The sequence below is a fragment of the Dendrobates tinctorius genome, unplaced genomic scaffold (genome assembly GCF_039654945.1).
Source record: "Dendrobates tinctorius isolate UK_male_01 unplaced genomic scaffold, ASM3965494v1 ptg000043l, whole genome shotgun sequence".
In the NCBI taxonomy this organism is placed as follows: domain Eukaryota; kingdom Metazoa; phylum Chordata; class Amphibia; order Anura; family Dendrobatidae; genus Dendrobates; species Dendrobates tinctorius.
The window spans coordinates 16,033,504-16,321,861 of record NW_027361711.1 but is presented as its reverse complement, the minus strand read 5'-3'; the positions used below and the strand labels follow the sequence as shown (position 1 = coordinate 16,321,861).

The window sequence follows — 288,358 nt, the reverse complement described above, 5'->3', positions numbered from 1 at the left end:
GTTAGGAACTGTTAGTTCTTTGGCCCATAGTGAAAAAATGTAATAGTCCTTTATAACCCCTTTAATTTTGGTCTCTTCTCTTCCAATGGGCAGGTAGCTCGAAAAGAAAAAAAATATCCCAGACGTGCAATGCATTTGCAGTCAACTTCTCTCATCTTTTCCCCGGGCTGTCATCTTCCTCTAACAGTTAGGTTCATAAATATTTGGACAGTGACACAAATTTTGGCATTTTAGCTGGTTACCAAAACATATTTAAAATACAGTTCTATAATCAATATGGGCTTAAAGTGTAGACTCTCAGCTTTAATTTGAGGTTATTCACATCCTAATTTCATTAAGGCTTTAGTAATTACAGCTCTTTAACCCCTTCCTGACATCCGACGTACTATCCCGTCCATGGGACCCGGGCCCCTATGCCCATGGACGGGATAGTACGTCTACCGCGATCAGCGGCGCCCACGTGGTGAGCGCCGCTGATCGCGGCCGGGTGTCAGCTGATTATCACAACATGATCGCGGTGTACCAGGAGTTAAAGGGAAGCATTGGCAGGGAGGGGGCTCCCTCCGTGCTTCCCTGAGCCCCCCACGGCAGCGCAATGTGCAGCGCTGCTGCGGGGGGCTCCTTTCCTCCAGGCCCCCGAATCCAAGATGGCGACGGGGGCCTTCGGGGGCCTGGAGGAAGCTGGCTTCCTCAGTGCCTGCAAAGTGCAGGCAAGAGGAAGTCTTCTTCAATGCCTGTGACAGATTGCTGATCTGTCACAGTGATCTGTGATGTGACATATCAGCGATCTGTCACAGGACAGTGATGTCCCACCTGGGACTATGTAATAAAGTAAAAAAAAAATAAAAAAAAAGTGTAAAAATAATTTTAAAAAAATCGCCAAATAAATTAGTAAAAAAAAAAATATATTCCCCAATAAATTCATTTTTTGAAAATAAAAAAACCCCAAAACAATGAAAGTACACATATTAGGTATCGCCGCGTCCGTAACGACCCGCCCTATAAAACTGTCCCATTAGTTAACCCCTTTAGCGAACCCCTTAAAAAATAAAAATAAAAAACGAAGCAAAAAATGATTTATTATCATACCGCCAAACAAAAAGTGTAATAACGCGCGATCAAAAAGACGCATATAAATATCCATGGTACCGCTGAAAACGTCATCTTGTCCCGCAAAAAACGAGCCGCCACACAGCACAGCGAAAAAATTAAAAAGTTATAGCTCGCAGAATAAAGCGATGCAAAAATAATTATTTTTTACATAAAATAGTTTTCATTGCATAAAACCGACAAAACATAAAAAAACGACCTAAATGAGGTATCGCTGTAACCGTACTGACCCGAAGAATAAAACCGCTTTATCAATTTTACCGCACGCGGAACGGTGTAAACGCACTCCCCCAAAAGAAATTCATGAAACGCTGGTTTTTGTTCATTCTGCGTCCCAAAAAGCGGAATAAAAAGCAATCAAAAAATGTCACGTGCCCGAAAATGGTACCAATAAAAACGTCAACTCGTCCCACAAAAAATAAGACCTCACATGACTCGGTGGGTCAAAATACGAAAAAATTATAGCTCTCAATATGTGGTGATGCAAAAACTATTTTTACAATAAAAAGCGTCTTTTAGCGTGCGACAGCTGCCAAAAATAAAAACTGCCATAAATAGTAAATCAAACCCCCCGTTATCACCCCCTTAGTTAGGGAAAAATAATAAAATTAAAAAAATGTATTTATTTCCATTTTTCCATAAGGGTTAGGGTTAGGGCTAGGGTTAGGGTTAGGGCTAGGGTTAGGGCTGAGATTAGGGTTAGGGGTGTGTTGGGGTTCGGGTTGGAGTTAGAATTGGGGGTTTCCACTGTTTGGGCACATCAGGGGCTCTCCAAATGCAACATTGTGTCTGATCTCAATTCCAGCCAATTCTGAGTTGAAAAAGTCAAATGGTGCTCCTTCCCTTCCAAGCTCTGCCATTCGCCCAAACAGTGTTTTACCCCCACATGTAGGGTATCAGCCTACTCAGGACAAATTGCAAAACAATTTTTGAGGTCCAATTTCTCCTGTTACCCTTAGGAAAATAAAAAATTGGGGGCAAAAATATCATTTTTGTGGAAAAAAATGATTTCTTTATTTTCACGTCCGAGCGTTATAAACTTCTGTGAAGCACTTGGGGGTTCAAAGTGCTCACCACACATCTAGATAAGTTCCGTGGGGGGGTCTAGTGTCCAAAATGGGGTCACTTGTGGGGAGTTTCAATAGTTTAGGTACATCAGGGGCTCTCCAAACGCACATGACACCCGCAGACCATTCCATCAAAGTCTGCATTCCAAAATGGCACTGCTTCCCTTCCGAGCCCCGACGTGTGTCCATACAGTAGTTTTCTCCCACATATGGGGTGTCAGCGTACTCATGACAAATTGGACAACAACTTTTGCGGTCCAATTTCTCCTGTTACCCTTGGGAAAATGAAAAAATTGGGGACTAATTGATCATGTTTGTGGAAAAAATACAATTTTTTTATTTTCATGCCCTGGCATTATAAACTTCTGTGAAGCCCTTGGGGGTTCAAAGTGCTCACCTTACATCTAGATAAGTTCCTTAGGGAGTCTAGTTTTCAAAATGGGGTCATTTGTGGGGGGTTTCCACTGTTTAGGTACATTACGGGCTCTCCAAAGGCAACATGACACCCGCAGACCATTCCATCAATGTCTGCATTCCAAAATGTCACTACTTCCCTTCCGAGCCCTGACGTGTGTCCATACAGTAGTTTTCTCCCACATATGGGGTGTCAGCTTACTCAGGACAAATTGGACAACAACTTTTTGGGTTCAATTTCTCCTGTTACCCTTGGGAAAATAAAAAAATTGGGGAATAATTGATCATGTTTGTGGAAAAAATACGATTTTTTTATTTTCATGCCCTGGCATTATAAACTTCTGTGAAGCCCTTGGGGGTTCAAAGTGCTCACCTCACATCTAGATAAGTTCCTTAGGGGGTCTAGTTTCATTTGTGGGGGGTTTCCACTGTTTAGGTACATTAGGGGCTCTCCAAAGCAACATGACACCCGCAGACCATTCCATCAATGTCTGCATTCCAAAACGTCACTACTTCCCTTCCGATCCCCGACGTGTGCCCATACAGTAGTTTTCTCCCACATATGGGGTATCAGCATACTCAGGACAAATTGGACAACAACTTTTGGGGTCCAGTTTCTCCTGTTACCCTTGGGAAAATAAAAAATGGTGACTAAAAGATCATGTTTGTGGAAAAAATAAGAATTTTTTATTTTCACGCCCGGGCGTTATAAACTTCTGTGAAGCACTGGGGGGTTCAAAGTGCTCACCACACATCTAGATAAGTTCCTTGGGGGTCTAGTTTACAAAATGGTGTCATTTGTGGGGGGTTTCCACTGTTTAGGTACATCAGGGGTTTTCCAATCGCGACATGGTGTCCGATCTCAATTCCAGCCAAAAACGTCAAATGGCGCTGCTTCCCTTCCGAGCTCTGCCATGCGCCCAAATAGTGGTTTACCCCCACATGTGGGGTATCAGCGTACTCAGGACAAATTGCACAATAACTTTTAGGGTGCTGTTACCCTTGGAAAAATAAGAATTGAGGGTGAAAAGATCATTTTTGTGGAAAAAATATGATTTTTTAATTGTACCGCTGTACGTTATAAACTTCTGTAAAGCCCTTGTGGGTTCAAAGTTCTCACCACATATCTAGATAAGTTCCTTGGGGGGTCTAGTTTCCAAAATGGGGTCACTTGTAGGGGGTTTCCACTGTTTAGGTACATCAGGGACTCTCCAAACGTGACATGGCATCCGATCTGAATTCCAGCCAATTTTGCATTGAAAAAGTCAAACGGCGCTCCTTCCATTCTGAGCTCTGCCATGCGCCGAAACAGTCGTTCCCCCCCACAAATCAGGTATCAGCGTCCTCAGGACAAATTGCACAATAACTTTTTCAGTCCAATTTCTCCTGTTACCCTTGGTAAAATAAAAAAAGTTGAACCTGAAGTATTTTTTTTGTGAAAAAAGTTAGATGTTCATTTTTTTTTAAATATTCAAAAAAATTCCTGTGACGCACCTAAAGGGTTAATAAACTTCTTGAATGTGGTTTTGAGCACCTTAAGGGGTGCAGTTTTTAGAATGGTGTCACTTTTGGGTATTTTCTATCATATAGACCCCTCAAAGTGGCTTCAAATGTGATGTGGTTCTAAAAATAAAATGGTGTTGTAAAAATAAGAAATCGCTGGTCAACTTTTAACCCTTATAATTTCCTAACAAAAAAAAATTTTGGTTCCAAAATTGTGCTGATGTAAAGTAAACATGTGGGAAATGTTAGTTATCAAGTTTTTTGTGTGCCGTATCTCTGTGATTTAAGGGCATAAAAATTCAAACTTGGAAAATTGCGAAATTTTCAAAATTTTTGCCAAATTTCCGTTTTTTTCACAAATAAACGCAAGTTATTTGAATGAAATTTTACCACTAACATGAAGTACAATATGTCACGAGAAAACAATGTCAGAATCACCGGGATCCATAGAAGCCTTCCAGAGTTATGACCTCATAAAGGTACAGTGGTCAGAATTGTAAAAATTGGCCCGGTCATGAACGTGCAAACCACCCTTGGGGGTGAAGGGGTTAATCTGAAGCTGCCTCTTTTTAAAGTGCTGCATGGACTATTCCCTTGTTAATCCATAATGAACTAAGCAGGTCTGGAGCTGTTTCTAGGTAAGGCATTTGCATTAGGAAGCTGTTGCTGTGAACCCACAACATGAGGTCAAATGAGCTCTCAGTGGAAAAGAAACAGACCATCATTGAACTGAAAAAAATAAATTCAACAGAGAGACAGCATTAATCCAAATCAACAGTTTGGTACATTCTGCAACAAATAAAAAGCAAGGTGAGCTTGGGCACTCAAAATGGCCTTGTTGCCCACAAAAGACAATAGCGGTGGATGATCGCAGAATCGTTCCCATGGTGAAGAAAAACCCCTTCACAACATCTCACCCAAGTGAAGAACACTCTCCAAGAAGTAGGTGTTTAATTATTTAAGTCTACCATAAAGAGAAGACATCATGAGGGAAAATTTAGAGGGTTCACCACAAGATGCAAACCATTAATCAGCTTTAAAAATAGAAAGGCCAGAATAGACTTTGTAAAAAAAAAAAAGAAAAAAGCATTTAAAGAAGCCAGCCCAGTTCTGGAAAAGCATTCTTTGGACAGAATAACGGGAAGTAGAAAGTATGGAGAAGGCTTGGAACGCTCATGAGACAAAGCACATCACATCCTCTGTAAAACATGGTGGAGATAGTGTGATGGCATGGGCATGCATGGCTTCCAATGGCACTGGGTCACTAGTCTTTATTGATGATGTGAAAGAAGATAGAAACAACTGGATTAATTGTGAAGTGTACAGGGTTATACTTTCTGCTCAGACTCAACCAAATGCAGCAAGGTTGATTTGACAGCACTTCACAGTACAGATTGACAATGGCCCAAAATATTCTCTAAAGCAACCCAGGAGTTTTGTAAGACAAAGAAGCAGGGCTGTGGAGTCGGAGTCGGAGTCGTGGAGTCGGAGTTAGTTTTGGTTGGAGTCGGAGTCGGTAGAAATGTACCGACTCCGACTCCAGCTTTAAAAAAAATGTATTAATATTTCATAATTGAACTTTCATATGAATTTTATAAATGTTACTCAAATATATATGTTCTATCAAACTATGAACAACAGTGATAAGCAGTTCTGCTGGAGATAGAGACATTTCTTACTTCTTGTGTGTCACTGTTCTCCACTGCCCTTATCTAATCTTATACTTGGTTAACCTCATGCTGCCCCAACCCCCCTACTTACAATGTATGAAACTGAAAGTGAAAATGTGTTGCAAATTCTTAGTAGTAAAGCTCCTCCTCTAGACTAGATCATACTAGGTGTGCGTCTTCCAAGCATCTCACAGCTGCCTGCTACTCAGAAGAGGAAGACTGTAAGAAGTATTATCCTTTCAACAAACTTTGCATCAGTTAACTGTGAGTACATGAGGAATAATAACAGTATTACTGAACACTATATCAGTTGTACGACCTGGCAATAATTTTGTACAATTGTTTTTAGGAAAAACAATTGTCATTTGGATTGTGAATGCAGAATTAAAAACCTGAGAATGTCAAAGAAGCATCACATTAAATCAGCTGTATTTGAACATTTCACCATCACTCAAGATAGAAAACATTATGTCTGTCAGTGTATGACAAATGATCCAGACGAAAACAAATGCTGTGAAGCCAAGATGAGTGCATATTCAGGCAAAGATAAAAATGCTCCTACCAGAGCTTCTAATCTAAAGAGACATTTACAGCGCTTTCATCCAGAAGTACTGAAAGCAGTGGATGAGAAAGACTGCATCCAAACCAATGAACCAGTGCCCAGCTCTTCCAGCCAAACAAAGGAGCAGAGAACTTTGCAGCCATCAGTTGCAAGATATTTTGTCAGTGACAAAGTTACTGTGACAATGACAGTAGATACATTTAAAAAACAGATCATAGAGCTTGTTGTAAAGGATAGTGTGCCTATTTCATTATTTTCACGACCAGCTTTTATGTGTCTGAATGGGGAAATGGCCCGCAAGCTTGGTGTTTCTCTGGAGAGAGAGAGTATTAGAAAATTAGTAATCGAAGAAGCTTTTAAACAAAAGGAAGAACTTAAAAAAACTCTCAAGGGACGCTTTCTGTTTCTTAAAATGGATGCCTGCACACGTCACAGAGTGAACTATTTTGCCATCAATGTCCGATTTGTTTGTGACAAAAATGAAATAGTTACCAAGACATTGGCAGTAAAAGACACCAAAGCTCATCACACCAGTGAGTTTCTCCAGGTCTTGGTGGAAAAGGTTCTGCAAGACTATGAACTTAAAAAAGATCAAGTTCTTTCTGTCGTAACTGACAATGCTTCAAATATAAGTACTATTAAGCTAATGAATGAGAGTAATGATGGTGACCAGCAGCTAGAAGAACATTCTGGGTCCACAGACACAGAAATGTTTGAAATAGAGGAACACAGTATTGTAACTGAGGAGCAAACTGAAGTTGCTTCAGATGAACAGCAACATGATAGTTTAGATGATCTTGTTGAAACTGTGCCAATATGTTCTTTCATTCATCACATGCGCTGTGTTGTGCATACGCTACAGCTGGCTATAAGAGACAGTCTGCAAGAAGGACATGCTGCTGCACTGATTGGCAAGGTGAGAAAATTGGCTACTGTTGCGAGAACCCCTAAAGTTGACTCAATTTTGAAGAGACGTGCTGGAAAAGGGGCAATTATTGATCAAGCCACACGATGGGGCAGTACTTACTTAATGATTCAGCGCTTGGTTGAACTGAAAACCTTTCTTGTAGACATGGCTAACCCTCAACTGATGCTAAATGAAAGTCAGTGGAATCAGGTGACTGAGCTGGAAAAATTGCTAGAGCACCCATTTACAGTGACTAAAAAATTACAAGCAGAGGACTTAACTCCAGGTATTTTCTTAAAGGAGTGGAAGAACCTGATGTTTCGCCTGTCCCAAAGAGGAGGGTTAATTGCAAGTGGCATTGCTACATCAATGAAACGGAGAGAGGAGCTACTATTACAAAATAACATTCTTTTGGCAGCTGTTTATGTAGACCCAATGCATCGGATTCTTCTAGATGATCAACAGCTAAGTAAAGGAAAAGAAGCTCTGTTTGAAATAGCAGTAAGGATGAAAGGGTTGCAGAACAGTCAGGAGGAACAAGAAGAATTTGGTCGTCCTGCCACATCTTCACCCTCATCAACTGATGAAGAATTTCATTTCGAACAATATTTGGATCACAAGGACCGTGCAAAGCGTTCCCGCATAGAAGAAGAGTCATCCCCATCAAGGAACACAGCCAGTACATTTCAGCAGAATTTTTCATGTGCACTAAAAGAAATTGAGAAATTTGACCGTTCATCAAAAATAACAGTGCAACAAGCGATTACTCTGTACCCTGACATTGTCAGAGATGTTGCCCGAGTGGTTACTGCTTTGCCACCAACACAAGTTAGTGTAGAGAGGTTGTTCTCTGCTCTCAAAATAATTAGATCAGATTTGAGGGCATCCATGAAGGAGGATCTGACAGAGGCAATACTTTTTCTGAGGACAAATTTATAGATTTCTTCTTATTAACTGCATAAAAGTGTTTATTGCATATTTACTTACAGTTTAGAAAAGTTTATAAAAGTTATTTGCTACATTCTAATTGTATTCTAATAAATGTAGTTTTTGCTCTAAGTGGTCTGATTACTTATATGATGGTGAGAAACTGAATAAGCACGATGTTTAATATTTTACAACAGTAAATTTGTTGTTATGAATTGGCCATTTATGAAGGAGCCGGAGTCGGAGCCGGAGTCGGAGCCGGAGTCGGAGCCTGATAAAATCCAGGAGTCGGAGTCGGAGTCGCAACTGTGGCTTACCGACTCCACAGCCCTGCAAAGAAGTGGACTATTCTGCCCATCGAGTATGCACTTCACATGCTTAAGCCAAAATTTAAGGCAAAAATAATTGAATAGTGGAGGAATGCTTGGCAGAAAGATACACAAACAAGCAACTGAAGTCAGCTCAACAAAGGCATGGCAAAGCATCAAAAAGGAGAAAACAGTGATTGGTAACGCCCATGGTTTCCAGACTTCAGGCAGTCATTGCCTGCAAAGGATTCTCTACAAAGTATTAAAAAATAAACACTGTTTATGGTAAAGTTAATCTGTCCAATTATTTTTGAGCACCTGAAATGGGAAGGCTTTGTAGAATGTATGAGAATGGTTTCAGGCCTCAAACATTTTACCGGCTATTTTTGTTCAAACCCTTTAATTAAACCTGAGAGTCTACACTGCAACAGAATCTCAGATGTTCCCTTTCAAATAAAAAAGTGGTATGCAGAGCCCAAATAACAAAGAGTTGGTCACTGGCCAAATATTTACGGATCTAACTGTACATATGTACAAGTGCTTCTCACAAAATTAGAATATCATCAAAAAGTTAACTTATTTCAGTTCTTCAATACAAAAAGTGAAACTCATTATATAGAGTCATTACAAACAGTGATCTACTATATTTCAAGTGTTTATTTCTGTTAATGTTGAGGATTATGGCTTACAGTCAATGAAAACCCAAAAGTCATTATCTCAGTAAATTAGAATACTTTATAACACCAGCTTGAAAATTGATTTTAAAACCCGAAGACTTGATGTTCACCTTAGTCCGTCAGCTGGAGGAAGCTGACCAGAGTGGATTTGTGTTGGAGCTTAAGAGAGAGACAAGCCGGAATCTCTCTCTAAGAAGAGTCTGCACAAGCCGTGTGCACCAAACTGCAAGTATCTGTGGTTTCTATGGGCAATAGCTGTTTTGTTTGACCAGATTGTGAATAGCACAGCCGTGTTTGAGCACTCAGGGTCCAAATTGCTTAGTTAGCGCCATGGTTTTGGTTTGGTGCTGTGCAACCAGTGAAACATAAAAGTCCCATTGTTTTGATACAATAATCTAGTGCCTGTGTGAACGCTATCTAACGCTTTCCTGAGAGCTTGAATCCCTACACCTTATAAACCATACATTTCTACACAAAGTAGCATGAGTTTAAATTAAAAGTATTGATTTCCTTTTTTTTCCTCATCTACTCCATTGATACAGGGCGCTCAAATTACTTGCGTTAAATATCCTAATTCAGCAGGGCGTTTCATTTTTCGTTCACCTCTGTGTGGGTGTACTCTCAGCCCAAAATGACACTATCCAATCATAAAAAGGCAGCATCATAGGGTGGAAAAGTAGATGCCCACAGTTCTGACCAAAATGAATTGCCCATAGATCAAGCAAAAAGTGTGCTAGTGTGAACGCGGGAGACTGTCATGACCATGCTGACAGTAAGGTAGGAGTTCTGCCATCCTCGGTACTCAGCTGCTCCTACAATATGATGCTTCTCACTCTTCCACTGATGCACTGCTGAGCCGGGTATCAGTCAGTGATGGGGTTGGTTACAGCTGCAGCTCACTATGTACTGAGCGGTGACTGAAGCTGCTCTTCTATGACTGAAATAGGTTTGCGCCATATATGTTGAGATATTTTGTCAGAATAAAGCATAACTTCATTGAATGGTCCAAATGTGATCTGAACAGAGTCTAATGTATTTTAAGAGCTAAAATAAAAAACTCAGTGTCAAAGAGCAGAAATGAACAAAGACATTCAGTTAGTAAAGACCTGTATACATGGGAACAAAGCCAGGAAAGGATTCCACAGATGTGTGTGGGATAAGAAGCCATCAGTGACCTCCTGACCGTTCAATTCAGATACTTCTTTCTATAATCTCCTTCACAATTGGCCATTGCTATATACGGTACATGTAACCTGGGAAGGGTAGAAGTTAGATCATACCAGTGGGAGTTTGACATGCCTTGATGCATATTTCTCTCAGATCCTCCCATTTACTTTCTAAGAGCGTTACTGTAAAGTATTAAATCTACTTTTATTACACAAAGTTGAGTAATAAATTCTGCACTGATTCAGTCTGCAGCTATTTACGGGGCCGTGGATAAGCCATGTTACTGGGCATCTGCGCTAATCGTTTGCTCACCTATGTTTATTAAACTAGAACCATACAAGAAAGTTGGACACTTTGATTCTTCACGAGAACAAGAAAATAGGCAAAAGGAAACCGTAAAAGTTCTCCGCACCATTATCCGTTATGTTGCCAGTAACTGTTATTCTGCATTTTTCACCTCATCAGAATTTTCTATGCCAGTTTTCACAGGGAGAGCGGCCCAAAGCTTGACAGTGCTTAAACAGGACAAGGACAGCCATTTGGCCATATTTTTTGTACAGCACAACTCTGACTCAACTGTTATTGAACCGTAGGTAACATTTCTGTGGCTGGAGGCATTCTGGATTCATATTCTTAAACCTGCTGTCACAGCAAACATTTTTCAGCCACATACAGGAAGCACACAACCACTGTCAACTTGAAATGCAGCTCTTAAATAGTTTCACAAACATAATCCATTCTTGGAAATGTAAAGGATGAAATCTGTAGATAAATCTTTCTAGGCTTCAACTGTGCATTGAATTTTATTCACCGTCTCTTTGCAATTACTGCATGTGCAGTGCGGAAATAAAGCCAAACAATCTCTCACCTAAAGGGATCCAGTCACTTGAAAAAACACTATTAACCTACATATATGGGGTTAATCTGCAGGTTAATAGCGTTGTGAACCGTCCCGGCACCAGCGGTGCCCTGCTGCGGGGAGGAAATGAACTTTATTCCCTCGGGAGAAATCGGCGTTCAGACATGGGAGTGGCCCTGGTGTGGTTTCAGCCACCACTCTGTGTATATTGAGCGATGACTGTAACCGCGCCCCCAGCACTGACTGACATCCAGCCCTAATGATGAGCGAGCTATCAGTCAGTGCTCAGAGAGGGTCTTGAAGAATCCAAGTTGGACAATCAGCTCACCGGACTACTACCTCATTGCTCTGGGTCAGATTCCTAAGCTTGTTGTTACATCCTCTCTGTGCTTGCCACAGGTGGGGTTAGTCGTCCCTGGAAGCTCAGAAGTCGCAGCTGCTATAATCCTGGTGAGTCAGCGGAAGGGTGAGGCTCTGTGATTTCGCACCATCTTGGGTATTTTTCTGTCCTGTTCTATTTGTTATTGTCTGTTTTAGGGTTCAATAAAATGTTGCTACACTGTTTTACCCTCACCCTGTGTTGTCGGAGTAGTATTTTGCCCACATTAAAAGGATAGTGTGTCTCCATAGCTCAGAATAGACACTTCAGGACAAAACACCAAAAGTGTCATGAAGCATCTTCCTCTTAGTAAACCTGGTGGGCCCACCCAAGTGAAAATGATTATATATAAGAATCCTAACACTATAATTCTACATTAGGTGACTGCTATAGCTACTAAAAGTGCACAACCACCAACGTGGGAGTCTGTGGGGTTCATATCCTGGCTCTGCCCAACATAATATACCAGTAGTGGTCCTTGGGCAAGCCTGCTAACACTATAATGTCTACCTCAATAAACATGAGAGTGTAACGAACAAAGAGAGTGATGCCGGACGTCGCTCGAACAATGTCCACGTCAGATGTCGAGGAACCAGGACAATCTGATGATAAATGGGCTACCGAAACAAACTATTCATGGACAAGGCAAGAGAACCTCAATCTTAACATCATTGTTGACATCTCTAGTGCAAACCCCGGTTCCTCTCAGTCCACTAGTATGTCTATTTGGGGTGTTGGATGAAGAAACTTGGGGGCACTATGTCTGGATCTTCCTGCATGAGACACTTTTTCTGGCTAGGAAGGTGTTGGCATTGCGTTGGATGGGTGGTTCACGCACCTCTCTTAAGGGTATTTCACACATAGCGAGATCGCTGAAACGTCACAGGTTTTGTGACGCAACAGCGACCTTGCCAGCGATCTCGCTACGTGTGACACATAGCGGCAACCGCCCCCCCCCCCCCACTGTGATATCGCTGATCGTGCTCGAATGTCCTAGGCCATTTTTTGATCATTGGTGTCCCGCTGGCCAGCATGCATTGCTGTTTGACGTCATAACAACGACAAGCGACCTCGTTGGCGACTCAGAACTCAGGGATGCAGACGTGAGTCGTCAGAATAGCTGCTGTGTGACAAGGTCCCAACGACCGCTGAGGTCGTTATACGGATCGCCGTATCGTTGCTGCGTCGTTGAGTAGATCTGCCTGTTTGACAGCTTACTAGCGACCATGTAGCGACATACCAGTGATAATTACCAGGTCGTATCGTTGTCGGGATCGCTGGAGCGTCGCTATGTGTAACGTGACCCTTAGAGCTTGGATTGAACTGGCGAATTCAGTTATACCATATGAGCGTACATTATATCAAAAGAGGGGATGTTTGGGGAAATTTGATAAGATCTGGGACAGATGGAACTCTTCTCATCTCACTCTACTAGGGAGTAGTGGCTCAACGTCACCGTAATTATTATGGTCTAAATTTTATGGCATCTCATGGTGGTTAATCTTGTATAACAGAGCTTGACGGCGGAATAGTTGTAGTTTAAGAGTAATTTTTCCTATTTTTTTTTTTAGGTATGTTGAATGTTGTTTAGCAAATGAACAAGAACGTCAATTAGTTGACTACCTACATAACGATTCAGAGATTTGTCTAATCAACACTGTACAATTTTCTATTGTGACTCATATGTTGTTCTGACTGTATATCAGTGTATATTCTTTTGTGTCAATAAACGAATTTAAAAAAAAAAAAAAAAAAAAGAACTTCAATCTGATGAAATGCTACTATATATACACAGCTCTGGCAAAAATTAAGAGACCACTGCAAAATTTTCAGTTTGTCTGATTTTTCTCTTTATAGGTATATTTTTGAGTAAAATGTGAATTGCTCTTTTATTCTATAAACTACTGACGACATATGTTTCCAAGCACTAAATTTTGTATTTATTTTCAGAAAATGAGAAATAGTCAAAATAACAAAAAGATGCAGTACTTGCAGACCTCAAATAATGCTAAGAAAACAAGTTCACAATCATTTAGAAACAACGCTGTTTTAACTCAGGAAGAGTTCAGAAATCAATATTTTGTGGAATAACCATGATTTTTAGCTTTCATGGATCTTGGCATGCTTTCCACCAGTCTTTCACACTGCTCTTGGGTGATCTTATGCTACTCCTGGTACAAAAATTTTAAGCAGTTCTTCTTTGATGGCTTGTGACTATCCAGCTTCCTCTTGATTACATTCCAGAGGTTTTCAATGGGGTTCAAGTCTGGAGGTTGGGCTGGCCACGACAGGAACTTGACAGGGTGGTCCTTCAGCCGCACATTGATTGACCTAGCTGTGTGGCATGACGCATTGTCCTGCTGGAAAAACCAGTCCTCAGAGTTGGGGAACATTGCCAGAGCAGAAGGAATCAACTGTTTTTCCAGGATAACCTTGTATGCGGCTTGATTCATACGTCCTTCGCAAAGATTAACCTGCCCAATTCCAGCCTTGCTGAAGCATTCCCAGATCACCGATCCTCCACCAAATTTCACAGTGTGTGCAAGACACTGTGGCTTGTACGCCTGTCCAGGTCTCTGTCTAACCAGTAGATGACCAGGTGTTGGGCAAAGCTGAAAATTAGACTCATCAGAGAAGATTACCTTACTCCAGTCCTCTATAGTCCAATCCTTATGGTCTTAAGGAAGCTTCAGCCTGGCTCTCCTTTGCTTCTTATTGATGAAAGGCTTTTTTCTACCTTTACATGACTGGAGCGCTGCCTCTGAGAGCCTGTTACGAACTGTTCTTGCCGTGCACTTCACCCCAGCTGCCATTTGCCAATCCTTTGGTAGGTCACTTGATATCATCCTGCAGTTGCTGATGGACATTCGAATAAGATGATGGTCATCCCAGTCAGTGGAAAGTCGTTTTCACCCTCTGCCGATCTGTAGCTTTTTTGTCCCCAATGTCTGCTGCTTGACCTTGTTGTAATGGATTCCGTCTCAGAAATTTTAAGGATGGAGGCAACATGACACTCACTGAATCCTTCTGCTGGTAAATCCAGAATTGAGCCCTTCTTTTCCTCACTCAAGACTTTTCTTTTCAACTCCTTTGGCATGGTTAAAAGTTATTTTTTCATTCCTATTACTTTTGGGATATTACTAGCACTTGTTTTGCCATCCAGCTTGTCCTATTGCAACAGGATTGTGAACACCACAGAAGGGTTTTTTATACTTTCCTTTGTTAAATAAGATTTGGTTCAGGTGATCACCTAATCAGAAGCACATTAAGTAGAATGAGGTGTTCAAGAATTCAACTGACACTGGAATGGAATGGCTGTCAGACATGTAGACAAGCTGATTTTTATAAAACTGTGCAGTGGTCTCTTAATTTTTGCCAGAGCTGCGTACAGTTGTGCTCAAAAGTTTACATACCCCGGCAGAATTTTTTCTTTCTTGGCCTTTTTTTCCAGAGAACATGAATGCTAATGACAAAATTTTTTCTCCTCTCATGGTTAGTGGTTGGTTGAAGCCATTTATTGTCAAACTACAGTGTTTTCTCTTTTTAAATCATAACGACAACCCAAAACATCCAAATGACCCTGATCAAAAGTTCACATACCCTGGTGATTTTGACCTGATAACATGCACAGAAGTTGGCACAAATGGGTTTGATTGGCTACTAAAGGTAACATCCTCACCTATGACCTGCTGGCTTTTATGCACACACACTGATTACAAGCAAAGTGAGATTCTGGGATCAAGACAGACTCTTGCATCTTTCATCCAGCCACTGACGTTTCTGGATTGTGAGTCATGGGGAAAGCAAAAGAACTGTCAACGGATCTACGGGAAAAAGTTGTTGAATAGTATAAAACAGGAAAGGGATACAAAAAGATATCCAAGGAATTGATAATGCCAGTTAGCAGGTTCAAACTGTGATCAAATGGAAAATCAGGGCCTCTGTAAAAAAAAAACAAAACCACCATCCGGTAGACCAACAAAAATTTCATCCACTACTGCCAGGAAAATTGTTTGGGGTGCAAAGAAAACCCCACAAATAACATCAGCTGAAATACTGGACTCTCTGAAAACTAGCGGTGTGGCTGTTTCAAGATACACAATAAGGAGGCGCTTGAAGAAAAAAGGGCTGCATGGTCGAGTCTCCAGAAGAAAGCTATTACTGCACAAATGTCGCAAATTTTCTCACCTATAATACGCAAAACAGCACAGAGACAAGCCTCAAAATGTCTGGAACAAGGTAATTGGAGTCATGAGACCAAAATATTACTTTTTGGCCACAACCATAAACGCTACATTTGGAGAGAGGTCAACAAGACCTATGATGAAAAGAACACCATTCCCAGTGTAAAGCACAGAGGTGGATCGTTGATGTTTTGGAGATGTGTGAGCTACAATGGCACAGGGAACTTAGTCAAAGTTGAAGGAAAGATGAATGCAGCATGTTCTCAGCAAATAATGGAGGCAAATTTGCAATCATCAGCCTGGAAGCTGCACATGGGACGTACTTGAACGTTCCAACATAACAGCGATCAAAAACACAAGGGCCAAGTTGACCTGCAATTGGCTACAGCAGGAGAGAGTGAAGGTTCTGGAGTGGCCATCTCAGTCTGCTGACCTCAATATCATTGAGCCACTCTGGGGAGATCTCAAGCGCGCAGTGGAGGCTTTTTTTCAAAAAGAGTGGGCAGCTTTACCATCTGAGAAAATAAAGAACCTCATCCACAACTACCACAAAAGACTTCAAGCTGTCATTGAAGTTAGAGGGGGCAATACATGGCATTAAGAAATGGGGTATGTGAACTTTTAATCAGGGTCATTTGGATGTTTTGGGTTGTCATGATTTAAAAAGAAAAAATGCAGAAGTTGACAATAAATGGCTTCACCCAACCACTAACCATGAGTGGAGAAAAAGTTTTGGTGTTATCATTCATATTCTCTGAAAAAAGGCGAAGAAAGCAAAAATTCTGTCGGGGTATGTAAACTTTTGATACATATATATCACACAAACCATGAATATTTTTTTTTGCTTGAATTAAATTTCAATGGAAAATTTGCTTGGAAGTGACATGACACTTTTTTCACAAATTAAGAAAAACATAACCTTAGGGTTTGCTCACATGACTGTATTTTTTGGTGATGTCCGGTAAAAAAAAAAAACATCACTTGGACCAATGTTATTCAACAGGGCAGCACAGGATGAGCGATTTTTTTTTTCACTGACTGAATCAGCATGCAGTCGTTTCTTCCATAAATAAAACTATACTCATACATTCAAGTCTATGAGTGCGCAAAAAAAAATTGTATGACATAAGGAGGCACATTGATTTTTACAGATACATTGCAATTCTGGAATATTTTTAAACTGTAAATGTATACTGCTGTTGAAAAAACTGATTGCATATGGATTGTATGACAAGTGGGAAAAATTGTCTGGATGAAACTCAACGATTTCTTTACATGCTTTTGGGAACCTATCCTCATAGTGAGTGCAAAAAGACATGCCTATAGTCTTTATGGCACTTTTTTAAATAAAGTGTCATGTCAATTTTATTTAGAAAAATGTCCAAATTTACCACTTAAATTTAATGAAAAAAAATAAAAAACTCCGCATACTCAAAAAGTCAAAAACTGGACACAAAAAAGAAAGGGGGTTTACACCTTTCTTACCTCAGATTTGGAAAAGATATGATAGGGGTATGTTCACATTTTTTTTTTTTTACCGTGGCTTTTTAAGGTTGAAAATTGTACATAAAAACATCAGAAAAATACAAGTGTTTTGGTGAGAGTTTTCGTGTAAATTGTGATGCATTTCTTGTGTATGAGTGTTATTTTTCTGCCTCAATTCATTCTTTGAAAAAAGCAGTGAAAGGAATAGGAAGCTTATTCAAAGAGTATTTGAAGTTATTCATCTTTGTCAAAACCTATGTGAAGGTGCCCTTATTTACCTATTCATGTCATAGTGGAATCATGTGCTTAAATTGCCCCGTGCATATTACAGAGGAAACGTTTCACCATTTACTCATCTAAACGTTAGAACACTCATTTTCATAGCATAGTCTGGGGTTAGGAAGGGAAGGAACCAGTGTAGCTAAAACCAAACAGTAGAGGACACATTGCATCTAAGATCGGATATATTCCTCCTTTGGGAGTATGTTGAGTTTGCCACAAGCCATCTCACTATGACTGACCTACTAAAGGGAACCTGTCAGAAGAAGCTCTAGGTTAACAAAACAAATTAGCTGGGTTCACATTTGTGTTCAGGAATATCGTTTGTCCTTTTAGGAGCAGAAAATCGGAATTCATGTCCAAAATGTACAAGATGCATAACTGATGTAAAGAAAACAAAGGAAACAACATTGACTACTAATGTTATGCTTTATCTTATAAAACAGAAAAAACAGATTCATGCAAAACTTTTTTTCCATTCTAAAAACGGACATACAATTTAACCAAAATAGACAGCATATTGATCAGTAGGGTCCTTCTACTTTCGTTTTGTGACTGCTGATCCCTGCACAGGAAAAACAAGTACTGGGGAGATCCGTGGTCTGTAGCTCTCCATAAGTACGTATTTGACATCCGTGTGCAATCCGTGTGACACGTACCGGCACCTGGGAAGAGCAGTATAGTTTGCGTTGATCACAGGCGCCGGGTGCTGAAGCAGCTCTCATCATTGTCGCTTGATTTTCCTGAGATCAGCGCGACCAGGCGACGATGATGGGAGTTGTATTCAGCACCGCTGTGTCCCTTCTGTGTAAAATAAAGAATTAAATAAATAAAATAAAAAAAAAACTACTTGGGCTCTCAATTTTCATAACCAGCAGAGAAAAGGCCCAGGGCTGGGGTCTGATGTTAATAATCTGGGAAAAGGGGCAATACCTAGGCTAGTAATAACATTTCACAGCTTTTTGCTTAGCCTTTCCTGGTGAACTTACGGGGACATCGGGAAAAAAATGGCATAGGGTCCCCTTATAAATTTAAACCAGCAACTGCTAAACAGACAGCTGTGGTTTGATATTAATAGCCTGGGAAGGGGCCAGAGATATTGCCCTCTCTTCCAGGCTACCAACATCAGCCCTCATTCACCCTTGAAATGGCACATCCATAAGATGCACCAAATCTGGCACTTAGCCTCGCTCTTCCCACTTGGCCTGTGGCAGTGGCAAGTGGGGTAATAGGGTTGGGGTTGATGTCACCTTTGTATTGCCAAGTGACAACAAGCCCAGGGGCTAGTAAAGGAGAGGCGTTTATAAGACGCCCCCATTACTAATCCCATAGTAAGTATTGAAATAAACACATAGCAAGACAAAAATCCTGTGTTTGAAATAAAAAAAACACCATTTTACACATTTATTTAAAAATGAAAACATTAATACTAACCTTTACACCTAATCCATTCAAGCCCTTGTCCCTTTTAAAAAAAAAAAAACCATATCCCTGTCAGACATTAAAATAATCCTCCAATGCCCATGTCCCCTGTAAAAATAAAAAAAAGACACAACTATATTCCTCACCTGTCCAATGTGAAGATAATACACACTGTCCCACAATGTAAACCATCTCTCCCGACATCACATTGTTTCAACATGAACAATGCCATGATTCGACCGTTCCAAGCTGAAAAGCACAACACATTGAGCTTCTGCGAGCTGAGTTCACTGTGAGCAGCCTGATGAACCGAATGACCTCAATGAGATCACCACGAGAAAATCTTCATGGTGCTCGCAGTGATCTCATTGAGGTCACAGCAGTTCACTGTCCTGGCTCACAATGAAGTTAGCCTGGGAATGCACCTTTACTGACCTGCGGTAACCTCTTTGACGTCAACGTTATTCACTGAAGCTGCGGTTGCAGCACTTCATTGTCTCATGGTTTTCAGTCTGGACGGTCACATCATGCCACCTTTCAATTTGTAAACCAGATATCACAGAGGTGGATTACGGTATGGGACAGTATAGCTTATCTTCACTTTGGACAGGTGAGGAATATGGTTGTTTATTATTTTTGTTTTATTTACAGGGGACAAGAGCTTAAATGGAATAGGCATAAGGTGAGGATAACTTTTTTTTTTAAATAAATGTGTAAAACAGGGTGTTGGTTTTTATGTCAAATAAAGAATTTTATTCTTGCTGTGTGTTTATTTCCAAACTTACTATGGGGCTAGTATTGAAGGCGTCTTATTGACACCTCTCCATTACTAATCCCTGGGCTTGATGTCAGCTGACAATACAAGGCTGAGATAAACAACAAAAATATTACTTTTTTGGGGGGTCCCCCGAAAATACACCAGGAAAGGCTAAGCAAACAGCTGTGAGCTGTTATTAATAAGCTGGGAACCTTATGGGGTACTGTCCCTTGTCCCAGATTAACATCAGCCCCTAGTCATGGGCTTCCCCTCTGCTGGTTATTAAAATTGGGCAGGATCCCATGCGTTTTTTGTTTCAATTCTTGATTTTATTTTATACAGGAGATACACAGCTGCTGCTGAATACAACTCCCATCATTGTCTCCTGGTTGCACTAATCTCAGTGAAGCAGGAGACAATGATGAGAGAAGCCTCCAGCCATTGGCACCTGGGAACAGGGTGAACTCTACTGCTTCTTCCCAGGCGCTGGTACGATTCACGCTGATGACACATGGGTGTCTGTGCTGCGCAAAAAAACTGACATGTCTGCGGGTTTTACACACAGACACGTGAAAAATCTGACATATGCGCACCACCATTTATTTTACTCATTTATATAGCGCTATTAATTCCACAGCGCTTTACAAACATTATCGCCATTGAATACAATGGGTGTGTGTGTCCATATTTGCAGCCTTTAAAAAATGGACGTGTGAAGAAGGCCTAAAACAGAACAGACAAATGGATTTCCAGAAGACAAGTGTAAACCCAGTCCTCGAATTCTTGGGTAGAGTAGTAAAAGGAAATGTCAAATATGTTCCTTATTGCAAATGTCAACTGTGAATTTTTCTGTAAATGAGGCTACAAATAGAGGTTGAGGGTGGGCAGATACCTAGCTAGTGCCAAGCTCTTAGTGTGAGAATCGATGCACTCACACTAGAATTCTAACAGAATTAGCAGCCTTTACATACAGATTAAAAATCATTTTTAATTTAATTTTCTCAGTGATGGGATATCCATTTGCAGCCAAGGAATAAACTGCAGAAAGCTTGCATTAGTAACCATGCTGCAACTGCAAAGCATCTGAGCTGCGGCAATCTTTGAAACTCATTACTTAGTCCCTTAATTTTGTAAAACAGCTGTTTCTCCAGCAAAACCATGCGGCTGATATGGCAACTCTTTGAGGTCAATTATATTTTTTACTGTATGTAATTCTACTATACATTTTGTACTGTATGGCTAAAAATCATCCTCGCAATTGGTTTTCCTTCAAAATTTGAGCTGCTTCTCGTTTACAGCCTCTATCACTGTACACAGCTGCAGAAGAATAAATTAACACAGTAAAACTGTCCGTGAGCCATTTCTGACAGCAGCGCTTGTATCTTTCTCCTTAAGCTGATAAATGGCCACATGTAAGTTCAGCGCAACTTTGATGTAGTCAAAAATCTGCATAAAAATTTTCAGTAGAAATTGGCATACTGTAGCAATTAGTGATGAGCACATGTGCTTAGATAATGGGTTATCCAATCATGCTCGGGTGCTGAGTGACTTTGGCGTGCTTGAAAAATATGTTTGAGTCCCCACAGCTGCCTTTTTGTCAGGCAATCCCTGCATGGGGTGCGGCTGTTGAACAGCCATGAGACATGCAGCCGTGGGGACTCGGACATATTATTCACTCGGGTAGCACTCGAGCACACTCGGATAACTCTACTAGTAATCAACTTTGCAGCGGTGCTCAATTTGCAAGGCAGATCTTTTCTGCAGCCAGCATCTCATCCAAAATACTATTACGGTAGAATTTTCACCAACTAGGCAACCTGCAGAAACATCCAGGATACATTCAAAAAAGGCTCGTAAAGGTATCAAGTAGCATGATTTCATGAAAGGGTGACATTTAACTGCACTTTGTGAATAAGGATTCACAAACACATACCATCTGGTTGCGGTGGCAACAGCTAAGGCTCTGTGCGCATTACCCATAGGGCTCCTTTCGTCAGACTGTCCCTTTGACCTCTGTCCATACGGTATACTTTTGTCTTTTGTATGAAACAGCATAGTAGTGCCCAGGTTGCTATGTTGTGATTTTTAGCTCATCTTATAAATGTATTTATACAATGCTGCGTTTGAACTGTGCATTATACAGTGGTTCCGAAATTAAAATAGAAGATAAGGGAAATGACATCATGTAATGATCATCTAGCTTTGTAATTACAGCTCTGGCCTGAGGTCTGCACATGGCTGACTCACTTATGATCACACAGGATATGTCTTACTGATTTCATACCATTAGCCTCAGTGGGACTATTAAAACTGGTCCTATGATCTTACATTAGTTCCTGTAAGATGTGTAGAACTTAAAAAGAAAAAAGGAAGTGATGGGTGACTTATATATGAGCCAGAATCACAATCACCAATCAGAGCAATAACAAATGTATAGGTAAGCCCAGACTGAATTTATCTAGGACAAAACATTGATAGGAAGGGGAGTTTCAATTTTTGCTCCCAAATTTTTAGTCATTGGGGCCCATGAGCGGAGACCCTCTCTAGGATGACTGCATTTTAGCAGAGTCTGCATACAAAATTCTATATGTGTGTTTGCAAATCTGCAAGCATTCCCTGCTTGTCTGAGATTAGTCCAGAGCATGCTCTGTGTACATGCGCTCCACAGCAATCTGCTGAAACGAATGCAAATATGTCACCGATGATTTGGTGAAGCACCTAACAGTGCAATGTGGAATATGAACAGACAGATATCTAGGTCGCAATACACCAAGTGTTTGAAGAATGACTTTATGACTATAACCTATTTATGGACTACCATGTGAAGTACTTGTATAATGAATTTAGGCTTAGGAGACCTGATAAATGACAAGATTGTATCAGACAGGACAAGAAAACCATTTTCGAAGGGAAGGTCACTCCCTGGGGGAACATCTGCAATATGCTCAAAAAAGCCTCAACGTGAGCAGCTCATACACACTAACTATAATAGACTGTGAGCCACAGATGGAGGACATTACTAGTTACAGATGGACAGTGATTTCTTTCATCTTTGACTTATGATAGGATGGCCTCTTTACTGTAGTTCTTCAATGGCAGGTCATAATCCTGTGTCTCTGCACAGGTTGTCTGCAGTGCGTGATAAAGGATCTCATCTATGGAATGGCTGCTCAGTTCTGCCGTGCTTATAAATACTAGTGGTTTCATTGTAGAAGAGTCAGAGTGGATTAGGCTTCCAGGACATTCGGCAACTTCACAGCCTAAGTCTGGCCAGAGACAGCTTCCTCCAGGAAATTTAGATGCTTTATGTACTGGTAGGTGATGAGCGATCTGAGGTGATTAGCCAATTGTCACAGGGGCAGCAGTATCACAAGGGTTGTCATAAATATGTCTGGAAGGTCCCACTGCTGATACAGACACGATGGAAAAAATTACAGCATGAGACAAATCACTTTAAAGAGGATCTGCCACATGTGAAAAAAAAATTGATTTACGGTAAATACTTTGTAGAAATCCTTCAGTTGCCGGGATTCTGCCATGCTTTTACTTTTTGCACCTTTACTCTATGGCAGAGATATTCACATTTGTTGCCTTTGAAGCGCAGTATGTGAAGTTTCTGTTTGCTCTCCAACTAGGTATTTCTTCAGAGTGCTCTTTCACCCCTTTCTCCCGGATGCTACCAATTACAGCTTGGCAGCGTCTGAGAATGTTCGGCTAAATCAGCTGCTGAGCTGTGATTGGTAGATTGCTAGCATCTGGGAGGGATAAAAGTCCATGCCCCCAGAAAAGACACTGAAAAAAATGACCAGTTGGACTAGAAACAGAAGTTTCACATGCTGAGATCCAATAACAACAAATATGAATTTCTTCAATCGAATAATGCAGCACAAAAAAAGAAAAGAGTGACAGAACTATGGGCGGTATGAACTGTTTACAAGGAATTTTAATCAAATTTTTTGAGCACGCGACAGGTCCTCCATAAATAACCAGCACAGCTACTAGTCAGGGAATTGAAGGAATAGAACGTGTAGGTGCTACTAACAAATAAAGGTTTATAAAGAGAGTGGGATTATAGAAATAAGGGTCTCTGATGAAAACGTAAGGTCCAAATAACTAAGAGACATAGCATTCTGCTGACTGCATCAATCCATAACTGTGGAAGGTATACTACACATGGTATAATCTAATATATGGCACATCCGCTCAATTCAAGAAGGCGAAACAGAGTCCCTGGGCACAGTTGTTGTCCTAAATGACAGACTCCCAGCAATCAGCAAGTTTTGGGAATAACCCTTAAACATCTCAAACTTTTAAGGTGTATGCATAGGATACATCCAAAAAGTGGTAATAAAGGAAAAATTTAAATCAGTTCACCTGCTTAGGTGCATGGCGGGTTACACCATAAACCATAGCAATCCGAAGTGTCTGTCAGCACTAGCAAGTATAGCAAAATCCAGAGTTCATTCAATGCTTTTTAAAAGCATCCAAACTAGGTGATGGCATAGGAAAGCAGCATGCAGTTAATAGGATTAAATAAACTCTGGATTTTACTATACTTGCAAGTACTGTCTTACACTTTGGATAGCTAGGATATATTCATGTTTGGGCTGCTTTTTTCAGGACTCTAATAGAAGTCAATAGAGAGCTCATTCTTGAGCTGTGGGTCCTCTGTGGATATGCCATAAAAGTTCAAGATGGAAATAATCTTGCAATGCTTATAAATGATCAAAGACCGGAAAAGAAGAAACGGCACAGACTAGAAGTCAAATTCCTTCATGTCCTGATACAGCAAGATCTCATTCCAAGTTTTGTTAGGGGTCCATATAGTTACCAGTTACAACCCTACGTTTTAAAGGGTTGTCCGATACCTATTAAGCCCTTTAAAAGTATGTATCTTTAAGCTCTTATTACTTTCTATAAAATGCCCTACACGTCTCTCTAACCTGAGGTTTTTTTTCTTTACTTCCTAAGATATTTAATTTGAGGGGAGTATCAAATGGACATCACAAGAGGCTGGGGTTACACTGACGTCTCGTGGAACAAGACGTCATCCTGAGGCAACGTTGGAGCTACAGTCTCTGCCAGCCAGGTGAAGTGATAGAGAAGTGACCGCAGCTTCTGTCCCCAATGCCCACCAGCACACTTATGTTGCAGCTGCCAGTCATTACTTTTCTGAAATGTACTTGACAGCAGCGTTGCCCCTTGAAGTCGATTTGTTTCAGGGTCATGATGGAAGCTGTGGGATGGAACTGCTGTCTCTTGCCCTGTTTCTATCACCGCCTCCTGGTAATGACTCATTTCAGGGGAAGAAGTTGAGGTATCCGAAGCAGAGACTATGGTGGCGGGGACAGAAGCTGCAGTTACTTCTCCATGAACCCTTTGAAACAGGACAGAAGCTGTGCTAAGTGACCACAGGGCGTCCTGTTTCGGTGGGGTGATAAAAGCTGCAGAGGAGTGCAGGGCCATCCTCCTGTCACAGGAAGTAATGAAAAAAAATTAAGATATAGGGATTAGCAGGATAGAAAGAATGTTAGGGGATTTTATAGCAAAGAGATTTACAAAACGGGTTAGAGTTTAAAGATAGATTTTTTTTTTATAAAGGGCTTTATAGGTATCGAACCACCCCTTTAATATAACAGTGTTCTTAAAACATTTGACTATTTTCCACTTCATACCATTCTACGATCTCAAAGTATCTGTGATTTTAGTATATATGCACATTTTGTCCATTATTTCATAATAGAATATATAACACTACAATAAGATAGTGTGCTGGTACTTCGTTGAACATGCACAGCTCTATGATGCATCCAACAGAGGGCACTGTTCAGTATCGCACTTCTAAACACCAAAAGTTCAAACAAAATCACAGATCAACGTCCTGAGGGCAAGTTCCTGGTTGCCAAATCAGGTAACATATACTGAGTGTTTTGTAAAACTAAACCACCAGATAATAACATGCATTAACTTGTTACAAAATATCACAGCACAATAATCATCACGAATAAACACAAGCAAGCATCACAATCCATTGCACCTTATACTTTATTATGGCTCCAATTTTAACACCCCACCGAGTCATTTATTTCTCGATCCTGGAAAATTCCTTTAGGCACCATTTTCTCGACAAGGTCTCCTTGCTGTATCTTTCTTCGGGTTGGCTACACTATTCGTCAACATTTACCAAAAACAATGCAATTTGACTGATGTTAGAATTAGCAGCCTGGCTTTGTTTAAAAGGGGTCTTCAAATACAATAATACTAGTGATGGGCGAATGTGCTCAGATAACGTCTGACCATGCTTGGGTGCCATCAGAGTATCTTCGGGGTGCTCATAAATTATGTTCGAGTCCCTGCGGATGCATGATTTCCACCTGTTAGCCTGAACACATGTTGGAATTGCCTGTTTGTCAGGGAATCCTCACGTGTTCAGGCTGTCTAACACCCACAAACCATGCAGCCACAGAGACTCAGACATAATATACGAGCACGCCCAGATGCTGGGATAACACCCGAGCCAGCTCAGACGTGATCTGAACACGTTCGCTCATCACTAAGAAGAGATCAACAATATCAGATTGATAGGGGCCTGACACCCAGCACCTCCACTGATGAGTGGAAGGGACAATAGATTGATGCATACTCAGTACAGAGCAGAAAAACGCTGCAGTAGCTTGTAACAGCTGACCAATGAGGGTGCTGATCGGGGTCATCAATATCACTGTATTGGAAACCACCTTTAAGTTTTCTGTATTAAGACCTATCTATGATTAATGACTTGCAAGTAATTTACAGAACAACCTTTCACTAGTGGCTCAGGTTGCGGCTCTGTCTTCCCCATGCTTTGCAATGGGATCAAACTGGCTGCTGCGTATAAACAAATGCCCTGCAGAAAATAAAATTTTCTTTAAGATGCCCATATACATTAGGAACAGGTCAGTCAAACATGCCAATTTCCATAGGGCTGTCCCACTAACTTATGAGGATAAGGACTCCTGACTTACTCTCTTGACAGATTATGCCAGGGAAAAGAATTTGACATTCTGAACCTCAAATCCTGACCTAAGGGAAGATAAGCACCTACATCCCGTGGCGTACGCTAATAGTGGCAGACCACGCATAAAGCCCGATGCCGCGCAGTGGCATCATATTGTATGAGGTGCCTCTGGAAGCCAGTATACTGTGTGGTGAGATACGATGACCATTATATCTAGGGGAGGAGCAGTGGGGATATCATACTGGGGGTAGAATCACTGTGGGGACCACTATACTCTATGAAGTAGGTTCTAGGGACCATTATACTCTGATGTGAGGCCTGCGGACCATTATACTCCGAGGTGGGCTCTGTGGACCTTCGTACTCTGAGGGGGCTATGAGAAACATAATACTGTGTGTGGGAGGAGACTGTGAGGGTAATCACAATTTTAGGTGGGTTTACTGTGGGGGTATCATACTGCATGTCAGGGAATACATCATACTGTGTTGGAGGGCATTATACTGATTTTAGGGCTGTGAGTGACAATATAGTGTGTTAGGTGGTCACTGTGGGGATATCACATGGGCCCGGAGGTGGAGTGGTGCCCCTATAGGGTGGCTAATAATGAGGGCAATCTGGCCTGTTTATCCAGCCCAAAGGCTCCAGGGGGCCCCTGGCCAAGTTGCCCTCATGTGCGGTGGGCAGGGAGAGATCCCTTCAGCTCCACTGCCTACAAGAGAAAATGGCAGCGGAGCGGAGATGCAGCGACCCATCCTGCTCCCTGCCCGCGCTTCCTGTATCTCTCACACAGACAGCAGCGCCGCTGAATTACATCATCACTCAGCGGCCCGCTGTACCTGAACAAGGAAGCTGCCGGCGATAGGAGAATGTGCGGAGAATCATAGAATCATAGAATCATAGAATCGTAGAGTTGGAAGGGACCTCCTGGGCCATCTGGTCCAACCCCCTGCTCAAAGCAGGATTCGCTAAATCATCCCAGTTAGATGTCTGTCCAGCCTCTGTTTGAAGACTTCCATTGAAGGAGAACTCACCACTTCTCGTGGCAGCCTGTTCCACTCATTGATCACTCTAACTGTCAAAAAGTTTTTTCTAATATCTAATCTGTGTCTCCTCCCATTCAGCTTCATCCCATTGCTTCTAGTCTTTCCTTGTGCAAATGAGAATAAAGTTGATCCTTCTACAATGTGACAGCCCTTTAGATATTTGTAGACAGCTATTAAGTCTCCTCTCAGTCTTCTCTTTTGCAAACTAAACATTCTCAAATCCTGCAACCTTTCCTCATAAGACAGGGTTTGCAGACCGGTCACCATTCTGGTCGCTCTTTTCTGAACTTGCTCCAGTTTGTTGATGTCTTTTTTAAAATGTGGTGCCCAAAATTGGACACAATATTCCAGATGAGGTCTGACCAAAGAGGAGTAGAGGGAAATAATGACTTCACGTGATCTAGACTGTATGCTTCTGTTAATACATCCTAGAATTGCATTTGCCTTTTTTGCTGCTGCATCACACTGTTGACTCATATTCAGTCTGTGATCTATTAGTATACCCAAGTCTTTTTCACATGTGCTGTCACTTAGCCCTATTCCTCCCATTCTAAATATGCTTTTTTCATTTTTATTGCCCAGATGTAGTACTTTGCATTTCTCCCTGTTAAAAACCATTCTGTTAGTTGCTGCCCACTTCTCCAGTTTATTTAAATCTTTTTGAATCCTCTCTCTCTCTTCTCTAGTATTAGCTATCCCTCCTAGCTTTGTGTCATCAGCAAATTTAATCAGTTTACCCTCAATTCCTTCATCCAAATCGTTGATAAAGATGTTGAACAATACAGGGCCCAGGACAGAGCCCTGTGGTACCCCACTTGAGACATTCTTCCAACTGGATGTGCAGCCATTTACGACCACTCTTTGGGTCCGATCACTAAGCCAGTTATGAATCCACCTAACAGTTGCCTTGTCCATTCCATACTTAGTCATTTTTTCAATAAGGATTGTATGAGAGACTTTGTCAAATGCTTTGCTGAAGTCAAGATATACTATATCTACAGCATTTCCTTGATCCACCCAATCAGTAATACCATCATAGAAGGAAATTAAATTAGTCTGACATGACTTATTAGTTACAAACCCATGCTGACTCTGTTTAATCACTTCATTCTTATCCAGGTATTGACATACATGTTGTTTAATAATTTGTTCAAAGATCTTTCCTGGTATAGAAGTCAGACTCACCGGCCTATAGTTGCCTGGGTCCACCTTCTTCCCCTTTTTGAAGATAGGAACAACATTTGCTCTTCTCCAGTCTTCTGGCACTTCTCCTGTTCTCCAAGAATTTTCAAAGATTATGGAGAGGGGTTCAAAAATTTCTTCTGCTATCTCCTTCAGTACTCTGGGGTGTAATTCATCTGGACCTGGAGACTTGAATACATTTAGGTTAGCTAAGTGTTTCCTCACTATCTTTCTGTTTATAGATATCCTGGATTCTTCTATTCCCTTAATAGGACAGTGAATAACAGTTGATGTTACATTTCCTTTCTGAGAGAAAACAGATGCAAAATAGGAATTTAAAAGTTCAGCCTTCTCAACATCCTGTCTTACCATTTCATCATTTTCATCCTGTAAAAATCCTATAGCATCTTTGACTTTTCTTTTACTTTTGACATATCCCCAAAATCCTTTATTATTGCTTTTGACATCTCTTGCAAGCCTCAATTCATTTTCAGCTTTAGATAATCTGATTTGTGCCTTGCAGGTTCTGCAGACAGCATTATATTCTTCTTTAGATATGCCTCCTTCTTTCCATTTTATAAACATTTTTTGCTTCCTTTTTAGCATGTGCTTAAGCTCTGTGTTCATCCATCCTGGTTTCCTTAAATGCTTCCTATTCTTCCCTCTTTTCGGAATTGTTAACAACTGTGCTTTGAGAATTTCATTTTTCAAGATTTCCCATCCTTCCTGGACATTTTTGTCTTTAAGGATATCCAGCCATTGGATCCCTCCAATTCTCTTTCTGAATCCCTTAAAATCTGCCTTTCTGAAATCTAACCTTGACGTCTGAGTCTTCACAGGTCTTCCGCCTCTAGTTATCCAAAATTCTAAAATAGCATGGTCGCTACCTCCTAGGGTCCCAGCCACTTTTACCTCCTCAACCATTTCCTCCCTGTTTATAAGGATTAGATCCAAGGTAGCAGTTCCCCTTGTTTTCTCCTTTACCTTTTGGAAGATAAAGTTGTCAGCAAGAGAGGATAAGAATTTCCTTGACCTGTTAGTTTTGCCTGAGAGAGATTCCCAACAAATGTCTGGATAGTTGAAATCTCCCATGACAACTATGTCATATTTTTTGGAGAACTTGGCCATTTGATGCATAAAGAGTTCATCCATATCTTCAGCTTGCACAGGCGGCCTGTAGTAAATGCCTACAATGGTGTCCTTTCCATTGTTCTGTCCTTGTATTCTTACCCAAACAGTTTCCACAGAACTCCCAGTCTCTGAAGCTTGGATCTCTGTGCAGATATACGCGTTTCTAACATACAATGCGACACCTCCTCCTCGTTTATCAAGTCTGTTTCTTGCAAATAAGTTGTATCCTTCTAGTCTTGTATTCCAATCATGTGTATTGTCCCACCAAGAGGTGAGTGGTGCTGTCTGATTTTTGTGTGTTGTGTGTGTGTGTGTGTGTGTGTGTATAGAGATGAGTGGTGGTGGGCGTGCGTAGTGCTGCAGGAGAATGTGCAGAGATGAATGATGCTGTGTGTGACTTAGGAACAGGTGAAAGACATTATTATCGCTTATTATGTCTAACAGTCCCTTAGTATATAGTGTATGTACTTATGTATATACTAAGGGACTGTGTTATAGTGTACTCACTTATTATTTATAACACCATCCTTAGCTACAGTTTCCTCTTTTATTATGTATAACACCATCCCTTATTACGTACCATCCTCTCTAGTTATATATGGTGCCGTTCCTTATTATATTGCTTCCTCTGCTGTTATGTACAGTGCTGTCTCTTACATAGTGTATTCTTGTTAATTTTGTTGTTCACTGCACCCTCTCCTTTTAGATACAAAATGACTGCTGATGGAGGAGCCGGTGACCAGACGACCAGCCCATCATCTCCTCCATTAGAAAGGAAGCTTTCCCATGCTCCATCAGCCGTCATTGCATTATACAGCTAAGTCTAGTTTCACATTAGCGTTTTTTTGCGCAGCGCATCGTGCGCATAAAAAACGCAAAGAAAAACGCAAAACAAACGCGCGTTTTTTTAACATCATGCGCACGCTGATGTGTCAAAAAAACGCAGCGTTGCTTGCGTTTTACATGCGTTTTTGCATGCGTTTGCGTTTTTTTATGCACATGCGTTTTTAGGTGTGATGTTTTTTCCATTGTCTAGAGAACATTCTAGACTTGTTTCACTCAAAAACGCATGCGCAAAAAAACGCAACCGTGCGCAAGACCATGCGCACGCATGCGTTCCCATAGACTTCAATGTGTTGTTTTTGCGCATTCCGTGCGCAAGCGTGCGCATGCGTTTTTTTGCCGAGACAGGGCGCACCAAAAAATCCAACATGTTGCGTCTGGCGCGCCTGGCGCAAAAGACAAAAAAACGCATGCGCACGAAAACGCAAGTGTGCGCAAGACCATGCGCACGTCATGTTAAACATAGGTGCGCAGTGCGCATGCGCAGCGCACAAAAGCGCAAATGTGAAACCAGCCTTACAAGAAAGGACGGTATGTAACAAAAAATAGGGCTCTATATAATCCAATATGTAAGGGGCTGTACAGTACATAACAAGATATATATACATATACACACACACGTATGTGTGTGTGGCTATATACTAGTTTTGTCGCCATAAAAGAAAGGGGGTCCAGACATTTCTTGCACAGGGGCCCCAAGCTGTCAGTGTCCGCCCCTGGGATATCATACCGTGCCGGTGGTCTGTGGCAGAATCATGCTCTGGTGGTGGCTCTGTGGTGTCATCATACTTTGTTAGGGGCACTGTGGTGTGTTCATTCTGTGTTGGGAGGTACATTTTTATGACAACATACTATATTGGGGGTATGAATGGGGTATTATATTTGGCGGGAACACAAAGGGACTTGAGTAGGGGCACAATTACTGTGTTCGCGCGACATCATAGTCCCTCTCCCTGTTTTTAAAAGTTGGGTGGTATGTCCTTTTGTGACTGTGCCTATACATGGCCCTTCCTATGCCTCTGAATACATATATTTTTAGAGGCAAAAGGGCCCAATCAGGACTTTTGCTATGAGCCCCATGATTTCTATATACAGCCCTGCCTTCACCCATTGAAAATACATGCAAGTACGCATGTATATCGGGTACTTAGAATTGCATGGGCAAATTTAGGGTACATGAATGAGACAAAGTTGCATGCACAAATAGATGCAAGTCACAGCTTTCAGACCTAGGCTACGATCTAAGGGGTAACATTCCTCCTTGTGGAGAGCGACAAGCCAGGCCAGATCTAGACTACAGAAGGCAGATTTACTCCAGGATGTAATAGACACAATGTTAGGCCTCTTTCACACTTCAGTTTTTTTGAATCAGTCAAAATCCGCCAAAAGGAGGGATGGCGGATCCGTTTTAGTACTGATGACAACGGATGCCACCCGTCCGTTTTTTTGGACGGATCCGCAAAATGAAGAATTTTAAAAGAGAGAGAGAGAGAGAATTTTTTTTTTGTCCGGCAGCCAGAAAGAATTTCGGGTTAAATGTGTGTCTGGAGGATCCGCCAGAGAAAAAAACGTTGCAAGCTCTGTTTTCAAATCTTTGAGGATGGTGACGGACAGCAACTTTTGGCGGATCCTCAAAAAAAACGGATGCAACGGACGGCAATCCATCACAATCCGCCATTAATGGAAGTCAATGGGGAAAAAAACGGATCCTCAAAAGAAAATTGAGGATCCGTTTTTTTCAAAACCTGGCGGATTGTGACTGATTGTAAAAAACTGAAGTGTGAAAGAGGCCTTACTGATTCATTTAACAGATAAATAAAGTACAGAAGAAGCAGAGTAAAGTGACTGCTGCACACATGCTGAGCCTCCGCACAGGTTCTCCAGGAAATTCCTTTATAAAGCTGCACATAAGGTAGCAACTTCAATAACAGCATACAAGGGAATTGCTCAGAATGCAATTCCTTCTACTAGAGTTGGTAAAGTGGTTGTAAAATATGACCTCACTATACCAGAATGTAAACTAGCAGTCAATTATACAGAGGATCCTTGATAAATGTCTTTCCCATTATTGATCTGCATTACAGTGGTGGAAGTGGTGAGTACTTTGCCACAAATCAAACTGTTCAGGTCGGACCCTGCAGCGGCTAAAGACTAATGAGCTGCACATCAATGAATCTCAAGGGTAGAGAACCAGTCACTTTCCAGCGACCTCTCTAGACAACAAACCCAGTGACCCTAAATGTTCAATAGGGGACAACCGCTGTCCATGTATATCCCACCATCTTGTATCCGGCCACAATTGTACCTCTATATATTCCATAGCCACATCCAGCTGGAAACTACACTGTCAGCTCCAATGGTAGACGCTTCTAACAAGTAATTGCCAGCTCTAGTCTGCAATTAGGAGGATTATTCTGATGCACATTGCCAAACACACCCAACCGTAAAGTCGTGTTTACATTGAGCGATTGCCAATAAGCGACTGCCGCCTGTGGAGCAATTTCATTAGATATCTGAGCAACCTATAAACACCAGATGAAATAAAAGAGTACATGGAGTGATTATTGCTGAAATGAGTCCCAATAAGTATCATGTACATGGCATGTGCCACTGACCTCTAAGTTATGCGACACTTCTTATAGAAGCTGCTATTGCTTGATCCCAGAAGGGATTGTCCCCCCCCCCCCCCCCCCCCAAGACCCTGTAACTAGACGTCGCACTCCCAGCTGGGCAGCACAATGCCCCCAGCACAAGACCCTATATCCTGATGTCACCTCCCCAGCTGGGAAGCACAATGCCCCCCATCCTAGGACCCTGTATCCTGACGCCCCCCTACTGGCTGGCAGCACAGGACCTTGTATCTAGAAGTCCCACTCCCGGCTACCAGTACAATGCCCACCGGCTCAGGACCTTGCATCCCGACACCCCCCTACCGGCTGGGCAGCACAATGCCCCTCAGCCCAGGACCCTGTATCCTGACGCCCCCTTACTGGCTGGGCAGCACAATGCCCCTCAGCCCAGCCCAGGACCCTGTATCCTGACGCCCCCGTACTGGCTGGGCAGCACAATGCCCACCGGCTCAGGACCCTGCATCCCGACACCCCCCTACCGGCTGGGCAGCAGCGCAATGCCCCTCAGCCCAGGACCCTGTATCCTGACGCCCCCTTACTGGCTGGGCAGCACAATGCCCCTCAGCCCAGGACCCTGTATCCTGACACCCCCCTACCGGCTGGGCAGCAGCACAATGCCCCTCAGCCCAGGACCCTGTATCCTGACGCCCCCTTACTGGCTGGGCAGCACAATGCCCCTCAGCCCAGGACCCTGTATCCTGACACCCCCCTACCGGCTGGGCAGCAGCACAATGCCCCTCAGCCCAGGACCCTGTATCCTGACGCCCCCTTACTGGCTGGGCAGCACAATGCCCTTCAGCCTTGGACCCTGTATCCTGACGCCCCCTTACCGACTGGGCAGCACAATGCCCCCCAGCCCAGGGACCCTGTAACAGGATGACTCACACCCAGCTGGGCAGCACAATGCCCCTCAGCCTTGGACCCTGTATCCGATGCCCCCTTACCAGCCGGACAGCACAATGCCCCTCAGCCCAGGACCCTGTATCCTGACGCCCCCGTACTGGCTGGGCAGCACAATGCCCACCGGCTCAGGACCCTGCATCCCGACACCCCCCTACCGGCTGGGCAGCAGCGCAATGCCCCTCAGCCCAGGACCCTGTATCCTGACGCCCCCTTACTGGCTGGGCAGCACAATGCCCCTCAGCCCAGGACCCTGTATCCTGACACCCCCCTACCGGCTGGGCAGCAGCACAATGCCCCTCAGCCCAGGACCCTGTATCCTGACACCCCCTTACTGGCTGGGCAGCACAATGCCCCTCAGCCCAGGACCCTGTATCCTGACACACCCCCCTACCGGCTGGGCAGCAGCACAATGCCCCTCAGCCCAGGACCCTGTATCCTGACGCCCCCTTACTGGCTGGGCAGCACAATGCCCTTCAGCCTTGGAGCCTGTATCCTGACGCCCCCTTACCGACTGGGCAGCACAATGCCCCCCAGCCCAGGGACCCTGTAACAGGATGACTCACACCCAGCTGGGCAGCACAATGCCCCTCAGCCTTGGACCCTGTATCCGATGCCCCCTTACCAGCCGGACAGCACAATGCCCCTCAGCCCAGGACCCTGTATCCTGACGCCCCCTACTGGCTGCTCAGCACAATGTCTTGCAGCCCAGGACCTTGTATCTGGAAGTCCCACTCCCGGCTGTCAGTACAATGCCCCCCAGCCCAGGACCCTGTATCCTGACGCCCCCGTACTGGCTGGGCAGCACAATGCCCACCGGCTCAGGACCCTGCATCCCGACACCCCCCTACCGGCTGGGCAGCAGCGCAATGCCCCTCAGCCCAGGACCCTGTATCCTGACGCCCCCTTACTGGCTGGGCAGCACAATGCCCCTCAGCCCAGGACCCTGTATCCTGACACCCCCCTACCGGCTGGGCAGCAGCACAATGCCCCTCAGCCCAGGACCCTGTATCCTGACGCTCCCTTACTGGCTGGGCAGCACAATGCCCCTCAGCCCAGGACCCTGTATCCTGACACCCCCCTACCGGCTGGGCAGCAGCACAATGCCCCCCAGCCCAGGACCCTGTATCCTGACGCCCCCGTACTGGCTGGGCAGCACAATGCCCACCGGCTCAGGACCCTGCATCCCGACACCCCCCTACCGGCTGGGCAGCAGCGCAATGCCCCTCAGCCCAGGACCCTGTATCCTGACGCCCCCTTACTGGCTGGGCAGCACAATGCCCCTCAGCCCAGGACCCTGTATCCTGACACCCCCCTACCGGCTGGGCAGCAGCACAATGCCCCTCAGCCCAGGACCCTGTATCCTGACGCTCCCTTTCTGGCTGGGCAGCACAATGCCCCTCAGCCCAGGACCCTGTATCCTGACACCCCCCTACCGGCTGGGCAGCAGCACAATGCCCCCCAGCCCAGGACCCTGTATCCTGACGCCCCCGTACTGGCTGGGCAGCACAATGCCCACCGGCTCAGGACCCTGCATCCCGACACCCCCCTACCGGCTGGGCAGCAGCGCAATGCCCCTCAGCCCAGGACCCTGTATCCTGACGCCCCCTTACTGGCTGGGCAGCACAATGCCCCTCAGCCCAGGACCCTGTATCCTGACACCCCCCTACCGGCTGGGCAGCAGCACAATGCCCCTCAGCCCAGGACCCTGTACCCTGACACCCCCTTACTGGCTGGGCAGCACAATGCCCCTCAGCCCAGGACCCTGTATCCTGACACACCCCCCTACCGGCTGGGCAGCAGCACAATGCCTCTCAGCCCAGGACCCTGTATCCTGACGCCCCCTTACTGGCTAGGCAGCACAATGCCCTTCAGCCTTGGACCCTGTATCCTGACGCCCCCTTACCGACTGGGCAGCACAATGCCCCCCAGCCCAGGGACCCTGTAACAGGATGACTCACACCCAGCTGGGCAGCACAATGCCCCTCAGCCTTGGACCCTGTATCCGATGCCCCCTTACCAGCCGGACAGCACAATGCCCCTCAGCCCAGGACCATGTATCCTGACGCCCCCTACTGGCTGGGCAGCACAATGCCCCTCATCCCAGGCCCCTGTATCCCGACTCCCCTCTACCAGCCGGACAGCACAATGCCCCTCAGCCCAGGACCATGTATCCTGACGCCCCCTACTGGCTGGGCAGCACAATGCTCCTCATCCCAGGCCCCTGTATCCCGACTCCCCTCTACCTGCCGGACAGCACAATGCCCCTCAGCCCAGGACCCTGTAACTGGACAACTCACCCCCAGCTGGCAGCACAATGCCCCTCAGCCCAGGACCCTGTATCCTGACGCCCCCTACTGGCTGCTCAGCACAATGTCTTGCAGCCCAGGACCTTGTATCTGGAAGTCCCACTCCCGGCTGTCAGTACAATGCCCCCCAGCCCAGGACCCTGACTCCAGACGTCCCCTCCCGGCTCCTCACATACAATGGCCACTCACATAGTGCTTGTTGGGGCTGCGCCGCTTCTGGACGTTCTGCACGCAGACTTGCACGATGCTTTTCCTGGGCATGGCTCAGCTGGGCAGCGGGGCAGAGCTGACTGGTCCGGGCTCTCTGGCTCGTGCTGTGGCAATGCGGGACAGAGCGGCACGGTTGCCAGCCTCAGCGCCCAGCTCGTCTCCTTTCTTTGCTCGTTTGCTGAGCGCCTCTTCCCTCCCTGTAAGGAGGAGCGGCCCACTCGCTCCAGCACTGCCCCTCATGTCCTGCGCCCAGGCTGTGGGATGAAAGCTGGACGATATTTCATTACCGGGCTGTTAACCTCTTATTTACTGGCGGCAGAGACACAGTACCGGGTGCAGACAGCAGAGCTTACAGTCTAGGAGGCCATGACCTCACATTACTAATGTCACACATATTAAACACAAGTCCTTCAGCTGTCCTCTGGTTCACGTCTGCATCCCACCCAGTCACCATAATAGCTAGGAAGGTGACTGATAGCTAGTGTTGAGCGATACCACCCGATACTGAAAAATATCGGATCGGAATGGATCGGCCGATCTAAAAAAAGTATCGGGTATCGCCGATTCCGATCCCGGAAGTCCCATTCAAGTCAATGGAACTGAAATATCGGAATTAAAAAAAAACCTTTCTTTCCCTGTCGGTTAATTCTACATGAAGAAAAACAACTAATAATAATGTAGAATGTATTGGGGGAGGTGGAGGAGACATTAAAGCCATAGAGCTTTAGCCCAATCAAATGGGATAGCAGGAATTACATTTCTTTTTTTTATAGACGTTTGGAGTTACAAAGATTTTTGCTATGTTAACCTCTTTTATATTTTGTCAGATATGTATGTTTCACTACTTCCATGCTCTTCACCTTCTTTTTTACTTCTCCCACACTGTCTCCTTCATCATCCTCAGCAGCAGCATCTTTTTCATCAACTTCTTCTTCACCTTATTCATCTTCTTCACCTTCTTCCTATTATTCTTTTTTCAAATTCTTCATATTCTTCTTATTCAACTATTATTCTTCTTCATATTCAACTTCTTCAGCTTCTTCCTATTCTTCTTCATCATATTCTTATTTGTGTCAGGCATTCCTGTAGTTGTTATCTATAAAAGTTTGAAGATTACACCAGCCGTTCTGCCTGTGACAACAGATTTACAACAGGATTTGTCCACGTTCAGTTTGGCTTGCAGCAGCAGGCATTTTCCAGGGGCACCACGAGGAGGAACGGACTCACCCCCATACACTGCTTAGTCTTCTTCTGCTTATAATTTAGATAATATCTTTTGCTCTGATTTTTAGTTTTATGCTTAATGTTCTTCTGCTTTTGGTTTTTATGCTTCTTGATCTTCTGTCTCTTGTTGTTCTGCATCTTGGTGGTTGTCTTCCTGTTCTTTGTCCTGTTGGTCATCTTCTTCAGGGTCATTTTTTAGGTATTCTTCTGTGTGGTCTTCAGGGTCGTCGTCTTCAGGGTCATTGGCAGGGAGATCCAGAGTGAAAATCAAAAACCATTTCCACAAGCTTGAACTTGGAAAAGTAACAGAAGGTACAAGAAGGCTGAGGAACTGCCGAGAACCAGCTGATGGTACTGGAACCCGGAGGGGCAGCAGAATGAACAAGAGCCAATGGCACAACCGTGGACCAGCTGACGTTGCTGGAACACGGTTACTAAGCAGGAGGTACCTGTGCTCCAAAGCACTACCAAGGACCAGCAGACGTTGCTGGAACTCGGATACCAAGAAGGAGGCACCTAGGCCAAAGGCACTGCCGAGAACCAGCTGACGGTGCTGGAACCCGGATGGGTACCAGAAGCTACAATACTCTATGGCACTACCGAGAACCAGCTGACGGTGCTGGAACCCAGAGTGGCAGCAGAAGGAACAAGAGCCAATGGCACAACCGTGGACCAGCTGACGGTGCTGGAACACGGTTTCTAAGCAGGAGGTACCTGTGCTAAAAAGCACTACCAAGGACCAGCAGACGTTGCTGGAACTCGGATACCGAGAAGGAGGCAAATAGGCCAAAGGCTCTGCCGAGAACCAGCTGACGGTGCTGGAACCCGGATAGGTAGCAGAAGCTACAATACTCTATGGCACTAACGGGAACCAGCTGACGGTGCTGGAACCCAGAGTGGCAGCAGAAGGAACAAGAGCCAATGGCACAACCGTGGACCAGCTGACGGTGCTGGAACACGGTTACTAAGCAGGAGGTACCTGTGCTCCAAAGCACTACCAAGAACCAGCAGACGTTGCTGGAACTCGGATACCAAGAAGGAGGCACCTAGGCCAAAGGCACTGTCGAGAGCCAGCTGACGGTGCTGGAACCCGGATGGGTAGCTGAAGCTGCAAGAGCAAATGACACTAGCGAGGACCAGCTGACGGTGCTGGAACCCGGAGGGGCAGCAGAAGGAACAAGAGCCAATGGGACAACCATGGACCAGCTGACGGTGCTGGAACCCGGATGGGTAGCAGAAGGTACCCATGATCAACAAAGTTGCAAGGCCGCGAGCAGGACGCAGTTTCCGAAACCCACAGTCCAACAGTGGGTGCTTGTCCTATTGGCACTACGGAACCAGCCTTTATTACCAGAACCCGCAGCCCACATAGGAAGCACCAAACCTGCAGGCACCATAGACTTGGCTAACCTGACCGCAACACGACAGGACAACGTATTGGTGGCAAAGTGACGTTGACACAACCCGGAAACAGCAGGCGTGCTGGAACCAGGCTGGGCAGGAGGGAGTGCCCGTGCCAAAGACACTTCTGAGCTGCAACTGGCGATGTTGGAGCCCAGGGGTCAATCATGCAGCAGGCTGAGGCCTACTTGGAGCGAGTTTTATATTGGTTGTACACAACTACTGATTTTAACCGGGCTCCACTTAGGCCTCTGGCTCTACTGTCTCTAGTATTTCCCTTGGCCTCCAACCCCGCCAGTCGCTGCTCTGAAGTGGCGTGTGCACAATCCACACTTGTTCCTGTGTGACTGGGGCTCATTTACGTCAGTTGATCCACAGATGTGTGTCCGGCAAGTTCTCCTGCTCTGTCCACATTCCCACTACTCGTAACTCGGGGTTGGAGGCCAGGCGAAATACTAGAGACAGTAGAGCCAGAGGCCTAAGTGGAGCACGGTTAAAAATCAGTAGTAGTGTGACTGTGTAGGCAGCAGGAGACTTTGCCATCCACACAGCAGGGGAACAGCTGGCGTTACTGAACCCCACAGACACCGGATCGAGTGTTTCAATCTGTGCGGACGGCACTTCCAGGCTATAACTGGCTGTGTTGTAGCCCAGGATCAATGCTCTGAGCAGGCTGAGGCCTATACGATGTAGTGTGAGTTTGGAGGCAGCAGGAGACTTTGCCATCCACAGAGCAGGGGAACAGCTGGCGTTACTGAACCCCACAGACACCGGAGCAAGTGTTATTTTTTATTTTTTTTTTTATATAGCGCTAACATATTCCGCAGCGCTTTACAGTTTGCACATATTATCATCACTGTCCCCGATGGGGCTCACAATCTAAATTCCCTATCAGTATGTCTTTAGAATGTGGGAGGAAACCGGAGTACCCGGAGGAAACCCACGCAAACACGGGGAGAACATACAAACTCCTTGCAGATGTTGTCCTTGGTAGGATTCAAACCCAGGACCTCAGCGCTGCAAGGCTGCAGCGCTAACCACTGAGCCACCGTGCCGCCCCAAGGGGAACAGCTGGCGTTACTGAACCCCACAGACACCGGAGCGAGTGTTTCAATCTGTGCGGACGGCACTTCCAGGCTACAACTGGCTGTGTTGTAGCCCAGGATTAAGCATGCAGCAGGCGGAGGCCAACTTGCAGCTGGTTTTATAGAGGTTGTAGACTACTACTGATTGTAACCGTGCTCCACTATGGCCTCCGGCTCCACTGTCTCTAGTATTTCCCCTGGCCTCCAACCCCGCCAGTTCCTGCTCTGAAGTGGCATCTGCACAATCCACACTTGTTCCTGTGTAACTGTGGCTCAGTCACGTCAGTTGATCCCCTGATGTGTGTCTGGCAAGGTCTCCTGCTCAGTCCTCATTCACACTACTAGTAATGGGAATATGGACAGAGCAGGAGATCTTGCTGGACACACATCAGGGAATCAACTGGCGTGACTGAGCCACAGTAACTCAGGAACAAGTGTGGATTGTGCAGATGCCACTTCAGAGCAGGAACTGGTGGGGTTGGAGGCCAGGGGAAAAAGTAGAGACAGTGGAGCCAGAGGCCTAAGTGGAGCACAGTTACAAATCTGTAGTAGTTTGCATGTGGATGGAGCAGGAGACTTTGCCGTCTACACAGCAGGGGAACAGCTGGCATTACTGAACCCCACAGACACAGGAGCGAGTGTGTTTGTCTCTGCGAAGACGGCACTTCTGAACACCAACTGGCGTTGTTGGAGCCCAGGATGAGGCATGGAGCAGGCTGAGGCCTGATGTTGGCATGTGGAGGCAGCACGAGACTTTGCCGTCTACACAGCAGGGGAACAGCTGGCATTACTGAACCCCACTAACACAGGAGCTAGTGTGTGTTTCTCTGCGAAGACGGCACTTCTGAACACCAACTGCCGTTGTTGGAGCCCAGGATGAGGCATGGAGCAGGCTGAGGCCTGATGGTGTTGGCATGTGGAGGCAGCAGGAGACTTTGCCGTCTACACAGCAGGGGAACAGCTGGCATTACTGAACCCCACTAACACAGGAGCTAGTGTGTGTTTCTCTGCGAAGACGGCACTTCTGAACACCAACTGGTGATGTTGGAGCCCAGGATGAGGCATGGAGCAGGCTCAGGCCTGATGTTGTTGGCATGTGGAGGCAGCACTAGACTTTGCCGTCTACACAGCAGGGGAACAGCTGGCATTACTGAACCCCACTAACACAGGAGCTAGTGTGTGTTTCTCTGCGAAGACGGCACTTCTGAACACCAACTGCCGTTGTTGGAGCCCAGGATGAGGCATGGAGCAGGCTGAGGCCTGATGGTGTTGGCATGTGGAGGCAGCAGGAGACTTTGCCGTCTACACAGCAGGGGAACAGCTGGCATTACTGAACCCCACTAACAGAGGAGCTAGTGTGTGTTTCTCTGCGAAGACAGCACTTCTGAACACCAACTGGCGTTGTTGGAGCCCAGGATGAGGCATGGAGCAGGCTGAGGCCTGATGGTGTTGGCATGTGGATGGAGCAGGAGACTTTGCCGTCTACACAGCAGGGGAACAGCCGGCATTACTGAACCCCACTAACACAGGAGCTAGTGTGTTTTTCTCTGCAAAGACGGCACTTCTGAACACCAACTGGCATTGTTGGAGCCCAGGATGAGGCATGGAGCAGACTCAGGCCTGATGTTGTTGGCATGTGGAGGCAGCAGGAGACTTTGCCATCCACACAGCAGGGGAACAGCTGGCGTTACTGAACCCCACAGACACAGGAGCGAGTGTTTCAATCTGTGCGGACGGCACTTCCAGGCTACAACTGGCTGTGTTGTAGCCCAGGATCAATGCTCTGAGCAGGCTGAGGCCTACTTGGAGCGAGGAGAAAATACGATGTAGTGTGAGTTTGGACGCAGCAGGAGACTTTGCCATCCACACAGCAGGGGAACAGCTGGCGTTACTGAACCCCACAGACACCGGAGCGAGTGTTTCAATCTGTGCGGACGGCACTTCCAGGCTACAACTGGCTGTGTTGTAGCCCAGGAGGAAGCATGCAGCAGGCGGAGGCCAACTTGCAGCTGGTTTTATAGAGGTTGTAGACTACTACTGATTGTAACCGTGCTCCACTATGGCCTCCGGCTCCACTGTCTCTAGTATTTCCCCTGGCCTCCAACCCCGCCAGTTCCTGCTCTGAAGTGGCGTCTGCACAATCCACACTTGTTCCTGTGTAACTGTGGCTCAGTCACGTCAGTTGATCCCCTGATGTGTGTCTGGCAAGGTCTCCTGCTCAGTCCTCATTCACACTACTAGTAATGGGAATATGCACAGCAGGGGAACAGCCGGCATTACTGAACCCCACTAACACAGGAGCTAGTGTGTGTTTCTCTGCAAAGACGGCACTTCTGAACACCAACTGGTGATGTTGGAGCCCAGGATGAGGCATGGAGCAGGCTCAGGCCTGATGTTGTTGGCATGTGGAGGCAGCAGGAGACTTTGCCGTCTACACAGCAGGGGAACAGCTGGCATTACTGAACCCCACTAACACAGGAGCTAGTGTGTGTTTCTCTGCGAAGACGGCACTTCTGAACACCAACTGCCGTTGTTGGAGCCCAGGATGAGGCATGGAGCAGGCTGAGGCCTGATGGTGTTGGCATGTGGAGGCAGCAGGAGACTTTGCCGTCTACACAGCAGGGAAACAGCTGGCATTACTGAACCCCACTAACACAGGAGCTAGTGTGTGTTTCTCTGCGAACACGGCACTTCTGAACACCAACTGGCGTTGTTGGAGCCCAGGATGAGGCATGGAGCAGGCTGAGGCCTGATGGTGTTAGCATGTGGATGGAGCAGGAGACTTTGCAGTCTACACAGCAGGGGAACAGCTGGCATTACTGAACCCCACTAACACAGGAGCTAGTGTGTGTTTCTCTGCGAACACGGCACTTCTGAACACCAACTGGCGTTGTTGGAGCCCAGGATGAGGCATGGAGCAGGCTGAGGCCTGATGGTGTTAGCATGTGGATGGAGCAGGAGACTTTGCAGTCTACACAGCAGGGGAACAGCTGGCATTACTGAACACCACTAACACAGGAGCTAGTGTGTGTTTCTCTGCGAACACGGCACTTCTGAACACCAACTGGCGTTGTTGGAGCCCAGGATGAGGCATGGAGCAGGCTCAGGCCTGATGTTGTTGGCATGTGGAGGCAGCACTAGACTTTGCCATCTACACAGCAGGGGAACAGCTGGCATTACTGAACCCCACAGACACAGTAGCGAGTGTGTTTGTCTCTGCGAAGACGGCACTTCTGAACACCAACTGGCGTTGTTGGAGCCCAGGATGAGGCATGGAGCAGGCTGAGGCCTGATGTTGTTGGCATGTGGAGGCAGCACTAGACTTTGCCGTCTACACAGCAGGGGAACAGCTGGCATTACTGAACCCCACTAACACAGGAGCTAGTGTGTGTTTCTCTGCGAAGACGGCACTTCTGAACACCAACTGGCGTTGTTGGAGCCTAGGATGAGGCATGGAGCAGGCTGAGGTCTGATGGTGTTGGCATGTGGATGGAGCAGGAGACTTTGCCGTCTACACAGCAGGGGAACAGCTGGCATTACTGAACCCCACAGACACAGTAGCGAGTGTGTTTTTCTCTGCGAAGACGGCACTTCTGAACACCAACTGGCGTTGTTGGAGCCCAGGATGAGGCATGGAGCAGGCTGAGGCCTGATGGTGTTGGCATGTGGATGGAGCAGGAGACTTTGCCGTCTACACAGCAGGGGAACAGCTGGCATTACTGAACCCCACAGACACAGTAGCGAGTGTGTTTTTCTCTGCGAAGACGGCACTTCTGAACACCAACTGGCGTTGTTGGAGCCCAGGATTAGGCATGGAGCAGGCTGAGGCCAACTTGCAGCACGTTTTATAGAGGTTGTAGACTACTACTGATTGTAACCGTGCTCCACTTAGGCCTCAGGCTCCACTGTCTCTAGTATTTCCCCTGGCCTCCAACCCCGCCAGTGACAGCTCTGAAGTGGCGTCAGCACAATCCACACTTGTTCCTGTGTTACTTGGGCTCAGTCCCGTCAGTTGATCCCCTGATGTGTGTCCGGCAAGGTCTCCTGCTCTGTCCTCATTCACACTACTAGTAATGGGAATGTGGACAGAGCAGGAGACCTTGCCGGACACACATCAGGGGACCAACTGACGTGACTGAGGCCAAGTAACACTGGAACACTGGAACAAGTGTGGATTGTGCAGACGCCACTTAAGAGCTGTCACTGGCGGGGTTGGAGGCCAGGGGAAATACTAGAGACAGTGGAGCCAGAGGCCTAAGTGGAGCAGGGTTAAAAATCAGTAGTAGTTTGAATGTAGATGGAGCAGGAGACTTTGCCGTCCACACAGCAGGGGAGCAGCTGGCATTACTGAACCCCACTAACACAGGAGCTAGTGTTTTTCTATGTGCAGACGACACATCTGAGCGACAACTGGCTGTGTTGAAGCCCAGGGATTATAGTTCAGGTGGTAGAAACATGAACACAACAGGAGACCTGGATACAGTTGCCAACCAATTATTTAGTTGGGAAGAGGACTGGCAAATTCTGGGGAGATCCAGGCCTTGTTCATTTTCAGAAAAGTAAGCCGGTCGACGTTATCGGAAGAAAGTCGCGTGCAATGGTCTGTTAGTACACCACCTGCGGCACTAAAGACGCGTTCCGATAATACATTGGCAACAGGGCAAGCCAGCACCTCCAATGCATACTGGCTAAGCTTTGGCCATGTATCCAGCTTAGAGACCCAAAATTTGAAGGGGGAAGAGCCATCTGGGAGTACACTCACAGGGCAAGACATGTAGTCTGTCACCATCTGACGGAAACGTTGCCTCCTGCTGACTGGAGCCGTCAGTGATAGTGTAGACAATTGTGGCGGACACACAAAACTTTGCCACATTTGGGCCATAGTGGTCTTGCCTTTTGCTGAGGCGCTGCCTCTGCTCCCTCTTTGTGCCGAGTTTCCTCCACTGGCTCGACGCACAGAGGTGCTTTGTAAAGCACTAGCACCACTGCTGTCGGGTGGAATGGAAAACATGATGGACTGCACCAGTGTGTCTTGGTACTCCCGCAGTTTACGCTCCCGGTTCAACGTTGGTATGAGGGTTTGCAAGTTGTCCCGGTAGCGAGGATCTAGGAGGGTGTACACCCAATAATCAGCCGTGTAGAGAATGTGGGCGATGCGGCGGTTGTTTCTCAGGCACTGCAGCATGAAGTCAACCATGTGCTGCAGACTCCCAACTGCCAAAGAACCACTGTCCCCTGCTTGAGGCGTGATCTCTGCCTGCTCTGCATCACCCCACCCTCGCTGTACATACTGACTAGAGCTTTGTGTACCTCCCTCCTCTGGAGAGATGTCTTCCTCCTCCATCGACTCCTCCTCATCCTCCTCACAAAGTGTCCCCTGCCTAGGCCTTTGTGAGGAAGCACGTAGCGCAGACTGTCCAGAAGCAGATGGCATTTGGGACTCCTCATCCTCCACCTCTTCCAAAACCTCATCCCTTAGTGCTTGCAGTGTTTTTTGAAGCAGGCAGATAAGGGGGACAGTCATGCTGACTAGTGCATCATCTGCACTCGCCATCCGCGTGGAATCATCGAAGGCACACAAAACTAGGCAGATGTCCTTCATATAGGCCCACTCAGTGGTGCTGAAGTGTGACCGGCGCACAGTGCAACTTGTTTTCGCCTGATGCAGCTGGTACTCCATGACTGCTGCCTGCTGCTCACACAACCGCTCCAACTTATGTAACGTAGAATTCCACCTGGTGGGTAGGTCACATATGATGCCATGTTCCAGAAGGCATAATCGGCGCTGCAGAGCAGCAAGGCGCGACCTTGCTGTGCTGGAACGCCGCAAGTGAGCGCACTCTATGCGGACCTTGTGCAGCAGTGCATCAAGATCCGGATAGTCCCTCAGAAAGCTCTGCACGACCAAGTTGAGCACATGTGCCAGACATGGGATGTGAGTGAGGTTGCCTAGGCCAAGAGCTGCCACCAGATTTCGGCCATTGTCACACACTACCAAGCCCGGCTGGAGATTCGCTGGCACAAACCACACGTCGCTCTCCTGCTTGATGGCATTCCAGAGCTCCTGCGCTGTGTGGCTTCGATTCCCCAAAGAAATTAATTTCAGTACGGCCTGTTGACATTTGGCCACGGCTGTGCTCATATCGGTCGTAACAGACTCCTTCTGCGCTGTTTCAGAGGAACTTGAGTAGGAGGAGGAGTCAATGTGTACAGACTGGATTCCTGCAATCCGTGGAGTTGGCAGAACACGTAGAGCGCCACTCTCCAGACTTGTACCCGGCTCCACAACATTGACCCAATGGGCAGTGAGGGAAAGGTATCGTCCCTGTCCATGGTTACTGGTCCACGCATCAGTGGTCAGGTGGACCTTGCTATTGACGGCGTTTAGTAGCGCATGTTTTATATTTGCCTCCACATGTTTCTGCAGGGCAGGGACGGCTCGCCTGCTGAAATAAAAGCGGCTGGGCATGGTGTATTGTGGGACTGCCAATGCCATGAAGCGCCGGAAGGTGTCAGTTTCCACCAGCCTGAATGAGAGCATTTCAAGTGCCAGTAGTTTGGCAATGCCAGCATTCAGAGCCTGTGCTCGGGGATGGTTTGCCGAGTATGGCCGACTTTTCTCCCATGTCTGTGCTACCGATGGCTGCCGAGTGGCCTGGGAGTGTGAGGATGACTTGGAACGTGGTGCTGTGGGTGGAATGTCACAGGGTCTCTGGACAACAGTGCCAGAGGTTCTTCCTTGGCGATTCTGTGAGGAAGCCGAACCAGCTGTGTGTGAGCTGGAGGAAGAGGCCCCAACACGAGCTGAAGAGGTGGTAGGTGGTGCTGTACGTTGGCCTACGTCTTCAGTGTGTCTCTGTAACTCCACCTCGTGCTTGGTCCGCACATGTTTCCACATATTAGTGGTATTGAGGTTGCTGACATTTTTCCCTCTTTTGACTCTCTGATGACACAGCTTGCATTTGAGAAAGCAAATGTCATCTGCAACTGTGCAAAAAAGGACCACGCACTGCAAGTCTTGGTAGTGCCCGTTTTGCCTTTTGAAAGTGGAATGGTCCTAACGGGTGCCGAAGTGGAGGCAACCAAGTCTGCCCCCTCCCTCTCCCTCCGGTTTGGGCCGTTCGGGGAATCTCTTCCTCAGAGCTGCTCCCACCACCTTCCTTTTCCTCACGCCATGATGGGTCAAGGACCTCATCATCTACACTTCACTCTTCAAACACCTGCTTCTCCTGGGTTGTGTCGCCAGCAAAAGTGGCACCTGTGTCTCGTCATCATCTGATGCGTACTGAGGTGTGCTGACCATAGGCACTGGCCCACCCGCCTTTTCAGATTCAGACGGACAAAGAAGTTGCGCATCACTGCATACTCCCTCTTCTTCACATTCTGGAATGCTGCTTAGCTGGCCCCCTCTTTCCAAACCAACAGATTCCGAGAACAGAAGTAGAGACTGTGATGGTTCCTGTCCAGGGCTCTCTGACTGCCTGGGCACTTTGACAGGTGGTGAAGAGACAGTTGGTTGCTCTTCGGTGCTCTGGCCCTGAGAGGATGTGGAAGTAATTGAAGTCAATGCGTTAGCTGCCATCCATCCCACAACGGCTTCAATTTGTTCCTCCCGCAGCAGTGGGGTATGGTGAGGTCCCACAAAGCTGCGCATAAAGGACTGTTGTTGCCTGCTAAAACTGGGGGATGCTGACTCACTGGTGCCAACAGCAGGCACAGAATCCCCACGTCCTCTCACTGCAGAATCCCCACGTCCTCTCCCTGCTGAAACTCCACGCACACGCCCACGTGCCTTACTCCCTGCCTTCTTCATCTTGCTAGACTGAGAAAGATAGGCAGAAAAGTACAAAGGGGGGGCCTTAGTGTGCTTATTCCTGAACAGCTGGTTACAGGTATAAGAAACACTAATTTTATGAAGTGTGTGTGTGTCGACTACACTTTAATGGGAGCTAATGTGGCCTACACAACTTTCAAATGTAGTGTTTGGTGAACTTTGTTGTTGTTTTTTTTGGGAAAAAAAAACTAAAAGGATGTGACCAAAGATTTGAAAGTGAGAGTATCACCAACTTTCTGGAGCTATTACAATGCAGGCAGGTAACCTACAATGCAAAAGATGAGGCTCCAAAAAAATTGGGTTATACTAATCTGGCTGCAGCTGAAGGGCACAAGCCAGAAAAAAGGCTCCTCTATCTACTCCTATATAGTGTTTGCAACCAACCAATGTAGATGATATGGATGGATGCACACTAATAGGAGAAGTGTTTTGGTGGCCTTTTTGTGCTCCCGTTTTCCAGACTTTTTTTTGGCCTGATTCAGCAAAGTAATATCGCCGGAATTCTTGTAAAAGGCCACGTTCACACGTTTAGTATTTGGTGAGTTTTTTACCTCAGTATTTGTAAGCCAAAACCAGGAGTGGGTGATAAATACAGGAGCAGTGACGTGTTTCTATTATACTTTTCCTCAGTTTCACCCCTGGCTTTGCCTTACAAATACTGAGGTAAAAAACTCTCCAAATACTTGGAAAAATCGTTACATTTTCGCACAAACAAAATGCTACTTTTGGTGTGTGTTTTTTTCTTTGCTATTTTCTTCCAGCAACGCCATTTTGGCATGGCAGGGACATGACATCAGAGCTTGCGTAATTCATGACAAGCTGTGGCGTTGTCTACTCCAGAATACTTACTCCAGTCAGGCACCTCTTCATAAATCAGGAGTATCTGACTCCACCACGTTCCCTCATCAAAACCAGCAAAAAGATCTTGACAAATCTTTGGTGGGATTCACAATTTTGCATTCACTATGGATTTTCCATGCAGGAGGCACAAAGTGAACATAATTATCATTGCATCTGTGCCCACATTTTTTGCTCAAATAGTGACATTTCATTATTGTAAATGCCTAAGCCAAATTTATTTTTAGCACATACTGTAAAACTTAAAAATGATGAGGAAAAAGAACTTGGTTATGCATTTGGCATGAAGTCCCCGCATATTTATGATTATGTAAGGGAGCATTTAGACATGCCTGTTAAGGGCATGTCACACTAAGAGATTTCGCTAGCAATATCGCTATAACTTGTGACGTTATAGCGATATTGCTAGCGATATCGCTATGTGTGATACTTACCTACGACCGGCTCCCCCGCTGGTTATCGCTGATCGCGCGAGAACGTTCAGGACTGTTTCTCGTCGTCAGCTTCCTGCGGCGCTTCCTGCTGTGAGGACGAGCGACGCGTGGACGCGGGCGGGAGGACGCAGGATCGCCTGGTGTGACAGGTAAGTAGCGATCCCCGTCCCCAGCGATGTCGCTGGTGAGATCTGCCTGTGTGGCAGCTCACTAGCGACCACTTAGCGATGTACCAGCGATCCTGACCGCGTCATATCGCTGGTCGGGATCGCTGGTACATCGCTAAGTGTGACAGTACCTTAAGCAAGAATGAAAGTTTATCATTTCCTAATTATTTATTTGCCTAAAGTTAACCCCCCTCATGACCTTTGATGTACACACGTGGTCAAAATTGTTGGTACCCCTCGTTTAATGACAGAAAAACCCACAATGGTGACAGAAATAACTTGAATCTGACAAAAGTAATAATAAATCAAAAAAATCTATGAACATGAAAAATGAAAGTCAGACATTGCTTTTCAACCATGCTTCCACAGAATTTAAAAAAAATAAAACTCATGAAATGGGCCTGGACAGAAATGATGGTACCCCTGAAAGTAATGTGACAAAAGGGACATGTTAAATCAAGGTGTATCCACTAACTAGCATAAAAGGTGTCTACAATCTTGGAATGAGTGAGTGGGCCTGTATAGAGGGCTACAGATACACACTGTGCTGTTTGGCAAAATGGCATCTATCGCACTCAACATGAACCAGAGGAAGCGAAGTAACGAGTTGTCTCAGGAGATTAGGAAGAAAATTATAGACAAACATGTTAAAGATAAAAGTTATAAGACCATCTCCAAGCAGCTTGATGTTGCTGTGACTACAGTTGCATATATTATTCAGAAATTTAAGCTCCATGGGACTGTAGCCAACCTCCCTAGACGTGGCCGCAGGAGGAAAATTGATGCCAAGTCAAAGAGCCGGATAATACGAATAGTAATAAAAGAGCCTAGAAAAACTTCTAAACAGATTAAAGGTGAACTTCAAGCTCAAGAAACATCAGTGTCAGATCGCACCATCCGTCGTTGTATGATCCAAAGTGGACTTCATGGGAGACGATCAAGGAGGACACCATTGTTGAAAAAAAATCATAAAAAAGCAAGACTGGAATTTGCCAAACTACATGTTGACAAGCCACAAAGCTTCTGGGAGAATGTCCTATGGACAGATGAGACAAAAATGGAAATTTCTAGCAAGGCACATAAGCTTTATGTTCACAGACAGAAAAATGAAGCATATCAAGAAAAAAATACTCCCTACTGTGAAACATGGAGGAGGTGAAAGGCGGCCAGGGTGGTAGTTGTGGCAACAGGCTGTAATATTTCCACACCCTAGCGCCCCAAAAATGAAACACAATGTTTTTTGCTGCACGTGCAGCGCGCGCAGCAGAACACTCACAGTTACTGTCAGGGTTACTTCCAGTTCTGTCACTCCGGATCCTGATTTCCCAGTTCCACAAAAAACTCCGGAGTCACAGTCTTTTTCTAGCAATTCAACTTATCAAAAGGGTACTCATCAACTTGGCAGCACACACAGAGCTATGTATCCTGTACTTTCCCTGCCTACTGGGCAGACTCTATTCTTTCTGTAATCTCTCTTTCTTTCCTCCCAGCATTTGCGGCCATACCTTTAGTCAGCCTCTGTTCTCTCCGTGCCTTACTTTTCCCTACCATCTGGGCAGTCTCTTTGGACAGTCTGTGTCCCATCTGTGCCTTCCACATCACCAACTCCCTGTCAGCCCCTCGTCCGGTTCCAATCGGGAAAGTTTCCGGGAACGCCATTCTCAGCTGCTCCCGCCCTGTCTTAGACCCTGGATCCTTCCTGCTAGGGCACTACTCGGAGACAGAAGGCACGTGAGAGTCCCCGCCAAATCCTTACAGAGGGTGTGTTATGTTCTGGGGCTGCTTTGCTGCATCTCGCACAGGGTGTCTAGAATCTGTTCAGGGTACAATGAAATCTCAAGATTACAGTATCAAGGGATTCTAGAGAGAAATGTGCTGCCCAGTGTCGGAAAGTTTGGTCTCAGTTGCAGGTCAAGGGTCTTGCAACAGGAAAATGACCTAAAGCACACAGCTAAAAACACTCAAGAATGGCTAAGAGGAAAACATTGGACTATTCTGAAGTGGCCTTCTGTGTGCCCTGACCTAAATCCTATTGAGCATCTTTGGAAAGAGTTGAAACATGCCTTCTGGACTAGGCAACCTTCAAACACGAGACAGCTGGACCAGTTTGCTCTTGAGGAGTGGGCCAAAATACCTGGTCAAGAGGTGCAGAAGTCTCATTGACAGTTACAGGAATTGTTTGATTGCAGTGATTGCCTCAAAATGTTGTGCAACAAAATATTAACTTAAGGGTACTGTTGTGAACTCCCTTGCTCGGATTTCTGAGCCGAAGCTCCCTCTGGTGGTTACTGAGAGTAGTGGAGCTGGCCAGGTGGATGGAGGTTCTCCACCTGACGATGATAATTGGGAATCTGGGATTCCTGGCTGGGAGCATATAATGGAGCTGGCTGCTCTTGAAGGTTGCTGTTGATTTTTTCCTCTGTGTGCATTTGGAGCTCTTTTGTCCCCTGCCTGATCTGCATGTTCAGCTAAGTGATTCTTTTGCTAATTCTTTGCATCTAATCTGGTTGTGTCTTTTTTTGCTTTGCTGCTAGGATTCAGCATGCTCCCTGCTGGGGGCAGCGCTGGGCCCTGCTTCATATGTTGCAGCTTGTTCAGTCCCCTGTTATGTTAGTATCTTTTTGCTTGCTGCCAGTTTATACCAGAGTGCTGATCTAGCGGGGGTGAGATTGTGTGATCTCAGTTTTTTTTGTATATCAGAACTGTTGGACTTTTTCAGGGTTTGTGAGTGATTGCAGACACTATCTTTTTCTGTCCTGTCCTGTCTAGACAGTTTGGGCCCCACCGTTTGCTCAGTCTGTTCTCTGCCTGTTTGTGTCTCATCTTGTCTCACCGATAATATATGTTTGGGGGCTGTCCATTCCTTTGGGGATCTGCTCCGAGGCAGTTTAGATTTCATCTTTCTGTCTTTAGGCTTAGTTAGTCCTCCGGCTGTGATGAAGCGTCTAGGGCATCGTAGGAATGCTCCACGGCTACTGCTAGTTGTGCGGATAGGATCAGGGGTCTGCAATCCGCTTAGTTACCAACCTCTCTGGTATTCTGGTGGCTTAGCCTGTTCCTGCCATCCTCCTCGGTGACCCATTCATAACAGGGTACCATCATTTCTGTCCAGGCCTAGTACATGAGTTAAATTTTAAAAGTTTAATTTTTTTAAAAATTCTGTGGAAGCATGGTTGAAAAACAATGTCTCACTTTCATTTGTTCATTTTCATAGATTTTTTTTTATTATTACTTTTGTCAGATTCAAATTATTTCTGTGACCATTGTTGGTTTTTCTGTCATTAAATGAGGAAAACCAATAATTTTGACCACATGTGTACAAATACACCATGGTCGTGAAGGTGTTCCCACCCAATGACGTACAGTTACTTCATGGCGATCTTGCAAGGAACACGAGTCTGCATGATCGCTGGCGGGAGCTTAAGCGATAGTCGAGCTCCGGCTGTTGCAGCCAGGGACGGTGCGGGCTTGGTTGTTTAACCTCCTAAATGCTGCAACATTTAGAAAGCTACCCCACATGAATGCCACCTACACGACATATTGTTGGCTGCCTATGTTAGTCATAGTCTGTTAGACCAGGCCAGCAAAATGGTCTAAAAGGTATTCTGTCAGTACAACAGACAGGTGTAATGCTGCTGCATTGCAATGCTGGTGAATTGCAATACATTATACCAGTGATCAGAGTTAAGGTTAACATCCCATAGAGGCAGTTTTGCCATCAGTGTGTCAAGAGTGGGAGAAGAGCGTTGCATTGGCAATCAAACACAATGGGCAGTACTTTGAACACAGTTTATAAGTGATTGGTCATAAACTTGTAAATAACTCATGAAAGAATAAAGTTACATTAAAACCAAGCACAACATTGTTTTCCTTGTGAAATTCTCAATATGTGTGATGTCACATGACCCTCTTCCCATTGAAAAAAACAAAGTTGCATCCAAAATTGCCGACTTCAAAATGGCCACCATGGTCACCACCCATTTTGAAAAGTTTCCCCCCTCCCATATGCTAATGTACTGCAAACAGGATGTTGATATCACCAACCATTCCCATTTTATTTAGGGGTATCCATATAAATGGCCCACCCTGTAGAACTCCCAATGGGCAGAAATGTGGAAAAATTATAACTCTCAAAATAAAAAAAACTTTTCTTGCAAAATAAAAAAAAGTTTTTTAGTATGTGATGGTAACAAAAAATAAGAAATGTAAGTAATCATATAAATCTGGTTTAGCTGTAATCGCACCGACCCAAAGAATAAAATCGTCTAATCACTTATACCGCAAGAAAAATGGCATAAACAATAAATAAAATCAGTTCTTGACCTACTGTTGATTTGTTCATTCTACCTCCCAAAGATCGCAGTAAGGCTCGGTTCACATTTATCCTGTGTGCTACGCTGAGCGCTTACACCGGAATTTAAGTGTAAATCTTGGAAATGTGTGATTCAGATGGAGGCACTGTGGACACAGTCTGGCCTATGATCCAGTGGTGTCCATATTTTCAAACGTGAAAAATAGTGAAGTCAACCTCAGTTTTGTGCGCTTCTGAAAAGAAGGACATTGCTGAACAGAGGCCAGATGGAGTACAGAGTAATTCTGCTGCCACATTATATTGAAAGGATCCCTCAGGGGTTTAATCTGAATCATGTCATTTGGAGATTTAGATAAAAACACTTATTTTAAGTGCTCAGCATAGAGTACAGGATAAACATGATCCAACATATTATGTAAAATGATCCCAACAGAAGCTTAAACTCAATCCACAAAAAGAGCAAGTCACCGCTCAGGTCCATCATTTGTCAATGGAAATATAGGGGGCTTCCATGTTACTGGTAGCACAAAGGCTCTGGAAAAGCGCTATATCTCCTAGTTCTCAAAAGAAGTCCAGCGAATTCTGTGTTCCTAAATCCAAATGACTCCCTCACCTCTGAGCACCCCCAGTGTGCCTAAACCCCATTCGTTCACATGTTTAACATTTCCATAGTGAGCCCTCATAATTTATGGGTGCTTGTCTCCAGAAGCAAGAGCGGGGCATAATGTACTGGGTACTACAACATAATGGGCACTACAATTTATTGGGCACTACAATGGCAGATATGTAATTTTCAACTTGCTGCTTTATTTCTGGAAAACACCCATGAAATCAAAATTGCCACTACATCTGTAGATAATTTCAGAAAGGAGTGTAATTTCCAAATCACTTGGGGGATTCTGCTGTTCTGGCACTTAGAGGCTCTGTATATGGAGTCCGCAAGTTATTCCAGGAAAATTTGTTCTCCAAGAGTCTAATAGTGCTCCTTACTTCCAATCAAGACACTGAGGCTCAGCACGTCCCAGCAACCAATTGGGCAGCTGAGATATCCATCAATATCCAGCTGCAGACAGCTCAACTCTAGATTGAACGTCAGAATTCACTGCATCCAGGCACACAGATAGGAATCCTGACATAGACATTTAGTAAATGTTATTTATTATGTATTTTGTGTGGAATAACTATTTGATTTATCCCCTTCACTCCCAAGCCAGTTTTCATCTTCATGACCAGACCAAATTTACAATTCTGACGCTTCAACGGACCCAACTAATTCTTTGACTGTTTTTTCAACACATATTGTACTTCATGTTAGTGGTAAAAACTTGTTCGATATTACTTACATATATTTGTGAAAAACTGGGACATTTGGCAGAGTTATGTCATGCTAAATAGTTAATAAATAACATTTCCCACGTCTTCTTTACATCAGCACAATTGTTGAAACACAGTTGTTTTTTGTTAGGAAGTTAGAAGGGTTAAAAGTTGACAAGCGACTTCTAATTTTTACAAGGAAATTTACAAAACCATTTTTTTTCAGGGACCGCATCACATTTGAAGTGACATTGAGGGGTCTATATGACCTAAAATACCCAGAAGTGACACCATTCCAAAAACTGCACCCCTCCAGGAGCTCAAAACCACATTCAAGACGTTTATTAACAATTCAGGTGCTTCACAGGAAATAATAGAATGTATTTTCACAAGAGTAACAGGAGAAAATGAACTACAAAATTTGTGTAATTTCTCCTGAGCATGGCAATATCCCATATGTGGGGGGGAAACTACTGTTTGGGCACACAGCAGGGCTCAGAAAGGAAGGAGCGCCATTTGACTTTTGGAGGTCAAAATTGGCTGGAATCATTAGTGGATGCCATCTCACGTTTGGAGAGCCCTTGATGTGCCTAAACAGTGTTAACCTCCCACAAGCGACCCCATTTTGAAAATTAGACCTGTCAAGGCACTTATCTAGTTGGGTGAGCACCTTCAACCCTCCAGTGCTTCACAGAAAGTTATAAGTAATATTGAGCCATAAAAATAAAAAAATCAAATTTTTTTGCAAAATTGTTCTTCAGTGGCAACCCCCCACAATTGACCCCATATTGGAATCTAGACCACACAAGGAATGTATCTAGATATGTGATGCGATGTGATGTGATGAACCCCCATGTGCTTCACAGAAGTTTATAACAGAGCCGTGAAAATAAAAAATCATGTTTTCCCACACAAATATTCTATTAACTTTATTTTTTTTTATTTTCACATTGCTATCAGGAGAAAATGGAATCCAAAATTTGTTGCGAAATTTCTCCTGAGTACCCTGATACCCCATATGTGGGAGAAAACTACTGTTTGGGTGCACAACCGGGCTCAGAAAGGAAGGAGTGATGATTTGGAACGCAGATTTTGAGGAATGGTTTGTGTGTGTCATGTCGCGTTTGTAGAGCCCCTGATGTGTCTAAACAGTAGAAACCCCAACAACTGACTATTTTGGAAACTGTACACCTCAAGGAATTTATCTATATATGTGGTGAGCAGTGCACCTTGAACCCCCAGGTGCTTCACAAAATTTTACGTTAATCTGTGAAATTGAAAAAATATTTTTTCCCACAAAATGTTGTTTTAGCCCCAAATTTTTTCATTTTCACAAGGATTGCAGGAAAAAATGGACCCCAAAATTTGTTTCGCAATTTCTCCTGAGTACAGTGATACTTCATATGTGGTCAAAAACTATTTTTGATTCACAGTACATAGCTCAGAAGGGAAGAAGCACCATATTGGAGTTCAGATTTTGCTGGACTAGTTTGAGGGTGCCATGTCACATTGGCAGAGCCCCAGAGGAGCCAGAACAGCCACCATCCCCCCATAATTGATGCCAATTTATAAACTACACCACTCAATGAATTCATCTAGGGGTGCAGTGGTCATATTGACATCACAGGTGTGTCACAGAATTTCATAGCATTGGGCAGTGAACAAAAAATAATTACATTTTTACTACCAAAATTTTGTTTTAGCCTCAGAGTTTACAATTTTCAAACTAGAAAATGGGTAAAAATGTCACCAAAATTTGTCCCACGATTTCTGCTGAATGTAGAAATACCCCATATGTGGCTATACAGTACTGCTTAGTAGTGATGAGCGAATATACTTGTTGCTCGGGTTTTCCCGAGCATACTCGGGTATCCTCCGAGTATTTTGGTGTGCTTGGAGATTTAGTTTTTGTTGACACAGCTGCATGATTACATGTGGGGATTGCCTATTTGTTAGGGAATCCCCACATGTATTCAGACTGTCTAGCAGCCGCAAATCATGCAGCTACAGCGACAAACTAAATCTCCGAGCATGCCAAAATACTCAGAGGAAACCCGAGCATGCTTGGGAAAACCCGAGCAACAAGTATACTCGCACATCACTACCTCTTAGCCATACGGCGAGACCCGGGAGGGACAGAGTGCTATTTGCCTCCTGGAGCATAGATTTTCCTAGTTTGTGAACTCCATACACAGAGCCCCTAAGTGCTAGAAGGCCAAAGTCCCCATCCAAGTGACCCCATTTTGGAAATTATACCCTTTGGGAATTTATCTACAGGTTTAGTGACGATTTTGACTCCATGGGTATTTTCCAGAAACACGTAGCAGTGGATGTTGCTGAGTGAAAATTGCAAACTGCCACTATAATGCCAGTACATTGTAGTGCCCAGCTCATGCTTCTGGACACACGCACCTGGAAATTAGGCAGGCTCTTATCACTACAGAAATGCCAAACATGTGGATGCTACATGGGGATTGGGCACACTGGGGCTCAGAAGGGTTTGGGGCATTTGGATTTGGGAGCGCAGAATTTGCTGAATTTCTTTTGGGGGGGGGGGGGGGAGCAATTTCGCTTTTCCAGAGCCTTTGTACTACAAATAATGTGGAAGCCCTTTATATTTCCATTAACAGTTGACAGACCTGAGTGGAGACTTGCTTTTTTTGTGGATTTAGCTGAAGCTTTTATTGGAAAATTTTTACATAATGTTTGGGACCACATTTATTCTGCTCGCTATGCTGAGCACTTTGAGGTTTCCATCTAAATATCAGATGAAACCCCTGAGTGATCCATTCACTATAATGAGGCAGCAGAGTTACTCTGGACTCCGTTTGGCCTCTATTCAGTAGTGTCCTTCTTTTCAAAAGTAAAGTACAGAAAACTGTGGCCAACCATGCTTTTATGTACACCTAAAAGGACGGACCCCACTGGATCATAGGCCAGACAGAGTCCGCAGTGTCTGCATCTGCCTGATTTTATCTATATTTATAAACGCCTTATCGTGTCTGTCTGTAACCGAAATCACAGGCCGCTGATTGGTCGCGGCCGCCAGGCCGCAACCAATCATCGACAGGCGCAGCTGTTTGTAACGGTAAGCTGTGCCTGCCGCTGACTGGTCGCTGCCGCGAAGCCGCGACCAATCAGCGGCAGGCGCAGGTCTTAATCTGTGAAAAAGAGAATTAAAATAAAAAAAAGTTATTCTCACCTTCCGACTGCCTCCTGTCTTCTTTCCACGCGCCCGGCCTCGTGTTCCCAGTAATGCTTTGCGGCTTAGACCGCTGATGACGTCACTCTCGTGAGAGCGAGAAAGAAGACCGACATCACTCTCGCGAGAGCGAGAAAGACCGACGTCATCAGCGGTCTAAGCCGCAAAGCATTACTGGGAACGCGAGGCCGGGTGCGTGGAAAGAAGACAGGAGGCCGTCGGAAGGTGAGAATAACTTTTTTTTATTTTTTAATATTTTTGTACAGGGCCGCGGCAGTGATTGGTGGCGGCTACAGGGCCGCGTTGCTGATTGGTCGAGGACAGAGGGCCGGCTACACGGAAAGGGGGGTGAGGGGACCATGCATACCAGGATTGGGGGGTGAGGGGACCATGCAAACCAGGATTGGGGGGTTGAGGGGACCATGCATACCAGGATTGGGGGGTTGAGAGGACCATGCATACCAGGATTGGGGGGTTGAGGGGACCATGCATACCAAGAAAGAGGGGTGAGGAGACCATGTATATCAGGATTGGGGGTGAGGGGACCATGCATACCAGGACTGGGGGTGAGAGGACCATGCTTACCAGGACTGGGTGGTGAGGGGACCATGCATACCAGGATTGGGGGGTGAGGGGACCATGCATACCAGGAAAGGGGGTGAGGGGACCATGCATACCAGGAAAGGAGGGTGAGGGGACCATGCATACCAGGATTGGGGGGGTGAGGGGACCATACATACCAGGAAAGGGGGGTGACGGTGAGCATACATACTAGGATTGGGGTGTGAGAGGACCATGCATACCCTGAAAGGGGGGTAAGAGGACCATGCATACCAGGATTGGGGGGTGAGAGGACCATGCATACCAGGATTGGAGGGTGAGAGGACCAAGCATTCCAGGATTAGGGGGTGAGGGGACCATGCATACCCCGAAAGGGGAGTAAAAAGACCATGCATACCAGGAAAGAGAGGTGAGAGGACCATGCATACCAGGAAAGAGAGGTGAGAGGACCATGCATACCAGGAAAGAGGGGTAAGAGGACCATGCATACCAGGAAAGAGAGGTGAGAGGACCATGCATACCAGGATTGGGGGGTGAGAGGACCATGCATTCCAGGATTGGGGGGGCAGGGGACCATGCATACCAGGATAGGGGGTTGAGGGGTAGCATGCATATCAGGATTGGGGGTGAGAGCCATTCATATCAGGATTGGGGGTGAGAGAACCATACATATCAGGATTGCGGGTGAGAGAACCATACATATCAGGATTGGGGGTGCATTTTTGCATTATTATTAATTCTTCAAAAATAAGCCGCATATATATTCTAGAATACCCGATGCGTTAGAATCGGGCCACCATCTAGTGTGTGTGTATGTATATATATATATATATATATATATATATATATATATATATATATAGAATTTTACGTCAAGTGTTCAGTCTGAATCAAATGTTTCATAGATTTACATGGAAACCACACTAAGCGCTCAGCGTAGAGCGCAGGATAAATGTGAGTCGAGCCTTACTGCGATCTTTGGGAGGCAGAATGCACAAATCAACAGCAGGCGCAGAATTGGTTTTATTTTTTTCGCAGTTCCTCGTTCGTTATAAGAGATTAGATGATTTTATTCTTCTTTTCTGTGCATTAACAGATTTATATAGTTTTTTATGTTTGTCTACTATCACACACTAAAAGATGCTTTTTTTTTCCAACAAAAAAGTTTTAGCATCACCATATTTTGAGAGCTATAATTTTTAGATATTTCTGTTGACAGTCATGTGAGGGCTTGTTTTTTGCAGGACAAGTTGACGTTTTTATCAGTACCATTTTTTTGCACATGACATTTTTTGATCGCTTTCTATTCCAATTTTTGTGAGGTAAAATTAACAAAAACCAGACCTTGTTTTTTTCCTTTTTATGCCATTCACCAAGTGCTAAAAGCTTTATTTTTCGGGTTAGTACGATTACAGCAATACCACATTTAGTTTTTTTATGTTTCGCTGCTTTTACACAATAATAAATATTTAAAAGAAAAAATAATTGTTTTTTGCATTGCTGCATTCTGAGAGCTTTTTCCTATTTAACCACTATTGGAGCAGTTTGGTGGCATTTTTTGTGGGACAAGATGGCATTTTCAACTATACCATTTTTATTTACATTCTTTTTTATCACGTTTTTCTCCACTTTTTGTTCAGCAGTATGATGAAAAACCATAGTTTTGTGTCTCGTTTTTTATTTTGTTTACTATGTTCCATAAAGGGGTTAACAATTTAGACAGTTTTATAGATAAGGTTGTTCTGGACACAACGTTACCAAATATGTGTACTTTTTTATTTTTGTTTTGACTAAAAATGCGTATTTATGGGTATAATAGTTTTTCATGTTGTTTTCTGATTTGTTTTAAAATATATTTTTAACTTTTTTTTTTAAATTTACTTAATTCCTTTATGAGACTAACTTTTATGACTGTGATTGCTGGTATAATGCGTTGCAATGCATTATACTTGTTAGTGCTGCACCGACAGAAGCCTCTTAGACCATGCTCTTGCATGGGTTCTTGGGGGCGCTGATCGAATGGGAGAGGGAGCCCTCCTCCCTTCCTCCCGTATGTTGCTATTGATATTCAACACAAAATCACAGGCACGGCTCCTGTTTGGAGTATCTATATTTTAAAGGTCGGGAACCAGATAGTCATACCACACAAACCAGTTCACAAACAATATTTCCCATATGTCTACTATGTGTACTTTATCATTTTGAAATGTCTTTATCTGGAGAACTTGAGATGAAGTACAGTAAAAATTTCAGTAATTTTTTTCTTTTTTTCATTTCAAGTAAATTTACACATCTTATTTTTGAAAATGTTCAGTTGTGAAGTGACTTTTAGAAGTCTTCATATTGCAGACCCCCAAAAATGATAGTGTGGCGCCCCCAGGAGTATGGTCGCCACAGTGGCATTACCTACCTCCTAGGGAGTGTGATGTCATGCTTGGAAGCAATAGGGGATCTCTCTGGCAGTTAACCACAGCACACAACACAGCTCCCACTCCATGCCAGCAGAGGGAGCTCTGAACCCAAAAACTGGGGGAGGAGCTGCTCTCTGGGGGTCGGGAAGGGAGAATTAGGAGTTCGTGCATGGGGGTCAACGTTTGTGGACGTGAGGAGAGGAGCTGGAAGATTGAGCAGAGTTCAGAGCTCACTTCTAGCTATAGCGCATGATCTGGTGCTCCAAGGCTGTACGGACACTGATGGTCCTGCAACAGAAACCGGAGGAATAGGAAGCTGTAAATGCTCTATTCCACATAAGACTCAGAGGCACAACAGCGACGTGTGAGCCAGAAGAGAAAGGCTACAGCTGTCTGTCATACGAGGGAGATCTAAAGAGAATAAGCAAGTGGAACTTCAGTGTAACACAGTACTGCAAGTACCTAAAACTAAGCGCTAGGAAGGAGACTACACAACCCATCTGCCTAGAGAGATTCCTAAGTTGCTTCCAGGCCAGCCAGCTCCTGTGCCATCTGTAATCTGGACCCTGGACTGCATTTGCCAAGCAAAGTAAAGGTAAAGAAACTGCACCCTGTTGTGTCCTTGCCTTCTTCCTGCAACCCCGTCAGCACTGTTACATCTCTGTGCCAAACACTATACCCTCTCCCTCAACACCTACCCTCTTCATCTACTCTGCCCTGGGACTACAGCCCTGCCTGTGGAGGGCTACGCCATCATTGCTGCACCCCACCATCTGTCCCAGAGGATCTGTCTGCAGCATCGGCTTAACACCTTCATTGCCGAACACCACAGGTGGCGTCACGAATCATTCAGTCAAACTTTATTCCATCACTTAATCCCTTTTACATGGGCGCCCAGGGCCATGGACCGGGTCACCACTGCTGTCACATTCCCCTCTGAGAGACTGGCCCGGTACTGAGTACCCCACAGCCCTGGGAGGGCGATCCAATAGCATTTTAAAAACTGCAAACCTCAAAGTATTCAAAATTGCTGTCAGGATATTGGTTAATCCTTCAGATGCTTCACTGGAATTAATGCAAAGTGGAGTGAAAAAATAAAAATTGCATTTTTACTAAAACATTGTTCTAGCTCCAATTTTGTTTTACAAAGAGTAATAGGTGGAAATGGACACCACAATTTCCTATGCAACGTAGTATTGCAATATCACATATGTGGTAAAAAAAAACGCTGTTTAAACACTGGGCAGGGCTCAGAAGGGAAGAAGCGCTGTATGATTTTGGCAGTACAAATTTGGCTGGAGTAGATTTTGGATACCATGTTGCATTTGCAGAGTTTCTTAGTTGACAAAACAGCCGAAATTTCCTACAAGTAACCCCATTTTGGAAATTAGACTCCCTCACGGAATTCATCCAGGGGTGTGGTGAACATTTGATTCCACAGGTGCTTCCCAAAATGTTATGACACTGGGATGTGCCCTTGTAGCCCCTTCCAAGGAGAGCTAATTTGGGTTGTGATGCAAACGATCTACAAATCTGCCATTATTGGTCCAAATTAAAATAGAATAAATAAATACGATGCATCGAAGATAAGAAAATAAAACACAGCAAGTGTCTGTCAGTATAAAATTCTTGTCTTCCCTTCGATCCAAAGCAAAAAGTATTTTATTACACCCACAGAAGAAAGGGGAATAGCTTTACATTACTGTACCTAAGAAAGAAAATATTTTAATTGAGGAAAGAAAGTGTTTTTAATTAGGAATAACAAGGTTGTAAATTATGGATTCTGCAGAAGACCTTGACACTGGTTCTGTCCATTTTCCTATGCCTTCTGTAATAAAAGAAACTTAACACAAAGACACCTCTATATCAGAGACGAGGCTCTGTGCTATTGCTTTTATGAATGACACTTATTAATTATTATAGCACAATTTATTCCATGGCGCTTTACACGTAAGAAGGGGTGTGCATAATAAAAACAAGGGCAATGATCTTAAACAATACAAGTCACGACAGGTGCAGGAGGAGAGAGGATCCTGCCCAACAAGGGCTCACAGTCTACCAGGGTTGGGTGAGGATACAGTAGGCGAGGGTAGAGCTGGTTGTGCAGCGGTTTGGTGGATCAGTGGCCACTGCAGGTTGTAGGCTTGTCCAGGGCCAGACTAGGACTAAAATTCAGCCTGGCATTTGAAGTTACACAGGCTCACTAGTCACTAGTCATATTTTTGTACACTTGCAGGTTACAAGAAGTGAGAGGAGATTAACACAACTATATAACATGTAGTCACAGCTGTGCCCAGTATTTCAGCTCAGTCCTATTTATTGCTTTTAGTTGCAGTACTCCCAGAGCTCTGTCCCCCTTTGTAAGCACAGTGACAGAATTCCTGGCAGAACTGCTATCCATTGGGCAACTAGACCCCCTGGTCATAGCCGCCCCTATCATACCTCCAAACCTTTGAAGAAGGGAAAGAGGGACAAAGATTGTGGCGCGCGCAGCTGCAAATTTTAGGCCACACCCATTTCACAACTAGTCACACCCATGTCCACACCCAACCCCACCCATTTAGCACTGCTGATCACACTGACTGGTACTGAGGGGACAGTGGCTAGCATTATGGGCACATTTGCTGGTACTGTGGGCATACTGACTGGTACTAAGGAAGAGAGAAAAAAGAAAACAGAACGAAAGAAAGGAGAGCGAGAGAGAAAGAACAGAGAGAAAGAAGAAAGAACAGAGAGAAAGAAAGAACAGAGAGAAAGAAAGAGGAAAGAAAAGAAAGAGGGGAAAGAAAGAACAGAGAGAGAGAAAGAAAAAAGAAAGATTAGAGAAAGAAAATGAGGAAAAGACAGAACAGAGAATGAGAAAGAAAGAACAGAGAAAGAAAGAAACAGAGAGAAAGAAATGAAGAAAGATTCTATAAAGATACTATAGCAGCCCAACTCCCATTGTAGTGCCCACCTGAGCCTCCCAGTACAGGACATATGATCCGCTCACATGGCCGGCATCCCTGATTCCAAGGCGATCCTGCTGTCTGCGCTGTCAGAGGACATGGTGATGGATCTGAAGCACTCCTATTTCCGTCACAATCTCCTCATGAAATTACCTAATTTCCGGTCAGCTTCCAGCACATCACTTCCGGTGGAACGTCATGTGCGAGTTTTAAAATGGTCACTGGGGCTCCGCCGTGTACTCCTGTGTCCGTGGGAAAAACCCACTTTGTATGCCTTGTACACACTTGGCTCCGCACATCCCATACACATATGGCTCCACTCTGTACAGCTCGTACACACGCGGCTCCGCTCCGTACACTTCATACACACGCGGCTCCGCTCCGTACACTTCATACACACGTGGCTCCACTCTGTACACTTCATACACATGCAGCTCCCCTCCGTACACTTCATACACACGTGGCTCCACTCTGTACACTTCATACACACGCGGCTCCGCTCCGTACACTTCATACACACGTGGCTCCGCTCCGTACACCTCGTACACACACGGCTCCATGCCATACATTTCGTAAACACGGCTCCGCTCCATACACCTTGTACACACATGGCTCTGCTACATCCACCCTGTAAACCCCTCCTGAACTGACTCTGGAGCTGCCTGTGGGGGGGTGGGGTGGGGGGGGGGAGGTCAGAAGCACTGCAGGGCAGGCACAGACTTCTCTTTGATGAATGGATCATGTGACCTCCGTCCCTACTAGTATTCTGATCCTGCCCACACATTGATCACATGTTCATGATGTAATGGGAACGTCCTTTTGCTTTCCCTCATATTTATCTATTACCGGCTTCCTGCGGCTTCCATGACAACAAGAAAGGATCGAGCAGCCCACTGCAGGCACCGGCCCTTCTGGCATTTGCCAGAAGTGCCCGATGCCCAGGCCGGCCCTGGGCTTGTCTGAAGAGGCAGGTATTAAGGTTCCTTTTGAAGGTTTCCATGCTAATTTAAAAATATTACATTATCAAAGATATATAAATTGTCTGAATGATAAAGCAAAGTGTAAATATCTACCGTAACAGATGTGAATTGAAAAATTGTTTTCTTTTTCCAAAATAGTGTTATTTTGCCCTAAATTTGTAATTTTCACAAGGGGTTATAGGATAAAATTGATGACACAGTTTGTTAAGCAGTTTGAAGTGCCCCTGAAGTGCCAAAACATCTCAGAGAATACATTTAGGGCTTTGATAAGCATTTTTATATCACAAGTGCTTCACAGAATTTTCTAAGATGGGGCCTTGAAAATGTAAAAATATTTTTTTTCTGTTAAAATGTTCACTTAGCCTCAAATTTTACTTTTTCACTACAGAATATGATTCCCACAGTTTGTTGTGCAATTTCTACCAAACAGGGCAATACCAATTATGTGATTGTACACTACTCTTTGAGCACAAGGTGGAGCTCAGAAGCAAAGATTGTGGACACCATTAGCAAAGGTGCTAGACTAAAGGTACTGTCACACTAAGCGATCGCACCAGCGATCACGACAACGACACGACCTGGCAGAGATCGTTTGTACATCGCTATATGGTCGCTAGTTAGCTTCCAAACGTGAAGATCTCAAACGACACATCAGTGATCAGCGATCTGTATAACGACCTCGGCGGTCGTTGGGACCTGTCACACAGCATGTATTGTAAATTACTCCGACCTCGATAGACGTGATTGAGCGCATCTTTTTCCACGCCCCTCTGCACAGATTGGTGGTCAGTGTATGGCATGACTGTTTATGTCACAGCTCTCGCTTGGTGATTGGACGACCGTGTAATAAAAGGACAACCGTGTAATAAAAGGACAACGTATTAGCGCTCCCATCCATTTTTTCTAGAGCGCAGAGGTTCATATGAGTTTCCAGCAGCGATCCATATTGCGTCCAGCTAGCCTTCTGCTTTGCAGTTCCTGCGATCCATTCTGTGCCGCTGTTGCCTTTGGCCCGGATTTATTGATTCCTTCAGGATCTCTATACTGTATTGTAAGGTAGGCACTTATTTTTCTTATTTTATAATTTTTTTGGCATTAATTTTTTTTTAAACTTTATTTAATATTTATATCTGTCTTTATATCCAGCAGTCATGGTAGTTTTCCTGCCACCGCCCTCCGCTATAACATCTTTCGGACATTTTTGTTTCTGCCGCGCCCACTATCACTTTTTTTGCAGCTGTTTTAACAGTTGTCGTCCAGCTCTGGATTTTTCGGGGGCAGCCATTTTTGTTTCAAGCACGCCCACCACCGCCATTTTACCATCCCAGCTGTGTTAATCATTGTCGGCCATCTATTAATTTATTTGTGGCATCCATTTTTGTTCTGCCGCGCACACCATTGCCATTTTTTCCAGCTGTGTTAACAGTTGTCGGCCATCTCTGAATTTTTTTGGGGGGCAGCTATTTTTGTTTCTGCCATGCCCAGCACGGACATTTTATGCAGCTGTATTAACCGATGTTGGCCATCACTGATTTTTTTTGGGGGGCAGCCATTTTTGTTTCTGCTGCGCCCAGCACCGCCATTTTATGCAGCTGTATTAACCGATGTTGGCCTTCCCGGTTTTTTTTGGGGGGGCAGCCATTTTTGTTTCTGCTGCGCCCAGCACGGCCATTTTATGCAGCTGTATTAACCGATGTTGGCCATCACTGATTTTTTTTGGGGGGCAGCCATTTTTGTTTCTGCTGCGCCCAGCACCGCCATTTTATCCAGCTGTGTTAACAGTTGTTGGCCATCACTAATTTTATTGTGGGGCAGCCATTTTTGTTTCTGCCGCGCCCACCTCCGCCATTTTATGATCATAGCTGTGTTTTAAGTTGTAGGCTATGTACGCATTTTATTTTATCATACCTTTCAAAAAAACAAATGTTACTTGTTTTGGGCCGTTCTCACATAATCACTTTTTTATTGCAGATGGCCGATAAGCAAGATTTCCTGCGTGACTTCATAGAGATGTACCGCTCGATGCCTTGCTTATGGAAAATAAAGTCGGCTGATTACAGCAACAGGCTGAAAAAGAAGGAGGCTTACCAAAAACTGGTGGAGCTTTCAGAAAACCATTACCCCAATGAGCCAGTGGATGAGTCTTCGGTCAAAAAAAGAACTCAGGCCCTCCGCACAGTATACCGGAAAGAACTAAACAAAGTCGAGAATTCAACCAAGTCTGGAGCCGGGTCAGAAGATGTATATGTCCCCAAACTTTGGTACTTTGAACTTCTTGCTTTCACAAGGGACCAAGAAGTACCGAGACAAATGGCATCTATGTTGGCACCAGACCCTGTGATCCTGCAGGACTCCCCGGTCGGTGATGTAAGTACCTATCTTGTAGTACACATAGGAATGTACATGCCCATTTGGAATAGAAATTATAAATAAATAAGGGAAAATTGACACAATAGCACAAGTTATCCCATAACGTACTGATAATTAAGTTAAACGTTTGAGGCCTATCTATTTAACATACAGTTGAAGGACAGTTAATAACCATTGATACTATTCCCTTTATCAAATTTGTTGCTGTATTTGGCTGTTATAGTGTGAAGCTTAATTTCTTTTGCTTTGTGATGTTACATGTATTTTCTGTTCACACAGGACACAGAAGAGGCAGTCATCTCACCTCCCTTAATCACGCCCAAACAAGACAGCATTGCAACGGTGCAAGAGGAAGAAACAGTTGAGACACCATCCCCATCTGTGCCGAGGCGACTCACATTTTCAGGTCGAAAAAGGAAGGCCCCCACCTCGGCTACCCCTGAATTTATCCAACTTGCCAAAAAAGTCTTAACACCTCAGAACCTTACCGGCTTTGCGTACTATGCTAATGAGAAGCTGCCTACACTCGATCCAATACAGCGTGCTCATGCTGAAGGGCTTATGCTCGAGGTGTTGAGTCAAGCAGCAACCGGGAGACTCACTGACACGTATACGGTCATGGACAGAAATCACAACCCGCAATACTCTTGGCCGCACAATCCTGCACCTCTTGAGCCTACAATGAGAAGGGGGTTAGACCCTTGTTCCCCCACTTTTTTATTATACTCTGCCAAGGCAACGTGGAAATGAAAACGACACATATTACCAACAATTGTGGTTCTGCACATATTTCTTACAATTTTTTTTGTGTATATATATTTTTTACAAGTTGTTTAAGTGTTTTTAATAAAAATGTTATATTTCAAATGAAACGAGGTCTGGTTTTCTTGTTTTGTTTGGTATTTGAACATTATTGTACACTACAATATAAAGATGGCCGTATACACGAACGTCAGCCCAAGTAACCAATCTTTTACCAAAAAAGACACAGCCGCGTATATGAACTTAAAATATATAAATATATATTTCTGACGTATATATATATTATATATCAAACTTTTTTGTGTAAACATGATACAAACTTTCTGTACCGATAGTAAAACATTAAACATAAATATAACAAAAAAAGAAAAAAAAAATTAGGGAATGCCACCCTGTTGTAGGCCCGCCAAGAACCTCTCCAGCATCTGTCCGTGCATGTCCATAGCTGCCAGAGTGACAGCCATAGCAGCCCTCGTCCGCCGGTGAGATGCCAGCAGGGCCTGTGCAGTGGGGATCTCTGTTGAAGAAATGATAAATGTAAACCTGTAAATTATTGACACTACCAACAAAAGGTCCATGGTTCTTGTTTTTATACTTACGATATTGCGGTGGCTCAGTTCCGTCAGGTGAGGGGCTAATAGCCCACCCCGAACCAGTGGCACCAACGGCTATGGGACCAAAAACAAAAAATTTAACGACAACCCTCCATCCTTTCCAAAGCCAAACATAAAAGTACACTTTTTTTTATTTTATTAAAAAAAAGTGCTTTAATTTAATTACCAGATGAAGAGGCTACACCAATATCACGGAGTGATGTTGGAGATGGGCTGGCAGCGGGCGAAGGAGTAGGTGCTGAGACGTGGTGATCCCCTGGAGATGGTGGGGTTGTTGGTCGTGCTGACCGCGATGGCGGGCTGGATGGTGAGGGTGGTCCTAGAGATAGGAAAAACAGTCCATTGAAATCTGAATGTAAAATGCAGTATTTAATTGTAAAAAAAAAAAAAAAAGCAGGGCTGAACATTAGTGTTTTAATCAAGTTGTTAAATCGTCAACGGTATTCGCATACCGCCAACAAATATTGAATAATAACAAGTATTCTTCTTCTCAATTTTAAATGTTATGTTGTACGCTTTTACAGTTCCGCTTTTACCTACAGCAATAAACTTTTTTTCTATTTTTTTTATTTTAATCCTGGAGTAACATTAAAATTTTAATGTAACTTACTTTAAAAAAGTTTTGGTTTAAATTTGGTACAAATTTGTAAAAATTCGGTAGAAGTGCATCTTCATTTAAAAGCTTCACCAAAAAAAAAAAAAATTATTCACACTTCTTGTAAGTTTCACTTTCATTATAACACATTACAATGCCCCTGCATTTTTGCAAACGGCAAATGCCATCATGCTGTGTGTTTACAAGCTGACACTTGTCAAAAGCTGAACGTGCTACGTCAGATATGAGGCGGTAAAGTACACGTCCATAGACAACATACAACTTAAAAAAAAATTCACATCCTGTCCAAAATACTCACCCTCTCCCCTTTGGTTTTCTGACCGGATAGTCGCTATGCACTCACTTGAGCAGTAACGCAGATCCGCCAATTTCTTTCTGATCTGCGTCGTGGTCCGCTGTATTCCAAAGTTGCGCTTTAGGCCTTTTTTGATTTTTTTTAAAAACGCGCTTCTTGTGCAGCATGGGACGGTCATGTGTTGCACGGTCATAGTCCCGTGCGTCAAGTTCTCTGGGGGGAGCCAGAGGTCCGATTTCTGATCAAAGAACTGAACGCTGGGATGCCATGTTGTTCAGTTATGTGTTGGCTAGGCCACATTAACACCGCCCACCAGAGCGTCATGACGTCATGGTGCTCGGTGACGCTGATGCGTCAAAGTTATACCGCGGCCTCTTTGGCGACGCAACAAAACTTGCATACGTCTTGGCATTACATGTTTTCTATAGCTACACGTTCTACTTATAAATTGGATTTATCCACAATACACACCTGTCCCCATCACGACAATGACCTTGCCTTCTCCCCATTACACCCCTCATTTTCCCTTATCCACATTACTCCTCTCCCCATCACACCAATGACTTTGCCTTCTCCTCATTACTCCCCCCTCCCCATCACACCCCCTCATTTTCCCTTATCCCCATTACTCCCCCCTCCCCATCACACCCCTCATTTTCCCTTATTACTCCCCTCTCCCCATCACACCTATGACTTTGCCTTCACCCCATTACTCCCCTCCCCATCACACCCATCATTAGCCCTCCCACCATGCCCTTCTCCCACATTGCTAAATTTATTAAAATAACACGAAGGCATTTTTAAATGTAAATTTTTTTTATTAACAAAATGTATAAAAAAAGGATAAACTAAAAATTTTTACAATGCAAAGTATGTCTGATGCTGCCAAGTCACTGCACTAGGCCCTTTGAAGTATTGGCAGTACTTGTCTCGGCTGGCCTTCGCATCGTCCTTGGTCCTGCCTTGATTGACAGGTTGAAGTCCTGCAATAGCGGGATCATTTTCACGCCATTCTCCGAGCACCACGTCACCATTGCTGTCTGAGTCCATGAAGCCTGGTGGACTGTAAGCTAAAGCATCGCGCTGCCGAAGAAAATCGTGCAGCATGCAACAGGCCAACACCACGGAGTCTATAGAATCCAGCTTCATGTTGATTGGTGTGTGGAAAACCCCGAAGCGGTTGGCCATTATGCCGAAGGCATTCTCGACAACGCGTCGTGCCCTTGACAGTCTGTAATTAAAAATACGCCTTTCCTCTGTCAAAGTCTTTGGTGGGTACGGTTTCACAAGATGCACATGAAAGGGGAAGGCTTCATCGCCCACAAAAACAAAGTTAAGGTTGGCGGTGGTGTCCATGTTGGTTGGCAAGTGCAGTTCATTGTTATTCAAGCGTTCCCCAAAAATAGTGTGCTCCAAAATGCCTCCGTCTGAAACCCTTCCGTTCATGCCAACGTCTACGTTCATAAATTCATAATTGGCATTAACAAGGGCCATGAGGATCACGCTGAAGTAGCTCTTGTAGTTATAGAAGTATGATCTGCTGTTGGCTGGTTGCGTGATCCGCACATGTTTGCCATCCAAGGCACCACCACAGTTTGGGAACTGCCAAATACGTTCAAAATCTGAGGCCATTTTTTGCCATTCCACCACGCTTTTTGGAAAAGGCATGTAGCTCCGTAAACTGCGGACGATGGCGTTGCATGTTTCTAGAATTAATACACTGAGGAGTGATCGAGAAACAGCAGCAGAAAATTGCAATTCTTTCATTGAACGTCCGGTTACCAGAAAACGCAGCGTGACTGCCAAACGTTCCTCTGCTGAAACAGCTGCACGCATCTGTGTATCCTGCCGTTCAATGAGGGGCCTCACACATTCCAGTAGGAGCTTGAATGAATCCTCCGACATCCGTAGATAATTTCGGAAATCCTGCGGATTCTTCTCCTGCAACTCCCTCACTAGATGCATGTGGGTGAATTTGGACCTCTGCTCCAGCCATTCTCTGGTCCACATGCGACACTTTCGTTTGGAGCGCCTCTGTTCCACCCATGCCTCTTCTTGTCGATTTCCCTCCATCAGTAAAACTGCTGCCACAATCACACACTCCACGGTGGTCATGTACATTATGTGCAACCTGCTCGGTAAAGAAGAGAAAAGTTATTTAATTACGTTAATTAAAAAAAAAAAAAAAAAAAAAAAAGAAGTAGTTTTTTGTTTAGATCGCATTAGTTAACATTGAAAAAACAGCAAGCGTACAAAAGCCTAAAATGGCGGGGGTGGGCGTGGCTGTCAAAAGGTTGCTAGGTTAGCCAAAATGGTGGGGGGTGGGCGCGGCTGTCAAAAGATTGCTAGGTTATCCATTGTTATGGAGGATCAAATATAACCAAAAAAGTAACTCAAAAAGCAACAAAGATCTTAAAATTACAGTGGTGATTGTTTTGCAAACAACAACAAGAAAAAATTCCCCGCAACACGTCTATATATTTATTGGAGGTAAGCAGCCAAAAATACAAGCTGTGTGGCAAAAATAACTTAAAAACGCATCACAAAACAGAAACAATATGTACCTTGCAAGGGAAATCCAAAAATCCAGAAGGTATAAATGCCAAAGATGAAGCGCTGTAGCAACTCTGACAGGATCGCAAAACCCCCACACACGATAGTATCCTCGCAACAACGCACAAAGGAATATCCACAAAGCGCTCAGGAACAATGGATGGGGGCGCAGTTTTACGTTCTCATTTATTGCTGAGGTGATGTTGTGGCCGCCAATCGGAGCTGAGGGGCGTTACTAAAGAAAACCTAGTCCCGCCTGTGCCGCTGACATATGAGTCGCCAACGAGGTTGCTCGTCGTTCATAAAGGGTGTCAAACTCAGCGATTCCGGCTCACCAGCGGGACGCCAACGATCAAAATACGGTCCAGGATGTTCGTGCACGATCAGCGACATCGCAGCAGGGGCCACATCGCCGCTACATGTCACACACAGCGACATCGTTGACGATGTCGCAGCTGCGTCATAATATCGGTGTCGCTTAAGCGATATCGCTAGTGAACTCGCTTAGTGTGACATGGCCTTAGCGAATTTCCCCCCTACACACAATTGACCCCATTTTGGAAACTACACTGCTCAAGGAATATATCTAAGGGTGTTGAGTATTTTGAACCCACAATTGCCTCAAAAAATGTATAATTTTGGGCTGAGAAAAAAAGATTTTTGATACTCCATGTAAAATCTTACTCGCAGCCTTCATTGGGGACACAGAAACCATCAGTGGAGCCTGCTGCCACCTGGTGGCTGACAATGATACATCTTAAAAAAATGTGGCTCCTCCCCAGCAGGCTACAACTTATCTACCAGCACCAACCGTTAATAAGAAATCATTAGATGAAGCAAAAAAATAAAAAAGGGAAGAACAACCCCCCTGAGAAGAAAAAATGCAAATAAATGCCTGAATGGACAACCAACAGAGGGTGCTTTGCCCCCAATGACAGTTGCAGGAAAGATTTTTACAGTGAGTACCACTTTTCTTGGGTGCTTCATTTGGGTACACGGAAACCATGGAAATGCTAATAATGTTATAATAGAAAAATATTAATCCATCAACCACATGAGCTACTGCAGCTTATAGTACTTTCCTGTCAAACCTTGCATTCGCCAACTTAAACTCTGTACAACGTAAAAAAGGTATGGACTGATGACCAAGTAGCAGCCTTACAGAGTTGCAAAGCAGATGCATGATGATGTGCGGCCCAGGATACTCCCACAGCCTAACTAAAATCAGCAGTTACCCTGAATGATTGTGCTCTGTAGTCTTAGCCTGATGATTTGAGAATGGCAGATTGAATCTAGTGAGCAGCATTTACCTTTCAAGCCAGACCTCTGGGAGGACCTACTGGGATGACAAATAGGTTGGATTGGACTGAAAAGTAGCGCCGCATAGCCCTGACTACATCAAGCCTGTGCAAATATCTCTCGCATGGATGTACAAGAGGAGGGAATGACAATATCCTCATTAAAGAGAACCTGACAGCTGATTGCATACTGCCTGATTCAAGGCTTGCTTAGATGCTCTTTTGCATACTTCTGATGCTGAATTTTATGAAGGCAATATTTGTGCAGATGTACAGTACAACAATGTATCAACTCCAAAGTCTGAAATTTTGCTTGGTCTTCCAGACCTTATCTTGACTTTCACTGTTCCTGCTAATTGCGATTTCTTAACTACATTTTAAACTGAGGAAAGGGCAACTTGATAATGCTTTGCTATCTTCTTGTAGCCTGAATAATGCAGTGTAAGTTTTCTACTTGTATTATGTAATATTGATGGAAAATCAGCTGCAGTTGTCCGGACTTGGACAGGCGGGTTATGGCTCTGAATTATTGAGAGATATATACGGGGCTACTCCTCAAGTATTGATAATATATGTAGAGTTTTTTTTCCCCCTGGGGATGGTGCCAGAGAGAATGATATACTCTAGAGCATTATTATTGGTAAAAGACTGATAAGTGTTGGCAAATTGATAGCTGGATATTGCACCGATTAACTGCCGAAGGATAGGTGTTTTATTATTTCCCTTGGAGACTGTACCAAGGTGAGAGCCCTTTCGCAGTCACTTTCTATCTGTGTATTGTCTGGATTTGAGAATACTGACATAGCTGGGCAACATCTGTCCTAAACTATGTCATGTGAATTCTGATATACATTTGTGAATGTCTTTCCATCCTTTTACTATCTGTATTGTGTTTTTTGTTATTAGGAGTGAGTATCATTAGGGTTATAAGGGACACAGATATTGAGCGGTGGTGCCCTTTCGCTTAAACTAGGATGCCAAACAGGACAAACCATATTCCCCATATACCGTTCAGTATCTTTGTCTATGTTTTTCTAGAATTGTGAGTCCTATATACTTTTAAAATATGAATAAAAGTAAATTTTTAGGGGTCTTTTTTTTTTCTTTGGTTGTCTAGTTTATGTGGCCCTATTTCCCTATCTATGAACTGGTGTTTACTTCATAAGGCAGAGCCTACCACCTAAAATGCTGTCCTGGCCATGAACATATGTCTATGCATCAGGTCCCTTAAAGACACTACTTCCATGAAAGGAAGGGTTGTGGTTTTCAATTACCGAGACACACAGGGAAGGTGGACCAAGTGTGTTGCAGTCTCTGGAGGCACTGTTTGCTACTCCAAATAGTTTGTGCTAAAACTGTTTCAGTGCCAAATCAAAAGGCCATATTTACACTTAGAAATCATTAGGCATAAACGCCCCGTCTCACATAGCGAGATTGCTAGCGAGATCCCTGATGCGTCACCGATTTTGTGACACAACAGCGATCTCGCTACATGTGACATAGCGGCGACCGGCCCCCCGCTGGATATCGCTGATCGCGCTCGAATGTCACAGCTGTGAGAACCAAGTTCAAGTCCCACAGCATAATTCTTTAAGAATGGGCTTAGATCTACATGACTCTTTAATAAATCTGGCGACCCAGTTACTACCCGTGATATCACAGCTAAACAAGGTCCCCAGGGCTGAAACTTGGATCCTAAAGGTACTGCTGGAAAAACTCCTCTCCAGACCTTTTTGAAGGAACTCCAGAATTTGATGCATCGGGACCTTCTCCCCGACTAAATTCTGAGGTAGCTAGAAACTTCTTCCAGGTTCAGGCGTAGATCTTGTTCGTGACTACATTCCTACTCTTTAGGAGAGTGGCTATCAAATTGGGGTAAAATCCTTTATCCCTCAGTAACAACCTCTCAAATTCTACGCCGTTAGGTGAAGCCTCGCCACTAATGGATGGTAGACTGGACCCTGGGAGCAGAGATCCTGGTGCTGCGGTAGCACCCACAGTTTGGAGACTAACATGGTCCTTAGCCACGAGAAAAATGCCCTCCTGGGCCAAAAGGGGGCAATGATGGTAATTCTTGCCCTGTCCTCCCTGATCTTCCTCACCAATAGAAGTAAGAGGGCTATGGAGGGGAAGGCATAACTCAGGTTGAAGTCCCACATTATTTCTGTGGGGTTGAGAGAATAGAACCGCCCCACTTTTTTGTTCTCCCTGGTGACAAACAGGTCTATGTCTAGATGACCCCACATCTGCACAATCTGGTCAAAGAAGGCACTTTACTTTTCAGCATCCATTCTCCCTGCCCTAGTAGGTTGCAGCTTAAAAAGTCTGCTCTGATGTTGTCCTTTCCTCTTATGTGCAGGGCCGTCAGACAGAAAATGTTCCTCTGCTACTTGGAATAGCTGCTCTGCCACTTCCATTAGGGGTCTGGACTGAGTTCCAGCTTGGTGGTTGATGCAGGCCACCGCGACCTGATTGTCAGAGAGGATCTGACGAATTTTTCAGGCAGCAGACGACACTCCTGCCTCTGATTCCAGAATGCGCCCCAGAAACTGCTGCAAACTTAAGGGCTGTAGCCGAGATTTTTTTTTTAATGTTCAGTAGCCACCCCAAGTGTTCCAGAATGGACATTATCCTCTTTACTTGAGCTGAGCAATGATCCACTGACCTGTCTACAAGAAAATTGACCAGGTAGGGAATAATCAGGACATTGGTTTCACAGAGGTGGGCCATGACCTTGACCACTATCTTTGTAAAAATGTGAGGGGCCATGGCAAGACCAAAGGGGAGAACCCTAAATTGGAAATGCCTAACCGAGCCCCCTATGACTACCGCCACCCTGAGGAACTGCTGATGATCTGTGTGAATAGGCACGTGATAGTACGCATCTCTTAGATCCAACACTGCCATAAAACAGTTTTTAAATATTAGCTTTATTGCTGATACAATAGATTACATTTTGAAGTAACATACTACCAAGAACCCATTTAGAGCCCTAAGGTTAATGATCATCCTGAAAGAGCCATCTCGTTTCCAAATCAGAAAGAGGGGGGAGTAAAACCTCTTACCCCTTTCTGGCCCAGAAACCTTAACCAGGACTGCTTTACGCCATAGCTCAAGGACCTCATCCTCCATTGCTTCCTGTTCCAAGAGGGATGACCAGTAAGGGGTTATCATAAACCTGTCCAGTGGGATAGAAGAGAACTCTAATTTCAGCCCTGATAGGCTACAAAACCAGACACTATTGGTAATATTTGACCAGGCCAGGTAGAAGGTCGACAGCCTACCCCCTACCAGGGCCAGCAGTAATTGGGGTGGTTTCTTATGCTCTCGTGAGGATCCCCCAAACATGAACCCCATACCCTTTCTCATCCTTTCATCCCACTTGGCTCTGTCCTTGGAAGGCTTCCCACAACTAAACCTTCTACTGAAGGGACACCTGTAGGAAGGAGTCAACAGACTGAGGAATTTCTTTTTATGATCCAGTCTTCTCCAGAAGCTCATCCAGGACCGGTCCAAAGAGGTAATCCCCTCACATGGAACAGTCTAGATCTAACCTGAATATCCCCAGGCCAGCACTTCAGCCATAATGCTCTTCGAGCCGCATTTGAGAGGCCCGCTGCTTTAGCCACCATCCTGACAGTCTGCAGAGGCATCTGACAAAAATGTGGTGGCACCTTCAATCACTGGTAAGATGTTCGGAATGGTTTCCCACGATAATAAAGTCATAGTCCCCGGAGTCAGACTCCTCTTAGTCTTCTATCATTTCCCCTTTCCCTTCGGGCACTTGCTGGCATAGGAACATCATGAACTCGCTCACTTCAAACATTTTCACTGCATTAATTCCTATGAAGCACCAGAAGTGTTTGTGAACTTATTGAGTGCTGTTTTCAGCACTTTGAGGAGTGCAGTTTTTAAAATGGTTGTCACTTTTGAGTATTTTCTGTCATATAGGCCCCTCAAAATTGCTTCAAATGTGATATTATCCTTAAAGAAAAAAAAAATTGGTTTTGTAAATTTTGTTGGAAATATGTAAAATTGCTGATCACCTTTTAACCCTTCTAACTTCATAAAAAAAATTAATGTTTCAAAAATGACACTGATGTAAAGTATACTTGTGGTAAATGTTATTTATTAACTATTTTGGGAGGTACAGCTATCTAATTTAAGGGCATAAAAATTATTAAAAAAAAAGTTTGGAAATTGTGAAATTTTCACCAAAATTCCGAAATTTACTACTACCTTAAAGTACAATGTACCACAAAAAAAACAAAAAAAAAACAAAAAAAAAAAACACAATCTCAATCACTGGAATATGTTAAAACATTGCAGAGTTATTACCTCAAAGTGACACAGGTTAGAATTGTAAAATTTGGCCTGGTCATGAAGGGGGAAAACAGGCTCAGGGTTTAAAATAAATTGTAGTTTTGGATTATCCATTTAATGACAAGAGAAAGCATTAGTTACCATTATACATAATCTAAGAACAATTTGTAAACTTTCAATATTTTCTTATGTAGTCTACATCAATTAGGTTCTCGTTAATGCTTTCCACTTATACTCATGCTGCCCAAACCTGGAGATTGCAGCCAGTTTACTTTTTTGAAATGCTGCATTTCAGAGATAACAGTTTGAGAAGCAATGCGGGGACTCTTGAGAGAGACTTGACTAGTTTGAAAGGGAACCTGTCATAAGATTCATGCTGCCCAAACCACAAGAAAACTTGCAATGGAAGTCAAACCCTTTTAAGGTAGGAAGTAATAGGAGGTGTTATTTATTGATCAGGACACACTTAAAGAAGCACTCCCATCAAAGTTTTTATCCTCTTAATATATTGCAATCATATTATACAGCACTGTGTACTTACAGTTGCTCATTTTGCCCTTCTACCCAGCTAATTCTTCTCTTTTCCAATTTGTCAATTACATCAGGTGATTAAAAACTGACTAGCTGAATCCTTCTAAGCTCTTTGTAGAAACAGGAGGTCAATTTTCTCTGCACAAGTTTTGAGTCAATGCAATAGTCTATGGCAGGGGGGAAGAATAGAGCAGCTGGGTCAGAAGTTGGGGGAATGATAAATGCAGGGATAAGTTCAGTCTGCATCTTCCATTACAGTAGAGCTTGGTCAAGGTCCACAATTTTTTTGGACAAGAGAGTCAGAATTTTTGCCACAGACTCTTAAGGAAACAAAAATGTGATGTTGTCTTGAAGTGTGGCATTCAGAGCCAGTCGTTTGTCTCATATTTAATTAGAAAGGGCTTCTGTTTGCACTGCAGAGCCTGGAAACGTAAGCTCTCCTTTGGTGGCCTGCTGCATGCAAATCACCTCAGAGTGTAGGTTCCAACCATTACGTTGTGTGCTCAAGGTCAGTTTTAACTGAAATATTTGTACAAGTTCATTAAATTAATCAAAATACAGCAAATCTAAGAAAAGGTGGGAAAAGGAAGGGATTTTAAATTCCCCAGACACTAGATCTTGTTATGATGAAAACAAAATGAATTAAGAGGAAAAATGTGTCAAATCACTACATTTATCAGTACATTTCGAAGAGTTGTAGAAGCAGGAGGAGGTCTCAGCACGAAAGTATTAAGTTACACACCGGTAACGGTATTTTTCGAAAGCCCATGAAAGCACCATGAGAGAGGGGATCAGCCCTTCGGGAACAGGAAACCTCCAGATACAAAAGGGCAGCACCTCTGCCATGCATCAGTTGTATTATAGAGCTTGAGAGGACCACCATGGATAATGGCACAAAATATATACACAACCTGAGCTAAATATCCCACGTGAAATTATAAGTGGAATGAGTGCACACCCATACGTGAAAGGGAGGGAACTAAGGGTGCTGTCATAAGCTTCAGAAAAATACCGTTACGTAACTTAATACTATATTCGGACTCCCATGACAGCACCACGAGAGAATTACAGAGATTTAGCACTATCTTAGGGAGGGGCTACGGCCTGCAGCACCCTTAAGCCGAAAGTGAGGTCTGAGGAATCACGCATGTGTAACTTATTATGGTTAAAAAAGGTGCAAGGGGAAGACCACGTTACCACCTTACATATTTGGTCGATGGATACTCCAGATCTCTCCGCTCAAGAGGTTGCCATGCAGGGCCGGCGACAGCACCCGGGCAAGTGCCAGGGCCCGGACGAGACGGGGGGCCCACTCACGCTGTCTGAGATACCGACTGCCACGCCCCCCCATGCACTGACCCCATCCTCGCTGTCCCAGAGACCCACCGCAGCCAGCAATGAGTTATCGCTAGGCTGTGTTCTCTTCTGGCACAGGGCCTGTGATGAGGACAGGAGGGGAGGAGTCAGAGGTCATATGATCAGAAGCCTCGGTGCCTGCAGGACTCTGCTGTAGTGGTGGTCATCATGGTGCTGGATGATGGAAGTTTGTGTGTGGGGTCAGGAGGGCTTTACAGGGGGATGTAGCAGAGCTGTGTGTACGGAGCAGAGCTGTGTGTACGGAGCGGAGACGGATGTGTACGAGGTGCGGAGCCACGCATGTAGGTGTACAGAACGGAGCCCTGTGTGTACAAAGTGTACGGAGCTGAGCCGTGCATTTACGGAGCGGAGCAGAGCTGGGTGTGTACAGAGCAGAGCAATGTGTGTACAAGGTGTACAGAGCGGAGCTCTGTGTGTACGAGGCATGCCAACCTGGAAACGTGCGTGTACGATTTGTATGGTGGGGAGCATTCATACCTCCCAACCGTCCCGGATCCAGCGGGACAGTCCCAATATTGAGAGACTGCCCCAGCCGGGAACTTACTTTTCCCACGGACACAGGAGTACACGGCGGAGCCCCAAGGAGCACTTTAAAACTTGCACGTGATGTTCTCCAGGAAGTGACGTGCTGAAAGCTGACCGGAAATTAGGTATTTTCGGGAGGATATTTTGACAGAACCATGGAGGCACTTCAGGGAATGCTTCAGATACATCGTGTCCTCCTCCGATAGAGTCAACAGCGGGATCCGTCTTGGAATCGGGGATGCCAACCATGTGAGATCATGATATGTCCTGCATCAGGAGGCTCAGGTGGGCACTACAATGGGAGCCGGGCTGCTATGGTATCTTTATAGAATATTTCTCTTTCTCTCTCTGTTCTCTCTCTCTTGCTCATCTTTTATACGTACACTACTAACCAATAGCCTCCTTCACATAAACATGTTTTGCCACAGAGCTTGTGTCTGTGTGGATTATATGCATGTCCGTGTTATCCACACGGAGACAAGTCTGTTTTTGGCCGGCACCACAGATGCCACACGGCATGAATCATGGTATGTGTTAAGGGGGGGCCCACTGAGACTTTCGCCCGGGGCCCTCATAAACCTGGAGCCGGCCCTGTTGCCATGGCTCGGGTATAGGGCACCCTTAAGTTCTGCGGAGCCGGACCGCCACCTGCTGTATAAGCTAGAGAGATAGCCTCCCTAATCCATCTCGCTAGTGTACACTTGGAAACTCTAAGTCCCTCCCTAGGGCCCTGAAAGGATATAAATAGGGCGCTGTCTTTTTTCCAGGGATTGGTGACAGGTATTGTGATAGGCATCTCCTAATGTCTAAGGTATGGAGTTTTTCCTCCTTCTGGTTCATGGGGTTAGGGAGGAAGGAGGGGAGAACTATCTTGTGTTCTGTGGAAGTCAGAGGCAACCTTGGGCAAATAGGCGGGGTCTGGCCTAAGCACTACCCTGTCATTCAAAACCTGCATGTAAGGAGGGTTCCAAGAGTGCCTGGATATTGCTTATTCTATGTGCCGACGTGATACCAAAAAGGCTGTATTGAGGGAAAGTGCCTTGAGGCAGATACCATGGGTTCAAACAGAGAGACTGTCATAGTCGTAAGGACTACGTTTAAGTCCCATGGTACACACCTTGCCCTGAGTATGGGCCTAGATCTGCCAGTTGCTTTAATGAATCTGGATATTCAGTAGTTCTTTGCCACATCACAATTAAACAAGGCCCCAAGGGCTGAAATCTGCACTTTCAAGGTGCTGATAGCTAACCCCAATTCCAGACCTTTCTGCAGGAATTCTAAGATCTGTCCTATAGGAACCCCTTTTTCGGTGTGATGGTTAAACGTGGCTAGAAATTGTCTCCAAGTTCTAGCGTAGATCTTGGCTGTTACAGATTTTCTGCTTTTCAGCAGGGTAATTCACAAAAATGCCCCAAATACTGATAACTTCATAACACTTGGGGATACTATATACCACAGAATAAATCAATCCCTGTTGTGATAACCATGTATTAAAAACAGGGCACCACAAAATGGTATATACAATAAAAATATTATTTGACAATTAAAAACACATATCAAGAAAAGGTGCTGATTTAATGAAAAGAGGGACAAACCAGCCATAGGAACACCACAAAACAATGTGGCCTGACCGCAATGAGAACAAATTTCACAAGACAAATAAATCAGAAAAAATAAATATTAATAAGTGACCACAACGTCCTATCATATAATTTAATCATGGGCCAAAACATGGCATACAAGTATGGAGGACTGCGCATCAACTTATCCCTAAGTTTATACTGGCCCATGCTGATGCAATGCTGAAAAAAAGAATTATATGAAAATGCCTGTGAACATACAGGTGAGTGGTGTTCCCCAGATGTCCTTCTGCCCCTGTCCCCCTCTCTTGATGTGTTTTTAATTATTGTCAATAAAGAATATTTTTATTGTATATACCATTTTGTGGTGCCCTGTTTTTACTACAAGGTTATCACAACAGTGATTGGTTTTCAGCAGGGTGTCCATCAGATTGGGGGAGAATCCTTTATCCTTCAATAACGACCATTCAAATGCCACGCCATCAAGTGGAGCCCTGCTACCTGCGGGTGATTGACTGGGCCCTGGAAGAGAAGGTCCGGGAGATCTGGGAGTACACAGGGGTCGCAGACTGACATTGTCCTCAGCCATGAAAACCAGGCCCTTCTGGGCCAGAAGGAGGCAATAAGAATGATGCTTGCCCTGTCTTCTCTGATTTTCCTTACTACCAGGGGCAACAGGAATAGTGGGGGGAAGGCGTAGGCCAGGTCGAAATCCCACTCCCGCATGAAGGCGTCCACCACCAGAGGTCTTTCTCTTGGATTCAGAGAACTGTTTTACTTGTCAGTTCTGTCTGGTGGCGAAGAGGTCTATTTCCGGTTGGCCCCACACCTGGACAATTTGGTCGAAGATGACTCCGTTCAGACACCATTCTTGTCTTAAGGTATTGCGGCTCAGGTAGTCTGCATGGAGGTTTTTTTTACCGCATGGAGAACCTGGTGGTGACAAGCGCAGCTCCCCCCTCCCCAATCCGAGACCTCACCGTCTGCAGGATACAGGTGGGGCATAATCTCTTTGGACAAGAGTCTGGTAGAGGGCATCTACAAAGGGCGCATTCTCTGTGTCTCGAATAATCTGTGCATTTCTTCCCCTAGGACAACAAAAACATAAGGGGGAGGCTGCATCACTGGGTGAACATTCACGAAGATCACTTACCAGTGCTTGCAGAATTAGGTACCGAGATACGAGGGGGGAATTATTCAGCTGGTGATGTCCACAGTCATGAAGAATTCCTACGGCTGGACCGGTCACTCACTTGACCCCGACTCGCGCGCCGGTTTTTCTGTTGGATTTCTGCCTGCTCAGTAGCTTCTACCTGCTGCAGGGGTTGCTGCAGCTGCTCATCCTCCATGGCAGCGGACAAATGGCCAGAAGCATGGGTCCCCCAGCATGATGGCCCTACATACCCCCCCTCCGTATCTGTCCAGCAGGGCACACTGCGCTTCCTCCCCGGGCCTCCCCACCCCCTGCAGGTGTATCCTGTTTCAGGAAACAGGCTCCGATTCCCGGTACGGCGGCCATTTTCTCAGCACCAGAATAACCCCACGCATGTGCAGAAGGGAGCCGGCGCCAGTGACCCGGAAGCTACCATCGGCCCCGCCTCCCGACATTATTTGGCGGCCCCAAGATGGCACCGACCATGTCAGAGGCCGCTCCGGGACATCTGGAGGGGAACTGCACGCGCCCCAGCATCTGACATCACCGGACCCGGACCCAGAGGCACGACCAGAGCACAGGAGAATCCCAGGGTTACTTACCTCGTGCTGCTAACTTCCAGAGATGGCGAGCCTCCGGACCCCACTCCCTGCTGCCGAACACTGCCGTGAAGTCCATCGAGGACCACCGTGGCACTTCCAGGGACCCTGCACCGGTACAAGGTAGGAGACCCCCCGCTACCCAAGCCGACCAGCCGGGCCTGGGGACATCGAGAATCTGTAGGATCCAGTCCCATCAGGAACAGGAAGCCAACTGATGCGTGGGAGAGGTGCCACCCTTTTGTATCTGTAGGTTTCCTGTTCCCGAAGGGCGGAGACCCTCTCTCATGGTTCTGTCATGGGAGTCCGAATAAAATTATTTGTTTGCAATGGTTGATCCATGCACTGGCCCCATAGTTGCTGCTATCTGTACAATGGTTGGTGCTTGAATAGATGTCCCTTTGAGAGGTACCGTCTACTTTTGGATTGAAGTTTTGGTTATGAGAAAGAGCATGCTGGTCCGGAGACTGCTTGTTATGGTTAAGATGTAACCTGGCGCGGGGCAGTAGCTATGGGAGAGCTACTCATCTTTCACACCCTAGCACACTACATTAAGCTGAAGGTCCTTGATCATTTTGTAGACCTTGCAGGCCAGTGACTGGCTGTCGAGGAGCAGATGTTGAACAGTACAATGAGGGAGACTAACACTCAAAAATAAAGTTTTTTACTCAACATTAACTTGGTAGGAACTATGTACAATAGATAGCGGGTGTATAACGTCACAAATGTTTCTTTCACAATATGGAGCATCTTCACACAGTCGCTCTGCCTCTTGAAGTTTACATTTTCCTGCCTTATGTTTCTCTGCCTTCATCAACACCCAAGAAACTACTACAGTCTAGCCAGTGAGTCCCATTTTCAACCTGCGGTTCCATTTCCTCTACTCACTAAAGGGAACTAGTTTGCCAATATGGCCAGTAATTTGCTTCTCAGCTTGCTTACACCTTGGAACTCTTCCTCACACTTTCCCAGTTCCATTTTGGCTTGTTTGCTCTGAGTTATAAACTTGGGGCAGTATTGAAGGCGTCCCGTATCAAGACATGTCTCCACTCACATTGGGGACACCCAACTCATGCAGCTCTGCAGACCAAAGGGCTGCTTTAGCTGCAAGCTAGGAACAAATATCTTCCATTGCTGTGCCAGTGTTTGAGAGTGGGAGAAAACACAAAGTTTATAACATTAAAATGTTAATTACAGAGAGAACAGATTCTTCAGAGACAATTGCCACTTAGAATCTGAGCAGGTCAGAGAAAGCAGGTCTTAAAACGTTTATGTGATTTGCTCCTCCCTCTACATATTCTCTCTGTGCTTGCTGAATGGATGAGCTCTTCCTACAAGAGTTGTGTACTCTGAGCTAATCAGAGCGGATGAAATAAGTATTGGACAGGTCTCCAATTTTCTAAGTAAATATTTTTCTAAAGGTAGTATTTACATGAAATTCTCACCAAATGTCAGTAACAACCCATCCAATTCACACAGGCAAAGAAATCAAGCCATAGACCTCCATAAATTCAGTTGTGTGTAAGGAGAAATGACAGAAAAAGTAACATGAAGAAAGAGGGCTGCTAAAAAACATGACACCAGCAGAAAACAGTAATTGGAAAAGCAATCCTGTCACTTGGTGAAAAATATCAGCTGGTTCAACTGATGGCTTATAAAAAGGTGTCATTACCAAGGTGCCACACAAAAATCTCATAATGGGTAAAACCAGTGGGCTATCTCAAGACTTTTGCAGGCTTATTGCTGAAAAATATATTGATTGCATTGGTTACAGAATAACTTCTAAACTACTGTAGGTTCCAGTGAGCACTATTGGGCCATAATCCAAAAATGGAAAAACATTTTACCATAAACCAGACACTACCAGGAGCACTCCACAAGATTTCAGACTCAGGAGTGTAAACATTTATCTGAAGAGTTGTCCAAGAGCCAAGGACCACTTATGGAGGGCTACACAAAGACATGGATTCAGCAGGTACAATTGTTGCAAAGAAAATAAGTAATGCACTCAACCTCCATGGCTGTATATGCACACTCACCATGCAAGACTATTGCTGAACAAAAGGCATGTTCAAACACATTTAAAGTTTGCTCAACAATATTTAGACAAGCCTTTGAAATACTCAGAAAATATAGTCATTCAGATGAGACCAAAATTGCACTCACAGGATGCCATAATACACATCATGTTTGAAGGCCAAAATACACTGCATATCACCCCAAAAACACCATACCAACAATGAAGTTGGATGTTTGAACATTATTGTGTGGGGCAGTTTTTCAGCATACGGCACTGGCAAACTTTATATGATTGAAGGAAGCATGAATAGACAAATTTACTGAAACATTCTTGATAAAAATCTGCCATTTACAAGGATGATGAAGATGAAAAAAGGGTGGACATTTCAGCAAGACAATGATCCTAAACACACAGCCAAAAAAACTCAATTGGTTTCATAGAAAGAAAATAAAGCTGCGAGAATGGCCAAGCCAATCACCTGACCGTAATGCAGTAGAAAAGTTATAGAAGGAACTAAAGCTCAGAGTTCATAGAAGGAGCCCACAGAACATTCAGACTTTGAAAGAGTTTGTGGAAAAATGGGCCAAAAATCACACCTAGTTTCTCTATACAGTAGGCATCTTGATGCTATAAAAAACAAAAGACTTTTGTACAAAGCATTAAATTTCAATAGTCATGAGCAATACTTGTTCTCGGTGTTATTTTTTACTACACACAACTTAATTTATGGACATCTATGGGTTGATTTATTTCCCTGCATTTGATGGGTTGTTTCAGACATCTGATGAGAATTTTACGTCAATAGCACCTTTCCAACTTACACAAACTCCTCATCCTGCAGATACCTCAATACTGAGCAGCTGCTGCCATGTGTCTCTGTAAAACACAGCAGGTGCATTAATACAATGCTCCTTTTACTGCCCCACATGCCACCACTGCGCTCCTTACATAGCAACGACTCCTTTGTGCCCTCACAGTAGCGCTGAAACTGTATAATGACATACAGTTTGACACCCCCCACAGTAGCTCCCACAGCGTGTAATGGTCCTCACAGTACCTCCCACACTTAAGACACCCATACTGTATGATGGGCTCTACAGTAGCCTTTAAACTGTATAATGTATAAAAAACACCCCATTCCATGCAGCATACACCCACTGCTAAATTGAACAAAAACAAAATACACAAAAAAAGCAACATAAATGCCGTCGTCCTGACGCGGCATCCACTCTATACTCTCCTGAATTTTATGATGCTCCAATAAAAGTTTTTAAAGGGACGTGAGTGCCAACATTCTCCTTATTTCTTTTGCAAGTTACAAATTACTGTCAATTTTGACTGGATGTGCACCCAAGATCCCGGTGTAGGTGTTTGATGTAAGCCAAGGACTTTACCCGATGTTGATATGATCCGCTTAGCATGGCATTGCCTTTTTTTTCTTCAGTTGTATTAAAAAAATACAACATACTATACTCACCTCATCCAGGATCCTGATGAGTCCTGATAATCTCCTGCTGATAAAACATTGATTTTATTTGAAACAGCAAGACAGAGCAATAATTGATACATTTCTAGAATGAGGGTCTTAACACCTACATCATCCTGGTCTCAGATTACATAGAAATAGATTGAGGTACCTGCGTACCTATCTTTAGCATTGGGTACGCAGGCCGTGCGCAGGTATGCTTTTGCCGGCGCATGGGTCCTTTTGACGGTGCGCCAAACGCATTGTGTTGCATTTTGGTGCGGCCGGCGCACCGTCAAAAGGACGCATGCACTGGCAAAAGCATACCTGCGCATGGCCTGCGTACCCTGCTAAAGCTAGGGTACGCAGGTCACATGCAGAGTCATGCGCCCATAGGCGAAGCTGACTGGAGGCACGGCAGGGGCAGAGCTTCACAGCGAGCGTACGCTGTGCCTCAAAATGCTAGTGTGAAACTAGCCTATGACAGTGAGACCCACAGGATTCACTGGGGAGCGTCTATAGTCTGCACGTTCGTATTACCTTACAAACAATGGCCCTTTGGCAAAGAACATCAAAAATTAAAATTAAATAAAAACTGGAACCGTATGTTGGATTTAAGAAAAAAAGAAGAAAACCAATACTCAGGAGAGCAGTGGTAATAAAAGAGGAATAAGTGCCCACTTTTGACCTGGTGACAATCCTTTAACTTGATTAAGACAATGCCCTTTATTCCTTTTACGGAATAAGAAAATGTCCATTTGTTACAACATTTAATTACATTATGTTCATCTGGACGTATTAAATACTAAAGTTAATGGTTTAAGGAGCTTTTCCTGCTAATTACTAATGAAACGCTGTTCTACATATCCCTTGCACAACACTAGAGGTTTTGTCTTGCAATACAACTGTGTCGGAGAACCTACAGAGAAGTCATTTTGATTTGTGTTGAGACCACAGGGACTGAATACAAAGATTAAGTGTTCTTATGCGAGTCAATTAGGCACTTGAGAGCAAGACTTAAGGTTAGAACATAATTTACCATGTAATGAGGTTTCAGCCCTATGCTATGACCCCCAATTTTAACACACCCAGTTCACAAAAGATGCACATTCCAATCGCTTTGTACATTATTCTCCTGCTGTAACATAATAAGGGTGGGTTTCAGGAGGAAGAATTGCCTTTTTGACTTTTCACTGCTTTTGACCTGACTCTCTTTCGCCCCCAAGTGGTTAAGAATACTTTTGATACTTGAAATGTTCATTTTTCTGAAAAACTGTTTCTAGTCCCTATATTGTGATAACAGATTAAAAAACAGGGTACTACTTGTGTTTTACCGTTGGATTCTTTCAGAACGATTAGGGGGCAAAGTTAGTCGAGTCTTCAGCAGGCTGTTTATATGGCAAATAAGTTATCCAATGAATAGTTAACAATTTGTGAATCTTCCAAACAAATGACAAAATTACACTTTTCATTTTTTTAGTTAATATTTATTCTCTTTTTACTATATTAGAATCTTATTTACATTTTACAGTGTTTCATCCAAGCAGAAAGCCCTTAGGAAAATATATATTTGCATTGTCTATGAAAATAAGCTTGCATTAAAAGGAGTATTTCATCTCCAAGAACCTATCCCAATATGTCGTAGGTGTAATAATAATGTTAGTGAATACCTTCAATTAGAATTGTGGTATAGTTCTTCTGATTTGCTAAGTCTTTCCTCATGTGCAGGCATTGCTGGACCTTAGGTATCCATGGTTACGACCACTGATCTAGTGACAGTTAGCTAGTTGCTATAGGTCGTAACCATGGATACCTAAGGTCCAGCAATGCCTGCACATGAGGAAAGACCTAGCAAATACCTCCAATTAGAATTGTAGTATAGTTCTTCTGATTCGCTACCATTATTACACCTACTACATATTGGGATAGGATCTTGGAGTTGGGAATGCCCCTTTAAGGAAGAAAATATGTTACTTATTAATATGTGCACTTTATCTTTGAGCGCTTCTTGTGAAATGAAGTTGGCAGCGAATAGGAGAATAAGACACAACTTTCAAGTAGTATCACAACTGCCGCGAAGAACGTCCTCCATTTATGAAAAGATGATTTTTTATCTATGCAAATGTTTCTCCGCCAAACACAATTCTTAACAGAAAATGTAACAGTTAGACAGAAAACAATTATTAGTAGACAGGACACAACCAGGTAGTGCAGTGATCGACCATTCGAAATTTGTAGACTACCCTATATATGTCCATATTTTCAATGTGGCTGCTTGATAAATCAGGCCCACTGTAAGACTGGCCAGCAGTCACTTCTTATCAGTTGCTACGCAAAAGTGCACCAAATTTACTTCAAGTCCAAAATAGTTAAACATATTAACATTCTTAACAAGGACCTAGATACGTTATATTGTTACCTTGTCAATATATTTTTCAACAGTCCAATATTAGAATTTTGGCTTAGTTACATAGCCATCTCTTACATGATTATTCACTTAAATAAAATTAGATCTAGATGGATGCCTCCTAAAAAAATATTAAACTTCCTAATATACTTATTTTCAAAACTGTCACAAATTTTCAGATGTTAGCAGCTGTTCCACTTCTGGTTTGTTATTAAAAGGGAACTGTCAGCAAGTATTTGCTATATCATGTGAAGACAGCATGAAGTAGGGGTTAAAACACAGATTTCAACGATATGCCACATGTCAGGCTGTGTGCTGCTGTTTATCTACACCGAAAGTTTTAGCACTCCAGGTGATTATCATTGTCTGGCCTACAGTTGCAACTGCATACTAGTCTGACTCCGCCTTCTCCTGTGATAAGTAGCTCACTGTCTATAGACAATGTATATAGAAAGCTTGCTGTGGGTGGGGACCGCTTTCTCAGCTCTGCTGTATTGATAAATTTAAGAATTTCGGGTGTCACAACCACTGCACCCAGTAAACTAAGTGATACATCGATGGATTCAGCTTCTATTTGCCTACATCATGCTGCTCGCAGATGAGGTAGCAAAAACCTTCTGACATTCCTTTTAGCAGAGTTACCTGTCTCAGCATAGCGCCAGTCCTGTGAAGGGGTCTGGCTGACTGACTCCGTTCCATAGCTAAGCCAGCCGCTTCACTGTTTATGGATCAGCCATGACAGGGGTAAGCTATTCATATGAGAGTCAGCCAGCCCACTTCACAGGACTTCACAGTAAACGCTCTCCTTTGTCAACCACAAACAAGAAATGAAGCCGTCTGATTTCTGGACCGAAGTAATTATCTGAAGATCAGGGCAGCTTTGGAAATATAAATATATTAGTGCGTTTTCCGAGGAACATATCAAAACTTTTTTTTTTTTTAGTGACCAAACTAACTTTTTAAAGTTCCCTTGTTTGTTTAAGCTCCACCTGAAGAACATAAAACCTGTTTTACCATATTAGTGCAAGAGAAAGACCACTTTCACACAGAAGTATTCTGCGTTAATATTTGTAAGTTAAAATGCAAAACTACGAAGAGAAAATTGCATTTCTCACAAATATTAGCTCTGCTCAAGGTTCAGGCTCACAAACACTGGCCAAAGCTCTGCCGATCTGAAAGTGGCCCAACGTGGAGTGGCGTCTGTGACAATCGATCTGGCTGTTGCATACATTTTCAAAATGACATCTGACAAGTTGCAATGGATTACTGCTCCACTTTTCTTGCACTGCGTTTGATAAGTTTTCCCGGTTCATCACATGGGACTCCGCGGTGCTATGGTCATTCATTCTTCATTAGTATGTAAACATGTGCTGCAATGTTTTTTGGGAAATCTATCAATTTTCTTCTTCATTCATTGTATATTTTAGAATGCCCATGAGTGTGCAAAATCTGCAAACTCTGTGCTACACTATGGGTGGATAAAAGGGCTCGGTCCAGTGATATCCCGTAATGTGCCAAATAAGTGAGTGTATGGAGTGTTTAATGAATTTTACCCAAGTGCCAGAGGTTTAAGCTGGAGCCAATACAAACATGGCGGAAGACAATCACAGGCAAAAAGAAAATCATAAGAGCATGGTGACAGAGTGAAAACAATTCTAAACATTACTATATGCCCAGCTCTATATTAACGTTCCGTACATAAGAAAATTATTGGCACAAAAACATTTATTGGCGCCTCCAACGGAGATGTAAAATATGGTAGCTAATGTATTATTTGGCATAAAAACGACCACTACTTTTAAGACAAGGAATTATTTATGACTGGCATCCCTCTTTGTATGTAAAGACGTGCTTTTGTTTGTAATTATGGGTAAGGCTTATTCAGAACGTCAATATTTGCCGGTTCCAAAAACCTCAGGCTACAGCACTATGCCCTCAGCTTTCTGACAAGTTCTGGGTGTTCGTTGTTCCTTCATATTTTTTTTTTTGCTTGCTGCGCAGATCAGTTCATCAGCAAATTTGTAACAAAACCTTTTCCAGATCTTTCTGGTGACGGAGGATAAAGTCTTGTGTCTTTCTGATTATTATGACGCTTCAGCTGAACTGTATGCATAGAATTTGGCAGGTTTCTGAGCGGATCCATTATGTCCTCCTGCCTCCTCACTCATCCGGAAGAACATTTCCTGCTCCTGCTTCTTGTGTTCTAGATCATCTTCCAGAGCCTGTTGCAACACAAATATAAATTTACCTTATCACAAGTGATAAACTATAAATGCATAATAATTGTTAAAATGGGGTATTCCAGTGTACTGCATTTATCACATATCCAATGGATAGGTCATGTTAATCAATGTGCACACCATCACCAGGTCCTTCACTTAAAAAGGATCTGTCACTTGCGCAAAGAAATAGAGTTAAATCCCTGAGCTTGCCCGATTCTGCTGCTCATTTATGTTTTGCGCGGTATCACTATTTTAGAGCTAAATCACATTTGCTACTTCTGGTGGGCACCATGTGAAATCTCTACAGTCTAAGGGTACCGTTACACTTAGCGATGCACCAGCAATCCCGACAACGATATGGATCGCTGGTGCATCGCTAAGCGGTCGCTAGTGAGCTGCCACACAGGCAGATCTCACCAGCGACGTAGCAGGGGTCGGGGGTCGCTACTTACCTGTCAGACGCGGCGATCCTGACGTCCTCCCACCCGCGACGCTCGTCGGCGCCACAGGAAGCCCAGCAGGAGGCAGACGACGAGAAATGATCCAGGACGTTCTCGCGCGACCAGCGATGAGCAGCAGGGGAGCCGGTCGGAGGTAAGTATCACATGTAGTGATATCGCTAGCAATATCGCTGCTACGTCACAAAATCGGTGACATTACAGCGATATTGCTAGCGATATCGCTGTGTGTAATGGGGGCTTAACCGGGCATTTCTCTGCAGTCTTATCTCGGGGTGTGCACTTAAACCCTAGACATGGGCAATTACAGCTCTGCAGCGTCTGCTAAATTAGCTGCACAGCCACATGTCTCAGACACTGCAGAGCTGTGAATGGAGAACCAAGCACAGATCTTATGTTGACGTCTGCTTGTACAAACCCTTGTGTCCCTTATGTACTCCCAAGACTCAATGTTGAAATCAGTGATCTGTGGTGAACATATCTTCACTTTCAGGACTCAATTTTTTAGGCTGAAAATATTGCTTACAGACATTGGCTTCAAGTAAGAATTACAGCCAAACAATATCTTTGATATGGAAACAAGGTCAGGCATCTCAACTATGCACAAAATCATAGAAACTGGGGTGCAAAAAATGGTAGCTGGTGCTCTGGACTGAAAAGTCAAAACTTGATAAATCTGGCTGTAACAAAGCAGTTTGTTTGCAGAAGGGCTGGAGAGTGGGGCTGCAGTTCAGCAAATGTAGTTTGGGGTCAAGATTAATGGTGCTCTCAATGCCAACAAATAGAGGTAGATACTTATCCATAATTTCAATACCATCAGGGAAGCGTCTGATTGGCTCCAAATTTATTCTGTAGCAACAACCCCAAATATACAACCTATGTCATTAACCCCTTTAAAAAACGAAATGAAGCTCGAGGAGGGTAATTTGCATATTTCCTGTGCACTCTGGGAAGACTCGAGTTTTCACGAGTCTTAAGATCTTTGGGTTTAGCTGGGTGAATCTTTACCACAATTCAGAAACAATTCATATCGTAAAACATAGAGGAGATTAAACATATGGTGAGCTGCAATGTGTGCTATATGTTTACAGACTTGCCAGAGGAAAAAAACTTTACATGCCATAAATGCAAGCTTGTGACTATTAGAGGAAAAAATGCAAAGTTTTGAGGAAAGAGTAGCTACATTGAAGCTCAAAGAACATGAAGATTTCCTTGACAGAGCAGAAGAATCTTCAGAATGTTGCAAGAGAAGAACTTTTCAGCGATCCTGCAGAAACTAATGACACTAGAAATAACTATTTAGAATGTTCGAAGAGAAGCACCTTTCAACGTACCTGTGGAAGAAGACAAATGGAAGCATGTGACCCACAGAGGCAAGAGGATGAGGAGGCAATCGGCACCCATACCGCTGAAGAACTGCTACCAGGCTCTCACACAGGACAACTACAAAGATGTTCATCAAAAAAGTGCTTAGCCCACAGAGAACATTGCAGTAAGCACTCTGAAGCCCTTTTAAGGGAGAAAAAGAAGTGCTGCGGTGAAGAAAAAGGAGAATGGTGGTTGTGGTGGATTCTCTACGGAGAGGAACAGAAGCGGCTATCTGCTGACTGAACATCACCTAACGAGAAGAAGTGTGCTGTCTCTCAGGTGCAGAAATCAAAGATGTGTCTGATAGGATATCAAGACTCTCCAGTGCTGCAGACGACCAACCATGTCCACTAATACAAGTAGGAACAAATGACAACAAAAAAGGACCTGGAAACTATATGCAGAGAATTTGAAGACCAAAGACAGAAAGTGAAGGAACAGGGAGCGCAGGTCGTCTTCTCATCCATCCATCCTCAGTGGATGGACATGGAACAAGGAGATAGAACAGGATTCTACAGGTGAACATCTGGCTACGTTGATGGTGCAGTCAGCAACATTTTGGGTATCTTGACAATGGAGTGAATTACTTGTATGATGGACTCCTTGCTAAATATGGGTTGCATCTTCCAAAAACAGGAAAATATATTTGGTAGGTGCCTTGCTACACTCAAGAGCACTTTAAACTAGAGCAATATGGGATAGGAAATATAAGGAAAAAGTATGCAAATAAAGAATTCTTTTTAGAACCCTGCTATTAGAAGTGGAAAGAACAAAGACAACAAATTCTGAGTGAAAATAGAGGAGCAAGAGAGAAACTGACAAACTAAAATGAGCCTATACAAATGCACAGAGCATGGGAAGCAAACAAGGAGAAATGGAGCTACTAACACAGGAAGATAGATATGATGTCACAAGCATAACTGAAACTTGGTGGGATGATACACATGAATGGACTACAAATCTTGAAGACTGCAACTTATTTATAAGAAACAGGCTCAACAAGTGGGGAGGAGGTGTTGCATTGTATGTTGGGAAAGTGTATATCTGCACAGAGATCCAAGCTTCAGAGAATAGTAGCTCTGTAGAAACTGTTTGGGTAAGAATACAAGGAGAGAAGAACAGAAAGGATGCTATTGTAGGTGTTTACTATAGGCCACCTGGACAGATTGATGGAATGGATGACCTCTTTTTACATCAGATGTCTTTGTTCTCAAAAAGTAAGACATAGTATAGTGATCATGGGACATTTTAACTACCCAGATATTTTTTTGGAATCTCTCTCAATCAAAAGTAATGGGTCCAAAAAATTCTTCTCTTCTCTCGCTGTCAACTTTCTCTTTCAAAAGGTAGAAGATAAAAGAGGATCTGCCATCTTGGACCTTATTCTTACCAACAGGGAGGAAATGATTGAGGAAGTAAAGGGGACTGGGAATTTAGGAGGCAGTTATCATGCTATCCTCAAATTTTGGATTACAAGTGGAGGAAGACCTGCGAGGAACTTAGACTTTAAAGGGAAGGTGCCATCCAAAAATTTTTTTTTCAGCAATTGAAAAAATGTGAAGAATTAATGTTTACATTTTCTTAAAAAATATTATCATTTGTTTTTAATTTTGTAAAATATGAAAAATAATTTTAAAAAGTTTGGCATTTCCACTTGTTAACACTAGGGGGAGCAGCTACTAAAATTTGGCACAAAAACCTAATGTACAAGTAGCTCACATTATGATTGCAGTAATTATGGGCGGAATCTGCTGACGTGTGTGATGTCACTCCTCTCCTCCCCTTCTGGGTGTTTGCTAAGGGAAAAGAGAGGATGACATTTAGGAACACAGTGAGCAGCCATTTTGATGGGGCCTGCAAAGTTATTGACTGTTTGCATGCAAAGTCTGGATCAGAACAGGCCATCAATCAGCAGAAATGTTTCCTGGATTTCTGTGGAGCAGACAAGCAGACGGTCCATCCATGTGTATAAAACACAGCGCTCTAAGTACAATCCCTGGCACCGAACAGGGTGCCCTCCAAAGACCAGCACACTGCTCTCCTTAAATACTCTGTGCTGCTGTCACCCTGCTCCTTCCACCATATATCAGGCCCCTGTCGCCTCGCTTTCACACATCGCCAGGACAGGATCAGAGGAGAGGAATGGGGTCTTCGGTCACCGAGGATGGCAGGCAGCAAGGATTCTGGGAGCAGGGTGACAGCAGCACAGAGTATTTCAGGAGAGCAGTGTACTGGTCTATGAGGTGCACAGAGGGAGATATATGGTGGAGGAGCAAGGTGACAGCAGCACAAAGTATTTCAGGAGAGCAGTATCACACAGGATAGGATTAGATACACGGCTCAGCAGTCAGTATCACATGGGATAGGATTAGATACACGGCTCAGCAGTCAGTATCACACAGGATAGGATTAGATACACGGCTCAGCAGACAGTATCACACAGGATAGGATTAGATACACGGCTCAGCAGACAGTATCACAGGATAGGATTAGATACACAGCTCAGCACACTATCACACAGGAGAGGATTAGATACACAGCTCAGCAGACAGTATCACAGGATAGGATTAGATACACAGCTCAGCAGACAGCATCACACAGGATAGGATTAGATACACAGCTCAGCAGACAGCATCACACAGGAGAGGGTTAGATACACAGCTCAGCACACAGTATCACACAGGATAGGATTAGATACACAGCTCAGCAGACAGTATCACAGGATAGGATTAGATACACAGCTCAGTAGTCAGTATCACACAGGATAGGATTAGATACACAGCTCAGCAGACAGCATCACACAGGAGAGGGTTAGATACACGGCTCAGCAGACAGTATCACACAGGATAGGATTAGATACACGGCTCAGCAGACCGTATCACAGGATAGGATTAGATACACAGCTCAGTAGTCAGTATCACACAGGATAGGATTAAATCTCTTATGGAATAAAATTCTTGGACTTATGTGCGCTGCTAGACAGAATATCAAATCCAGATCACGTAGATAAATTAACCTTTTATTTTCCAACGCGTTTCGAAGTCCATAACACTTCTTCCTCAGGGGATGACATATGTACAGAGAGCAGTTTTTGGCACATATAAAATTTATATATAATATATACATTATAAAATTTTTTACTGTAGGGGGTGGGTTATACATTATATTTTTATACAAGGTGCAGATACCTTTTGTATGCTGTGCTATTTTTACCCTATTATCTAATAAAAGGTATTTTATTGATACACATCTTCTAGTCCCATATTCTTTCTGATCACAGATTCGGTACTCTTTTCTTTAGGTTTTTGGGGTCTATCACAGACAGATCTCGGCAGGTGCACTGCGCATGCACCAGGCATTTTGGAGGAGGAGGGCCCGGGGATCACAGATCTGGTACTAGGCTGGTACTAAGGTACGGTGGAGGCCTGGGGACATCATTTCTTTCTCCTCTGAAATGTTATATTGTGTCTCAGGAGAATGAAATGATTTTTGAACTGGATCACACTTTATTACGTGACTGCTGTTATTCTTTGAATAACGACCATCACATTATTGAGGACTCGAAAAAAGGGCTCCGATAGCCTTTTCCAGGGTCTCAGCTACCCCTAGTAGCTAAAACCCCAGAGATTTTCCAACGCTGTGGGGGACACTTATTTCCAATCAAAACGGCGATGAAGGAATGAAGCCCCTTAGCGGCTGCCGTTTTAGTGTGTATCGGGGGTCATTAAGGGGTTAAGAGCTATGTTCAGCATAACAAGGAGTCCTGGAAGGGATGCCAGGCCCCACAGACCACGGGTCATCAAGTAGGTGTCGGATGGCATGAAGAGAGACGACTTTGCATAAGACTATGCCCAACATAATATCTGTGGTTATTTCTCCAAAATGTTTGAAACATCGCTGCCATATTTCAGCAAAATCTGCACGCAGATATTCCTAGAAGAATTTATGCTGTTTTGAAGGCAAAGATTGACGATTTATTTGATTTTAAAATCAAAGTGAAATTATCAATTACCAAAAGGCAAACTATTGACACTTCTATTTTATCATTTTTTTTTTTTTCTTTCCAGCATTTTCTTGTACATCTACCTACAACTTTTCCACATTATTGTATATTTATGGCCTTCATAATGTATGTGAATTTATTCATTTTGGATACTACAGTACCATTTGGTTCTGCTAGGTGGCAGCAGTATGACATAAGTCCAAAACACGCTGTGTGATAGTGAATAGTAATTATACTGCCTGAGAAAGGTATTGCTTCCTTAATTACATACATGCAGTAGTTTTCCTTGCAAAGAGATAGCAAAAATACAGTGGATATAATTTGCTGGAAGTGATGCATGCCATTTAAAGAAGCACTCCTCCTCCTATCAAAGTTTTTATCCTCTTAATATATTGCAATCATACTACACAGCACTTTGTACTTACAATTGCTCATTGCTCCTTTCTAACCAGGTAATTATTCAGTTTTCTCCGCTTTTTGTAAAACAGAAAGACTCTCCTCCCTGCATTTATCATTCCCCTCTTCAACTCCTGACCCAGCTGTTACCTCCTCCTCCCCACCAAGAACTTTTGCATTGACTCATACAGGAAAAATTCACCTCCCGTTTGTACATAGAGCTTAGAAGGATTCTGCTAGTCAGTATTTAATCATGTGATGTCAAAGACCTAATGGAAAAGAGAACAATTAGCGGGTAGAAAGGCAAAATGAGCAATTGTAAGTGCACAGTGCTATATGATTGCAATATACTAATAGGATATAACCTTTGATGGGAGGAGGAAGAGTGATTTTTTTTTTTTTATTCAATTAGGAGCATTGCTTGCTATTAGTGTACCATAAAACCATATCTAAGCTAGCCATTTATAGAAATTGTGACTTCTTCAAAATGTGAAATTTAACTTTTCCTGACAAAAAAAAAAAAACTCGCCACATTTAACACCTTTGTTTTATCAAATCACATTTTACTTTCCCATCTCTATTCCATCTTTATACCAATTTGTACCAGATTAATTCAGCGTAGTTCTCTCTGTATGAACCGGATTGTATTTGAATATTACATACACTTGAAGATCTGAGCTCCTTTATGCTCACCTTCTTGCGAGGCCTTAATTTCTCCCTCCAGTCTCTTAGCATCAGCATGTGGCCGTCATCCAAAGCCTTTAGTTTCTGAGTCTCATGCTCCACTAAGAGGTGACACTTCTCGTTCTATAAGCAAATGCAGAACAGTAAAGGTCAGACACCAAATAAATACAAATGAGTCTCTGTACTATTCAGTCAACATTGTTAAAGGGAATCTGTCAGCAGAATTTTGCCATTTAATCTGAGAGCAGTTTAAGGTAGGGGAGGACATACTGATTCCAGCTATCAGGAGAAGAAACTGGGGAACAGAGCACGATAGGGTTCTACCCAATGATGTAGGAATAGGTAGGAATAGAAAGTGAGAAAACTGCTCAACTGATGAGATTGTGATCACACAACTTGTGAGCAATAAAGCAAACTGTTGCAAGCCACAGGTTAAAACAAACCAGAAACATATTTTGAGGGATAAAACTCTAGTTATTTCCTTAAGAAGTTGGATAACTTTGAAACATATAGAAACTAAACCGCATATTGATCCATCTTGGGTGTCCCGATTCATCCATATACTCCACCAGCAGCGCAACCCCCCCCCCCCACAAAAATGCTCATATCCCTCAAAATAGGATTTCAGCGATGTGTTACTTATTAGGCTGTGTGCCGTTTAATACAATGAGCATTTTATCAGCAAGAGATTAACACTACAGGACTACAGTTCGACTGCATCCTGGTCAAACACCCCACAGACCACTTGTCAGTGGCATAACTAGAGTCAGATAGGCCCTGGTACAAGATTTGGACCAGGGGCTCCCATTCTGGTATATGTATCCTCTATACTGGTAAATATGCCCCTTCTCCTGGACCCCATCCAGGTCATATGTCCCATATCCTGGTAAATATATCCCCCATGCAGGCATACATATCCCTTATCCTGGGCCCCATCCTGGTAATATGTCCCTTTTCCTGGACCCCATGCTGGTATATCTGCAGACCAGACAGGCCTGTGTGCCGCTATACACTTCAACTGGATGTGCGCAAGAGGATACAATTGTTAAGCCCCTGCCACATCTGCCTGAAGATAGTTAAGCCCCTGCCACATCTGCCTGTTCTCCCAATTGGACATCTGTCTGAGATGGTTTAGTGAATCCAGCATTGAGCAGGACATAATTGACCCTGGAGGTCCCCCTCTAAAATGGATTCATCTCCTAATTTCGGGAGCATATTGCTCCTGTCTTCTTGATTGCCAGGCTGGGGTATGGTCGTGTTCCAGACATTTGGCAGTTCAGACCAGAAGCATGGTCACGCTGCTGGCTAATAAGATGCACTTTCTCAAGCCGCAAGTAGAAGCAGCATTGCCTCTGCAGTATGTGATGACCTCAGGGGCACTGAAGCTGGCCAGATCCAGCGATTACATGTGCTTGTTAGTGCTGTGCTTTTTGCTTAGGAGACCATCCATCACTAATAGGAGATAACTAAGCATCGAATAGTAATAGAATGAAAAACCCCTCTGTTCTTGAGGACAGACATGGTTATATTAAGAGGCAAATTGCAAGCCATTTGTATGTTGTCCCCGTGTTTGCGTGGGTTACTTCAAGACGCTCCGGTTTCCTCCCACACTCCAAAGACATACATATATTGTGAGCCTCGTGGGAGCAGTGATAATAAGGTCTGTAAAGTGCTAGGGAATATAGTGGTGGAAAATGAGTCAAATAAAATGTAATAAATTGCAACGTTGCTGAGTCTTACAAGCTCTTTGCAATTTTACCTATTTAAAAAAGATGGAAGAACCTTTTAAAAGGTTTATTAGTACTAGATTTTGTGATGGGACACTGATCCACTGGAACTAGGCTGATCGCATATGTGGCATCACCAAGGATTTTTGTTCCCCTATACACTGTGTACAGAATTATAAGGCAAATGAGTATTTTGATCACATCATCCTTTTTATACATGTTGTCCTACTGCAAGCTGTATAGGCTTAAAAGCCAACTGCCAATTATGTAAATCAGGTGATTTGCATCTCTAAGGAGGGGTGCGGTCTAATGACATCAACACCCTATATAAGGTGTGCTTAATAAGGCATCTTCCTTTCCTTTGGCAAAATGGGTCAGAAGAAAGATTTGACGGACTGTGAAAAGTCAAAAATTGTGAGATGTCTTGCAGAGGGATGCAGCAGTCTTTAAATTGCCAAACTTTTGAAGCGTGATCACCGAACAATCAAGCGTTTCATGGCAAATAGCCAACAGGGTCGCAAGAAGCGTGTTGATAAAAAAAAAAAAAAAAAAGGCTCAAAATAACTGCCCATGAATTGAGGAAAATCAAGCGTGAAGCTGCCAAGATGCCATTTGCCACCAGTTTTGCCATATTTCAGAGCTGCAACGTTACTGGAGTATCAAAAAGCTCAAGGTGTGCCATACTCAGGGACATGGCCAAGGTAAGGAAGGCTGAAAAACGACCACCTTTCAACAAGAAAACATAAGATAAAACTTCAAGACTGGGACAAGAAATATCTTACGACTGATTTTTCTAAGGTTTTATGGACTGATGAAATGAGAGTGACTCTTGATGGGCCAGATGGATGGGCCCAAGGCTGGATCAGTAAAGGGCAGAGAGCTCCACTCCGACTCAAACGCCAGCAAGGTGGAGGTGGGGTACTGGTATGGGCTGGTATCATCAAAGATGAACTTGTGGGACCTTTTCGGGTTGAGGATGGAGTGAAGCTCAACTCCCAGACCTACTGGCAGTTTCTGGAAGACACCATCTTCAAGCAGTGGTACAGGAAGAAGTCGGTATCGTTCAAGAAAAACATGATTTTCATGCAGGACAATGCTCCATCACATGCATCCAAATTCTCCACAGCATAGCTGGCCAGTAAAGGTCTAAAAGAAGAAAAAATAATGACATGGCCCCCTTGTTCAACTGATCTGAACCCCATAGAACCTGTGGTCCCTCAAAATGTGAGATCTACAGGGAGGGAAAACAGTACACCTCTCCGAACAGTGTCTGGGAGGCTGTGGTAGCTGCGGCACGCACGCAATGTTGATCGGAAACAGATCAAGTAACTGACAGAATCTATGGATGGAATGCTTTTGAGTGTCATCGTAAAGAAAGGTGGCTATATTGGTCACTGACATTTTTTTTTTCTTTTTTAATGTCAGAAATGTTTATTTCTAAATTTTGTGTTGTTATATTGGTTTACCTGGTGAAAATAAACAAGTGTTGATGGGTATATATTTGGTTTTTATTAAGTTGCCTAATAATTCTGCACAGTAATAGTTACCTGAAAAAACAGATATCCTCCTAAGATGGCCAAATCTAAAAAAAAAAAAAACCCACTCCAACTTCCAAAAATATTAAGCTTTGATATTTATGAGTCTTTTGGGTTGATTGAGAACATAGTTGTTGTTCAATAATAAAAAGAATCCTCTCAAATACAACTTGCCTAATAATTCTGCACGCAGTGTACATGGGACAATCCCCTGTCATGGAGTATTTGCCTTCCTCTGGATCGACATGTTAAGTTATAGCTTCCATTTTACAAATGTGTCTTTTTTTCAACCTGAACAGCTTTTAAACTAAAAAAACTGCTAAAGCAATATTCGCAGCAAAACTATATGATAAACACGGCATTTTTCATCATGCCAATATCCATCTTTCACTAACTTTCTAGCTTTAAAATTTAGTGTTGGTAAGGCTAGTTTCATACTAGCGTATGGAGGAGCTGCGGAGGGATGTGGACTTCCTCTGTGAAGCTCTGCCCCCTGCCGTGCTTCCTCCGGTCAGCTCTGCCTCCGTCGGCATGTGGCCTGCGTACCCCATCTTTAGCATTGGGTACGCTGGCCATGCCGATGTATGCGGATGCTTCCGCATGCTTCTTTTTGACGGTGCGGCGACCTGCGCCGAACGCAACGCGTTGCATTTTGTTGCGGTCTCGGCAGCTCCTCCATACGCTAGTGTGAAACTAGCCTAATATAGTCGCAGACATTTGCTACTGAATTTTCCGCTTCTATAAACATTCAGGCAGGCTCACCACCACTGGGAACCTATGAGCTTACGGCACTCACATTTTTGTTAGTTTAAAAGGAAGTGATGACCAGATTTCACAATACCACCCACAAAGCTTACTCAATAGACCTTGGACATCATGAGGCTGGTGTACTTACTCTGAAAATTGGGGAAGATGACAATATAATCCTTTTATAAAAAAAGCCAGATATTAAAAAGAGAATTTAGGAGTTTAACTAAGGAATGAGAGAGTTCATTAGTCCAAGAGAATTTATGTGCATTAATCTCCACCTGCAGTGATCTCCTCCTCTGTGATCTTTTCCACTGCTGCATGAATACACTTGGACTCATGAGTCTGATTTTTTCCTAACACAGAGTGGTCTATAAAAAATTTGAGTCCTGACCAAGTTCGATCCGAGAGTCGGATCAAAATCGGCAATGCAAGTCAATCGGTCCGTGAAAAAAAACAATCAATCAGACCGCACTTGGATAACAACTATTCTGAACTTGGATAACAACTATTCTGAACTATTCTGAACTTGGATAACAACTATTCTGAAGCAATGGGATGAAACTGAATGGGAAGAGACACAGATTAGATATTAGAAAAAACTTTTTGACAGTTAGAATGATCAATGAGTGGAACAGGCTGCCACGAGAAGTGGTGAGTTCTCCTTCAATGGAAGTCTTCAAACAGAGGCTGGACAGACATCTGACTGGGATGATTTAGCGAATCCTGCTTTGAGCAGGGGGTTGGACCAGATGGCCCAGGAGGTCCCTTCCAACTCTACGATTCTATGATTCTATAACTACGTGCGATACAATTTTCATGGACTGTCAGAATGAATGCAGGTGGAGAAACTTTTTTTTTTAATTGTTTGTACATGTATGAGAAAAACAGATGACACTCAGACCACACTCCGATCTGATCTGGCTAATTCAACAGTTTTTCACAGACATGGAAATATCAGATGTGTGAATGAGCCCTTAACAAAACTAATCCAATGCCTATGACGAACATTTTTTGGAGATTATATTTTTTAAATTGTGGATGTATAAAAAAAAAAAAAAAAAAAAAAAGTGATGTGTACGTTAAGAACAAACATATGGATAACCTGGATGTGAAAAATCAGTCTCATCCTTTAAAAAGAGGGACCAAAGCTGCTACAAAAATATCGCATGACTACTGGTGGGGTTTCTTAAAATATAAAAAAAAAGTTAAATTGAAAGACAGGTCTGAACCTGAAATTGGCTAAACCCCGATAGTTGGCCTTAACCGTACAGCCGTGTACCTGGCGTGGTTACCTGGAGCTGCTGCAGCTCTCTTGCGTTGCTGTCGCACTGCGCCTGCATCTCCATCAGCTGGTGATCATGCTTTTGCTGCTGCTGCAACCTCTCTGCTTTCTGCCTCCTGTCTTCCTGCTGAGAAAACTGCAGGAAAGAGAGATTTTCTATTTAACATAACATGGGCAATATTTTATATACAAAAATATTTGTAGTTTAGGAATTGGCTCAATTGGACCAACAGCAAACAGACATCTGTTTATTAGCAGGACGCCAGCACTTTGCACTGACTGAAGGCCATCACCAAATAAGTTTCCTCCCGAGAGGAGTTCTAGGCCCTTTCTGCGGCAGTGTACAGTTACTTCTTGTTGTGGATTTGTCTTCAATAAGTATAAAGCAAGGATATTACTGGGCATAAAGTATGGTTATACTCTTCAGATTTCATCCTGCTACTCCTACCTGCACCATAATCATCAGTAAAAGCCAGTCATCGACTTCCACTGGCGCCATACACACCCATGCCATGAACCTGCCTCCACCATGCATGACAGATGACGTGGCATTCTTCAGAACATCAGCCCATCCCTTCCTTCTGTTCTCTTCCTTGGTTTCATCTGTCCATGAATCCTATACAGAACTGGAGGCTGTGCTGAAGTTTCTGGTCTCTGGACTGGCACCAGTGGGCTGCATCTTGTAATAAACCCTCTGGATTTATAGTCACAGAGGAGAAATCTTTAGTCTTTGTGCGCTTTGATAATACAGCCACCTTCTTGGATTTCTGACTTCACTGGATACTGTGAAGGGATTTTTTTAAACCAATGAAATAGTTATATCATCTTTCTCCTTAGTGGACATTTTCCCACGTTGCTGAGCTCACCATTTAGTTCTCTCTTAGAAAATGTAATACATTGTTGATATGGGCTTTTTAAATGTTTCTGCCATCTCAAAGATGTTTCTTCAGCCTAATGATGGCCTCCTCCACTTGCATTGACACCTCTATTAATTACATAGCCATGATCAGCTATCAATCGTCAATGCTGAATCTCTTCCAGACACTTCCTAATGGCTTTCATTCAAATCCATTGTACCAATTAGAATAATTGTACTTAAATCATGAAACTTCTGTCCAACAGTTAATTTTACACATTATTCTAACATCACATTTTTACCCACATACTTCGGAAAACATACATTGACATGTTTTTTTACATAAACGTGACACTAATAGATGATTGCTAGTGAATTCTTGGTTAAAATTATGAATCCTGTACTTTAACCCCTTTACCCCCAAGGGTGGTTTGCACGTTCATGACCGGGCCAATTTTTACAATTCTGACCACTGTCCCTTTATGAGGTAATAACTCTGAAACGCTTCCATGGATCCCGGTGATTCTGACATTGTTTTCTCATGACATATTGTACTTCATGTTAGTGGTAAAATTTCATTCATATAACTTGCGTTTATGAAAAAAATGGAAATTTGGCGAAAATTTTGAAAGTTTCGCAATTTTCCAACTTTGAATTGTATGCCCTTAAATCACAGAGATATGACACACAAAAAACTTAACATTTCCCACATGTTTACTTTACATCAGCACAATTTTGGAACCAAAATTTTTTTTTGTTAGGAAGTTATAAGGGTTAAAAATTGACCAGCGATTTCTCATTTTTGTAACACCATTTTATTTTTACGGACCACATCACATTTGAAGTCACTTTGAGGGGTCTATATGATAGAAAACACCCAAGAGTGACACCATTTTAAAAACTGCACCCCTCAAGGTGCTCAAAACCACATTCAAGAAGTTTATTAACCCTTCAGGTGCTTCACAGGAATTTTTTGAATGTTTAAAAAAAATGAACATTTAACATTTTTCACAAAAAAATTACTTCAGATCCAACTTTCTTTATTTTACCAAGGGTAACAGGAGAAATTGGACTGCAAAAGTTATTGTGCAATTTTTCCTGAGTACGCCGATACCCGATATGTTGGGGGGAACAACTGTTTCGGCGCATGGCAGAGCTCAGAGGGGAAGGAGCGCCGTTTGACTTTTTCAATGCAAAATTGGCTGGAATTCAGATCGGACGCCATGTCACGTTTGGAGAGCCCCTGATGTGCCTAAACAGTGGAAACCCCCCACAAGTGACTCCATTTTGGAAACTAGACCCCCCAAGGAACTTATCTAGATATGTGGTGAGAACTTTAAAACCACAAGGGCTTCGCAGAAGTTTATAACGTACAGCCGTAAAGTTAAATCACATTTATTCCACAAAAATGATCTTTTCACCCCCAATTTTTATTTTCCCCAAGGGTAAAAGGACACTAAAAGTTAATGTGCAATTTGTCTTGAGTACGCTGATACCCCACATGTGGGGGTAAACCACTATTTGGGCGCATGGCAGATCTCGGAAGGGAAGCAGTGCCATTTGACTTTTTTGTCTGGAATTGGGATCTGACGCCATGCCGTGTTTGGAAAGCCTCTGATGTGCCTTAATAGTGGAAACCCCCCACAAGTGACAATTTGGAAATTAGACCCCCTAAGGAACTTATCTAGATGTGTGGTGAGCACTTTGAACCCCCCAGTGCTTCACAGAAGTTTATAACGCCCGGGCGTCAAAATAAAACAAAAATCATTTTTTCCACAAACATGATTTTTAGTCCCAATTTTTTTATTTTGCCAAGGGTAACAGGAGAAATTGGACCCCAAAAGTTGTTGTCCAATTTGTCCTGAGTACGCTGATACCCCATATGTGGGAGAAAACTACTGTATGGGCACGTCAGGACTCTGAAGGGAATTAGAGACGTTTTGGAATGCAGACTTTGATGGAATGGTCTGCGGGCGTCATGTCGCGTTTGGAGAGCCTCTGATGTGCCTAAACTGTTGAAACTCCCCACAAGTGACCTTATTTTAGAAACTAGACCCCCCCACGGAACTTAACTAGATGTGTGGTGAGCACTTTGAACCCCCAAGTGCTTCACAGAAGTTTATAACGCCCGGGCGTGAAAATAAAAAAACAATTTTTTTTTCCACAAAAATGATATTTTTACCCCCAATTTTTTATTTTCCTAAGGGTAACAGGAGAAATTGGACCTCAAAAGTGGTTTTGAAATTTGTCCTGAGTAGGCTGATACCCCATATGTGGGGGTAAAACACTGTTTGGGCGCCTGACAGAAGGGAAGGCGCACCATTTGACTTTTTCAACACAGAATTGGATGGAATTGAGATCAGACGCCATGTTGCGTTTGGAGAGCACCTGATGTGCCCAAACAGTGGAAACCCCCCAATTCTAACTCCAACCCTAACCCCCACACACCCCTAACCCTAATCTCAGCCCTAACCCTAATGGGAAAATGGAAATACATTTTTTTTAAATTTTATTATTTTTCCCTAACTAAGGGGGTGATAAAGGGCGGTTTGATTTACTATTTATGGCGGTTTTTATGTTTGGCGGCTGTCACACGCTAAAAGACGCTTTTTATTGTAAAAAAAAATAGTTTTTGAATCACCACATTTTGAGAGCTATAATTTTTCCATATTTTGACCCACCGAGTCATGTGAGGTCTTATTTTTTGCAGGACGAGTTGACGTTTCTTTTGGTACCATTTTCGGGCACGTGACATTTTTTGATCGCTTTTTATTCCGATTTTTGGGACACGGAATGAACAAAAACCAGCGTTACATGAATTTCTTTTGGGGGGTGCGTTTACACCATTCCACGTGTGGTAAAATTGATAAGGCGGTTTTATTCTTCGGGTCAGTACGGTTACAGTGATACCTCATTTATGTAGTTTTTCATGTTTTGGTGCTTTTAAACCATGAAAACAATTTTTTATATTAAATAATTATTTTTGCATCGCTTTATTCTGCGAGCTATAACTTTTTTATTTTTTCGCTGATGATGCTGTGTGGCGGCTCGTTTTTTGTGGGACAAGATGACGTTTTCAGCGGTACCATGGTTATTTATATCAGTCTTTTTGATCGCGCGGTATTGCACTTTTTGTTCGGCGGTATGATAAAGCATTTTTTGCTTTGTTTTTTATTTTTAACTTTTAAGAAGTTCGCTAAAGGGGTTAACTAATGGGACAGTTTTATTGGGCGAGTTGTTACGGAAGCGGCGATACCAAATATGTGTACTTATTTATTATTTCCAAAAAATGAATTAGGGAAAATAAATTATATTATATATAAAAATAATTTATAAAAAAAAAAATAAATAAATAATATATATATACACTCACTGGCCACTTTATTAGGTACACCTGTCCAACTGTGTGTTAAGACTTAATTTCTAATCAGCCAATCACATGGCGGCAACTCAGTGCATTTAGGCATGTAGACATGGTCAAGACAATCTCCTGCAGTTCAAACCGAGCATCAGTATGGGGAAGAAAGGTGATTTGAGTGCCTTTGAACGTGGCATGATTGTTGGTGCCAGAAGGGCTGGTCTGAGAATTTCAGAAACTGCTGATCTACTGGGATTTTCACGCACAACCATCTCTAGGGTTTACAGAGAATGGTCCGAAAAAGAAAAAAAATCCAGTGAGCGGCAGTTCTGTGGCCGGAAATGCCATGTTGATGCCAGAGGTCAGAGGAGAATGGGCAGACTGGTTCGAGCTGATAGAAAGGCAACAGTGACTCAAATTGCCACCCGTTACAACCAAGGTAGGCAGAAGAGCATCTCTGAACGCACAGTGCGTCGAACTTTGAGGCAGATGGGCTACAGCAGCAGAAGACCACACTGGGTACCACTCCTCTCAGCTAAGAACAGGAAACTGAGGCTACAATTTGCACAAGCTCATCGAAATTGGACAGTAGAAGATTGGAAAAACGTTGCCTGGTCTGATGAGTCTCGATTTCTGCTGCGACATTCGGATGGTAGGGTCAGAATTTGGCGTAAACAACATGAAAGCATGGATCCATCCTGCCTTGTATCAACGGTTCAGGCTGGTGGTGGTGGTGTCATGGTGTGGGGAATTTTTTCTGGGCACTCTTTGGGCCCCTTGGTACCAATTGAGCATCGTTGCAACGCCACAGCCTACCTGAGTATTGTTGCTGACCATGTCCATCCCTTTATGACCACAATGTACCCAACATCTGATGGCTACTTTCAGCAGGATAATGCGCCATGTCATAAAGCTCGAATCATCTCAGATTGGTTTCTTGAACATGACAATGAGTTTACTGTACTCAAATGGCCTCCTCAGTCACCAGATCTCAATCCAATAGAGCATCTTTGGGATGTGGTGGAACGGGAGATTCGCATCAGGGATGTGCAGCCGACAAATCTGCGCCAACTGTGTGATGCCATCATGTCAATATGGTCCAAAATCTCTGAGGAATGCTTCCAGCACCTTGTTGAATCTCTGCCACGAAGAATTGAGGCAGTTCTGAAGGCAAAAGGGGGTCCAACCCCTTACTAGCATGGTGTACCTAATAAAGTGGCCAGTGAGTATATATATATATATATATATATATATATATTTTTTTTTTTTTTTTTTAATTATTTAGCGATTTTTTATAAATTATTTTTACTTTTTTTTTTTTAAAACTTAATTACATTGTCCCAGGGGGGACATCACTGTCGTGTATCAGATCGCTGATCTGTCACATCACAGGTCGCTGTGACAGATCAGCGATCTGACACAGCCACTGCAGCAGGCTTCCTCATGCCTGCGCTCTGCAGGCAGTGAGAAAACCGCCTCCCTGCAGGCCCCCGCCGCCATATTGGATCCGGGGACCTGCAGGGAAGGAGGCCCCCGCAACAGCGCTGCACATCGCGCTGCTGCGGGGGTCTCAGGGAAGCACGGAGGGAGCCCCCTCCTGCCGATGCTTCCCTAAACCCCCGGTACACTGCGATCATTTGATCGCAGTGTGCCAGGGGTTAACGCGCCCCTGACACATAGTGCCGGGTGTCAGCTGTGATAATTAGCTGACACCTGGCCGCGATCAGTGGCGCTCCCCCCGAGAGCGCCGCTGATCGCTATGACGTACTATCCCGTCCATGGGCATAGGGGCCTGGCTCCCATGGACGGGACAGTACGTCAAATGTCAGGAAGGGGTTAAGGGAATCTGCCAGCAGGATTTTGCTGAACCAGCTGAGAGCAGGATAATGTAGGAGCACAGAACCCGATTCCAGCGATGTAATCACTTACTAGATTCCTTGCTCCTGTTTTGAAACAAATCACTGATAGATCCATTGTAGATGTATGAGTTCTCTGAATACTGAACTCTGTATATTATTGGCAGTTTTTAATGTGTACACTTTGCATAGATAGAAACCTTCCAATCAACGGTGGGGCACAAAGTTATACAGATCTCGTGAATATACCTGACTACCTGGCAGGTAGTCTAGTGATAGAATCACTGCTTTATCAATACAAGATTATCAAAACAACAGCAAACAGCCCAATAAGTGACACATCGCTGGAATTAGGGTCTCTGGCTCTACATTATGCTACTTTTAGGCAAGGTGGCAAAAACCTAGTGACAGCTTCCCTTTATAGCAATTGAAACATCACTTTCCACTGTGTGCCAAGAAAAATAAAAACACTTTTCTAAATCCAAAAAAAGCAGTAGACAGACATTCCCCCACCCTATCTACCTGCTTAATTCTCTCCCTCTGCTCAGCAGCACTGGAAAAAGAACTGATATGAAGACTTTTTTTGTACATAGCCATCCGTGTCTTTCCTTCGCTTCTCTGGACTTTTGGCAAACGACCCCTTTCTTGTTGCTGCCGTAATTTGAGTTGCTCAATCATTCGCTGATTGTACCGTTGCATCTGTTCTTGTTCCTGGAAAAGGAGATTATTTATTTTTTTATTTTAACCACAATCTACCTTTACATAAAGTATACACAACAGTATCATAGAAAATAATCAATTGCTTGAAATGAAGGTATCAATGGTATTGACACTCAGTCAAGTCTAGGTGTATAAAGGCATGCATCTTAGGCTAAGCCCTGCCCCCTGTCGAGCCTCCGGTAGCTCCGCCTACCGGCACATGACGCTGCATGCATCCTGTTTCCCCTATCTTTATCACTGAGGGCGCAGGCCGTGTGCAGTATGCGTTTGGCGGCGCATGCATCCTTTTCACGGTGCGCCGAGCGCAACCAAACTGCAGCAGGTTGCGTTTGGCGCTGGTCGGCGCACTGTGAAAAGGACGCATGCGCCGCCAAACGCATCCTGCGCACGGCCTGTGCCCCCAGTGATAAAGATAGGTGACGCAGGACGCATGCAGCATCATGCGCCGGTAGGCGGAGCTACCGGCGGAGGTGCGGCAGGGGGCGATGCTTAGCGGCGGCCGTGCGCAGGCCGTCGCTGCGCTCAAAAGCGCAAATGTGAAACTAGCCTAATAAAGTATGGCAATGTTTTCATCATCCCAATACACTATTTTCTAGTACGTAACATTTCAAATCTAAGGCGGCAGCAGCGTCGGACTGGAGCACCTTGGGTCCAAGAAAGAAAATTGTTCTTGGTCCCACTATGTAACTACATAGAAATAAATACAAGACCACCAATTGTGCGGTTAAATGCGCTTATATCAGGGTATAATATAACGTAGTACAAATCTTAATTATGTAGCAGGGGTTGGGGTAGCCCCCTCTCATAGAATATAATGCAGCACTCCACAAAGTATAATGCAACCCCCTCATAAGGTATAATGCAGTCCCCATCACAGAATATAATGTAGCACCCTCATAGGGTATACTGCAGCCTGCCTCATATGGTATAATGCAGCCCCCCAGAGTATACTGTAGCCCCATCATAGGTCATAATGCTGCCCCCCTCATATAGTAAGATGTAGCCCCCCAGAATATAATGTAGAATGTAGAACATAATGTAGTCCCCTGAGAGAATAATGCAGTCCCACCACAGAATATAATGCAGCCCCCCAGAGTATACTGTAGCCCACCAGAATATAATGTAGTCCCTTGAGAGAATAGTGCAGTCCCCCCCCAGAATATAATGTAGCCCCCTCAAAGTATAATGCAGCCCCCTCATAGGGTATAATGCATCCCCTCTCCACCTCCATCATTGTTCTCTCCTCCACCCCCATCATTGTCCTCATCACCACCTCCATCATTGCCATCTCCCCCACCACCCCCATCATTGCCCCCCACCACTCCCATCATTGCCCTTTCCACCTCCTCCATCATTGCTTTCTCCCCCACAACCCCCATCATTACCCATTCCACCATCTCAATCATTGCTTCCTCCCCCACCACCACCATTGTCCTTTCCACTACTACCATCATTGATTTCTCCCCAACCACCCCCATCATTGCCTCCTTCTCCACCACCCCATCATTGCCAATCTCCTATACACACACACAGAACCACTCTCTCACACAAAGCATCGCACCACACAAGCAGGCAGTCAGACAGACACACAGCATCACTCACCTCTCCGCAAGTTCCCTGCAGCAAATCCCGGCAGCCTCTTCCTCGCTGGCAGCTTTCTGTCTGAAACAGCGGTGCGCCGAATGATGATGTCATCCAGCTGCGGTGTTTCAGACAGGAAGCGCTGGGCAGGAAGCAGGGATGTGCTGCGGGGCATGTATAATACGGCCGAGAAAAAATACGGTGATGGGAGCTGCCCCATAGATTAACATAGGTCCGATTGCTAGGCGATTTTTTTCTTGCATAGCACTCATCCGTATTCCACTCTAGTGTGACTCCAGCCTAACACTGATTGCACAAGAACCACAAGAAGGATTTTTCACCCCAGTCGCAAATACTTTGAAATATTTGCAAAAAATGCATCAAACGGAATGCTCTTCCAGAAGTCTTACTCCAAGCACAGACTGGTGTAAAATGGGGCACGAAAAAATGTGACATTTGGTTAAAGTCGCATATTATGAATATTTAAGACATGCAGATAAGCAAGGTCAAGGAAAAAAAAAAAAAAAAACCCCTGAAAAAAACCACATGAAAAAAATGGCACAAAACAGAGAATAAAGCACAAATGCAAAAGCCATTAAAATTGAAATATACTGGAGCACAAAAAAAATATGCATTTAAAACAGTTATTGGAGATTATATATGTAAATAATTTCTTTATTATTAGGATAGATTTACACTATTTGATTGCTCTGATAGACTTTCTTGCCAATTGTGGTATATACCGTATTTTTCGGACTATAAGACGCACCGGACCATAAGACGCACCCCAATTTTCAGAAGGAAAATAGGGAAAAAAATAATAATGTGTCAAATGGGGGTCCGTCTTACAGTTCGAATTCAGCTTACCTGGGAAGGGATCTGGCACAGGTGGAGGAGTGGTCACAGGGGTCATTCAGTGGTCCAGGCTCGTGCGGTGGCGGCTCTGTGCTGGAGCAGCTGGGCTGTACTGGGGCAGGTGGGCTGGGCTGGGGCAGGTGGGCTCTGTGGGGTGAGGGTGGCGGCTCTCTGTGCTCCGGTGCAGGAGCGGCGGCTCCGCCGGAATTTCCTCCAAGCCCGGAGGCCCCCGCACATACTTTGCTGGCCGCCGCCATGTTGCGGTGGCCTCCGGGAGCATGGACGCCGGAAAGATGGCCGCCGGTCCGGGGACGGCGCATGCGCAGGTTCAGATCTCGTCCAGAGATCTCGGGGGACGAGAACTCGTTGCCGAGATTCGAATCTCGTCCCCCAAGATCTCGGGACGAGATCTGAACCTGCGCATGCACCGTCCCCGGACCGGCGGCCATCTTTCCGTCGTCCATGCTCCCGGAGGCCACCGCAACATGGCGGCGGCCAGCAAGGTATGTGCGGGGGCCTCCGGGCTTGGAGGAAATGCCGGCGGAGTCGCCGCCCCTGCACCGGAGCACAGAGAGCCGCTACCCCTGCACCGGAGCACAGCCCGCTGCCACCACCGCACTACAGAGCCCCACGGCACCCGCCTCGGAGGTAGGAACATTGCGACCAAAGACGCACCCCCCCACTTTCCCCCAAAATTTTTGGGGAAAAAAGTGCGTCTTATGGTCCGAAAAATACTGTACATTTCGTTTTGCGGTTATTAATTGATATATGCACTAATTTTGGAGAATTTGTTTATATGCATCAGGTCAGTAATGGAGGACATTTATAATTGGTTTTAGATTTTTTTTTAATCATGCAGTTTGTTGCTTTTTGCATAAATATCTTCAGGCGTTTTCCCCCTCAAATACTCAGGGCCAAATACATGCAATCTTTTTGTTTGTGGCACTTTGGCTGATATAAGAGCAGATTTGCCCCTATATTATACTGGAAACCAGTCTCATGACAGATGTGCTTTAAGAGTTATCTGAGATCTATAAAAAAAAAAAAAAAAGTAGGGAAAATTCATCAGATTTCAAAGAAAAAACACCAAGGTTACTTACCGGTAGCCGGTTTTTCCGGAGCCCGTGACGGCACACATGAGAGAGGGGATCCGCCCAGCCAGGACAGGAACCCTACTGAAGATAAAAGGGCGGTACCTCTCTCACTTACTTCAGTTGGTTTACAGAGCATGAGAGGCCCCCCGGGTTAGTACACAAAACGCTCACCACATTATATTTAATTAAACAAGCACCCAAACTATAGTGCACACCAAAGGAGTAATAATGGGGGAATATACAGGTGCCGTCATGGGCTCCGGAAAAAACGGCTACCGGTAAGTAACCTTGGTGTTTTCCTGTCTCCCATGACGGCACACGAGAGACTTTTGTAGAATAAGACACCTTAGGGAGGGACCACCGCTTGTAGCACCCTTCTACCAAAGGTTAGGTCAGTAGAGGACGATAGATCAAGTCGGTAGTGCTTAAAAAAGGTCGAAGGTGAGGACCAAGTAGCAGCTTTACAAATCTGCTCAATCGATACCTCAGCCTTCTGTGCCCAAGAGGTAGCCACGACTCTGGTGGAGTGAGCCTTGATGCCTTCTGGATCTGGAGTGCCACTTGCAGAGTAGGATAACATAATGGCCTCCCTGATCCATCTGGATATGGTACTCGTAGTTACCCCGTATCCCTTTTCTACTACCCTGAAAGGCTACAAACAGGGACTGATCTTTCCTCCACTGACTAGTTATTGACATATTGTAATATGGCCCTCCCTACATCCAATGTATGGAACTTTTGCTCCCCCGGGTTTCTAGGATTATTACAGAATGATGGCAAGGAGATCTCCTGAGTCCTATGAAACTTTTGGACCACCTTGGGGAGGAAGGCCGGGTCTGGTCTTAGAATCAGTCATCCAAGAGCTTCATATAGATAAGAGCTTGTAGGTCGCTCAATCTACGGGCCTAAGTTAAGGCTACCAGTAATACAGTTTTAAGTGTGAGTAGTTTTGGTGACAGCTCTTGCAGTGGTTCAAATGGATCTTTGGTTAAAGCCTCCAAGACTAGATTCAGGTCCAGGGTGGTATCTTTGGGATAATGACTGGCCTCGACCTACCACAGGACTTTACGAACCGGGACACGCACCTATTGGATGCTAGGTTGCAGTTATATAGGGCCCCCCAGAGCTGAGACTTGGACTTTGAGGGTGTTAGTGGCTAACCCGAGTTGCAGCCCCGACTGTAGGAATTCTAGGATAGATCCCACTGGAGCTTTATCCCCTAAAGGTTCCCCCAGGAAGTCTAGGAACTTTTTCCATGTTCTACCATTGATTTGGGATGTTATAGGTTTCCTACTCTTCAACATGGTGGAGACTAACCCTGGTGAGAATCCCTGGCGACTCAGTAGCGCCCTCTCAAATTCCAGGCTGTCAGATGGAAGCCCTTCACCTGAGAGTGGACCACTGGTCCCTGGGAGACCAGGTCTGGCACCTTCGGTAAGATCCATGGATCTGGATCTGTCACTGACATGAGTCTCAGAAGGGAGAACCAAGGCCTCCTCAGCCAAAATGGAGCTATAAGAATTATTCTTGCTCGATCCTCCTTGATTCTCCAGACTACTACGGGGATCATTGTTATCAGGGGGAACACGTAGGCCAGAGAGAACTTCCAGTGTATTTGTAGGGCAGCTACTGCACAGGGATTTTCTTTTGGGTTCAGTGAGCAGAACTTTGACCCTCTTGTTGCGTGAGGTGGCGAACAGGTCTATTTCCGGTTTGTCCTAAGCTTGAGCTATTTGTTGGAAAACTTGGTGGTTTAGGGACCATTCCCCCTGTCTTAGGTGCCTGCGACTCAGGAAGTCTGCTTGTGTATTTTCGACACCCCTTTTATGCAGTGCCGTGATGGACAACAGATGTTGTTCTGCTAACTGGAAAAGTAGATTTGATATTTCCATTAGGCCACGAGATCTCGTTCCCCCCTGGTGGTTGATGCAAGCTACCACTGCACGATTGTCCGTCATGACTCGAGTGTGGCGGCCCCGAAGCAAGGGGAGAAAATGTTTCACGGCTTTCTCTACTGCCCATAGTTCTTTTACATTTGAACAGTGATCCTTTTCTAGCGAGGACAAGGTTCCCTGTATCGAGTGGGATCTCAGGTGTGCTCCCCACCATGTGGCACTTGCGTTGGTTGTAATGATGTCCTCGACTGGTTTCTGCCACGGGACACCAGCTGTTAGATGCTCTTCTACAGTCCACCAGAATAGGGAATCTCTTACCTCCATGGAGAGACATAGTTCGCCCTCTAAACGCCCTTTCAATTGTTTTTGCGCTTCCCACTGCAGTTGTCTTAAGCGGTACTGTGCCAACGCTACCGCGGGTATGCATGATGTCAATGAGACTAAAAGGGACATTGCGTTCCTCAGTGTCATAGCTGGCATTTGTATTGCTGTGTGAGCTAGGCCCCTTATCTTGGTCACTTTGCTCTCTGGTAGGAGGCAGCGCTGTCGCACAGAGTCCAGTATTAACCCTGGGAAGGATTGCACCTTTACTGGTGTTAATCTTGACTTGGGGACGTTTACTATTCATCCTAGCCGTGTGTGTGTGTGTGTGTGTGTGTGTGTGTGTGTGTGTGTGTGTGTGTAAAACCCCTTTCCTTCTTCTTGAACTGGGACTTCCTGTAGGACTTGTTTTTGCACTAATCCCAAGACTTTCGTCTCCAGGGCCAGTTGTTGCTCTTGGGCTTTCCTTCCGGGTGTCATTATAAAGGTTCGCCTGGGCGGACGGGTGAATTTTATTTTTAAACAGTCATTGATTATGCTTAGGACCCATGTACTGGGGGAGATATTTGCCCAGGTGGAAAGGAAGAGAGAAAGCCTTCCCCCTACCTCCGACCGGATGTCATTGGGGAGATTTTTTGGAGTAAGTACAGGGCCCTTTAAACATATAGCCCGAACCTCTCCTTTCTTTAAAGTCCCAATTTTTCCTATCTCCTTGGGGGACGACCCCGGTTAAATCTTCTCCTCCGAAAGGGCTGCTTTTTGAGTTCTCCCAGGAATCGGGGAAAACCTTTCTTCCTATCCCCCGCATACTCCAAAATTTCCCTAGTTTCTTCCCGAAGACGAATTGGCCGTCACATGGAATGGAACACAGTCTATGTTTCGATGGCAAATCCCCTGGACACCCTTTAAGCCACAGGGCTCGTCTTGCCACATTTGACAAGCTTGCCGCTCTAGCTGTTAATCTCATGGAATCTGCTGAAGTATCCGCTAGGAAAGCCGCTGCTCCATGTACCAGTGTCAGATTAGACAGTATTTCGTCCCTAGGAACATTATCCCTGATCTGGTCCATTTGTTGTAGCCAGATTCATGAGGGCACGAGCGGTACAAGTACCAGCTATTGCCGGTTTTAATCCACCTGCCGATACTTCCCAGATATGTTTCAGGAAACCATCTGCTTTTTTATCAAGCGGGTCTTTCAGCACGCCAGAGTCCTCTAATGGTAGTGATATTTTTTTTTTTTGAGGATTTAGCTACGGCACCATCAATCTTTGGGACTTTTTCCCAAGTTTCTGAGTCTTTTTGTTTAAATGGATACCTCCTTTTCGATGTAGAAGGTAAGGCACCCGACCTCAGGTTTTTTCCATTCCCTGTCAATTAAGGCCTTTATCTTATCATTTACAGGGAAGGTGCATTTTTTCCTTTCCTCCAGCCATCCAAACATAACATCCTCCAATGATTTAGGAGTCTTTTCCACCTTAAGGCCCACTGTAGACCTGATAGCTTTGACCAGCTTTTCCACGTCCTCTTTTGGGAAACACAGACGGCCCCCTATATCGCTGTCCGAGGAGGATTCTGAGGACTGAGTAGAGGAAGAGGAGGTGGACAGGGATCTTTCCTGACCATTCTGCACTAGCGAGGCCTCTGAATCAGAATCCCTTTTGTGGCTTCTTTTATCTGTCTTTTTAAGGGCTGCCTTTAGGGAGCCTTTCACCTCCTCTTGTATTATAGCCCTAAGGCTAGTCACCAAATAAGGGGTTTCATCCTGTATGGTTTTGTTTATACAGTCAGCGCAGAGATCTTTCTGCCACTGATGTGCCAGCGGGCCTCTGCAAAGGGCACATTTTCTATTCTTTGTTTTGCCGCTAGACTTCCTCGACCCCTAGTGATCAAACAGAAAAATGGAACCCCGTTACCATAAGGGTGACATTCACGTAGATCACACCACCGCTGTCATTCAAGGCTACCGATCTCGGAGGCTCCTCAGATGCACTCGTGACTCTCAAGAGTCATGACGGTCGTGTTTACGACTGCCGCTCCCACCATTCGAGCGGATGCTACTGGTATGCTGGCGGCTCGGCAAGGCATCTGGTGAGAGTTCCTGCTGCTGCCACTGCTGCTCTTCTTGCCCCACTTCCATTGTGAAGTATTGGGCATGAGTGCGTCTTCTGGGGTTATCCCTCTTTTTAAGAGTTTAAGAGGGATCCACTGCACTCTCCGCCTCCTCCGGTGCCCATTGACAGCCTCTCCCCCCGCCACGCTGCTGGGACGATCTTTTGCCGGCCGGCGTTTTTTCATGGGTGCCTCCATCTTGGATCCGGCGCCGCCCCCGATGTCACGCGGGCACGCCCATTTCCAGCGTGCCTTGCGCGTGACGTCAGAGGGGAGCAACCCGGAAGCGGCCGCCCCTCCTGGACATCGGCAGAGGGGGGAGGGAGGCGCGGCAGCCACGGAAGAGCCCTTGGACCCCTGATCGCGCTGCGCTGACGGCGGTTCGGACGCTGAGCCCTCGGGGGACCCGCGGATGGCACTTCCACCCTGGACGCCGAGCGCACAGGCTATGCCTGATCTTTCACTCTGGCACGGGGGTGGGCAGGTACTCACGTCTTAACACGCCGTCTTCAGCACACGGGTCCCTGTCAGGACAGGAAACCCAACTGAAGCGAGGGAGAGGTACCGCCCTTTTATCTTCAGTAGGGTTCCTGTCCTGACTGGGCAGATCCCCTTGCTCAGGTGTGCCGTCATGGGAGACGGGAAAAAACTTATACGCACCTGTTCAGTCTTCTTGTACTGGTGGTCCGGTCCAGTATGTGTCCATTTCCTTACAGCAGTAATGAGGCATATAACCATGCGACGAGTACCGTACTTAAAATCACAGCCCTCACTGGTTTTATGTTGTACATGCTAGGATTATTGCTGCGGCCAGTGATTGGCTGCAGTGGTCACATGCATATACGTGCATTGCATCACGGAAGCAAATAAAAGGCCAGAGTGGACTGACAGTAAAGTCAGCGCTGGAGCTGTATGAGAACAAGATGTTTTTTCCTGCTCTTAGAACACTGTTTTCCCCATATCCTGGAGCTGTATCAATTCGTAACATGGGCTTTTCTGTAGATGTGACAGTACAAGTCTAAGGATGCATTGCCACTCAGTCTTTAAATGGCACAGTGCACATAGTAAGTAAAAGGGGTCTTAGGTCCCAGAATTTGTAGTAGACCTTTGCATGATGATTCCTAAGAAATTGGAAGCCCTTGTAAATCAGATGTACAGAGATGACCCTGCAAGCAGTGACTTACTGCCTTGGAGTGCCGAGCACTGGGCTCTCTGCTCAGTGCTGGATTGGACTTCTTAGTCACAGACAACAGTGGTCACAGTACACAGCGCTCTGGGCTCAAAGGCAATGTACCACTGCTGGTCGGCCCTGACAGCGCCATCTCTGCTAATATACATTTAATCAATGGAAATTAGATGACCCACTTGTATTAACTATACATTCTCTAGCCCGACTTATCAAGGACTCCCCAAATAGGGCCTGAGCCAGCATCCAGAGAGCTCCTGCTTCTTACTAAGGCCTGGATCACACATGCGAGGAATACGGCTGAGTCTCGCATGTTAATACCCGGCACTGCCACCGGAATCAGGAGCGGAGCGTGCGGTTGCATAGCAATACATGGAGCCGCACACTCTGCTCCCAAGTGCCGGCCGCATGTGTGATCCTGGCCTAAAGCTTCTAATGGGAAGGGGCCGGACTTATAGCAATTTCACAATTCTGACCAAATCTAGATTCATGGGCACTAGAAAAGATGAATTAATGTGATTAAATGCCCAGCCATAGGATTTATATGGTAAACTCCACTTGCTCTGTACCTTGTCATGCTTTCTGAGCAGCTCGTGACGCTGTAAGAAATATTGGTCCTTTAACTGCTGCTTCATAAGTTGGTGCCTTTCCTGTAGGTGGCGCTCTTCCAATTCCCATATGCAAGCTTCCCTGTCTGTATGAAGAAAAAATGTCCTGAGAACTTTATGTATTCAATCACAAACAACTGTATAAACTTTGTAAGAGACAGACTGATATTACTGTTCTCTGTGCTGGAATCCTGGTGGCTGATGTAAAATAAAAAGCAAATAACATCTAAAAAACTGCTCTAATCTAGCAGTGAATGAGTACAGTTAATTACATTTAATTCTATGCTACCAGTATTGGTAATTACAGGGGTTGTGCCACCCTAAAGGATACATTTAATTAAGCAGAAAATTGTAAATGGCAAAAACATTTACACGTTATTAAAAATTAAGATGAAAGGTTATTTTTTGAATGGAGGATAATTTAACAACTGTAAATTGCAAAAACATTTATACATTTTCTGCTTAATTATATCCTTCATGATGGCACCACCCCTTTACACCTGAAAGCTAGGCAGAAGCCAGTTTGATCGCTTGAATGGGGTCCTGCTTCAGTTCTCAGCACAGCAAGTGGCAGGGACGGACAATAAAGATAGTGACGACTATGCACCAGTAATCAAGGACTGCGGTCTCTCTCAGGATCCCAGAAGTTGGACCTCCATAGTTCATAAAATTATGGGAATAACAATGTAAGCAAAAGATGAAGTTTCTTTAGCGTAACAAAAGGTGTAAAGTTGAAAAAGTTTTTACATTTTTGGAAATTCTGTTCCCCGGCTGCAGATTTTTTTAATGCAGATAATAACAAACACTGATGCAGCGGCAGTGAGTCGGCACTGAACTCTGGGAAGGTGAGTAAATAAAAACACTTTTTAACCAGGAAACCCCTTCTAACACAAACTCCTCTATTAAAATAAATGGTTGGCGGAGTAAGATAAGATATTATGCAGCTTATTACATGATAAATAAAACCCAATTACACTGCTACGTCAAGATCCTAGAGGTTTGCAGATCTAAACCCCATAGCCAATAAGCGTGATGCAGATCAGATTTGTTGTATAATCACCTCTGAGAAGCTGCTGTTTCTTATTCAGGAATTCTCTTTCCTTGCCATATATCTCCTTCTTGTTCTCCAGTGTAATAGCACTCATAGCCAGAGCCATGTCTTCCTTCTGCCTACTTAAAAACTGTTGCTCCTGTAGTACCATACATAAGAGGGATAGAGAATTATTACAGAGTTATTCTAATAGATCAAGTCGATCAGTAGGATATTAGTTTTGGCTTTGTCTGGTGAAATACCAGAAGGGTGGAGTTGACTATATGAGGCCGTGCAGCAGATCTCTGTTACATTCCAAAGATTACTAGAAGTACAAAAGGAGCAAAGAAGTGAATCCAATGAACTTGGCAGACCTTCAGATCCAGTATGTGAGACCTGGATAAGATAGCCCCGGGTTCTCCAAGAACAGAAGCGCACTGTTACCAGCAGGGTAAACCATGCACCTTGCACAGAGACTTACTGAATGTATCCTTTCAATGGTCTGCTTGCAAACATGACACTATGGAAGCAGAGAACAGATATTCCTCTCCCCTCATAGCTTGATTCTTAACTAATTGCAAAGAATCTGAGCTCAAGTCCTCGTTTAAGTACAATAATAAGTCAGTGTTACGTTAGCATTCTACAAGCAGCCCTGTTACACTCAGAATGTAGCTGCTCCTTCATGACCCAGAGCAGATATAAATGTAGGAATACCTTACTGTTTAAAGGGATTCACCAGTCATCAAAAATTAATGATTAGGGAGAAGTGAGCGTGCTCAGATAAGGTGTTGGCCAATCATGCTCAGGGGCTGAGTGACTTCGGTGTGCTTGAAAAATATGTTTGAGTCCCTGCGGCTGCCTGTTTGTTAGGTAATCCCTGCATGCTGTTGAACAGCCATGGCGACTTGAACATAGTAGAGTATCTTCGGCATGCTCGAATACTAACACACGAGCGTGCTCGGATAACACCTTATCTGATCACGCTCACTCATCACTATTAATGATCTATCCTTTTGATAGGCCATCAATATCAGATTGCTGGGGGTTCGATATCCGCTCTGGTGGCCAGATGTAGACACAGCGATGTGCCCTGCATTTAGCAGCCGCTGCTGGGTACTATACAACAGGAACTATTCAAGAGAAGCGGTTTGGAATATAAAGTGATCGGAATAGAAGCTGTTCTGCATTATCCAGTGGCGGCTGCTACACATTGAATGGAGATGTGTAGTGCAGATTCGTTCAATGTGATAACTTCCGGCTGCAGAGGGTGGGAATAATAGCGGATTGGTGGCGGTGCTGGGTGTCATCAACATCTTGTGAGCAGACAAACCTTTGGAGGTATTACATTAGTCAAGGTACCTCAGTCTGCTTCATGTGAGAAAATTCATCCATTTTCAGCTTCATACTTTCTCTGCGGTGATGCCTCGGCAGCTTTTCCACACTCGCCTTCATCTATAGGAAGAGGAGACCGGTGAGTGAAGATCTAAGCTTCCGACCAGTGGCGCTAAACATTTACCAATTGGTGGTGGTTTAATAGCCTGTTTACACCGGTGGGCCACGATAAACGACGCACACCGAACGATCTACAATATAGCACTCAATGCATACAGGCTGCCAAGGTTCTCGACAGTGCGAGTACTATCTACACAGGATGATACAACACCAAGAACGAGCTTTTACACAGCACAAAAGATCGTTTTGCTTGATCATTGCGCTATCAGCAGCCCTTTAGATCTGAACTTACTCGAGGTGCTCGCTAAACATAAATGCTAAAATATTCTTTTAACTAATCATAAAAAACAAAACAGGGACAAACAAACCAAAATGGCAACTTACTTCTTTTTTCCGTACTTTTAGCTGCTCAAGGAATCTTGCATGTTCGCGCTCTTGCTCCGTGCGAATGCGTTTGGCCTCATCTCTTCTGCGTGTCGCGTGCTCCTGCTCCATTCGCTCGATCTGCTGTTTTTGCTGCCGCTCCAGTAACTCCAGCTCTGTGTCATAGAACTTTTTCTTGGCCTTAAAAATATTCCAAATGCATCAGTATTAATGATAGAGGAAATTGATTTTTGCCTTATTTATTGTAACTAATTAAACTGGCATAAAAATAGTTAAAACCAAAATAATTATAAATAAATGCAATTATAAACAGTGCAGTGCCAAATCCGTTCATGGAGCCACATTGTAATAGACACAGTACATATTTAGCAACATAATAGCATTGCCAGAGACCCCATGACGTAAAGACAGAGAGCCTGATTCCAGCATTCTATCACTTACTGGACTGCTTAGTGTAGTTTTGATAGAATCGCTGTGTAGTCTGCTGTAGATGTAGCAATGGTCAGCATACTGATCTCTGTATAAGCTTCATTTGTAAACTATACATGATCAGCAAGCGGTCAAGCAGTGGGGTTAGGTCTGCATGAGACCTAGTCCTCTAGGAATAATCTCCTGCTAATAAAACACTAATTGTATTGAAACTACAGCGCACCGCCTACATTATGCTGCGCTCAGATTAAATAGCAAAACCATGCTGACACAGCCTTCAGCAAAACATTCTATATGGCAAATGAGTTTTTGCATTGCAGAATATTTCCGTGTACGCGCCTTGAACAGGCAGCAGTTATCAGTACAATATATTGGAACGCCTCTCAAATATGGTTTCAAAACCTGCAGAAGTTTAGGAATTTCTTATGAAATATAAATGGATATTCGTAGTGATCATCAAAAAAAAAATAAATTGTTCTTACATTCATTTCCTGTTCAAAGCGGCGAATCATCTGGTCCTGTTGTAACACATGCTTCGTGTTGAGCTGGGCCTGGTTCCGGTGCTCTTCTTTCTGCATTAATCTCAATTCACGAAGCTCCTGACGCCTAAGATTCATGGAGAAAAAACAAGCTGGAATTAAACTTCTTATAGTGGCCTTTTAGATTTACAGATCTGAATAGTTTGCAGTCTATGCTAGGACTATTACCTCCAATTTATCTCAATTTGTAGTAACCACCCTGGATAATGACTAAGGAAGAGGCGGTCCATAGACTCATTAGCACATACCAACCAATAAAACCTAACTGGGCTACACCATGGTTAGCTGCTCATACACATCAATGGCAGCACTATGAAATTCTTCTTTAAAGGGGAATCGGTCAATATTTGCCATTTAATGAGAGCGTAGCATAATGTAGGAGTTGTGAGCCTGATTACAGTGATTTGTCCCTTATTAGGCTGTGTGCTGAAGTTTCAATACAATCAGCATTTACCAGCAGGAGATTATCACTGCCTGACTAGGTCTCACGTGCAAACTAGTCAGGCTAGCTGCCAGTCAGGAGCGTGGGACGGGTTATGCACAGTCCAGAAGTCCAAGACTGGAACACCTACATCAAACAAAAACAGGAATTCTATCAAAACTGGACCATGGAGCCCAGTAAGTGATACATCCCTGGAATCAGGCTGTCTCTACATTATGTTGCCATCAGATTCCATAGCAAAAACTTGCTGAGATTGCCTTTAATATAAAACGTGTGGATGATAAAGTTCTGAATTACACACGAATGATCATTGTCTTTCAAACTAGCGCATGATTGTTTGATACGGAACTATGTACCTCAAAAAGCGCATCTCTTCATCCTTCTTATCATCATCTCCGATAATCTTTGAGGTGGTGACACTGACTTCCACACCGTCAACTACGTATCGTCTGGTGCGTTTCAAGGTCTTGTTGTGAAGACGGGATTCCTAAAATAAGACAATTCTATACATTTTACAATCTTACTTAAAAAAAAATAAATAAATAAATAAAACACTAATATTGTGCTTCAGAACAAAACAGAGAAACAAAGTTTTTCCTTTTTATTTTGTAAATGACCATAGAACACAAATGCAATTTTGTGAGAAAATGTTCAGTAACCTGTAGAGGGCGATGTTACCACTAAGAAATTACAAAACAGTTTTTTTACTTATTGATGTACAAAAAAGAACACCGAAATCTTGTTACTATGGAAAATACTGACATTTTATATGCGTGAGCCTGGGTCTCTGGAAGGTATGGCAAAATCAGGTCACATTTGTACGTACATATAAAGTGCTCTCTGTGAGAGAAACAGAATAGGAATCTTGTAGGTGTGATAACTTGATAACTTTTAATGGCTAACAAAATATAGTGAATGATGTTACAAAGCAAGCTTTCGGGACTGCTTATGTCCCTTCATCAGGCTGATATAACAAAATATTTGAAGAAACCTACTTATATATAGTAAAGAGTGCAGGCATGGTGTGATACATGGACACTCCAATAAACAAACACTGCGAGAGAATCCTTAATTAGGCAAGATTAGATAAGTGGTGTGGAAGTTCCCCATATGCATATAAGCAAGCCCTTTGATCTCACATCAGGACTACAAGATCCCAGGTACTTTCAGCTGCACTACATCTAATGTGGTGTACTTAATTATTTGTACTAAATGTCCAACTGGGGGTCTGTATGTGGGGGAGACCGGGCAAAAGCTTAGAACAAGGATGAATTCTCACACAATGAGAAAAAAGAATGGATCTACCTGTGGCAAAACATTTTTGTATGCCTGATCACAGCAACAAAAGACATGAAATTACTGGTATTGAAAGGTAGCTTCACATCTCAGAGAGACAGAAAAGTCTGGGAGTACAAGCTCATGACGACCTTTGACACTCAATGCAGGAATGAATGTGTCGCATGGATTTATGTCTTTTTACATCAGTTAAGGAGTGAAAGTTTTATTGTCCTCTGATTGGGGTCTGGTAATGTGTTGTGATGAACCCCACAAGGTCTTAGGAACAAATTCCTTATCTATGAACTGGTCCAATATTTATGCTTCTCCCTCTCCCATAATGATAGTTCTGCTTCAGGTCACTTGTCTTATCCATTGCCGTTATTTCTGTGCTGTTTTGTGTATAAATATGTGATTCTTCAGATGTTGTATTAGTCAAAGCTTGATGAAGAGACCTGGGTAGTCTCAGAAGCTTGTAATTTGTTACCTTTTTAATGGCTAACTGAAAAGATGGTATCAACCACTGAGGACTCTCAATTCTGAAGTGTTAATAGAAACTTAATCAAGAAAATGCAAAATTTAAAAAAAAAAAAAATCTAAAATCAAAATGATTTGGCATGATCACACTTTGCCTGAAAACGGCATCTATTCTTTTAGGTACACTTCTACAAAGTTATTTTGTAGGCTTATATACTCCGGTGTATAATACCTCACAAATTTTGTATTTTTTGCACTATATTTTTCGGGGTGCAGTCAAGCCCAGACACGTCTGGTCTATCATGAGGGGTGTTCCCATAGCTATGCACTGAGAATGTGCTTGCCAGACCACCTAATCGAATAGTAGGGGCGTGACTAATAGGCTGTGAACCAGACACTGTGCGGTACCATTGTGTGAACAACGCCCTATGCGCAGGGCTGTGGAGTCAGTAAGCCAAACCTATTTCCTTGAGAGCAAGTGAAACATTTTGCTGAAATCTGGTCAATCTGCTTGCTATAGGAGACGGAATGAAATCTTTTTCCTTGCAGCAACGCTTTGCCTGCTCCATGTCATCCAAATACTTGTCAAAGTCAAACTCCTCATCTGATGAGGATGAAGATATGGCAGCAGTAGCACTGTCAGAATCCAAGTCCTCTTGCGCCTGGCAGTCCTCCCGTAGGCCACTCATCCTAACTGCTACCTCAGTCAGAGCTTCTTTTCCTTTAGTAAGCTGTGGATCATCAAGCAGTATAAGATGACTTGGGTCCACAAACAGCTGCCAGAAAAATTTTATTTTACAATAGCTGTGTCTCTCCGCTTCATTGAAGCAGAAATGCCATCTGCGATTAAACCTCCTCTTTGGGACAGGCAAAATAGCAAGTTCTTCCACTCCCCTATGAAAATGCCAGGAGTTAAATCCTCAGCTTGTAATTTTTTAGTCACGGTAAATGGGTGATTAAGCAATTCCTTCAATTCAGCCACCTGTATCCATTGACCTTCATTTAGGGTTACCTGAGGGTTCGCCATATTTATAAGAAACAATTTTAGTTCAAGCAATCGCTCAATCATTAAATAAGTGCTGCCCCACCAACTGGCTTGATCGACAATTGCCCCTTTCCCAGCACGTCTCTTCAAGATGGAATCAATTTTAGGGGTTCTGGCAGCAATAGCCAATTTCCTCACTTTGCTAATCACAGTTCCAGCATGTCCCTCTTGCAGACTATCTCTTATTGCCAGCTGCAGTATGTGCTCAACACAGCGCATGTGATGAATATGAAAGTGTTTTGAAGCAGCTTCAACAAGATCATCTATTTCTGCAGTATAATTTTGCTGTTCTTCTGTAGTAATATCTGTTTGTTCCTCAGTTACTTGAACAGCGCTGTGGCCTTCCATCTCAAACATACTGAATCCTAAATTTTCTTCTAGCTGTTGCTCATAACTCTCATTCATCAGTATAATTGTACTTATGTTTGAAGCATTGTCCGTTACAATAGCAAGAACCTGCTCTTGTGAATGTAGCCTTAGATCAGGAATAGAAGAGCCATATATAGGACATTTCATAACTTTACCAAATTCCTATGAAAAAATATTCAGCACATTCTGCATTGAACTACTGCACCATTTTATTATATATTTTAGGAGTCGGTCCATTTTATACCGACTCCACCAAAATGAGCACCGACTCCAACTCCACAGCCCTGCCTATGCGGGCCTTTATTGTGCAATTGTATACTATTCAGTCATCCCCTCCAGGAATGGGTAGGTGGAGAGTGGCTGCTTATCTAGTATTTTGCACCTGTGTTGCTGACATCTTGCTTTATGGGCTGACTGCACCCTATAGTGCATTTGTTTCAAGTTCTGAGCAGGTAAGTGTTGCTGCCTTTTTGTCTGCTGTTTAAAAATGAATTTTTGGAGACCTTGAGTCTTCTTTAGTGGCTTTGCTATTTAGTTTAGTGTAGGGACCCGTAAACGTGGGGACCTTTGGCGCAGGTTACGGGCTCACATATTTTGGCCAAAATATCAGCTAATACCTCACAAATTTTGTATTTTTTGCACTATATTTTTCAGGGTGCAGCCAAGCCCAGACACGTCTTGTCTCTCATGAGGGGTGTTCCCATAGCTATGCACTGAGAGTGTGCTGGCCAGCCCGCCTAATCGAGTAGTAGGGGCGTGACTAATAGGCTGTGAACCAGACAGTGTGGTACCTTTGTGTGAACAACGCCCTATACGGGCCTTTATTGTGCAATTATACACTGGGCAGTCACCCCCTCCAGGAATGGGTAGGTGGAGAGTGGCTGCTTATCTAGTATTTTGCACCTGTGTTGCTGACATCTTGCTTTATGGGCTGGCTGCACTCTGTAGTGCATTTGTTTCAAGAACTGGGCAGGTAAGTGTTGCTGCCTTTTTGTCTGCCGTTTATACTCCAGTGTATAAGTTAGTAACTGTAACAGATGATCATCATTTCCACATGTAGGTGGAAACGCAGTAATTAACCAACTGAAGTGTTGAAGGCTTCAACTGGATGAGGAACAGCTAAACTCTGCTACAAAGGTGAGGTTGTGGAAGTCAGTTTCAGGCCACAGGTCATACGCTATGGCATGACTGAGCATAGCAATATGACACTAGGTAGTTATACTGCATCAGCAAAGTCTCTCCCAGGCAAAATTTCAAAACAAACTGGGTTTCATTATGTGCTGTTCCAGCTCGTTTGTTGAAGCACCAAGAAATGGGCAACGTTAACGACCATAGACACAGTGATTGTCCAAGGAAAATTATAGAAGCAGAAGACATCAGCTACGATTCATCAAGAACAGCGTGAACAACCTTTTGGAGTCAGACTATGCAGATTTATTAAATGGCATATGCGTCTTAATTTATGCACATCTAACAAATAAAGTGCACCTTGCACAAATCTTACTCCAGTACAGTTTTCAACGTGAAACAAGCCTAAGCAGCACAGCTATGCATGAACATATAGAAACTGGGATGAAGCAGTAGGTGATTTAGACTAATAGGTCAGAATACGATAATCAAATCAAAAATTTAGAATATATTTTTTCACCACCAATTTATTCAATTAGGCTATAAAAGCAAATAAGAAAATTAAACATACATGGGACAGTCCTTTTCATCTGATCTTTCCTCAAACGAAAATTTTGAAATGTGGTATATATTTCGTATCGACTAAAGGGATTGTCCGGCCTTAGGGTACAAGACTGTAGTCACTCTGTGCCTGCGGACTTGTGAATACTCACAGGGTGCGCTCTATGCGGTGAGGATTCTCTTGTGCCAGCACCAAAAGCCATATGCGATTTTCAAGCATCCAGTCACTTGCCAACTAGACGTGCGCGGCCTTGCTCAATGCAAGTGTATTGGGCGAGGCTAGACATGTCTAGTCGGAATGTGGCTGGGGAGTATGCAAATCACATAATTGAGGTCACATGACTGCCCGCTCCTGGCGCTTGAGAATCCTTACAGCACACAGCTGTGAGGATTCACAAGTCTGCACAACCCTTTTAAGAAAAAACACTATCACAACTGGCATTACTTCATGCATCATACACACGACTATTCTCCATAGTATATATTTTGACTGTGCTACTGAAATTAACAAATTTCCAACTTTGTTAATTTCTTTCCTTGTAAATGGCCAAAATACAAAAAAAAATTGATTGAGCAGCAATATCCAATCTATATAACTACAAAGTACAAGCTACATATGAACTTGCACTGAGATTTGAACTACTCTGTTTAGTATACTTCTATTTAACATTGAATACAATAGATAACTTAGTCGTGAACTAGGAATCAGCAGCCATTTTTAAAGTATATTGTATGTTGTCACAAAGTTAAACTAAATAATCAATAAGTAAAACCACATGTACAGGGTGGGCCATTTATATGGATAGACCTAAATAAAATGGGATTGGTTGGCGATATCAGCTTCCCGTTTGTGGCACATTAGTATATGGGGGAAACTTTTCAATATGGGTGGTGATCATGGCGGCCATTTTGAAGTCAGCCATTTTGGATCCAACTTTATAAATGGCCCACCCAAGTGAATCCATATAAATGGCCCACGCTGTAGTTATGATGGTTTGTGTGCTTGGCTTATCTGTGTGAAACTAAATAGATGCAAAAATGACAACTGGTTACACGGAAATGATTGCCCCATTAGGGAATTTTGAGTTTATGGAGTGGGAGCTCATCTTCTATGGACCAGAGATGAGTAACCAGAGACCAAAGTTTCTCTTGCTCCGGAGGACCTGTACCGTCCAATAGGCAAATCATTGTCTGGACTGAGTACTGCGTAATGCCTAATGTCACCTGTGGTGGAACTGTAGAGAAACTGAATATTTTGCCAGATATTCCCAGAATATAGTGAAATGCTAGAGATTCAAGCACGGGGGGACACTGTGTAATCAGCATATTGTGAAGGAACTCTTCTAATAAGGATTGACTAAAGCAAAGTGTTTAGAACATTGGCAAGAATACAAAGAGATCAGCAAATATATTCATACTACTATGGTTTGGCATCCACATTGGTACTCCATGGGAGACAGACCAGGGCAGTGTGAAATTTCCTAAGCCGGCACTCAAGGGGTCTAGTATTCGCAAGGGTCACCCAGGATATCGGCATTCCAGTGCTGGCTAAGAAAGTTCACACAGCCCTTGTACCAATGTGGACACCGGACCAGAAGACTGCAAATCTTTATGCTTCGCTCTGGTATTTTAGACTGGGAATTTCCTTAGGACAGCCCACTAAGGGAATAATGTTAACCCTGAGAAGAGACTAGGAGCTGCTGGGATGTAGAATTATGTCAGATACACAAGTGTTCTCCACCTAGAACATGCACACATTCCGGGATTCTTCTTGCCAAAGTCATCTGTTAATGATCAGACAGTGTTTGTCAGGTAAAGGAGAGGTCATGTGGTGAGAACATTTCAGGAATGGGGCAGGTTGGTGGACAGGTTCCAGGACGTGGAATACACACATGCCAGCAGCCTGGATGAATCATTTACAATTTTACAATTGCTTAAATATCTCAGTCCATCCAACAACGGAGGTCCAGTACAGCGATGGCCATTCTCTTACTGCAAGTTTCAAGCTACAAAACACGTTTTCCCATGAATTTTTATTACTAATGGAAAAATCATATAGTATTCTGTATGAATATATACTGGTATTTAATGTATTTATCACTGACAATGATATTAAAAAAAATAGCAAGTTAAGAGTGGCGATACTCCAAATGAGGTCTTTACTCCACATAAAGGGAATCTGCCAGCAAGATTTTGACATGTAAGCATGATGTAGGAACAGAGACCCCGATTCCAGCGATGCTTCAATTAATAGGCTGTGTGCAGTTTCAATAAAATCAGTGTTTTGGCAGCACAAGATTATCACTACAGGACTAGGTGTCATGTGCCTCCTAGTCAACTATTCCGGGTAAACTCACTCCCATAACCGATTAGCAGCTTTCTGTTAAACAGTGTACACAAAAAGCTGCCCATCAGTGGTGTGGGCAAAGTTATACAGGGCTCAGTATTCAAAGAAATGCTATATATGGCGCATAGAAAACTGTTTTATCACAACTGCTGCACCCATTGCTGGAATCAGAATCTCTGACCCTACATCATGCTGCTCTCAGATGAGGATGAATAAAACCTGGTGACAGATTCCATTTAGTGGGTAGCTTCATTGTGTCATGATCCCAGTGCAGGTTTTTGAGCTGCATGTCAGGGGTTAATGTCTGGAGCTCAGTGCAGGTTTTGAACTGCACACCTCGGGTTAATGATTGTGGCCTCTCTTTGGTTCTGGGAGAGCTTCTTAAACCCCTGGGAAGTTCCAATCCCTGTCAGTTATACTTTTGCCTTTGGCCGAGTGTGGTGACCTCTGTGTGCCTGTTTGTTGTTATAGCTTGTTTATATGATTCTGACCCGGTTCTGTTCCCCGTTGTGAGTTTGCCTGTTGATTCTGTACTGCGCTACCCTCTATGTGTATGACTCATTGCCTGTGACCTGACTACTCTCTGCTCGCCCCTCTGGTACCTTACAGCTCTCTCTGTGTGTGACTCATTGGCTACGTCCTGACTATTCTCACTGTCTATGCCCCTTGGTAACTTTGCCTCACGGTTACTCTGCTAGGAATTGTCTTGCAGCTCCTAACTCTGTGGAGTTTAGGCCACGCCTCTAGCAGTCACGTGCTTCAGGTCCTGCTACTCTGAAGTACGCATCTACTCGGCTGCTGCCCGCTCCACAGGTATCTTTGAGCACAGTTCGCTTTACTCAGGACACGCGCACTGGCTCAGTGAGCAAGTTCAGTGCGGTGTTCCTGACACATTGTTCACAGTGTACAACACTCTTTCACCATGAATTGGAGTTTTAGCTGATGAAGCCCAAAATCAAGAGTCATCAAGTCAGAAGTTGGCATATCCCTCTTAGCTGCATCCTTACAGAGCCCACTGGTGACTCTCCATGATGGTGTCCAATCTAAGCAATCTGTCTGGTCAACCGTCCGGAAGACATTCTAGAGAGCTTCTTCTATCGACACCTGGTTATTCATGGGTACTCTTAGGTACTCACTGGGTGTGGAAAGTTGACACTGGCTAACTTCCCTTATGATCCTTCTTTCAGATGGCAGTTTTCTGGTTTAAGTCATTTGTTTGTTTTTTTAAATTTTTAGTGGGGAAAGCGTGTTTTTTGTTATATTTTTCTTTTTAGTCTCTTTTGAGAACTTGAACCTTTCAATCGCTTATAGTATGTACTGCAATACATTAGCATTGCAGTATCTAACTTAATCCACAGACTGGGTTTCATAGGAGGGACAAGATGGCACTGACAGGGGCTTTCAGTGGGCCCCTGAAGGCCACTATAACCTGTCGGTTCCCCGCGTTTGTGGGAAGCCGGTGACTGCGCACACCGTTTGCTCTATTTAAATGCTGCCGTTATACATAAATGATTAAGCTACAACGATCGAAGAGCACTTCAGCCCTTGTTGTTACAAGGCAGATGCCACCCATGCGTTACAGACGGCATCTGCCTGTTGTGGTGTGGCGGCTGAGCCCTTTCCATACATGGGGTGCTTACACAAGACGTACCATCATGTGAGGAAGGGGTTAAAAAGTTATCCCAAAACTTCACCAGTTATTACCTTACCAAAAGATAGGTGACGAGGTGTGGGTTAGTGCGAGTACGACCACTGAAACCCTCAACAATCCCAAGAACGGGGTTCTGAAAAGCCCCATCAGAAGTAAGGAGCACATGCTCACCCCAGCTCCATTCATTCTCTATGGGCCCAGGACACGCGTTAGGGGACACACTTTAATAAAAGAGAGAGAGACAGAGAGAGACAATGAAAGTCAATGGGGAAAAAAACGGATCCGCGAAAAAAAATTGCGGATCTGTTTTTTTCAAAACCTGGCGGAATTTGACTGATCGTAAAAAACGGAAGTGTGAAAGAGGCCTTAGATACAAACAACTTACGATGAAAAAAAAAAAAAAACTCTACAGGAAGAAATATCTGTGGATGAAAGACCTTTCCCCTAAAAAACTCTACAGAGATCCATAAAAAGGCTCTGTCAAATTGGATGTGGACTAAATGAAGTGCAATATTAATACCTGATCATTTTAAAAGGTTATTTGACAGGGCTGAGGCTATTCTAAAAGCATAGGGTGTGCAATATGAGATATATCACACACATACACACTCATGATGTTGGAGCGAAACATACCACAAGCACCTATGGCTACAATATTTAGGCACCCAATATTCTATAAATGTCTCATGGAGTAGAATTCCAGACTGATCACTTGGCTGACAACAGAAATATAGGTATGCATTACCTTCATTCCACAAAATAAACAATATAAAACTCAATATATATTTTATGGCAAGACCCACCCAATATTAACTGTCATATAATATTAACGCCTGCGTTCCCATAGACTAATGTGTTATTTTAGCGCATTCCGTGCGCATGTGTTTTGACACAGATTGGACGGACCAAAAATGCAACAGGTTGCGTCCGACACGCCTAGGCGCACACTACAAAAAAAACGCATGCGCGCGAAAACGCATACAAACGTGTGCAAACGCTAGACCATGTGCCCCCATGTTAAACATAGGGGCGCATGGCGCATAGACGCACACGATGCCCTGCGCTAAAAAACGCTAATGTGAAACCGAATGACAGAAGCAAACTTACCCTAATTGACAGAGAACCAGTCTCCTTATTAATAGACAGATCGGCAGACAAGTTGATGCTAAGGTCCATGCTGTCAGAGGCAGAGTTGCTGCCCGAATCGGAATCCCTTTTGGATCGATTGCCGAAGAAACGAGAAGGAGAGTCAAAGCTTCCATTGGGAATTATCTCTGCAGACAGACGATCATACTGGCTGCTCTTTGGTCTGTGGCCATTGGAAACAGATGACCCGAGATCTTTTTCCCTGTCCAGGTTGTGACTCTCAGGTGTTGAATTATTTCTGATTTCAGGAGGCAGCAACGGGTTAATGATGATGATGTCAGGTTTCAATTGCTCTGCGTCACTGAGGCTCTGTGCCATGTTCTCGGAAGACGTTACACTATCAGGTTTGCTGCTTATTGTGCTGTCTGGGCTTTGGCCATCTAACTGGTCGTTATGAGGTTTTAGACCATTGCTTGTGGGCTTGCCCCTTTCCACATCAAACGAGTACTGGCTGCCATTCTTTGCAGGTGGCTAATGTGAAGAAAATAGAACACGTAACATTAGAGCCGTGGGATATTTACCAGATATTAGATGAGAAAAACCGCATTAAGTCAAAATATTTTAGAAGTGCAGAAGAGACCTACAGAAGAGCTACTTACAGACAGTGGGTCTGGTGACTCCTCTTCCTCCAGTTCTCCATTCTCTTCTATTTCATCTAGTACTTCAGCTTTCGCCTCTGCCACAAGATCCCTCAAAATTCTATTGTTAAGCCCCTTGGTCACAAAAGGATGCTGGGCACCACAAAACAAAGAAGATTAAGCATTAAAATATTTAAATTACTGTACAAGTAGTCTTGACATTAATATACAACGGATAATAGGACATTTCCTAAACTACATGAGCTCCATTTTTTTAATGACAAAAGTCCAAGATTAAAAAAAACAAAAAAAAAACCAAACAAAAAACAAGCAAAAGCAAAACAGGTTTCAGTTAAGTCTAAAAAATCTCAAATTTTTTATTTCATAATCCGTCTTAATTATCCATGTAATGTAGTGCAGCGTTATTACAATTCTTACAGACGGCGGTCTTTATTATTATACATTTTTATAGCGCCATTTATTCCATGGCGCTTTACTTGTGAAGAGGGGCAAATATAGACAAGTACAATAAACATGAGCAGTACAAGATACACATAAAAGTACAGGAGAGAGAACCCTGCCGGCAAGGGGTCACAGTCTACAGGGGATGGGTGAGGATACACTAGGAGAGGGTAGAGCTGGTCGTGTGGTGGTTCAGTAGACAGTGTAACTGCAGGTTATAGGCTTGTCGGAAGAGGTGGGTCTTCAGGTTCTTTTTGAAGGTTTCTTTGGTAGGCTAGTGTCTGAGGTGTTGGGGTAGAGAGTTCCAGAGTATGGGGGAAGCACGGGAGAAGTCTTGTATGCTGTTGTGGGAAGAAGAGATAAGAGGAGAGTAGAGAAGGAGATCTTGAGAGGATCGAAGGTTGCGTGTGGGTAAGTACCGGGACACCATGTCACAGATGTATGGAGGAGACAGGTTGCGGATTGCTTTGTACAGTTAGGTCCATATATATTTGGACAGAGACAACATTTTTCTAATTTTGGTTCTAGACATTACCACAATGAATTTTAAACAAAACAATTCAGATGCAGTTGAAGTTCAGACTTTCAGCTTTCATTTGAGGGTATCCACATTAAAATTGGATGAAGGGTTTAGGAGTTTCAGCTCCTTAACATATGCCACCCTGTTTTTAAAAGGGACCAAAAGTAATTGGATAATTGACTCCAAGGCTATTTAATGGACAGGTGTGGGCAATCCCTTCGTTATTTCATTCTCAATTAAGCAGATAAAAGGCCTGGAGTTGATTTGAGGTGTGGTGCTTGCATTTGGAAGGTTTTGCTGTGAAGGAAACATGCGGTCAAAGGAGCTCTCCATGCAGGTGAAACAAGCCATCCTTAAGCTGCAAAAACAGAAAAAAGACCATCCGAGAAATTGCTACAACATTAGGAGTGGCAACATCTACAGTTTGGTACATCCTGAGAAAGAAAGCACTGGTGAACTCATCAATGCAAAAAGACTTGGGCGCCCACAGAAGACAACAGTGGTGGATGATCGCAGAATAATCTCCATGGTGAAGTCCTTCACAACAGCCAACCAAGTGAACAACACTCTCCAGGAGGTAGGCGTATCAATATCCAAATCTACCATAAAGAGAAGACTGCATGAAAGTAAATACAGTGGGTTCACTGCACGGTGCAAGCCACTCATAAGCATCAAAAGGCTAGACTGGACTTTGCTAAAAAAAACATCTAAAAAAGCCAGCACAGTTCTGGAAGAACATTCTTTGACAGATGAAACCAAGATCAACCTCTACCAGAATGATGGAAAGAGAAAAGTATGGAGAAGGCGTGGTACTGCTCTTGATCCAAAGCATACCACATCATCTGTAAAACACGGCGGAAGCAGTGTGATGGCTTGGGCATTCATGGCTGCCAGTGGCACTGGGTCACTAGTGTTTCTTGATGATGTGACACAGGACAGAAGCAGCCGAATGAATTCTGAGGTATTCAGAGCCATACTGTGTGCTGAGATCCAGGTAAATGCAGCCAAACTGATTGGTCGTCGTTTCATACTACAGATGGACAATGACCCAAAACAAAGCCAAAGCAACCCAGGAGTTTATTAAAGCAAAGAAGTGGAATATTCTTGAATGGCCAAGTCAGTCACCTGATCAACCCAACTGAGCATGCATTTCACTTGTTAAAGACTAGACTTCAGACAGAAAGGCCCACAAACAAACAGCAACTGAAAACCACCACAGTGAAGGCCTGGCAGAGCATCAAAAAGGAGGAAACACAGCGTCTGGTGAATTCCATGAGTTCAAGACTTCAGGCAGTCATTGCCAACAAAGGGTTTTCAACCAAGTACTAGAAATGAACATTTACAATTATTTAATCTGTCCAATTACTTTTGGTCCCTTTAAAAACAGGGTGGCACATGTTAAGGAGCTGAAACTCCTAAACCCTTCATCCAATTTTAATGTGGATACCCTCAAATGAAAGCTGAAAGTCTGAACTTCAACTGCATCTGAATTGTTTTGTTTAAAATTCATTGTGGTAATGTCTAGAACCAAAATTACAAAAATGTTGTCTGTCCAAATATATATGGACCTAACTGTATGTCATAGGGTTTTGAACTGGAGCCTCTGGACGATAGGAAGCCAGTGAAGGGCTTGGCATAGGGGAGAGGCTGGGGAATAACGAGGAGACAGGTGGATTAGTCGGGCAGCAGAATGTAGGATGGATTGGAGTGGTGCCAGAGTGCTGGAGGGGAGGCCAGAGAGTAGGAGGTTGCAGTAGTCGAGGCGGGAGATAAGGGCATGCACTAGTGTTTTTGTGGTCAAGGAATGCACGGATCAGGGAAATATTTTTGAGTTTCCAGCGCCGCCTCGGTCGTCTTCTGGCTCATGAGACCTGAAGACAGACTAACAGGCTCACAGAGGGGTTTGTGTATGGATCAGAAATCGGTATCTGCTTTGGAGTATCACAGACTGTCACTAAGAAAACAGCATCGGCACACAAAGCAAATGCATGATTTGTTAACATTGCAAAGTGGTCACATGGGTCAGGAATGGCACTGGAAAACCAGAGAAGACAGCAATCTGTAAATATTTTATTACACTTGCACTACATTACAAAGATAATCATGATGGATGATTGAATAAAAAATTTTGACAAAACTTCTTTAAAGGGTAACCTTACTTTCGAGAAACTTTTCAGAATAAGTTGTCCTGTGAGTGTACATCAGAAATGACGCTAAATCTGGCCACTATAAGACTTGAATATTGCATTTTCAACAGTTTTCCCCTCTGCATAATCTCTCAAAGCACCATTCCAGTGGTGCAATAAAACAAAACAAAACAAACAAACAAAAAAAACACTGGAGTAATTCCCTTGCCCCACTCTCATAATGAAAGCAGCGACAGGTGAGTGTTTTTCCAGAGTCACTCTTATCGGTCTCAGGCGAAAAGTGAACATTGGCAGTGCCAGTGTTTCATGGAGCGGTGCAGAGGTCACTTTTTAATACAAATGTATGACAGCCTCGTTCTGGCTCTCAGACTTGCATTGACAGCTGGTGACATAGCTTTTGACTTCCGGTCAGTCAGAAGCTGCGCTCACAAGATAGTGAAAACTCTGGAGGGTAAGTACATGACCTGGGACAGAGGACTTACATTCAAAGCGCCACTCCAGCATTGAAAAAAAAAAAAAAAAAAATGCTTGAGTGGTGCTTTATTTTGCAATCCACTGTGTGCTGGAGGGAGTAGTCTAGCTGTATACACAGTGCAGCACACAACAGCAACATGGAGGGTATAATGCAACAGTGCTGAGCTATGGAGATGTGAACCAGCCCTGGAATGCGATAAGACTGGTTAGAAAGCTCCCCACAATCTTTCTATATTTCCCTCTGCCTGTTTCCTCTCCGTCTCCTCACTTCTCCTCCCTCTTCCATAGAGTATAATGTTCTGTGTCACAAAGTGGAGTTTAACAATCTTTTCCAGTGTTCATCACACATTCAGGTGGCAGAAAAAGTGTGATAGTTGGGGAAGGAAGCTAATTTTAGGGACCTGACTTAAAAGGAATCTGTCACCAGCTTTTTGCTATGCCGCCTGAGTAAAATAGCATGATGTAGGAGCACAGACACCCGATTGCAACAATGTATCACTTACTGAATTTTCTCTGCTGTAGATCTAGCAGTTCACTGAATGTTGAGCTCTGTATACCCCCCCGCCCCCACTATACCACTGATTGTCAGCTTTTGTATACATAAGCAAAAAGCGGTGAATCAGTGGTGGGTGTGTTGAGGATCACATGACAGCAGGTTTACTAGTCCTCTAGTGATAATCTCCTGCTGATAAAACAGTGATTTTAGCAAAAAAAGTATACTAGTGAGATCGCTGGAATCATTGGCTCTGTCTCTACATTATGCTGCCCTCAAATTAAGTGGCATAAACTTGAGGATCCTGGTATTGTATACAAAGTTTCTTGAAAATACAGTTTTATTCTAAGCATCTCCATGTCTTTAAATATTATGGTCAATCTAAACAGTACATCAATCAGTATTGGCATGACGACATTTAGATGTACATCATCGATAATTCTATATTTAATACAGGTAAGCGACTTCTAAACCACTAATGTGCAAACCCATGGGGCAAAAGCCAATTTTCTTGATAAGGGAAAAATTCCACCATCAGCTCCCTGCTGCACCACTCTGCGTCACAGTGACTCAGCACAGTAGGCGCCATGATTTCCTTCTGTGACCGAGTATGTGGGCTGTAGGGCTATCAACCTGTAGTGGAACATATTGTGTGTGGGGCTGTGGTTGGCAATGTTTTTAAGGGCCCTCACATTGCCTTTGGGATCTGCAGGAGGTATAATTTCTGGAGACCCACAAACTGCAAATTGGGGTTATAGGGAATATATTTGTGTGTCTGTAGGGGCCTTCATTTTGTGGGGGGCTGTGAGTGACATTTTGTTTTTGGAGGGGCATCACACTGCCTGTGAGATTCATGCAAGACATCATACTGTTTGTACATGCTCTCATTATGTATAGGGTTATGGGGGCTCACATACAGCATGCTGGTGCTGTAGGGGACATCATATTGTGTGTGAGGGCCCTCATACTTTGTGGGGACCTCTGGGTGGCATTATACTGTTTGTGGGGGGCCACCTATTGATTGCAGGATCTGCTGGGGACATCAAATTGTGTCTAGGGACTGTGAAGAATATGGGTGATATAATTCCATGCAAATAGACTATTGTATCCGGTCCAGAATTCTAGATCTCCTTCAAAATGTGAAGCAGAGACAGGACACCTTGCTCAGTATGTTGTCCAGCTTCAAAAGCTCCAAGTGGAAAAACTCACACCCCTTAAAGCAGGGGGAATCTTTTTTCTGCCAAGGGCCATTTGGATAGTTATACCATCCTTCGGGGGCCGTACAAACTCCGCCCACAAAGTACATACTGACTCAGGCACTGGTGTCAGGATGTAATCTTTCACTGTATGATCTTCAGTGTTCAATAGTGAACACTGTGTTTGCTAACAGAGCAAGAAGAAATTAATGAGCTGGTTGCAATCAAAATACAACTTCCTGCCCAAGAACGCAGTCCCTGAGAATCTGCTCGGGGGCCTGATAAAAGGTCTTCGAGGGCCGTAAAAGGCCCTGAGGTTCCCCACTCCTGCCTTAAAGCCTAGCTGGGACCAAGGAGTTTCAGGTAAGAGGAACCCCTGCTGGGAGCCCAAGCTGCTTAACTGCTTCGAAGAAACCACCTCAGACTTACGGGAGCTCCAATTTCATAAGGAATCATCATAAGTCCTAGCTGTATACCGGTTACAGAGACAGTAGGAATGGGATGAGCACCCGCCTAGGTCTTGACCAGTCCTAGATACCGAAGCTGGTTTCTCTGGTCTGATATTAAGGGACTGGGTTTAAATCTAACAAGGTACTGGTGGAAGTCCTACCTGGCTGGCAAGGCTCTGTTTCGCTGGTGCTAGTTTAAGAGGTCTCACGTGCTGTCAAAGTTGTGAGCGAGTGTTGAGCCACGTCGGTGGTTGCTTGGGCCACCCTCTCACTCCCCGTACCTCCCTATGCCCGTGTGGATAAGGAGTGTGTGTAAAACCGTGCCAAACTGACATTACCATTACATATCCCCAGATGGTGTGGAATGTCACATTGGTGAAACTGGAGATATTGCACCGCGTGACCCCAGACATATTAGTGATGTCAGGCAGGGCTGCGAGGTGCGGTTCTTCACAGGGACCATCATGCTTTATGGGGGGGGGGGGGGGGGACGGGACGGACACTTTTGTTGTGGGAGGAACTATACTGTGTTGGCATTAATGTGGCGGCATACTTTGCTGGTGGCGCTGTGGTATCATCAAGTGCGTGAGGGAGGACAGTGGTGGGAACTCAGAGTTAGCATGCAGCATAGGGGCATTTTTTAGGGCACTATACTGCAAGTGACATGAAAGGGGTATAGTAGTGGGTGAGAACACAAAGAGGCTTCAGTAATTATTTCTAAAGCAATATTGATTACATGGTGCTGTACATTAAAGGGGGTTACGTATTCAATATTGATATAGCTTACAGTAAACAAACTATCAATGATAGACTGGTACAGAGGGAAAAGGACCCTGCCCTTGCAGGTTTACATTCTATAGGATGATGGGGAAGGAGACAGAAGGGTGGGTAGTAGCAGTATCTCCGGTGGTGTTGCAGCATGGTCATTGCAGTCTGTAAGCTTTCTAGAAGAGATGGGTTTTCAGGTTCCATCTGAACGGTCCCAATGTGGTGGTTAATCGAACGTGTTAGGGCACAGAATTACAGAGATTGGGGGACGTTCAGGAGAAGTCTTGGAGGCGACTGGGTGAGGAAAGAATAAGAGTGGAGAAGAGAAGGAGGTCTTGGGAGGACCGGAGATTACGTGAGGGAAGATATCGGGAGATTAGTTCGGAGATGTACGGAGTAGACAGTTTATGGATAGCTTTGTAGGTCAGTGTTCATAGTTTGAACTAGATAACCTGAGGAATTGCGAGCCAATGAAGGGATTTTCAAAGGGGAGAAGCAGCGAAGAGAGAGATGGTTTAGTTGGGCAGCAGTGTGAATGTTGCAGTAGTCAAGGCTGGAGATTATGAAGGCATGCAAGAGCATTTTAGTAAATTGAGCGCTGAGCAAAGGACAGATTCTGGAAATATTTTTGAGTTGGAGGCAACAGGAGGTGGTGAGAACTTGGATGTGCGATTTGAAGGAGAGGGCAGAGTAAAGGGTTACTCCCGAGGCAGCGGATTTCCGTTACAGGGGAAAGTGTGATGTAATTTATTGTGAAAGAGAGATCAGGTAGGTATGATACGCAAGATGGAGAAAAGATAAGGAGTTTAGGTTTGTCTACATTTTGCTTGAGGAAGCGAGAGGAGGAGGAGGATATGGCTGATACACACTCCATCATTCTGGACAGCAGAGAGGTGATGTCTGGGCCAGAGATGTAGATCTGATTGTCATCAGCAAATAGGTGGTACTGGAATTCATGGGACTTTGAGTTGTCCGAGACGAAAGGCATAGATGCAGAAGAGTAGGGGTCCTAGGATAGAGCCTTGAGGGACACCAACAGAGAGAGGGAGGGATGAGGAGGTAGTGTGGGAGTGAGAAATTCTAAATATGTAGATGGAATGGTATGAGGAGATCCAGGATAGGGCAAGCTCCTTGACACCAAAGGAAGAGAGGATCTGTAGTAGGAGGCCATGGTCAACTGTGTCAAAGGCAGAGGAAAAGGTCTAGAAGGAGGAATAGAAAATGGTCTGTTAGCTTTGGCAGTAAGTAGTTAGTAATTTTGGTCAGGGCAGTTTCAGTGGTATGGTGGGGGCGGAAGACAGATTGTAGATTGTCGAAGAGCAAGTTATATAAAGGGCATGTCACACTAATAGATATCACTAGCAATATCGCTATAACTAGTGACGTTATAGCGATATTGCTAGCGATATCTCTGTGTCTGATACTTACCTACGACCGGCTCCCCCGCTGGTTATTGCTGATCGCGCAAGAACGTTCAGGACTGTTTCTCGTCGGTCACTTCCTGCGGCACTTCCTGCTGTGAGGACGAGTGACGCGTGGAGCCGGGCGGGAGGACGCAGGATCGCCTGGTGTGACAGCTAAGTAGCGATCCCCGTCCCCAGCGATGTCGCTAGTGAGATCTGCCTATGTGGCAGCTCACTAGCGACCACTTAGCGATGTACCAGCGATCCTGACTGCGTCATATCGCTGGTCGGGATCGCTGGTACATCGCTAAGTGTGACAATACCTTAAGAGGTGGGAGGAAAGTTCAGCATGAATACACTGCTCGAGGAGTTTGTAAGCGAATGGGAGCAGCAATATGCGGCGACAACTGGACATAGCGGTCGGGTCGAAGGATGGCTTTTTGAGGATAGGCATGATTATGGCATTTTTGAAAGCAAAAGGGAAGGTACCGGAAGTTAGTGATAGGTTGAAGAGTTGGGTTAGGGATGGGATAAGTGTGGTGGTGAGGTTGGCAAGAAGGTGTGATGAGATGGGATTAAGTTCACAAGTGGTGAGGTGTGATTTGGAGAGGAGATGAGGGAGCTCTCCTTCATTGATGTTGGAAAGGAAGGTTATGGGGGAAGGGTACTGGACAGGCATTCAAAGGGGTTGTCCTGCCTTGTTTGATTGATCTTTTCAAGTGTGTGGCAAAAGCCTCAGGAGATATGAAAGAAATCGTAGGGGGCAGTGGATGGCGGAGGAGAATGTTAAATGTGTTGAATAACGGTTTGGGGTTATAGGATAAGGAAGACACTAGGTTTGTAAAGTGGGCCTGTTTAGCAGAGGTGAGGGCGGATTTGAATGCATGTGTTACTTGTTTTAATGGGTTTTAATGCAGTGAAGTAGTTTTACAAATGTGTTTTCTTCCAACTCCGCTCTGCAACACTGGACACTTGCCGAAGCTTTTCAGTGAGGTTATTGTGCAAGAGAGGTCTATTGATTTGTCGCAAACCGACATGCATGAGAGAGTGTCAGAGACAACAGTGGTGCAAGAGTGGCACGGTCTGTGCAGTCAAGTGAAGATGTGGATGCCTGTGGTAGAATAGAGTCAGAATGTGCGCAAGTGTTTAGATGTGCTAGTTGGTATAATTACTTTGTACCTGGCGTAATCCGTGTAATTCTCCCGCCTGCTTTTTTTTTTTTTATTGGGGGGGGGGGGGGGGGGAGGTTTCGCTATGGGGGCTTTATGATTTTTTTATGTACGCTACATTTCTCTGGCAGAGAATTCCATAGTCTTGCTGCTCTTACAGTGAAGACTCTGCTTTTGCAAAAGCCTTCTTCCGCTCTCATGTTCACAAAAACAATGGATGGCGCGGTGGGGCACATGCGTGGGCACTGCTTTGTTGCAACAAGACATTTTACAGCTTTGTTTCTGGGATAAGCGAGGTCCCTCATGGCCATGGATAACTTTTAATGTGAGGAATGAGCTATTGAAGTTTGCCCATGCTGTTTGTAATATCATTTGCCTGACAGCCATGATGCAGCAGCAACTTTATCGATACATCGCACAGACCGACTAGAGAATGCTACAGTACAAGACTGTTATAGTCACATATGAAGAAAAGATCCTTGCTATGGCAAGTAATTTAAGAGTTATGAAAATATTCATTGTAAAACACCTTCGACAATCAAGGTAAATGCAAAACAGAGTAATCTTCTTGATAATGCTCATTGTTAGCAGGAGCTTGGCTCACCTCCAGGAGCTGCACGGAGCTTGGCCTGGTCTCTGGATTCTTATCGAGAGCCTTTTTCAGGAAGTCCCGGAACTCCCGAGACCTTTCAACAACACAACAGCTGATGTCATTACAGATAGATATGACAGGGACACATAGGCAAAATAACATGAAGGATTTATATTTTTCAATTACTCATTTCCCTAGCAGATTTGGCAGCCGCTCTGAACAGCACTGTTGAGATCAGGGTCTTGAAAGAGCGGACAAGCGTCCAAATACCAATTGTCTAAATTTATAAACGGAAGCATCTAATATATTTTTCGGAAAGGCCTGTGCAGCTCTATGGAGACACATGGTTAAAAATCGTGTAGAACCTTGTTTTTAAGTACTGGAGTACTATTTCTATGTAGACCATATGCTACAATGCCCTGCTGTTTGTCTGACCAGCAACAATCACTAATATGAAGCAGATTTCTTAAGAATCAACAACAAAAAAAAAACAAACTGCCTGGAATGTCTTTAATATATCAAGCATGCTAAGTTGGAAATAACTTTGGTATGGTCAAAGACTGAAGTCAGAAATCTTACCACTTTGACTGAGAACACAGTGTGGGTGGGTCGGATTTGGCAATTTTCAAAAGCACCCGCATAGGGTTAAGTTCGTGATGCGGTGGCTCAATCTGAGCCATTTCAATGAGCGTTATTCCTAAAGACCAAATGTCCGCTTTGTAGTCGTATGGAGCATCTTTCATCGTCTCACACATCACCACTTCGGGGGCCATCCTGGGAACCGAAAAGAGAGGAAATGTTTAGAAAGAACAAGACTATTCACACCGCTTGTTTTAGGCCATCTCAACTGAAGAGGCAGCGAAGAGGGGAAATGCTGTGAAAATGTGAAATATGTTGATGAAAAACATTCCTCTTACATCTGGATATCAACATGCTTTAATACACTGTGCGACATTCAACATTCCGGTCTTAAAGCTGAAGTAACATTTGCCTCTCTTCGTTCTGCATTTCTTCATGAATTGGACTGATTATTGCTAAATCACTTGTATTCACTTTAATGGGTTTGAGCTTACTACCAGTCACAATCCACAGACAGGAGCAATGTTAACTCTGGGGGAAAAAAATGAAGACACCTTTCTTTACTCTTTAACAACCTCAGAGTGGAACAAGCATAGCACTGTCCACGGATTTTAAGAAAAGCATCCAATGAAATAGTCATTTCTAGGTGCACTTTAAATAAGGCTCCACATTCTAAGCATACCTTTACCCTTATACCAAGATAGTTCTCCGCTTACATCAGCGCTACATAAGGAAAACATTTAGCAGCACTATAAGCATACCCTTGTCGAGGCCACAAAAGTGCCAATATATACCGAACCATCATCCTCTTGTTAATAGGACTTATTGAAGATATAGCCACACATTGTTTCAATTTCATTCATATCCATAGTGGTTTTTAACTGTTCACTTTCAAATCAAAGAAAAAGGTTATTAGATTTCTTTAGAGCCTATAAGAATTTGCCATGTTTGACATTATTTCAAAAGGACCCACAACAACGAAAAAAAAATCCCATAACACATACATCCTTCAGTCTCATTTTTGATTATGACATACCAGGCCTCTATTGTTCCATTACCGTGCACATAATGATATAGGATATGTGACATCTTACCAGTAAGGGGTGCCAATGAAGGAGTCTCTTCTCTGCAAGGTTTTGGAATTTTTTGCCGAGACACCAAAATCCGCTGAAAGGAGCAAAAAAAAAAAACAAAAAAAAAAAAACACATTAAAATTTGAGGCTGGTGAATAGAAATGGTCCATCATAAAGGGTTTGTCTTATAAAGATAATATCTGTTTGATTAAATCATATGTACAAAAGAAGAGGGTCCTCATCTGGTGACCATCAACTGGACAATGACAGCTGATCTGTATAAGCAGATCCTGACCTGGTGAACTTAAGATGATATTCTGCCTAATTTGTTTTGTATAGGCTACTGAAAAGGAAATGCCATGCCCGACTATAGTGCCCCCTAGTGACACTGGCTGTTTTCAGGGGGTGCTAATCATCAGGGGTCACATTCCGAGGTGAGGCATAGACATACCAAGGCACTAGTGGACTATGGGCTTACTAAACAGGAGTGCAAATTGGTGGCAAATTACAGTAGTCACAGAAAATCTTAATTACCGTATGTCATTTTTAGACTCCATTCATACTAGCATCAAGGGCCATGACAGCCATGCAGGATACTTTTTTCAAATAGATACTGAGAAAACTTGTTTAATGGAATCTGGAAGGATTATGTTCGAGGTCAGTATTTTAATTTTTTTTTTTTTTAATGACGCTGAAAACTAAGCCACTTTTGCTGTCAAATGTACAGGAAACCGCAGCAGACCCAGCCTACAAAATGGGGAACTATGGATTATGCTAGCATAGAGAACAAAAACAAAACACACTTATATCTAAATGAAAAGCAAGACCGGATTTGCTCCATTTCTTCTTGCTAAAAGTTTAAAACCATGGCATAAAAATAACTAAATGGTACTCATACAATATTTTTTTTTATAAAATATTTCCTATTAATTGCAGATATTAGTTTTGCACATTTACCATGATCTATGGCAACTCTTTACTAAAAGACATTTCGATTTTAGAAGACATCATTCTGTAGCTGCAGAAGCAACGTTACAGCCGACAGAGTAATACCACTGCATGGTTAACTCAGAAGTTTATAACCACAAAAGCCTTATGATTGTTGAAATGCACAACAGTTGAGCTTCCGCGAGCCCCCATCGGCTGACTCGACAGTTTACAGTTCCTTTCAGCAGAAGTGAGCTGCCAGATCACTGCATGTTCCCATATAGAAATAACAGAACTGTGGCGCAAACCACACTGGGTAACCGCAACTGCCAAGATGGTGTCTGGTGGAGATAGGACATGCCACACTCAATATAGGATTAAATAAGCAGGTGCAGGATATCTCCATGCCTCAATCTATCCAGCAATAATTGTCCAGAATATTAGTAGCCAAGAATATAACATTACACTCCATTGGAACAGTAACAGTGAAAAAGTTTAAGTCTGATCTAGGACTTCTACAAGTGGCCCTTTTTGCACAAATTTACAGTTTTCACGGCTTTTCGACAGTTCCCCAGATGCCATTTCATTAAAAGGGAATTATAATTAAAAGGGTTTGAATACCCTAAAAAAAAAAAAAAAAAAAAAAAAAAAAATCATACTTACCTTCTTGGACTAGCCCCTTTGAGAACTTTGACCCTGGCAATCTTGTGACACTTAACGGAACCTTAGCGGTGAAGCCCATCAGTAGCCAATAAGGAGTGAAGCCTTCACAGTTCCATCGAAGCGGATGTCCAGTGCTCAGATGACAAAACGTCACAAGATCAGCATGAGCAGAGAAGGTCCAGGAGGCAAGTATCCTTCCTTTTTACATTTTATCCAGCAGATTGGGGACATTTATGAGGGGGTAGATGGGAGTGGACAACCACTTTAGCCAAGTGTGTAAAGTACTGTTCCCCCCACACATTTGGTATATACAGCTCTGGCAAAAATTAAGAGACCACTGAACAGTTTTATAAGTAGAATTCCAACCAGAGGACGCCTCATAATGTGCTTCTGATTAGGTGATCACCTGAACCAAATCTTATTTAACGAAGGAAAGTAAAAAAAAAACCCACTGTGGTGTTCACAATCCTCTTGCAATAGGAGAAGCTGGATGGCAAAACAAGTGCTAGTAATATCCCAAAAGTAATAGGAATGAAAAAATAACTTAACCATGCCAAAGGAGTTGAAAAGAAAAAAAGTCTTGATTGAGGAAAAGAAGGGCTCAATTCTGGCTTTACTAGCAGAGGGATACATTAGGATACATAGCGGAAGATGAGACACCAGACCAATGCAGACGAGCTGAAGGCTGCTATCAAAGCAACCTGGGCTTCCATAACACCTCAGCAGTGCCACAGGCTGATCACCTCCATGCCACACCGCATTGATGCAGCAATTGATGCAAAAGGAGCGCCAATCAAGTATTGAGTGCATTTACTGAATATACATTTCAGTAGGCCAACATTTCAGATTTTAAAATAATTTTTTCCAAGCTGGTGTTATAAAGTATTCTCATTTACTGAGATAATTACTTTTGGGTTATCATTGGCTGTAAGCCATAATCATCAACATTAACAGAAATAAACACAGGAAATAGATCACTCTGATGTAATTACTCTATATAATAAGAGTTTCACTTTTTTAAATTTGTTTATTAAACTCGAAACAAGAAAAGGATGTAATAATAATAATTATTTATATAGCGCCAACATATTGCGCAGCGCTTTACAGTTTAACAGTTTCAGAACACAAGTCATAAGTAACAACATTAACAATACAATAATTAAAGCATGTAGTGTACAGCATACATATTTGCTTGTGGTTATGAACATTATACAGAGCATAAACACTCTTATTAATATACGGGTAATACATGCGTAATCCCCCAAGCATATACAAAGAACAGCCTATATATTATAATCATGTACATCAATCATATCTCACAGGCCTCTATCATGTCGCTTAGATAATGCAGATCGATTATAAATTCCTAAACTAAACTACAACTACGTCAACTATTTACCAATTCGCAGCCTACTGTCCTTCACCATAGTGTCTCACATGCAATGTCTCCATTCTACAATGTAAGATGAGAAGAATTCCATTTCCCCCAGATCTTTTCAAATTTACCCGGGCATCCCCTGTTCTGATATAATGTGCACTCGTATGGAACAAATCGTATTTACTAGGTCAATCCAGGTTCTGAGAGAGGGACATGAATTGCCCATCCACCGTAGTGCCAATACTTTCCGTGCCATAAACAGCGTTTCACGTAGAAATATCCCAACATGGTGACCCTAAATCTCCTCCTCCCATACCCCAAACAAGCAGACCAATGGTTCAAGAAGGACAGGAGCTTGCACCAGTGATGACAAGAATAGCGTCACCTCTTTCCAGTACTGTAGGATAGTGGGACATTGCCATATCATGTGGATAAAGTCCACATCTGGTGCATGACAACGCAAGCATTCTGATGATTGGAATCGACCCATCTTAAAAAGTCGTATCAGAGTCAAATATGATTGGTTTATTATATACAGCTGTATCATTCTATTATTACTAGATGGTGATACTCCGATCGGAGACTCCAGGATCTCTTCCCACTCCTCTCCCTGCGTATTAGGGATGAGTCTTTCCCACTTCCCTTTAACTGAGCTTATGGCAGCCTCTGCTCCCACCGACAGCATGTACGTATATAAAGAGGAGATAAGGCCCTGGGGAGCCTGTGAATTAAGTATTCCTATCAATGGTAGGGATGAAATGGCACAGCCCACACCTACACACCTTATGTGCGACTGAAGAGCAGATCTTAGTTGTAAATAGCGGAAAAATTGAGATCTCGGGACATGATGTTTAGCCTGTATCTGCTCGAAAGACATTAAAGTCCCATGATCGCACAGGTCTCCTATCAGGGAGACATTATGCTGAATCCAAATATCAGTGGACGGGTGATTTAGTAATATCAAAAAATAGGCGTTTTTCCATAAGGGCATTTCAGCTATGGTATCCTTAAATCCAATCACTTTTTTAATTTGCCTCCATACTAATCGTGCCAGACTGAGCAGGGGCAGTAAACGAGGAACACTAGGCTTCTCTAACTCCAGGAAACCCAGTGGGCAATTAGTTCTTGCAGCGTGAAGCAAGTGACTTTCAGAATTAGGGAGATCTTTACCCGGCATCCATTCACTGAGAGCTTTAGCCTGTCCAGCCAAATAATATAGAAAGAAATCTGGTAGCGCCGCCCCACCTCCCTTTTTAGGCCTCTGTAGAGTGGACAATTTAAGTTTGGGTCTGGTTTCCCCCATATAAAAGATGTGACGTGGGAATTAAGATTCACAAAAAAGGACCTAGGTACCATTACAGCACTGTGCTGAAGGGAATAGGTAAGTTTGGGAAGTAATATCATTTTAATCAGGTTGATGCGTCCGGCCACAGACAGCGGTAATTTGCTCCAAGTTGAAAATTTAACTCTAACCAGTTCCAGCAATGGGTAGATATTAAGTTGTAAGTCGAGCGTGCCGTTATGGGATATATGAACACCTAAGTATTTAAAACTAGATACAATAGACAGCGAGGAAAGAGCCTCAAGTTGGGGCATCGGGGCAGCAGGGCAGACTTTTCCCAATTTATATATAAGCCCGAATCTTTACTGAATCTATCTATCTATCTATCTATCTATCGTAGCAATCACTTGAGGCAAAGTTTCCTCCACCTCATCCATAAATATCACCATATCATCTGCGTATAAAACCTATGGTATCTACCTGACCCGCTATATCTATACCCCTAATGCCAGGGGAAGACCTTATATGTATTGCCAATGCCTCAATCGCAAGGGCGAAGAGGGCTGGGAAAAGGGGGCACCCCTGATGGGTCCCCCTGTGTAATGAAAAGGACTCCGATATGGAATTGTTCACAATAATACGGGATTTAGGTTTCATATATAGTGTTTTAAACCCATTTTATAAACTTATCACCGAAGCCATATCTCTGTAGGCATGCGGAGAGGAAAGGCCACTCGAGAGTCAAAAGCCTTGGCAGCATCTAACGATGCCAGTGCCCATTTGTTGTCTGGCATTAGAGAACTATATTGAACTATTGACTGGACTCTTCTGATGTTAATTGAAGTGCTCCTACCAGGCATAAAGCCTGTCTGGTCAGGATGTATAGGGTTCAGTAAAATCGAATTTAATCTGATGCCGAAAATTTTAGTAAAGATTTTATAGTCCACATTTACTAACGATATGGGACGATAGGAGCCACATTCCAAAGGGTCCTTCCCCTCCTTCCTAAGCACTATGATATTGGCCTCGTAAAAGGATTCAGGCATAGATTCCCCCTCCCATATTACCCAAAATACCTTTTCGAAAAGTGGCGTTAATATGTCTAGGTACTTCCTATACAATTCAATAGGGAACCCGTCCGGCCCAGGGGCCTTCCCAGAGGCCATGTCTGTTATGGCATTCTCTATCTCCTCCACAGTTAATTCAGCATCCATAAATGCTTGCTGATCAGGATCTAAGGTAGGGAATGTTACATCCGACAAGTAATCCAAACACTCCAGATTATCAGAGCCACTTGTAGATTCATATAATGACTTCTAATAATTACAAAAGCAGCCAAGAATCTCCTCAGTTGAAGACACCAACGAATCATCCGACTTACGGATCTGCAATATTGTATTAGAGGTATTATGTTGGCGCACCAGATAGGCCAAAAGCTTACTTGCTTGGTTTCCCAGTTCAAAATAGGATTGGTGAGCAAAGAATAATTTGCGCTTAGACTTAGTGTCTATATGCTGGGTGTATAATCGCTGGGCCGCCAACCACTCAAATCCTATTGCCACTGGTTTGGTTAGATATATATGAAGCCTCTGAATCCTTCAATCGCCGTTCCACCACTGCATCCTCTCTTGACGTTACCCGCTTAATATAAGAGATTGTGGAGGACAAGCAACCCCTCAGATATGCCTTAAGGGCATCCCAAAATATAATATCCTGAGGTTCCTGGTGAGACAAAATGAAACAATGCAGTTGATCAATTGTTCTATCGGGAGTTACTATCAATTTCAGCCAGAAAGGGTTCAACTTCCAAGCCATCCTGTTATTTAATTGCCCGTACTTGAGTCTGAGGATGACTGGGCTGTGGTCTGAGATCCCTCTACTACCATGCTCCACACTATCCATCCACATCGCCTGACCGCTGGTTCCGAATATGTTGTTATCTATGCGCGATAGGGAGCGCTTAGTGGATGAGTGGCAGGTATACTCTCTCAACTCAGGGTGCCGCACTCTCCACAAATCTAGCCACCCGCTATCCTCCATAAACAACAACATTTGGGTTGTTGTCGGCGAAGGAACCCCCCCAGCTACTCCATCATCCAATCTCAATTTGTCGAGACAATTGTTCATAACCATATTAAAGTCCCCCATACAGATAACATCCGCGTCCGGATAATTTAGGGCGAAACTCACCGCCTTCTGAAGAATGGACAAATTAGCCGGAGGCGGATTATAAACACATAAAATTACATATTTCCTGGCATTTATTGATACATATACGAAAACAAATCGACCCTCAGGATCCCCCTGGGTCACCCTGGCATCCCATCTAACATCTGTGTACCAGCAGTGAAACCCCTCTCGAGTAACTTGTATGGAATGTACGAACAGACCATTGTACCCAAGGCTTCTGCACGCACCGGGCTGTATCCCTGGTCAGATGCGTCTCCACCAAGGCCACAATGTGAGGGCGGTAATGTCTAATCTGCGAGAAAACGTTGATCTTTTTCCGGGGGGGTTTTATACCTCTCACATTCCATGTCAAATATCATTTCAGACCCCATATTTACTCCGCTGGACATGGCCTACATCAATGTCCAAGTAAAATTTAGAGACACCAAACAAACTGAAAGTGCTGCTGGCTGCGAATTATATCTAGAGAACAAATAAAACCACTACAAAAAAAACATCAAAGTGGAAAAGTAAACAGTACGGGAGCAAAGTCCTGCTCTCCCAACGAAAAACACGGGGATACCATCTTTGGGCTCAGTGTCCGGTATTGTTGGTAATCCAGACGCCCGTGGAAAAAGCTCCAATCAGACCATTAATAATAAAGAAAAAAAGAAAAGGATTCTGATTAACAGTAAAAAAAAAAAAAAAAATTAGGATTCCTTCGCAGCAGACCCTTTGTGGGACCGCAACCACTCAGCCGCCTCCGCCGGATCCGTAAAAAATAATGAAGAACCCTCGTGGACCACCCGAAGCCTGGCCGGATAGATCATTAAGTACACAACATTCCTCTCCCGCAGCAGCTTCTTGATTTCCATGAATTGTGCTCGTTGTTTCTGGAGTTCCATGGAAAAATCTGGAAACATTGAGATCGTGGCATTGTTGAACTTGATGGGACTTTTCTGTCGAGCCAGACGTAGGATCACATCTCTGTCCCTGCAGTTGAGGAGACGTGCCAAGAAGGGTCTAGGTGGGGCTCCAGGAGGAAGAGGTCTTGTAGGGACCCTATGAGCCCTTTCCACAGCAAATATTGGGGAGAATTCGTCTCCCAGAGAAGTTTTGAGCCACTCTTCTAGAAACTGTTCCCTTCCGAGCGTTCCGGCAGACCAATAACCCGGATGTTATTCCGACGCATTCTATTCTCCAGGTCGTCTGCTTTTTGCCTCCACGCGTTCACCTAGCCCGCCGCTTTCATAAGCTTGGCTTCCATGGGTGCAATGGTGTCCTCTACCTTGGACACTCTTGTCTCCACCTCCGTAATGCGCCCTCTCATGGCCTGCATATCTTGCCGAAGATGCCCCACCTCTGTATGCACGTCCTCTATTTTCCCCGTCAGTGATGTCCTAGTTAAGGAGATGGCCTGCTTGAGGGTTAATTCCTCCTGCTCCGCTTCACCCTCAGAGAGACGGTTTTTTAAGCAGAGTCTTTGAGGGGTTATTTCTGAGGGACCGGTTAATATCAGAGTGGTCAGGTCTAGCAAATTCTTTCAATTTTTCAGCTGCTCCTGCCCCCTTGGAGCAGTTCATTCTCAATAGCAATATGGCACAACCGGGTAGCAGAAATGGTGTGTCCAGGAGACCCCTAGGTCCAAGTTATGCACAGCAGTGTTATAATATAAGCTTCCCAAGGGCGGCACAAAGCAGAAGGGCCACACAGGAGAATGGAACTCGGCTCTGAGGAGCAACCAAGAGGCCCTATGGCTGGGGAGGGATCCGCAGTGCCCGCAGAGACAGCAACCAGGGACGAGTCTAAAGGACCCTGAAGTAATGGCACCGACTAGCTGGGCGATTTAGCAGAGGGGAGTGCGGGGCCCAATCTTCCAGAGCACTCACCGCTACTCCCCTTCAAATCCACAGGATATGTGCTCACCGTTCTGTCAGCTCTGCGAGGAGGGAGCCAGCGCCGCGTCTCTCACAACCAGAGCGCGCGCTTCTGAAAATGGCCGCCGCCCTGTGCAGGCCCTGCCGGCCGCCCCAGCCCTCACCGCCATCAGTCCCGAGATGCACCACAGGTCAGGGGGTCTGATACCGGCAAGTCTGCCGCGGTACCACGGGTCCGCCAACAGGATCGATTCAGGATGTAAGGAGCTCTCCCTGAACGCGTCCTCTCCCGGCCGCTACATAGCCACACCCACCACCGAATTTCACTTTTTGTATTGAAAAACTGAAATAAATTTAACTTTTTGATGATATTCTAATTTTGTGGGATGCACATGTACCTATGAAGAGAAAAATCAGACAAACTGAAAATTTTGCAGTGGTCTCTTAATTTTTGCCAGAGCTGTATGTTGGCAAACACTGTTGCCTAATAAAATGAATATGACTTGTATCCTGCATTCTTCATTAGTTTTATCCTGTGCAGACACTAAGGCCGATCCAAAAGCGCTGATTACACGCCGATCCAAAGCGCTGATGACACGCGTACTTTTTTTGCATGTGAAAAACACTTGAGGTCTGAATGAGGCCTAAGGCAATGTTCACATAACCACATTTTCTATCCGAGTGCCATAAAAAAAAAAGAAGAAAAAAAAAAAAAAAAAAAAAAAAAAAATTAAAAACACTAGGTCTAATGTTATTCAATAAAACTCTTCATATGACCATTTTTCCCCATAGATCAAATGTACTCATGAAAAAAAGTATGAATAGTGTGTTCCATATTTCAGATGAGAGCATAGCCTATTTTTCCATGGGTGCACAAAAATATTTGTATCCTATATATATATGGATCAACTGTATAGCATCTGATTTTTACACATACATTGCAATTGTTTAACAAAAAAAACTGTATTTGCTCCTGAAAATTGTAATAACTGCTGATGTAGAAAAATAGATGCCATGAAGACTGCATATGAATAACAATACAGATGGAAAATTATCCATTTTTTGGGAGGAAGTTTGAATGATTCTTGTGAACCTAGCCTAATAGTCTGTTCTCTGAGCTGGTGGGAGGAGAATAGCCGCTATGATATCTTCTATATACAGATATGATGGATTACCGCTTTTATTCTGTTTCTACACAGACAGAAGCTGTAGCATGGAAGACCATATACAGAAGCATGGAAGATGATCTACAGTAATACTAAGCTGTGCAGTTCTGAATCCAGTACAGAACTTAAAACCTTTAATAGAAGCTGTAGCGGGACCTGCCTGTGTCAAAGATGTGTTCTCTTACATTTCTATTGTTATTTTATGGCCAGAATAGCAAAGCATGCTGCACAGATGGACCCAGGCAGTGGGATCCACCATAGAACAATTACAATTGATCCATCACTTCTGTGAAGGTTTCCTTACTTTTTTTTCCCCCACCATCATACCCTTTATTTTGTACTTACTAGAAAATGTACTTTCGGGGGACCAAAATCAGAGCCAAACAGTGTCTCATCTTGGCTGGGATGAATGGCATCTTTTGAAAAAACCCTTTGCTGCCCCCACCCCATTGTTTCTTACCCTGTCTCCCAAGAACACATGCATGGACAGAAGGTTCATTTCTGAAGATTTATTGGGATAAGACCATCCTTCACATGGTTTCTCCGGTTAAAAATGTTCTCCAAGAATGTAATAAAATAGTCCCAGTCAGACAAGTGATACCAGTGCAGATAGAGACTTGGGCCCCAGTTTGAAACACTTGACAAAAGTCATTTTATTACTTTATTGGAAAACCCCCTTCAGATTCTCTACCAGTTTCAGGCGTCACACATCTACATTCCTATTGAAAAACTGCGGTTACAGGCAATACAGGTTGGGTTTTAATTGTCCTCTACCAGAAGCCATCATGTCATTTACTGGTATCTCTACACTTTGATATTTGCTTATTTTTGTGCAAGGCTTTGCTTCATATAGTACTTTCCAGTGTTATTATATAAACTTTTTACTAAATCACATTGTTTGACTTTTAGTTCCAGAATGGAGTTATTTCTATAAAATGATTATGTAACTGTCTGAATGACCCCATCTTATTATGACGGTTCCTTTTGGAGTGTCTATCTGCATATTTATTTTAGTCTATTTTCTTTACAATAATAAAATAATGGATTACAGCATATACAGTGGGTACAGAAGGTATTCAGACCCCTTTAAATTTTTCACTATTTCATTGCAGCCATTTGGTAAATTTAAAAAAAAGTTCATTTTTTTCTCTCATTAATGTACACTTTGCACGTCCTTTTTGACTGGAAGCCCCCCCCCCCCCCAGAAATGTAGAAATGTTTGCAAATTTATTAAAAAGAAAAACCGAAATATCACATGGTCATAAGTATTCAGACCTTATGCTCAGTATTGAGTAGAAGCACCCTTTTGAGCCAGTACAGCCATGAGTCTTCTTGGGAATGATGCAACAAGTTTTTCATGCCAGGATTTGGGAATACTCTGCCATTCTTCCTTGCAGATCCTCTCCAGTTCCGTCAGGTTGGATGGTGAACGTCGGTGAACAGCCATTTTCAGGTCTCTCCAGAGATGCTCAATTGGGTTTAGGTCAGGGCTCTGGCTGGGCCAGACAAGAATGACCACAGTTGTTCTGAAGCCACTCCTTTGTTATTTTAGCTGTGTGCTTAAAGGTCACTGTCTTGCAGGGTGAACCTTCGGCCAAGTTTGAGGTCCAGAGCACTCTGGAAGAGGTCTTTATCCAGGATATCTCTGTACTTGGCCGCATTCATGTGTCCTTCAATGGCAACCAGTCTTCCTGTGCCTGCAGCTGAAAAACACCCCCATGGCATGATGCTGCCACCACCATGTTTCACTGTTGAGATTGTACTTGGAAGGTGATGAGCAGTGCCTGGTTTTCACCACACATACTGCTTAGAATTATCAGAGACTCTTATTTCTTCTCATACTCTGGGAGGCCTTCATGTGTTTTTTTTTTTAAGCAAACTATGTGGGCTTTCATATGTCTTGCACTGAGGAGAGGCTTCCGTCGGGCCACTGACAAAGGCCCGACTGGTGGAGGGCTGCAGTGATTGTTGACTTTGTGGAACTTTCTCCCATCTCCACACTGCATCTGTGGATCTCAGCCATAGTGATCTTGGAGTTCTTCTTTACCTCTCTCACCAAGGCTCTTTTCCCACGATAGCTTAGTTTGGCTGGTCAGCCAGGTCTAGGAAGACTTGTGGTCGTCACAAACTTCTATTTATGTATTATGGAGGCCACTATGCTCTTAGGAACATTGAGTACTGCCGAAATTTTGTAACCTTGGCCAGATCTATGCTTTGCCACAATTCTGTCTCTGAGCTCCTTGGCCAGTTTCTTTGACCTCATGATTCTGATTTGGTCTGACTTGCACTGTGAGATGTGAGGTCTTATATAGACAGGTGTGTGCCTTTACAAATCAAGTCCTATCAGTTTATTTAAACACAGCTGGACTCCAATGAAGGAGTAGAACCATCTCAAGAAGGATCACAAGGAAATAGACAGCATGTGACTTAAATATGAGTGTCTGAGCAAAGGGTCTGAATACTTATGACCATGTGATATTTTGGTTTGTTTTTTTAATAAATTTGCAAACATTTCAGGGTTTTTTTTTTCAGTCAAGATGGTGTGCAGAGTGTACATTAATGCGAAAAAAATGTTTTTTTTATTTACCAAATGGCTGCAACGAATCAAATAGTGAAACAATTAAAGCAGTCTGAATACTTTCCGTACCCACTGTACTGTCTTTATTCCACCCATTCTTTTACTTTTTGTCTGTTGGTAGATGTAATATAGGGGGAATGGGGCACCTTTGGCATTTGCAAGATTGTGATAAGTGGTGCCTTCCTGAAATGTTTAGGTCTTTGAAGATGATGGTACCTTTGACACTTAACAGCTACATCACATTGGACAAAACGATGTCTTGTCCCAACGCTGACAGTGATACACAGAGAAGGACATTAGTCAAGTTTCTGGCTATCGTTATCTTCATGAGGCTGAAAATAAAGGGTCTGTCACACTAAGCGATACCGCTAGCAATAGCGCTATAACGTCACTGGTTTTGTGACGTAGCAGCGATATCGCTATGTCTGATACTTACCTCCGACCGCTCCCCCGCTGGTTATCGCTGATCGCGCGAGAACGTCCTGGACCGTTTCTCATCATCAGCTTCCTGCTGGGCTTCCTGCTGTGACGACGAGCGACGCGTGGACGCGGGGGGGCGGGCGTCAGGATCGCCTCGTCTGACAGGTAAGTAGCGACCCCCGACCCCTGCAATGTCGCTGGTGAGATCTGCCTGTGTGGCAGATCACTAGCGACCACTTAGCGATGCATCAGCGATCCTGACCGCGTCATATCGCTGGTCGGGATCGCTGCTACATCGCTAAGTGTGACAGTACCTTAAGTCTCATTCAAGAACACCTTATATGTATTATAGTATTTTTACACTTAAAATGTTCCTTCAAACATTTAAAGGGGTATTAAGTGATCTCCTCCGTTTTTTTGCTTTCTTGTTTCTGGCAGGGTGGGCACTACTCCGAGTGATGGCTCTGGTGAATAGTAGACCTGTAGCATTAGTAGAACGAGAAAGCTCACCACTAGTGATGAGTGAGCGTGCCTGTATACCATCCGAGTATCTTGGGTGTGCTCGATTAATGTTTCAGTCCCCGCTGCTGTTAGGCAATCCCTAATGTCTTGTGGCTGTCCAACGGCCACGAAACATGCAGCTGCAGGGACTTGAACATATTAATCGAGCACTCCAAGATACTCAGATAACATGATATTCAAACACGCTCGCTCATCACTACTCAGCACAAGTTCTGCTAGAATACATTCAGCCATCAGTGGTTTGGTCTCGATTGTGTGCACGATTTTCCCTGTATTTAACAGCAACAGAAAAACCCTTCTTTACAAGTTCTATTTGACCATTTGTTTTAAATACCATTGTCATGGCAGAATGCCCAACCATCACTTCCACCTCTTCTAGTTTAGGTGATGGACAAACCACCTTTAAGGTAACTCTGCAGTAGGCTTGGGACAAGTACAAGTCGTTGCAGTGAAATTAATCTGCACTGCACCTCTTGGAAGGCGCCATTTTCTGAAAAAGCAATACATACACGGCAAGTGATGGCGCATGAGGCATTTTTTACATTCACAGATCCATATGCATGGCCTGTGGGCGATCAGTCTTTAAACCATGTATTATGGATCTGTGTCCTTATTTTAGGAGGCTACTGACCAGTTCTACACTATGATCCTAGAGATTCTTCTACGTCATCAAACTTGCAACAAGACAGAATTACAGATCTGTCGCTTTAAGGCATTACAGTATATATCTGGAATAGCAGCCAGAGAGCTCTGTGCAATGTGTTGGTATCTGAACCGGATTCTGACACACTGCCATTTTAGGAAAGCCTCTTTAGGTTCTCCCACTAGATCACTTCTATGTGCCTTCACATACCAAACTATTGTGCTCTGTACAGACTCCGCAATGTGCATACACAGGCCAGAGATCCCTCGCTATCTGCACAACAGTAACCTATACATTCATTTTACTGATAAACACTGGAGATGCTGCAAGATCCGGTCCATCTTATGTCTGGGGTCAGACAGCAAATGCTTCATAACTGTGGGTATCAGATGGATGCAGGCAGTAATCCATCATGAACTGTTTCTCCTTCATTGGTTGTGTAAGAAGATATGAGGCTTGCTCTATCTGCTGTTACACAACAGAACAAAAGTTGCAAATACCCAGTGGTTCAGATTTACAAACTTATCTGTGTCATACTAACTATTGCCCATAGTAATGTGTAAGGCTGTGTGCACACGCTGCGGATCCCTAGCGGATTTGGCCGCTGCGGATCCGCAGCAGTTTTTGCTGCGGTGTACAGTAGCATTCTAACCCATGGTAAAAAAAACTGCTGTGCAGACGGTGCGGAATTTTCCGTGAGGATTTGCTGCGGTTTCAAAACCGCAGAAAGAATTGACATGTCAATTCTTTCTGCGGATTCCGCTGCGGTTTGCCATCTCCTCCATTGTGGAGATGAAAAACCGCAGGGCAAAACCGCAGGCTAATCCGCAGGTCTTTTGGACCTGCAGATTTACCTGCGGATTTTACAAAATCCGCGCGGCCAAATCCGCAGAGGATTCCGCTGCGTGCGCACGTAGCACAAAAAAAAAACAAAAAAAAACACAAACTGAGTATTACTTACCCTCCCCGGGTGTGGCGAGGTGTCTCCACTACGGCACCGGTCTCATTTGTTTGAGGTCATGTCAACAGTGCTGCAACCAACCACAAAGCTCAGGAGCTCTGCCAATGTACACAATTACAGGGGACAACCCCTTAAAGGTAAACGGTTACCTGATACATGCTGCCCAAACTATGGGCAGCATGAGTCAGACTGGCTGATTAACTGCAGCCAAGCATATTTTTTCTGAAACGTTCTGGCATTTCAAAAGGAAACCGTTTGAAGATCCAGCCAGAGACGAGACAAGTACAGCTCCACCCCAGGCTGACTTCTCCCGACAACGCTGCAGGTGATTGATAGGACTTTCACAAAGGGAGAGACGAATCAATCACATAGCTGCACTGGGAAAAGCCAGCCATGGGTAGAGCCGGACTAGGCTGGTCTTGGATCTATAAACTGTACAATCTCTGAAACACCGGAGCGTTGTAGAGAAAAATATACCTAGGAATTGTGCAAGCCAGGCTCGGATCCATGCTGCCCGCGGTATGGGCCGCATGGATCACCTTACACGTTCCCTTTAATTTGCCTATTGAGGCTGGTTCTGCAGCTATGTATTTGCTGTAATAAAAATTTATTCGTCGAGGGAAAAAACAAACAAACCCTAAACAGCACTTGGATGAAAAATAGCTACCAGTAGAAAGTTATAATGGGAACAATAGTCTGACAGTTAAGGACTAGGGGAAGGTGGGGTGAAAAACAGGGAAAATGTAATTTTTTTCCTAAAAAGAAAAAAAAATAAAATAATCTACAGTCTTCTTCTGAACTAAATCAATTCAAAAGTACCATCATCTAGAGGTTTCAGAGGATATTTTTGAACAACAGAACTGAGGACTAAGGAATTTCCATAACAAACGAGTCCTGAAAATCTGGCAGAACGGATCCTAACAAGACGTTTCCGATTTCTAGATTTGCATCGTTATCTCTTATAGTACAATCTCCAGCTATGGTGCTGCCGGCGCAGGCTATCTGGGCCATTCCTGTTTAGCATTTGCTAAGTATAAAGTGCTGGGCCTCACAGGATAGTTTCTTACTTTCACTAAAAAGGATTAAACCCAAACTAATAGCCTCTTGGCATAAATGTAGTTCTTTGATTGCATAAAGTCGCTGCACTGCAGAGTGGAGCTGTTCTAAGCAAGAGTATTAAGTCAGTGACATAACAAATGGCCACTCTGAATGCAGCGTTTGTCTCAGAGATGGGAATTTAACCTCGACTTCAGCAGAAGGAATGGCCATGAAAAATACATTGAAACACTGTTGTACAGTATATATGAAATATGGGCAGCAATGCCAATGTTACATTATGGCGGACCACACAATATCCAAAAATTACCAATGCAAATAAACAGATCATCTTTCCAACAGTTTCTGCAGTATTTTCTTCATGTGCTTTTTTTCTTTAGTAGAAAAGTTGTATACATGAAGTTAAAAGGTTATGTCCGATGTAAACAAGTCACCAGCTATTTAGAGAATAAGAGATAAGTTATTAATTGGTAAGGGTCCGACCGCACAGGTTAGAAGAATGGGGCACTTCTATCCCCATTAGAATCAAGCGGAATGTGCCTTTTCGACCGCTGCGCCTATCTCTCTCTGAGGGGTCACAAAGATATACTTTACAGGATAGCCAGAAATGGTAGAGAATAAATGGGGCAGAGGACATGCAGCTAATCTGCCACTCCATTCTAAAAGGGCATAAGGGATAAAAATTCACGATTTTGCCAAATGTTGTGGGTCTTGGTTGGACCGAACACATTTTTAACCTTATATTCTAACAGGGAATGGACTTAAATGGGAAACTGACATCTGATACATTGCTGCCTGATCCACAGGCAGGCTACATGATTTCAGCCAGACATGATCAATTCTGAAACACTGCGGCGTTTGAGAAAAATAGTTTAATAGCCACTGGGGACCAAGCCACATGGAAGACTAATCAGACAGGTGGGTTACCTGGTGGGTTCTCATACCCATTCCTCTTTAGTGATAGTTCTCTCCCTATACAAGCAGGGTGAGACCCATCACTCAGGGAAGTGGGCGGGGAGAACCAGACAAGGTACTCATCTGTCCAACTAGTCGATATTGCAGCTTGGGCCTCTGTGACTATTAAACTATACTTTTCTATCAAATACCGCAACATTTCTAAGTTAAACATATATGGCTGAAATCAAGCAGCCAGTGTCTGATACATTCTGCCCGTGGATAGGGCAGCATGTATCCGCCCGTGGATAGGGCAGCATGTATCCGCCCGTGGATTGGGCAGCATGTATCCGCCCGTGGATTGGGCAGCATGTATCCGCCCGTGGATTGGGCAGCATGTATCCGCCCGTGGATTGGGCAGCATGTATCCGCCCGTGGATTGGGCAGCATGTATCCGCTGTCAGGTTCCCTTTAAAGTAAATTATTCATGGAGGAATTGCTTGGGTTTTCTTTGTACAGTGTTCCTTTAACATGAACCTTCAGGAGTAAGAATAAGAATTATGGTGCAAGCTATTGAAAAGATTTAGGAAAGGTATATTGAAGTCAAAATCAAGCACCGATATCTTCAACAAGATGGGATACAAAGACAAGAAAAGCATCTCTCACCCAGCTTGATGTCCCCATCTTGGGTCAGAAGAACATTCCCCGCTTTCAAGTCTCGATGGATGATCTTCATGCTATGAAGGTACGCCAGTGCTTCCAACATCTGTCTGCATATGGCCTGGATCTGAGCTTCTGTCAGCCCACGATCCAATTCTGTCAGCAGAACATAAACCACAAGAATCAGTCACCCCATCCAAATCTTAACCACATGTATAGGAGAGCAGCAAAACAGGAAGCATTTACAAAATAATTAAATCCAAACAATGGTACACCATATAGAATTGGTTGCACAGCAGATGGAAGGGTCTGAGAGTTCCTTGGTATGAATGGAAATTAAAAAAATTGTAAAGCAACTCATTGACCAATGCAGAGGAACATGTCAAAAGTCCCATCACATTAGTATAGATCAGAAGGTCACACTGGTGTGACTTTTAGGTCATCCCTTCCAAGCAATCAATGCACGTGAATTAAGTGGTTTCTGATCTTTAAACTACCTTAAGTGTAAAATTAAGCATTGGAACCGGACTAATCAACCATCACTCAATTAACATCTTAAGGCTAAAGGCCCCTTTACATTTAGCGATGCACCAGCAATCCCGACCACGATATGACCCGGCCAGGATCGCTGGTGCATCGCTAAATGGTCGCTAGTGAGCTGCCACACAGGCAGATCTCACTGGCGATGCAGCAGCGGTCGCACTTACCTTTCAGACGCGGCGAGTGTGACAGTCTTCCGCCTGCGTCCATGGCTCACTCGTCGGCACCAGCAGGAAGCCGACGACGAGAAATGGACCAGGCCAATCTCGCGCGATCAGCTATAGCCAGTGGGGGAGCCGGTCGGAGGTAAGTATCACATGTAGCGATATCGCTAGCAATATCACTGCTGCGTCACAAAATCGGTGACGCTTTAGCGATATTGCTAGCGATATCGCTATGTGTAAAGCCCCCTTAAGGCTTTATTCACACTATTTTATAAAGCATGCCCTGATGCTGGGTCCATGATGCTTCCAATGAATCCAAATGGTGACTGATGGACCCCATTTACCTTAAAGAGGTAAAGACACCTGGTCAAAAGTATCCAGTTTGTTTTTATTTTAGTGCCACTAACCCCTTAAGTATTGCACTTTAAAAAAAAAATCCTTCATACGGTTTGAGTTATGAGCTTTTTTTGTAGTTCTAATTTTATGGAGTTTACAAAAGGGCGAGTCTTTCAGCATTCTCTGGGACTTGCCTTCTAGATGCTTTGCATAATTACTCTGCAAGCAACACCCCCCTTGGAAACACCATAAAAATTAAAAAAAATATAAAAAGGCCCATATCTCTGGGAGTGGGAACAGATCCCCAGCCTTGCCCATGTTTTGCTACCTCATACACTGGAATTTCACTTTTTTTTTTTTTTTTTTTTTTTTTTTGAGGGTTTGGATCAGTTCATGTAAAGAAGATGCCTACAACTGAGAACATTTGGTTTTCTTGTTATTGTGGTGCAAACAAAATATTACAAAATAATTGAAAACTTCAGTGTGCCTAATTATTCACCTCCCTAAAAAGTGAGTACTTTGTAGAGCCTCCTTTTGCTGCAATTACAGCTGCAAGTTGCTTTGGATAAGTCTATGAGCATTCCACTTGGATTTTTGTCCATTCCTCAAGGCAAAACTGTTCAAGCTCCTTCAAGTTAGATGGTGTTCCCTGGTGAACTGCAATTTTAAAGTCTGACCATAGATTCTCAAATGGATTAAGGTCTGTGCTTTGGATAGGTCATTCAAGAACATTTACATGTTTCCCCTTCAACCACTTGAGTTTGGCTTTAGCAGTATCCTTTGGGTCATTGTCTTGTTGGAAGGCAAACCTCTGTCTCAGCCTCAAATCACTGACAAACCAGTTTTGCTCTAGAATATTCCTGTATTTTGCACCATCCATCTTCCTCTCTCGACTCATACAATCTTCCCTGTCCCTGCTGCCGAAAAACATCCCAACAGCATGACGCTGCCACCACCATGTTTTCCTGTGGGGATGGTGTTTTTGGGGTGATAAGGTGTGCTGGTTTGGCGCCAGACATGGTATTTACCTTGGTGGGTGTCTCCCACGTCTTTTGGCAAACTGAAAATGAGCCTTACAGTGGTATGTGTTTCTGTTCGTTAGGACAGATATGCCAATCATTGCTTCCACTGCAGCTCTTTCAAGTTTACCTTTGGTGTCTGTGCTAGCGCTCTGATTAATGCCCTCCTTGCCTTGGCTGAGAGTTTTGGTGGGCGAGCCTATCTTGGCAGGTTTGTTGTGGTACCATGTTCTTTCCATTTCAGGATGATGGATTTGATGGTGCTCAGGAGGCTTGTCTGAGATTGGGATATTCGATTTAAATTTTTTCATAGCCCAACCCTGACTTGCACTTCAACAACTTTGTCCCTGACTTGTTTGGAGATCTCCTTGGTCTTTATGGTGTTTGGTTAGTGGTGCCTCTTGCTTAATGGTGTTGCAGCCTTGGGAGCCATTCGTAAAATGTGTGCATATACTGACACTTAAGGGGGTTTTACACATAGCGATATCGCTAGCAATATTGTTAAAGCATTACCGATTTGGTGACGCAGCAGCGATATCGCCATGTGTGATACTTACCTCCGACCGGCTCCCCCGCTGGTTATCGCTGATCGCACAGCTCGATTTCTCGTCGGGCGCTTCCTGCTGGCGCCGACGAGCGACGCGTGGACGGGAGGACGTCAGGATCGCCTCGCCTGAAAGGTAAGTAACGACCGCTGTATCGCTGCTGCATCGCTGTGAGATCTGCTTGTGTGGCAGCTCACTAGCGACCATTTAGCGATGCACCAGCGATCCTGACCGGGTCGTATCGTGGTCGGGATCGCTGGTGCATCGCTAAATGTAAAGGGGCCTTTAGATTGCACTCAGGTTGACTTCCTTTCAGCAAGCATGTGACTTATGAAGGCAATTACTTGCAACAAAAGATTTTAGGGGCTTCAGAGCAAAAGGGGTGAATACATATGCACGACAATTTTCAGGTATTTAATCCCATAAGTTTATGCGTATATTTTTCTCATTTCACTTCACCAACTTGGACTATTTGGTTGCTGATGCATGGCACACAGGTTGTAATGTAACAAAATAGGTAAAAATCAAAGGGTGAGGGTGTGTGAAAACTTTTGCAAGCCACTCTGGGTGGGAACACAGGCTAAGTGATGAAAGTTTTGTTTCTCATTTTCGTTTTCAAGCAATAAGGTCGTGTAGCTCATCTTACCTTTATTGAAAATAAATAAAATGAGCAATGAAGGTTCTCAACGTTGTGTATGACAAGTCAGATCAAAGTTTTAGTTAAATGAATAAAATGCTGCTGAAGTGATTTGCACAGACAATGTAGATTTCTTAAAATGGAACTTCAGACTTTTTATATATATATATATATATATATATATATATATATATATATATATATATCCTACAAGTAGTATTCAACCCCCTGCAGATTTAGCAGGTTTGATAAGATGCAAATAAGTTAGAGCCTTCAAACTTCACACAAGAGCAGGATTTATTAACAGATGCATAAATCTTACAAACCAAAAAGTTATGTTGCTCAGTTAAATTTTAAACATACAAGTGTGGGTCTTCAACCCCTAGGTTTAATATTTTGTGGAATAACCCTTGTTTACAATTACAGCTAATAATCGTCTTTTATAAGACCTGATCAGGCCGGCACAGGTCTCTGGAGTTATCTTGGCCCACTCCTCCATGCAGATCTTCTCCAAGTTATCTAGGTTCTCTGGGTGTCTCATGTGGACTTTAATCTTGAGCTCCTTCCACAAGTTTTCAATTGGGTTAAGGTCAGGAGACTGACTAGGCCACTCCAACACCTTGATTTTTTGCCTCTTGAACCAGGCCTTGGTTTTCTTGGCTGTGTGCTTTGGGTCGTTGTCTTGTTGGAAGATGAAATGACGACCCATCTTAAGATCCTTGATGGAGGAGCGGAGGTTCTTGGCCAAAATCTCCAGGTAGGCCGTGCTATCCAAATTCCCATGGATGCGGACCAGATGGCCAGGCCGCTTGGCTGAGAAACAGCCCCACAGCATGATGCTGTCACCACCATGCTTGACTGTAGGGATGGTATTCTTGGGGTCGTATGCAGTGCCATCCAGTCTCCAAACGTCACGTATGTGGTTGGCACCAAAGATCTCGATCTTGGTCTCATCAGACCAGAGAACCTTGAACCAGTCTGTCTCAGAGTCCTCCAAGTGATCATGAGCAAACTGTAGACGAGCCTTGACATGACGCTTTGAAAGTAAAGGTACCTTACGGGCTCGTCTGGAACGGAGACCATTGCGGTGGAGTACGTTACTTATGGTATTGACTGAAACCAATGTCCCCACTGCCATGAGATCTTCCCGGAGCTCCGTCCTTGTAGTCCTTGGGTTAGCCTTGACTCTTCGGACAAGCCTGGCCTCGGCACGGGAGGAAACTTTCAAAGGCTGTCCAGGCCGTGGAAGGCTAACAGTAGTTCCATAAGCCTTCCACTTCCGGATGATGCTCCCAACAGTGGAGACAGGTAGGGTCACTCCTTGGAAAGGGTTTTGTACCCCTTGCCAACGTTGTGACCCTTCACGATCTTGTCTCTGATGGCCTTGGAATGCTCCTTTGTCTTTCCCATGTTGACCATGTATGAGTGCTGTTCACAAGTTTGGGGAGGGTCTTAAATAGTCAGAAAAGGCTGGAAAAAGAGATAATTAATCCAAACATGTGAAGCTCATTGTTCTTTGTGCCTGAAATACTTCTTAATACTTTAGGGGAACCAAACAGAATTCTGGTGGTTTGAGGGGTTGAATAATAAATGACCCTCTGAATAAACTTTTCACAATTTAAAAAAAAAATAAACAAAGAAATAACATTCTTTTTTGCTGCAGTGCATTTCACACTTCCAGGCTGATCTACAGTCCAAATGTCACAATGCCAAGTTAATTCCAAATGTGTAAACCTGCAGGGGGTTGAATACTACTTGTAGGCACTATATATATACAGTGGGGAAAAAAAGTATTTAGTCAGTCAGCAATAGTGCAAGTTCCACCACTTAAAAAGATGAGAGGCGTCTGTAATTTACATCATAGGTAGACCTCAACTATGGGAGACAAACTGAGAAAAAAAAATCCAGAAAATCACATTGTCTGTTTTTTTTTTCATTTTATTTGCATATTATGGTGGAAAATAAGTATTTGGTCAGAAACAAGCAATCAAGATTTCTGGCTCTCACAGACCTGTAACTTCTTCTTTAAGAGTCTCTTCTTTCCTCCACTCATTACCTGTAGTAATGGCACCTGTTTAAACTTGTTATCAGTATAAAAAGACACCTGTGCACACCCTCAAACAGTCTGACTCCAAACTCCACTATGGTGAAGACCAAAGAGCTGTCAAAGGACACCAGAAACAAAATTGCAGCCCTGCACCAGGCTGGGAAGACTGAATCTGCAATAGCCAACCAGCTTGGAGTGAAGAAATCAACTGTGGGAGCAATAATTAGAAAATGGAAGACATACAAGACCTCTGATAATCTCCCTCGATCTGGTGCTCCACGCAAAATCCCACCCCGTGGGGTCAGAATGATCACAAGAACGGTGAGCAAAAATCCCAGAACCACGCGGGGGGACCTAGTGAATGAACTGCAGAGAGCTGGGACCAATGTAACAAGGCCTACCATAAGTAACACACTACGCCACCATGGACTCAGATCCTGCAGTGCCAGACGTGTCCCACTGCTTAAGCCTGTACATGTACGGGCCCGTCTGAAGTTTGCTAGAGAGCATTTGGATGATCTAGAGGAGTTTTGGGAGAATGTCCTATGGTCTGATGAAACCAAACTGGAACTGTTTGGTAGAAACACAACTTGTCGTGTTTGTAGGAAAAAGAATACTGAGTTGCATCCATCAAACACCATACCTACTGTAAAGCATGGTGGTGGAAACATCATGCTTTGGGGCTGTTTCTCTTCAAAGGGGCCAGGACGACTGATCCGGGTACATGAAAGAATGAATGGGGCCATGTATCGTGAGATTTTGAGTGCAAACCTCCTTCCATCAGCAAGGCCATTGAAGATGAAACGTGGCTGGGTCTTTCAACATGACAATGATCCAAAGCACACCGCCAGGGCAACGAAGGAGTGGCTTCGTAAGAAGCATTTCAAGGTCCTGGAGTGGCCTAGCCAGTCTCCAGATCTCAACCCTATAGAAAACCTTTGGAGGGAGTTGAAAGTCCGTGTTGCCAAGCGAAAAGCCAAAAACATCACTGCTCTAGAGGAGATCTGCATGGAGGAATGGGCTAACATACCAACAACAGTGTGTGGCAACCTTGTGAAGACTTACAGAAAACGTTTGACCTCTGTCATTGCCAACAAAGGATATACAGTGCCTACAAGTAGTATTCAACCCCCTGCAGATTTAGCAGGTTTACACATTCGGAATTAACTTGGCATTGTGACATTTGGACTGTAGATCAGCCTGGAAGTGTGAAATGCACTGCAGCAAAAAAGAATGTTATTTCTTTGTTTAATTTTTTTTTAAATTGTGAAAAGTTTATTCAGAGGGTCATTTATTATTCAACCCCTCAAACCACCAGAATTCTGTTTGGTTCCCCTAAAGTATTAAGAAGTATTTCAGGCACAAAGAACAATGAGCTTCACATGTTTGGATTAATTATCTCTTTTTCCAGCCTTTTCTGACTATTTAAGACCCTCCCCAAACTTGTGAACAGCACTCATACATGGTCAACATGGGAAAGACAAAGGAGCATTCCAAGGCCATCAGAGACAAGATCGTGGAGGGTCACAAGGCTGGCAAGGGGTACAAAACCCTTTCCAAGGAGTTGGGCCTACCTGTCTCCACTGTTGGGAGCATCATCCGGAAGTGGAAGGCTTATGGAACTACTGTTAGCCTTCCACGGCCTGGACAGCCTTTGAAAGTTTCCTCCCGTGCCGAGGCCAGGCTTGTCCGAAGAGTCAAGGCTAACCCAAGGACAACAAGGAAGGAGCTCCGGGAAGATCTCATGGCAGTGGGGACATTGGTTTCAGTCAATACCATAAGTAACGTACTCCACCGCAATGGTCTCCGTTCCAGACGAGCCCGTAAGGTACCTTTACTTTCAAAGCGTCATGTCAAGGCTCGTCTACAGTTTGCTCATGATCACTTGGAGGACTCTGAGACAGACTGGTTCAAGGTTCTCTGGTCTGATGAGACCAAGATCGAGATCTTTGGTGCCAACCACACACGTGACGTTTGGAGACTGGATGGCACTGCATACGACCCCAATAATACCATCCCTACAGTCAAGCATGGTTGTGGCAGCATCATGCTGTGGGGCTGTTTCTCAGCCAAGCGGCCTAGCCATCTGGTCCGCATCCATGGGAAGATGGATAGCACGGCCTACCTGGAGATTTTGGCCAAGAACCTCCGCTCCTCCATCAAGGATCTTAAGATGGGTCGTCATTTCATCTTCCAACAAGACAACGACCCAAAGCACACAGCCAAGAAAACCATGGCCTGGTTCAAGAGGCAAAAAATCAAGGTGTTGGAGTGGCCTAGTCAGTCTCCTGACCTTAACCCAATTGAAAACTTGTGGAAGGAGCTCAAGATTAAAGTCCACATGAGACACCCAAAGAACCTAGATAACTTGGAGAAGATCTGCATGGAGGAGTGGGCCAAGATAACTCCAGAGACCTGTGCCGGCCTGATCAGGTCTTATAAAAGACGATTATTAGCTGTAATTGCAAACAAGGGTTAATCCACAAAATATTAAACCTAGGGGTTGAATAATAATTGACCCACACTTTTATGTTTAAAATTTATTAAAATTTAACTGAGCAACATAACTTTTTGGTTTGTAAGATTTATGCATCTGTTAATAAATCCTGCTCTTGTGTGAAGTTTGAAGGCTCTAACTTATTTGCATCTTATCAAACCTGCTAAATCTGCAAGGGGTTGAATACTACTTGTAGGCACTGTATCACAAAGTATTGAGATGAAATTTTGTTTCTGACCAAATACTTATTTTCCACCATAATATGCAAATAAAAGGAAAAAAAAACAGACAATGTGATTTTCTGGATTTTTTTTTCTCAGTTTGTCTCCCATAGTTGAGGTCTACCTATGATGTAAATTACAGACGCCTCTCATCTTTTTAAGTGGTGGAACTTGCACTATTGCTGACTGACTAAATACTTTTTTTCCCCACTGTGTATGTATATGGAAAATAAAAAAAATAAAAATATATATATATATATATATATATATATATATATATATATATATATATATATATATATATATATATATATATATATTTTTTTTTTATTTTCCATTCATGGTGTACTTTGGTTCAGTTAGGTCATGCGACGCTGTAGTGAGCCGACTGGAGACAACTTCAGTCACATGTTACAGGAGAGGGATCGGGGGAGCGCTGGAAACGGCAGAACGTGGCAACTGGTAATTATTTTCATGCAGTCATTTAACATACATTACTGATAGCTAATGGATGGGAAAGAACAATCAAACAAAAAAAAAAACAAAACACGCTGGAGTTGTACTTTAAATCCAAAAAACTACCATTGGCTGAAGATGATTAAAGTGCACCTGTCACCTGTTTTGGCCGCTATGAGTAAAATGCGGACGCTGCCTTTCAGGGCTTATCTATACTGCATTCTATAATGCTGTATATCTGCCCCCGGTCCGACCTGAAAGATAAGAAAACGGTAATTAGACCTACCGGTAATTGTGTTTCTAGGAATCCATCCTGACAGCACACTTGGAGGACGTCCTTCTCATCCACAGTGGGACAGGAAACCACGAGAGTTTAAAAGGACCCTCCCCCTACCATCCCACAGTGATTTCACAAAGTAACACCTCTGGATGGATTCAACAAAAATTTTTATTTAAACCAACATTTTCCATACACGTTACATCACAATTGCATGGATGCGTTTGTCGGGAGGGAACTAATAGTGCTGTCAGGATGGATTCCTGGAAACACAATCACCGGTAGGTCTAATTACAGTTTTCCAGGTCACCACCTGACAGCACACATGGAGTAGTACCAAAGAATATTGGTCCTAGGGTGGGACTACCGCGTGGAGTACCTTTCTCCCAAAAGCCACCCGTGCAGAGGTCACGTCTAATTTATAGTGTTTAGAGAACGTACTGAGACTGGCCCAAGATGCGGCTCTGCAGATTTTTTCTGCCAAGGCTCCGCCCCTCTCTGCCCATGATGTGGCCATGGCCCTAGTTGAGTGGGCTCTAAGGCTCCCCGGGGGGCTCTGACCCTGTGCTCTATACGTTGTGCTAATAACGGATTTAATCCACCTTGCTATTGTGGATTTCGATGCCTTTTTCCTCTTATTAGGGCCTCTGAACTGGACAAAGATTACTATCCTGCCTCCAAGGCCTGGTTGCATCCTGGTACCTGAGCACTGTTTCCCTGACATCCAGGTTATGGTAAGCTTCCTGCTTGATATTTTTAGGAACCTGACAAAATGAGGGGAGCACTACCTCCTGATTCATGTTCGAGTCTGAGACCACCTTGGGGAGAAAAGCCGGGTCGAGTTTTAGGACTAACCGGTCGTCAAATATTTGTAAGTAGGGATCCTGAACTGATAGGGCCTGAAGTTCCCCTAATCTTTTGGCTGACGTAACAGACACCAAGAACGCTGTCTTCAGAGAGAGGTTACCGATAGTTATTTCTACCCCTAGCTGGTATGGCTGTCTACATAGCGCGTTAAGGACTAGGTTAAGGTCCCAAGGAGGGACAGTCCTTATCAAGGGCTTAAGTCTCTGCACAGCCCTTGAAAACCGGGCTATCCAGGGGTGAGATGATAGGGTTGTGTTATGAATGAGTCCCAGGAGGAGGAGAAAACAAAAATACAAGCCAAGTCCAGAAAACCGGAGAGATTGGTAGCTATCGGATTGCAGACCCCTGATCCTATACACCACAACTAACAGTAGCCGTGGGGGGTTCCTACGGTGCCCTAGACCCCTCGTCACAGCAGGAGAACTACATAAGCCTACAGAAGGAAAGGGGAAATCTAAACTGCCCCAGAGCAGACCCCAAAGCAATAGACAGCCCCCAACATGCATTGGCGGTGAAAAACAGATGAAAACACAAACACTGACAGAAAGACAGGCTGAGCAAACGATGGGGCCCAACTAACTAGATAGGACAGGACAGAAAAGAAGCTGGCTGCAATCCGCAAAAAACCCTAACAAAAATGTCCCAACCGTCTGATAGGGAAAAAGGCCCTGAAGTCTCTAGACTTCAAAATCACTACATCAGCACTCAGGTATATTCTGAAAACAGAGCAAAGAGATCAACTGATCAGAGACAAAAATGGAATTCAGCCAGTCCCAACCAGGACTGGCTGAACACAAACACTAAGGAAACCAGACAAAATCTCATGGAATAACAGCAGGGCAAAAACTTAACCTTTAGTAGACAGGAACTAAGCTGGATGCAAGAGCTCAGAGCAGAAAGGATCACCAGCAGCCCTGCAGGGCGTCGGCTGCCTTATATCCACTCAAATTCCAGATGTCCAATCACACTCCGCCTGTTCAGATGACAGGATCTTCCCACCCCAATCAATTTCACTACCTCTATTCACCAGCAGAGGGAGTTCATCAGACATCAAAGGTGAAGGGGAGAATGAACTCACAACAGGGTTGTGTCATAGAACACGCTTAAGGCCGCAATCTGCACTCAGGGTGCTGGGCCTGAGGCCCTTTTTGAACCCTGCCTGTAAGAAGTCAAGGATCTTCGGGATCTGGGGTTGGTCAGTTTCGACTGTCGCCTCTCCACAAAAGCTGCAAAATTTTTTCAAAATTTTGTTATATATTGCTGCTGTTACGGGCTTCCTACTTGCTTGTAGAGTGGTTATAACTTCATCCGAAAGACCCTTTGTTCTTAGGATCTGCCGCTCAGGATCCAGGCTGATAGCTTGAGGGCTTCTGGCCTTTTGTGGAAGACCGGACCCTGGTGAAGGTGGTCTTTTTTTGGCAGAAGAATGGGATCTTCCCGTGATATCTTCTTGAGCAGAGGAAACCAGCTTCTTCTTGGCCAATAGGGAACCACCAATATGACCCTGGCTCTGTCCTCGTAGATCTTCCTGAGAACCCTTGGAATGAGAGCTAGAGGCGGGAAGGCGTACAGTAGGCCCCTGTTCCAGGACTGCGATAGAGCATCTATCCCTGTCGGGTTTCCTGCCGGGTTTAGGGAGAAAGCTTTGACCTTTGTATTCCCCTTGTCCGCAAACAGGTCTATTTCTGGTTGTCCCCAGCGATCGCACAGGCTGCTGAACACTTCTTCGTTGAGTTCCCAGTCCGTTGCGGTTATTCTTCTTCTGCTGAGAAAGTCCACCACCTGGTTGCTGGTGCCCTCCAGATGTACTGCTGAGATTGAGAGGACCTCTCTTTCTGCCCATCTGAAGATCTGCTCTGCTAAGCCCTGTAGTGCCGGAAGTTTCTGTCCGCCCTGATGGCGGAGAAAGGCTACTGTCGTGGTATTGTCCGAAAATATCTTGACGTGCTTGTTCTTCACCCGAGGCCAGGAAACGAGTAATACCGTCCAGACCGCAAGTAGCTCTCTGAAGTTGGAGGACCTGTTGCTGTCCTCCCGACTCCATCGCCCCTGATAGTACTCTCCTCCGATGTGTCCCCCACAGCCATACAGACTTGCGTCCGTGGTTACTACGATCTCTGGGGACTGAATCCATGAGACACCGGTTTTAAGGTTTCTTGGGACGGTCCACCACAGCAGCGACCTTCTGACCTGGGGAATTAATTGCATCTTCTTGTTTAGTGAGCCTTGCCTTCTGTCCCAGGACGCTAGGACTAGCTGTTATAGTCTGCGGGAGTGGAACTGACTCCATCTGACACAGGAGATACACGAAGTCATCAGCCCCAGAATCCTCATTGCGTCTCTGATCGACACCCGATTCTTTAAGAACTGGCAGATCATCTTTGGTATGCTGGTCTGCTTTTCTTCTGGAAGATAGGAGATTCTTCTTACCGAATCCAGCTTGGGTATAAGATCTGATTTTGACCAATTTATTATCCAACCCAACCTTTGCAGTGTGGCGATTGAGGACTGACCGTCGACTCTGAGCTGGGCTGCTGAATCTGCTACGATCAAGAAGTCGTCTAAGTACGGGACCACCGTGATGTTTTGGGCTCTTAGGTAGGCCACAACCTCTACCATTACCTTTGTGAAAACTCTTGAGGCTGATGCTAGGCCGAAGGGGAGACAGCGAAACTGGTAGTGGTGAACCCTGCCCTCCTTTTCGACCGCAAACCTGAGATATTTTTGGTTGTCTGGGTGGATGGGGACATGGTAATATGCGCTTTTTAGATCTAAAGTGCACATTACCACCGCTTCTCCCAGGAGCGGAATCGTGGATCTTATTGATTCCATCTTGAAGCGTTTGTATGATACCCACTTGTTTAAGGGCTTGAGATTTATTATGGTCCTGGTCTCCCCCTGACTTTTTTTTTTTTTTTATCGCGAAGAGGCTCGAGTAGTGTCCCCTTCCCTCTTCTTCCGTGGGAACTGGTATGATTGCCTCCATTTCTAGGAGGTCCTGGATATCTAACCACATGGGGGAGGTCGGACAGAGTCGAGAGCTGGTCACTAGGAACCTGTTCGAGGGTAGGGATTTGAATTCTATCTTGTATCCTTGAGAAATTACTTGCAGTACCCAGGGGCTGGTGGTAACCTCTCACCATTCTTCCTGAACCTGAGCAGTCGCCCCCCTACCCTGGTGGCGTCATTTCTTCCGGGAGCTAGACCCTGGGCCGGAGAAGATGGTATCTCTGCTCCTATTTCTACCCTCACCCCCTTTGGGGTAGCTCCATCGACCCGACTTCCCCTTCCCTCTGTAGTCCGTTCTCTGGTTGTAACGGGGTCTACGAAAGGGCTGATACCTCTTACGTTTCTCTTCAGGGAACCCCTTTTTTTCATCTAACGCCTTCTCTAAGATATCGTCAAGCACAGGTCCGAAGACTACCTCCCGAGAAGGGAATTGAGCACAGTTTATTCTTTGACTGCATGTCACCCGACCAACTTTTAAGCCAAATAGCTCTTCTGGCTGTGTTGGACAATGATTGGGTTCTGGCCGTAAATCTAACGGACTCTGCTGAGGAGTCAACAATACAGCGCATGCATAACGCCTTTTTGTATGACCAAACAACTCAATCTTTGTTTCATCAGTCCACAGGACCTTCTTCCAAAATGTAACTGGCTTGTCCAAATGTGCTTTTGCATACTTCAGGCGACTGTTTGTGGCGTGCTTGCAGAAACGGCTTCTTTTGCATCACTCTCCCATACAGCTTCTCCTTGTGCAAAGTGGCTGTATTGTTGACCGATGCACAGTGACACCATCTGCAGCAAGATGATGCTGCAGGTCTTTGGAGGTGGTCTGTGGATTGTCCTTGACTGTTCTCACCATTCTTCTTCTCTGCCTTTCTGATATTTTTCTTGGCCTGCCACTTCTGGGCTTAACAAGAACTGTACCTGTGTTCTTCCATTTCCTTACTATGTTCCTCACAGTGGAAACTGACAGGTTAAATCTCTGAGACAACTTTTTGTATCCTTCCCCTGAAAAGCTATGTTGAATAATCTTTGTTTTCAGATCATTTGAGAGTTGTTTTGAGGAGCCCATGATGCCACTCTTCATAGGAGAATCAAATAGGAGAACTACTTGCAAGTGGCCACTTTAAATACCTTTTCTCATGATTTGATACACCTGGCTATGAAGTTCAAAGCTCAATGAGGTTACAAAACCAATTTAGTGCTTCAGGAAGTCAGTAAAAAGTAGTTAGGAGTGTTCAAATCAAGAAAATGATAAGAGTGCCCATACTTTTGCACCAGTCAAATTTTGTTTAAATGCAGATTGCACATTTTCTGTTAGTACAATAAACCTCATTTGAATCCAGAAATATAACTGAGTCCATCAGTTATTAGATATATGAAACTGAAATAGCTGTTGCAAAAACCAAAATTGTTATAAAGAAAAAAGGTTAACATTAATAGGGGTGCCCAAACTTTTACATATGACTGTATCTGCCCTGTTGAGGGCAGAGCAAAAGTACTGCAGTGGCAGGCGCCAGGAAAGGTCAGAGAGGTCAAGCACCTGCGCAGACGTGGGGTGCTGGGAGCGAGGAAGCAAGCAGTAGAGCGGAGTCGCAAGAAGATGGGAGGTGCCGGACCCAGACCTGCGACACCCATCGGACCGGACCCCCCCGGGTGAGTGTAATAAAACTTATTTTTCTCATCTTTCAAGTCGGATCAGGGGCTTATCTACAGCATTATAGAACGCTGTAGACAAGCCCTGAAAGGCGGTGGCTGTATCTTATAACGGCCAAACCTGGTGACAGGTTCCCTTTAAGTTCCCATAATGACAGCAGGATGAGGCTATACTGATGAATGTATGCACGGATGTAAAGCATATGCATTTTATTTCAGGAATCTATGACATTGGATAAGGTATTTCAGCAATGAGGACTTCATTCTTGAATCACAAAACAGAATTGTAGGTGTATTATCTCATACAAAACCAGTTGTGTGGAAAGATAAGGCGTACATACCGAGCATTACTGCATCCACCGCTCCTCCTTGACAAAACTCGATCATGATCTGGAAAACAATGGCAAGATAGGATCAGCACAAACATTGCATTCTTACTGAATGACAGGTGCCAACATCACATGAAAGGTATACGCAAAATTGACAGCTTCAAATAAAAACAATCCATAAAAGTCACAAACATGCCAGAACCAGTTCTCTAGTGAAAGGACGGTCACAAGGTCTATAATAAAACATGGAAGGGAATGTGTAAAATGCAGCTTCCTCTGTCCACTCCATATAGAAGGTCATTGGAATAATAAGCGCTGTGGAGAGACAGTTATACTGCGGTTTCTTAAGGATTTTTATTTCATGTACATCATCGTAATATTTCACATTTTAGTTCTAGTTAACAATATTTTAACTAAATGACAAATTAAAAATTCCAAAACCTCTCGGGTATAGCACTTTCAGCAATTTCCCACCATTTCTTGCAAATGAGAGCAGGCAGAACTCATATCTAATGTTTTTAGTTATCCAGCCGATTAAAATCTGAGCAATATTTTACACTCTCCACAAATAAGGCAGCACAGAACCAACACTTCAGACCAGAATTTCCTTACACTTACTGGGCGATTTCCCATCTCTTTGCAAAATTCATTTCCCCCCCCTTCCTGCTATGTACCATAAATTTATTTTTCTGTCACAGAAATACGAGGTTTTGTTTTTCTTTGTTTTTTTTTGTGGTGGGGGGAGGAGGGGGAATGTAGGTTTGAATGACTATTTTACGTACTGCAACTCCACCATTACTTCTAGGGTTTTATTTTTACAACACTCCTTGTGAAGTAACCGTGACATGTTTTTCCAGGTCAGTACAACAGTGATACTTACGGTACTATAAATATAGTGTTGTGCTCAAAAGCTTACATACCCCGGCAGAAAATTTGCTGTCTTGGCCTTTTTCAGAGAATATGAATGATAACACCAAACCTTTTCCTCCACTCATGGTTAGTGGTTGGGTGAAGCCATTTATTGTCAAACTACTGTGTTTTCTCTGTTTAAATCAATCATTCATAATGACAACTCAAAACATCCAAATGACCCTGTTCAAAAGTTTACATACCCTGGTTTTTTTGGCCTGATAACATGCACAGAAGTTGACACAAATAGGTTTGAATGGCAAACATCCTCACCTACGACCTGTTTGCTTGTAGTGTGTGTGTGTGTGTGCGCGCGCGCGCGCATATAAAAGCTGAGTGAGTTTCTGGGATCCAGACAGACTCTTGCATCTTTCATCCAGCCACTGACGTTTCTGCATTGTCAGTTATGGGGAAAGCAAAAGAATTGTCAACGATCTATGGGAAAAGGTAGTTGAACTGTATAAAATAGGATAGGGATACAAAAATATATCCAAGGAATTGATAATGCCAGTCAGCAGTGTTCAAACTGTGATTAACAAATGGAAAATCCGGTATAGACCAACAAAAATTCTGTCCACAACTGCCAGGAAAATTGTTAGGGATGCAAAGAAAAACCCACAAATAACAGCTGAAATACTGGACTCTGAAAACTAGCGGTGTGGCTGTTTCAAGACGCACAATGAGGAGGCACTCGAAGAAAAATGGGCTGCATGGTCAAATCGCCAGAAGAAAGCCATTACTGCGCAAATGCCACAAAGTATCTCACATACAATACGCAAAACAGCACAGAGACAAGACTCAAATCTTCTGGAACAAGGTAATTTGGAGTCATGAGACCAAAATTGAACTTTTTGGCCACAATCATAAGCATTACATTTGGAGAGAGGTCAACAAGGCCTATGATGAAAGGAACACCATTCCTACTGTAAAGCATGGAGGTGGATCGCTGATGTTTTGGGGATGTGTGAGCTACAAAGGCACAGGAAACTTGGTCAAAGTTGAAGCAAAGATGAATGCAGCATGATATCAGCAAATACTGGAGGCAAATTTGCAATCATCAGACTGGAAGCTGCACATGGGACGTACTTGGACATTCCAACATGACAATGATCCAAAACACAAGGCCAAGTCGACCTGTCACTGGCTACAGCAGGACAAAGTGAAGGTTCTGGTGTGACCATCTCAGTCTCCTGACCTTAAAATCATTGAGCCACTCTGCGGAGATCTCAAGCGCGCAGTTCATGCTAGACAGCCCAGGAGTTTACAGCAACTGGAGGCTTTTTGCCAAGAAGAGTGGGCAGCTTTACCATTTGAGAAAATAAAGAACCTCATCCACAACTACCACAAAAGACTTTAAGCTGTCATTGATGTTAGAGGGGGCAAGACACGGTATTAAGAAACGGGGTATGTGAACTTTCTATCAGGGCCATTTGAATATTTTGGGTTGTCATTATGATTTAAAAAGAGAAAAAGTAGTTTAACAATAAATGGCTTCACCCAACCACTAACCACGAGTGGCAAAAAGGCCAAGAAAGCAAAAAACTCTGAAGAGGTATATTACACATATACATTCACTTTCAGATAAAAATTGTGTGTATCAAATGTGGATTTATATCACAATTTTTTGAGACGCATAATGTTTTCATGCTTCTAATAAATGGAAATATACTTGGGCATATTTTTTGTGCGACGAGCAAAAGTTTTTATTGATTGTGCAGCAAATCAAAAAATGGCACTACCGGTGTTTCAAGGTCTGTTTCTTTGGATTACAATGATTACTGTATAGGTAAATTATTTTCAATTTTGATAGATTGGACTTTACAAATGTGGCAATGCCAAAAATATCACACATGAACTGTTTCATTGGATGAGTGGGGACATCCACAGTGACTGCAATGGTTTCCTACTTGGCTAAGGCTCTATTCACACACAGGTTTCTTAACTATTTCTGTTCCAGGAACAGAGAAATGAAATTCATGCAAAAGACAGATCTGTTCGATAATGGATGCAAATATAGAGCCAGGACCACTGAACTGACTAGAATGGGGTTTGTCTGGAAAAATACGAAGTATTGCAAAATACTGAGGAATATTTGAACTCATTGTTGAAACATTCAAAACCTGACCCTAAAGTAAGGTGTACACTCTAGGGCTCTGGGGCCATGCTGTGTTGGGCAGGATGCTCGCCATTTACTGGGCATTTTCACCATGTCCTAAGCACATAACACAACCCACACAGTCTAAGGCCCTTCTGGGATACAACTGCTTCCTCTAGATAATGTCTGGTTTCTTCACAGGAAGCCGTGCAGAAAACAAAAGCAGGAGATCAGAGATTCTGTAATGAAGTCAATCATATTGCAAAAGTGTTACCTCAGTGTGTGTAAGCCAAAACCAGGAGTGCGTGATAAATACAGGAGTGGTGACGGGTTTCTATTAGACTTTTCTACTCTTGGTTCCACTCCTGGTTTTGTCTTACACATACTGAGGTAAGAAACTCACCAACTACTAAATGGGTACATGTGGGCTGTTGGCCTATAATAAAAAGTATAATTTTTTTTATATACGTGTGTGTGTGTGTGAGATAGATATATATATCTCTCTATCTATATAATATATATATATATATATATATATATATATATATATACACACACACACACACACACACACACACACACACACACACACACACACACACTGTATATACTGTATGGGACTTTCCAGCTGCACTGGCATCCAAATCCCCCACAATATCCGCATGCTGATCTTACTGCAGATATGCCACCAAAATGCCAAAACAGCTACTGAGGATTAGTCAAAGGTGTAAAATCACGGTCCGTGCGAATCCACCCTAAAGCTAGGCAGAAAACCCGCACTGCAGTTAGGACACCTTGACAGGCACCATCAAGATAAACTGAAATAAAACACATCTTGAGCATTGTACTTTCCTCTTCAACGGATTCTAAACTTAAATCTTTTACTGCTTCACAGGCGAGAACACAAAATTGGCTTTGGGTGTGACGTGTAATCATTGGCACTACAGCGCTTCTATCTGAAATACAGGTTGCCATTTCTCGAGACATAAAAAGGGTGATTGGGTTATCCTTGACTTTTGATGTACGGTCTTTACAAAAACTCATTATGATCAGCCAAGGAACCAAAAACCCATGTGCAGAACAGACGAAGATTTATGTGGAGGAATTACATAGCAAACAGCAGTCGCTGCAAAGAGAGCACTATGGTCTTAGAAGTCAGCACAAGTTTTTATCATTATAGACCCCGTTTCCTCCCCTCCATACTTCCTTTCTCTATACCTAACTATGGTGAAGGTCAAGACACAGCTGTGTTTACGTGAAAAGGAGCCAAAGAGGACAACTTGGCAAACTACGACTTATTTGGGGTTATGTGTAAGACAAAACACTTTGGTGCACCGTGCACTGGGTCCCTTTGAGGGTCAGTAGCTTTTTTTGGCTTTTTCTTTTCAAAATATAGCATGTTTTGGGTATGGCATTTGTGGAGTTCCTCCCAAAAGGTTCTCTAGAAGAATAGTAAGATGCCTGAATAGAAACAGGTTTTTATTTAAGAGGTTTTGTGCAAGATCGGTGTTCATTTTGGGGTTGTATATACTAATGCATGGGCTGGGAAACACTGCTTTAAAGCACTGCTGGCCTAGGTGCAGTCACAACTATAGACAAGCTAAACAAAACATTAGAAGTGGTATTCTCAAGTTGTCTCCTTCCTTCTTGGTTTCTGATGGTGCTGGCTCTCCTCCTTGAATGACAGTTCTGGTCCATTCAGCTATCAGTGTTTGTTCTGAGTGGACACTGCTATCACTAGGTTTACTCAGAGATAACACTGCATTTGAACAAGCACACCCTCAGGACAGTGAGATCACCAGTGAGATTAGGAGACCTGCTTTGAAAGCCAGAGATGGTGGGGGCTGGCAATTTTACAAGTTTTATAACAGCAGGTTTTCAAAATCTGAGATGGAGGGCAAGGGAGGTGAGCAGACAACTGCTACAGGTGCTTCTCACAAAATTAGAATTGCATCAAAAAGTTAATTTATTTCAGTTCTTCACTCCAAAAAGTGAAACTTGTACTATATAGAGTTATTACAAAGAGATCTACTTCAAGAGTTTATTTCAGTTAATATTGATGATTATGTCTTACAGTCAATGAAAACCCAAAAGTTCCCAGTAAATTAGAATACCGTAATTAACGAAAAACACCTGCAAAGGCTTCCTAAGTCTAAAAAGGTCCCTTAAGGTACTGTCACACTTAGCGATGTACCAGCGATCCCGACCAGCGATATGACGCGGTCAGGATCGCTGGTACATCGCTAAGTGGTCGCTAGTGAGCTGCCACACAGGCAGATCTCACTAGCGACATCGCAGGGGTCGGGGGTCGCTACTTACCTGTCACACCAGGCGATCCTGCGTCCTCCCGCCCGGCTTCACGCGTCGCTCGTCGTCACAGCAGGAAGCGCCGCAGGAAGCTGACGACGAGAAACAGTCCAGCCTGTTCTCGCGCGATCAGCGATAACCAGCGGGGGAGCGGGTTGTAGGCAAGTATCAGACACAGCGATATCGCTAGCAATATCGCTATAACGTCACAAGTTATAGTGATATTGCTAGCGATATCTCTTAGTGTGACAGTACCTTTTAGTCTGTTTCAGTAGGCGGTCACTGCTAAAGAAGCTGGCTGTTCACAGAGTGCTGTATCCAAGTATATTAATAGAAAGTTGAGTGGAAGGAAAAAGTGTGGTAGAAAAAGGTGCACTAGCAACCGGGATAACCGCAGCCTTGAAAGGATTGTGAAGAAAAGGCCATTCAAAAATTTGGGGGAAAGTCACAAGGAGTGGACTGCTGCTGGAGTCATTGCTTCAAGAGCCACCACACACAGACGTATCCAGGACATGGGCTACAAATATCGCATTCCTTGTGTCAAGCCACTCATGACCAATAGACAACGCCAGAAGTGTCTTACCTGGGCCGAGAAAAAGAGCTGGACTGTTGCTCAGTGATCCAAGGCGTTGTTTTCACCTGAAAGTAAATTATGCATTTCATTTGGAAATAAAGGTCCCCAAGTCAGGAGGAAGAGTGGAGAGGCCACAATCCAATCTGCTTGAGGTCTAGTGTGAAGATTCCACAATCAGTGATGGTTTGGGGAGCCATGTCATCTGCTGGTGGAGGTCCACTGTGTTTTATCAAGACCAAAGGCAGGACAACCGTCTACCAGGAAATTTTAGAGCACTTCATGCTTCCCACTGCTGACAAGCTATTTTATTTTAGATGAAAATTTTCATTCTCCACACTGCCAAAAGTACCAATACCTGGTTTAAAAACCAACAGTAGCACTGTGCTTGAATGGCCAGCAACCCCCCTGACCTCAACCCCTTAGAGAATTTATGGGGTATTGTCAAGAGGAAGATGAGAGACACCAGATCCCACAATGTAGACAAGCTGAAAGCTGCTATCAAAGAAACCTGGGCTTCCATAACACCTCAGCAGTGCCACAGGATAATCACCTCCATGCCATGCTGCATTGATGCAGTAATTGATGCAAAACGAGCCTCGACCAAGTATTGAGTGCATTTACTGAACATACATTTAAGTAGGCCAACATTTCAGATTTTAAAATCATTTTTCAAGCTGGTGTTATAAAGTATTCTCATTTACACTTGAAATAGATCACTATATAATATACGAGTTTCACTTTTTGTATTGAAGAACTAAATAAATTACCGTATTTTTCGGACTATAAGACACACCCCAAATTTTCAGAAGGAAAATAGGGGGAAAAAAATTAGTGCCTCAAATGGGGGTCTTACAGTCCGAATTCAGGTTACCGGGGGAAATAAATAGCGATGGAGAGTATGGTTACAGGGGGTGTTCGGTGGTCCAGCGATTATATGACTCCCATCCCAGACTGGTGCGGCAGGTTCTGCGGTGCTCATGGTGTGGGGGCTCCACTGACATTTTTTGAAAGCCCGGAGCTCCCACACATCCATTGCTGTGAAAAGGTGACCTCCGGGAAATCCCATCCCAGGCTGGTGCGGCAGGTTCATCGGAGCTCAGTGGGGAGGGGTCCACCGACATTTTGTGAAAGCCCGGAGCCCTGAACATCCCCACTGCTGCAAAGCAGTGGCCGCTGGGAAGGCGCATGCGCAGATTGAGATCTCGTCTCCCAAGATCTCAATCTGCGCATGCACTGCTTTCGACAGCGATTTTCCCAGAGGCCACCCATCACAGCAATGGAAGTGCAGGGGCTCCAAGCTTTTAGAAAATGTCGGCAGAGCCCCCGCACCACTGCACACCGCCGTATACTGCCACACCAGCCTGGGAAGGGAGTGCAACCATCGTCCTGCAGCGTCAGTCCGCCACAGAATCGCATATTCCTGCTGCCGCCACACTACTTGAAAGTATATTCCGACTTTAAGATGCACCCCCATTTTCCAACAAAATTTTTTGGGAAAAAAAAGGGGCTTCTTATAGTCTGAAAAATAGGGTAACTTTTTGAAGATATTCTAATTTTGTGAGAAGCACCTGTATGTAGAAACCAATAGGTTGAAGAGATCAATAGCTCCTCTCCTGGAATGGAACTACCGAGCCATTTTGGCCAGAGTGAGCAGGCATTAGCAGCTGAGCTCCATGGAAACCAGCTGTACACTATGTACAAATAAAGAACTTTATGCAGGAGAAGGAAAGCGGAAAGAATAAGCCAGACAATGACAAACTTACTTACCGTATATACGCTGAGTTTTTCAGCCCCTTTTTTGGGCTGAAAAAGACCCTCTCGGCTTATACACGAGACATGTGCCAGAAAGCCGGCGGGGGAGGGGGTGAGCAGGAGACATCATACTCACCCTCCTGGCATCTGCATATCAGGCTTTGCTACATCTCAGTCCCGTCTGCATCTCCCTTCCTTTCTTCTTCTTCCTGTGCTGGTCACATGGTACCGCTCATTAAAGTCATGAATATGGACATGTCTCCACTCCCATAGTGGTGGAGAGCATATTCATGACTTTAATGAGTGGTACCATGTCACTGCACAGGAACAAGACAGGAGGAGAGATGCAGATGCCGGGACTGAGATACAGCAGAGCTGGATATGCAGACGCCAGGAGGGTGAGTACGACAGGGTGAGGGTGAGCTATGCCATATTCACCTGTCCCTGTTCCACCGCTGCGCTCAGTCTCCCGGGTCCTCTGGCTGTGATGTTCAGGTTGGAGGTCGCGATGACATGATTAGTGCGCGCCCTCTGCCTGAACAGTCACTGCAGAGAGCCGGCGACGCTGAGGAGCAGCAGTCAGCGATGGGAGGCGAGTAGGTCTTTTTTTTTTTTTTTTTTTTTTTTTTTTTTTTTAAATCGCAGCAGCAACATATGGGGCATATATTAATATGGAGCTTGTTATGGGGCCACCATTAACCTTTCTTTAGCATTACATGGGGCATATATTAATATGGCGCATGTTATGGGGCCACGATTAACCTTTCTTCAGCATTACATGGGGCATATATTAATATGGAGCATGTTATGGGGCCACCATTAACCTTTCTGCAACATTACATGGGGCATATATTAATATGGGGCATCTTATGGGGCCACCATTTTACTTTTTTTAGCATCTATTTTTATTTTTCAAATTTACCAGTAGCTGCTGCATTTCCCACCCTCGGCTTATACTCCAGTCAATAAGTTTTCCCAGTTTTTTTGTGGCAAAATTAGGGGCATCAGCTTATACTCGGGTCGACTTATACTCGAGTATATACGGTATTTTCATTCTCTCGTCGGCGCCACAGGAAGCTCAGCAGGAAGTGGCCGACGAGAAACGGCCCAGGACGTTCTCGCGCGATCAGCGATAATCAGCGGGGGAGCCGGTCGGAGGTATCACATGTAGCGATATCGCTAGCAATATTGCTGCTACGTCACAAAACCAGTGACGTTACAGCGATATTGCTAGCGATATCGCTATGTGTAACGGGCCATGCCTAGAAGAAAACTACTTTCAGTAACATGTTATACAGACACTGCAAAAGCCTGCAAAAACATTAAAGATAAGAGTACATTATTTAATAGTTATATGGTATAGAAAAATATATATTTTTAACGTTAAACCTATCACTAGTCCTCCACTACATATAAAAAAAAGCTATTACTGTACTTTTAGTTTTTTCTTGCAACCTGAAAGTTTATAGATTCCTTCATTAGGTCATGTGATCCGTTGGTAAACCACTTACAATATATACGTGCAATATAAATGCTTTTTTAAAACCTCATTTGTACAGAAAAAAAATGTTATACAGGGATAGTTAGGCAGGTAATTTACTCATATATAAGTGAATGCTGCTGGGTTGGAGGGCATGGGGGACCTGACAGGTTCCCTTTAATAAAAATGCATCATGAGGATGAAGGTAATAAAGGGGGTTCCATGGAAATGTACATAGAACACAAAAGAGAAAGTACAGACTGACACACCAGGTGGAAGCTGCAGTGGTAGAAAACATCCGCGCTTCCTTAAAAACACATTAAAGGCCGTATTTACTCTTCAAAAGAGTCAAACATCAGCTTACAGGAGCATGCAGAACAGCCCTAACTGGCGCAAAATACTAACTTTCAAGAGACTGGCTGCTTAATAATCTAATTGCACGCCGATGAAACTTATAGGGGTCGCAATGCAGTGGGCCTTCCTATAGTCTGACCAGAATGTTAAACTAAGAATCTCACGTTCAGTTCAAAAAATTTTTGTCTGGCGCCACTAGATCAACGTATGATTTTTTGACGTCTTTTTTTTTTCAGAATAAACCTACAGGTCATCCAAATGATATTTTTATAGGTCTTTCACTGCCCAAATCACCTGGTGTGACCAAGAGATTTGGGGCATTGTTCTACCACCTCATTTAATATGAAACGCTACTTCCCTCTGTCCTGACTGATAGCACTGGCTCACCCAGTGTGGGCGCTGAGAACAATCCTTCCTTCACTCTGCTGCGGGTGGCCGCTTATAGTACCAGTCATTTCATTTTTTAAATTTAAATTGAGGACCGCCTCTAACCTTTTTCTTATGTTCCCCTCCATTCCAAAGTTATGTGCCCTGTAATAATGATGAAAATTGTCCCTTCAACCAACTGGGTGTGTTCTGCATAAGACTTTAGGGGGGCACAGCCATGTTTTGATTGGCCAAAGTCAAAGATTGAAAAGTAGTCAAAGGAGAAAACGTAAACTAAGATTCTGTGATAAATCCAGTAAATGGTCCTCTTTAAGGCATTTTACACTGCACGGTTATTGGGAACAAGGCTTCCTAAGGTCCCACAATGGAAGAGCAAGACGGGTAAAATGCTATTTTGGTTTGCCCCTCCAAAAGGATAATCACTCTCTGCAGCACATCATCCTGTGTAAACAGGTCCATATTGATTTTGGGATGCCAGAACCACTAAATTAATGTCTCATTAGATGGTTCACTTTTACCTTCTATGAACGAGTAATACACTCCTATGGTAACTGCACCAGATTAGTAAAGGCTAACCATGTCTTTAGGTCATTGCTTAGGGTCCATCATCTCTTTTCTTTAGCTATGCAGTAAATTCTGATAACTGGACATAATTAGAGATGTTAAGGTGCTGGCTTATGAAGAACAAATCATTGGAACTTGCTCTCTGGTACTACCTGATAAGCAAGAGGTGCTTTATATCCCAAGCACAGGGCCAGAAAACACAGAATGGATCGAATTATTCACATTTTTGTCTAATTCAAGCAGTTTGACAACCAAGTTCCACATGAAAACAACAGTCTATTTCCTTGGCTAACCTGCTATAAAATGGACAGCCGCTTATTAAAAGCTTGCTTCCGAGTAACATTATTTTGCATGTAGGTAAGAAAATGCCAACATATGAGCACATCTCCTAGCATCTGGTAATTGTAACTACATTCCTCTTTTCCATTACGAGCTTAGGTGTGTCCCATGAATGCATATGACATAATAATCAATGCCAAATACGCTAGGCAAGTGTACGCCACTTGTGCCCTTACCCCATTCCCTGAATGCTATGTAACATATTCGCATTCCACACACTGCCCTAAAAAGGGAAAATTATGGCATCTAAGGCACAAGAATTAGTGACTCAGCAGGACATGTAAAGCTGCCGGCTTAAAACCTTTAAATGGACTATATCTAAACTTAGACAAACGAAGCAAAAGCTTTAAGTTTCCACTTTCTGCCAATAATCAGATCATGGGTGGGTTCAAGTGCTGAAACTGAGAAACCAGTTGTATTGAGAATTCACATAAATTAATAAATTGAGTCTACTTTTGTGTAATTTATTCTCAGTATATCCTGAGCTGGCCTGTGAAGGCCTCAAAGGTTTGTTTGAGAACATTAGGGATCAGACAGCTTCATGAAAACAAAGGAACACACCAGACAAGTCAGGGATAAAGTTGTGGAAGAGTAAAGCAGGGTTAGGTTATAATAAAATAGCCCAAGCTCTGAATATCCCATGGAGCACTGTTCAATATATCATTCAAAAATGGAAGGCGTATGGCACAACTGCAAACTTACCAAGAAATGGGCATCTACCTAAACAGACATCCCAAGCAACCACACCACTAATTAGGCGAGCAGCCAAGAGGCCCATGGTCACTTGAGGAGCTGCAGAAATCCAAAGCTCAGGAGGAAGAATTTGTCCACAGGAGAACTATAAGGGCTAATTCCCACTTGCTATGAAATCGTACAAATGCAATCAGCAAAAAAAAAAAAAAAAAAAAAATCGGATTGAATTTGGACCAATGTTATTCTAGGATTGTGTGCTCATCTGCGTTTTTTTTTTCCAGCTCGGATCAGATCACGATCGGACTGTTAAAAAAAAAAAAAATTGCAGCATTCTGTGATTGCGGGGGGGGGGGGGGGGGAAGAAAAAAAAAGAAAAAAAAAAAAAAAATCACAGCACTCTGATCATGCGAGTGCGGTCCACTTTTGTACACACCAATTGCATTTCAAAAGCCAGCAAATCACATGCAGGTACACTAAAATCACAGGTTAGTGTATAGATTAATATATATATATATATATATATATATATATATATATATATATATATATATATATATATATATATATATACACATACACACACAGTAAATATACACATGTCAGTGACACACACACACACATATATATACTTATTTATATTACCTAGATAGAAAAGAAAACGTAATTCAGCAGCTGCGGTAGTGTAAAATCACAGCAGGAGCCGACAGAATAGAAGAGATGGATTACATACAGTAAATACATACAGAATAGGTAGATATGTAGATGTCAGTGACTAATTAGTACAGTGTGTAGCTTACTGTACATGTATTTAATGCAAGATTATTTTTCAGGAAATAATGGCATGGGCTCCTGTGCAATTTTAAAAACCAGCAGAGGGAAAGCCGGCGACTGAGGGCAAATGTTTATAGCCTAGGAAGGGGGTAACACCTACGGAGCTTCCCAGGCTATTAATATCAACTCACAACTGTATATTTAGCCTTTACTTGCTATTAAAATGGGGACCCCCCAAAAAATGTGGGGTCCCCCTATAATAACCAGCAAAGGCTATGCAGACAGCTGCGGGCTGATATTAATAGCCCAAGAAGGGGCCATGAATACCTCCCCCCCCCAGCTAAAACATCAGTTCTCAGCTGCCCCAGAAAAGGCGCATCACTAAGATGTGCCAATTCTGGCACTTAGCTTCACTTTTCCCACTTGCACTGTAGCGGTGGCAAGTGGGGTAATAGTTGGGGGGCTTGAATTGTGTGGTGACATCAAGCCCCGCGGTTAGTAATTTAGAGGCATCAATAAGACGCCTATCCATTACTAATCCTATATTTGTAAGGTAAATAAAGACACAGACAGAATAAAGTCCTTTAATTGAAAGAAACACACAGACTCCATTATTCTTAATTAAACCATACTTACAACCTCACATATTTCCTGTGAAGCCCTCGATCTCCTATATTAAAAGTAAAATAAGAAACCAACAATATACCATACCTGTTCATCATCGTGCCCCACGCTGTAATCCATATGTGGTGGATAAACAGTTTTCAACCTGGACAGTGCCAAAGATTTGACCATCCCGGCTGAAAACCACTGTCAAATGAGCTGCTGGCAGCGCAGTTTCAGTTACTAGCGATGACGTCACTGACAATGCCCTCCCTTCACAGCCTGAACTGCGGTGATCTCTGGACCGTGGGAAAATGCCAGTGATGAGGTGACCGCAGCTCAAGCTCAATGTCTTCACAGCAGATCACCGTGACAATTTTTCAGAGAATTACTTCCTGATTGTGGGAACGTAGCTTAAGAAGTCCTGTTTGTAGTTTGCAAAAATTCAAGTAGGGGACACAGCTTGCCTGTAGAAGGTGGTGCTCTGGTCAGATGAGAGCCACTTTGAACTTTTTGGGCAAAATGCAAAATGCTACTTGTGGCAGAAGACCAACACTGCGCATAACATAACCCTGATAAGGAAGCACATTCAACTGTAATAAAGAGCTGCTGTCGGCAGACCCCTGGATGAGGCCGTGATTATCAAGGGGTATAAGGTGCCTGTGAGCCACATGAAGCAGTCTCAGGGGCTTCATGGGATCAACATGTTCGAGACCCCTGTTTTAGGTCAAAGCATATTCATGTGTTCGAATGGCCCAGTCACAGTCCAGACCCAAATCCCATCGAGAATCTGTTGTAAGACTTGAAAATTGCTGTTCACAGACGTCTCCATCCAATCTTATTGAGCTAGAACGTGACTGAAAAAGAAGACTGGGCAAAAATTTTAGTCTCTAAATGTGCAAAGCTGGTAGAGACATACCCCAAAATACTTGCAGCAGTAGTTTCAGTGAAAGGTGGGTCATAAAAGTCAAAAAACTCAAGGGGGCTGAATACAAATGCACGTCACAATTTTCTCTCACACACATTCTGCTTATTTTTCTGTTTCAGATCTGCAGCATGTCATTTCTTTCAATGTTTTTGAAGTGTTTTTCACCCAAACTGGTTGTAAAAAAAGAAAAAAAAACATCAAAAACGTGCACACTGTAGGCAGTGTTTTTCCTGCCAGTAGACACGTTTTCGGAGTAGAAAGGTCTTCTGCAAATATTAAAAAGAAATCTGTCACCAGGTCTTAGCCCATATATTATGCTGCTGTCAGATTAGGTGGCTGAGACACTGATTCCAGTCACGTGTCACTTAGTGGGCTGCTTAGTGTAGTTTTGATAATCTCCTGCTGATAAAGCAGCAATGTTATCATTGGAGGACTAGAAAACCTGCTGCCAGGTAATCCTCCATATTCATGACCACTGACTGAAAGCTCCCTGTGTACACGGGCAGAAAACTGTGGTGTGGGCGGGTTATATCGAGCTCAGCATTCAGAGAACTGCTTGATCTACAACAAATAAAACTGTGATTTTATTAAAATGACAGAAAGCAGCCCAATAAGTTATACATCACTGAAAGCAAGTTCTCAGTCAACATATGCTGCTCTCAGATGGGGTACAAAAACTTGTGAACATATTCATTTTAACATGCACACATACCCTAATAATGCTATGTGCATAAGCCCTCATGAAAGCTTCTTTGCCGAATGATCGACTATTAAATATTTAACCTAATCTCTCTGCATGTGTAAGAGCCATATATACTATTTAAAGCTAAATAATCTTTACATTCCTATATGGAGCCTCATATACCAGAATGCAAAAACTGATCTTTATCTAGCTAGAATTCTGACAGAAGACATTTTTCTTTGGAAGTAAAAGCATGTAATAAGTCAGCAGTCCTCCACCCTGCTGAACTTGCATGCTGGAGTTTTCCTAGAGCTCTGAACAAGCAGATCCTTCACAGACATACGCTCTCAGAATCCAGCCCTCTCAGCCGGACAGATTGTGCATGGGAAGCGTGTGCTGTGCATTTGTAACCCCAATATTGCCTTTATATTTACAAGCTTAATCTGCGAACCGCAGTATAGACAAAAAAGTAGGTTTAGTTTGTCATCAAACACATGAAAAAATAATTTTAGCTGGTGTCATGACTTTCCAGGGATTTTTGCACATCCATCAGTGATTCCAAAGCAATCCTGCCACTTAGTAAAAAATAATATCAGGTGGTTCAGATCTCATTACCAAACAGCCACACAAGAAGCATCTTGTGATGGGTAAAACCAGGGAGCCGTTTCAAGACCTTTGCAACCTTATTGTTGCAAAACATATAGAACACATGGGTTTCAGAAGAATTTCTAAACTACTAAAGGATCCACTGAGCACTGTTGGGGCCATAATCTGGAAGTGGAAAGAACATTATTTCACCATAAACCAGCAACAACCAGGTGCTCTCTGCAAGATTTCAGACCTAGGAAAAGAAGAAGAGTTGTCCATGAGCCAAGGACCACCAATGGAGAGCTACACAAAGACCTGGAATCGGAAAGTACAATTGTTTCATATAAGTAATGCACTCAACCTCCATGGCCTACAAGCACACTCACCACGCAAGACTTCATTGCTGAAGAAAAAGCATGTTCAAGCGTGTTTATAAAGTTTAATAAAAAACATTTAGATAAAGCCTGTGAAAATACTGGGAGAATATTGTCTCGTCAGATGTGACCAAAATGAACTCTTCAGATGAAATAATAAAACACAATGTTTGGAGTCCAAAATACTGCATATTACCCCCCGAAAACACCATACCAACAGTGACGTTTGGAGGTGGGAACAAAATGGTGAGGGGTTGTTTTTTACAGCATTGGCAAACTTCATATAACTGAAGGAAGGATGAATGGACAAATGAACCGAGATATTCTTAATAAAAATCTGCTGCCATCTACCAGAATGATGAAGATGTAACAAGGGAGGACATTTGAGCAAGACTATGATCCCCACCCACCCCATTGGTTAGCAGGTTCTGTTGTACACTGTATAGTAACAGAGCTGCTAATCAGTGTTGGACGTGGTTGGACTAGAAGGTGCTGTCGTCATTTAGCGATTATCTCCAGCTCATAAAACATTGATTTTACTAAAAACAACAAAACACAGTCCAGTAAGTGCCACGTCACTGGAATCAGGGTCTCTCTCCCTACATCATGGTGCATTCGGATTACATAGCAAAAACGTGCTGACAGATTCCCTTTAATACGAACAAGTATAACAGGGTGTTATACAGAGGCATAATTCAGTAGGGTGCATGAGTCCTAATGAGAATGTGTCTATAGGGCATTCAGAAGTCAACTACATGACTATAGAAAGGAAAGCAAAAGAACTAGAAAATGTTCAGGTCTCAAATTGGAAGGAAAAAAAACAAACATTGTAATAATGTTGTCACTGAGTGATTAGACTTCATGTGAATCCTTACTTTACTCACGTTTCAGTGTGGTTTTCTATAAAAAGTTCACACAGATTGGGAAGTGTATAATTATGAAAAGGATAACTAAGGGTAACACTTAGGCTATGTGCACACGTTGCGGATTCTGCTGCGTTTCCACAGACCTGGTACAGTACCATGTTATCCAATGGCATTTCAAAACCGCTGTGCTGCTCACGCTGCGGTTTTTTCCACGCGGTTTTGCTGTGGTTTACAAACCGCAGAATGTCAATTGTTTGGGCGGATTCCGCAGCAGTTTCATACCTTTAGCATAGTAGAGGTGTTAACATTGTTGATGGAGGCTGGGATCCCGTGTGCGTTCGAGTCTCTGGTAAAAGAATCCGCCACAAGCTCTGCAGTTTACACTAATGGAAAAGCACACGCAGCTGAGCTAATGCTTCAGTGTAAATGGCAGACACTATAACAGACCCTTATCCAAACGAATAGGCGTCGACCTGCAGTACCCGTCCGCAACCATTCAGCAGTTGATGGAGCTGTTTAGTTCTGTCGTATGCATCTGAGTGCATCTGGCAGCCGCTGCCACAGAACAGCTGATCAGCGAGGGTGCTAGATGCTGATGACCTGTCCTACTGGACAACCCGTTAAATATTATATTGGACTGGTGTCTGGTATATTAGAAACCCATTGCAGTGTACACAACAGAATACTGGCTTCTAGCAGAAGTCCAAAGTCCTACAGATGCTTCAGAACAACTATATTTAAAAGGGGTATTCCCATCTCCATGATCCTACCCCAATATTTAATAAGTGTAATAATAACAAATACCTCCAATTAGAAATGTAGCCTAGTTCTTCTGATTCACTAGGTCGTTTACCTCATATTCAGGGCATTGCAATAGCTTAGGTATCCATGGTTACGACCACTCAGTGACTGTTAAATAGCTGTTAATGGTCATAACCATGGTGATACCCAAGTTACTGCAATGCTCTGGACATGGGGTAAGCAACATAGCAAATCAGAAGAACTATAGTACCTCCAATTAGAGATGTAGTATTACACATTGGGATATTATCTTGATATGGGAATACTCCTTTAAAAAGGTCCATACTGCAAGATTGCATCCCTCCATATACACATCTTATGGCTGGCTGCTAAACATATGCTTCAAAGTTGGGTTAAGTTTAAGAAGATCATACATCACCAACACCAAATGAGGCCAATGTACTTTGGGTATCCATGATAGAGGTGGCTCACACACTTCCGTTTTTTGACGTCTTAAAATCCGTCGGTTTCCGTTAAAAAAATGGATCCGCCATTTTTTTGGCGGATCCGTTTTTTTTTTTTTTTTATCATAGACTTGCATTAGTGGCTAAAGCGGATCCGTAAAAAAAAACAAAAAAAAAACAAAAAAAAAAAAACACAGATCCGGTAGCATCCATTTGTAGCAAAACAGGAACAGATCCGTTTTACACACTTTGGAGGACGACAAAAAACTGATGTGTGAAACAGGCCTTAGAAGAACCACATAATACTAATTTTAAAATGAGCATTTTAATGACATGAAGATAAAATGTCTAAGCACTCTACAACCATCTTGGCACGGATTTTCAAAGTAAGTACACGAGCTTCATCTAACTAATCGCATTCATTCCATGCACATTGTGAATCTGGTAATACATACCCCTTAAACTAGCTATAAATTGTCCATATTCTGCCCAAAATGTCTCGGGGATGACAATAGGGAGCAGAGAAGCCGCTCTGCGCGTCAGTGGAAGGGAAACACTTTCTGTAGGTGGGATCGCAAGAATAAGGTTTTTGTGCCGTGCTCAGAAGACTGTACAATGCCCGTATTCAGGCCCAGGGCTCTCTGCCCACCAGCTCGGCACATTCATGCATATGGAGAGAGGCTTTGCCTTTTGTGCTGTCTACTAGGGGCGCATTCATGGTGATACAGCAGCAGAACATAGCCAGCGCTCTGCTGCCATATGGTAGAACGGGGGACACTAGATTCTAAGATTGGAATGGCATTACACCATGATGACACGAGCACTAATTTAGGATCATTATACAGCACTTTCCCCACATATACTATGTACCTCATCTCTGGATGGGGAACACTAAGGGGCAGATTTTCCAGACATGACAGCACGCATAGTGCGGCGTGCTTCGTGGACAGTGACAACACATCAATACCTTGTTTGCACAAGCCGACCTGCAGCTTGTCAATGACCGGTGAAACACTGCCCTAGGAAAAGCTGGACTATAATGCAGAGAGCACAAAGAACAGCATAATGATGGGTGCACTGTGAAATGGTCTTCTCGCAAACAAATCCTACAGGAACTAGCAATAAGTCAATGCCAAGAAGTAGTGAGAAATAATGCTCAGGTCTAACCCTACTTTCCATAACAATCACCTCTATAAGCGCTAGAGAAATATAGGGCTCCAATAGCACCTCCACAAAAATGAAAGCAAAAAGGAATGATATATAGAACTATCAGGGAAGAGGTTAATATCAACACAGCAGTTGCATGGAATGCGGTGGATTTTTGTAAGTGACTAAAAACAATATATTCTGTTTTATAGCTACCTGCTCCCCTTTTATCAGAGGTGAGCGATCAGGTCTGGATTGCAATTCACAATCATTTATCCTAGAAGCATTTGATAGGATTATTTACTGACTAGTAACAACTTCTAAAGCCCCCGTTACACATAGCGATATCGCTAGCATTATTGCTGTAAAGTCACCGATTTTGTGACGTTATAGCAATATTGCTAGCGATATCACTATGTCTGATACTTACCTCCGACCGGCTGCTCATCGCTGGTCGCACGAGAAGAGCCTGGACCATTTCTCGTCGGCCACTTCCTGCGGCGCCGACAAGCGACACGTGGACGTGGGCGGGAGGACGCAGGATCGCCTCGTCTGACAGGTAATTAGCAACCCCCGACCGCTGCGATGTCGCTGGTGAGATCTGCCTGTGTGGCAGCTCACTAGCGACCACTTAGCGATGCACCAGCGATCCATATCTTTGTCGGGATCGCTGGTGCATCGCTAAGTGTAACGGTACCCTAACTCGACCTCAAGATTGTGGCTTTGTAAAAACAAGCAATATCATGGTAACATACAGTGGGGAAAGTGTATTTAGTCAGCCACCAATTGTGCAAGTTCTCCCACTTAAGAAGATGAGAGAGGCCTGTAATTGACATCATAGGTAGACCACAACTATGAGAGTGAAAATGAGAAAACAAATCCAGAAAATCACCTTGTCCGATTTGGCAAGATTTAATTTTTCAAACTATGGTGGAAAATAAGTATTTGGTCGTTAACAAAATTTCATCTCAATATTTTGTTATATATCCTGTGTTGGCAATGACAGAGGTCAAACGTTTTCTGTATGTCTTCACAAGGTTGGCACACACTGTTGGTGTTATGTTGACCCATTTCTCCATGTGATGATTTGGGCCTGTTGCTGGGCAACACGGACTTTCAAATCTCACCAAAGGTTTTCTATGGGGTTGAGATCTGGAGATCAGCGGTGGCTGAAAAGCACAGTTCTTAAAAGCATTTTTCTATAGAGGTTGTAAAACACTGCTCTGAAGATGGCTGGGAATTCCGGAGCGTTGGTCCAAACTGTCAAAAGTCGGGCAGGAGCACATCGCCCCCAACAAGCAGAAAGCTGGATGGCTGGGCAGCTCTGCACCCGTGATGAAGATCATGGGAATGATTTATGCACTGGGTGAAATTTGGTGCAAAAATCTAACTCTGAACTGTAAAACCCATACACTTGAATGGCGCATATAGAAACTTAAAAATATGTGCCCCCTTCCCAAAGATTACAGGACTTGTTATGAAGAAAGTTCTAACAAACAAGGTTTTTTTTCCTAATCTTTCACTATGCTTTAACTACCCGAGTGTGTGTGGTGTCATGCAAGTATAAATGTAGCAATTCTAATTATAATCCTAAAACAATATTTAGGTGCAAAGTAATAATTACATAAATACCGGCTATCAAAAAAGGCATGTGGTATACACATTGTGCTAGAATACATCGAATCCGTCACCTGGCTTATGCTGTCCCATCTGATGGAAACAAGTAATGACAAAGACCCTTGATTCCATCAGAATGTTATTTACTAGGTTTCTTGCTATACTGGTCAGAATAACAGTGGTAACATTGAATCCTAGCATTCATGATCTGTGGGCTCTCCCAGTCTTTCCGCAGCTGATGGACAGCGTTTTCAGTTATGTGAATTAAAAGGTTAACCATCTCTGGTCAGATGTAAGTTTATCATCATTATGCCTTCAAATAGGAGGTAAGTACATTAGTCTGCGATTAACAGTCTACAGTGACCAAATGTCATCTCTTTGTGCTTCCTAGTTAAAGGGCTTTTTTGGGGGGGGCTTTCGTACTTTTTCTTATGGGGCTAAGAGCATACAGGCAGGTATTTGCCATCTTGCCTGCCTGCTGATCTGCCCGGCGCCAATCTTTGCCAGTTCAGAGCAGTCACTGACAGTTCTTCCTCTTCCGGTCTGCTCTTTCAATAAAGCATCACTGCCGATGTCATGCAGATTGAGAGCCGGCTCCCCGCAGTTCGGCAGCAGGGAGCTGGTTGTCAACTAGCATGACACTGCACAAACGCCCTGTCAACAGAGCAGAGGGGAAGAGAATGATGTCAACAGAAGCCTCAAAAACTGCCGACGCAGTCCATCACCGCTCTCAGACAGAACAGACAGGTAGTTGGCAACTACAAGCTTGTAAGTTTTTAGCCCCATAAGAAAAAAAAAGTCCCAGATAACCCCTGCAACAAAGATATGCTAATGAGTAGGTAAAGGCCCTGATGTAGACTATCACCAATCCAATCAGGGTTTCTCAAATTGGGACAATGTGTATGTAATATCTCTGTACCTTTATGATTATAATCCATGTAAAAAACAATTCCCAGATATATTTGTTGTCAGGGAATCTCTTCTCTGCTCTGAAGCACCAAGACTTTCGGCCATAGGAAACCCCCAAAATATAACATCGATCAGAATTACGCACAGGTCATAGATGAAAATGTGGTTGGAAACATGGAGGTCATAATATTGCACTAGGAAGCTCCTACGGGAAGATTTGACAAACGGATTGTCCACTGCTCGGACAATCCCTTCTTAATTAGCACGTTTGCCTCAGTAAAATAACACTTATACTCCCCTTTGGTGTTGGCATGGCTGTCCTAGGATTCACTCTCCCTGCCGGCAGACAAATCACACACATCCAGGGACAGCGAGAACAGCAGGGAGAGTGAATCAGCCGCTGATTGGCTACAGGGATCGCAATACTGAGTGTCACATGATCCGCGGGAGAGCCATGCCGATACTGGAGGAGAGTATAAGTGTTGGGGGGCAAACCTTCTATCCTTCCATCTAGTTAACCATCCTCCTCTTGACAAATAGGGAGGAAGATTAAGAGATCTGGTAATTGGGACCCTTTCTTTGTGCATTGATAACATCTGAAGCATGAATAGAATGGAGAGGACCTTGGTGCTGCAAACAATAACTAGGTATTAATCAGAATTGCAGAATGAAAACCTGAATCCAGCGCTAGAACCAGTCTCTCTACAGACTGAGAAGCACAGGCCTGGTGACAGAGTCCCTTTAACCTTCGTTCAGCTTCCTTGTACAAGTAAAGCAAAGAATGCAGTATAACAGGCATCTGTAATAAACTACTGAACGGGCCCAAGTATTCCTGAAAAGGTAACCAGCTACAGAAGAGGACATGAAAACTCAACCCACTCTACAATTCCAGGCATTACCACCACCCTCAGGCATTGACTTATGCATGTCCCAACACACTACCCCACTGGTATGTGATCGGAGACATGAGAGCCCCCATCCCCACTCACATCACATGCATGAGAGCCATCCACAAGGTAAAAAAACGGAAACACCCAAAACTGCTGAATCCTGAAGTAGGCTGGACAATGCACAATGAATATACTGCAGCCAAGTACGCAGCCTAGAAAAATACAAAAGACGCTGCAGATAAAGAAGAATATTTCTGGCACCTAAGATGGGGAGTTTCCGTAATAAATAACTTAATTGTTACTGAAAAAAGTAAAAGGAAGTTCCCCCAACCAATAAACAGGGGTCCCACCTCTTCACCTCAAAACTGAGCAGTTCAGTAGAGAGGGTGTGTGGGACTGATTGAGACAGTCAAGTACATTATTCAACTGTCTCTAAGACCTGAAACTGAGGCAGGACAGTCAGGTCACTAGGGCTCCATTCTAGCGGTTGTGGAGAATTGTTGGACAGTCCCTTTAAATACATTTGGAAATATTTATCAACACTAGAATCGGGTGGATACATACAGCAAACAATCAGATTTCCCCCTGCTATTTTCACAAAATGCCTTATAAAAAAAAAAAAAAAAAAGACAGCCAATGTTTGGGTCCATTTTCCACATGGTTTTATAAAAGAGAATCAACCCCTCCCTAGGTCATTTATATGTGCATATAGGTCATAGGAAGGTGAATAAAATTATCCCTTAATATCTGCCATCAGATGTCTTAATCAAGAGAAATCCATGTTTGCCTTAATATGTAAATGATCTCTTCTAGATGGGGAGGACGTTGCCTGGAAGATACTCTGCCTCCAGAGATTATTTTACTTGAAGGGGGAGATACCAGTGTGAGACATACAAATAAGAGAACCGGAAAAATGAACTTTGTCTTCTAGCAAATATAACATTTTTTGCAGCTCTCTGAGCTCTGCTCTGTTGCAAACAATGTTGCAGCCCTGGCTACCTGTGAGATGGAAGCTGGAGCTGAGAGGAACCTGGAGATATGTCAGGTATAATCACACACACCTCTGCAGTGAGATTAAGAGAGCAGAGAGGGGTCACTACACATCACACTGGTAACTCTGCCTCCAGAGCTTATTTTACATGAAAGGGGAGTTATCTTCCAGGCACCATCCTCCCCATAGCCTGGAAGAAGTCATTTACATAAAGTGATCAAAAATGATTTCTCCACAACAACACATCTGATATGAGACAGCAAGGGTAGGACTTTTTTCAGCTGTCTATAACCTGTGTGCCCATATTAATAGTTTAGAAAGGAATCTGTCACCACATTTATCCTTTAACTACTTTGCACTGGTTATCTTAAAAGAGGACCTGTCAAAGTCAGCTTTTGCTCATTATATGCTCCCCTGAATATCCCGTTTATATGACATACGGTTGCAACGATAGGAGTCTTTCTTTGGTGCTACATTTCATGGTCTTTATTAAGGGGGCATGGCTCACAGGGTAATAAAGCAGACCAGCCTAAAGACAGAGTCCTGTGAGCCTCACCCCCTTGTAAAGACCATCAAAATTTGCAATAGATAAAAAGGCCCATCCATATCTCTAGATTTATGGTTTGCTTTTTTTTTTTTTTTTTTTTTTTTAAATCCATCAAATAGGACGCACGGGAACTGAGGAAAGAAAATAAGAGCAAATACTCTCTACCTTTGACTTTATGGCAGGGCCCCTTTAAAAGCTTATGAATATGGCAAGGTAATTTGTTAGACAGTCTATAGCAGACCTGCCTGTGGCAGAGTGCAGCCCGCAGGCCACATCCGACCCTCTGGCTGTTTTAGTCCGGCCCACTGACAGACAGCCGAGGGGCCGAAACCGTGGTTCACGGGCGGCACTCTGACCTCATCTGCCCGCTGTCACCGCTCCACACATCCTTGGGATGCAAACAGTGGTGACTACATGGTGGAGGTGGGGCCGCTGGGCCCCCTCTTCCAGCAATCAGCGTGTGAGACCGCAGATGTGAGGATGTCACTTCATCGAGTCAGTTGTGCACGGCGGACAGTCCGTGCACAGGAGCAGAGAGAAGGGGGACCAAGAGCAAGGTGAGCGTGTTTTGTTTTTTTTTGAAATGTGTATGGGATGTTGGTATTTACATAGGAGGCCATGTGGGGGACTCATGCTCTATACAGGGGGCCGTGCGGGGGGCTCTTACAGTATACAGGCGGCCATGCGGGGGGGGGGCTCTTACGGTATACAGGGTATGTCAGTATACATCATTCTGCTCAATGGTAACTGATACAATTATAAAATTACTATAATTAATATTGAGCAGAATTAATTTCAGCCTATTGGTTCGACCCTCCACAACAGTCACAGTCTCAAGTGCCCGTCAGCAAAATTAATTGCCCACCCGTAGTCTATAGGGAACAGCGAGCCCCAATGGTTCGGTATTACAGCCATTCCCTGCGCTATTGTGAGGTTCCTTCTAAAGCATTGCCATACCCTCTATCATAGCATGTGATCGAGCACCCCGTTATTATTTTCTTCTAGTATTCAGTATGACTGTACAGTGCAGCATGGATCAATAGTGATCAGTCTCATATCTGAAAGGTTTCATAATGCACACTTATGTAACACAAGGCCAACCTTCAGTAAATAACACTCACTGACTAAATATGCCCCAGCGCAGCCTGGCGAGCCACAGCTCACACAATCACTTCCATGTTAGTGCACTTGCCAATGACTTCAGCATCCTATAGAATAATAAGAGCCCTAACATACGTTTACTGGCGAGTCTCCCTGCTGCTCCCGCCAGCCAATCAGTGAGCTCAGCGGCTCGGACCGGGGCGTCCCATCTACATGATGTCCGCACCGCAGCCAACGCCTGACACCAGGAGCAATGGCGAGACTCGCGGGCTGACCCGAGTAGGGCGAGTGCAGTGTGGTGTGTTTCTTTACAACACCCTGCACCTGGAAATTAACTTTTAATGAAAGGGAACAACCCCTTTAAATCAAATGATCGGGCTGTTGTATAGTTTCCTGTTATGACTCAGGGGTTAATTACATTTTACAAAAAGGTGGCAGGCACGTCCTAAATCTCTAAATCTATGCAACATTGACATAGAATTTTCTTTACAATTAGTATTTAGGTGACAGTTTGGCGTGCGGCACCTGTGCTCATTGGCACAGGTATTTTGGCATATTTTTAAAAAATTACCAAACTTTTTTTTTTTTTTTTTTTTTTTTTTTTAAATTATTTTGTCCAGCATGGAAAGTCTGCATTACTGTGAAAAAAATGACATGTAAGTGGCGCCCAAACCTCTGCTTTTGCCCCCACTATTTTCTGTCTTTACCTGCAGCAGGCTTCACATATCCTTACAGCCCCCTTTTAGTATACTGTAATGGAAGCACAGAATTACTTCCACAAGCACCCTGTTGTAATTGGTGCAAACTGTGCGGCCACACAGGGGCCCAAAAGTAAGGGGGCCCTCTTCTACCTTCAAAAGAGATGGCCTTGTGCATTATGAGGAGCAATATGACTGCAAAGGGTCCTTCCACTGTTAATGCACAGGGGCCCTCATGTGTCTGTGTCCGCACCGGATACAGGGTGCTGCGGGAGATTGTATAAGGCCAAGTTCACATGTTCAGTATTTGGTCAGTATTTTACATCAGTATTTGTAAGCACAACAGTCAGAGGAGGAGACAGGTGTTGACCCATCACTGCCATCATCTGTACTCCTAATATCAGTGAGGCTGAAGGCAGGGACATAGACAGTGGGGGGAAAGCAGGGGTTTGGAAGCCACTTACATGTAACTGTTACAGGCATGAAGACAACTTCCCAAATAAAATGACTGCCAATGTTTCATTTCCATTTTTGCCAAAATTACTACTTTGGTTACTCTTTAATGGACACATCACAAATAGGAAATGGAAAGCTCATGTTTAATACATTTAACAGATACCGCATGTCTACCATAAGGAAAAAAACAAAAAAAAACAAAAAAAAAAACACTTGTATTCTGTCCAGTATACATTTTTTGAACAGGGTAGCCTACATATACCAACTAGACAGAGGCGAAGAGTACTCCTTCGGTCTAAATTTTGGACCCCTATGGACACAAGCAGCATGTACATGCTATACTTTAAAAAAGCAAGTCGTGAAAGAGGCCAACACCATTGTGCTGAACATGTAACCTACTCACCCACAGCTTGTTTTCATAATAATAGGCACCGAGGAGCTTCACAATGTTGGGGTGATTGCAGGTCGCCAGAATTTCTATTTCAACCATATAGTCCTCCAACTCCTCTTCACTCTTTGTGTCAATGACTTTGGCTGCTGCCAAGATGCCAGTTTCTTTGTTTTTAGCCTAAAAAGAAACAAATAAATCAATAAAGCGTCAAAAACAATACGAGAGCTGCGTGGCAAAGGGGGCCCGGCGAGAGCTGCGCGGCAAAGAGGGCCCGGCGAGAGCTGCACGGCAAAGAGGGCCCGGCGAGAGCTGCACGGCAAAGAGGGCCCGGCTGGACTTAGCCAGTCAGCCAATCCCCTCCATATACAGCTGATGACATGCCAATACAGGAGCTGTGGAACTGCAGAGTCCTGAGAACAGTGCCAAAAATCTTGACACGACACCTTTGCTAAAATCAATATTCATAAGCTGCATATATTTAAAAATTTAAATCTCATCCAAAGATAGATATATCTTTTCCAAGCGGGCAAATCCTTTAAATGTCTAAATTTATTGTATGTATTTCTTTCAACTCGACACTTCAAAAGACACATATGAAACAAGAAAATTACAGAGCAAAGAGCACTATAAAAATCCCTTAATGGGACTGGCAGCTCACTACAAAGTGTGAAAGGAAACTAAACTCTAAATAACCAACACATGAAAATTATTCCGCACATTTGTATCTGCAAAGTTTTAACATTTCAGTCTAAGGTCATATATGCCATTTTTTTTTTCCTTTTAAATGAAGCATGCCTGTTAGTTTGGCATTTTCGCTATGAGCGGGTGTAGCTTTGCACTGAAAAAGAGAAGTTTTCTGGATTTCTTCTTAAAGGGGTTGTCCACTTTATCTTTAGTTTAAAGGGAAACCCATGCATTTAAAGAAAAAATGCTATTAACGGCATATATGATGTTAATCTGCAGGTTATTAGTATTCTAAAAACATAGCGCTGCTACACCGAGAGCCTGACTTCTGGGAAGAAATGTACTTTATTCCTCCCGGCAGGCTCCGGCTTTCAGTCATAGAGGAGTGGCTTCAGTCACCGCTCAGTACATGGTGACCGCAGCTGTAACCAACCCCGGCACTGACAAGTGGATCTACACTGATCCACTGCTGATCCGGCTGTCAGTCCGTGCTTTCAGTCACTGCTCACTATGTACTAAGTGGTAACTGAAGCCGCACCTCTATGACTGAAAGCCGGAGCCTGCCGGGAGGAATAAGGTTAATTTCCTCCTGGCAGACGGACTCAGTATGACTGTCGCACTGCATATTAACATGCAGGTTATCCTGATTTCTGCAGGTTAATAGCATCTGGAAACATGACAGGTTCCTTTTAACAATAATATAAGGACAGTTAATATCTAAACATTAAAAAACTGGATTATAAGCCAGGTAATAGAAAGCATCCTTAAATATGAAGCCACACTTATTTTGTAAAGCAAATAGATATATTAACGCGATTCAAACATCCCTGTGCATGGAGAGCAGCCATGTCTACCAATACTGAAGCATCCGGGAAGAGAACACGCGCCGCTCAGCTTCAAATACAGTATGAGAACCGACGTAAGACGCCAATCACAGAATGAAAGCACCTAATAATTAACACAAAAGAGTAAAAGAAACCATCTTGGACATGATCCAACTAAATACTCATTTAAAAACACTTCCAGATTTTCAGGCACTACTATGACTGTACATATTAATCAGCTAGCTTACACCCGCGGGGCGTGCCTGCAAGTACATACATGCAACCATTAATAGAAGGTCTGAACGTTGCATCAATGGGTAATAGTAGGTCTGTCTAGTCAATCCCAGGCACGATCGCAAAGCCATCCATGCAGAATTCACATAAGTACAGGAAGGGACTGGATGTCTTTCCGCAGCATGGCTACTGGCTTTCAGTAGTCAAAGCACGTGTAGTAGGTATAGGCTGCCGCAGAACCACAGGTGGGTCCATCACCCAGATAATACAGTATACTGCAAGGTAGGATGTGGATTTTTGTCCTTGCAGTATACAGATCTGGTTGTAGCAGGTGATACTATGCCCAGAGGTCGAGGGACCCGTCTACTCTTAGCTTGCCTTTATATATGGCTATTTGTGCTGCCTTAGCTCTTGTGTGGGGCCACATCTCATTTTTGCTATAAGAAGTCTAGTTTGGCAATTGATTTGGTATCTTTGCAGATTCCATACCTGGTAAATTGTTTCTTTATAGAGAATTTGCCTGCAGGTTTTTGCCATTTCATCTGAATGCAGCATAGTGTAGGGGCAGAGAACAGGATTCCAGGAACGTGTCACTTGACAGCAGCTTATTGTAGTTTAAATACAATCAGTGTTTTATCAGCAGGAGATCATCACCGCAGGACTAGGAGTCTTGTGCTGATCTGTGTAACCCCTGGCCCCGCCACTGACTGTCAATTTCCGGTGTATACAGGAAAGCTCCAATCAGGGGTGTGGGTGGGGTTACACACCGCTCAGCATTCATAGTAATGCTACAGAGCAGAGAAAAAGCCGGATTACTTACCGGTAATGCTCTTTTAATGAGTCCACGACAGCACCCACTGGAGGTATCGGATCCGCCCATTTGGAACAGGAAACCCTACAGGAAAGATAAAAGGGGCGGTCCGCCTTTCCTCCTCAGTTTTACGTTTCAGAGTACCAGAAGGACCGCCAAGGATTAGGCAATGTTCTCTTATTTTAACATCTTTCTTATCCATTATTTGGTAATACTTTAACTATTGATATATTTAGGGGGGGAAGTGAACGGGTGCTGTCGTGGACTCATTAAAAGAGCATTACCGGTAAGTAATCCGGCTTTTTACTCTTCGCCACGACAGCACCCACTGGAGAGATTCCAGAGACCATCACCTGGGTGGGACCACCGTGCCAAGGATAGTCCTGCCAAAGCTTAAGTCAGAGGTTGATGAAAGATCAAGTCTGTAGTGGTTATAGAAGGTAGAAGGGGATGACCAAACTGCCGCCTTACATATAGTTTCAATCGGAACATCTCCCTTTTCCGCCCAAGAGGTTGCCATTGCCCTGGTGGAATGCGCCCTGATGTTCCCTGGAGGATCTTCGTTTTTTGCGGAGTAGGCTAAACGAATGGCCTCTCTGATCCACCGGGAAATGGTGCTCTTCGTGACTCCATACCCCTTCTTACAGCCCTGAAATGAAACAAATAGGGCCCTACTCTGCCTCCAACTGTTGGACCTCTCAATACATTTTAGGACAGTTCTTTTGACGTCCAGAGTATGGAACCTCTGCTCTTCCGGAGTAGAGGGATTTTTATAGAAGGTTGGGAGGAGTATCTCCTGAGATCTATGGTATTTTGTTGCCACTTTTGGCAGGTAGGCAGGGTCTGGTTTTAATACCAATCTGTCTTGGTATTCTTGAAAAAAGGGTGGATCTATTGACAAGGCCTGAATATCACCCACTCTTCTAGCTGAGGTTAGTGATACTAAGAGGGCCATTTTAAGTGCTAAGTATTTGAAGGGTATTGTGTCGATCGGCTCAAAGGGGTCTACCGTTAGGGCGTCTAAGACTAGATTTAGATCCCATGTAGGGACGGAGGGTATGTGGATTGGAGTTATTCGTTCACATGCTGTAATAAAACGAGTTATCCATTTGTTACCTGCTATATTATGGCCATATAGTGCTCCTAATGCCGATATTTGTACTTTCAGTGTATTTACTGCTAAGCCTAAGTCTTTCCCCTTCTGCAGAAATTCCAAGATTGGGATTATCGGAACTTCTGTTGTATGAGGTACTGTATGGAATTGAAGAAATTTTTTCCATATTCTAATGTAAATCTGGGTCGTGGACTGTTTTCTACTTTGTAGTAGTGTAGCAATTAAGGACTCCGAGAATCCTCTTGTCCTCAATAACTGCCTCTCAAATTCCACGCCGTCAAGTGCAAGCTGAGCACTTGAGGGTGGAAAAAGGGGCCTTGGGAGAGTAGATTGGCAGTCGGAAGGACCCAAGGATCTGTTATCGACATAATCTGCAGCCACGAAAACCACGGTCTTTTTGGCCAGAACGGTGCTATTAAGATTATTCTTGCTTTGTCGTCTCTGATCTTCCGAATTACTTGAGGTAGGAGGATCAATGGAGGGAACGCATATGCTAGGTTGAAATTCCATGGAACTAGAAAGGCGTCCAGTATGTTTGGGTGATCTGACGGAGATAGGGAGGCAAAGGTTTTTATCTGCCTGTTCTCCCTTGTGGCAAAAAGATCCACCTCGGGTTGTCCCCATGCGGCTACTATGTCCCTGAAGACCTTCCGATTGAGGCACCACTCTCCTTGTCGTAGAGTGTGACGGCTTAGGAAGTCTGCCTTTTGATTGCTCTCGCCTCTTATATGAAGGGCCGAGAGGGACAAAAAATAGTTTTCTGCTAAGTTTAAAATTTTTGCCGCTGAAGACATCAGAGTCTCTGATCGAGTTCCTCCTTGTCTGTTTATATATGCCACTGTGGTGGTATTGTCCGACAGGATCCTTACATGCTTCTGTTGGAGCTGCGGAAGGAAGTTGTATAGAGCATAGAACACTGCAGTCAGTTCTTTTAAATTAGATGAGTAATCACATTCCTCTTTACTCCACCTTCCCTGACGAAACCCATTCTCCATGTGGGCTCCCCAGCCCTGGGGACTGGCATCGGTGGTTACAATACAGGATGGAACTATAACCCATGGGACTCCTGAACATAAATGGTCATCGTCTAACCACCACTCTAGGGAAGTCAAGACTTCTTGTGACAGGGTTATTTTACTCTGTAAACGACCACTATGTCGCTTATCCTCCTGGAGGATCTGGTGTTGTAGTGTACGGACATGGTACTGGGCCCACCGGACTGCCGGGGTACAAGAATTTAGTGATCCTAATAGTGACATTGCTCCTCTTAAGGATACACGTGGTTTATCTATAGCTGCTTGTATTTTTTGTTTTGTGAGGATGATTTTTACCTGGGGTAGTAGACATCTCTGGGTCAAGGAATCTAGTTGAAATCCTAGAAATGTCTGGAGAGATTGCGGATCGAGTCTGGACTTTTGGATATTGATGATCCAGCCAAGGCTCTGAAAAGAGGAGACTGCGTCAGTCACACGTTCAGTACATTGTTTGACTGAATTCCCAATTACTAGGAAGTCGTCTAGATATGGTACAATTAGTGTGTCCTTTTGGCGAAGGTAGGCCATCACTTCTGCCATCACCTTGGTAAATATTCTTGGTGCCGTGGAAAGCCCGAAGGGCATGGCCGCGTATTGGAAATGACGAATCCTGCCCTCGACTTCCACTGCGACTCTTAGGTATTTCTGGAATCTGTTGTGTATAGGGAGATGATAATAAGCATCTTTTAAATCAATCCCTGCCATTACGCAATTTGGGAAAAGAAGCTTTATAGTGGATCTAATCGATTCCATTTTGAACTTATAATTTTTTATAAATGAATTTAGCTTCTTTAAATTAATAATGGTTCTAAATGTACCGTCTGGTTTAGACACCAAAAACAGGGGAGAGTAAAAGCCTCTACCCTGTTGTTCCTCAGGGACGTCAACTAAAACTTTTTTAGCTAGCAGGACTCGAATCTCGTCTTCGAGAGCCTTTTGCTGAAGTGAGGAATTAAGGCGAGTTATAACAAAGAACTCATAGGGGATTCGAAGGAATTCAATCTTTATTCCTTCCTTGATTATATTCAAAATCCATGGGTTTAACGTAATTTGTTCCCATTTGGTAAAAAAAAATTTTAATCTGCCCCCAACCGGTGGGTCTAAACTTCTAATTTTTTTCTCTCCTATATGTTGGCCCTCTGAAGATGGCACCCTTCTGCTTTTCGTCTTTCGTGGCCCATCTCGTTCTGTCCGATTGTCTTCTTCTCCCGAATGGCCGTCTTTTAAAGGTTTTCCTATAAAACGGAATGGGAGAATCACTGAAGGCCTTTTTCCTTTCTTTTGCCTTGGCGAGAATTTCGTCTAAGGCTTTTCCGAAGAGGAACTCACCCTCGCATGGGGTTGCACTAATTTTGGATTTTGATTGTGCATCCCCTTTCCAGCTTTTTATCCAAAGCGCGCGTCTGGCGTTATTCACCAGGGCTGCCGACCTTGCTGCAAGTCTTAGGGTGTCCGCTGAAGCGTCTGCCATAAAGGCAGCTGCCCCTCTTATCAACGGGATGGCTGCACGCAGTTTCTCCCTTGACACTCTTTGCTCAATCTGCTGGTCTAATTGATCTAGCCATACCAGCATTGACCTAGCAGTACATGTGCCAGCTATAGCGGGTTTGAATACCCCGGTGGTGGACTCCCAGGACCTTTTGAGCGAGGATTCAGCCTTTCGGTCCAATGGGTCTGCTAACAATCCTGCGTCCTCGACCGGGATCGAGGTTTGTTTGGAAGTGGAGGATATGACAGCGTCCACCTTTGGTATTTTAGACCATTTTAATAGATCTTCATCAGTGAACGGGTACTTCCGTTTTGAAGCGGATGGGAGAAAACCCCTCTGGTCGTGTTTTTCCCATTCCCTTTTGATGAGATCTTTAATTGCCGGTATTACTGGAAATGATCTCCTCTTTTTTTCTGCCAATCCCGCAAACATAATGTCCTGCGCGGTCTGGGCTCCCCTTTCCTCTTCACACCCCATAGTATTCCTAACCGCTTTTACCAGGTTATCTACGCTGTCCAGAGGAAAACATGCGCGTCCTTCCGCCTCCGAGGATGATGATGAGGACGTGGATGCGGAGCCTGAGTTTAACCCCTGTTCTTCCTCTGACTCTGAACTGACAATAACCTGTTTTCTATGCCTGGACTCTGCGGGAGTGCTGGCGCGGTTGATGGCTTGTATTTCCTCCCTAATTATGGCTCGGATATCCTGAGAAGATATCGTCGGCCCCTGCCTGGTCTCTTTCATGCATTGTTTGCAGAGTTTTTTGGGGTAGGAGTCAGGGAGAGGCTCTGAACATAATGCACATTCTTTATGTTTTGTTTTTCCTTTTTTCTTTGACTGAAACGGGAGGTCAAAGGTAAAGAGAGGGGGGAGGGGGGGGGGGAGGAGAGGAGGTTAGCTTAATAGGTAGAGCATCTGCTTTGCACACTCACCCAGTGAAGCTTAATACCGGTTCAGATGGCTGAGACGGTTTGGATCGGGTTTCTGCTGCCTCGCTCCTGCGGGCGGTCTCCGTCCTGGCGCTGCGGTCCCTGGTGGAGTTGCCCCCAGCTGAATCCCCTGCTGGGGTTTGCGACTCTGCGGGGGACGACATGTTCCAATGTTGCAGCGCTGCAGCGCTGTTTTACCTGTATCGTTGCCCCGGAAGTCGCCCTGTCACAGGGCGCATGCGCCGCGTCATCGCCATCTTACCCCGGAAGTTCAACCATTACTTCCGGGGTATGGGAGCGTCGGGCGCCGGCCTGCTCCCGCGCCACCGCTATTAACACGCGGCTCGCGCGCACATGGCCTCACCATCCACGCTATACCCCCACCGATGGGAATGGGGGGGGGGGGGGGGGAAATCTCCCGGATGCCAGACCGGCGCGCTCCCTGGTAAGACCGGGCGGCCCTCCCCGGACCCGGCCATTACCACTATGCCACCAGACGAGGGGGGAGCCGTCAAACGGAGTCTCCCCCGACGCTGCCTCCGGACCGCAGCCCCTGCCGTTCCCGAAGAGACCGCACAGGCGGATGCATGGCCCAGGTAAGATCCTGCAGGATCCTGCTCCATTTGGAACAGGAAACCAAAACTGAGGAGGAAAGGCGGACCGCCCCTTTTATCTTTCCTGTAGGGTTTCCTGTTCCAAATGGGCGGATCCGATACCTCCAGTGGGTGCTGTCGTGGCGAAGAGTAAAACATGGAATCTATCAAAACTGCACCAGTCCAGTAAGTTATACATTATCAGAATCAGGCTCTCTGCCCCTACATCATGCAGTTTCAGATTCCCTAACAAAAACCTGCTGACAGTGATTTCCTTTAATGCATCTCTTCCAAACTGGCTTCTGCAGAGTCCCAATGCTCTGGGGGCTAATTTCTGGTCATTTTGAACAATACTGCTCATGCACTGATACTATTCAATATACATCAGGGGCACGAGAGGAGGCGTTTATTCCTACCGCCTAAACGTACAACTTGACATATGCATTCGCTTTCTCCAAGTGCAGCTTTATTTTGGGGTAAGGGCTTTGGCCATAATTATTTTTTTAAAGTCAGAACTAATTTTAGGGCCAAAATTAATTTTGTGGGCATCCTCACCATACTGATGACACACTACCTGACTTCACTGACCAATTTGTGGCCCGGGGGAATGTCATCTATCAGATCCACATTATTCTGGTGTTATACCATTTGACTATATAATAGGATGTAAATCCTTCAGACTAAACCACATTAAGATAGGTTTTAAAACATTTACAAAGCCGTCACAAAATGTTAAAAAAAAAATTCTTATTTTTTCTAATTTTGTCTACATGATTATAGATTTTAATTCAAAATCATAACATTTTTTACTAAAGAAATGTTAAAACTAACTAAGAGGGGAACTTTTCATTTGTAAATATAGTAGTAAAAAGGACCTTTCATTCACATATCCACAGAAGGCTCAGCCTACATAATAAATGATTAATCTAAGTAAGATTTAACCTCAATGTCCATATTCAGTCAACTTGGACATAAAGTGCCTAATGTAATAAAAAAAATCCCAAAACACAGACTAGTTTCTTTAATCGAAACACCAGCGCCATTTTGTCTGCGTCTGCACTTTTTTTTTAATAATTGAAATTTAATTCCTCCTGGGTTACAATTACGCACATTTATAAAAACGGCCTTAAACACATGAGCCCAGTCCAAAGTGATTATGCCAGTAAAATGCTTTGAAAAAGTCGTAACATTTTTGTCATGTGAGGAGTTGCTCAAAAATGTCACGACTTTTGGCGTTTTCTGCCAGTTTTGACCCGTTCCACCAAAATGGCTGCAGCAATACAATGCTTGTTCGTCTAATTCATGCTGAGCTGCGGAGTGCCTTAAGGCATAATTCTTACTCCCTGACTGGAGTTAAGATATGTGGCGAGGCGCATGGAGAAGCGAACAACTTTTGATTCCCCATGATGCATTGCGATTCAGGTGCCGCTGACTCCAGCATGTCCTGTCATCTAGGCAGCCGTGAACGGTGACGGTTTCGAGGAATAGGGGCCTATGTGTATCCTGCCCAATTTTAATATTGCAAACATGCTCTCTAATGCGAACTCACGATCTCATGTTTGCAGGCAGCAGCTCTAGCCATGAGCCACAGCCCACAATGATAAGCATAGAAGAGTTTGGTAATCTTGAGCTGTATGGCAGGCAGTGACCCCAGAAGCAGATTATACAGGGGGATAGAGACACATATCCTCGTATTCTAGAAGTGAAAAAAAAGTCAGATATTATTGTTCCTATAACCATTAAAAATTATTTTAACAAAATTTTTGTAAGTCTCCCCAGGACTTGAAACCACAAACTATAATTGTTGACAGCAGTTAAAGACACAAGCCAAAGGCAGAAACCATAAAACACAGAATTTATGCCAAGTGTGAACATGGCTTTAAAAGACACCAAAAAGCCAGATGACTTATAGTGACGCTACATAACGGTGACGGCTATGACTGTGCATGAACAAAAATCAATAAATCCACAGGTCCCAACTACAAACGAGCAAGACACACAGGTGACGTCATGCCGACCCTGGGTGATCAAAAGCTACGCCGGGGACATCAGAAGCTAAGAAATTCAAATGTCCTCCCTAAAGTCACCATTGAGCTGCACACTGGACTCGAGTATCGATCCCCTCATCTCTAGTCCTATCTGTCCCACATCTATTGCTGCTAATGCTCATGTACTTAACAGGAAGTAGAAGACTAACATTAGGCCAGTGTAAAAATTGTACTTACTAATTTGCGTGTGCCATTTGCAGTTCGATATAGCGGCCACATGAACAAAAAACCCAATATATTTTCATAGGACATTTGCCATTTTGCTTCCTGATCATATTCTTATTTCCTCTTTGCGGAAAGCCACCCCTTAAAAAATATGGCCATGTGATGTTTCTTAAGGCCTCCTGAACCGGGAGTGTAGTATTTGCCAAGATGGCGAACAGCTGAAGACTTATTGGGAATGTAGTCTTTAGAGACAGAACAATGTTTACTACAATGGAGCAGAAAAACAAAAGCACAAAAATAAATATTTCGGATTGTGGCGGAGGTAGAATTTGAGAGCAAATATTGATATATTTTGCAATTTGGTAATGCTGGATAACCCCTTAAAAGGAAAGTCTATTGTGACCCTGATGTACAGTACTACATAAAGGGGTACTAATGGCAGAGCCAAAAAGTCAAAGCTGTAATCTTCTGGAAACTAGGAAACAACCTGTTAACATAAGTTTCCTATAGCTTTAAAGGGAACCTGTCACTTCATTTTCAGTTTATCAGATAAAAATATCATTGTATTGAGCGTTTTCTATACATTTCCCACCTAGTTTTGAATTCCCCTGACTCCCCATGTATCACCCAAAAATACCTTTTATCTTTCCCCCATGCTGTATGTAAATTAGTTGGGTCTGGTCAGATGGGCAGTGTTTTTGTTCCTTCCCTCCACCCCTCCTTGGCTGCTGTACGCAATATATCAGGCAATGTCCATAGTTCTCGTCCATATTTCGCACGTGCGCATTGCAATCTCCACTTGCGCGCACGCAGCATGCTTTGCTTTGAAATTTTGCATGGTGAACTATTGGACTGTAAAGGGCCCACATATTGTTGCAGAGGGGCCCCCTTCTGTCTGTGTCCACAGTGGGTTAACACTGATAAGGGTAGCCAACAACCCCAAGAAACTTTTTGACACCTGTCACTCCCTCCTCAGGCCAAAAGCACAAGCCCCTATCACAGACATTTGTGCTGATGACCTGGCCTTCCACTTTATAGAAAAAATGGATAATATCAGTCAGGAAATCTGCTCCCATCCACCAAGTGGCAGTGACTCCCATCCCTCCCTGCATTTCCCTTGGCTCACTTTCCACATTTGATCCCATCACAGAAGAAGTCCCCAAACTCCTCTCTTCTTCTCCTCATCTGGGTACATGCACTACCGACCCCATTCCCTCACATCTCCTCCAGTCATCACAACTCACCTAACTACAATCTTTAATCTCTCCCTCTCCTCGAGCATTTTCCCATCCTCCTTCGAACACTATCGCTACTCCATTAGTAAAAAAACTCGCTCTCGACCCATCCTGCACAAACTACAAACCAGTCTCCAATCTCCCCTTCATCTCTAAACTCTTGGAGCACCTAGTCTACTCTCACCTTACCCGTTACCTCTCCACTCACTCCCTTCTAGACCCTTCACATTCCGGCTTCCACCCCCTACATTCAACTGAAACTGCTCTCAAAGTGACCAATGACCTTCTGACAGCAAAATGTAACGGTGACCACACTCTGCAGCTTTCAACACGGTTGACCACTGTCTCCTACTCTCTAGGCTCCAGTCACTAGGCATTAAGGACACTGCTCTCTCCTGGTTCTCTTCCTATCTTTCTGACAGCTCCTTCAGTGTTTTTTTCCTCTTGCTCCATGTCATCTCCTCTTCCTCTTGCAGTCGGGGTACCTCAGGGCTCAGTCTTTGTCCCTCTTCTCTCTATACGGCCCCAATTGGACAGACCATCAGCAGATTTGGCTTTCAGTACCATCTTTATGCTGATGACACACAACTATACACGTCATCCCCCTACCTTACCCCCGCTGTACTACAGAACGCCAGTGACTGTCTGCAGTCTCTATCATGTCCGCTTCCTATCTGAAACTCAACCTCTCAAAAACTGAACTTTTCTGCTCCCGCCGTCTACTAACCTCCCTAAATCTGACATTTCCCTCTCCATGGGTGGCATCATAATAACACCCCAGCAGCAGGCGTACTGTCTGGGGGTTCTGTTTGACACCAATCTCTCCTTCACATCCCATATACAATCTCTTGCCACTTACACCTAAAGAACATCTCAAGAATCCGCCCCTTTCTCACCATGGAAACAAAAACTCTCGCTGTTGCATTGATCCACTCCCGCCTGGACTACTGTAATGTTATATTAATTGGCTTCCTCTTACTCGACTAACTCCTCTCCAGTCCATACTTAATGCAGCAGCCAGGGTCATTCATCTGGCTATCAGCACTCGGACACGTCTGCTCTTCACCAATCGTCACATTGGCTGCCCATTCATTATAGGATCCAATTCAAAGTACTATTTCTCACCCACAAAGCTCTCCACAGTGCAGCACCACCTTACATCTCCGTCTATCGGCCTAACCAACCGCTGCACTCTGCAAATGACTTTCGACTAACCTCTGCACTAATCTGTACCTCCCACTCCTGACTCCAAGACTTCTCCAGTGCTGCGCCAATACTCTGGAATGCTCTAACCCAATAAATTAGGCCCATCCACAATTTGCATAGTTTTAGGCGCTCCCTCAAAACACATTTTTTCAGAGCGGCCTATCATGTTCACTAATCAAAGTCACTTTATGTGTAAGTGTGCATGTGTAGCCCATTCACTACCTCGATCTATCCCACACTCCCTCAAGAAGGTTGGACCATCATTGTAAATACACCCTTGTAAATGCACACCTGTACTTTGTATCTCCCCACCTCATTGTAGATTGTAAGCTTTCATGAGCAAGGTCGTCTTATTTTGCTTTAATTATATTGTTAACATTATTACTTATGACTTGTGTTTTGGAACTGTTAATCTGTAAAGTGCTGCGGAATATGTTGGCGCTATATAAAGACTATTATTCCATAGGGTCTGTGATTACAACCACTTTCTCACATGGCATTGTCAATGCACCTCGCTTCTATAATCGCTATTAACACCATGAATGAATGGAGGGAGGGGGAACGTAAAAATGGTTGGATTTTATGACGCATTTTTAATACAAACACTTTGGTTTTTGCTGCAGAAAAATCTGCTACAAATACTCAAAAATTGCACATACGCAAGAGTCCTAGAGGACACGTTGTCTTGATTGCCGTGAATGTTTTCTTTCCCTGTAATACTTCTTGACTGTCCCATTTCTCTTCTGGCCTAAGAGCGCCATTTAGCTCTTCTCCTGAGGCTTATTAAGCCGCAGCATGCCTTATCTGTTGCAGAAATGCCAGAGATACTTACTGGGAATTTCATTTCACAGCTTCCTGCTGTGACGACGAGCGACGCGTGGAGGCGGGCGGGAGGACGTCTTCATCGCTGTGTGTGAAAGGTGAGTATTGACCGCTGCGTCGCTGCTGCATCGCTGTGAGATCTTCCTGTGTGGAAGCTCACTAGCGATCATTTAGCATTCCGACGCGTTTCTGGCAATTCACTGATTAAGGGCAAGCGACTCGCCAGAAATGCGTCGGTTTTAACCCATTAGTGAACACCGATCCGTCTTTTTACCTACAGGCGATAGACCTGAAGTTGCTTTGTGTGTATACTTTTCTTTCACAGCGGAATTCAACATATACCACTATATCAATTTACAGAGGCATATTTTCGATCCTTCTATTGGAATTACCCCTGACCAACGACTCACACGTGATGTGAACAAAACTAATCTAAGCCCTAGAGGAGGTGGCTCAAAAGGACTGAAGTGAAAACTAGAAAACATTTATTATTCAATAAAAAGATATAACAATAGAATAGGGTTCAAACTCAGAAAAGTTGCCTAAAAGACTGGGGTCGCGGTAAGATGATTGACGCGCTTTTCGCCCTGCTGCCCCCCCTCCCCAAAAAAAAGCCGGGTCAAAATGCATCGCGTCGAGGTAGAGGGACGCTGCTCCATTCAACCAGTAGTCACCATTCATTATTCCACCAGGTAACACTATAGTTTTATTACTATGTTAGCTGCAATTCTTAGTGTGATACTACTTCTAGAATGGCTCATGCATTATTACAGTGGTCATCATGACAGATACTCTGATGTCATATTGTAGTGATACCTCTGGGTTCATTCCCTTATGGTCACAATTGTTAACATATATATCTGGCACCTTGTTGGGTCCTCAGTCTTTCAGGCACCTTTTCTGAATTTTAACCCCATTGCATTATTTAATAAAAAGTTATATATTTTATTTTCTTGCCGTTCTCATTTCTTTAGTCCTGGGAGCCACCTTCTCTCGGGCTGAGTTTAGTTATAATCATTTTGAAATGTTCTAGTGATGAGCAACCGTGCTTGGATAAAGGGTTATCTGGAGCATGCTCACGTATTAACCGAGTGACTTCGGCGTGCTCGAATAATAAGTTCTGAGTCCCCACGGCTCGACTTTTTGACAGTGAGGGTGATCAATGGGTGGAACAAGCTACTACGAGAGGTGGTGAGTTCTTCAATGGAAGTCTTCAAACACAGGCTGAACAGACATCTGTCTGGGATGGTTTAGTGAATCCTGCATTGAGCAGGGGGTTGGACATGGTGACGCTGGAGGTCCCTTCCAACTCTATCATTCTACAATTCTATGTCTCAAGGGTGTCCGACTGTTGTTATGCTTTTGGTTCTCTCTTTACACTTTAGGGCATTTCTGTAATTAGTGATGCAAACAGAGCCTGAAAAAGAAGGATACCCTGTTATCAGTATAAAATACTGCAATTTGCAGACCTACAGTCATGGCCAAAAGTTTTGAGAATGACACAAATATTAATTTTTACAAAGTCTACTGCTTCATTTTTTCTAATGGCAATTTGCATATACTCCAGAATGTTATAAAGAGTGATCAGCTTAACAGCAACTACTTGCAAAGTCAATATTTGCCTAGAAAATGAACTTTATCCCCCAAAACACATTTCAACATCATTGCAGCCCTGCCTTAAAAGGACCAGCTAACATCGTTTCAGTGATTGCTCCATTAACACAGGTGTGGGTGTTGATGAGGAAAGGGCTGGAGATCAATCTGTCATGATTAAGAATGACACCACTGGACACTTTAAAAGGAGGCTGGTGCTTGGCATCATTGTTTCTCTTCTGTTAACCATGGTTATCTCGAAAGAAACACATGCAGTCATCATTGCACTGCACAAAAATGGCCTAACAGGGAAGAGTATCGCAGCTAGAAAGATTGCACCTCAGTCAACAATCTATCGCATCATCAAGAACTTCAAGGAGAGAGGTTCCCTTGTTGCCAAAAAGGCTCCAGGGCGCCCAAGAAAGACCAGCAAGCGCCAGGACCATCTCTTAAAAGTGTTTCAGCTGCGGGATCGGGCTACCAGCAGTGCAGAGCTTGCTCAGGAATGGCAGCAGGCAGGTGTGAGTGCATCTGCACGCACTGTGAGGCAGAGACTCTTGGAGCAAGGCCTGGTCTTAAGGAGGGCAGCAAAGAAGCCACTTCTCTCCTGGAAAAACATCATGGACAGACTGATATTCTGCAAGAGGTACAGGGAGTGGACTGCTGAGGACTGGGGTAAAGTCATTTTCTCTGATGAATCCCCTTTTCGATTGTTTGGGACATCTGGAAAACGGCTTATTCGGAGAAGACCAGGTGAGTGCTACCACCAGTCTTGTCTCATGCCAACTGTCAAGCATCCTGAAACCATTCATGTGTGGGGTTGCTTCTCAGCCAAGGGAATGGGCTCTCTCTCAGTCTTGCCTAAAAACACAGCCATGAATAAAGAATGGTACCAGAAGAAGGGTCAACACTGCAAATATTGACTTGCTGCATTAACTCATTCTAACTGTCAATATAACCTTTTGCTACTCAATGATTGCAATTATATTTCTGTATGTGATAAAAACATCTGACAAACACATAAAAACCAGAGGCAGCAGATCATGTGAAAATACAATATTTGTGTCATTCTCAAAACTTTTGGCCATGACTGTATATTACGACAATGTCCTTTATTAAACCTCTTCTAAGTAAACTCAGGAACAACCCAATTAGGTCTCCTAGAGTTGGTGGTAAAAGTCATAGGCCTCCCTGGACTCCCATTATTCACATGTAATAAGATGATATACCACAAAGAGCAGAAGATTCTTCCCGACATTAATCAAGTCCATGCAAATAACGTTATTAGCAGATAACACTGCTAAGTGACCGGTATATATGGAAACATGCCAGGAGCAGGGCTATGACCGAGAGATGAGGACACACTCCTTCCTCATGCCAAGAATGAATAGCTACATTTCATCTGCTTATACATTAACCCGAAAGGAAACAGTTAAATGAGCAAACAGAGATCTGCACACAAACACAATTTCTTTTTTTTGCTCTGAGGTCTAAAAGTTGTTAAAAGTCCTAACAGCAAAAGAAATGGAAGATTAACACCACAAAACAGATAAAATGGGAAACTCTGGGTTGATGACTTGGGTGGTGGGGAGGCTGACACTTTCAGTTGGGACTTCACTTTATCATCCCATACAGTAAGGTCGAGGCCACGTGATAAGAAGTCACACTTGGGTGTGCACAGGATGTAGCTCTAGTAATCTTTGTGCAAGACCTTTCAGTTGCAACAACCAAGAGAATGCCGAGGGAAACACAACAGCCGTGAACTATACGGTCATTATGATTCTAGACAAGGACAAATGTCATGCATTATTGTACCACATCGGGGACACCACACCGACTAACATGGCTGCGCACACTTTCTGGGCTAGTTCACCATTATATGCTGGGAGAAACAGGAGTTCAATAATTATCCATCATCACAATTCTTTCTAGCAGGGAAAATCCAACGCAAGAAAGCAATCCACGTAATACAGACTGCTGTAAACACCCATCTGTATTCTGCTGACAGACTCGAAAAAGGCAGCTCTTCGCACAATATCATGTTCCAGCTGCCTTCTGCTTACTGTAACATTTAGCTTGCTCATAAACGAGTAGGACTCTGCTAAATTATATTGTACATATACAGGTGCTTCTCACAAAATTAAAAAATCATCAAAAAGTTAATTTCAGTTCTTCAATGCAAAAAGTAACACTCGTATTATATAGAGTCATTACAGAGTGATCTATTTCAAGTGTTTATTTCTGTTAATGTTGATGATTATGGCTTACAGCCAATGAAAACCCAAAAGTCATCTCAGTAAATTAGAATACTTTATAACACCAGCTTGGAAAATGACTTTAAAATCTGAGATGTTGGCCTACTGAAATGTATATTCAGTAAATGCACTCAATACTTGGTCAGGGCTTCTTTGGCATCAATGCGGCGTGGTATGGAGGCGATCAGCCTGTGGTACTGCTGAGGTGTTATGGAAGCCCAGGTTGCTTTGATGGCAGCCTTCAGCTCGTCTGCATTGTTGGGTCTGGTGTCTCATCTTCTTCTTGATAATACACCATAGATTCTCTATGGTGTTAAGGTAAGAGTTTGCTGGCCAATCAAGCTTAGTGATACTGTTGTTTTTAAACCAGGTATTGGTACTTTTGGCAGTGTGGACAGGTGCCAAATCCTGCTGGAGAATGAAATTTCCATCTCCAATAAGCTTTTCGGCAGAGGGAAGCATGAAGTGCTCTAAGATTTCCTGGTAGACGACTGCGCTGACTTTGGTCTTGATAAAACACAGTGGACCTACACCAGCAGATGACATGGCACCCCAAACCATCAGCGATTGTGGAAACTTCACACTAGATCTTGGAAATCAAGGTCCCAGAGTCTGGAGGAAGAGTGGAGAGGCCACAATCCAAGCTGCTTGAGGTCTAGTGTGAAGTTTCCACAGTCAGTGATGGTTTCAGGAGCCATGTCATCTGCTGGTGTAGACCCACTGTGTTTTATCAAGACCAAAGTCAGTGCAGATGTCAACCAGGAAATTTTAGAGCAAGTCATGCTTCCCTCTGCCGACAAGCTTTTGGGAGATGAAAATTTCATTCTCAGATTCTCTATGGGGTTAAGGTCAGATGAGTTTGCTGGCCAATCAAGAACAGTGATACTGTTGTTTTTAAACCAGGTATTGGTACTTTTGGCAGGGTGGACAGGTGCCAAGTCCTGCTGGAGAATGAAATTGTCATCTCCAAAAAGTTTGTCGGCAGAGGGAAGCATGATGTGCTCTAAAATTTCCTGGTTGACATCTGCACTGACTTTGGTCTTGATAAAACATAGTGGACCTACACCAGCTGATGACACGGCTCCCCAAACCATCACTGACTGTGGAAACTTCACACTAGACCTCAAGCAGCTTGGATTGTGGCCTCTCCACTCTTCCTCCAGACTCTGGGACTTTGATTTCCAAGGTCTAGTGTGAAGTATCCACAATTGCTGATGGTTTGGGGAGCCATGTCATCTGCTGGTGTAAGTCCATTGTGTTTTAGCAAGACTAAAGTCAGCGCAGCTGTCTACCAGGAAATTTTAGAGCACTTCATGCTTCTCTCTGCTGAAAAGATTATTGGAGATGGAAAATTCATTCTCCAGCAGGACTTGGCACCTGTCCACACTGCCAAAAGTACCAATACCTGGTTTAAAAACAACAGTATCACTGTTCTTGATTGGCCAGCAAACTCATCTGACCTTAACCCCATAGAGAATCTATGGGGTATTGTCAAGAGGAAGATGAGAGACACCAGACCCAACAATGCAAACGAGCTGAAGGCTGCTATCAAAGCAACCTGGGCTTCCATAACATCTCAGCAGTGCCACAGGCTGATCGCTTCCATGCCACGCCGCATTGATGCAGTAATTGATGCCAAAGGAGCCCCGACCAAGTATTGAGTGCATTTACTGAGCATTCATTTAAGTAGGACAACATCTCGGATTTTAAAGTAATTTTTCAAGCTGGTGTTATAAAGCATTCCAATTTACTGAGATGACTTTTGGGTTTTCATTGGCTGTAAGGCATAATCATCAATATTAACCGAAATAAACACTTGAAATCGATCACTCTGTAATGACTATACATGATTTTCACTTCTTGCATTGAAGAACTGAAATAATTGAACTTTTTGATGATCTTCTAATTTTGTGAGATGCATATATTCAAAAGCATAGCCCTATAAAAGAAAAAAGTTTTCCTAACAGGTGGCACAACGCTGCTAATAACACCTATCTGAAATGTCACATGTGAATGCAGGAGGTCCACTGGCTATCCTCAGAGGGCCAATAGTATGGTTCTTTTATTTCCATAATGCAAGAATAATCCACACACAATAAGCAGAATATACAGTAATTCTCCAGACTCAAAGACTGTTACAGGTAACATGAAATCCAGTGTCATCACGCGCTACACATGATATCCTTACAGCCATCTGAATATATACATTATTTATATTACACACACTGTACACTAGGACCTCCTGGGAAGACTACCAGAAACTGAGCAGTTCATCTATACACAGCTTCTAATTAATACCCTGGGAGCAAATAGCACTTCAAGAAATATCTTTAAAGGGAAATAAGCCAAAACACGAAGGCCCTGTTCACACAATGCACTCCCAACGCTGGTTTTACAGTTATTTTCTGAAATTATGTTAAAATATATTTCCACATGGTTATAGCATTTTTAACAAAATTACAGAAAAAACACACATTGGGAACGCGATGTGTAAATAATGTGTACAGTTTGACCCAATTATGGCTGTGTTCACATATGTATTGGAGACCTTTATTGCAGACTCTGTCATAGAGCCAGTATGCCCATCACAACATTGGACAGGCTGGTAGAAACTAAACGTAATGCAATAGGGTTCATTGGGTACCACTGGCAGCTGTTCTGCGACAAATCAGACATAGCTTTAATTTCATTTTAGGTTCCAATGAAGGAACGTAAATGTGGACTCAATGAGTGTGAAGTGTTCAGATTCCATTATTAGAACCATATTTATATTTGATAACGCCATTTCTTATTCTCGGGAGGATCCTGATCTGAGCGGCTCGCCTTATCTTATGGGAAATACCCTCTACATGGTGATAGTCTACATGCAGGATGCCACCTTTCATGGATGGGTGTAGGGTAGATGGCGACATGTATTATATAACCATATGGCATTGCACCGAGTACCATCTATAATATAATGCTAAGAGCGTCACTCTGTCCGAAGCCTTTATAGACTGCGCAAGCGCGACGCGCCAGCGCAGTCTGGGCCTCAGAGAGTTACGCATCCGGGGATGAGTTTTGTGGCCCAGGAGATCGCGGTATGTGCAACCACTGAATGCATACCGCGATCTCCGGCACAACAACTTACTTATCCGGTATTGCCGTGGGGTCTCACCGTGATGTCAGGAGAGGGTGGGTTGTGGCGCGGGAATCGGCGCCTGCGCAGTCCGCACTTTCCAGCGCCATTTTGTTGAAGACACTGCAGGATAGGAGCAGCACATGACAGAATGGGGGCACAGGATGGGAGCAGCGCATGACAGGATAGGGGCGCAGGATGGAAGCAGCACATGACAGAATGACAAGATGGATGCGCACAAAACAGGATGAGGGCACAGGATGGGGGCTTCAAATGACAGGAAGGGGGCACAAGATGGTAGCAGGGGGGCTGCAAATGACAGGAAGGGGGCACAAGATGGTAGCAGCACATACCAGGATGGAGACCATACACCAATATAAATGCTCGCCACCCGGGCGTAGAATGAGTTCAATAGCTAGTTATGTTATAAGGGGAAAAGCTGGCAGGCTTCACACCTGACTATTTAGAACCAGAACTTTATTTTTTCACAAAAATGGAGCTGGGTGAGGGCTTCTTATATACAAGATAAGCTTATAATTTTAGTGTACATTCATTTTATGCAGATGAAAAAATAGGAGCAATTCTGTTTTATTATTTTATGGCATTAACAGTGTGCCCTATAAATAAGTTGATATTTGATTAGTTTGGACTGTTACAGAAGTGGCCTTACCAACCATGTTTATTTTTGCTAAGAAAAACAAAGGAACCCGCCACTGAGCCTAAGAGCTTTCACACTACAGAAGAAGACACAGAGGAACCCGCCACTGAGCCTAAGAGCTAACACACTACAGAAGAAGAGACAGAGGAACCTGCCGCTGACCATAAGTGCTTACACACTACAGAAGAAGAGACAGAGGAACCCGCCGCAGGCCATAAGAGCTTACACACTACAGAAGAAGAGACAGAGGAACCCGCCGCAGGCCATAAGAGCTTACACACTACAGAAGAAGAGACAGAGGAACCCGCCGCAGGCCATAAGTGCTTACACACTACAGAAGAGACAGAGGAACCCGCCGCAGGCCATAAGAGCTTACACTCTACAGAAGAAGAGACAGAGGAACCCGCCACAGACCATAAGAGCTTACACTCTACAGAAGAAGAGACAGAGGAACCCGCCACAGACCATAAGAGCTTACACACTACAGAAGAAGAGACAGAGGAACCCGCCGCTGACCATAAGTGCTTACACACTACAGAAGAAGAGACAGAGGAACCTGCAGCTGACCATAAGTGCTTACATATTACAGAAGAGACAGAGGAACCCGCCGCTGACCATAAGAGCTTACACACTACAGAAGAAGAGACAGAGGAACCCGCCACAGACCATAAGAGCTTACACTCTACAGAAGAAGAGACAGAGGAACCCGCCACAGACCATAAGAGCTTACACACTACAGAAGAAGAGACAGAGGAACCCGCCGCTGACCATAAGTGCTTACACACTACAGAAGAAGAGACAGAGGAACCTGCAGCTGACCATAAGTGCTTACATATTACAGAAGAGACAGAGGAACCCGCCGCTGACCATAAGAGCTTACACACTACAGAAGAAGAGACAGAGGAACCCGCCACAGACCATAAGAGCTTACACACTACAGAAGAAGAGACAGAGGAACCCGCCGCTGACCATAAGTGCTTACACACTACAGAAGAAGAGACAGAGGAACCTGCAGCTGACCATAAGTGCTTACATATTACAGAAGAGACAGAGGAACCCGCCGCTGACAATAAGAGCTTACACACTACAGAAGAAGAGACAGAGGAACCCGCCGCTGACAATAAGAGCTTACACACTACACAAGAAGAGACAGAGGAACCTGCAGCTGACCATAAGTGCTTACATATTACAGAAGAGACAGAGGAACCCGCCACAGACCATAAGAGCTTACACACTACAGAAGAAGAGACAGAGGAACCCGCCGCTGACCATAAGTGCTTACACACTACAGAAGAAGAGACAGAGGAACCTGCAGCTGACCATAAGTGCTTACATATTACAGAAGAGACAGAGGAACCCGCCGCTGACCATAAGAGCTTACACACTACAGAAGAAGAGACAGAGGAACCCGCCACAGACCATAAGAGCTTACACTCTACAGAAGAAGAGACAGAGGAACCCGCCACAGACCATAAGAGCTTACACACTACAGAAGAAGAGACAGAGGAACCCGCCGCTGACCATAAGTGCTTACACACTACAGAAGAAGAGACAGAGGAACCTGCAGCTGACCATAAGTGCTTACATATTACAGAAGAGACAGAGGAACCCGCCGCTGACCATAAGAGCTTACACACTACAGAAGAAGAGACAGAGGAACCCGCCACAGACCATAAGAGCTTACACACTACAGAAGAAGAGACAGAGGAACCCGCCGCTGACCATAAGTGCTTACACACTACAGAAGAAGAGACAGAGGAACCTGCAGCTGACCATAAGTGCTTACATATTACAGAAGAGACAGAGGAACCCGCCGCTGACCATAAGAGCTTACACACTACAGAAGAAGAGACAGAGGAACCCGCCGCTGACAATAAGAGCTTACACACTACACAAGAAGAGACAGAGGAACCCGCCGCTGACCATAAGAGCTTACACACTACAGAAGAGACAGAGGAACCCGCCGCTGACCATAAGAGCTTACACACTACAGAAGAAGAGACAGAGGAACCCGCCGCTGACCATAAGAGCTAAAACATTACAGAAGAGACAGAGGAACCCGCCGCTGACCATAAGAGCTTACACACTACAGAAGAAGAGACAGAGGAACCCGCCGCTGACCATAAGAGCTTACACACTACAGAAGAGACAGAGGAACCCGCCGCTGACCATAAGAGCTAACACACTACAGTAGAGATAGGGCCCTCCTGACCATAAGATTGTACACACTACAGAAGAGAGGACCCTGCTGACCATAGCATCTCACACACTACAGAAGAGAGAGAGAGGCACTTGTTAACAAAAAAAAATAAAAAAAAAAATAAAAATAAATATATATATATATATATATATATATATATATATATATATATATATATATATATATATATACACATACATACACACACACACACATATACATACACTCTACAGCACTCTACAGGAGAGAACCCTTTATGACCATAAGAGTTTACACTATAGAAAAGAGAAAAAGAGAGAGGACAACACTGATATTAAGAGCTTACACACTACAGGAGAGAGGTCAGTGCTGACCATGGAAGCATACTTGTGCTAAATATTGTGAATGTTTGCAATTTTTAGACCTCCCTTACCACTTTTATAAAAAACAAAAAAAACAAAAAACAAACAACTAAATAAGATGGAATGGTGGTGGTGGGATAGCGTTTTCTAGAATTAACACCTAAATCTTAATGCCCATGATGTCGGTGGTGAAAACTGATTTGAAGGACCTGGTCCATTGGACACGTCAGCAATCTGGCCACTAGACAGGAGACCTGAGAACTGCCTTCTACCTGGCAGCATCCGCAGCTCGAGTAGCCGACCTGGCACGACATAACAGGTGCGTCACGCCTTGCACCAGGCAGGCTAATCAAAGGACCCGCAGATATCGGTAGGAGAGGGTTCTCAGGGCCCCTGTACAGAGACAACAGATTTGATTTGCACCAACTCTAGTGACAAAGTAACAGACCATAGAAGTTAAAAATACAAATGAAGATATTATATTACCGTAAATACAATGATGACCTTGTTATTAGGCTGTGGACAGACCAGGCATATTTTCCAAGCTTCCAGAACAAAAATGTTTAACGTGACAAATAATAGCGAAAATGAGGGGTGCAAAAAAAAAAAAACAAAAAAAAGAAAATATTTCGGTATTTGGACAACCATTCATTCCCCCTTCTGATACATAAAATACAGAGATGTTGCAGTCTTATCATGATTGCGCTTAAAGACCATACCGCGGCCTCAGCACCTGAAGATAGCCTTACGCTGGTCAATTATCAGGAATATATCTGTATGAACGATCATCGCCCAATCATTATATCTGCGTCTGAGACAGTAAGGCTGTGTGCACACGCTGCGGATTATGTACGGATTCATCCGCGCGGATTTTGTAAAATCCGCAGGTAAAACCGCAGGTCAAAAGACCTGCGGTTTTACCTGCGGATTGCTCTGCGGTTTTGCCCTGCGGTTTTTCATCTCCTCAATGGAGGAGATGGCAAACCGCAGGAGAATCCGCAGAAAGAATTGACATGTCAATTCTTTCTGCGGATTGAAAACCGCAGATAATCCGCGCGGAAAATTCCGCACCGTCTGCACTGCGGTTTTTGATTCCCATAGGGAATCATGGTACTGTACACCGCAGCAAAAACTGCTGCGGGTCCGCAGCGGCCAAAACCGCTGCGGAACCGCAGCAAAATCTGCAGCGTGTGCACACAGCCTTAGGGTACGTGCACACGCTGCGGATTGCTCTGCGGTTTTGCATCTCCACAATGGAGGAGATGGCAAACCACAACATGTGCACACACCCTAAGAGTTGACGGCCTTACACCTAACATTAATGTATTTCAAAACTAGGAATATGTCTGGCTTGGCAGTAACAGACGCTTTTTTCATCTACTCTAGAGCCCCCAGTACACTTTAGATAGCATTCGGCGAATGATCGGCCAGACCATCATATGGCCGACCGCTAACTCCCCTTACTCTTACACACAGGAGTGGAGCGCCAAGTAAGCCGAGCACCCTTGTGTTCTCTATGAGAGCCACTGCCAAACATCTCTGGTGGCGGCTTATCTCGGAGGACAAAAGGACCTGCAGTCCAGAATCAGACATGGAGGATCATCCTGTCCTCCAACAGCAGCTGTAGTGGAAAAGCCATGTGGTCCTGAGGCACAACAGAAAGTCATCCAAAACCGTCAATATCGGCCAATGTTAGTCTAAAGTCTATGGTGCCCTTAGCTTGCCATCCAGAAGATTGGGTTCCCCATGTACAGAAGAGAGGAGGATCGAGGGAATGTTGATTTGACAAGAGTAACCGCTTAGAATTACTCCAGGATGAATTATTCATACCATGTAAGAGAGATGGTATTTCTGGTATTTCTCACAGAATAGCGAGATTTACATTTAATCAACTAGTATTCCAGGGACCCAAACACGACGTGACGTAAATCTTATTTTTCTAGACAAGCTAACCAAACAATAAACGAGAGGAGGGGGGGGGGGGAAGAAGGCTGCGTTCTGCCATTCAGGCAGACAATTGACCTGGGAAACCCCACTGATATCTGACAGTGTAGCTTAATCATTCTAGATCATGGCCCGTCAGCAACAAAGAATGAAAGGGATGTCCTGGAACCATTAACCAGAGCAAGAATTACGCTCACACTTTATATTACACATTGGTTATATTGATTAACAGAATTATGACAGTTTCCTGGTGCTGTCACATTGGAAACAATGGTGCTCAGGTTTAGAGACATATTTAACAAGTCCGCAGACATTTCTCGGATACCTGCATCCGATAATGGAAGAGTGACAAGTTTACTAAAGATTTCCTCCACTTTTCGGCACAGAGGGTTGTTATTCACACTAGACAGCGGTCGGCGAAACGTTTGGATGACAACCATCTCAGCCGCCTGTCCCATACACAGGCGCTCTTGCTCAGCCGAGTCCTCCTTGGGAAAGCAACAGACTAACACATCGGCCACAGTTGGCTGGAGCCACCGTACACAACAGACCATCGGCCGACTCGGTCTACCAACAGATTCAATTGACATTTGTCTAATGTGTATAGCGGCCTTAGAGCTGCCTTCAAAGTACCCAGCGTTGGGCAAGTCACGGGACAAAAACATCTGTCCGAATTAACTGCAACCTGTCAATTTTATAGTTAAATATCGCACTGAGCAATGGGGACTACAACACCGAAAGTTTTTAAACAGTTGCATAGTGGTAGAGTTTGGGTCGCAACGCAACGATCTTCATGTGACGCAGCCAGTGATACCGGGAAGCCCTTAGTCTACAGGCGCTATAACACCAGAGCATTATTACATGGAGAATTACTGCCCATACTAAGTTTTGCCTGCACAGCAGAGCGCCCGCCAGTGGCTGTGCAGGGAACTGCAGTCGGCCCCATTCATTTCTACAGGTTAACATCCGGGTGGTGGAAGCTTTACTGTACAGGAGGGGATCTCATACAGTCGTACACTGATACGTCGGACATAGCGTGTATAATCTCGGAGGAAATTGCTCCAGTTTGGAGTTATGTCAGTGCCATGACAGCACGGGTAGGAGGGGGATCGATCGTCTGCCTCCCCCAAGATTAGTGCTTTCCAGCCCATCTTTAGAGGGGAACTAAGCCCAGAGTTTTTCCACGCAATCACTCATTATGGAGCCATTTCGGCCCCTAATTGCACCACAGCAGAAGAATGCAAGACCAGCACCAAAAGCGGCACTGATGCCACAAAGTGACCAAACTGAGTGTCCTTACCCCTGGACCTAATATATAGGCACCAGCCAGATTATAATAGCCTGTAGTGTTATAGACCCTACTGTTATAAGTAGCTGAGACTTGTAGTGCACCAGTCACGGTATATTACCCAATACAGGAAATGTTACCCGCCACATCCCTGTACTCTACCATGTGAGTGATCACAATGAGCCAAACCATAGGAATGTGGAAGGGACAGCGGCCATGACTGACACCGACTGCCCCGCTTCCGTTAAAGGGGTCCTCCACACCCGACCACTTCTGGCTTACAAGAGACGGAGGAGTGCTCCCATCTGGGACACAGAACGCAGTCACCCCTTCACTTCGGGCACAGGTACAGACATAGGTGCACACAGGCGCGGACTGGCCCCTAGAGGGACAGAGGAACCCCCGGTGGGCCCCCAACCCTACCGTAAGTGCAGCACTTGTCATAATTAACTTTATTCACTCTGTACAGAAAAAACCTGGATCTCATTCATTAACCAAACTACTCACTTTATTATTATATAGAGATATATTTACATTTGTGAACAGGTTTGTGTGATACTTGTATGCAGGTAAAAGTGGGCCCTTGGCACCCCAGTCCGACACTGGGTGCACATGCCGTAAGTGGCACCGATGGGAGCTCCCTGTATCCGGCATCCAATAATCCAGAGCTGTGTATAATGAGCAGTTCCACAAAAGCAAGAGAAGTGAATAGACAAAGTATCTGCCCATTCCGCACTACTGCCTGCTATTCCAGAAGGTTACCTGCCGGATTACAGGCCAGTGCTGCCCCCTCCCACCACCTGTGCACACAGCCGGCGGCGGCCCCTGCTCACCTTGTACACTTTCCCGAAGGCTCCATCCCCCAGCTCCCCGACTATGTCCCACACCGTGTTCGGGTCCAGGTCTCTCCGGACGTGCTCATACTCCCGCAGCCTCCGCTTATCGGTGGTAAAGCGCAAGATACGGCGGAAGTTAGCGAAAGCCATGGCCGGAGAGCAGCGCAGGTTCCCGGGAGGCGCCGGTCACAAGGTGCCGACCTGAGCTCCGACCACCGCCAAACTGCAGCACAGAGCTGGAGCGCTGGAGAGAATCAAGTGCGGCCAGTAGCCCCGCCTTCCGTCCCGCCTGTGGGCGGAGCATAGAACCACAAGCTGGAAATCAACGTGAGGTGGGCGTGTCTGCTGATAAACACTATAAAGACAACTCGCCGGGCAAGGGTTATTTCTGGATGTGTGAGAGGACGGGGAGGGCGCTGCGCCGGCGATACCGTACAGGTGCACGGGGTGTGATAGCACCGGGACCGAGAGGTAGATATGTGGGGTCACTGATAGTAGCGGGCACCGAGAGGTGATGTACGGGGTGTGATAGGACCTGCACCGAGAGTCAGGTGTATGGGGTCACTGATAGTAGCGGGCACCGAGAGGCCGGTGTATGGGGTCACTGATGGTATCGGGCACCGAGAGGCAGGTGTATGGGGTCACTGATGGTACCGGGCATAGAGATGCAGGTGTATGGGGTCACTGATGGTACCGGGCATAGAGATGCAGGTGTATGGGGTCACTGATAGTAGCGGGCACCGAGAGGCAGGTGTATGGGGTCACTGATGGTATCGGGCACCGAGAGGCAGGTGTATGGGGTCACTGATAGTAGCGGGCACCGAGAGGTGATGTACGGGGTGTGATAGGACCTGCACCGAGAGTCAGGTGTATGGGGTCACTGATAGTAGCGGGCACCGAGAGGCAGGTGTATGGGGTCACTGATAGTAGCGGGCACCGAGAGGTGATGTACGGGGTGTGATAGGACCTGCACCGAGAGTCAGGTGTATGGGGTCACTGATAGTAGCGGGCACCGAGAGGCAGGTGTATGGGGTCACTGATGGTATCGGGCACCGAGAGGCAGGTGTATGGGGTCACTGATAGTAGCGGGCACCGAGAGGCAGGTGTATGGGGTCACTGATGGTATCGGGCACCGAGAGGCAGGTGTATGGGGTCACTGATAGTAGCGGGCACCGAGAGGTGATGTATGGGGTCACTGATAGTAGCGGGCACCGAGAGGCAGGTGTATGGGGTCACTGATAGTAGCGGGCACCGAGAGGCAGGTGTATGGGGTCACTGATGGTACCGGGCACCGAGAGGCAGGTGTATGGGGTCACTGATGGTACCGGGCATAGAGAGGCAGGTGTATGGGGTCACTGATAGTAGCGGGCACCGAGAGGTGATGTACGGGGTGTGATAGGACCTGCACCGAGAGGCAGGTGTATGGGGTCACTGATAGTAGCGGGCACCGAGAGGCAGGTGTATGGGGTCACTGATAGTAGCGGGCACCGAGAGGCAGGTGTATGGGGTCACTGATAGTAGCGGGCACCGAGAGGCAGGTGTATGGGGTCACTGATAGTAGCGGGCACCGAGAGGCAGGTGTATGGGGTCACTGATGGTACCGGGCATAGAGATGCAGGTGTATGGGGTCACTGATGGTACCGGGCATAGAGATGCAGGTGTATGGGGTCACTGATGGTACCGGGCACCAAGAGGTAGATGTGTATGGGGTCACTGATGGTACCGGGCACCGAGAGGTAGATGTGTATGGGGTCACTGATGGTACCGAGCACCGAGAGGCAGGTGTATGGGGTCACTGATGGTATCGGGCACCGAGAAGCAGGTGTATGGGGTCACTGATGGTACCGGGCACCGAGAGGCAGGTGTATGGGGTCACTGATGGTACCGGGCACCGAGAGGCAGGTGTGTATGGGGTCACTGATGGTACCGGGCACCGAGAGGCAGGTGTGTATGGGGTCACTGATGGTACCGGGCACCGAGAGGCAGGTGTGTATGGGGTCACTGATGGTACCGGGCACCGAGAGGCAGGTGTGTATGGGGTCACTGATGGTACCGGGCACCGAGAGGCAGGTGTATGGGGTCACTGATGGTACCGGGCACCGAGAGGCAGGTGTATGGGGTCACTGATGGTATCGGGCACCGAGAAGCAGGTGTATGGGGTCACTGATGGTACCGGGCATCCAGAGGCAGGTGTATGGGGTCACTGATAGTAGCGGGCACCGAGAGGCAGGTGTATGGGGTCACTGATAGTAGCGGGCACCGAGAGGCAGGTGTATGGGGTCACTGATAGTAGCGGGCACCGAGAGGCAGGTGTATGGGGTCACTGATGGTACCGGGCATAGAGATGCAGGTGTATGGGGTCACTGATGGTACCGGGCATAGAGATGCAGGTGTATGGGGTCACTGATGGTATCGGGCACCGAGAAGCAGGTGTATGGGGTCACTGATAGTAGCGGGCACCGAGAGGCAGGTGTATGGGGTCACTGATAGTACCGGGCACCGAGAGGCAGGTGTATGGGGTCACTGATGGTACCGGGCATAGAGATGCAGGTGTATGGGGTCACTGATGGTACCGGGCATAGAGAGGCAGGTGTATGGGGTCACTGATGGTACCGGGCATCCAGAGGCAGGTGTATGGGGTCACTGATGGTACCGGGCATCCAGAGGCAGGTGTATGGGGTCACTGATGGTACCGGGCATCCAGAGGCAGGTGTATGGGGTCACTGATGGTACCGGGCATCCAGAGGCAGGTGTATGGGGTCACTGATAGTCAGGTGCAGTGTCTGACCAAGGACCCACCAGTAACATCAATTCTAGGGCCTCACTTTTCAGTTACATGCATATATTACTTTACCCTCATTCACAAATTTCTATAGCAATAGGTTGGTTGTTGAACGAATAAGATCCTGCTTTTGTCTGTACATAGTGAATGAAGTGTATTTTGCCAAGTACTGCTCATAGAAAAGGATGGTGGCCCATTTCTGCACAGGGGCCATCAGAGTATTCTCCTGTGGGGCAGTCCGAGCTTGGTCAGGTGTATGAGGGCACTAATAGTACAGAGTATTGGGTGTATTCAGTGTGCTAGTACCAGGGACCGAGAGTCAGGTGCATCCAATGTCATAGTACCGTGAACTGAGAGGTGCTTCCAGTGTGATAGTACTGGGGACCAAGAGTAAGGTGCATCCCAGTATGATTGAACCGAGAATCAGGTGCATCCAGTGTGATATTGCTGGGGACTAACTGTAAGATGCATCCACTGTGATAGTACTGGGGATTAAGAGTCGGGTGCATCCAGTGTGATAATACTGGGGACCGAAAGTCAGCTGCTTACAGTGTGCTAGTACCGGTGACAGGTGCATCCAGTGTGATATTACCTGGGACCAAGTGTCAGGTGCATCCAGTATGATATTACCGGAGACCGTGAACCAGGTGCTTTCAGTGTGATAGTCCCAGGGACCGAGAGTGCTTCTAGTGGGATTGCCCAGAGAGGCTCTGTACGCATTTTGAGCATTGTATGCTCTTAGACTCAGAGTCTAAGAGCATAGACTTAGACAATGCTCGAAACGTGTACAGAGGCTCTCTGGGCAATCCCCATGCGGTAATCTTATTCTAGGATTTGCCGATCAGATGATCACAGCAGCCATGTCAATTTTTTACTGATATTAATAAAAATTTTGGATTTTATTCTTGGAGCTGGACTTTTTTTCATTGAAACATACAGTAACTCTTGAACGCTTCAGTAGATCCTGGTGATTCTGATGACATATTGTACTTTATGATAGTGGTAACATTTCTTCGCTATGACTTGCGTTTTTGTTTAAAAAAAAAAAAAAACGGAAATTTGGAGAAAATTTTGAAAATTTCACAATTTTCAAACTTTAAATTTTTATGCACTTAAATCAGTCATATTGCACAAAATAGTTAATAAATAACATTTATTTGGACTCCCATGACAGCACCACGAGAGAAGGGATCCGCCCTTCAGGAACAGGAAACCTACAGATACAAAAGGACGGCACCTCTCCCACGCATCAGTTGGTTTCCTGTGCCTGAGGGCACGGGACCCTACAGAAGACCGGATCCCAGGCCGGCTGCTGCAGGTAGCGAGGGGGTCTCCTACCTCGGCCTGGTGCGGAGCTCCTGGAAGACGCCACGGTGGCCCAGGATGGGTGGCACGGCGGTGGCGTATGCAGCAGGGAGCGGCGTCCGGAGGAGGTCCGTCTCTGTAAAAGAAGCTGCCGCCGGTAAGTATGCCCCCCGGGGGCTCCCAGCTCCGGTGGCGCAATCGCAGTGGTCAGGGGGGCCGGCACGGCTGCAGGGTGTTGAGGCCGGGGAGCACTGCACACTGGAGCGCCCGGGCTTCCCGCGTGACTTCCAGTCACGTCGGAGTCGCGGTGACGTCGGGGCGGAGCCAGGGGCGCTTTCGGGTCGACGGCGCCACTGTGCAGGCCCCAGGACCCAAGATGGCGGCGCCCATCGGAGAGACGCCGATATGCGCTGGTTCTCCTGCCAGGATCGGCGCCAGCTGGGGAGGGGGGCCCTATTAGGGGGGAGGGCGCGGTAGGAGGAAAATCTGCTGTCCGGAGGAGGGGTATATAGGCAGGACCCTAGATGGGTGCCTTGCCTTGGCCACATTATTGCGAGCAGTAATGGAGAGCGATCAGGAGCAGCAGCAAAAGCAGCAGCGACAATCATCACTGCCGCCCCTGGATGACCTTTGGCAGGTCAAACAGAAGAAGAAAGAGTGACGAAGTGACCAATCCAGTCATAAAGGCTCCTCTAGGCGGACAGGAGCATCGACTGAGAAAAATCCTCCTCATTCTCCGGTACTTAATTGTGGCACTGGTAAGTGATCTTCGTGAATGTTCACTCAGTGACGGGGCCTCCTTCTGTGTTTTATTCGAGGGGAAGAAAGCTACGAGTAAAACCAAACACAGGGAATGCACACTCTGTGCATGCCCGTTACCAGACTCATGCCCCAAAAGTTTGTGTCCCCCCCCCCCCCCCCCCCCCTGTATCCAGCAGACAGTGGCGGAAGAGTCGCCCGTGGTAGCTGCGCGTTTAAGGGACATAGTCAGGGCAGAGATGAAGGAAACCCTAAGATCCCTGTCCCAACCAGAAAGTTTAAGGGGTGGGGACCCGGTAGAGTCCGATTCCTCGGCAGGATGGAGGAGAAGTAAGGACTCCCATGTTTCATCTCCCTCGTCCTCCTCCTCAGAAGAGGACTCTGGTCAGTTTTGCCTGCCGCTTGACCGAGTAGACAAGCTAGTAAAAGCAGTCAGAGGGACAATGGAAGTGGAGGAGCCTAAGCCCCAGTTATCCATGCAGGATGTCATGTTCGGGGGACTGGAGCAGAGGAAGCGAAGAGTCTTCCCATTGAATGAAAAAATTCAGGATCTGATCCGCAGAGAGTGGAAAAAGCCAGATAAAAGAGTGTCGCTACCACCAGCCCTCAAGCATAGATATCCCTTTGACGATCCGACAGTGAATACTTGGGACAAGGCCCCCAAATTAGATGCAGCCTTTGCGAAGGCATCAAAAAGGTCCTCACTACCCTTTGAGGAAATGGGGTCCCTTAAAGATCTTCTAGACAGGAAGGCAGATACCTTCCTTAAAAATACCTGGGAAACGGCAGCCGGTTCCTTTAAAACCAGCAGTAGCATCAACATGCACGGCCAGGTCCATGATGGTCTGGTTGGACCAGTTAGAGTCGCAGTTGAAACAGGGAATGTCTAGACAGACAATTCTTGGGGCCCTACCAACAATCCAGTAGGGCGCAGCCTTCCTAGCGGATGCCTCGGCTGATGCAGTAAGAATGGCCGCCAGGGCAGCAGGACTCTCTAATGCAGCCCGTAGAGCCCTGTGGCTAAAGTGCTGGCCGGGAGATATTCAATCCAGGGTGAAACTCTGTACTATCCCGTGTGAGGGGGGGGGAATATTTGTTCGGTGCAGTCCTGGACGAACTGCTTGAGAAGGCCGGGGACGATAAGAAAAATTCCCAAATCTTTGGTCTGCGTCCTACCGACGTCCATTTAATAGGAGATTCGGTCAGGGGAGAAGGCGCAATCCTTCACCTAATAGAGACCGTCCCAGATGGGAGGATAGAAGAAGAGGTACGGGCTTCATGTTCAGGCGCTCGTCGAGAGAACGAAAGAGACAGAATCAATGACTAGCAATTCCCGTGGGGGGTAGACTGTCATCCTTCCTCCCAGCATGGTTACAGATCACCAATAGTGACTGGGTGCGCAATGTAATATCCACCGGGCTTAGGTTGGAGTTCACTCAGGTCCCACGAGATACCTTTTAAACCAACTCCCTTAAGATCTTCACCCCTCGAAAAAGCTGCTTTAGAAGCGGAGGTCTTGAGCCTGTGCCAGAAAAACGTCCTGATAGAGGTTCCGGAATCTGAGAGGGGTAGAGGGTTCTACTCTCCCTTATTCCTAATCCAAAAACCGGATAAAACATTTAGAATGATTATTAATTTACGTTTCCTTAATGAGTTTTTGGTTAATCACACCTTTAAGATGGAATCCATCAATTCAAAAATAAAAATGCTGTTTGAAGGGTGTTTTATGGCAGTCGTGGACTTGAAAGACGCATACTATCATGTACCTATCCACGCAGATTTCCAGCAGTTCCTGAGAGTGGCGGTTTCAATAGACGGTATAGTCCGTCATTATCAGTATAGAGCCCTTCCCTTTGGTCTCTCAGCAGCTCCTCGGGTATTTACAAAAATAGTGGCCGAAGTTATGGCTCATTTACGGGAAATTGACATCTTAATTGTCCCATACTTAGATGATTTTTTGATTGTGGGATATTCGGTGGGCCATTGTCTAACCCAGATAGAGAGAGCTAAGTCCAGATTAGAGAACCTTGGATGGATAATAAATTACGAGAAATCCCGATTTCAGCCCTTAAGGGTCCAGAAGTTTCTAGGCTTGCTATTAAATTCAGAAACTCAGCAGTGTCTGTTACCATTAGATAAATTACAACAGATACAGCAGCAGGTTCTTCGGGCAATTGATAATCCCTCCATGACCCTCAGGCAGGCCATGTCTCTGTTAGGCTCTCTAACCTCATGTATACCAGCAGTCAAGTGTGCACAATTCCACACTAGGGCCCTTCAGAAAGACGTCCTGGTTAATAGCAGGGCCTTAGAAGGCTCCTTACATTGTCAAGTATTGCTAAGCCCCTCGTCTCTTACATCTCTTAGGTGGTGGCTCGATGACGGAAACTTAGCCTCGGGGGTACCCTGGGTGACGCAGATAACCCGCATTATAACCACAGACGCTAGTCCTTTTGGTTGGGGGGCCCATATGGGGGACAGTGGTACAGGGACATTGGGACTCCGATAGTGAGACCTCATCTAACCAGAGGGAACTATTGGCGATTGAGCTGGCAGTCAAAAAACTCATTATGTACAGTTGTGGCCAAAAGTATTGACACCCTTGCAATTTTGTCAGATAATACTCAGTTTCTTCCTGAAAATGATTGCAAACACAAATTCTTTGGTATTATTATCTTCATTTAATTTGTCTTAAATGAAAAAACACAAAGAATTGTCATAAAGCCAAATTGGATATAATTACACACCAAACATAAAAAAGAGGGTGGACAAAAGTATTGGCACTGTCCGAAAAATCATGTGATGCTTCTCTAATTTGTGTAATTAACAGCACCTGTAACTTACCTGTGGCACCTAACAGGTGTTGGCAATAACTAAATCACACTTGCAGCCAGTTGACATGGATTAAAGTTGACTCAACCTCTGTCCTGTGTCCTTGTGTGTACCACATTGAGCATGGAGAAAAGAAAGAAGACCAAAGAACTGTCTGAGGACTTGAGGAAGCATGAGCAATCTCAAGGCTACAAGTCCATCTCCAAAGATCAGAATGTTCCTGTGTCTACCGTGCGCAGTGTCATCAAGAAGTTTAAAGCCCATGGCACTGTGGCTAACCTCCCTAGATGTGGACGGAAAAGAAAAATTGACAAGAGATTTCAACGCAAGATTGTGCGGATGTTGGATAAAAAACCTCGACTAACATCCAAACAAGTTCAAGCTGCCCTGCAGTCCGAGGGTACAACAGTGTCAACCCGTACTATCCGTCGGCGTCTGAATGAACAGGGACTGTATGGTAGGAGACCCAGGAAGATCCCACTTCTTACCCCGAGACATAAAAAAAGCCAGGCTGGAGTTTGCCAAAACTTACCTGAAAAAGCCTAAAACGTTTTGGAAGAATGTTCTCTGGTCAGATGAGACAAAAGTAGAGCTTTTTGGGCAAAGGCATCAACATAGAGTTTACAGGAGAAAAAAAAAGGCATTCAAAGAAAAGAACATGGTCCCTACAGTCACACATGGCGGAGGTTCCCTGATGTTTTGGGGTTGCTTTGCTGCCTCTGGCACTGGACTGCTTGACCGTGTGCATGGCTTATTAAGTCAGAAGACTACCAACAAATTTTGCAGCATAATGTAGGGCCCAGTGTGAGAAAGCTGGGTCTCCCTCAGAGGTCATGGGTCTTCCAGCAGGACAATGACCCAAAACACACTTCAAAAAGCACTAGAAAATGGTTTTTTGAGAGAAAGCACTGGAGACTTCTAAGGTGGCCAGCAATGAGTCCAGACCTGAATCCCATAGAATACCTGTGGAGAGATCTAAAAATGGCAGTTTGGAGAAGGCACCCTTCAAATATCAGGGACCTGGAGCAATTTGCCAAAGAAGAATGGTCTAAAATTCCAGCAGAGCATTGTAAGAAACTCATTGATGGTTACCGGAAGCGGTTGGTCGCAGTTATTTTGGCTAAAGGTTGTGCAACCAAGTATTAGGCTGAGGGTGCCAATACTTTTGTCTGGCCCATTTTTGGAGTTTCGTGTGAAATGATCAATGTTTTACTTTTTGCTTCATTCTCTTTTGTGTTTTTTCATTTAAGACAAATTAAATGAAGATAATACCAAAGAATTTGTGTTTGCAATCATTTTCAGGAAGAAACTGAGTATTATCTGACAGAGTTGCAGGGGTGTCAATACTTTTGGCCACAACTGTACCTACAGGGCCATCATGTGAGAATACTCTCGGACAACCAGGTAGCAGTAGCCTATGTCAACCACCAAGGTGGAACTCGCTCCAACGCCCTGATGCGGATAACGGAACGTCTCTTTCAGATAGCCGAGAAAAATTTTCGATCTTTAACTGCGCTCCACATCAGGGGAAAAGACAACGTGAAGGCAGACTTTCTAAGCCGCCGTGCCCTAAAGCAAGGAGAATGGGCTTTAAACATGGATATTTACCACCAGATTGTCTGCATATGGGGTCAGCCGGAGGTAGACCTCTTTGCCACCAGAGAAAACAGGAAAGAAAAATCGTTCTGCTCTCTGAATCCCAGGGAAAATTCACTGGCAGTGGATGCCCTCCCGATAAGATGGGACTTCTCTCTAGCATATGCCTCTCTGCCATTAAATCTCCTACCTCTGGTAGTAAGGAAGATCAGAGAAGATCGGGAAAGGGTCATATTAATTGCCCCCTTTTGGCCCAGGAGGACCTGGTTCGCATGGTTGAGGACCATGTCTGTATGCAATCCCTGGGTACTGCCGAACCTTCCGGATCTCCTCTACCAGGGGCCAGTCAGCCACCCACAGTTAGCGGGACTCCATTTGACGGCGTGGTGTTTGAGAGGACACTATTAAAGGATAGAGGGTTCTCCAAAAATTTAATTGATACCCTCCTAAAAAGCAGAAAACAAACTACCACAAACATCTATGCTAGAGCCTGGAGGCGATTCCTGTCCACCTTTCAGTTTGATGTCAGGGACGGAATTCCCACGAAACAAATTCTGGAATTTCTCCTGAGGGGTCTCGAATTGGGTCTCTCCACAAGTACATTAAAAGTACAGGTTTCAGCCTTAGGGGCCCTGTTTGCATGTGATATTGCCAATAACTATTGGGTAGCGAGGTTCATCAAAGCAGCGGCTAGATCGAGACCCATACACAAAGACAGATGTGTACCTTGGGACTTAAATTTAGTCCTTACGGCCATGACAGACCATTTGAACCTCTGGATTCGGCCTCATTAAAGATTATATCTCTTAAGGCAGCTTTTCTGGTAGCGATAACATCTGCACGTAGAGTAAGCGACATACAGGCACTTTCCAGATTGCCCCCTTACACAGAGTTCTTACAGGATAGAGTAATCCTAAGGCCAGACCCGGCATACCTTCCCAAAGTAGCATCACACTTTCACAGGACACAAGAGATAGTTCTGCCTTCTTTCCTCCCTAATCCGACCAATCCTAAGGAACAAAAACTGGCATTAGATGTTAGGAGATGCTTACTTTAAATATTTCGCAGCCACGGATCCTTGGAAAATGGAGAATGCATTATTCCTATCCTTGCAAGGTCCCAGGAAAGGTTGTAGGGTATCAAAACACACGTTAGCCTCCCTAATCCACCTTGCTATCTCTCTTGCCTACACAGCAGGTGGCGCTCCGGCTCCACAGAATTTGAGGGCGCATTCCACTCGTGCCATGGCATCATCTTGGGCAGAGAGATTGGGAGTGTCAATTGACCAGATATGTAAGGCGGCCACCTGGTCATCTCCTTCCACCTTTTTTAACCACTATCGGTTAGATATGGGTGCCTCCTCAGATCTTACCTTTGGGCTAAGGGTGCTGCAGGCTGTAGTCCCTCCCTAAATTAGTTTTACATCTCTGTAATTCTCTCGTGGTGCTGTCATGGGAGTCCGAATAAAGTATTAAGTTACGTACTGGTAACAGTATTTTTCGGAAGCCCATGACCGCACCCTTAGTTCCCTCCCTTGTTCACATATAGGGGTGCACTCTTTTAGAAGATTGTTCACGAAATTACCTTATGTGGGAGATGGTGTAAAAAAAAAAAAAAAAAAAAAATTTTGGTAAATAGGATAGGTTGTATATATTATATGCTGTGTACTAACCATGGTAGCCTTTCAAGCTCTGTAATCCAACTGATGCATGGGAGAGGTGCCGCCCTTTTGTATCTGTAGGTTTCCTGTTCCTGAAGGGCGGATCCTCTCTCTCGTGGTGCTGTCATGGGCTTCCGAGAAATACCGTTACCGGTACGTAACTTAATACTTTCCCACATGCCTACTTTACACTCGTGGTACCATGGACGGGCATTTTACACAACATTATGGGTAAGCTATGAATTTTATTTCTCTGTGTCTGTCTTCATGGCTGGTATTTTGTCACCATTATGGTTTGTGCTATATGCACTTTATTATCGGCCTTACAACTTAGGTTTTCCACTTTGGGTCTTATTATTTAGCTACCATAGCCTGCTACCATTCCACTTTACCACTCAGTGTACTTGAGTACTATCCTTTCTTTGACTATATTCTCTGTTGTGAGTTCATTTTTCCCTTCACCTTTGAGGTCTGATGAACTCCCTCCTCTAGTGAAGGAAGGTAGTGAGACTGATTACCAAACACCTGGGCAGCTAGATTATGACTGGGTGGCTGGAATTGAGGACTGGATATAAGGCTGCCGACGCCCTTCTTCCTGGCTGGTGATTTTCCTGCTGGATTCTTGGAGACCAGTCTGATTCCTGCATCTCAAAGCTAAGTTTTTCTGCTCTGCTTTGCACTCTTCAGTTTTGTTTTTGTTTTGCCTTGTTTTTTGGGAGTTCTGCCATCCCCGGCCGGGGGTGAGCTGAATTCCATTTTTGTCTCTGATCTGTTGATATTTTGCTCTGTCTTCAGAATATACCTGAGTGCTGATATAGTCTTTTGAAGCCTAGCGACTTCAGGGCCTGTTTTTCCTATCAGTCGGTTGGCTCATTTTAATAGGGTTTTTGCAGATGGCAGATAGCAGCTTTCCTATCCGGTCCTATGTAGTTAGCTTGGGCCCCATCATTTGCTCAACCTATCTTTCTATCTGTGTTAGTGTTTTCATCTTGCTTCACCGTCATTATATGTTGGGGGCTGCCTATTGCTTTGGGGTCTGCTCTGGGGCAGTTTAGTTTTTCCCCTTTCTGTCTTTAGGCTATATAGTTCTCCGGCTGTGATCGAGGGGTCTAGGGCACCGTAGGAACCCCCCACGGCTACTGCTAGTTGTTGTGGATAGGTTCAGGGGTCTGCAATCCGATAGCTGCCAACCTCTCTGGTTTTTCTGGACTTAGCTGGTATTTTGTTTTTTTCCTCCTTCGGTGACTCATCATAACAATTCTCGTATGTTTCATATCTTTATATATTTTTTTTTATTTATGTATTTGATGTATTGTAATTTTAATAAAAATTATATTTTCATCCATATACTTCTTCTAGTGGTGTGTTTGGGTACTTTGTATCCATCGTTTCGGATGTCTACATTACTGCAGCACAATTTTGGAAACATTAATTTTTTTTATTTTTTTTGTTAGTAAGTTATAAGGGTTAAAAGTTGACCTGCAAATTCTCATTTTTACAACAAAATTTACAAAACTTTATTTTTTTTTTTTTAGGACCACCTCACATTTGAAGTGAGTTTTGGGGGGTCAATATAACAGAAAATACCCAAAAGTGACACCATTCTAAAAACTGCACCCCTCAAGGTGCGCAAAACCAGATTCAAGAAGTTTAATAACCCTTCAGATGCTTCACAAGAACTACAGCAATATGGAAGGAAAGAATGGACATTTAACTTTATTTTCAAAAAAATCCCCCAGACATCTCTCCATCAATCATCGGAAGGTCCTGGGGGCATTAGCCAGGCTGAACGGCATCCGGTTGAATTCAAACAACTCCATAGGCAATATGAAGGCGGTCTTTGCTCGATCTTGCTCAGACATGAGAACTTGCCAGTATCTGCTGGCAAAACCTAACGAGAAGTATTTTGCGTTTCCTAGAGCAGACAATGATTCTTCAATTTTGGGTAGGGGAATCTCTCACGTTACAGGTATTCAATTTCCGATAGTCTACGCAGAAAAACAGAGTCCCGTGTTTCTTCCTCACAAGTGCATTAGGGGCCGCCCATGGACTTTGACTTTCTCTAATCACGCCACTCTGTAACTTTTGGGTTAGCATTCCCTTCACTTCTTGATACATTTGTGTCAGAATCTGTCAGTAGTGTTCTCGGATGGGGGTAGCATTCCCGGTCGGGATTTCGTGAGTAATTGTGGTACACCTAAAAACATCATCATCATGGAGGGCAAAAATATCCTGATATCGGCTGAGCAAAGCTTCCACCTGATGCATCTGTTGTGAGGTGAGTTCCGTGAGTTCAGCTCGCATTTGTTCTAAAATTCGACGTCCCTCCTGGAGATATTGGGGCTCCAGTTCAGAAGACACCTTTACGGCTACTGTCCAGAGTTCTCCTTGTTTTACAGTCAGCTGGACGACCTTTGTTGGTATCAGTTCTTCGGGCATGCCCAGGATCTGTGGTCCTTCACTTTAGGGTGGAAGCTTGATATTGTCACCTCCAAGATTACCTCGTTGCACTGGTATATTTCCGTTATGGACAGTGGCTAGTGTCCGTTCAACGAGGAGCCTTGGAGGTAACTGCTCTATAACAGCTGGCTCTATCTGAACTACAGGCTCGGATGAACAAAGTGAGCATGGATTGACCTGGTGATAAGACAATGTAGGCTGCGGCTGGGTCGATTACTTTTCCCAAAGACTTTTTGTCACTTGAGGTTTCTTGGGCCTGATCAACTGCTGAATTACCCTCCTCTGGGGAGTACAAGGTTTTCACTGCTTCAAAAACACATTTGTCGATTCATTAATCAGAAGATTTCCGAGCTCTATTAGCACATTCATCCCTAGAGTCAGTCGGGCCATTACCAGAATCTCTTGCGGTCAACACGACTCCTTTCCGACCACATTTTTACCGCACACGGTGATCTGCATCCAGACTACCCCTGCGACTGGGATGGGCAACAGATGAGCGGCGGTTAACTTGATAACTGGGCCCCATTCAGGCCGCATTGTCTCGGAGAAATGTCTTCTGAAGTATGATTCTGGCATCGTGGTTACTTGAGAGCTGGTGTCAACTAAACAGCGAATGGCCCGACAATCTATTTCGACCCATACGAGAGGACACAAGGAAACTAAACTTGTGGGACTTCTGGCTCTCTTTCCTGACTCTTCAGGCTCCGGGCGACATTCCCCAGCCACTGAGCCCCTAATTTAATGGTTGACGTTGAAGGGGTCGCCCCCACCAGATACATCCCCGGGCCAGGTGTCCAGGTTCTGCACAATTGTAGCAAGTGAGTTACTCCTCTCTGCGAGTAGGTCTAGTTTCCCGCCGAGGCTCCGAACTAGTTCTCTCTTCTGGGGGATGCGGTGATGTCGAGGATTTCCTCATGGAGCCAGACAACTCTTCTCATATGTCCTGGAGTCCTTTCTTCAGTTCTCTCACCCAACTTGGCTCAGTCACCAGCGCTAGAGATACCTCCCCACTCCGGACCTTCCCCACCGGGACTGTCATCCCTTGTTCCTGTTCGCATGAGCGCGCCTCAGCCCCAGCTTCCAGAAAGGTCATGTGCGGATTCACTCACAGGCGCTCTTGCAAGGCTTGTTTCAACAATGTATCCCTCAAGCCTGCCACTAACTGATCTCGCAGCACTATATCATAGGGCCCTATGCCTACACCATCTCGCTTGAAAATTATAGTATGGATCTCTTGTAGCGCGTTCATGTACTGAGTCATGGTCTCCCCCTCCCTTTGAACATGGCTAAATAGCTGCAAGAGTAATTCTCCATCAGTGGGGTCTCCTTGCATCTCCTCCAGTATTCGTAACACCTTGCCGAAGGTATCTTGTTCAGTGAGGTGCCAGAGCATAATAGTGTTCCTCGCCTCCCCCTCTAAAGCCATCACAGCAACCTCTGCCTCTAATGCCGGGGTCATGGGATGCATCCTCAAAATTCCCTGACCCGCTCAGTCCAGTCCCACAATAGTGTTGCTGCCAGTAAATTTGGGGAGATTACCCCTAAGGATATGCTGGACCTCGGGGCATCCCCAACTACTTAGTCTGCTGTCTCTGCACCCGTCGACTGACCCAAGGGATGTAGCAGTGCTGGGCAGGTTGGCGCAGGAATAAGTGGAGGACACCAGGGCATGTAGTTCCAAAGCTTTACTCACAGTCTGTAGTGCAAACAGGTGCCTGCCTCTGTGCCGTGCCCTCTGGGTCAGGGACTCAGTCAACCTCCAGGCCAGATGGAATACTCCTTTCCAACACTCCGCCAACATGTGCCTTTCTGAACATCTCCTCTTATAGCGCCTTTAAATGAAGTACTCCTAGTACTGAGTTACACTGGAGTTCCTCCTGTCCGATGTTCTTATGAACTCTACTTGTACGGCAGACAGCTGTAGCCTGCTTCGGGGACTTCTTGCTACTAAGTCCCGGCTCACTATCCAGTTGCTGTTGTGCCCCCAAGTCTTGTGTGGGAATAAAGTGGTCACTACTTCTATTCCTCTGGTGTCTGCTGCAGGACCATTAGTATCCATGCAACCTCGGGGACCGGGCCCCGGCCTTGCGCTTGGAACCTCTAGGAAGGGTTCTCTTCTAACCCACGTCCTCTGTTCCCTTTTACTCCTCACGTTCCTTACTAGTCTTTCTTTCTTATGGAGAATCAGGCTTTCAGTCTATGTTGCTCTCTCTCTTCCTTTCCCGTGCCAGCAGACCCAGGTCACTGGGATCTGCTGCAGCGCTTCTATCCATCTATCCCTCTCTCCAGGGATCTTCTCTCCAACTCTCTAACCAACTGACTGACCCAACTAACTGTTGTCCTAAAACTCTTCCCGCTCTTTGTAATGTCATCTAACTCCACCCACCTCCCAGCACGTTTCGTGTTCCAAGCAGGGAGCCACCAATGGGTACTTTGCTATACTCCAAGCAGGAAGCTGCAGAAGGTGCTTTGCTACACTACTTTGTAGTGTGGGGTGCAGGTGTTGGAGCGTGGTCAGGAGTCTCCACCTTACCTGGATGGTGGGATACCACACCTCAGGAGGAGGTGCAGTACCTCTGTGGCGACAGAGCCTCAGGGGCGTCACACCGACTGTCAGCAAGTGTAAAGATCGATCCTGTTGTCTACACTTTCCCCCGGACAACAGAGGAGACAGCCCTGACAGTTCCGGACCCGGTACAAGAAAGGCATCCCCAACCCGGTTTCTCTTCTTACACTGCCAGTGTATATTTGCAGAAAAAAAACAGGAAATCACAAGGTCATGAAATGGATAAAGAGGGAACATTTTCGGAAATAATTCTTTCTTTTTTTACATGAGAACAAACTACTTTTTAAATGGATGTGTAGATTTTTTTTTTATATTAAAATCCACCTTACAACTCAATCGTGCCTCATTTTTGCAAGTGAAAATGAACTCGCCACACTCTGCTCTCACAATGATGCTCTTTTTTCTCCCATGCAGCCTGAGATCTGGCGCTCTTGAGTAATGTCACTGAATGGCCTGATCCGGACCTCGGTTAGGTTACAAGCAGTGATCCCCAACTCCAGTCCGCAAGAGCCACCAACAGGGCATGTTTTCATGATTTCATTAGTATTGCCCAGGTGATGGAATTATTGCCTGTGCAGGTACTGCAATTATCACCATACTAAGGAAATCCTGAAAACATGAACCGTTGGTGACTCTTGAGGATTGGAGTTGGGGAAGACTGGGCTACAAGATGAATGCTGAGCTTGACTTACCAGGGTAAATGTCAGAGCAGGGGGGTGATAGCTCTTTGCTTCACCACAGTTTCCAATTGTGTGCATCATGAGGACATGGGTAGAGTTGAAATTCCGGAAGATTTGACACTCATTCGGGTGGCCTATAGCTTTTGGTGACCATTGGAAGGTAGACATGCACAGCGTGTTTTATACCGCCAGAGCCTTGTAGTACAAGATAACAGCTTTTCTGGTCACACAATATGCTGTAAAGCAGGGATGTCAAACTTAAATATAGTGGGATAAAATTAAAAACTTGGTCATTGACCAACCTTGACATTTATTGAAAAAATGTCTACTTTTGAGGAAGTCTTTCCTTCTCATTAAACATTACTATGAACCTTGTCATATGGAAACAAACTCAAGTTTTGCTTAAACATTTAATCTGGAGCAAGCTAAGCCTAATGCTATAAACACGTGAAATCAAATAAATGAAAGACACATGTGGAATTCATTTGTTGAATAAATTTTTTAAGAAAATCTTATGCCTCTTTCTCTATTTGTAGCCTTCTGTCTTAAATTTCAATGGTAACCTTTACTTCACAGGCTAACAATAACAATCATAATAATAATTTCCTTCAATGAAAATCCAACCAATGGAGACATTCCAGTAAATGTGAAGAAGACATGTAAAGGAGCAACATTTATCGCTACAGAAAAAAAAAGGCAGCAAGGCAATGGGTCGGGGGAATATGCCTAGTGTAGGGAGAAGCCTAACATTGCAAGATAAGTTAGGACTGTGGGGATGGTAGATGGCACTATACAGGGGGATGAAAAGGGTGTGGTGACTCAAATAGAAGGAAATATAGGGAAGTAGAGCACATCAGTAGTATATAGCCAGCACTGAAACAATAATATTCAGAGTCAAGATGGTAGGGAGTAACCAAAACATTGGGAAAGGATAACAATGTACAAAAATAAAAGATAATAATACATAACCAAATAGAGTAATAAAATAAAATAAATTATTGAGTGATTTACTACCGGAGGGTAGTAGATGCTATGAGTACTTAGATATATGGGAGAACACAAGGGGAGTGTGCGCTGATATAAGGAGAAAAGGAGGAAACTTCCGGCTCAGGTGAAAGCCGGCCAGGAAGTGCATCATAATGGAAGAGCATGTTACTACGGGCCATGTCGTAAACAACCTTGTAGTAACGAGGGAGCGCGCAGGATGGAAAAATGTGGATTTATTGTATTAGCAGTTCATGTGCTGTATACTAGCGGGCCAGCTCTTGTAGGTATTTGGTATTTTCTCCCAGCCCACATATAATTACACTGTGGCCTTAGTTTGATATCTGTAATTTAAGTCATAGGCATAGAATTGTTGTTGGTTCCAGTTAAAAAGGAACCTTACACATTTATATTGTTGAATTAAGCTCAAAATGTAGAAGTGGCTGCAGAGTGGAATAAAACATTTTTTTGCCTTGAGATATTAGCAAAGTATTTGGCCCCTACTGAGTTAATTTTCATTAAGTCCATGTGGGTTTTATCAGAGAGTTTTCACCGAGGATGTGTACTTCTTCTCCCTTTTATGATGTTGAAATAAGCAGGCAGCAACCCTTAAAGGAAAGATGAACACACTCCACCGTAGTTCAGAGCAGATAGCTCAGTGTGTGAGATGTGTAACAGACAGCCGTGATATCCTGGTCTAACCTCCTGCATGAATAGAAAGCACAGATTTATTGTTTTGTACCGTATATTATGCTTTTCTTTTTTTAGCACCATCATATTCCGCAGCAGTTTACAAATACTGTCATCGCTGTTCCCACTGGGACTCACACTCTAAATTAGTTATTAGTTATGTCCTTGCAGTGTAGTGGGGGAAAATATACAGTGCTGTGCAAATTAATTGGGACAAAGCATTTTTTAAGTGAAATCGTAAGTTGGTTACCAGTCAGTGATTCAAACCAGTTTTAACTGCTTTGAACAGGTGTGAGTGCCTGTTCAAAGCAGTTAAAGGGAATCTGTCACCCCTTTGTTGAGATATCATATAATGATATTCAATTGTGTGTCACATAAGGATTCTCTTAGTACTTTTGCTTCCCCCTGACCCCGCACCTTTCATGCATAAATACCTTTTTTTATATCTGTTCAGATGTATGTAAACTGCCGCTGTCCGGTCCGCTGGGCGGGGCTTATTCAACTGCTCCCCCCCTCCCTGTCTTGCTCTACGCATTTCTTCTTGTGTAGAGCAAGACAGGGAGGGGGGAGCAGTTGAATAAGCCCCGCCCAGCGGACCGGACAGCGGCAGTTTACATACATCTGAACCGATATAGAAAAGGTATTTATGCACGAAAGGTGCGGGGTCGGGGGGAAGCAAAAGTACGAAGAGAATCCTTATGTGACACACAATTGAATGATATCATTATATGATATCTCAAAAAAGGGGTGACAGATTCCCTTTAAATCACTGACTGGTAACCAACTTACGATTTTACTTAAAATAATGCATTGCCCCAATTAATTTGCACAGCACTGTACCAATGCCTTACAAATGTTGTCCTTATTGAGAGTGTGGGGAAGGTGACTTGACGGACGGACTTGACTGGAAGTAGAAGGGGACGATTTGTGCACTACAGACGGAGGTTGGCAATGACAGAAAGGTAACAGCAGGGAAAGACCGAAAAGGGAGTGCAGTACCGAAATTCGACCACAAGATGGCAGGGGGGAGTGTAGTTCAGGACTTAACATTAGCTTACCGCTATAGAAACTGCTTAGTCATGGGGGCGGGGAGATAGGAACCCAGAAGGGGAATTCCCAGTGAGAGAGGGGATAAATAGGACTGGTTGGGGTTCCAGAGAGGTTAGTCCCGGGAGGAGCTCAACAGAGGAAGACTCAGGACAGAAGACGGAGAATGGTGAAGAGCTCGACCAGGGGACTGACAGGAGAAGACAGTCAGGGGAGTGGCCCTGACAAGACGTACCACAGGACAGACGAGGCCCCGGGGGTACCGATTGGATGACGACCTCGGGCAGGTGAAGCGCTGGTGGTAGATTGGTCTAGGACAGCCCCAGCGAAAGATCCGCGAGGGATGTCGACACGACTAATGAAAAGGTGAAAGGTACCTGGGCCTGGAAACGGAGAGCTGTAAAGGAACTGCGGTGCATGGCTAAGGTCGTCAGGAGGACGGCCAATAAACCCGGATCTGTTACAACTGAATTCTGCCTCCGTCTCGTCTTTGCATCGTCCAGTGGACCACCCCCCAATCCCGACCCCCCTACTACAAGATTTGAACCAAACAAAGCAACATTGCTAAGTACTGACCACCATGCTGCCCACAGATGACTAATACCTTTCAGATAAGATCCCAGTGGGGGCAGCACAGAAGAGTTTGCCTTTGTCACATTACAAACCTTTGCTGTATTGCCCCTTTCCTCACATTTCCTGTTCAGAGGTGTGTCAGTAATCACACTAATGTCTATTGTACCCAGGCAACTTGTGCTCATTCTGCACTTAGATCAGGGCTGTCATTAAGTCCCGCATATGAATAACCTACCTGTTCTGGACTACTCCTGTGTAAGATATAATGACCCTGCTCTGATTTCACTACAAAGCAATAACAAATTGCATGAGCACAAGAAACTTTAGTGTGATACAGTTTGAGCTCTCAGCTCTGGACAGGCAGTGTGGGGGGATGGGCAGTACAGCAATGGTGAACGTGCCATGAAAAGAGGAGAGCTGATATAAGGGTTTGCAGTGTGACACAGGTAAACTCAGCTGTGCTATCCCTCCCCCACATGGACTCATGTATTGGGTCAGATAAGGAGATCACAGCTGTTGGAAATTATACATCTCACACACTGAGAAACATGCGCTAAGCTATGGTGGGGGCATATTCTTCTTTCCTGTGAGTGTTGCTGCCTGCTTATGATTAGGTAATGTCATACATAAAGAAGTACACACCACCAGTCGACACTCTCTGATAGCACTCACTTGGACTTAAAGAAAATGAATTTATTAGGGCTAAATAGCTTGCTAATATCTCTGCAATGGAGAGACAAAATAAAAAAACAAACAAACCTTGACGTGATATGTGAACATAAGTCAGTTTAGAAGATCTTAAAAAAAGACAGATAAAAAAAGTTATGAACTTTCCCATTGGACCATCAGAATTATTTCACTGACAGACTCTCATTTAACTTATTCTATAGCCACCAAAACATAGAGACTACAGAAGGCAAATGCTGTAAAATTTTTAATAAAACCCAATTACATAAATTGTTGTAGCCAAACATGCATTTAAAGGGAATCTGTCAGTAGGATCAACCCCCCTAAGCCACCTATATGTACATGTAGGTTATAGGAAGCTGAACAAAATGATACCTTAGTATCTGCAATCTGATGTTTTATTTCAGAGAAATCAGCATTTTTCATATATGTAAATAAGCTGTTAAGATCTATGGGATGGATACTGATCTCCCTGAGAATCTGCTTCCAGAGGTTATTTTATATGAAAGGGGACGATGCCAGTGTGAGTCATGTAGACGGCATGGCAGGAAGGAAGGGGGGTGATCCTACTGACAGATTCCCTTTAATTAAAGACCAGAATATGGTTTCAAAGTTGGATAACATTGGCATGCAAGCTTGAAGAAATAAGCTAATGGTGTTTCCAGTCCTGTAAAATTGATGGCATATTCTTAAGGCCAGGTTCACATAGCGTTAACACAGCCCGTTCAATGCACAGCGTTGACGGGCTGTGTTAACGCGATAGCATAACGCGATATGCGTTATGCTATACCGCTAGCACTGATGCTTCATCAGCGCTAGCGGTGACGTAGCCTCAGACACTGCAGTCCGCGTCCGAGGCTCCATCAGTGATGATGGCACATCGCGAACGTGTGCCGCTTTACGGCATGCGTCGCGATGCGCCACATAATGGGGGTCTATGACAGCGTTAACGGACTGCGTTATACTGCGGTGTAACACAGTCCATTTAATGGACTGCCATAACGCAGTGTGACCCCAGCGTAAGATGGTCGATCAATATTAGACTGTTGGGGTCCAACTCTGCAGATCAGCTGTTTGAAGGGACCATGGTGCTCCTCTTCATGGTTTACATTCTCCAAATGCGTTACATTTGCTTGGTATTTCACCTTTATCCCATTCACTTGAAAAAACTTGGATACCCTTCCTTGGTGTTCAGAGGCAGCAAGAAGAAGCACTGCCCCATGCTGCCCCGGGAATGAGGAGACTAGGAGTTCTTGAAATTATGCAGATGCCCCTTGAATTATTTTCTACTGATGACCATTCTACATGATGAGAAAAAAAATAAATAAATGCAAGAAAATTAGTGGAAAAGAGAACGTTAGTGGGGATTGGACCCAAAACAATGCTTTAATTATATCCTAGCATATTTGTACTAAAGTGTTACAGAATTGTTCAATTTTCAAATGTCACATTCCCTAGACTGAATCATGGCAGCACTGTTTTGTTAAAAAGTAGATAAAAGAAAGAAAGACCATTGAAAGCGAGTACAATTTTGCCAGAAAGTACATATTGTTGACATTAAACGATACTGCTGGCATGATTAATGTAAAATAATACAAGAGACTGGTATACACATGTGACTGCGGCAGAGTATGTTATTAAGAGCACAAGTGAATCTTTGTTCAAGCAATGGAACAAGACAATGTATTACCAAGACTGATGAACAGGGAAATGCAAAGTGAACGAACAGGTATGTGTGCGGTCAGGATAATGTCAGTGGAAAACTCCACCTTCACACAATAAAGTCACAACTTCCAAAAAATGCAGTAGCATGCTCTGCACACAAGGATATATGGAAATATTGAATATATGAATTTTCAACTACATCACTTTTTATATAGACCATGCTTATAAAATTGAGGTAAATTACAGACAAATTGGCGAAATAATATGTGCCCACTAGCAGGGCCGGACTGGGACTAAAATTCAGCCCTGGCATTTGAAGTTACACAGGCCCACTAGTCACAAGGTGACTATATAATATCTTTGTACACTTGTAGGTTACAAGAAGTCAGAGGAGATTAACACGACTATATAACATGTAGTCACAGCTGTGCCCAGTATTTCAGCTCAGTCCTATTTATTGCTTTTAGGTACAGTACTCATCCCAAAGCTCTGTCCCCTTTTGTATACACGGTGACAGAATTCCTGGCAGAACTGCTATCCATTGGGCAACCAGACCCCCTGGTCATAGCCGCCCCTATCATACCTCCCAACTTTTGAAGACGGGAAAGAGGGACAAAGACTGCGCGCGCCGCTGCAAATTTTAGGCCATGCCCGGCCACACCCATTTTGCAACTAGTCACACCCATGTCCACACCCAACCGCACCCATTTAGCACTGCTGATCACACTGACTGGTACTGAGGGCACAGTGGCTGGCATTATGGGCACACTGACTGGCACTAAGGAAGAGAGAAAACAGAGAGAAAGAAAAAAGAGAGAAAGAAAGGAGAGCAAGAGAGAAAGAAAGAACAGAGAGAAAGAAGAAAGAACAGAGAGAGAAAGAAAGAGGGGAAAGAAAGAAAGAACAGAGAGAGACAGAAAGAACAGAGAGAGAAAGAAAGAAGTAAAGAAGAGAAAGAAAGAGAGGAAAGAAAAAGAAAGAAAGGGGAAAGAAAGAACAGAGAGAGAGAAAGAAAAAAGAAAGATTAGAGAGAGAAAGAAAGATCAGAGAGAGAGAAAGAAAATGAGGGAAAGACAGAACAGAGAGTGAGAAAGAAAGAACAGAGAAAGAAAGAAAAAGAGAGAAATAAATAAAGAAAGATTATATAAAGATACTAGCAGCCCGGCTTCCATTGTAGTGCCCACCTGAGCCTCCCGGTACAGGACATATCATGATCCGCTCACATGGCCGGCATCCCCGATTCCAAGGCGATCCTGCTGTATACGCTGTAGGAGGACATGGTGATGGAACTGAAGCATTCCTGGTTCCGTCACAATCTCCTCAAGAAATTATCTCATTTCCAGTCAGCTTCCAGCACATCACTTCTGGTGAAACGTCATGTGTGAGTTTTAAAATGCTCCTCGGGGCTCCGCCGTGTACTCCTGTGTCCGTGGGAAAAGCCCGCTTTGTATGCTTTGTACACACTTGGCTCCGCTCCGTACATCCCGTACACATATGGCTCCACTCTGTACACACACGGCTCCGCACACCTCGTACACACACGGCTCCTCTCCATACACTTCGCACACACGTGGCTCCGCTCCGTACACCTCGTACACACGCGGCTCCGCTCCGTACACCTCGTACGTACACACACGGCTCTGCTCTGTACACGTAGTACACACACGGCTCCGCTCCGTACACCTCGTACACACACGGCTCCATTCCGTACACCTCATACACACATGGCTCCTCTCCGTACACTTCGTACACACGCGGCTCCTCTCCGTACACTTCGTACACACGCGGCTCCGCTCCGTACACCTCGTACACACACGGCTCCGCTCCGTACACCTCGTACACACACGGCTCCACTCCGTACACCTCGTACACACACGGCTCCGCTCCGTACACCTCATACACATACGGCTCCATTCCGTATACCTCATACACACACAGCTCTGCTACATCTACCCTGTAAACCCCTCCTGACCCCACACATGCTTACCTCATCCAGCACCATGACAACAGCACAGCAGAGTCTTGCAGACACGAAGAGGCAAGGCTGAGTGCACAGGACCTGTGATGAGGTCAAGGGAGGGGCAGAGTCAGGGGTCACATGATCAGGGGTCTGGACAAAGGCTCCTGATCATGTGACCCCTGACTCCTCTCCTCCTGTGACCTCATCACAGGTCCGGTGAACAGAGAAGAGAGCAGGCAAGCGGTGCTGTGAGTGGCTGCGGGGGGTCTCATGCTACGGCGAGGATGCGGTGCATGGGGGGGCGTGGCGGCTTATCTCCCTGCAGTGCGGGAGGGTTGGAAACTATAACCACCGTGCCCCAGAGGGCCGGCGGCAGGAGCAACAGCCAGGCCAGTGGCCGCCTGCCGCCCGCGGCCCACATGACAGCAGCCCAGCCTGAAAATGCCCGGTTGGTTATATTACCAATCCGGGCCTGCCACTAGCCACTACAAAATAATCAATTATGGATTGAAACGCCATCAGATTTACCTCTCCTGGATCATTGAATACAAATTTAATCCATTCCTTATCATACATACATTTTCAGCACAGGTTATATGTGGGTCAGGCTTAGGAGCATGTACAGTGTTGGCCATAAGTATTGACACCCCTGCAATTCTGTCAGATAATACTCAGTTTCTTGCTGAAAATGATTGCAAATACAAATTCTTTGGTATTATTATCTTCATTTAATTTGTCTTAAATGAAAAAACACAAAAAGAATTGTCCTAAAGCCAAATTGGATATAATTCCACACCAAACATAAAAAAGAGGGTGGACAAAAGTATTGGCACTGTTCGAAAAATCATGTGATGCTTCTCTAATTTGTGTAATTAACAGCACCTGTAACTTACCTGTGGCACCTAACAGGTGTTGGCAATAACTAAATCACACTTGCAGCCAGTTGACATGGATTAAAGTTGACTCAACCTCTGTCCTGTGTCCTTGTGTGTACGACATTGAGCATGGAGAAAAGAAAGAAGACCAAAGAACTGTCTGAGGACTTGAGAAACCAAATTGTGAGGAAGCATGAGCAATATCAAGGCTACAAGTTCATCTCCAAAGATCAGAATGTTCCTGTGTCTACCGTGCGCAGTGTCATCAAGAAGTTTAAAGCCCATGGCACTGTGGCTAACCTCCCTAGATGTGGACGGAAAAGAAAAATTGACAAGAGATTTCAACCCAAGATTGTGCGGATGTTGGATAAAGAACCTCGACTAACATCCAAACAAGTTCAAGCTGCCCTGCAGTCTGTGGGTACAACAGTGTCAACCCGTACTATCCGTCAGCGTCTGAATGAAAAGGGACTGTATGTAGGAGACCCAGGAAGACCCCACTTCTTACCCCGAGACATAAAAAAGCCAGGCTGGAGTTTGCCAAAACTTACCTGAAAAAGCCTAAAACGTTTTGGAAGAATGCTCTCTGGTCAGATGAGACAAAAGTAGAGCTTTTTGGGCAAAGTCATCAACATAGAGTTTACAGGAGAAAAAAAGAGGCATTCAAAGAAAAGAACACGGTCCCTACAGTCAAACATGGCGGAGGTTCCCTGATGTTTTGGGGTTGCTTTGCTTCCTCTGGCACTGGACTGCTTGACCGTGTGGCATTATGAAGTCTGAAGACTACCAAGAAATTTTGCAGCATAATGTAGGGCCCAGTGTGAGAAAGCTGGGTCTCCCTCAGAGGTCATGGGTCTTTCAGCAGGTCAATGACCCAAAACACACTTCAAAAAGCACTAGAAAATGGTTTGAGAGAAAGCACTGGAGACTTCTAAAGTGGCCAGCAATGAGTCCAGACCTGAATCCCATAGAACACCTGTGGAGAGATCTAAAAATGGCAGTTTGGAGAAGGCACCCTTCAAATATCAGGGACCTGGAGCAGTTTGCCAAAGAAGAATGGTCTAAAATTCCAGCAGAGCATTGTAAGAAACTCATTGATGGTTACCGGAAGCGGTTGGTCGCAGTTATTTTGGCTAAAGGTTGTGCAACCAAGTATTAGGCTGAGGGTGCCAATACTTTTGTCTGGCCCATTTTTGGAGTTTTGTGTGAAATGATCAATGTTTTGCTTTTTGCTTCATTCTCTTTTGTGTTTTTTCATTTAAAACAAATTAAATGAAGATAATAATACCAAAGACTTTGTGTTTGCAATCATTTTCAGGAAGAAACTGAGTATTATCTGACAGAATTGCAGGGGTGTCAATACTTTTGGCCAACACTGTATGCCAGTTAGACTTTGGCTAAGTTTCACAGCCAGAATCTTCCTCTAACAGCAGCAACTAGACGTACCTCCAATAGCCTATTCACAGTGACCCCCATTATGCGATAGCGGGGAGCTGATGGGTTATCATGGAAGCATTGGGTCTGTTGAAGTTCTCTGTGGCTGCCATTTTAGGCCTCTTTCACACTTCCGTTTTTGACCATCAGTCAAAATCTGCCAGTTTTTGAAAAAAACGGATCCGCCATTTTTTTTTGCGTATCCGTTTTTTCCCCATTGAGTTGCATTACTGGCGGATCTTGACGGATGGTCATCCGTTGGATCCGTTTTTTTGCGGATCCACCAAATTTTTTGCGTCCGCCGGCAAGCCTGGACGGACCCTGCAACGTTTTTTTTGTTGTAGGATCCGCATTTTCCAGTGCGCATGTCCGGAGAAAGGAAGTCAGGGAGAAAATTAACCCTGAAATTCATTCTCTCTCTCTCTCTTCTCTCCTCTCCTCTCCCCGGACTGCGGTTCCTTTAAAATTCTGCATTCAACGGATCCGTCAATAAAACGGTCCGGTGGCATCCGTTTGCATCAGTTACACACGGATCCGCTTTCCGCCATTTTGGCAGATTTTAACTGACTAGAAAAAACGTAAGTGTGAAAGAGGCCTTAGCCTTGTGATGGGCTTTCTTAGGAGAACAGTTACACTATGTACTGTAATACAATAGTATGGGCGATTAACAAACAATCATAGGTTCAATTCCCCTCTGAAATTAAAAATAAAAGTAGAAATTTTTCATCATTAAGAGCACAAAATATATAAAAAGAATCTGCCTTTGGGAAATGACATAATGTACACATACTCTTAGACTTATGTGAGTTATTATATAAAAAATACTCCAAAAGAACATCCTTATTCCATTATTAGTAAAGTACATAGATAATGCCTCATGAAATCTAATAGTATGGAGACGATTATCAATTAAATAAGAAAAAAGAGAACACAGAATCCAGATCCATTTCAAACATATACAGTTGTGGCCAAAAGTATTGACACCCCTGCAATTCAGTCAGATAATACTCAGTTTCTTCCTGAAAATGATCGCAAACACAAATTCTTTGGTATTATTATCTTCATTTAATTTGTCTTAAATGAAAAAACACAAAAGAGAGTGAAGCAAAAAGCAAAACATTGATCATTTCACACAAAACTCCAAAAATGGGCCAGACAAAAGTATTGACACCCTCAGCCTAATACTTGGTTGCACAACCTTTAGCCAAAATAACTGCAACCAACCGATTCCGGTAACCATCAATGAGTTTCTTACAATGCTCTGCTGGAATTTTAGACCATTCTTCTTTGGCAAACTGCTCCAGGTCCCTGATATTTGAAGGGTGCCTTCTCCAAACTGCCATTTTTAGATCTCTCCACAGGTGTTCTATGGGATTCAGGTCTGGACTCATTGTTGGCCACGCCACCTTAGAAGTCTCCAGTGCTTTCTCTCAAACCATTTTCTAGTGCTTTTTGAAGTGTGTTTTGGGTCATTGACCTGCTGGAAGACCCATGACCTCTGAGGGAGACCTAGCTTTCTCACACTGGGCCCTACATTATGCTGCAAAATTTGTTGGTAGTGTTCTGACTTCATAATGCCATGCACACGGTCAAGCAGTCCAGTGCCAGAGGCAGCAAAACAACCCCAAAACATCAGGGAACCTCCGCCATGTTTGACTGTAGGGACCGTGTTCTTTTCTTTGAATGCCTCTTTTTTTCTCCTGTAAACTCTATGTTGATGCCTTTGCCCAAAAAGCTCTACTTTTGTCTCATCTGACCAGAGAACATTCTTCCAAAACGTTTTAGGCTTTTTCAGGTAAGTTTTGGCAAACTCCAGCCTGTTTTTTTTATGTTTCGGGGTAAGAAGTGGGGTCTTCCTGCGTCTCCTACCATACAGTCCCTTTTCATTCAGACGCCGACGGATAGTACTGGTTGACACTGTTGTACCCTCGGACTGCAGGGCAGCTTGAACTTGTTTGGATGTTAGTCGAGGTTCTTTATTCAACATCCGCACAATCTTGCGTTGAAATCTCTTGTCAATTTTTCTTTTCCGTCCACATCTAGGGAGGTTAGCCACAGTGCCATGGACTTTAAACTTCTTGCTGACACTGCGCATGGTAGACACAGGAACATTCAGGTCTTTGGAGATGGACTTGTAGCCTTGAGATTGCTCATGCTTCCTCACAATTTGGTTTCTCAAGTCCTCAGACAGTTCTTTGGTCTTCTTTCTTTTCTCCATGCTCAATGTGGTACACACAAGGACACAGGACAGAGGTTGAGTCAACTTTAATCCATGTCAGCTGGCTGCAAGTGTGATTTAGTTATTGCCAACACCTGTTAGGTGCCACAGGTAAGTTACAGGTGCTGTTAATTACACAAATTAGAGCAGCATCACATGATTTTTCGAACAGTGCCAATACTTTTGTCCACCCTCTTTTTTATGTTTGGTGTGGAATTATATCCAATTTGGCTTTAGGACAATTCTTTTTGTGTTTTTTCATTTAAGACAAATTAAATGAAGATAATAATACCAAAGAATTTGTGTTTGCAATCATTTTCAGGAAGAAACTGAGTATTATCTGACGGAATTGCAGGGGTGTCAATACTTTTGGCCACAACTGTATATATTTATTTGTCAAAAAGAAGACACACACCAGAGATACAGGATAGTGAAAAAAAACAATAAAATGGGTAATCACATAAAGCCCGATACTAGAAAAAACAAGTGGATGACCTGTGATGGGTATGGATGCCCAAACAAATCCCGCAGGGAATTTTTTGTTTTGTATATGAAGTATTATGTTAACCCCGGTTGGTGACTAAATGCAAATGCCAGTAGCTGGTAAATAAATACACTGAATGTAAATCGCCAGTGTTGCAAAAAGGGAAGTTTTTCGATTGTATGGCTCCCGTATGTAATAATCCAATATGTATGTAATCAGACGGGAGATAAAAAACAATTAGAAGTGCAGCACTGGTTGTAAAATGGCATTGAAGGTAGTCATTACACCAACCAGGTGGTGTATAGTGAGATATATTGTTCAGAGGTCGCTTGTGGGAGGCTTCCCCTGGGCAATATTATATATTGCACTAAACCCAGATAAAAGGTAACAGTGCCAATTGCTGGTAGACTGGGTATAAATCAGCCAGTGCTGAGATCGATGGTGTCGCCCCCATATTTTGAAAAATAAGGTGACAATAAGCACAATTGTCTGTCACTGTTGTGTAGAAGCGGGGGAAAAAAGGGCAACCACCGCTCACTGCACTGGCCGTGGTATATCCTAAAGCTGAGTCTATTCAGAACTCAGCAGTACACCATATCAGCAGCATATAGTGAAACATGTGACAAGAAACCCTGTGGGAAAAGTCAAAATAAGCTTAAATAAGCTGGATAAACATACCCATCATGTCCTGGTGTATAGCAGGCGCCGACTTGTGTACCCAAGGGTACACAATATTCAATATATGGGGGCGACACCACCGATCTCAGCACTGGCTGATTTATACCCAGTCTACCAGCAATTGGCACTGTTACCTTTTATCTGGGTTTAGTGCAATATATAATATTGCCCAGGGGAAGCCTCCCACAAGCGACCTCTGAACAATATATCTCACTATACACCACCTGGTTGGTGTAATGACTACCTTCAATGCCATTTTACAACCAGTGCTGCACTTCTAATTGTTTTTTATCTCCCGTCTGATTACATACATATTGGATAATTACATACGGGAGCCATACAATCGAAAAACTTCTCTTTTTGCAACACTGGCGATTTACATTCAGTGTATTTATTTACCAGCTATTGGCATTTGCATTTAGTCACCAACCGGGGTTAACACAATACTTCATATACAAAACAAAAAATTCCCTGCGGGATTTGTTTGGGCATCCATACCCATCACAGGTCGTCCACTTGTTTTTTCTAGTATCGGGCCTTATGTGATTACCCATTTTATTGGTTTTTTTCACTATCCTGTATCTCTGATGTGTGTCTTCTTTTTGACAAATAAATATATATGTTTGAAATGGATCTGGATTCTATGTTCTCTTTTTTCTTATGTGAGTTATTAGCCCAATACAGAAACAGTCAGTACCTGCAAATGTATGCTATAAAAAACTAATTCACCTCCATAAGGCATGAAGCAAATGTGAACAGATGTAATCTGAAGTGACTGACATTGTGCATGCTAAAATATAGGCAGACATTGAATACAGAATTTTGAACTGCATTTATAATGTATAGCTGTCGCCACAATGCAGCACAATGATGCAGTATGCAGTGGAGTTGGAACGGTGCTAGGATAATAATGTAGCAGAGTTGTAGTAGTGCTGGCATACTGATGTCCAAAATAGCAAAGCTGCAGCTATGAAAGCTAATAAAACTGTCACAGGAATACCGAAACAGAGAGGGGCCAGGTTTCACAAACTCATGCACTGGTTAGAAGTACTTCACCATCGTATTAAACTGTGTAGTTATTTTCATTGCCAGTGTTAATCTGTTCAGTTGAAGCTCTTATTTGGATTGTTTCAGCTGTTCAGTGTTGGCCACTCCCCTCTTCTATATATGCTTGCCTTGGGATTGCCAGTGTTAGTTCTTACTGCTTGGTTCTGGAGTTGGAGGTGTAGTTTGTAGTTGGAGGTGATGTTTGGAGATTGTTTAGGATGTTGTTGCTTGGAGTTTTATCTGTGTGCACATCCTCATTCTCTCCTATTTGGTTTCTCCTTCCTTAAACTCCCTTTTGTCCCATTCCATTGTTTGGTGTGCATATTTTGTATGGTTAGTTTTTTCATTTATCCCTGTCGGTCTTCCTTTGTTTGTCTTTTTAGTGTGTTCCTACTTCACGTTAGCTTCCCATGACCCTGGGTGGGGGAGGGAAAAGATAGGGGTTGATATAGGAGTATAGCACAAGAACCCGGCATCTCCACTTTCAGGAGTAATCTGGGGGACAGGGCTAGTTTAGGGCGCCCCTAGCTTGCACTAATAGTCCCAACATGATCGTGACATTGAAAAGTAGAACCACAACAGTGAAGAGATGGTGTTTCTGGACAGTTTATCGGCAAGGACTAGCCCTACCTGAAAACTCATGCAGCATCTCAGCACTTGAGCTAGGTTTAAAAGACCAGGGTGGATGAAGTCATTGGTACAAGGAGGATTGCTTCAATAACCTGAGTCACTGAAAAAGAGACAGGACCACCTCATGGGACTAGTGTAGCAGGAATCAAAACAGATGAGTAACCTTGTTGCATAAAAACAAACCCTGCTCATACACTGTATTATGGCAGATTAGTATCATAAGTCTATCACTGCCATGGCTCCGCCCTAGAAAATAAATGATCTGATATGAAAAATCCTTAAAATTTAACATATTATTTTTATGCTACATACAAATAATACAGTTGAGTGTAAGCCAGTATGTATAAAATGACACAACTGCCCAATAAAATGTATTGTGGTGTAGTAAAGGGTTGATAAAGCTGTGCTCGTGGCAATATGGCAATATTCTAAAAGCGGCATGGTTCTGTAGGAATACTAACAGCAAAACACACATGGTGTACTAGGTCTCATAAAACTAAATATTTATTAGAATTATTAAAAATAAAGAAAATATTAAAAAGCAGAGTCACCCAATGGAGGACTACATGTAAATCCTTAGTGCATCGATTATTTTCTATTATTAAATGTACCCAACAGACTAAATCCAAGATGTCCATTAAATATACATATCAAATGCTTGTCAGAAAAGGCATTGATCTAAGTAAGATATTTACATATTTATATGAAGAAAAGTTTCTAAAATATGTAGTCCTGGTGCACCAATGCACGTTTCTCCCTTGCTTCACCTGTGAGCATTATTTAACATGTTATATGGACATTGTTATGTCTGCTGTGGTGTAGTGACCACTGTGTCCACTAGGGGGCGCTGTGTGGATGTCCCAAGAGAGCGGATGAGTGGCAGAATCCTGAAGGACCGTTATGCATCTCAAGGTGGGTGGCCCTGAGATGGAGACTTATGGTTGTGTGTTGATCAGCAATTATATTCCTGAGGTGTTGTTTCAATGTGTCAGGGAGAAGTCTCCAGGTAACTGGGGAGATGGGCAGACCCAGTTACCTGCAAACCCACCCAGGGGGTGTGTTTCAGAACGTTGTGATAAAAGTGTGTGAATGGTTCAAGGACCTGCGATGAGGTCATAGCCATGTGACCCGGTGGGTGTGGCGCCGGACCGTATAAGGTGGCCAGGGTAGGTCACATGTGGTGAATGCTGGGACCCGGTTGGTCCAGTGTGGAAGGTCTCACTGAGATGTGGCTTCCTGGCTTACAGCCTGTGAAGTGGCTGTGACTAAAGGCGACGTGTGCCTGTTAGTTCCCTGGAGGGAATGAACGTGTGCAGCATGGTGAAGCAGCATGAGGAAACCCTGACAGGGTGAGATAACTTGGTGGCTAGAAAGCCTGTACATTGAACAGTGCATAACTTGTATGACTACAGGATAACAGAGCTGAACTCTGTAATGGACGCTATGCTGACTATATGCTGTTTCCTGTTGCTTTGACGGTTTATGATGCTGAATAAACCGAAGGGACTATGATTTGGTGGAAAAACCTGTGCCGGATCTGGTTTTTGTGGCTGCAAGCGAGTGATCCCTTATGTGAATGACAGCGCTACCTCACACTGCCCATCAACCAACATCAAGTTGGTCTCAGAAAGAAAAGTTTTTTTTCTGAGACCACCTTGACATTGGTTGATGGGCAGACATAACTTGGCCAAATTGTGTGCAAAGCATCTCATCTTTTTTCTAGCGTTCAGAAGCCATATAGCTATGAACCCATCAAACTATTTTCACCATTTTTCAGCAGTGGGAATGCTAGTCTGGTAATGTACCCTTAAAATGACATCAACTGGGGGAAAGTTTGCCTTTGTACATTGATCTGAGTGTAGATTTAAAAATATCACAGCATGCTAATTCTTTCTGCGGATTTTCATACTGGATTTCACATGAAATCTGCATCAAAATCTGCAGGTGCTGTAAGAGATGGCGATTTCGTTGCAAAAACCCATCAAACCAACTGTGTGCATGTACCGTAAGGAAACTCTTGCCTTCAGCATAAAAAGTAGCGTACAGCTTCCACTATTAGGGACTTCTTCTGTATTATCTACTTATTCTTTTTGATTCAACATTTTTTTAAATTATTTTTGGATGACATTTTGAAGGTTTCGGAATCAGTGACTATTTTCCATATAATTATGGTCTTGAGTAACAATATTAAAGGTTGTAATGGTTGTTGGAGTATGAATTATGACTAAGGGAGCATTGTATATGCCCTTGTGGCTAAAATGTTTGTAATTGATAAAAAACAATGGTTGACTTGAAACAGTTTGAAGAATAGAGTAATAAAAACACTCTTGAAAGTTGAAAAACAGCCACGCACAGTAATGACCATAACATAGTATCACTTGAAGCATGAATGAAAATAGTGTTCAGGTCTGGTGGGCAATAAGTTTTCCTGCCATGTGTAGACAATAAAGTAATTGTTACATAGGATTTTGCAAGAGCTTACGAGACTTAATTTCTTCTGTTACAATTTCATAAGAGATGGCGGTGATGACATCGGCATAAGACAAGATGTTATCAGAAAATATCGGTTATATGTGGCAAGATTGAGCTCAACATTATTGGAGCTGCATACTTTGCACCATGTCGATTTTATGAATCTTGAGCATTTTTAACTGTCGAGAGAGGTTTCCTGGGGACACAGATACAGGAAGGCGCAATATTCTGGAACATATTTGTATACAAATTGCTGTTGTTCCAATATATTGTATTTTGTGCATTATATAGGAAAGAAAAAAGTACAACAAAAGTTTGCCTTACCGATTTATAGTTTCACACAGAGGATTTAGTGGTCCGTTAACAGCCTTAGGCCCCCCCTTACATGTCTGTGTTTGCAGTACGTGTGGCAGTGGCTTCCGTTTTTTTCATCAATTCTAACCTATGCACGGAGACATGTCCTTTTTTTTACCAGCCGCAGAGATGAAAAGGGACAATAAAAGTTTATGGGTCCGGGAAAAAAACATAAAGCACATGGATGGCATTCGTGTGCCATTTGTGTGCTGTACAAGTTTAACATTGCAAAGTAATTTGTCATTTCTTTGTCTTTTGCCATATTGGAAAAACACTCATGACACACTAGTTGAAAACACTGGTGACACACTGATGACACACTGATCCAAAACACTAATGACACACTTATACAAAACAGTGATAACACAGTGATACAAAACACTAATGACCACAGTACAGTTTTTTTGGGTAACGCTTTCATACAGGCAAGTGAAGGAGGCCTTATAGGCATATATGAGGTTTTTGAGTTTGGATCAGGAGACCCCCAGTCAGTCCAGAAGACCCCCAGTCGGTCCAGAAGTCCATACATGGAGCGTAAGGCTAAGTTCACACGTAGCGGAACTCTCGCGGAAATTACCGCGAGAATTCTGGATTCCATTCCGCGGGAAAATCACGTTTTAAATTCCCACAATTTTCCCGCGGAAAAACTAGCATTTTGCAAGCGTAATTAGCTTGCAAAATGCTAGCGTTTTCCAAGCGATCTGTAGCATCGCTTGGAGAACTGATTGACAGGTTGTTCACACTCGTCAAACATAGTGTTTGACAAGTGTGACCAACTTTTTACTACTGAGGCCGCCTATGCAGCATCAGTAGTGAAAGATAAAATGTAAAAAATAATAAAAAATGGTGTTATTCTTACCTTCCAACGTCCCGCGCAGTCTTCCCGCCTCTTTCCACCCTCCCGGTCCCAGTAATCCTTTGCGAAAATGCCCGCGATGACGTGCGTTCTCGCGGGAACGCGACGTCTTGCGGTAATTCACGATGACGTCGCGCGAATGACCGCGGGCATTTTCGCAAAGGATTACTGGGAATGAAAGCGTGAAGAGAGGCGGGAAGGCTGCGCGGGACGTCGGAAGGTAAGAATAACACCATTTTTTATTTTAAATTCTATTTTTTACAGGGATATGGTACCCAAAGCCCGGAGGACAGTCTCCTCTCCTCCAGACCGTGGGTACCATCCGCAATTGTTCTGCTTACTTTTCGCATGGTGTGCACAGTCACATGCGGGAAGTAAGCAGAACAATGCATTCCTATGGGTGCGGGATCGCCACGATTCCGCAAAATTAATGAGCATGCTGCTTTTTTTACCGCGAAGCGATTCCGCCGCGGTAAAAACCGCAGCATTAGCACAGCATTGCGGAATCCCATAGGAATGAATGGGATGCTTATTTTTCGTGTTTTCGCGGCAAAATCGCGCTGTTAAAACCGCCGCGGAAACGCGAAGCAAACGCCACGTGTGAACTCAGCCTAAAACTCAGGTGTGGGAAACTGACATAAACTATGTTGGTGTTCCACAAATGCATGAAGGAAAATGGCCTTCTGGAATTCAGAAAACCCATTAAATGGAACCTGTCAGCAGGATTGTGCACAGTAACCTACAGACAGTGTCAGGTTGTCGCCATTATACTGATTAAAATGATACCTCAGTTGATTAAATCCGTCTTGTGGTTGTTATTTAATCTTTATTTTCAGTTTTCAATTAATGATATTCTTATGCTTTAGGTCGGGTGGCCTGGGGGGGGCTTCATATGGTGCTCTGCTTACATATTCATCTGTATGGGCTTATGACAGTGACCTGCCCCCTATTTTGCATACTGAATATAATATGGTTTGAAAAAAAATTACATTCAGCAGGCAGGCGCTGGCATCGGCGCCTGAGCTGTAGCATGATCGCATCTATAATATCCATTTAATTATTTTACTTAGTGATATTAATTTTTTCTGGAAAAAAATAAAAAAATATTTCTGAAAATGGTACCAGCCGTGCCTGCGCAGCAGCATCTATCGGCGATCCAATAGATGCTACTGCGCAGGCACCGCCGGCGCCTTCTTGGTGGAGATAATTTATTTTTACTCTAGCAAAATGGTGCTGGCGCTACCCTGCACAGTAGCATCTATCAGATCGCCGGTAGATGCTACTGCGCATGTGCATGGTAGATGTGATCATGCTACAGAGCACATGCCGGCGCCTGCCTGCTGAAGGTGAATTTTTTTGCAAACCATTTTATATTCAGTATGTAAAATAGGGGGCAGATCACTGAGGGATCAACAGTCTTCATTATGAATAGCTAATCAGAGCACCACATGAAGACCCCCCCACAGGCCACCGGCCACCTCATATCACGAGCACATCATTAACTCAAAACTGAAAATAAAGATTAAACAACAACCACAAGACAGATTTCATCAACCAAGGTATAATTTTAATCAGTATAACGGCACCATCCTGACACAGTCTGCAGGTTACTGTGCACAATCCTGCTGAGAGGTTCCCTTTAAGCTAAATGTACCCATACTTTGAATGTTGTGAGCAGATGTTAGTTTAAAGTGTATATGGAAAAAAAAAACTTCAAGTACAAAATGTTATTTTTTGCCATTTTTATGCTGTTTGTGAAGTCAATTAAACTTTTCACAAAATGTTGCTTGCTTGGGGTATTTCATTTTTCTGGTATTTTTCTTATAGGCTTCTCTATAGAATTTCCAAAAACACTGCAAAAACCACATTTAAAATGTTAAAGACTAAGAAATTTTTTATTTGTTTTTCTCTTTTGTTTTTTCATCACTGGCCACCAAGAGACAAACTTTTTTATTTTTCTGTCAACATATTTGTATTTTTTAATCAAACTATTTAATTTATAATATATCGTCATATAAATGGAAGGAATGGTAAAAAAAAAAATCTATTCCGTCATTTTTCTTTTTAATTGTTACGGCATTTATTATACATAAAAATGAGTTCAGATTTATTCTGTAGGTCAGTATGGTTTTGGTACTATTACATTTATGTAGTTTTTGCTGTTTTACAACTATTGCAAGAATAAAAATTTGGTTTGTGTTGCCATATTTGGAAACCCATAACTTCATTACTTTTTGATCAATGGAGATGTGTAAAGGTATTTCAACCCCTTCACAACCTTGGACGCATCCATACGTCCAGGTCAGTAGGTACTCCGGGGGGGTGACGATCCTCTCCGCATCTACGATCACTGCGAATTGGCTGTTCAATTCCACAAAAATCTGAGAGGTCTCCCTAAGACGCTAATTGGGAACAGCTGCTCCAAAAGGGAGAGCGTAGAGCCCAATGTAGCGACAACATTCTGGTGGTTAAGTACAAGGACAAGAGGGATGTCCTTTTATTGACCACCATTCATGGTGATTTCAGCACCTCCACCAATGTACTAGGTACCTCTACACAGGTCACCAAACCAGACTGTTTACTGGGGTACAACAAGAACATGCAGGGAGTTTATCTCTCTGATCAAGTCCTCCAGCTATATAGTCCCATGATAAAAGCCAAGGTGTGGTACAAGAAGCTGGCTGTGCATATTGTACAGATGGCAATGTATAACGCTTACGTGTTATCATGGTGTGCAGGCCAGACCAGTATGTTGTACTTTTAGTTCCAGGAGTTAGTGAGCATGGCCCTAATCCTTGGAAGTCAAGAAGGAGTGGACCCCAGTACTTCTGGAACCGAAGGTGCTCACATCGTACCAGGCCAACATTTCCCCAGGAAGGTCCCTCATACTACAAAGAAAGGAGGGTTGCAAAAGATGTGCCAAGTGTGTTACAGAAGGTGGATACACAAGGACACCACTTATCAATGCCACAGCTGTCCTGACAAATTGTACCACACATCCATGGACTACTAAATTCATTTCTGACTTACACAACTCATGTATGCCAACCTGATGTACGCTAGACAACTCACTTTTGCCAGTCTGACGTACACTACATAACTCATGTATGCCAACCTGCTACATGCTACACTACTCACGTATGCCAACCTGATACACTCTTCACAACTTACGCATGCCACTACATTATAAAATTCACATACAAGGAAGCACTAGATCAGTTGCAAAATGGAGTCACTTGTGGGGATTTACACTGTTTAGGCACATCAGGGACAAACGCGACATGACACCCACAGACCATTCCCTCAAAGTCTGCATTCCCTTCTCTTCTGAGCACTGCCGTGCGCACAAATAGTACTTTTCCTTCACATATGGGTTATCAACATACTCAGGAGAAATTGAACAACAAATTTTGTGGTCCATTTTCTCCTGTTACCCTAGTAAAAATCAAAAAATTTTGGGCTATAATAACATTTTTGTTCAAAAAAATTAGATTTTTTCATTTTCACGACTCAGCGTTATAATTTTCTATGAAGCAATTGAGGATTCAAGGTGCTCACCACACAGAGATAAATTCCTATCGGGTGTAGTTTCAAAAATGGAGTCACTTATGAGGGATTTCCACTGTTTAGCCACGTCAGGGGCTTTCCAAATGCAACATGACGCACCAGACCATTCTATCAAAGTCTGCATTCCAAAATGTCACTCTTTCTCTTCTGAGCCCTGCCATGTGCACAAACAGTAATTTTCCTTCACATATGGGGTATCAGCGTGCTCGGGAGAAATAGTACAGCACATTTTAGGGTACATTTTCTCCTGTTACACCTTTAAAAATAAAAGAATTTGGGGCACAGCAAGGGCTCTCAAAGCACGACATGACTCCACCACATCATTCCATCAAAGTCTGCATTCCAAAATATCACTACTTCCCACTTGAGCCCTGTCATGCGTCCAAGCAGTATTATTCCATGGGGTATCAGGGTAGTTAAGAGAAATTGAACAACAAATTTTGAGGTTCATTTTCTCCTGTTACTCTTGTGAAAATTGGAGTTAAAAGAACATTTTTGCTGAAATATTGAAAAAAGTTTGATTTTTTTTATTTTCATGACTCAACGTTATAATTTTTTGTGAAGCACCTGGGGGTTCAAGGTGCTCACCACACATCTAGATAAATTCCTAGAGGGTCTAGTTTCCAAAATGGAGTCACTTGTGGGGGATTTTCACTGTTTAAGCACATCAGGGGCTCTCCAAATGCGACCTGATGCCCGCAGACCATTCCATCAAAATCTGCATTCCAAATTGTCCCTTCTTCCCTTCCTAGCTCTGTCGTGCTTCAAAACAGTAGTTTTCCTCCACATATGGGGTATCAACGTACTCAAGAGAAATTGCATAGCAGATTTTGGGTTCCATTTTCTCATGTTACCCTTGTAAAAATGAAAAAAATGGGGCTAAAATAACTTTTTTGTGAAAAAATTTGATTTTTTTTATTGTCACTGCTCAATGTTATAAATTTCTGTGAAGCACATTAGGGGTCAAGGTGCTCACCACGCATCTAGAAAAAAATTTCCTGGGGATCTAGTGAAAATGGGGTCAGTTGTGGTAGGATTCCACTGTTTAGGCACATCAGTGGCTGTCTAAACACGGCATGGTATCTGCTCTCTATTCCAGACAATTTTGTGTTCAAAAAGTCAAACGGTGCTCCTTCCCTTCAAGCCCTGCCATGCGCCCAGCCAGTTTTCCCCCGGCATAAATATGATTCAAAATGCTATTAAAAAGTTCCCAATAAAAGCTTCAAGAAAAAAATGTAGTCAGCTCACCTGGTAACGGGCTTCTCCACATCTATTCCTGCACGGAAAAAGGCTGAGCAGCCGGTCATACAAAATGAAACAGTTGTGATCCAGCAGGAATCAGGTTACTTTTCATTAAAAATTAGATATTTATTATTCCATTATTAAAAATATAGATTCCATGGTGTATCACTTAAAGAAATTTTCTTGCACATTACAGCATCATACACATAGACCAACGCATTTCGACAAAAGTCTTAGTCATGGCATGTATAAGGGAGCACAGAACTTTTTTTTATAGTCTCCCATACAAGTTATCCCAGCTGACCTCATTAGGATAATCACCTCATGAGTAACTGTTGCAGTAGCCGCCCAGAAAAAAGAGATTAAACAGAAATACACAGAAGTATATATAACTAAATAACACCACATTAGCGCAAAGTATAAAAACGATAAATAAAAAAACCATAATGAGAAAAATAAAGAAAGTATGACCTATGGATTAGTATTGTAGGATCAAATCTTGTCTGTGGTTCAGACCATACAGTGTTCTAGTTTCGAGTGTGAAGATCCGGAAAGACTCTCTATTCAAAAGTTTTCATCTGTGATCTCCACCTCTCTGTGGTTTGTAGACTTTTTCGATGCCACAGAACACAAATCCAGACGTATCACCCTTATGGACATTCAAGAAATGTTTGGACACCGCAGAAGAGGACAAGGCTGCAGGATTAGCGGCATCAGACAAACGGCGCCTAATTCTCGTTTTTAACGGACATGTTGTGCATTCCACATATTGTATCCTACAAAGTGTACACTCAATAAGATATACCACGCATGTATCATTACAATTAATTAAATCTGTATAGTATTCCCTAAGATTACATCGTATGTATGTCAATCGTATGTCATCGTATGTATGTCAATACCTGGATAAGAATGAAGTGATTAAGCAGAGTCAGCATGGGTTTGTAACTAATAAGTCATGTCAGACTAACTTAATTTCCTTCTATGACGGTATCACTGATTGGGTGGATCAAGGAAATGCTGTAGATATAGTATATCTTGACTTCAGCAAAGCATTTGACAAAGTCTCTCATACAATCCTTATTGAAAAAATGACTAAGTATGGAATGGACAAGGCAACTGTTAGGTGGATTCATAACTGGCTTAGTGATCGGACCCAAAGAGTGGTCGTAAATGGCTGCACATCCAGTTGGAAGAATGTCTCAAGTGGGGTACCACAGGGCTCTGTCCTGGGCCCTGTATTGTTCAACATCTTTATCAACGATTTAGATGAAGGAATTGAGGGTAAACTGATTAAATTTGCTGATGACACAAAGCTAGGAGGGATAGCTAATACTAGAGAAGAGAGAGAGAGGATTCAAAAAGATTTAAATAAACTGGAGAAGTGGGCAGCAACTAACAGAATGGTTTTTAACAGGGAGAAATGCAAAGTACTACATCTGGGCAATAAAAATGAAAAAAGCATATATAGAATGGGAGGAATAGGGCTAAGTGACAGCACATGTGAAAAAGACTTGGGTATACTAATAGATCACAGACTGAATATGAGTCAACAGTGTGATGCAGCAGCAAAAAAGGCAAATGCAATTCTAGGATGTATTAACAGAAGCATACAGTCTAGATCACGTGAAGTCATTATTTCCCTCTACTCCTCTTTGGTCAGACCTCATCTGGAATATTGTGTCCAGTTTTGGGCACCACATTTTAAAAAAGACATCAACAAACTGGAGCAAGTTCAGAAAAGAGCGACCAGAATGGTGACCGGTCTGCAAACCCTGTCTTATGAGGAAAGGTTGCAGGATTTGGGAATGTTTAGTTTGCAAAAGAGAAGACTGAGAGGAGACTTAATAGCTGTCTACAAATATCTAAAGGGCTGTCACATTGTAGAAGGATCAACTTTATTCTCATTTGCACAAGGAAAGACTAGAAGCAATGGGATGAAACTGAATGGGAAGAGACACAGATTAGATATTAGAAAAAACTTTTTGACAGTTAGAGTGATCAATGAGTGGAACAGGCTGCCACGAGAAGTGGTGAGTTCTCCTTCAATGGAAGTCTTCAAACAGAGGCTGGACAGACATCTGACTGGGATGATTTAGCGAATCCTGCTTTGAGCAGGGGGTTGGACCAGATGGCCCAGGAGGTCCCTTCCAACTCTACGATTCTATAATTCTATGATTCTATGATTTATATTTATTTGATTTTAAAACATATTGGCATGCTATACAACGTTGGGCACCACATCTAAAATATCTGTTAAAGTCCAACCAAGTTTTTTTTTAACCTCCAGTATTAATTTTAGATTGGTTACTATTGAATACACTTGGTGACAGTATAGAACCCAAAGTAGGGGCTTTTATCGCTACATACTGCATATTGTTATTAATTATATGTTTAAGTTTAACATCTTGATACAATTTCGGGATGTATTTTTTTTAATAATATCCTCTATGTCTTTAAATTGTGGACTGAAATCAGTTGAAAATGTGATATGCATTGAGGAATTTTTATTCCTATGATTGACTGTATATAGGAAAGTTTTCCAAACAATACCATTAATTCTAGCTGTAGCGTTATTTAAGGTCCAATCTGGGTATCACCTATCAGATAGTCTTTTACAAATTTTCTTACTTTCATTATAAAAAAACCTTAGGGTCTGAACAGTTACGTTTAGTCCTGATTAGTCCTGATCAGTTCTCCTTATGGTTGGTATATTACACATAAAATTGTTGGTGCCCCTCGTTTAATGACAGAAAAACCCACAATGGTCACAGAACTAACTTGAATCTGACAAAAGTAATAATAAATAAAAAATCTATGAAAATGAACAAATGAAAGTCAGACATTGCTTTTCAACCATGCTTCCACAGAATAAAAAAAAAAATAAAACTCATTAAATAGACCTGGACTGAAATGATTGTACCCCTGAAAGTAATGTGACAAAAAGGAACATGCTAAATCAAGGTGTGTCCACTAATTAGCATCTCTGGTGTCTACAATCTTGGAATCAGTGAGTGGAGGGCTACAGATACTCGCTGTGCTGTTTGGTGACATGGTGTGTATCATACTCATCATGGACCAGAGGAAGCGAAGGAAAGAGTTGTCTCAGGCGATTAGAAAGAAAATTATAGACAAACATTAAAGGTAAAAGTTATAAGACCATTTCCAAGCAGCTTGATGTTCCTGTGACTACAGTTGCACATATTATTCAGAAATTTAAGCTCCATGGGACTGTAGCCAACTTCCTTGGACGTTACCGCAGGAGGAAAATTGATGACAAATCAAAGAGATGGATAATACGAATGGTAACAAAAGAGCCCAAAAAAACTTCTAAACAGATTAAAGGTGAACTTTAAGCTCAAGGAACACCAGTGTCAGATTGCACCATCCGTCATTGTATGAGTCAAAGTGGACTTCATGGAAGACAACCAAGGAGGACACCATTGTTGAAAAAAAAAAATCATAAAAAAGCCAGACTGGAATTTGCCACGCTACATGTTGACAAGCCACAAAGCTTCTGGGAGAATATCCTATGGACAGATGGGACAAAAATGGAACTTTTTGGCATGGAACATTAGCTCTATGTTCACAGAAGGAAAAATGAAGCATGTCAAGAAAAGAACACTGTCCCTACTGTGAAACATGGAGGAGGCTCTGTTATGTTCTTGGGCTGCTTTGCTGCATCTGGCACAGGGTGTCTAGAATCTGTGCAGGGTACAATGAAATCTCAAGACTATCAAGGGATTCTGGAGAGAAATATGCTGCCCAGTGTCGGAAAGCTTGGTCGCAGTCACAAGTCATAGGTCTTGCAACAGGATAATAACCTAAACACACAGCTAAAAACACCCAAGAATGGATAAGAGGAAAACATTGGACTATTCTGAAGTGGCCTTCTATGAACCCTGACTTAAATCCTATTGAGCATCTTTGGAAAGAGCTGAAACATGCCATCTGGTAAAGGCAACCTTCAAACCCAAGACAACTGGAGCAGTTTGCTCTTGAGGAGTGGGCCAAAATACCCGTCAAGGGGTGCAGAAGTCTCATTGACAGTTACAAGAATCGTTTGACACTCAATGGTACCTTTTTAAAAGAATTGGTGGTCATACACCAATACCATATACATCTTCTAACCAATTAGAGTTCAGAGGACTATTATGGGGGTTGGGGAGGGAGGGCAGAGGGAAGAAGTTGGGTATTTGGGGAATTTATAAGATACTAATGTCTTGCATGACCAAACGAATTGTATACCTTGAACTTGTATACCTTGAACTTGTTTTGAAATGCCGCTTCTTTTCAATTCTGTATGTTATTGAAACCAATAAAATATATTTCAAAAAAGAATTGTTTGATTGCAGTGATTGCTTCAAGAGATTGTGCAACAAAATATTAAGTTAAGGGTACCATTAATTCTGTCCAGGCCTTTTTTATGAGTTTTATTTTTTAATCCTGTAGAAGCATGGTTGAAAAGCAATGTCTGACTTTCATTTGTTCATTTTCATAGATTTTTGATTTGTTATTACTTTTGTCGGATTCAAGTTATTTCTGTCATCATTGTGGGTTTTTCTGTCATTAAATGAGGGGTACCAACAATTTTGACCATGTGTCTATATTTAATATGTGCCGGATGACAAAAATTAGCTACTAATATGTTATTGCTAGCTGTAGGTTTCCTATAGGGGGCAGTTTGCACTTTTAATTGCTTCTTGTTGGCTGTTAATTTCAGATCTAAAAAATTAATACTATGACTGTTAAAAAAAATAAGTACATTTAAGATTAAAATTATTAGAGTTAATGTAATCCACAAAATCCATCGCTCCGACTGAGTACCTTTCCACACAAACAGAAGATCATCGATAAATCTACCGAACCATATTATGTTTTTACTAAATGGGTTATGCATTAAGTAAAACAATTGTGCCCACGTTATCTGCTTGGCGAACCAGATCTTTGTTGTTTTTAATGTCTGAGAGGGCTTTTTTTCTTCTTTGGTTAAATTATCATGTAGGTTATTTTTTTGTTGTTCAATATCTTTCTTAAGTGTGATTAATTCCTGTTCCACCAATTCTTGGAATTGATCCGAGTGTGTAGACCGTGACCGTAGTATAAAGTGTCATCCGGAGTTGAAGTCTGATCAGAATTGGTGCCACAGTCCTGGTGTGTCAATGTCTCATCAAAAAAAATGGCATTTCAATGTTAGGATATGGGCCAGTCTCTTAACATTCAAAATGGTTTTAAAAATATCAAATTCATTTGTGGGTGAAAAGCCCTAGCCTTTACTTAAATGATATTTGTTGTTTAGAAATAATATACGGTAACTGGATAGATTCCATATGGGTACTTTTAATAACGGCGGTTCCTGTTGTGTGTAACGATTTCCTTTTATGTTTTCTCCCAGCACGTTTCCTCTGTTTTTTGGAAAATTATTTGTTGAGTTGTTTGCACCATTCCTGTTTTGTGACATTAGTTGCAATTCATTATTAGAGCCCAAAGAAGAATCTGAAAAATCTTCTGTAGTTCTTACAAATGATGAGTCTGACACATAGTCTGTGTCGCTGAAAGTAACCTTGTTATTTCATAGTCCGTTTAAATTGTCATTTTTTAAGAATAGAGAACTTTTTTGTTCCAGTCATAAACCTGATTAGCAGTATAATCGTCTGAGTCCCTTGTAATTTTTTTCTTTTTAATGTCTATAATATTTTTTCCTAGTTTGGCAATATTTGATTTAAGTTCTTCATTTAAAATTGTAAAATCCGGGGGGGTGGGGGGGTGGGTGGGGTTGGGGGCGTGGCCTAGGCAGCAACAGAGCAAGACGTGTGTTGTCTGAGCTCCCAATCTGAGGCCACAAAATATACTATAAAAGGCTTTTCTGGGCAAAGACTACACTCCCACTTGCCTGAAGTCCTGAGAGGGGAGAGAGGAGGCGGACTCACCGAATCGCTGAGGTCGTTGCTCCGGTGGGAGCAGGCCGGGATTGCTCTGGTGAGGCCTGCGGGCTTGGCTGCTCTGGTGAGGCCTGGAGGCGCCGTCTTTTCCAGGCTGCTGTGACGGAGGAGAGGACAGGCGAAGCTGCTGAGGGGCCGATCCCGACGCCTGGCAGAGGCGAACGGAAGCTTTTCGGACCTGCGCTGCCCGGTGGCGGCGGGACGCTTCTTCTCCCTGGCCGTGAGTTGGGAGCGTGCGAGGCTGGAGGAGAGTTAGCCGGAGAGCCACAGAGACAGCACTGTGAGCTTGTCAGCAGACGGAGGAGGTGCTCTGAGAGACCTCTGGACCTGGTGGTGTGAGCGGAGCTGCAGGAGCCACCCAGGAGTTTACGTGCGCATCCTCGCAAAACATATGGTACTGTGCGGCCTCCTTTCTCTTTTCCCGCCGTTGAGCAGACGGCGCCATCTTAGAAGTAAGAAAAAACAACAAGCTCCATATTGAGATCTCCCTGTCGCTATATAGGCTGCTGGGAGCGTCTTAGGACCTAAGAACTGAGAGCACCTCTCTGATCTGGGCCCACATTGATGGGGATGAACATACAGTTCAGTAGTTTTTTATGAACAACCCGGAAAGCAGTTTCTATGTTTTTCTGATATTGTCTGGAGCTACATTGTCTGTTCACCACAAAACAACAGCGACACCTACTGGTCAATATCTGAAGAATGCTGCATACCTAGATATAATGATACAGGAAAGATGTATATCTTTGTACCGTGTAAGCCAGTAGATAGAAAAATGTTCAGAATTGAGAGTCCTCAGTGGTCGATACCTTTTAATGGCTAACTGAAAATATGGTAACACATTGCCAGCTTTCGAGACTACTCAGGTCTCTTCATCAGGCATTGACTAATACAACATCTGAAGAATCACATATATATGCACAACACAGCACAGAAAAAATGCAATAGATAAGACAAGTGACGTGAAGCAGAATTATCATTATGGGAGATGGAGAAACATAAATATTGGACAAGTTCATAGATAAGGAGTCTGGATGTTTTATTGTCCTCTGATTGGGGTCTCTTAATGTGTTGTGATGCCCCCACAAGGTCTTAGGAGCAAATACCTTAATTGATGTAAAAAGACATAAATACATGTGACACATTCATTCCAGCACTGAGAGTGTCAAAGGTCGTCATAAATTTATACTTCCAGACCCTCCTGTCTCTCTGAGATGTGAAGTTACTTTTCAATACCAGTAATTTCATATCCATGTTGTTGTTGTGATCAGGCATACAAAAATGTTTTGCCACAGGTAGATCCATTCTTTTTTCTCTTATTGTGTGACGATGAGCATTCATCCTTGTTCTAAGCTTTTGCCCTGTCTCCCCCACATACAGACCCCCAGTTGGACATTTAGTGCAAATAATTAAGTAAACCACATTAGATGTAATGCAGCTGAAAGTATCTGGGATCTTGTAGTCCTGATGTGAGTAGGGGATCTTTATCGTGTCCATGGTCATTATAAATGGACAGGTTTTACATTTTTTCTGGTTGCAAGGAAAGGTTCCTGCAACTGTTGGAGAGGACAGGGAGCTTCTGACAATGATGCTTCTTAGATTTGGGGGCTGCCTAAAGAACAGTAGTGGGGGGGTCTGGAAAAATGGATTGTAATCGGGCATCTTTTTGTAGTAAAGGTTGTAATTTCCGTGCAGCTCCCCTTAGCACTTCCAGATTTGGGTTGTAGGTGACTACTAGAGGCACCCGGTTATTTTCTTCTTTAGCTTTGTAATGTAACAGGTGATTCCTTGACATTCTGGTGGCTCTTGTAATTTGGTTTTCAATTGTTCTTGGATGATAGCCCTGATTCAAAAAGGTCTTTTTGAGGCGACCAAGGTGTTTGTCTCTATCCATGGGGTTGGAACATATACGATTGTATCTGATGGCTTGGCTATAGATAATAGAGTTCTTTATGTGTTTTGGATGGAAACCGTCCCATTTAAGGTATGTTGGACGGTCGATTGGCTTCTGATACAGGGATGTCTCTATTTCATTGTTTTTTAGCTTAATGATGGTAGATATAAAGAATACATAACTCTTTTTTTCTCTTCTTCATGTTCAAGTGGTGACCTTTAGCATGACACACTATCAGAAGCTCAATTATGGTGAAAATAGGTAAAGAGCGTGGAAAACAAGCAGCTAAATCCTTAGTGGAGGAACAAATGCATAAAGCGCAGGGAGACCTTGACAAATATTTAAAGAAGACGGCAGGAGCTACACCAGGCCACCGCAAAAAGTCCATTAAGAGACTTGCTTCATCAGATAATATGGATGGGTCAGATACTAGTGGTGCTGACTCAGAGTGCGATTCAGGTCAGTCTGACCTTACACCAATCTCCAGATCATTTATGAAAAAATTACTGGCCCAAAGCATGAAACCCATCATGGAGGAACTGTCAGGCCTGCGCTCAGACAGAGTCAAATGCAAATTTTTGTATTTGGTCGTCTAGACCTGTAACTTTCTGGTTGGACATAATTCTCGTACATACATTTCTTCCTTCCTCAGACTCTCTTTAGAATATGATTGATTTAGATAGTGTTGAGCAGGATATTATATGTCTGTATGCAACCGAAAGGGAGGTCTCTTAGAGACACATGAACCCTCAGTTGAGGGATCTTTGATCTCAGTTCCTTTGATACATGATTATATGAATGTATCATTACACATTTATAGTTTCTTTACTATAGACATGTTTGATAATTTTCTTGTAACGTTGTTATTTCATTAATCCAAGGTCACCACTTGGACTCATGTTTGGGTACTTTATACCCCACCTGCGATGGGCGAGAATGTTATTGTAAAAAGTTTGTTAAATTATGTTTTTTTCTGTATCTGTTATCATTTCAGGCATCTTGCTGTGACAGAGAACTCTCTTGATGATACTTTAAATGACTAGTCGGAAGGGTTCGGGCTTGATCATAGTGGCAACTTATAATGTCAAAGTATCAATTTCCCTGCTAAGCGCGGCCAAATGCTCACACTCCTGAAAAAGCAAAAAACACAGGTGGCTTTCATCCAAGAAACCCATTTCAAACTTGGTTGAGTCCCCAATATGTCTTTCTCTCAGTTTCCTATATGGTATAAGAGTTGTGCCTCCACAGCGTCAAAAGGGGTGAGCATTGCCTTCAGAAAAGGCCTCCCCTTTACAATTATAGATAGCTTAAGTGACTCGGAAGGCAGATTTGTTTTTGTCAAAGGTTTTTTGGCAAATACGAAGGTGACACTTGCAAATTTATATGCCCCCAACCAGAATCAGGTTTCCTGGATAATTAAAACACTATACACCCTCCAACATTTTCAGGAAGGCATATTAATAGTGGGAGGCGATTGGAATCTAACAGTTCAACCTGGTCTGGACGCCTCAAGTGGGTCTTCCCCTATTTCTTGGAAACTGAGACAAAGATTCATAAACAAGCTTAGTTCACTACATTTAGTAGATCCCTGGAGGATTTTCTTCCCCACCACAAAGGATTACACCTTCTTTTCCCCTCCGCACCTCTCGTACCATCGGATAGATTACTTTTTTGTGCAGATAAAAGCTCTTCATTTAATAAGATCATCTCAAATAGGAGAGATAACATTATCGGACCATGCACCTGTTTTCATGACTATTGAAATCACCACTCTACCTCGTGCAGTGGGGAACTGGAGGCTAAAGGTACTGTCACACTTAGCGATGCACCAGTGATATGACGCGGTCAGGATCGCTGGTACATCGCTAAGTGGTCACTAGTGAGCTGCCACACAGGCAGATCTCACCAGCGACATCGCTGGGGACGGGGGTCGCTATTTACCTGTCACACCAGGCGATCCTGACGTCCTCCCGTCCGCGTCCACGCGTCGCTTGTCTCCACAGCAGGAAGGCCCAGCAGGAAGCTGACGACAAGAAACTGTCCAGGATGTTCTCGCGCGATCAGCGATAACCAGCGGGGAGCGGTCGGAGGTAAGTATCAGACATAGCGATATCGCTAGCAATATCGCTATAACGTCACAAAAACCAGTGACGTTATAGCAATATTGCTAGCGATATCGCTTAGTGTGACAGGCCCTTAAATGAATCGCTTTTAGACAATCCGGACAATGTAGAGAAACTGAGAGATAGCATCACAAGATATTTTAACGAGAATATCACTGAAGGTGTGTTAACACCTAATATTTGGGAAGCTCATAAAGCTGAAATCAGGGGGGAACTTATTTCCTTGGCCTCTTATGTTAAAAAAATAAAGGAAAAAGAGATTCAATCCCTTCTTCATCAAATTAATACGGCGGAACGTCTTTATAAAACAAATAGGTCGGAGGAGTCTTTTCAGGATCTTGACACTCTTAGACATAAATTAAAAGATGTTTTAAACGTGAGATCGGCCAAGACTTTTATGTACAGTGGACATAGATTTTATATGCATGGTAACAAAAGTGGAAAACTTACCTCTCAAATGATCAAAAAACAAAAGGAAAAGACATTTATAAAAAATATTCAAATTACACCTAACAAAAGAGTGGTTGAATCCAGAGAGATTGCCGAGGTCTTTATACAGTACTAAAAAGACTTATACAACATAGACCCTCCAGAATCCATGAAGGACTGTGGGAGAGCGGCAGATAACATACAAGAATTTTTAGCTCCCCTTTCCCTCCCAACTATTCCCACAAGTGTATATGCTGCCTTATCTTCTCCAATCACATTAATTGAAATCGAAGACGCCCTGAGAGCTGTGTCTAATGGGAAGGCACCTGGCCCAGATGGCTTCCCAGCAGGTTATTATAAGAAATTCTCTGGGGTCCTCCTTCCACACATGGTCCTTTTTCAACTCTTTCCTTATGGGAACCCTGCCACCTCGATAAGCTCTAGAAGCCTATAATGCCATTATTCCAAAGGAGGGGAAAGATGAAAGCCTCTGTAGCAATTACAGGCCTATTTCGTTACTAAACAATGATATTAAATTGTGGTCTAAAATTCTAGCTTCAAGAATCAATAGGGTTTTGGGGAGTCTGATTCACCCTGACCAGGTCGGTTTTGTCCAGAGGAGAGAGAGGAAAGATAATGCTACTAAAGTCCTACATGCCATATCTTAAGCTAAAAATAAAAAGAAGTCCCTTACAATCCTGTCAACAGATGCTGAAAAAGCGTTTGACAGAATTAGCTGGAACTATATGATATGTACGCTCCAAAAATTTGCTTTCCCTCCTCCCTTTATATATGCCAACATGACACTTTATGTGGACCCTACAGCCAGAGTGGGAGTGAATGGAATTTTTTCAGACCCCTTTGAAATAAAAAACGGAACCAGACAGGGATGCCCACTTTCCCCTGCCCTGTTCGTTTTAGTAATGGAAACCCTTATACAGAAAATAAGACTGGATACATCCATCAAGGGTTTTTTGATAGGCCAAATAGAAATTAAAACAGCAGCCTTTGCAGATGATCTTCTTCTTCTGATAGCAAACCCCGATATAGCATTCCCCAGGTTGGTAAATATATTCAAAGAATTTGGAATAGTTTCCAACTTCAAAATTAATTTAAATAAATCAGAAGCCATGAATATCTCTGCACCGAAGAGGCATTACAATTCTCAAAAAAGACACCCAGTTTCAATGGGCTGCTGAGAAATTAAAATATCTAGGGATATTCTTAACAACAGACCCCTCCACCCTCTATAAATATACACTCACTGGCCACTTTATTAGGTACACCTGTCCAACTGTGTGTTAAGACTTAATTTCTAATCAGCCAATCACATGGCGGCAACTCAGTGCATTTAGGCATGTAGACATGGTCAAGACAATCTCCTGCAGTTCAAACCGAGCATCAGTATGGGGAAGAAAGGTGATTTGAGTGCCTTTGAACGTGGCATGATTGTTGGTGCCAGAAGGGCTGGTCTGAGTATTTCAGAAACTGCTGATCTACTGGGATTTTCACGCAAAACCATCTCTAGGGTTTACAGAGAATGGTCCGAAAAAGAAAAAAAATCCAGTGAGCGGCAGTTCTGTGGCCGGAAATGCCTTGTTGATGCCAGAGGTCAGAGGAGAATGGGCATACTGGTTCGAGCTGATAGAAAGGCAACAGTGACTCAAATTGCCACCCGTTACAACCAAGGTAGGCAGAAGAGCATCTCTGAACGCACAGTGCGTCGAACTTTGAGGCAGATGGGCTACAGCAGCAGAAGACCACACTGGGTACCACTCCTCTCAGCTAAGAACAGGCATCTGATGGCTACTTTCAGCAGGATAATGCGCCATGTCATAAAGCTCGAATCATCTCAGATTGGTTTCTTGAACATGACAATGAGTTCACTGTACTCAAATGGCCTCCTCAGTCACCAGATCTCAATCCAATAGAGCATCTTTGGGATGTGGTGGAACGGGAGATTCGCATCAGGGATGTGCAGCCGACAAATCTGCGCCAACTGTGTGATGCCATCATGTCAATATGGTCCAAAATCTCTGAGGAATGCTTCCAGCACCTTGTTGAATCTCTGCCACGAAGAATTGAGGCAGTTCTGAAGGCAAAGGGGGTCCAACCCGTTACTAGCATGGTGTACCTAATAAAGTGGCCAGTGAGTGTAATTTCATGCCCTTGTTGGAAAAGATGCTAATCTTACTTAAAAAATACGACCTGCCATTTGTATCCTGGATGAGCCGAGTTAATATTATCAAATTTTATATTTTCCCCAAAATATTTTATACTATGCAAATGGTCCCTATACCTCTCCCTGACTCTTTCTTTAAAGCCCCCTTTACATTTAGCGATGCACCAGTGATCCTGACCACGATATGACCCGGTCAGGATCGCTGGTGCATCGCTAAATGGTCGCTAGTGAGCTGCCAAACAGGCAGATCTCACAGCGATGCAGTGACGCAGCAGCGGTCGTTACTTACTTTTCAGACGCGGTGATGATGACGAGAAATGGACGTGGACGATCTCGCACGATTAGCGATAGCCAGCGGGGGGAGCCGGTCGAGGTAAGTATCACATGTAGCGATATCGCTAGAAATATCGCTGCTGCATCACAAAATCGGTGACGCTTTAGCGATATTGCTAGCGATATCGCTATGTGTAAAACCCCCTTTAATCACTTAACCAGTTAATCTCTAACTTCGTTTGGAAAGGTAAAAAGGCTAGGCTCCCTCTAAAATTACTTTATATACTCAAAGGTTCGGGTGGCCGTGGCCTTGGCCTCCCGGATCTTAAAACATACTATCAGGCTATACATCTTGCCCGTTGGATCACATTGATTAAGCAGAGGGTTGACAATCTTAATGCGAATGTAGAAGTTGCCATGATGGGAGAAGATTCGGATTTGTACCTGTGGTCATCTACTATTCCCCCTTCTGGGAAATGTAATGAAATAGCCCTAAATACTCTTTCGATCAGGCGCAAACTCATTCTGAACTTAAAACCTCATTGTTTTTTCCTGGAGGATATCCCACTTAGAGTCCTCCCTTGGCTGATTAACCCTAAACACGTTGATGTCTATGGTCTGTGGGATGGTCTTCCAAACATTCCTATATCCCAACTCCTGTGGGGTGATATGCCGTGTGTGGAGGGATGGCCGAGAGATGCTACAAAGCGTCCTAAGGACTTCTTGCACAGACGGCATATCTGCTTTATATTAAAAAAAATTAAAACAGACTTGAAGCATTCACTGGAGTGGTTATGGTTAGAACTTATAGTTAAGCTCCGTTCGCCCGTTTCCAAATTAGTGTCTAAATTATATGCTAATCTTATCAAGCCACCAGAAAACTTCAAACCTCTTTATATAACCTCTTGGGAATCGGAGTTGAAGATAACTCTGTCTCATCGAGAAGTGAGTCAGATACTTGCTAACTCTCACGGGTTCTCCAAATATATCCTATTACAGGAGAATGCATTTAAGATTCTCTCCCGGTGGTACAGAACTCAGGAGCGTTTGTTCCACCTAGGTCTAAGTGATTCACCGCTGTGCTGGAGATGCTCTGGTGCAATAGGCTCTCTTGCACATATTTTCTGGTTCTGCCCAGTTATCTCGACTTTCTGGGAGGATATTAGTGATGCACTTCATCATATGGATTTGATATCAACAGGTCTCACTCCCCAGGAGATTTTGTTGTCACTCCCTACTATAACTTTTAAACCAAGAAAACATAACTTACTCCCATTATTGATAGCTGCTGCGAAACAACTGATTTCCTCACATTGGAAATCTCAAATTCCTTCTACAGTAGGAGAATGGCGTAATAAGGTACATGACCTATATCGTCTGGAGGAATTATCCAGCTGGGAGCCTAGATCTCATGAAAAAATCAAAAGATTATGGCTCCCTTGGGAGAAATACTTTGATATTGTAGTGGGAAAATCGGAGAATTGAGATTATTGAAATTAATGGATCAATCCCTGCAGTTTTGTGTCGATGTGGTCGGGCCCGATACTCAATTTAATAACCCTTCTTAGTCTAACAATGTAATTTTACTTTATGGCATTTTTCAATTCCTTTACAGGTTTTTTCTTTTTACTGAGAGTTCAACTGTCACTGTCATGTTCTCTTATACATGATCCTTCAGGATCAACAGCACTGGAAATATATTTGCCTGTATTGTTTCTTTGTTACGTTTATATTAATGTTTTGTTAACCTGTATATCTGCGCTTTCCAGTTAAGTAACATTGAAATGTCTGTAACTTTATGCTCTGGAAAGTTTAGCTTCTGGAAACTATGTACAGGTTGTTTGAAAAACTTTATAAATAAAGATTTGCAAAAAAAAATTGTAAAATCCTTCATAAGGGTGATACGTCTGGATTTGTTTTCTGTGGCATAGAAAAAGTCTACAGACCACATAAAAGTGGAGATCGCAGAAGAACATTTTTGAATAGTCTTTCTGGATCTTCACTCTCGAAACTAGAACACTGTATGGTCTTAACCACAGACAAGATTTGATCCTACAATACTAATCCATAGGTCATACTTTCTTTATTTTTCTCATTATGGTTTTTTATTTATCATTTTTATATTTTGCACTAATGTGGTGGTATTTAGCTATATAGTTGTGCTCAAAAGTTTACATTCCCCGGCAGAATTTTTGCTGTCTTGGCCTTTTTTCCAGAGAATATGAACGATAACACCAAAACTTTTTCTCCACTCATGATTAGTGGTTGGTTGAAGACATTTATTGTGAAACTACTGTGTTTTCTCTTTTTAAATCATAATGAAAATCCAAAACATCCAAATGACCCTGATCAAAAATGCACATACCCTGGTGATTTTGGCCTGATAACATGCACAGAAGTTGACACAAATGGGTTTGAATGGCTACTAAAGGTAACATCCTCACCTGTGACCTGTTTACTTATAATCGGTGTGTGTGCGTAAAAGCTGAGTGAGTTTCTGGGATCCAGACAGAATCTTGCATCTTTCATTCAGCCACTGCAGTTTCTGGGGTATTGGAATACTTAGGAGAAATTGCATAATAAATTGTACTGTCAATTTTTTCCTAATGGGTTTTCCATGGTGTTTGCTATCCTTTCCAGACACTTTTGTACTTAAAAAGTCAAATGGTGCTCCTTCTCTTTTGAACCCTACCATGTGCCCAAACAATAATTTTATCACCACATATGGGGTATTGGTGTACACAGAAGAAATTGGCAATTTTCTATAATTACCCTTGTGAAAATGAAAAATTTGGGGC

The 288,358-nt window shown here is 43.9% G+C and overlaps 2 protein-coding genes and 1 long non-coding RNA gene across 4 annotated transcripts in view; all 3 read right to left on the bottom strand.

Moving 5' to 3' along the window:
- SH3PXD2B (SH3 and PX domains 2B) overlaps nt 1–37,122 on the bottom strand; it is a 318,808-nt gene extending 281,686 nt beyond the window's left edge. For both annotated transcript variants that reach the window (XM_073575221.1, XM_073575222.1), the window contains exon 1: nt 36,902–37,122. In XM_073575221.1, the coding sequence (XP_073431322.1) occupies nt 36,902–36,973 (72 nt within the window). In that variant the 5' untranslated portion in view covers nt 36,974–37,122. The remainder of the gene's footprint in view (nt 1–36,901) is intronic.
- A 32,043-nt stretch (nt 37,123–69,165) lies between these two features.
- Nucleotides 69,166–69,739, bottom strand: LOC141089016 (uncharacterized). The gene is made up of 3 exons (XR_012232135.1): nt 69,566–69,739; nt 69,385–69,453; nt 69,166–69,302 (listed from the first exon to the last, which is right to left on the bottom strand). It is a non-coding gene; the product is annotated as an uncharacterized lncRNA (long non-coding RNA).
- A 19,460-nt stretch (nt 69,740–89,199) lies between these two features.
- On the bottom strand, nt 89,200–232,916 carry STK10 (serine/threonine kinase 10). The gene is made up of 19 exons (XM_073575220.1): nt 232,612–232,916; nt 205,206–205,370; nt 178,989–179,037; nt 164,386–164,535; nt 147,205–147,277; nt 146,111–146,305; nt 145,544–145,625; nt 135,880–136,011; nt 135,242–135,751; nt 125,638–125,768; nt 124,783–124,906; nt 123,872–124,051; nt 123,395–123,487; nt 122,066–122,195; nt 120,967–121,091; nt 111,159–111,347; nt 104,577–104,702; nt 99,282–99,395; nt 89,200–92,363 (listed from the first exon to the last, which is right to left on the bottom strand). The coding sequence occupies exons 1-19, from the start codon at nt 232,762–232,764 to the stop codon at nt 92,226–92,228; spliced, it is 2,859 nt and encodes a 952-aa protein (XP_073431321.1). The 5' UTR covers nt 232,765–232,916; the 3' UTR covers nt 89,200–92,225.
- Between the last annotated feature and the right edge of the window lie 55,442 nt (nt 232,917–288,358).

Bases quoted from the DNA above. Each gene is read 5' to 3' on its own strand.
- STK10 (XM_073575220.1), bottom strand. From the start codon at position 232,764: ATGGCTTTCGCTAACTTCCGCCGTATCTTGCGCTTTACCACCGATAAG. The intron at 135,752-135,879 runs GTAAGTAGCTCT...TCTTCACATTAG, and splicing joins AGTCACCAGACCCACTGTCT to CCACCTGCAAAGAATGGCAG. The intron at 111,348-120,966 runs GTACAGAGCAAG...CTCCTTTTCCAG, and splicing joins TGCTCAGAAAGCATGACAAG to GAACAAGAACAGATGCAACG.